This window comes from Phyllobates terribilis, unplaced genomic scaffold, assembly GCF_046119375.1.
Source record: "Phyllobates terribilis strain yellow unplaced genomic scaffold, ASM4611937v1 Scaffold_2__4_contigs__length_985480577, whole genome shotgun sequence".
Classification (NCBI taxonomy): Eukaryota; Metazoa; Chordata; class Amphibia; order Anura; family Dendrobatidae; genus Phyllobates; species Phyllobates terribilis.
Window position 1 is genome coordinate 539305604 of NW_027362762.1, and position 288358 is coordinate 539593961.

At 45.7% G+C, this 288358-nt stretch overlaps 1 protein-coding gene across 3 annotated transcripts; it reads right to left on the bottom strand.

Moving 5' to 3' along the window:
- Positions 1-24326: 24326 nt before the first annotated feature.
- Positions 24327-230849, bottom strand: LOC141220313 (lysophospholipid acyltransferase 2-like). 3 transcript variants are annotated; one of them, XM_073666272.1, is made up of 15 exons: positions 230675-230782; positions 149660-149699; positions 119322-119467; positions 108762-108839; positions 78330-78419; positions 78196-78251; positions 70545-70599; positions 66391-66520; positions 63397-63571; positions 53006-53109; positions 52168-52232; positions 41536-41668; positions 40680-40831; positions 25859-27917; positions 24327-25711 (listed from the first exon to the last, which is right to left on the bottom strand). In XM_073666272.1, the coding sequence occupies exons 4-14, from the start codon at positions 108794-108796 to the stop codon at positions 27776-27778; spliced, it is 1137 nt and encodes a 378-aa protein (XP_073522373.1). In that variant the 5' UTR covers positions 108797-108839; positions 119322-119467; positions 149660-149699; positions 230675-230782; the 3' UTR covers positions 24327-25711; positions 25859-27775. The 3 variants fall into 3 exon arrangements, with proteins under 3 accessions (XP_073522373.1, XP_073522369.1, XP_073522378.1); XM_073666268.1 differs by lacking the exon at positions 149660-149699 and having other exon boundaries at positions 230675-230849; XM_073666277.1 differs by lacking the exons at positions 119322-119467; positions 149660-149699 and having other exon boundaries at positions 230675-230802.
- Between the last annotated feature and the right edge of the window lie 57509 nt (positions 230850-288358).

The following is a 288358-nucleotide window of genomic DNA, read 5'->3' on the forward strand; positions in this document are numbered from 1 at the left end:
CCGTTGTCTTTAACTTTTTTTCCAAAAATCCAGGTGCCCCTCCTGCTCCGGTTTCCGCTGATGACATCTTTGAGGTAGAGAGTATTCTGGCCTCCAAGAGGGTAAGAGGAAAAACCTTTTTTCTGGTAGATTGGAAGGGGTTTGGTCCTGAGGAGAGAACTTGGGAACCCAGGGAGAACATCAACTCCCCGCTTCTCCTTGAGAAATTTCTTTCTGGCCAAAAAAAGAGGGGGCCTAAAGGGGGGGGTACTGTAGCATCGGCGTCTCTGCCCCGTTCTAGGCAGAGACGCCGTCCCTCTCACCTCCCCGCTCCTGGCGCGGCGTCCTCCAGCGCTTCTCTCCCCGCTGCTTCCAGCACGCGCTCCTTCCCCGGCAGTGTGCTTAGGGTGCGCGCGCGCGCGCTCCCCCTCTCTTAAAGGGACCGCGCGCGCCGTCCTAAGGAGTCCCCGGCCAATTGCCGGAGGACCTCCCATATAAAAGGCACCTCCTCCAAAATGGAGGTGCCCGAGCAATGTTGTAGCACTGTTCACTACTCTGCTTCAGCCCTCAGGTCCCGTTGCCAGTTACCTGCCAGATACCTGCCAGATTCCTGCCAGTCTGCTGTCTAATTCCTGCCTGTTATCCTGCTACCTGCCTGCTAGCCTGAGGTCCGACGGTCTGCCTTCCAACTTCTGTCAGTCTGTCTAAGTACCAGCCTGCCCGCTCACCTGGGAGCGCACATCTTCTACCTGCCTGCTTGCCTGAGGTCCGACGGTCTGCCTTCCAACTCCTGTCAGTCTGTCTAAGGACCAGCTTGCCCGCTCACCTGGGAGCGCACATCTTCTACCTGCCTGCTTGCCTGAGGTCCGACGGTCTGCCTTCCAACTCCTGTCAGTCTGTCTAAGGACCAGCTTGCCCGCTCACCTGGGAGCGCTTATCTGCTGCCTGTCTGCTAGCCTACCAGGAGGCTCTGCCGTCACGTGTTGTGACCACCCGCCTGTCCAGAGACTCCTGCCCGCTCACCTGGGAGCGCTCATCTGCTACCTGTCTGTTGGTCTTCCTGGAGGCTCCGCCGTCACATGCTGTGACCACCCGATTATCCAGAGACTCTCGCCTGCTCACCTGGGAGCTCACGTCTATCATCTGCCGCCACAGGTCGTACCAATCCTTTACCCAGAGACTGCCCCGGTCACTTGCCGTGACCTCCTGCACGTTCATCCAGAGACTGCCCCGGTCACTTGCCGTGACCTCCTGCCCGTTCATCCAGAGACTGCCCCGGTCACTTGCTGTGACCTCCTGCCCGTTCATCCAGAGACTGCCCCGGTCACTTGCCGTGACCTCCTGCCCATTCATCCAGAGACTGCCCTGGTCACTTGCCGTGACCTCCTGTCCGTTCATTCAGAGACTGTCCCAGTCACCTGCTGTGACTGCCTGCCCGTCTACCCTGGTCGCCACCCGCTCCCTTACAAGGACCGCCCCCTTGTATAGTAGCTCAGAGGTTCCGCCTCCCAGACCCGTTACAGATATTATACACAGGAGCTCTGTATATAATGTATAGTGTACAGGTAATACAGTGAACATCATTGATATTATACACAGGAGCCCTGTGTATAGTGTACAGGTAATACAGTGAACACCAGTGATATTATACACAGGAGCTCTGTACATAGTTTATAGTGTATAGTGTATATGTACAGGTAATACAGGGATCACCAGTGACATTATACACGGGAGCTCTATATATAGTGTATAGTGTAAGTGTACAGGTAACACACTGACTCACAAGTGACGTCTCTAGTAGAAGTCCTTCATCTTCGCTTTTCCTTTTCATCCAGTGCAGACCGCCATCACTTCTTCCAGCCAGGACTCGTCTCTGCATAAAATAACACAGTTATCTAAAGCACATTCCCCACTTGTTCCCCTTCTACTCAGTTGAATACAGACGTGCACCCACCATTAATATATCATTAGTTATTATGCAACCCACCATTCCAAATATAAATTGTAATCCACCACTGTGCCCCCCACTAACTATAAATAGTCACTTTCCCCATGTAATATATAAATTAGTTAGCATCCATACTATTTCCGCCAATTCAATCAGTCACACTCCTGCAACCTCAACGCTCTCACTCTGTACTTCATCATTTGCAATACCCCCTCACGCCATCATCTGCAGTTCCCCTCCCCCTCTCGCTTCATCATTTGCAGTCCCTCTCCCCTCACTTCATCATTTGCAGTCCCCTCCCCTTCACTCATCATTTGCAGTCCCCCTCCCCCTCTCTCCATCATTTGCAGTCCCCCTCACTCCATCATTTGTAGTCGCTCGTTCCCCCCTCACTCCATCATTTGCAGTCCCTCGTTCCCCCCTCACTCGGTCATTTGCAGTCCCTCGTTCCCCCCTCACTTCATCATTTGCAGCCCCCCACTCCATCATTTGCAGCCCCCCTTCATTTTCAGCTCCCCCTCACGCCATCATTTGCAGCTCGTCCTCCCCTATCATTTGCAGCTCCCCCCTCACTTCATCATCTGCAGTCCCTCGCCCCCCTCTCTACATCATTTGCAGTTCCTTGTCCCCTCCTCACTCCATCAATTGCAGTCCCTCGTCCCCCACTAACTCCATCATTTGCATCCCCCTTCCCCCATCATTTGCAGCCCCCCCTAGCTCCATCATTTGATGCCACCCCTCGCTCCATCATTTGCAGCCCCCCTTGCTCCATTATTTGCAGCCCTCCACTCCATAATTTGCAGCCCCCTCCCCTCACTCCATCACTTACAGCCCCACTCACGCCATAATTTAGAGCCTCTCTCACTCCATCATTTGAAGCACCCTCCCCTCACTCCATCACTTACAGCCCCCCTCACTCCATCATTTACAGCCCTCCACACTCCATTATTTGCAGCCCCTCCCCTCACTCCATCACTTACAGCCCCACTCACTCCATAATTTAGAGCCCCTCTCACTCCATCATTTGCAGCACCCTCCCCTCACTCCATCACTTACAGCCCCCCTCACTCCATCATTTACAGCCCCCCTCACTCCATCACTTGCAGTCCCCCTCCCTTATCTATTTAATTCATTTTAGAAAGAAAGAGGAAAACAAAAAAGTTTGATCATACTTACCTCACTTACAGTCACCTGCAGACTCAACTCGGCTTGTGGTGTCCTGGCAACGTCGCTAGGCGCTTTCTCGGAGCTCCGCGCAGCTACCTCATACTTCTCCGGACTTCTTGTCAGTTGACGGTGTGTACGCGCTGTAACCTGACCAGAAGTCCAGAGAAGTATGAGGGAGCTGCTGGAGCTGCGCAGCCGCGAACCTCTGGGAAAGCACCTAGCGCCGAGGTGTGCGTCGCTGAAGGCGGCACCCCGGCGCTAAACACTTAGTTACATCATGGGGCCCGTTGAGCAGAAGCACAAGAGGGGAGGCCCTGGCTGGGCCTGGGCCTCCCCTCAGTACTGCTGCTCACCGGGCCCCATACAATAGTAAGGGCAGTAATGCCCTGATGGCGGCCCTGAGCAGACTCACACCACTCCCAACACATTATACCCCGAAATGCTGTGATTGAAGTTGATCGCAGCATTTCTGGAGCAGGCAGAGGTAAGAGAGCCCATCTTACCTTGGACCGGAGACCCCGTGGTGACAGCTCGATCGTTGCCATGGTAACCCAATGTCGTCATGACGACATCCGGGTCACGAGGCATCAGCAATTTAGTTTGATAATGTGCAGTGCAGTGCAGAGCTGACAGCCCGCATAGCATAGGGATGCTGTTGCATCCCTATGCTATACAAGCAACCAGCTTGTTAAAAAATGAAAGTCCAAAAGAATAAAAATATACTGTACCCAGTACCCAGTATTATTGTGAAAAAAAAATAAACAATAAAAGTAAACATATTTGGTATCGCCACTTCCGGAACGACCTGACCTATAAAACTGTCCCACTAGTTAACCTTTTTAGTGAACACGGTAAAAAAAAAACAACGAAGCAAAAAGCGGTGCTTTATCATCATACAGCCAAACAAAAAATGGAATAAAACCAGATAAAAAAGATGAATGTAAATAAAAATGGTACCGCTAAAAAGTCATCTTGTCCCTCAAAAAACAAGCCACCATACAGCTCCATCAGCCGAAAAATAAAAAAGTCTCAGAATAAAGCGATGCAAAAGAAAATTTTTTTCTATAAAATAATTTTTATTGTGTAAAAGCACCAAAGCATAAAAAAAATATTAATATAGTATTGCTGTAAATGTTCTGACTCCAAGAATAAAGCTGCCTCATCAATTTTACCACAAAGGGAGAGGCATAAAATAAAGAAAATTTGGGTCTAAAGTAAAATTTTCGTGAAAAACAAGTTAAATGTTCATTGTTTTCTTCCACATTCCAAAAATTCCTGTGAAGCACCTGAAGGGTTAATAAACTTTTTGAATGTGGTTTTGAGCACCTTGAAGGGCGCAGTTTTTAGAATGGTGTCACTTTTGGGTATTTTCTGTCATAAAGGACCCTCAAAGTCACTTCAAATGTGATGTGGTCCCTAAAAAAAATGGTTTTGTAAATTTTGTTGTAAAAATGAGAAATCGCTGGTCAACTTTTAACCCTTATAACTTCCTCACAAAAAAAATTTTGCTGCCAAAATTGTGCAATTCAAAGTTTGAAAATTGCTAAATTTTCAAAATTTTCACCAAATTTCTGATTCTTTCACAAAGTAATGCAAGTCATATTGAAGAAATTTTACCACGATCATTAAGTACAATATATCACAAAAAAACAATCTCAGAATCAGCGGGATCCGCTGAAGCGTTCCAGAATTATTACCTCATAAAGTGACAGTGGTCAGAAGTGTAAAAATTAGCCTGGTCATTAACATGCAAACCACCTTTGGGGATAAAGGGGTCAAGTCTGATGGGATTATCTCTGCATTGCTGAACTCTTTCTAAAGGCCCCGTCACACTTAGCGACGCTGCAACGATCCCGACAACGATACGACCTGTCAGGGATCGTTGCTGCGTCGCTATGTGGTCGCTGGTGAGCTGTCAAACAGGCAGGCTCACCAACGATCAGGGGAGCAGCGACATCGTGGAAAGAATCTTTCCACGATGTCCTGCTCCTGGTTACCAGCCTGCTGAAGCAGGAGCAGGCTGGTAACCATGATAAACAGCGGGTTACTAGGGGCACACGCGCTCCTAGTAACCCGTTGTTTATCATGGTTACCACTCTGCTACGGTGAGCGTGAGGTTACCGCTCACTTTAGCTGGCTCCTAACCATGATAAACAACGGGTTACTAGGTGCGCATGTGCCCCTAGTAACCCGATGTTTATCATGGTTACCAGCCTGATCGCTGCTCCCGCTGGTCACACACAGCGATGTGTGCTGACCAGCGGGAGGGCAACGACCAAAAAATGGTCAAGGACACTTTGCAGCGATCAGCGACCTCACAGCAGGGGCCTGATCGCTGCAAAGTGTCACACATAGTGATATCGCTGGTGAGGTCGCTGTTGCGTCACCAAAACCGTGACACAGCAGCGATCTCGCTAGTGATCTCGCTATGTGAGACGGGGGCTTAAGGGCTCATGCAGACATCCGTGGATCTTGGTCCACAATTCATCGGCTTTCCTTGCCCAAGTGTGAAAGCTTCATGTATTTCTTTGAAGCTGTCACGCTTGGGTCAGGCGAGCCACGGTCAGTCCTTGCATTGAGGTCTGATATCGGACCAAAATCCATGGACGTCTGCATGAGCACTTAGTTTGATATTGAAGAGTCTGTGGATGTCCATGCAAGCTGAGTCCTCAGCACACCAGCAGTAAGCTGATTTTTGGTACATGCTCAGAATTATATTTACCGTTGTGTGCAGGAAGTCAAATGGCCATAGGAAGCAATAGATTAACTCTGTCTGATCATTGAGTAATATAGAAGTATTTTTCTGGGCATGCCCTGATCTGTGTGTAAGGGTGGTGGACTGTGCTGTTGCATTCCTACCTCTGAAGACACCAATTGCGTGATGTGTATTATGTCTTGCGTCTTTGTATATATATATATATATATATATATATATATATATATATACACAGGTGTATATATATATATATATATATATATATACACATATATATATTTATATATATATATATACACTACTGTTCAAAAGTTTGGGGTCATTTAGAAATTTAATTATTTTTGAAAGAAAAGCACTTTTTTTTTTCTTCAATGAAGCTAACATTAAATGAATCAGAAATAAACTATATATTGTTAATGTGGTAAATGACTATTCTAGCTGCAAACGACTTGTTTTTATTGCAATATCTACATGTGTATAGAGGCCCATTTCCAATAACCACCACTCCAGTGTTTTAATGGTACATTGTGTTTGCTAACTGTGTAAGAAGGCTAATGGATGTTTGGAAAACCCTAGAAAACCCTTGCACAAGTATGTTAGCCCAGCTGAAAACGGTTTGGCTGATTTGAGAAGCTATAAAATTGACCTTACTTTGAGCTAGTTGAGAATCTGGAGCATTACATTTGTTTGTTCTATGAAACTCTCAAAATGGCCCGAAAAAGAGAACTTTCATGTGAAACTCGACAGTCTATACTTGTTCTTAGAAATGAAGGCTATTCCATGCGAGACATTGCCAAGAAACTGAAGATTTCCTACAACGGTGTGTACTACTCCCTTCAGAGGAGAGCACAAACAGGCCCTAACCAGAGTAGAAAGAAGTGGGAGGCCCCACTGCACAACTGAACAACAAGACAAGGACATTAGAGTCTCTAGTTTGAGAAATCGACGCCTCACAGCTCCTCAACTGGCAGCTTCATTAAATAGTACACGCAAAACGCCAGTGTCAATGTCTACAGTGAAGAGGCGACTCCGGGATGCTGGCCTTCAGGGCAAAGTGGCAAAGAAAAAGCCATATCTGAGACGGGCTAATACAAGGAAAAGATTAATATGAGCAAAAGAACACAGACATTGGACAGAGGAAGATTGGAAAAAAGTTTTATGGACAAACGAATCAAAGTTTGAGGTATTTGGACCACACAGAAGAACATTTGTGAGACGCAGAACAAATAAAGGTGCTAGAAGAGTGCCTGACGCCATCTGTCAAGCATGGTGGAGGTAATGTGATGGTCTGGGGTTGCTTTGGTGCTGGTAAAGTGGGAGATTTGTACAAGGTAAATGGGATTTTGAATAAGGAAGGCTATCACACCATTTTGCAACGCCACGCCATACCCTGTGGACAGCGCTTGATTGGAGCCAATTTCATCCTACAACAGGACAATGACCCAAAGCACACCTCCAAATTATGCATGAACTATTTAGGGAAGAAGCAGGCAGCTGGTATTCTATCTGTAATGGAGTGGCCAGCATAGTCACCAGATCTCATCCCCATTGAGCTGTTGTGGGAGCAGCTTGACCGTATGGTACGCAAAAAGTGCCCATCAAGCCAATCCAACATGTGGGAGGGGCTTCAGGAAGCATGGGGTGAAATTTCTCAAGGTTACCTCAGCAAATTAACAGCTAAAATGCCAAAGGTCTGCAATGCTATAATTGCTGCAAAGGGAGCATTCTTTGACGAAAGCAAAGTTTGAAGGAGAAAATTATTCTTTCAAATAAAAATCATTATTTCTAACCTTGTCAATATCTGGACTATATTTTCTAATCATTTTGCAACTCATTTTATAAATAAAAGTATGAGTTTTCATGGAAAACACAAAATTGTCTGGGTGACCCCAAACTTTTGAATGGTAGTGTATATACAGTGCCTACAAGTAGTATTCAACCCCCTGCAGATTTAGCTGGTTTGATAAGATGCAAATAAGTTAGAGCCTTCAAACTGCAAACGAGAGTAGGTTTTATGAACAGAAGCATAAATCTTACAAACCAAAAAGTTATGTTGCTCAGTTGAATTTTATTACATTTTAAACATAAAAGGGTGGGTCAATTATTATACAACCCCTATGTTTAATATTTTGTGGAATAACCCTTGTTTGCAATTACAGCTAATAATCGTCTTTTATAAGACCTGATCAGGCCGGCACTGGTCTGTGAAGTTATCTTGGCCCACTCCTCCATGCAGATCTTCTCCAAGTTATCTAGGTTCTTTGGGTGTCTCATGTGGACTTTATTCTTGAGCTCCTTCCACAAGTTTTCAATTGGGTTAAGGTCAGGAGACTGACTAGGCCACTCCAACACCTTGACTTTTTCCCTCTTGAACCAGGCCTTGGTTTTCTTGGCTGTGTGCTTTGGGTCGTTGTCTTGTTGGAAGATGAAATTACGACCCATCTTAAGATCCTTGATGGAGGAACGGAGGTTCTTGGCCAAAATCTCCAGGTAGGCCGTGCTATCCATCTTCCCATGGATGCGGACCAGATGGCCAGGCCCCTTGGCTGAGAAACAGCCCCACAGCATGATGCTGCCACCACCATGCTTGACTGTAGGGATGGTATTCTTGGGGTCGTATGCAGTGCCATCCAGTCTCCAAACGTCACGTGTGTGGTTGGCACCAAAGATCTCGATCTTGGTCTCATCAGACCATAGAACCTTGAACCAGTCTGTCTCAGAGTCCTCCAAGTGATCATGAGCAAACTGTAGACGAGCCTTGACATGACGCTTTGAAAGTAAAGGTACCATACAGGCTCGTCTGGAACGGAGACCATTGCGGTGGAGTACGTTACTTATGGTATTGACTGAAACCAATGTCCCCACTGCCATGAGATCTTCCCGGAGCTCCTTCCTTGTTGTCCTTGGGTTAGCCTTGACTCTTCGGACAAGCCTGGCCTCGGCACGGGAGGACACTTTCAAAGGCTGTCCAGGCCGTGGAAGGCTAACAGTAGTTCCATAAGCCTTCCACTTACGGATGATGCTCCCAACAGTGGAGACAGGTAGGCCCAGCTCCTTGGAATGGGTTTTGTACCCCTTGCCAGCCTTGTGACCCTCCACGATCTTGTCTCTGATGGCCTTGGAATGCTCCTTTGTCTTTCCCATGTTGACCATGTCTGAGTGCTGTTCACAAGTTTGGGGAGGGTCTTAAATAGTCAGAAAAGGCTGGCAAGAGAGATTTTTAATCCACACATGTGAAGCTCATTATTTTTGGTGCCTGAACTACTTCTTAATACTTTAGGGGGACCAAACAGAATTCTTGTGGTTTGAGGGGTTGAATAATAAATGACACTCTGAATTAACTTTTAACGTTTTAAAAAAAACAAACAAAAAAAAATTTGCTGCAGCGCATTTCCCACTTCCAGGCTGATCTACAGTACAAATGTCACAATGCCAAGTTAATTCCGCATGTGTCAACCAGCTAAATCTGCAGGGGTTGAATACTACTTGTAGGCACCGTATATATATAGTGTCATGTGAATTGTAATGTATTGCGATATAGGGTGTATAGTGTAAGGCATAATTTTTAGTACAAGAGACGTAGTATAGGGATAGATAGTAAACTGTAGTATAGGCAATGAAATTAGGGTAAGATAGAGTAACTGTTTGGGATTAGCCCATAGTGAGAGGGGGTGAGTGTTAGGGCAAGTGACGGCTTCCTATAGTTAGGCAGTTGGAGTTTAGAGTGTAACGTGAGAAGTGCTGCCATTGGGCTTATCCACAGTTAGAGGAGACTTAAGAACAGGGATAGCAAGATCCTAAAGAAGTAGTGACTGATTAGTCACAGTGGCCTTCTGGATGAGGCACCCATTGATAGGACACCGAGCCACGAATCCCTGAGCTTGCAGCGCCGAAGGTAGCGGACCTAAACAGAACTGAGTTTGTGGGACTGTTGGGGGTCCCAAGTGGTATATACAGGGCGCCAGTAGTGGAAGAAATAGGACACAGAATCGTTGAGCGAGTAGAGAAACTTGCTGATCAGGACTGTGGCGTTCAGGCTGGGTTGCGGCGACGTAGGTCGAAAAAGAGAGTCTGCTGAGCCCTGGAGTAAAACTACCTAGGTAGGATACGGTGTAAGGGGAAAATGCTTTATACTGTAGAGGAAATGTCAATAAGACTTTGTACCTGCTATCCCTTGTACATAACCTTTGCCAAGTTATCGTTCGGTAAAGACTCTGTGTTTGAACGACGGTCTCCTTTTTTGAACTGTGGAACCAGTTCACACAACCGGCTACATGCAGCCTGCACTGGCGTGATGCCCTCACAGCACAATTCCACACGCCCAGCCATTACCCATACTTTAATTTTGTGCGCCGGAGTGTAAAAGGAGACGAGTACCTCGACTGCGGCAGAGGCCATTGTGAAGGGAGGAGGTGGAGATCTGTGATATCTATGGGGGAATTGAATGTGAATGGGGGATTGTGTTAGCTACTTTATATAGATGTTTTAGCTGTCTTTGTAATTCTGCCAGTGGTAATCAGACTTTTGAATGGTATCTGTACAGGGCAGAAAGTATTAGTCTAGTGTTAGGCCTGGTGGCCTATGTGAAAATTGCAAATGATTTCTGTTTTAGTTTGTTTAAAGGGAACCTGTCACCAAAAAAATTGCTATTATCCTGCAGATATGGGGTTAATCTGCAGGTTTATAGTGTTACTAACCTTCCCTGCACCTGCACTTAGCCGAATGCTGCGGGGAAAAAAACAAACTTTATTTCCATCCGGCAGCGTTTGGGTTTCAGTCACGGTGGTGGTGCCGGCTTCCACGTTACTGGTAGGTAACAAAGTTTCTGGAAAAGTGAAATGGCTCCTCACCTACTCCAACAGTGAATTCTGCACTCCCAGATCCAAATGCCCCTCTCCCTTCTGAGCCCCACCGTGTGCCTAAACCACATTTAGCACCCACATGTTTGTCAGTACTATAGCAATGAGAGCCTGCTTAATTTACAATGTCCATGTCTCCAGAAGCAGGAGCTGGGTACAATGTATGGGCACTACAACATAACGGGCACTACAATGGCAGATTTGCAAATTTTACTCAGTAACATCCATTGCTCCTTGTTTCTGGAAAACATCCATGGAGTCAAAATCCTCATCACACCTGTGGATAAATTCCCAGAGGGGTGTAATTTCCAAAATGGGGTTACTTGAGGGGGGGTTCTTCTCTTCTGGCACCTCTGTATATGGAGTCTGAAAACCATTCTAGGAAAATCTGCGCTCCAGGAGGCAAATAGCACTCTGTCTCTCCCGAGTTTCACTGTTTAGCTAAGTAGTACTGTACAGCCACATATGGGGTATTGCCACATTCAGCAGAAATTGTGTGACAAATTTTGGTGCAATTTTTATCCATTTCCCTTTGTGAAAATCTAAAATCTGGGGCTAAAACAAAATTCATTTTTCCTATTAGCCCTTATAAAAATTAAAAACTTGGCGATAAAACAACATTTTACTGGTAAAAATTTAATTATTCTTGATTCTCCACCCAATGGTATAAAATTCTGTGAGGCACATGTGGTGGCAATATGCTCACCCCTTGTTGAATTCATTGAGGAGTATTGTTTTCTGGCATGTCAGGGACTCAATCAATATGACATGGCGCCCTCAAACCATTCCAGCAAAATCTGAACTGCAATATGGCACGTCTTCCCTTCTGAGCTTTGCACTGTGCTTCAAAAGTAGTTTTCGACCACATATGGGGCATTGGCGTACTCATGAGAAATTGCGTAACAAATTGTACCATTTATTTTCTCCTATTATCCCTTGGGAACAAAGCAACATTTCAGTGGAAAAAAAATGTTAATTTTACATTTACTCAGCCCAATATTATACAATTCTGTGAATCGCCTTAAAAATGCTCACTACATCCATAGATGAATTCCTCGATTTGTGAAGTTTACAAAATGGGGTCACCTGTGAGGGTTTCTGCTTTTTTGGCATGTCAGGAGTTCTTCAAATGTGACATGATGTTGACAATTTATTCCAATCAAAATGACGCTCCAAAATTCAAGTAGCACTCCGTCCCTTTTGTGCCTTGCCGGGTGCCCAAACAGTAGTTTCTGACCACATATAGGGTATAAATACACTTAGGAGAAATTGCATAACAAATTTTGTGGTCCATTTTCTTTTTCTACTCTGCGAAAATGAAAAATTTGGGGCTAAAGCAACATTTTTGTGGAATAAATGTAATTTTTTATTTTCACGTTCCAATGTTATAAAGTTTTGTGAAGCACCTGTGGGATCTAGATGCTCACAATATCCATACATGAATTCCTTGAGGGGTGTAGTTTCCAAAAAGGGTCACTTGTGTGGGGTTTCTGCTGTTTAGGCACATCAGGGGCTCTTTAAATGCAACATGGCGTCCACAATCTATTCCAGTCAAAATTGTGCTCCAAATTTCAAATGGTGCTTCTTCCCTTCAAGCCCCTGCCATGCGCCCAAACAGTAGTTTCTGACCACATTTAGGATATTGTCGTAATCAGGAGAAATTGCACAACAAATTGTGCTGTCCATTTTCTCCTGTTACTCTTGTTAAAATAAAAAATTTGGAGCTACAGTAAAAATTTTTTGAGGAAAAAATAAAATTTTTCATTTTCACGTCCCAATGTTATAAAATTCAATTACCTGTGGGTTCAATATGCTCGCCTCACCCCTTGTTGAATTCTTTGAGTGTTGCACATCAACTGGAAGTCGGGGCTGCTCCTTGACTTCCTCTTGATGTTCGATTTGTCCAAAGGTCAGGGACAATGTCGCTGGCGCCAATTGAGCGCATGGCTCACGTAACGCAACAACCTCACGTGAGATCCGGGAACGCGAGTGCCACAGTAGCTGACTATAAATGTTTTTATTTTAATGGAGACAAAAATTCAGATTGAGAAGGGGTTGTCCTAGTAGTGGACAACCCCTTTAACATTCGATGGAGCTGGAGTTGTTCTTACCAGTTGATTTTGCATTATGACTTATGTAAGGTGGCTGTAGGACAAACCTGGAGTAATGCTTTAGTACATATAGGACTAAAAGGGATTAATCGGCCATGACAGGTTGAAGATGAGCAGCTTAAGAGTGGGAGAGATGGCTGCTCACCATATCTCTACCCCTGGTTGTGGTTCACTTTGTAAAACGAGACCTGTTTGTCTCACAGAAGTCAGTGTGTGTGGAGGTGGCAGACCTCCTGGATTGAGTGATTTTGCTAAAGGACTACGAAGCCGGACTCTAAGCCAGGCGGGCTAACCAGCACTATTGTATGGACTTGTTAATTTATATTTCACTTTGTGCCGGACAAAAGCCGTATTTAAGTTTTCCTGTGATGCGGTTTATAAGGATTGCAATAAACCACCTGGACTTTAAATAGAAACAGTTCCTGTGATACCTCAGATCGCTCCCAAGTGAGTAGCATTGCTACACTCATAATGTGGGACCCAAGCGGGAGACTACTCTCCATAATATCCTGTTCATAAACCCTAATAGTTACAAGAACTGCCTATGTGAAATAACCAATTGAATGGGTTTTAAAGAATATCCAACATTGTACTTATATATAGATTGCAATAGATAAAATACACTTACTATAATCTAAGGCTTGTGTAAACATACTGTATGTCTATGGCACAGCCTACCAGTGAAAATAATTTGCTGCCCAGTGTATACTTTGCTTTGGACAGACGTCACTGCTAGGCACCTGCAGATACAAAACATAAGTCATGCACATTCCAAGGCAAAGAGAAACCAAAGACAAGAAAAATACCCAAATGATTAAAAGTAAATGTAAAAATCGCACAGTGCAAAAATAATAATAAATAATAAAGGGTATTTAGTTAACATAATTTTGATCAAAATAATGTAAAAGCCATCCCACCACGTCACGGTAACCCTTATGGGACAGTCCTAACTCTAATATTAAAAACCTTACCATTTGTCAAGTGACATACATATGGACAAGGACAGAGAGACTGGATCCCTGGTGCAAGCATAAAACCGAGGCGGGATCCAGTCTCTCTGTCCTTGTCCATATGTATGTCACTTGACAAATGGTAAAGTTTTTAATATTAGAGTTAGGACTGTCCCACAAGGGATGCCGTGACGTGGCGGGACAGCTTTTACATTATTTTGATCAAAATTATGTTAACTAAATACCCTTTATTATTTATTATTATTTTTGCACTGTGCGATTTTTACATTTACTTTTAATCATTTGGGTATTTTTCTTGTCTTTGGTTTCTCTTTGTCTAATGGCCTTGTGTGAACATGCAGTTACATTTTGCATGCACATCAATTTATGTTCCAGTTCACACCTTCAGGTTTTTACATTCCAAGGCAAGTCTAGCCACGGCAGGGAAAACAGCGAAAGAGATAAGTAACACTAAACACTGTGTTTGTAGAAGTGCAATGCTTTCTATTATAGCAGAAAATTGAAGGTCACACCATTTTATAATGACTTTTATTCTATCTTGTACATGTTATTTACATCATGTAATTAAATCAGGTATGTTTTTGGGGACATTTTATATTGCATGCTTTCATAATGACCTATGTGAGCTTCACTGAACTGTCAGAATGGCTTAATACAGTAACCCACCTGTGTGCACTGATCCTGAAAGCAGCATGGAAACTCCATGCCTTAGGCCACGGCCCCACCATCAGTATTCAGTCAGTATTTTTTCTCAGGAGTGGGAACCAAAACCAGGTGAGGAACAATCAGAGAAAAGGTATAATAGAAACAAGTCACCAATTCTGCATTTATCACCCACTCCTGGTTTTGTCTCCCACTCCTGAGAAAAAATACTGACCAAATACTGATAGTGGGGCCGTGGCCTTAAGCCGAGGTTACACTAGCGTATAGCATCTGATGCTAGATGCTAATGACACTCGGCCCCCGCTCTCCTGCGAGTATGAGCCGAGTGTCAGTTCTCTGTGCTCCGATCCTCTCGCATGAAAGAATCACAGCACAGGTGCGGAGGAGACGGAGAAAATAATTTCCCCATCTCCACCATTGCCTGTCTCGGCGCTTATCGGACTGCACTGGGATGACGTTCGAGTGCAGTCCGATGTTTCAAACGCACCCATAGACTTGTATGGGTGCGTGTGAGCAGAGTCTTGCAGCCACCCGCAGCATGCTGCGATTGTTCTCATACCGACTCAGCATGAGAAAATACTTGCAGATCTGCAGTATCCCACAGTATAACATTGGGCTGAGTGCTATGCGATAAAACATCAGAGAACACTGCGTTATAAGCTCGTGTGACCCCGGCCTTAGGTGAAGATAAGGTTCCATATTTTACTTTCCAGTCCACCTGTATGTTTGTTTACTAAGATAAGCCAATGTATCATTTAGCACAGTGGTTCTAACCATATGCACTGTTGTCTTTTCACCGCTGCACCGCCTATTACCTTTCTTCCAAGGCATCAACCTAAAGCACTGATTCATCCATCGGTGCCTCTGAGTAGTTATACATACAGAAGCTGACCATTAGGGTTAGATAACAGTCAGCCAAGCTGTCATGGGAGAATCTAGTGACACCCAAACACATTAGACGGTTAATCCTGCCAAAGTCACAGGGTTTGGTCACACTATATGTTATTATATGTGGTTTTGTAGACATTGTTGTTAAGTTTTATTCTAAAAAAAACCCTGAGTTTGAGGAACTGATCCTAGAAATACCTCTGTGGATAATTCCCTAATGTAGTTTTGTTGGAGTCACTGGTGAAAAATGTCAAGGATAGTGCATACTGTAAAATCAGAAGCACGACAAAAACGGATGCAAAATATGAATAGGATCATAAGAAGCATCTTTGATATTCTTGTCAGCAGTGGTCTCTGTATTTTGTAGTGTAGCGCAGAAGAAGTGCTGCCTGCACCATTAACACAGCAGTTACCACATAGCACAAGATCGCGCGATCCCAAAAGACAGATATTCAGACCCAATTCCTGCTGGAAAATGTGCTGATCAACATGTTGCCGCCATTTTCACAGTGAGACTGCAATGTGTGTACCCAAGCCTTAAAGTTTTATCCAGACATTCGCCTTAGTGGTTCACCTCCCCTCCCTCTCCATAAAGAAAATGCCACATCACCTCCCCAAAATCTATCCAGTCCATGTTAATTCTTTCTGCTTACGGTAATGTACAATCACTACAATCATGTATTGGAATGTGCACTATGAATATATTTTTTTACATCTACATCATCCAATGATCATTTTGATGCAATAAAGGAATTTGATTGAACAGTACCAGGGGTGAGTGTTACAATTATTTATCTGAAAACAGAAGATTATATGGTATTGGTACTGTCTGGTGGCCATTGTTGCTGTGATGCTGTAGGGTGGTGTGACCTGTCTAAATTGCCACATACCCACCCAAGAAAAAACACACCCGATACATGTTTCACTTAAGCTGCATCTGGTGCATGCCGCAGACGAAGCTTAAGCAAAGCGAATGTTGGGTGTGTTTTTCTTTGAGTAGGTAGTACATACAGCTGCTTCTCACAACATTAGAATATCGTCAAAAAGTTAATTTATTTCAGTTCTTCAATACAAAAAGTGAAACTCGTATTATATAGAGTCATTACAAACAGTGATCTATTTCAAGTGTTTATTTCTGTTAACGTTGATGATTATGGCTTACAGCCAATGAAAACACAAGTGTCATTATCTCAGTAAATTAGAATACTTTATAACAACACCTTGAAAAATGTTTGTAAAATCCAAAATGTTGGCCTACTGAAATGTATGTTCAGTAAATGCACTCAATACTTGGTCGGGGCTCCTTTTGCATCAATTACTGCATCAATGCGGTGTGGCATGGAGGCGATCAGCCTGTGGCAATGCTGAGGTGTTATGGAAGCCCAGGTTGCTTTGATAGCAGCCTTCAGCTCATCTGCATTGTTGGGTCTGGTGTCTCTCATCTTCCTCTTGACAATACCCCATAGAAAATATTTTCTATGGGGTTAAGGTCAGGTGAGTTTGCTGGCCAATCAAGCACAGTGATACGGTTGTTTTTAAACCAGGTATTGGTACTTTTGGCAGTGTGGACAGGTTCCAAGTCCTGCTGGAGAATGAAACATCCATCTCCAGAAAGCTTGTTGGCAGAGGGAAGCATGAAGTGCTCTAAAATTTCCTGGTAGATGGCTGCGCTGACTTTGGTCTTGATAAAACACAGTGGACCTACACCAGCAGATGACATGGCTCCCCAAACCATCACTGATTGTGGAAACTTCACACGAGACCTCAAGCAGCTTAGATTGTGTGCCTCTCCACTCTTCCTCCAGACTCTGGGACCTTGGTTTCCAAATGAAAATTGGAACTCTGGGACCTTGTGGAATGTGTCAATGACTACCTTCGGGACATCTGCCAAGTCAGCAGTCTTCCCCATGATTGTGGAGCCTACTGAAACAGACTAAGGGACCTTTTTAAACACTTAGGAAGCCTTTGAAGGTGTTTTTTGTTAATTAATTTAATTTACTGAGATAATGACTTTTGTGTTTTTATTGGCTGTAAGCCATAATCATCAACATTTACAGAAATTAACACTTGAAATAGATCACTCTGTTTGTAATGACTCTATTTTATATATGAGTTTCACTTTTTGTATTGAAGAACTGAAATAAATTAACTTTTTGATGATATTCTAATTTAGTGAGATGCACCTGTATGTGTACTAAATGCAATATGACTAGTGTTGAGCGAGTATGTTCTGTTAACCCTTTCGCCGAGTATGCTCGGGCGAGTACCGAGTAGTTATAGCTGCTCGGTGATAAGGTTAAATCGCTCCCGTGTGCATGATTTGCGACTGTTTGACAGCTTTATTACATGTGATGAATGCAAAAGAAACAATCATTCCTCACATGTAATAAAACTGTCAAACAGTCGCAAATCATGCACACGGGAGCGGGGAGCGATTGAAACATATCACCGAGCAGCTGTAAATACTCGGAGCTCGGCCCGAGCATACTCGGCGAAAGGGTTAACAGAACATACTCGCTCATCACTAAATATGACTTCATGTTTAACGCTGTTTCTTTGTAATGCAGGCTGCTGAGGTATTCACATCTCCAGGTGCATGGTGAGGCAATGAATATGGCAACTTAGCCCTCACATTTAAAGCATATAGTTTTTTGCCTCAGATGCATGTGGACCATTATTTACAACATTCCACTATTGCCAAATGTGGGTATTATTTTATTACTGCATGTGTGATCTCAATAATGGGATTTAATTAACTTGGCATTACAATTTTTAATACAGGTACCATAATTTTCTATATGTACTTCCTATATGCATATTACACCACCATAGTTATTGATACTTTTTCACACTCTCATGCATGTTTACCATGCTTTTTTTTTGTCCTTGACCTCCTTTTTATTGATATTTAAAACATTTGTTTTCTTTTATATTTAAAAAGGTTATTTGCTTTTCATTTTGTCTAGCATTTTTTTTGCGTTATATTTGTGTCAATGCCTTTAAGACATACCCTAATACCTTACAGGTAATTGCTTTTTAGGATTAGGGTATTAAAAAAATAAAACTAGGCATCTTGACACAGATACAAGCCTTGTTCTCATAGTGCTGTCTGCAGAGAAGCATACATATTAGGGCTCATGCACATGGAAGTATTAACTATTCATTTTTAATAGAGATGCCATAGAGATACATAGGGCCTATACTGTACTGCTATACCCCAGACCTGGGCAGTAATAAAATGTCCTTCTATTTCAGATCCACTTACTGTTTTAGCTAAATAAATATTGGATGGCAAAAATAATGACAATTTTTTTTTTCATATCACGATATCTATATCTATATCTTGAAAACAAAATTAGTACTCTTGCAATTTTTTATACTAGCCACTGGGACTATTTTAGACTTACATGACCTGTCCTTTCAGTAATAGTTTACAGGAGTTTTTTATTTATCCCAGGAAGTTTACAAGGACAGAGGCATATGTAGAGGGGGGGGGGGGGGGGGGAGTAACCGTGGCATGTGCCCCGGGTGCAGAAGGCAGGGGAACGCAGTCGGACTGCCTACTGCCGGGGTCCAAAGGATCTCCCCTTCAGCAGCATTTTACTGCCCCCCGGACTAGGAGTTGGCCGTTCTCTGACTGCCGGCTCACAGAAGGTGCAGCGTTCCGGCTCCCAGTGTTCAAATGCACCTGCGTCTTTCAGACGTGAGTACAAATGAAGCTCTGACGTCAGAGCGACACCAGCAGCGTGATCTGGTCATATGATCACGTTACTGACATCACTGGCCGGCGCTCAGAAGAGCGAATAACATTGGTGGTAAGTGCTCCACATTGGTTGAGCTGAAGACACCGAAGATTAAATGAAGCGGTGGGGGGGGGGTATATTACCGTTTGTGGGGGGTATTTAGTGTAATGAGGCTGGGGGAGATTTACTGTGGGGGAGGTTATTTACTATGTGGAGGGTCAATTACTGTTTGGGGGGGATTTAGTGTAGCGGGGCTGGAGAAGATTTACTGTAGTGGGGGAGATTTACTGTGGTAGGGGAGATTTAGTATAACGGAGAGGGATGTAACAAGTTTGGGGAGATGGGGACCTCTGAATTCTCACAGTGACCACTGCACACTGTTAGGATTCTCTCGTGCCAGTAATTTGCTGCATACATGTGGTCGCGTGCCGACTAGACATGCGTGGCCTCACTCAATGGAAATTAGTTGAGTGAGGCCGAATAAGTCTAGTCGGAATGTGGCCAGAAATATACAAATTGCATATTTGTGCAAGGGAGAATCCTAAAAATGTGCAGTGCATGTGCTGCGAGAATTCAGGAACCTGAAGTTACAGAGTGACTGCAGACTTTCATCTCAAACCTGGACAAGCCCTTTAATTATAAAACAAAGCACTGTAGCATGCCAATCCTAACAGCGTGTAATATACTCACTGTCAGGATTCAGCTCTGCTTGCAGGTTCCTGCAGTCATCACATGGCCACTTCACTCATGCGATTTTCAATCTTAAGGTCACGTGACAACGAGCTTCTCTTCCTGCTTTTGTGTTTCACTGAAAATTGAGAGAATTAGGGTCGGCACGTGACTAAGTGTACAAATCGCATACGTAGTGGGGGGCGGAGGGGGGAGCGCCAAACTGAATTATTGCTCTGGGTGGCAGAAAACCTACATATACCTCGGGGTACCACCTTTATACACATCTGATAACACAGGATCACAATACGAAATTTCACAACTCCATGTCCCTTCACCATAAGCTTTGCACTTGTTCATTAGATGCTTCAGTAAAAAAGATAGGATCAGTGTTAGTCTATTGTTACTATGTACACTACCGTTCAAAAGTTTGGGGTCACCCAGACAATTTTGTGTTTTCCATGAAAACTCATACTTTTATTTATAAAATGAGTTGTAAAATGATTAGAAAAAATAGTCCAGACATTGACAAGGTTAGAAATAATGATTTTTATTTGAAAGAATAATTTTCTTCTTCAAACTTTGCTTTCGTCACAGAATGCTCCCTTTGCAGCAATTACAGCATTGCAGACCTTTGGCATTCTAGCTGTTAATTTGCTGAGGTAATCTTGAGAAATTTCCCCCCATGCTTCCTGAACCCCTCCCACAAGTTGGATTGGCTTGATGGACACTTTTTGTGTACCATACGGTCAAGCTGCTCCCACAACAGCTCAATAGGGATGAGATCTGGTGACTATGCTGGCCACTCCATTACAGATAGAATACCAGCTGCCTGCTTCTTCCCTAAATAGTTCATGTATAATTTGGAGGTGTGCTTTGGATCATTGTCCTGTTGTAGGATGAAATTGGCTCCAATCAAGCGCTGTCCACAGGGTATGGCATGGCGTTGCAAAATGGAGTGATAGCCTTCCTTATTCAAAATCCTATTTACCTTGTACAAATCTCCCACTGTACCAGCACCTAAGCAACCCCAGACCATCACATTACCTCCACCATGCTTGACAGATGGCGTCAGGCACTCTTCTAGCATCTTTTCAGTTGTTCTGCGTCTCACAAATGTTCTTCTGTGTGATCCAAATACCTCAAACTTTGATTCGTCTGTCCATAAAACTTTTTTCCAATCTTCCTCTGTCCAATGTCTGTGTTCTTTTGCCCATATTAATCTTTTCCTTTTATTAGCCCGTCTCAGATATGGCTTTTTCTTTGCCACTTTGCCCTGAAGGCCAGCATCCCGGAGTCGACTCTTCACTGTAGACGTTGACACTGGTGTTTTGCGTGTACTATTTAATGAAGCTGCCAGTTGAGGAGCTGTGAGGCGTTGATTTCTCAAACTAGAGACTCTAATGTACTTGTCTTGTTGCTCAGTTGTGCAGTGGGGCCTCCCACTTCTCTTTCTACTCTGGTTAGAGCCTGTTTGTGCTCTCCTCTGAAGGGAGTAGTACACACCGTTGTAGGAAATCTTCAGTTTCTTGGCAATTTCTCGCATGGAATAGCCTTCATTTCTAAGAACAAGAATAGACTGTCGTGTTTTACATGAAAGTTCTCTTTTTCTGGCCATTTTGAGAGTTTCATAGAGCAAACAAATGTAATGCTCCAGATTATCAACTAGCTCAAAGGAAGGTCAATTTTATAGCTTCTCAAATCAGCCAAACCGTTTTCATCTGGGCTAACATAAATGTGCAAGGGTTTTCTAAACATCCATTAGCCTTCTTACACAGTTAGCAAACACAATGTACCATTAAAACACTGGAGTGGTGGTTGTTGGAAATGGGCCTCTATACACCTATGTAGATATTGCAATAAAAATAAGACGTTTGCAGCTAGAATAGTCATTTACCACATTAACAATGTATAGAGTGTATTTCTGATTCATTTAATGTTAGCTTCATTGAAAAAAAATATGTGCTTTTCTTTCAAAAATAATGAAATTTCTAAATGACCCCAAACTTTTGAATGGTAGTGTACATGTATCGTGTTTTGAAACACCAGGAAGTACAAGTCCAAAATAGCCCTAGTGGCCATTGTGAAAATTGCAAGATTACTAATTTTATTTTTAATACAGATTGTGAAAAAAATTGTCAAAAATGTAAAAAAGAAAAAAAATTACACTTCTGATTTACACAGTAGGTCATTTTCTGATCACGCATTCCCTTTAATTTTTGGGTAACACTAACATGCCTTATTAACGAAATGTAAATTGATGGATTTCAATCTGCAAACAGTAAGTATGATTGCCTCTTCCGTACTGTCACAATTGAGAGAAGCTTTAATTTATAATATTACAAACTTGCTCTTGGGGCTGATGGTTGTTTAAAGGGGTGTCCAGTTAAAAAGAAAAGTCTGCAGTTATGCTGTTTTTTCATCTTTAACTTCTGTAATGAACAGCAGGGGTCAGCATACACGGCTAACATTCACTGCAGGAGGCAGGCATGGAAGAAAAAAACACCACTAACCAAAACAGCGATATTGCTCATAGGAACCAACTCAATGGTAGAAATGAATGCTTATAATCAGACGCCATTTTTTGTTCATAAACAGTACATGAGCCCCAGTGCTCTTCACAGACAGCTTGTGATATTGTTCTAAATATAAGTAAATACAAAACTCATGCGCTATTCATGCTATCATCATAGGATCAGTTGGTACAGGATTAAAGATGGATATTCTCTGATTCATTCTGCAGTGGATCCTAGCAGATTTATATTATATTTATATTTATAATGGATCCATCAGGTTTCCATTTTTAATGGTAGAATAAAATATCAAAGTATGATATACTATCTTTAATGGCGGGGAAGCCTAGCGGAACTTCACCCTGACAACATATGAACAGGGCCTTACCCTTGCAGCCCCAAAGCACAAGGAGTAAGTTGCTTTACAAACAATTAATTCCCTAGAAACATGAAAACAGTCACAGTATATTCAGAGACATAATGAATAATACCTGTACAGTGTGCAGTCGAACAAAGTACATAGAGACCGCATGAACATGCAGGTTATGTACATACAATTCATAGTGCATATAACTATGGCATGATTTAACATAAGCTTTTATTTGTTTAGGATTTATGTCCTCCGCCCTATACACCGTTAAAGAGGTTGCACGGCGTTAGGGTACAAGTCTGAAGTCACGCTATGCATTGCGGGCTGTGAGGATTCTCCGATGTTGAGAGCATGACTGCAAGTATGCGTACATGTGGTCACGTGCTAACTTCTAGACGTGCACAGCTTTGCTCAATGTAAGTCTAGTTGGAATGTGGGTGGAAGTATAGAAATCACATACGCTGGCATCGGAGAATCCTCACAGTGCGCAGTGCATAGTGACTGCAGACTTGTACCCCAATGCTGGACAACCCCTTTAATGGAATAGCAGCCATCATGTGCAAACACAGATCCATTGAAAGAGAGACCACAAGACCCCCATTTTTGTGAACTGTGCGGGTTACAGTGGTGACATAACACCTATCTTTGCATTTCTTGATTTATAAATTTCCAAGTGTTGTAACACAGGAAAGGCAGGTCTAAGAAAAGATGCTCCAGAACTGTTGTAATATGAGAAAAGCAAGTATTTACTAAAATGGAAGAGTCAGACATGCTACTTATGTATTTATTGCTATTATTAATTTTTGCGCACTTTGTGCAATATACTCATTAAAATTAGAAAAATTTGCTCAAGTAAGGAAAATTCTTTGGTTGTAGAATTTAGTCATAAAGAGCGTCCAAGTTCCTTCCTTGCTTGCGAGGTTACTGAGAGACTTCACTGAGCAAGGAGTCAGTCCTTTTCTATTTAACTACAGACATTGCTGTGAGACAGCCTATAAGTCATTGTCACAGGTTTGTAATACCTGCTAGAAAAGTAAAAACATTACAATATTATTCTACTGTATTAGGCAGTATGGTGGCTCAGTGGTTAGCACTATAGCATTGCAGAGCTGGGGTCTTGGGCTCAAGTCCCACCAATGACAACATCTGCAAGGAGTTTGTATGTTCTCCCGTGTTTGATGGATCTCCTACAAGACATACTGATAGGGAATTTAGCTTGTAAGCCCCAGTGGAGACAGCAATAATGATGTCTGTAAAATATGATGGTGCTATATAAGCATAATGAATAATAATAGTTAATAGCACATCAATCTAAAATTAACAGAAAGCTTCAAAATACCCAAGAGTATCTTTTGAGAAATGAACCACCAAAGGCAGTTTTCTGTGCTTAACTGAATCTGCCTTATTGGATTAATAACTTGGTAAGGTTGGAAAGTCATTCTCAATCAATTGTATCATGGCTTCCTGCATAGAAGCACCGCCCAAATCACAAAGCAAGGCAGACGTCAACCAATCTGTTGAAATACTAGTTCTAGCTTTCTCTCTATATGGATATGGCAGCGGGATTTCTTTACCACATGTGGTTTATTATAAGAGTAGATTATTGTACTAATCAGCTTTGCATTTTTTGACTTTCTTGCGATATAGTGCTGTCCGTCTCCTACACTTTTGAGAAATGATGCATTTTATCTCTAAGTGGCCGTGTACTTAAAATGACATGCCAACAACATTTAAAGAAAATACAAATTTAATTTAAAAATCACTAGGTATGCAATATGATCTGCAAATACAGTGCAAGCAAGAGATTCTGTAAAATACAATATTAGAATATAAATAAGTGTGGAGAGAAAATTGCAGTGACGGTTTACAGTATTTTAAATGTTACAATCTATATCAAATTATAAAATGTAGTAACACAATGATAAGAAAAATACAACGTAGTAGTAAAAGTTAGGTCCAGAAACAAATATTGCATTTCTTTCTGCAGTATGCAAGAGCCACTTCTTCCAATAAGTCCTTGTATAATGTCAGATCCTGTAGGTGATGCCAACAAATTGACTGATAGGGCACAGTATGCCACTGGACAAGGCTTTTATGGGAGAATACCTTGGTAATTCTACATGTAATGGCACGTGCCACAGTTTGTGTGTTGATAGATAAGTGTATTGTGTATTTGTATGAATCTATAATATGGCACTTACAGCTATGTGTGAGACCTAATTCTTCTTTCTTTAACTCCTTAACACCATAGGAATTATTTTTGTACAATTCCTGCCATAACCTTTTATTACATCATTTATTTTACCATGTAAAATGTGTAGTACAGTACAATGTAATGAAAAACGTGGAGAAAAAATCACAGTGGAATGGTTTTTGTTTTTATGGTGCTAATTGTGTAATAAAAATGTCAGGGAAACATGATTCTCCAGGTCAGCACAACTGCAGTAATACGAAACTTGCATGGATTTTTTTTTGTATCTAAATGGTGAAAAAAAAAACCAAAAACTTTGCAGAAAAAAAACCAAACAAAAAAAAGTTGGTTTCTGACATCATTTTCCAAGACTCTGAATGTTCTTTTTTTACATTGATTGGCTCTGTGAGGGCTCTATTTTTTTGTGAAGCAAGCTGATGGTTTAAACAATACCAGTTTGGGGTAGATATGATGTTTTGATAGTTTATTTTTTTAGAGAAGTATTGTGCCAAAAAAGTACCGGATTTTTTGGACTATAAGACACACTTTTTGCCTCCAAAATTTTGGAGGAAAGTGGTGGGTGCGTCTTATAGTCCGAATACTATATACATAGCTGTGCGTGGTGGAGGGTGTGGGGGAGCGGCAGTGGGGCACAGGAGGCAGCAGCCGCCTGCTGCAGCCTATGCTGTGCCCGCAACTAAAGAAAGTGAATATTCCCTGCTCCCCACGCCCATGGGCGTGGAGAGCAATGAATATTCATTTCTCTTAACAGCCGGCACACTGGAGCTGCAGCGCGGCTCCTGTGGCCGGTCGTCAGTGTGAGCTATTAAAGCTCATGAATATTCCCTACAACCCACTCCCATGGGTTGTAGTGAATATTCATGGTCTTTAATAGCAGGCACAATGGAGCCCCAGCGCGGCTCCTGCTGCCGCTCTGCGGTCTGTGTGCCAGCTATTAAAGCTCATGAATATTCGCTACAACCCACTCCCATTGGTTGTAGTGAATATCCATGGTCTTTAATAGCAGGCACACTGACCACAGAGCGGCAGCAGGAGCCGCGCTGCGGTACAGTGTGTCGGCTATTGAACAGACTCAATGGTCACTGCTCCCCACGCACAGAGTCCCGGCGTGGGGAGCAGTGACTATTCCAGCACAGCGTCTCACACTGTGTGAGGGCGCATGGCAGAGTGTCTGCAGCAGAGCGGAACAGAGCTAGAGGAGAGTGCGTATGATTGGTTTTTTTTTGTAGGCAGCGTGATGGGGGCTCAGAAGGTGCCATGCATACCAGGATGGGGGCTCAAGGGGTGTCATGCATACCAGGATGGGGGCTCAGAGGGTGTCATGCATACCAGGATGGGGGCTCAAGGGGTGCCATGCATACCAGGATGGGGGCTCAAGGGGTGCCATGCATACCAGGATGGGGGATAAAGGGGTGCCATGCATACCAGGATGGGGAATCAAGGGGTGTCATGCATACCAGAATGGAGGATCAAGGGGTACCATGCATACCAGGATGGGGATGAGGGCCAGGTATACCAGGATGGGATGGGGGCCACTTATACCAGGAAGGAGGGGCCATACATACCAGGATGGAGGATATTAACAGAATTGGGGGACATTACCCCAATACCAGTGTCAGCAGCAGACCCCCTCCCCCATAACAGGGCGTCATGACCACATTTTGTGCTTAAATTTTTTTCCCCTATTTTCTTCCTTTAAAACCCAGGTGCGTCTTATGGTCCAGTGCGTCTTAAAGTCCGAAAAATAGGGTAATTCTGACGGTTTGATTTTTTTTCTCTTCACAGCACTTATAGTATCAGACAACTAATTTTATATTTACATAGACTGGACTATATTTTTTATTTTTAATTGGAAAAAAGAGGGGTATTCAAATTTTTATATTTAATATTTTGAGAAACTTTTTTTATTTTTTTTGAGCCACTTCATAATAGATGTATCCGTCTTGAAGTGTTAAATGGTTAAGGGATTCATTCCTGTATTCATCAAAAATAGTATTCTTTTAAAAATATTATTCTTTTAAAAAATTCAAGAAAACACACCTTGTAAACATTAAATGTGAATTCGCCATTGGCAAACAGCTATGGTATTGTTATTTTTAACATCTATACTGTGACAACCAGATCAAGGTTTCCCTAAATTATATTGAATAGAGATCACCACATTCTCCCGATTATTTAAATCTAAAGGCCACCATACTCATTAGGTGATGAAAGTCGGCTGAGCCTGTAGATTTCAACATGACTGGGCGACCATCTGATTTGTATGGGGGCCACCTGACTCGGGGGAGAGAAGGATCAGGCAGGCGTTTGGAATTTCATTGGATGATCCCTTTGTTTTCAGGGGAGATATGCGCTGCTAGAAGTGTCTGGCAGCAACTGCTGTCTTCCCTTCCCTGGGAAACAGGAGTGATATGCCACGGCCCCACTATCAGTATTTGGTCAGTATTTTTTCTCAGGAGTGGGAACCAAAACCAGGTGAGGAACAATCAGAGAAAAGGTATAATAGAAACAAGTCACCAATTCTGCATTTATCACTCACTCCTGGTTTTGGCTCCCACTCCTGAGAAAAAATACTGACCGTGGGGCCGTGGCCTTAGAGTTAATATAACCTTCATCTTCAAGCGCAACTAGGCTGTATATATGAAGATACAAGTTGCATGATAAACTGCATGCTTGTGCTAATGGCCACTTCCTACAATCTTTTGTCTCTTCCTGAGTTTGATTAGAAATACATATGAAAGGCACTGGCTGGAAGGGTGTGGAGGCAGCTAAGTATTGTGTAGTCCAAATGAAACTTTTAGCAGTCCATATGATCTGGAATGTAAAAGACTTCCAAGCCAAATGCTGAACGGTATAATTAGTTGATACAGACAAAGGCACTTCTTTCAAGGCAGCTGCTGACATATACATTTACTAAAACAAAGTTTATATGACGCATCTGCCTCTTTAAAAAGTGGATATTCTCTTCAGATTTCCTTCTTAAGATGATTGTAGTTACGATCACAGGGTGGCTCTTTAGAACTCCCACCTTTAGTCTCAGGCCTTTTTTTATGAGGGAGAATCAGAAGAAGCAGCAGAGGGAGAATGTGTAAGCAAAAACCCAAGGACCTGGAGAGAAAGAGGATAAACTTGCGTCACCAAACAATTGAGTTTTCACATAGCCTATTGTAAGGTAGTTTGTATTTTATTGTTGCTTTTTGGACAGTTTTTCCACATTAACTTTCAATAAATATAACTCACTGTACATATTGCATATTTGTTTTTAGATATCGTGGTAACAGCCAGAAAATGCTCCGGATTTTTTCCTGATCGTTTCTGCATCTCCCTGGCAGAAAAAACGCGTGCGGATTGTACATGCGGATTGTACATGCGTTTTTTCAGCCAGGGACAAGCGTATGTCCCGCGTTTTTCACATGCGATTTCGCATGCGGGTTGTCAAGCGCTTTCCAAGCGATTTTAGCATCACTTGGAAAAGTGCTTGTCAACTTGGTCACACTATATAAACCCATGCAACCGGCATGGATTTATATAGTGTGACCAAGTTATAGTAAAAGAATGGTAAAAAATAAATATTATACTCACCTTCTGATGGCCCCCGGTCTCCTTCTCCGGTGCGTTGGGCGGGTCGCGGTGGTCTAAAAGGACCTTCCATGACGTCATTTAGTCATGTGACAGGTCACCCGACCGCCGACGTCAGCGGTCGCGTGACCCGTCACATGACTAAATGACGTCATGGAAGGTCCTTTTAGACCATCGCGAGCCACCGGGGAGCCAGGACGCATCGCTAAGGAGACCGGGGGCCATCGGAAGGTGAGTATAATGTTTATTTTTTATTTTAAATTCTTTTTTTTTTACAGGTACTATGGTACAGACCCGGGTACCATCTGCACATTGAATTGCTTAATATCCGCATGTGCACATGTAGTCATGCGGATATTATGCGATTCAATGCAAGGCAATGGCGGCGAAAACGCTGCGATTACGCAAAATTAATGGTAGTGCTGCGGATTTTTACGCAATGATAATCCGCAGCGGAAATTTCTGCAGCATGAGCACAGCACATGCGGATTATCATTGGGGAACATTGCAGACCTTCTACCATGCGTTTTTTAAGCGTTTCCGTGGCGTATTTGCCGCTGCGGAAACGCTTAAAAAACGCATCGTGGGCACACAGCCTTATCTAGACTGTTTAGGCCTCAAAACAAGTTCAATTCACATAACACATTTGCTGATGTATACCTCTAATGAAAAGCTGAAATATATACAGTAGAGACCAAAAGTTTGGACACACCTTCTCATTTAAATATTTTTCTGTATTTTCCTGACTATGAAAATTGTAAATTCACACTGAAGGCATCAAAACTATGAATTAACACATGTGGAATTATATACTTAACAAAAAAGTGTGAAAAAACTGAAAGTATGTCTTATATTCTAGGTTCTTCAAAGTAGCCACCTTTTGCTTTGACGACTGCTTTGCACACTCTTGGCATTCTCTTGATGAGCTTCAAGAGGTAGTCACCGGAAATGGTTTTCACTTCACAGGTGTGCCTTGTCAGGTTTAATAAGTGGGATTTCTTGCCTTATAAATGGGGTTGGGACCATCAGTTGTGTTGTGCAGAAGTCTGGTGGATATGTGTCACCCCAGGCCTGGATGCCACAAACTTGTAAGGCTGTGTCTGAGAGCAGGAGGGAGGTTCTCTGGTCATGGACCATTTGCATGCCGCACCTCCTGTCCCAGGCCAGTAGGGGGAGCAGGCTGCCCCTATAAAAACTGGTACTGAGGGCAGGGTTAGAGAGACCAGGACCCACTTCTGAAGTATCCAGAAGGGTTCCCAGAAGAGAGGGACAGGTCAGCCGCAGCTGAGGAGTCCAGAAGGCAAAGGAGGAACAGAAAGCCAGGGACAGAGGCGACGAGAGCCGGTCCTGGTTGAAAGGGAACTACATACCGGACACTGGGGTCCGAGGCTGTCAGGATTGCAAGTCCTGCAGCAGATCATCTACCTGCGAGGGATTTTAGGTCCCTTGGCCTAAGAAGCCTGGAGGCTCCGCCACACAGAGGGACCGGTACAGCACAGAGAAGCTACAGGTACCTAAGGCCCGAGTCGCAAGCCATACAGGCGTAGTACACGGCAAGCTCAGGGACGTGGGCTATCATACCACAAAAGGGGGAGATAGTCAGCAAGGACAGAGAGAGAACGGTAGGCCTACCCACTCACCCTGACCAGCGGAGCTCGCCCGAATGCCCTCAGACACCCAGGTCCATTCCTACCCTGTACTCCTGGTGGGTCTGTGATAAGATCAGCAGTAAAAGACCCTGGACTGCATTATTGGACTGTGTGGTTACTGCTGCGCCTGCACCATCACCCCAGCATCCTATTACACAGCCCTGAGGCTACACTCCTCCCCTGGGGAGTTGTACTATTCCCTGCCGCATCCCCAACACCAGCCTCAGCGGTCTGCCTTGCAGCGGCGGTCCTCCCTGACCGCAATCCACGGGTGGCACAGTCGGACATTACCTAAAACATATAAAAGGCTGCCACTGGTCTGACCACCCTGAGCCACGGGACCGGGTCGCCACTACTACTCCCAGCATTGCCCTGAAGACCGGTCTCGAGTGCCCCACGGCCCAGGGGGTGAGTCAGCTTTGGCGTAGTTGGCAGGACCGTGACCAACCCGCCACAAACGGGTATTGCGTGCCTGAAAAAGACTGTACACGTACCTTAAAGAGAAGTTTCCCGCCATCCGGAGCCGTTTCCCGCCGTTTTCAGCTGTCTCCCGCCGTCTCCTGCCATCTTCAGCCGTTTTCCCGCCATCTTCAGCCGTTTTCCCGCCATCGGACGCCATCTTCAGGACGCCGCGTGGGAAGAAGAGGGGCGTGGACGTCCAAAGCGCGCGAGACTTGAAGCCCCGCCCCACACACCGACGCTGCGCAAGGTCCTGGAAGGGAGAGAGAGCGACGCTGACCTCACCTGGACGCGACGCAAGGTCCTCGTCCGGAGCAGCACAAGCGGAGCCGCGGCCTACAGATGAGGATCGTCGGAAGGTAGGCCACGCTTAACTAGGGGGGAGGAAGATGACGGACACGGAGGGGCCTTCTACAACCAGCGGGGCTGCAGCAGCTGTGATGCCGTTCTCTATGCCCTACATCCCTGGAGCAGCCTGGCTACCCCAATACTCAGGGGACCCCCATACCTTAACTGACTTTAGGGAAAGACTGCACAGTTTATTCAAAGTTTATCCCCTGACAGAAGAACAGAAAGTGAGCATTCTGACGGGGCAGCTCACCGGTGCAGCCCAGCGGGAAGTGAAATCATGGTCAGATGAGGAGAAAAGGACAGTAAAGGACATTCTGACCCGGCTGCGGAGTACCTTTGACACCCGTACCTCAGCAGAAATCAAAATGCGGTTCTATGGCTGTAAGCAGCGGGCCCAGGATAGTATCAGAGACTATGCCTTGAACCTGCAAGAAGCCCTGAGAGCTATTAAACAAGCTGACCCTGGTAGCGTGCAGGACTCTGATAAGCTGCTGACTGACCAGTTCATAGAAGGTCTGCTGTCCAGCGCCCACAGAACCCAGCTGCGCCTCATGGCCCTACAGAACCCCGATTTGACTTTTGCGCAGTTCAAGGATCGGGCCATCCGGGTGCTCAGAGAACCAGGTGGCACTGTAGCTTCCCGGCGCTCTGCCATCCCTTACCACCAGGGTGCAGCGCCCTACCCCACAGACCTTGTGGGGGCTGATGCACAGGTCCTAAATCCATCCCAGCCTGCAGACCTGCACTATCAGGTCCAGGAGCTAACAAAGAGTGTGGCTGCATTAACCAGGACCGTACAGTCATTGCAGGTGGAACCGTCAAGACCAATCGAGCTGGCTTCCAGTCCGGAGGATGTCCCGTGGCGTCGACAGAGGAGGATCCCGCCGTTCAGAGGGAGGTCCACCGACCGCTACGCTGAGGATGGACAGCCGATTTGCCGCCGTTGCAGTCAGCCAGGACACATAGCAAGGTACTGTACTTTAAATGGGTCCGACCTGGGGCAGAGGGCCAACCCCCAGGCATAAGGTCATCAGGCCCGTCTAATTGATGTGATAAGTACGTGGGAGGACGCCCGGTCTTACCCGTAGTGCTGGACGGTATCCCCATGAGTGCACTGCTGAACACCGGGTCTCAAGTGACTACCATCCCCTACGTACTTTTCAAGCGGTACTGGAGTGACGCTGACATAACCCGCTACCCAGACGGTGACTTAAGCATCATTGCCAGCAATGGCCAACCCGTGCCGCAGGTGGGGTTCAGAGAGATGACCATCAAGATTGGTAAGGTGGAACTGCCGGCACAGGGAGTGATCATTGTGGACATTGACCGTCGTGAAAGTCACCCTAAAATAACTGTGGGTACTAATGTAATTGAAAACTGTCTTTCAGAAGTAATTGTGATTTTACAGCAGGTGGCGATGAATGCGAGCTCCAGCCAACAGAGGGTCCTCCAGAAAGAGATAAGAGCCCTGATGAGACGGCAGCAGGTAGAACTGTCTGGTGGTGAGATCGGTAGCGTAAGAATGAGTGACCCATTCCCCATTTCCATGCCTTCCAAAAGTGAAATGATGATCTGGTGTCGGACTGCAATCGGGTTGAGAGGCAGAGACTACCAAGCCATGATAGAACCCGTGTACTCAGACAGCAGGCCCACCATTTTGACAGCCCGGGGGGTGGTTGATGTCCGTCATGGGAGGGTGCCCGTTCGCATTCTCAACATTGGGGAGAGGGAGGTACACCTACCCAGGTACGCTACACTTGCCAAATTGTTTGCCGTCCAACTCAATGCTATCAGAGCCGTGGAACCGTTGCCTCCATCTCCTCAGGCGGAGGGTAATGGCTCCCAGAAACAAAGGGAGGACTGGTGCCAGAAACTCCGTGTGGGTGCGACTCCACTCCCCTGCACCAAAAACAAGGAGTCTACCGGGTGGTTCAAGAGTGCGAGAGAATTTTTAGTAAGCACCCGCTAGACTTTGGCAGAGTAAAAGGGATAGAACACCATATCCCCACGGGGAGCCACCCACCAATAAAAGAGAGACACAGGCCTGTACCCCCTGCACATTACCAGAACGCCAAGGGTATGCTGAGGGAAATGAAAGAAGCTGGGGTCATTAGAGATAGCTGTAGCCCCTGGGCAGCTCCCTTAGTTTTGGTAAAAAAGAAAGACGGTACCATGAGAATGTGCGTGGACTATAGGCAAATCAATCGTATCACCCATAAAGATGCGTATCCACTACCTAGGATAGAGGAGTCTTTAGCAGCTCTAAAATCAGCTAATTTCTTCTCTACTTTGGACCTTACTAGCGGGTACTGGCAGGTTCCTGTGGCAGAGGCTGACAAGGAGAAGACCGCCTTCACCACCCCGATGGGACTGAGTGAGTTCAACTGTATGCCCTTCGGGCTCTGCAACGCACCAGGGACCTTCCAGAGGCTGATGGAATGCTGTCTAGGGCACCGAAACTTCGAGACGGTCCTGCTTTACCTGGATGACGTGATCGTCTATTCGAAGACTTACGAGGACCATCTAAAGCACCTGGCCGAGGTGTTCGAAGCCCTGGCAGGCTACGGCCTGAAAGTGAAGCCTTCAAAGTGCCACCTGTTAAAACCAAAGGTCCAATACCTGGGACACGTGGTAAGTGCGGAAGGAGTAGCCCCCGACCCTGACAAGGTCACGGCAATCAAGAGCTGGCCAAGCCCCTCGAACATCAAAGAAGTGAGGCAGTTCCTCGGGTTGGTAGGCTACTACCGAAGGTTCATCCCCGGGTTTACTAAGATGGCAGCTCCTATGCAGGACCTCCTGATAGGACAGTCTAAGTCCAGAAGTCACAAGCCACCCTTCAAGTGGGACAAGCCAGAAGAGGAGTCCTTCCACCAGTTGAAGATGGCCCTCACGGGGGATGAGATCCTGGCCTACCCCGATTATGGTCAGCCTTTTATCCTCCACACAGATGCCAGTAATGTGGGGCTGGGAGCCGTACTGTCACAGAACCAACAAGGCAGAGAAAGGGTGATCGCGTATGCCAGCCGGAAGCTGAGGCCCAATGAAAGAAACCCGGAGAACTACAGCCCCTTCAAGCTAGAATTCTTGGCAGTGGTATGGGCCGTCACAGAACGGTTTAAGCATTACCTGGCCTCCGCAAAGTTCACCGTGTACACGGACAACAACCCGTTGACACATCTGGACAATGCAAGATTAGGTGCCCTAGAACAGCGGTGGATGGCCCGGCTATCCAATTATGACTTCACAATCAAATACTGGGCAGGCAGAACTAACGCCAACGCAGACGCCCTATCAAGAATGCCCCACCTACCTGAAGGAAAAGACGACTCGGAAGAGCTGGAGGAAATAGAGCGCCCTGCGTTCCATCAGTATGGGGCCACTCAGCATTCTCACCGGGTAAGAGACAAGGACTTAACCACCGTCCTGTTCAATCCCTTACCCCACCACGGCTGGGCTGAAACGCAAGATAGCGACCCTGCAATACGCCTGGTGAAAGACATGTTAACCCAGGAAGACGCTAGCCCTGGCCCGGACGCTCCAGAGGAAGCCAAGCAGATATGGAAGGAGAAAAGCAGGCTATTCCTCTATGAGGGTAAGCTGTGCAGAAGGCTTGTCAACCACCGGACGCACGAGCTGACCTGGCAGATAGTGGTCCCAAGGCGAGATGCAGCAATGGTCCTGGAGGCCTACCATGACAGAGCGGGACACTTCGGGTGGAAGAAACTGGAGTTCCTACTGAGAGAGCGGTTCTACTAGGTCGGCATGAGAAGGGCCATCGAGAAGTGGAGCAGGGACTGCGGCCCATGTCACCTCAGAAGGAAGGACCGTACCAGCCAGCAGACACCCTTGAGGCCCATCATCACCAGGCAGCCTCTTGAGCTGGTAGCTCTGGACCATGTGAAATTGGCTCCAAGCCGGTCGGGCTACGTCTATGCCCTGACAATTGTGGACCATTACTCCCGGTTCCTGGTAGTGGTTCCTGTTAAAGACCTGACAGCCCAAACAGCGGCCAGAGCCTTCCAGCAACACTTCTGCAGTCCACATGGGTATCCGGAACAGGTCTTGACAGATCAAGGTCCAGCGTTTGAGGCTGAAGTATTCCAGGAGTTCTGCAACCTCTACGGCTGTAGGAAGATTCGGACAACGTCTTACCACCCGCAGACCAACGGGCTGTGTGAGAAAATGAACAATATCGTCATTGATCTCAAGACGTTACCCCTGGAAGAACGCAGCCTGTGGCCGGAGAAGCTGCCAGATCTGATTGACTTGTACAACCACATCCCGGTGAACGCTACAAATTGCACCCCGGCTTACCTGATGCGAGCAAGACCAGGTAAGCTGCCGATCGACCAGGAAATGGGAGTCCTGACACCTGAGGACACCTCCCCAGACGCGGACTGGGATACGGAAAGGCGGCTACAGTACAAGAAGGTACAGGAGAGTGTGGAGAGGAGTCTGGCTCAAGCGAGAGAAAAGCAAGAGAGGCTCTTCAACCAACACGCCCCTGCTGGTCCCCTGGAACCTGGTGAGCAGGTCCTGAAGCGGAAGAGAAGGCTTCACAAGCTGGATGAACAGTGGGAGAGAGACCCGTACACAGTACTGCAGTCCGACCACGACAACCTGAAGGTATGTGTGATTACCAAGGATGGAGGAGAAACCACTAGCACCGTCTCCAGAGACCACCTAAAACGGTGCCCCGAGCAACTACAGAGTCCAAATGAAGATCAAGATGACTTTGAACCCGCAGAGGACAAGGAAGAGATGATCAGCACAGTTCTCGGAGAGTTCCGCCGGACCTGGACTCAGATATATGGTGCAATAGTCCTACACTTCCTTCAGCCTACCCAGCAGGAGCCTACAGGAGGACAGGAAGAACAAGAAGAGCAAGCGGCCCCAGAGGCAGAAGAACCCACGCCAGCAGCCCAGGAGAATCAACCCTCTGCTGACTGTGAGCCTGCCATGCCTGCGGTAAGCCAAAGGGCCCGCAGACAGCTGCCTGCCCTGCCTGTACACCCAGCTAGTAGCTGTACCCTCAATGATAGTGGGGAAAGCCAGGTTGGTCCACCACCAGACAGTGGGTTAAGGAGGTCAACCAGGAGCACTAGGGGTCAAATGCCAGCTCGCTGGAAGATCTAAATGTAAAATGTATATATTTAATGTGTTATGTTTGTACCCTGGTTATTAATACTGTTTTCCAGTTTTTCATAGTGACAAATGGACTAAAAGGTTATGAACTTTGAGTAACCGGGACTCCCTTGTAAATATGTTCGGAGCCTAACCAAAGGAAAGAATAAAGACTGTCAAGCACTTGGGGCAAGGACAGACCCCCACCTGGTTAAGGCTCCCGTTGTGTTGGTGAAATGGACACCCGGTCACATGCCATACTGTGACCTAAAGAACTCAATATGTGGTGTTGCTTGTTATTTCTTTCCCTGTTGTGTTTATGTTATAATTTTTACCCTGTATTGTGTTTCTCGTTTAGTCCCGGAGTACTAAGCTTTCCTAGGGGGGAATGTGTCACCCCAGGCCTGCATGCCACAAACTTGTAAGGCTGTGTCTGAGAGCAGGAGGGAGGTTCTCTGGTCATGGACCATTTGCATGCCGCACCTCCTGTCCCAGGCCAGTAGGGGGAGCAGGCGGCCCCTATAAAAACTGGTACTGAGGGCAGGGTTAGAGAGACCAGGACCCACTTCTGAAGTATCCAGAAGGGTTCCCAGAAGAGAGGGACAGGTCAGCCACAGCTGAGGAGTCCAGGAGGCAAAGGAGAAGCAGAAAGCCAGGGACAGAGGCGACGAGAGCCGGTCCTGGTTGAAAGGGATTGCAAGTCCTGCAGCAGATCATCTACCTGCGAGGGATTTTAGGTCCCTTGGCCTAAGAAGCCTGGAGGCTCCGCCACACAGCGGGACAGGTACAGCACAGAGAAGCTACAGGTACCTAAGGCCCGAGTCGCAAGCCATACAGGCGTAGTACACGGCAAGCTCAGGGACGTGGGCTATCATACCACAAAAGGGGGAGATAGTCAGCAAGGACAGAGAGAGAACGGTAGGCCTACCCACTCACCCTAACCAGCGGAGCTCGCCCGAATGCCCTCAGACACCCAGGTCCATTCCTACCCTGTACTCCTGGTGGGTCTGTGATAAGATCAGCAGTAAAAGACCCTGGACTGCATTATTGGACTCTCTGTGGTTACTGCTGCGCCTGCACCATCACCCCAGCATCCTATTACACTGCCCTGAGGCTACACTCCTCCCGTGGGGAGATGTACTATTCCCTGCTGCATCCCCAACACCAGCCTCAGCGGTCTGCCTTGCAGCGGCGGTCCTCCCTGACCGCAATCCACGGGTGGCATAGTCAGACATTACCTAAAACATATAAAAGGCTGCCACTGGTCTGACCACCCTGAGCCACGGGACCGGGTCGCCACTACTACTCCCAGCATTGCCCTGAAGACCGGTCTCGAGTGCCCCACGGCCCAGGGGGTGAGTCAGATACACAGCTGATAGTCCTACTGAATAGACTGTTAGAATTTGTATTATGGAAAGAAAAAAAGCAGCTAAGTAAAGAAAAACGAGTGGCCATCATTACTTTAAGAAATGAAGGTCAGTCAGTCCGAAAAATTGGGAAAACTTTGAAAGTGTCCCCATGTGCAGTTGCAAAAACCATCAAGCGCTACAAAGAAATTGGCTCACATGAGGACCGCCCCAGGAAAGGAAGACCAAGAGTCACCTCTGCTTCTGAGGATAAGTTTATCCGAGTCACCAGCCTCAGAAATCGCAGGTTAACAGTAGCTCAGATTAGAGACCAGGTCAATGCCACACAGAGTTCTAGCAGCAGACACATCTCTACAACAACTGTTAAGAGGAGACTTTGTGCAGCAGGCCTTCATGGTAAAATAGCTGCTAGAAAACCACTGATAGGGACAGGCAACAAGCAGAAGAGACTTGTTTGGGCCAAAGAACACAAGGAATGGGCATTAGACCAGTGAAAATCTGTGCTTTGGTCTGATGAGTCCAAATTTAAGATCTTTGGTTCCAACCACCGTGTCTTTGTGCGACGCAGAAAAGGTGAACGGATGGACTCTACATGCCTGGTTCCCACCGTGAAGCATGGAGGAGGAGGTGTGATGGTGTGGGGGTGCTTTGCTGGTGACACTGTTGGGTATTTATTCAAAATTGAAGGCATACTGAACCAGCATGGCTACCACAGCATCTTGCAGCGGCATGCTATTCCATCCAGTTTGCGTTTAGTTGGACCATCATTTATTTTTCAACAGGACAATGACCCCAAACACACCTCCAGGCTGTATAAGGGCTATTTGACCAAGAAGGAGAGTGATGGGGTGCTACGCCAGATGACCTGGCCTCCACAGTCACCAGACCTGAACCCAATCGAGATGGTTTGGGGTGAGCTGGACCGCAGAGTGAAGGCAAAAGGGCCAACCAGTGCTAAGCATCTCTGGGAACTCCTTCAAGATTGTTGGAAGACCATTTCCGGTGACTACCTCTTGAAGCTCATCAAGAGAATGCCAAGAGTGTGCAAAGCAGTCATCAAAGCAAAAGGTGGCTACTTTGAAGAACCTAGAATATAAGACATATTTTCAGTTGTTTTACACTTTTTTGTTAAATATATATGTTAAATATATAATTCCACATGTGTTAATTCATAGTTTTGATGCCTTCAGTGTGAATGTACAATTTTCATAGTCAAGGAAATACAGAAAAATCTTTAAATGAGAAGGTGTGTCCAAACTTTTGGTCTGTACTGTATATATTCCATTCTAGAGCAGGGATGTTCAATTAATTTTCTCAAGGGGCCACATGAGAGACCGTGACTGTTGCAGAGGGCTGAAGTTAATCCTGCTCATCGTTACTGTTAGGGCACAGCATTATGTCCTCACACATGCCCTTAGCTCACAGCATTATGTTTCCCACAATGTACTGTCAATCAGAAAAAAAAACAGCTACTCTCCTAACCCTGTTCCACAGCTGCTCTTGTCTGTCCTGTGTACTGAGGCACAGCTGACATGATGTAGTGACATAGTTGCCTGCTGCCACACAGTCAATGATGGAAAAGGGAGCCGATGGCTGTTCCATTACTGTATCTACTGACATCAGAGTGAGTGAGATGCCAGGTAGGGGGTGGCCACGTGGTACGGGCTGCATCGGAACAGCCAAAGGGTCACATGTGGCCGACGAGCCGAACTTTGCACAGGTCTGCTCTAAAAAAGCATATTACTAGACATTACACATTTTTACTGTAATCATCTTCATGAAATAGCTTAGTCAACTACGCTATTCCATACAGAGAATAAAAGCTATGCAAATACATGCCTGGAACATTTTTTTTGCCTACACCAGGTAATTGGGGCAATATGGATATGTTAGCAGATGTAGTAGGAAAGCTCCCACTGGATATGTCAAACATGGTTCAAAAACATAATGTATGCAGAGTCTAATACATTTTCTGTATCTTATGTTGCCCCCTTTATGGTTCATGTTGTAATTATTTTTATATTTTGAATGATATACGTGTGAAAAAATATGACATTGCATGCTGTTTCACTAGCAACTATTCAATGGGAGACTATGGTGCTTCCTGAAAGAGCCATACTGGAATACACAAAGTGTTATTGGGCAAGTAGGGACACTATGTGCCCCTGTCAGGGTCTGTGCATATGGGTTTGCTGTAACTATTATGTATTCTGGTTTGGAATACATTGGTTTTTTACAGGAAAAAACAGCTTTTTACAAAAACACTATAAGAATATTTAAAGTGATCCTTGCACTTTCGGTTTTGTTGTTTTGTTCTTGGAGATGAACTTGGTGCCATCAGCCATTTGTTTCGAAACATACAAAAGTCGCACAGCTAATAATCAAATGGGCGCTAAATCAGTAATCAAAAACCAACCAAAAGAGAAGAGCATTCATAACAATAAGCACTTGCAACTTATTTATAAAATTTTGATGATATTATATAGGTGCCATTTGGAATATACCCACGTATACTATAATTTTTTTTAGAATAATGTTTTTTATTTATATAGTGCCAACATATTCTGCAGCACTTTACAATTCAGACAGTTTATAGACATTATCAATGTCCCCATTGGGGCTCACAATCTAGATTCCCTATCAGTATGTCTTTGGAGTGTGGGAAGAAACTGGAGGAAACCCATGGAAACATGGGGAGAATATACAAACTCCTTGCAGATGTTGTCCTTGGTGGGATTTGAACCCAGGACCCCAGTGTTGCAAGGCTGCAGTGCTAACCACTGAGCCACCGTGCTGTACAATTGATCTTATTTAGGGCCATATACATATAGCTTGTTTTTACCCTTGCTGCATATTTTTGTGGGTTCCACATCATCGTTTCTATAGGTATATGTCAGCTTTGGGGTTATCTAGGTTTTAATTGTTTTTATTTTAGTGCTTGTATTTTCATCTCAATAAAATGTGTATATTTTTATACAGATGTGCTTATTGTTGTGTAACGCTCTTTTCTTTTGGTTGTCAGCCAGTTGTTTCAGCACTGATTTAAGACTTGAGCAATTTGCATACATGGTTTTTCTCCAGATATAGAAAGGCCGATGAGTTTACCAGTGAGGGATTACATAGATATACGCTGGAGTCCCTTGGGCTCTGTATGTTGGCACAGATCCAATTAAAATGTCCATAGGCCATTAGGCATTTGTAGCAAAAGTGGGAGTAAGTACAATTCACACTTCTGCAGGTGTAGGGGACCAAAGAGCCAAGCAAAGTACAGACTTCTTTTCCAAAGGACAGCCATTGAAACAAAAGATGAGTACAAATTGGCACAAATAAAAATATCTTACCTGTATAATTGAAATGATGGTCCAAGTCCTAGTAATATAAATGGTGCCACAGTGTAGCTCATTGCTACTTGTGTACACAGCCAGGTAATCAAACTATAAATTAGTTTACTCCATAACGTATGTTGGAACATTGGACGTACTGTCAGCCTAACCTGGAAAAGAAAAAAAACAACACATATTTTTCCCTTATGTAGCAATTAATATTTTTTTTGTTCCCGATTATAAAATTGAAATGGAACTTGTTAACAGGTTTGTACATAAGGAAGTAGTAGGATAGCTGTATAGGTGCTTGGCCCCTGAATGAAAATGATACCTTTTATTGCAGGGATCTTATTTGCCAGGCATGAGAAATCTAGCCATATGCTAATCAGGCTGGGGGAGTGTTAATGCACTTGGAAGAAGTACTCCAAGTACATGGACACTCCTCCTGTGCACTTCAAGCCTTAGTTGCATATGATTTAAAGTCTTAACTGGCAAGTCAGATCTCTACCAATAATGTCTCATTGTTCTTGGGGGACAAATGCTTATACAGCATACTGACAATTTCTCTTTACTATATAGTATTTTGTACAGGGAATGTACAAATCTACATAACATAATGATGTAGAATTCACAAAAATGTGCTGGTATTTAGTTCTGCTTTGATATAAGTGCCATATGATGTTCTACAAGAAAGCCTTCTGGAGTCTTTGAGCAGTTGTGAAACCAGGAAATACAGTATGAGGAAAACTGAAGGCTATTCTTGCAATTGTGGGAAGTACTAATACACATGCGTTATTATATGTATAGCAGGGTGTGTGACCAGAAAATCAATGTCATATTGTATCATCGCTGTATCCTACTGCCCCAAGCTCACCTTACGAGCAGCAAGTGTGATTGGCACAGCAGTCAGGAAGGTGAAGTAATATCCTGGATGTACACCATGCCAGGCTGCTGACAATAGGAAGGTGGACAGCAGTGGATTAAACGGGCTTCGGTCATAACAAACCCTGCATGAAAAATGATACTATTGTGAAAACAGTCAAGAATATAAAATAGCAGTATTCAAAGACATCACTTACACTAAATAGATATTATGTTATACAGTATATATTGAGCCTCAGTGATAAATATGGCTCACCATTTGAGAAAAACGGTCCGATTATTCTGATCAGACTCTGATCAGAGTGGCATCAGTTTTTCTCAAAGGTGAACGGAAAAGAAAAAGCTTCTCCGTTCTGTCAGTCCGTGACAATCAGACCGCACATATCATCAGAGTGTTGTCCAATGTATTCCACAGACCCATAGACACTTGGATCAAAGTCGGACATGTCTTCAATTTTTTCCTCGGACCACTCAGTCCACACTCAGTCCAAGGAAAAAAATCCGACATGTGCACAGCCCCAAAGCATATTGTGGGCACGAGTGCTACCCATGAAAACCATGGATAGCACTCGTCCGATATAATCAGTTGTGTGCACAAGCCCTTCAGCATTAAAAGAAACCAATCAGACAAAAAATAATGGTTTAAGCAGGTGCAGAAATCTAATTAGAAGTGCAGCTACAGGGAGAAAATGAAGTTATATTCACTCTGCAGTAGCTTGCCTGCAGGCATCGGGGCAGTGCAGGGGCAGTGACTACACAGTGAGCACAATGTAATCACTCCTTCTGCACCATGATTGACATGCTGCTTTGTAGCAAGTGTGCAGAACATGATGTCAATCAAGTGGGCGTGATTACAGCATGTTCACTGTGTAGTGAGTGCTGATTATTCATGCCCCCAAGATCGCTATTATGTCTGGAAGCGAGCGGCTGCAAGGAGAATATAACTTAATTTTATCTCTGCAGCTGCAATACTAATTACACACATGCATATTACTTATCTGCAGATTACAGCAATGGCTGCAGGTAAATACCAATTTTTTACTGACAAGTTCCCTTTAAAGATTTTTCATACTGTGATTGCATAAGCAGATGTACAAGCACATATAAATAAAGCATATTGGGGAGATGTAGTCATGGGCCAAAAATTTTAACAAAGTGCATTTGCCATTGATGAATCATCATTTTATCATTAAAGGAGTTGTCCGGTCACAATATATAGTTGATCTATCCTTAGGATAGGTCACCCCCATCAATCAGCTGTTATTTGCTCTAGCACCAGGTACTGCAGAACGGTTCCTATTTTATACTATATGAACAAGGGTATTGGGAGCTTTTAGAAAATCCTATTCTAAATCCTTAGGCATTAATGATAAGTTGGCCTCCCCTCTGCAGATACAAGAGTTTCCACCCTTCTGTGAAGGCTTTCTTCAATATTTTGCAGTGTGCCTGTAGGAATTTATGTCCATTCATGTAGAAGAGCATTTGTGAGATCAGACACTGATGTTGGATGAGAGGGCCTTGCTCACAATCTCCATTCTAATTCATCACATAGGTGTTATGATCAGAGCTCTGTGTGAGCCAACCAAGTTCTTCCACACCAAACTCACTCAGTTATTCCTTTATAGAATTTGCATTGTTCAGTAGGTCACAGACATGCAGAAACAGAAAACAGCCTTCTCCAAACTGTTCCCACAAAGTTGGAAGCATACAATTGTACAAAATGTATTTGTTTGCTGTAGGATTAAGATTTAACTTTATTGGTACTAAGGGACCAAGGCCAACCTAAGCGCATTATCCCTCCTCTACGAGTAGAAAACTGCTAACTCAGGCAGGTAATGTTCTTCTGTTATTTGTCAAACTATGAATTGTCCATCGGACTGCCAGATTGAGAAGAATGATTCATCACTCCACAGAACAAGTTTTCAATGCTGCAGACAGGGCTGTGGAGTCGGTAAGCCAAACCAATTTCGGGAAGACTCCTCAATTTCCCTGACTCCGACTCCACAGCACTGCCTCACTACTGAGCATGTACATAAAGTGCAGCACAGATTCATCTCACTGCCTCACTACTGAGCATGTACATAAAGTGCAGCACAGATTCATCTCACTGCCTCACTACTGAGCATGTACATAAAGTGCAGCACAGATTCATCTCACTGCCTCACTACTGAGCATGTACATAAAGTGCAGCACAGATTCATCTCACTGCCTCACTACTGAGCGTGTACATAAAGTGCAGCACAGATTCATCTCACTGCCTCACTACTGAGCATGTACATAAAGTGCAGCACAGATTCATCTCACTGCCTCACTACTGAGCATGTACATAAAGTGCAGCACAGATTCATCTCACTGCCTCACTACTGAGCGTGTACATAAAGTGCAGCACAGATTCATCTCACTGCCTCACTACTGAGCGTGTACATAAAGTGCAGCACAGATTCATCTCACTGCCTCACTGCTGAGCGTGTACATAAAGTGCAGCACAGAATCATCTCACTGCCTCACTACTGAGCATGTACATAAAGTGCAGCACAGATTCATCTCACTGCCTCACTACTGAGCGTGTACATAAAGTGCAGCACAGATTCATCTCACTGCCTCACTACTGAGCGTGTACATAAAGTGCAGCACAGATTCATCTCAATGCCTCACTACTGAGCGTGTACATAAAGTGCAGCACAGATTCATCTCACTGCCTCACTACTGAGCGTGTACATAAAGTGCAGCACAGATTCATCTCACTGCCTCACTACTGAGCATGTACATAAAGTGCAGCACAGATTCATCTCACTGCCTCACTACTGAGAGTGTACATAAAGTGCAGCGCAGATTCATCTCACTGCCTCACTACTGAGCGTGTACATAAAGTGCAGCACAGATTCATCTCACTGCCTCACTACTGAGCGTGTACATAAAGTGCAGCACAGATTCATCTCACTGCCTCACTACTGAGCGTGTACATAAAGTGCAGCACAGATTCATCTCACTGCCTCACTACTGAGCGTGTACATAAAGTGCAGCACAGATTCATCTCACTGCCTCACTACTGAGCATGTACATAAAGTGCAGCAGAGATTCATCTCACTACTGAGCATGTACATAAAGTGCAGCACAGATTCATCTCACTGCCTCACTACTGAGCATGTACATAAAGTGCAGCACAGATTCATCTCACTACTGAGCATGTACATAAAGTGCAGCACAGATTCATCTCACTGCCTCACTACTGAGCATGTACATAAAGTGCAGCACAGATTCATCTCACTGCCTCACTACTGAGCGTGTACATAAAGTGCAGCACAGATTCATCTCACTGCCTCACTACTGAGCGTGTACATAAAGTGCAGCACAGATTCATCTCACTGCCTCACTACTGAGCGTGTACATAAAGTGCAGCTCAGATTCATCTCACTGCCTCACTACTGAGCGTGTACATAAAGTGCAGCTCAGATTCATCTAACTGCCTCACTACTGAGCGTGTACATAAAGTTCAGCACAGATTCATCTCACTGCCTCACTACTGAGCGTGTACATAAAATGCAGCACAGATTCATCTCACTGCCTCACTACAGAGCGTGTACATAAAGTGCAGCACAGATTCATCTCACTGCCTCACTACTGAGCGTGTACATAAAGTGCAGCACAGATTCATCTCACAGCCTCACTACTGAGCGTGTACATAAAGTGCAGCACAGATTCATCTCACTGCCTCACTACTGCGCGTGTACATAAAGTGCAGCACAGATTCATCTCACTGCCTCACTACTGAGCGTGTACATAAAGTGCAGCACAGATTCATCTCACTGCCTCACTACTGAGCGTGTACATAAAGTGCAGCACAGATTCATCTCACTGCCTCACTACTGAGCGTGTACATAAAGTGCAGCACAGATTCATCTCACTGCCTCACTACTGAGCGTGTACATAAAGTGCAGCACAGATTCATCTCACTGCCTCACTACTGAGCGTGTACATAAAGTGCAGCACAGATTCATCTCACTGCCTCACTACAGAGCGTGTACATAAAGTGCAGCACAGATTCATCTCACTGCCTCACTACTGAGCGTGTACATAAAGTGCAGCACAGATTCATCTCACTGCCTCACTACTGAGCGTGTGCATAAAGTGCAGCACAGATTCATCTCACTGCCTCACTACTGAGCGTGTACATAAAGTGCAGCACAGATTCATCTCACTGCCTCACTACTGAGCGTGTACATAAAGTGCAGCACAGATTCATCTCACTGCCTCACTACTGAGCGTGTACATAAAGTGCAGCACAGATTCATCTCACTGCCTCACTACTGAGCGTGTACATGAAGTGCAGCACAGATTCATCTCACTGCCTCACTACTGAGCGTGTACATGAAGTGCAGCAGATTCATCTCACTGCCTCACTACTGAGCGTGTACATAAAGTGCAGCACAGATTCATCTCACTGCCTCACTACTGAGCGTGTTCATAAAGTGCAGCACAGATTAATCTCACTTCCTCACTACTGAGCGTGTACATAAAGTGCAGCACAGATTCATCTCACTGCCTCACTACTGAGCGTGTACATAAAGTGCAGCACAGATTCATCTCACTGCCTCACTACTGAGCGTGTACATAAAGTGCAGCACAGATTCATCTCACTGCCTCACTACTGAGCGTGTACATAAAGTGCAGCACAGATTCATCTCACTGCCTCACTACTGAGCGTGTACATAAAGTGCAGCACAGATTCATCTCACTGCCTCACTACTGAGCGTGTACATAAAGTGCAGCACAGATTCATCTCACTGCCTCACTACTGAGCGTGTACATAAAGTGCAGCACAGATTCATCTCACTGCCTCACTACTGAGCGTGTACATAAAGTGCAGCACAGATTCATCTCACTGCCTCACTACTGAGCGTGTACATAAAGTGCAGCACAGATTCATCTCACTGCCTCACTACTGAGCGTGTACATAAAGTGCAGCACAGATTCATCTCACTGCCTCACTACTGAGCATGTACATAAAGTGCAGCACAGATTCATCTCACTACTGAGCATGTACATAAAGTGCAGCACAGATTCATCTCACTGCCTCACTACTGAGCATGTACATAAAGTGCAGCACAGATTCATCTCACTACTGAGCATGTACATAAAGTGCAGCACAGATTCATCTCACTGCCTCACTACTGAGCATGTACATAAAGTGCAGCACAGATTCATCTCACTGCCTCACTACTGAGCATGTACATAAAGTGCAGCACAGAATCATCTCACTGCCTCACTACTGAGCATGTACATAAAGTGCAGCACAGATTCATCTCACTGCCTCACTACTGAGCGTGTACATAAAGTGCAGCACAGATTCATCTCACTGCCTCACTACTGAGCGTGTACATAAAGTGCAGCACAGATTCATCTCACTGCCTCACTACTGAGCGTGTACATAAAGTGCAGCACAGATTCATCTCACTGCCTCACTGCTGAGCGTGTACATAAAGTGCAGCACAGAATCATCTCACTGCCTCACTACTGAGCGTGTAGATAAAGTGCAGCACAGATTCATCTCACTGCCTCACTACTGAGCGTGTACATAAAGTGCAGCACAGATTCATCTCACTGCCTCACTACTGAGCGTGTACATAAAGTGCAGCACAGATTCATCTTACTGCCCCACTACTGAGCATGTACATAAAGTGCAGCAGAGATTCATCTCACTACTGAGCATGTACATAAAGTGCAGCACAGATTCATCTCACTGCCTCACTACTGAGCATGTACATAAAGTGCAGCACAGATTCATCTCACTACTGAGCATGTACATAAAGTGCAGCACAGATTCATCTCACTGCCTCACTACTGAGCATGTACATAAAGTGCAGCACAGATTCATCTCACTGCCTCACTACTGAGCATGTACATAAAGTGCAGCACAGAATCATCTCACTGCCTCACTACTGAGCATGTACATAAAGTGCAGCACAGATTCATCTCACTGCCTCACTACTGAGCGTGTACATAAAGTGCAGCACAGATTCATCTCAATGCCTCACTACTGAGCGTGTACATAAAGTGCAGCACAGATTCATCTCACTGCCTCACTACTGAGCGTGTACATAAAGTGCAGCACAAATTCATCTCACTGCCTCACTACTGAGCGTGTACATAAAGTGCAGCACAGATTCATCTCACTGCCTCACTACTGAGCGTGTACATAAAGTGCAGCACAGATTCACCTCACTGCCTCACTACTGAGCGTGTAACATAAGTGCAGCACAGATTCATCTCACTGCCTCACTACTGAGCATGTACATAAAGTGCAGCACAGATTCATCTCACTGCCTCACTACTGAGCGTGTACATAAAGTGCAGCACAGATTCATCTCACTGCCTCACTACTGAGCGTGTACATAAAGTGCAGCACAGATTCATCTCACTGCCTCACTACTGAGCGTGTACATAAAGTGCAGCACAGATTCATCTCACTGCCTCACTACTGAGCGTGTACATAAAGTGCAGCACAGATTCATCTCACTGCCTCACTACTGAGCGTGTACATAAAGTGCAGCACAGATTCATCTCACTGCCTCACTACTGAGCGTGTACATAAAGTGCAGCACAGATTCATCTCACTGCCTCACTACTGAGCGTGTACATAAAGTGCAGCACAGATTCATCTCACTGCCTCACTACTGAGCGTGTACATAAAGTGCAGCACAGATTCATCTCACTGCTGAGCATGTACATAAAGTGCAGCACAGATTCATCTCACTGCCTCACTACTGAGCATGTACATAAAGTGCAGCACAGATTCATCTCACTACTGAGCGTGTACATAAAGTGCAGCACAGATTCATCTCACTGCCTCACTACTGAGCGTGTACATAAAGTGCAGCACAGATTCATCTCACTGCCTCACTGCTGAGCGTGTACATAAAGTGCAGCACCGAATCATCTCACTGCCTCACTACTGAGCGTGTACATAAAGTGCAGCACAGATTCATCTCACTGCCTCACTGCTGAGCGTGTACATAAAGTGCAGCACAGAATCATCTCACTGCCTCACTACTGAGCATGTACATAAAGTGCAGCACAGATTCATCTCACTGCCTCACTACTGAGCGTGTACATAAAGTGCAGCACAGATTCATCTCACTGCCTCACTACTGAGCGTGTACATAAAGTGCAGCACAGATTCATCTCAATGCCTCACTACTGAGCGTGTACATAAAGTGCAGCACAGATTCATCTCACTGCCTCACTACTGAGCGTGTACATAAAGTGCAGCACAGATTCATCTCACTGCCTCACTACTGAGCATGTACATAAAGTGCAGCACAGATTCATCTCACTGCCTCACTACTGAGAGTGTACATAAAGTGCAGCACAGATTCATCTCACTGCCTCACTACTGAGCGTGTACATAAAGTGCAGCACAGATTCATCTCACTGCCTCACTACTGAGCGTGTACATAAAGTGCAGCACAGATTCATCTCACTGCCTCACTACTGAGCGTGTACATAAAGTGCAGCACAGATTCATCTCACTGCCTCACTACTGAGCGTGTACATAAAGTGCAGCACAGATTCATCTCACTGCCTCACTACTGAGCGTGTACATAAAGTGCAGCACAGATTCATCTCACTGCCTCACTACTGAGCGTGTAACATAAGTGCAGCACAGATTCATCTCACTGCCTCACTACTGAGCATGTACATAAAGTGCAGCACAGATTCATCTCACTGCCTCACTACTGAGCATGTACATAAAGTGCAGCACAGATTCATCTCACTGCCTCACTACTGAGCGTGTACATAAAGTGCAGCACAGATTCATCTCACTGCCTCACTACTGAGCGTGTACATAAAGTGCAGCACAGATTCATCTCACTGCCTCACTACTGAGCGTGTACATAAAGTGCAGCACAGATTCATCTCACTGCCTCACTACTGAGCGTGTACATAAAGTGCAGCTCAGATTCATCTCACTGCCTCACTACTGAGCGTGTACATAAAGTGCAGCACAGATTCATCTCACTGCCTCACTACTGAGCGTGTGCATAAAGTGCAGCACAGATTCATCTCACTGCCTCACTACTGAGCGTGTACATAAAGTGCAGCACAGATTCATCTCACTGCCTCACTACTGAGCGTGTACATAAAGTGCAGCACAGATTCATCTCACTGCCTCACTACTGAGCGTGTACATGAAGTGCAGCACAGATTCATCTCACTGCCTCACTACTGAGCGTGTACATGAAGTGCAGCACAGATTCATCTCACTGCCTCACTACTGAGCGTGTACATAAAGTGCAGCACAGATTCATCTCACTGCCTCACTACTGAGCGTGTACATAAAGTGCAGCACAGATTCATCTCACTGCCTCACTACTGAGCGTGTACATAAAGTGCAGCACAGATTCATCTCACTGCCTCACTACTGAGCGTGTACATAAAGTGCAGCACAGATTCATCTCACTGCCTCACTACTGAGCGTGTACATAAAGTGCAGCACAGATTCATCTCACTGCCTCACTACTGAGCGTGTACATAAAGTGCAGCACAGATTCATCTCACTGCCTCACTACTGAGCGTGTACATAAAGTGCAGCACAGATTCATCTCACTGCCTCACTACTGAGCGTGTACATAAAGTGCAGCACAGATTCATCTCACTGCCTCACTACTGAGCGTGTACATAAAGTGCAGCACAGATTCATCTCACTGCCTCACTACTGAGCGTGTACATAAAGTGCAGCACAGATTCATCTCACTGCCTCACTACTGAGCGTGTACATAAAGTGCAGCACAGATTCATCTCACTGCCTCACTACTGAGCGTGTACATAAAGTGCAGCACAGATTCATCTCACTGCCTCACTACTGAGCGTGTACATAAAGTGCAGCACAGATTCATCTCACTGCCTCACTACTGAGCGTGTACTTAAAGTGCAGCACAGATTTATCTCACTGCCTCACTACTGAGCGTGTACATAAAGTGCAGCACAGATTCATCTCACTGCCTCACTACTGAGCGTGTACATAAAGTGCAGCACAGATTCATCTCACTGCCTCACTACTGAGCGTGTACATAAAGTGCAGCACAGATTCATCTCACTGCCTCACTACTGAGCGTGTACATAAAGTGCAGCACAGATTCATCTCACTGCCTCACTACTGAGCGTGTACATAAAGTGCAGCACAGATTCATCTCACTGCCTCACTACTGAGCGTGTACATAAAGTGCAGCACAGATTCATCTCACTGCCTCACTACTGAGCATGTACATAAAGTGCAGCACAGATTCATCTCACTGCCTCACTACTGAGCATGTACATAAAGTGCAGCACAGATTCATCTCACTGCCTCACTACTGAGCATGTACATAAAGTGCAGCACAGATTCATCTCACTGCCTCACTACTGAGCATGTACATAAAGTGCAGCACAGATTCATCTCAACTAAAAGCCTAAATCCTTAGATCAGGAACAGAACAGACATTTACAGGACATTTCATAACTTTCCCAAATTCTTATGAAAACATTTACAGCACATTCTGCATTGATCTACAGTACTGCACCCAATTTATTATATATTGTCGGAGTCGGTTCATTTTATACCGACTCCAACTCCACTAAAATGGACACAGACTCCACAGTCCTGGCTCCAGATTCTGGAAGTGGCATGCTTTACACCACTCCATCCAACACTTGGCATTCTGTGGCTTACATGCAACTGATCAGACATGAAAAGTCATGCCTGAAGCTCCCAGTTTTTGTGTTGATGTTAATACAAGAGGGGTTTGGAACTCAGCAGAGTGTTAGTGACTTATGTACTCTGCACCTCAACATTCGGTGACCCTACTCTGCAACTTTCCCTCGTTGGCCACTTCATAGCCGAGTTGCTGTGGTTCCTAAACACTTCCACTATTCAATAATACCACTAACACTGATTGTGGAATATTTAGAAGGAAAGACATTTCACAAATTGACTTGTTACAATGGTGGCAAATTATTACAGTAACACTCCAATTCAGTGGGCTCTATAGAACAAGACATTCCTTCACAAATGTTTGTAAAGACAAAATGTATTGCTAGGTGCAGGATTTGATACACCTGAGACAAATGGATTGAATGAACGTTAAGAGGTGTGTCCCAGTACTTTTCTTCATATATTGTATGTCCCCAAATAAAAAGGGTGAACAAATCCTGATGATATAATAGCCTCTATACTGTAAGGTATGGCTGACCAATGTGCAGTTCCTGTTGATACAATCCTCTAATAATGAAATTATAATGTCTATACCGGTAAATAGGTAGTCACATATGCCAAATGTGGTGATCTTTCCAGTGGATTTCTGGGCAGACATAATAATACTTTTCATAGTTTCACTGTTACTTATAACTTCATATTTATTAATGAAATGCAGTATACAAATTCAACAGTGGAATAAGCAAATGGACTAATAATCCATAAAACACTGAACTATGCACCCATGTTCTCCAGTGAATTTGCAAGCATGAGTTACATCGAGGTCATATGACTTTGGTAAAAGGAAAGATTTAGTGGATATTTTCAATGTGTGAGCTGCAGTAGTTTTAGAACAGAATATACTGATTTAACCATAGAAAAATTGTACTCAACTCTTTTAGCCACACTGCTGTCTGAATATTCCAGTTATCTATAAACATCTTGAAGCTTGTAGCTGTCTAAAAGAAATACAGTGTTGAAAAAAGAACAAAACCAGAAGGAAATGATGCATAATACTATGCAATGATTCAAGTCAATACAGGAAATGTAGACGCACAGCTGCTAATAGGAAATGCCATACAGTACATTGTTCAAGTGAAGAAAGGAAACCACATATATATAATCCGATGGACAATAAATATATATATTTATATATACATACACACACATATATATATATATTATATTTAAATATATATATAAATAAATAGGTAAGCTATGTTTTATTATTTTCTTTTGCTAATGCTGTTATATCATATAGAGCCAAAGAATGCATTTGTCAAAGATTCCTTCACTGTTCACACACTTATTTCTTTTCTTTAGGGTACATGCCCGCTATCAGGAATAGCAAAGTTTTGGACACAGCTCACATGTGCTGCATCCAAAATGTTGCGTTGTACAGTAGAAGCACAGTGGATGGGTTTTATAGAAATCCCATGCCCACTGTGCTTCTATTTGATGCTGTGTAAACTCACCAGCGGCGCAGATTTAGGAGCCGCAGCATGTCCATTTCTGTTGCAGAGAATGTATTCTACTTTCCAGTAGAATGTATAGGATGCGGTAACTCCGCATGTGTTCAATGAATACATACGGATTTACCTGCGTAGAACGCAGCGGAAATACACTGCTTCCAAATTGCTGCCATTTCCTGATCGTGGGCACATAGCCTTAATGATTTCTGTAATTGTATGGATAACAGGTTTCCATGTATCAAACACCAGGGGACACTTACCTCAATCCTTAATATATTCAGATTGGATAATAGGTCCCACCTCTCCTCGCCATCATCTGAGATTCCATTATAACCGAAGCCAGCAGCATTATTTATTGCATCAGCTGAACAATAAGCATAGAGATATTATGTGTATTGAGCTTCACTGTGGTGCTCATCTCCATAAGTAGAGTAATTTACTTAATTGCAATGATACTAATGAGTATAAATGGATTATATTTTACAAAAAATAGCTGGTTCCACCGCTCTTCCAGTCAGAGATCATTATAGTTCAAGGAAGCCATACAGAGAATAAGCTGAAGAAAGCAACCATATATGACACTTATGCAGATGGAATTCCAGTATAATTACTGTGGAGTGGCCATACAATTCATTATTGGTACAATGGTGCAAATACAAAAGAGACATGCTTGTGCAAGCAAATTTAAAACTAGGTTTGATCACTGATATTACAATGAAACTAAAGAAGTGCAGTGTCTCTGCACAAGAGCAAGATATTTTCCAAAAAAGCTTGGAATGCAGATTAGGCCCTATACACAGAACAGAGTCACAGGCGCAAGAGCCATTCATAGTATTCCCTATGTACTTTACTGTATGTGCCACCATATATTCACTGGGTGACAGGTGAGACATATTCTCTCCTAGGAGCAACTGATGGTGCATGCCACAATTGGTTGTATTGTTTTGTATAACATCAACAAAAAAAGTTTTCCACAATAAGAAATTAGGGGCACACAGAGATATAGAGAAATTATTCATTTCAATGGGCACCATACAACACTGGGTTATTATATGGCAGTTTGAGGCATTGGCTGCCAGTACTTGGATTTCAACTGTGGGATGAGGGAGAACAATTTTGCGAATACTTCAAGCCTAAAAATATTCCATCGTGTTCATTAGTGAACTGATTACAAACAACTCTATGAAGAAATACGATCTTGTTGTACAGTGGTGTGAAAAAGTGTTTGCCCCCTTTCTGATTTCTTATTCTTTTGCATGTTTGTCACACTTAAATGTTTCAGATCACAAAACAAATGTAAATATTAGACAAAGATAACACAAGTAAATACAGAATGCAGTTTTTAAATATAGGTCTTTATTGTTAAGGGAAAAAGAAATCCAAACCTACAGGGCCCTGTGTGAAAGAGTGATTGCTCCCCTCTCCTTAAAACATAAATTAACTGTGGTTTATCACATCTTTGGTAAGCTGAGTTCCATTTCCCTAGCTACACACAGGCCTGATTACAGCCACATCTGTTCTCAATCAAGAAATCACTTAAATAGGACCTCCCTGACAAAGTGAAGTAGACCAAAAGATCCTCAAAAGCTAGACATCATGCTGCGATCCAAAGAAATTCAGGAACAGATGAGAAACAATGTAATTGAGATCTATCAGTCTGGAAAAGGTTATAAAGTCAATTCTAAAACTTTGGGACTGCAGTGAGCTACAGTGAGAGACATTATCCACAAATGGCGAAAATATGGAACAGTGGTGAACCTTCCCAGGAGTGGCCGGCCAACCAAGAGAGCAGCAATGACTCATTTTTAGAGGTCACAAAAGACCCCACAACAACATACAAAGAACTGCAGGTCTCACTTGCCTCAGTTAATGTCAGTGTTTATGACTCCACCATTAACAAAGAGACTGGACAAAAATGCATATCAGAGTTTTAAGACAAAAACCACTGCTGAGCAAAAAGAACATAAAGGCTCGTCTCAGTTTTGCCAGAAATCATCTTGATGATCGCCAAGACTTTAGGGAGAACACTGTGTGGACTGACAAAACAAAAGTTGAACGTTTTGGAAAGTATATGTCCCATTACATCAGGCGTAGAAGTAACATAGCATTACAGAAAAGGAACATCATATCAACAATAAAATATGATGGTGGTGGTGGTAGTGTGATGGTCTGTGGGTCTTTTTTGCTGCTTCAGGACCTGGAAGACTTGCTGTGATAAATGGAACCATGAATTCTGCTGTCTACCAATGTGCGGCCATCTGTTTGTGACCTCAAGCTGCAGCGCACTTGGGTTATGCAGCAGGACAACGATCCAAAACTCACCAGCAATTCCACCTCTGAATGGCTTAAGGAAAACAAAATTAAGACTTTGGAATGGCCTAGTCAAAGTTCTAACCTTAATCCAATTGAGATGCTGTGGCATGACCTTGAAAAGGCGGTTCATGTTCAGAAACCCTCCAATGTAGCTAAATTACAACAATTTTGCAAAGATGAGTCGGCCAAAATTCCTCCAGAGCGTTGTAAAAGACTCATTGCCAGTTATCGCAAACGTTTGATTGCAGTTGTTGCTGCTTAGGGTGGTCCAAACAGTTATTAGGTTTAGGGGGCAATCACATTCACACAGGGCCCTGTAGGTTTAGATTTCTTTTATATTTAAATTTGTTTTGTGATCTGAAACATTTAGGTGACAAACACGCAAAAGAATAAGAAATCAGAAAGGGGCAAACATTTTTTCACATCACTGTATGTGGCAAATGGAGAACATGAATCACTTGCCAAATCTGATCCCAATTTGCCAACTATAAGTTCTATTAAAAGTTGACTATTATCTATTACAGTTCTGTTATGACCTGGGTAGTTTTTATCTTGACATAATTTGGATGCATTCATTCAGTGCTAATCACCATTAAGAAAGTAATCGTCAAGTGGAAAGGAAATATCCGGATATTAATGCATCACTACACACCACATTTATGAACCCGCTGTGGAATAAAAGGCATGGGACTGAATTTTTCATCTGCTGTCTCTGTCTAGGTAAAGATTACAAAAAATGGTGTGCACACAGCTATAGAGTGAGGTGCAGGTGGAAGGGAGATGCAGACTCCACAATCGCTAGAGTATAGAAATTTTCACCGCGCACTCAGGAGATTCAAAATTTTTGTCATTTTGACATACATTGTATATATTGTAATTGTACATATTGCAAATATTATGTTGAAAATATTGTCTATGTGCTATAACATTCTGTTTCTGTTCCCCATTCCCTTACAGCGACTATGTAAGCAAGGCCCAGGAGAGGGACGAAACGTAAAGGTCGCCTCTAAACAAAAGAACTGTATTTTGTCCGCCACTTGCACGTTTTTCTATAATATCATTAAAACTTTTGCATTGAGTCTCCTGAGTGTGTGGTGAAAATTTCTATACTCTAGCGATTGTGGAGTCTGCAACTCCTTTCCACCAGCACTTCACTCAATAGCTGTGCGCACGCCAATTTTTGTAATCATTACTTGACCTCTTGGGCTGTGGAACCAGCAAACTCATGACGACTGACACATTCGCCTACGATACTTATACGAGCAATAGCATCTTATCGCTTGTCACAAATCCAAGCGACTTCCTGAAAACTCCAGCTAACGATATTCGTACCAGGGACTACGAAAGGGAACGATGCAGGCTGATGTCCTATGACCTTCACTGCACGACCTTGGCTGAATACCATCGGCAGAGTAAAATTCCTCGAGGCCTCAAAAGCCGCCTACGTCCTACCCTTTTTTTCGGACAACTTGGACTATTGCAAAAAATTTTAAAAAATCCTAAACAAGTGTTCCCTGGATATTATTATATTAACTATCGAATTCTTTCAACAGGCAATAACTGATTCTCAACAAAAGATCACCGCCATCGAGGCCCAGCTTTCTGCTACCCTTCCATCCACCTACTGGACCACATTTAAAAACAAAACCGACCACATCCTCGAAAAGCACCGTAAAGTCCTGCAGGAGCGGAAGAGACAGACGTTCCAGTGCGACACAGACGACTATCTCCAGAAAAGGGTCTATCGATGGAACGAATCCACCTCTACCAGACCATGGAGACAAAATCCGGGTCCAAGATCCAAGGTTTCTTCAGTTCAGGAAGCGATTCCTCCACTGGCCCCCAAAACAGAAACTATTTTTTATCCAGACCCCAGAGAGGACGTAACCAACGTGGAGATCCAAGCACAGACAGAGGCGACAGAATGGTGACACGCTCCCAGGTAAGACCTCGAACCTGGTGACTAATATCTCCCAGTATACCCTCTCACCCACAGAGACTACAGTTCTACAGAAAGGACTCTCTTTTTGCCCCACTCCAAACTGGCATTCCTTCCAGCTTGATAGGGATTTGCAGCGATTTTTTCGCAACATAAGACTTAAAACTCACTTTGGTTTGCTGAACGAGATGCCCGCCAATATGGCACCCTTGACGGAGGGCCCCCCTGTTGCAGAATTCTCCATTACCAATTTAGGCCTACGTAACCCAAGCAGCTTCAACCCACCCCACACACACCATGCCACAGAAGCGGTAATAGATCTTATTAGCAGAGATGTCCAAAAATACAATGAGGGTCATAGACCAGGCTCCTTCCCCACTCACCAAAACATGTCCAAGATTGAGAGACAAGCTATAAACTCCCTCAAGGATAACAAAAACGTTATCATCAAGCCAGCCGATAAAGTGGGAGCCATTGTCATAATGGACCGGGCACAATATCTACAGGAAGTCAACCGGCAACTCTTTGACTCCAATACCTACAGACCTATTTACATGGACCGGACCCCTCTCATCAGAGACAAAATCCAACAAGTCCTTACCACTTACTTACACAAAAAAATCATAGACCAGTTACCTTCCTCACAAATTCTCATCCAGTCAACCCCGTTTTCTATATCTTACCAAAAATCCACAAATCACTCACCAATCCACCAGGACGCCCGATTGTGCCTTCGACAGACTCCATTCCATCTCCACTCCCTATCTACCTAGAGAAAATTCTTACACCACTAACCAAGCACACACGCTCCTTTATCCTTGACTCTGGGCACTTCATACAGACCCTTCACAATCAACCCCCAATCCCTTCTGGTGGCATATTAGTAACCCTGGACGTAAACAGCCTGTACACGTCTATTACACACGACAAAGGCCTTGAAGCAGTCGCCCACTTACTCTCTACTACCGAGATGCAGGATGACTCCATACAATTCTCCCTCAATCTCTTATCAATAGTTCTACATGAGAATTTCTTCCTGTTCGGTGATACCTTCTACCTCCATTCCTGCGGGACCGATATGGGGTCGAACGTGGCCCCAGCATATGCCAATACATACATGAATTTTTTCGAGGATCAACACGTCTATACAACACAATATTCATACAATTCTCTAGCTGTTGGCATAGCTACATAGATGACATCTTCTGCATCTGGCTAGGCCCCTTGGATACCGTTAAGACCTTTGTCTCCACGCTCAAGGCAGTCAGACCTGAACTCACCTTTACCTTGAACCATGACTTCCACCAAATTCCATTCCTGGATACACTTGTAATAAAGAATTCTGATGGTAGGCTCTTTACTGACCTGTATTCCAAGCCAACAGACAGCAACAATCTATTACATTACACTAGCTGTCATCCAAGGTCCACAAAACACAGTCTTCCAAGATCACAATTACAAAGGGTCGGTAGGATAGTATCTGACAAAACTTTACTTCCCACCAGACTACAAGCCATGGCCAACAAGTTTAAGGAAAGACAATACCCTTTGTCCATTCTTGAACAAGAGACCAACCGGTCTCTATCTGCACCAACTCCACACACAACCAAGAAAAAATTGGAATGTACACCCTTCATGCACACCCACCATCCTTTCATGCCCAGAATACATGGAATCAACAATCAACAGTAAACACTGGCCATTATTACATCGAGTCTACCCCACCATAGAGGCATTCCGAGAACCCGTATTAATGTGCAACAGAAGACCCCAGAATATTAGGCATAATCTCGTAAGAGCAGACCTAGGCAGTAATAAACTGGGCCCCATACAACAGTTCTTGGGCACCAGAAGGGTGGGCACCTTCCCTTGCCTCAGCTGTGCCGCTTGTTCCAACGTCATAAAATTAAGCGAAATCCATCATCCTAGAACTGGGCAATCCATTCCCATCAAGGGATATTACACATGTGAATCCAATTTTGTGATATACAGTATACCATAAAATGCCCCTGCGGACTTCTTTATGTGGGTGAGACCATTCAACACGTCAGAGATCGGATAGCATGCCATAAGTCCACAATACGATGTGGCAAAACCTGGCTACCACTCCCTTTCCACTTCTTCACAGCAGGCCATAATGTTTCACAACTGCGGTTTCAGGTCCTCGAGCAGGTCCCCAGACCACATAGAGGGGGTAACCACATTGTGTTACTTAAGCGGAGAGAATCCTATTGGATTCACAAACTCCAAATCTTGGCCCCACTGGGTCTTAATCGCGAGCTTGATCTTTTGTATAAATAAACAGACCACAATATGGCAATTTTTCCAACAGACCTATGTTTTACTACACTTACTAAACTTTAATCGATTCTTTTCCTTTCCAGAACCGCTAATACAAACAGGAACTAGAAACCCCACCCCATCCTCTTCCCTTTCCTTGGTCCCACCATCGGTGAATAACCTATGGTAGGTTGCCCAACCCCCTTCTCCCTTCCCTCTTCATGTCCTGTGTTATCCATATGTCTCATCTTCCCTTTCCCCCACCTCTCTCTATATGATGTGTTCCCCCGACCCTTGTATCTCTCAGCCTTTTCCTTCCTCCTACTTCTCAGTTCTTCCCTCATCCCCTTCCTGTCATCTTGGTATTACTTACAACTGCTAATACCACAACTGTCATACATATGAGCTACTTCCACGACTGCTGTGCCCCGTGTCACAACCTATGTAACAAAGATTTTACACCACATTGCCCTGCACTGCGTTCCTGATCTCCTTGGTTACAGGTCACGTGGTGCATGACGCACCACCATGTGTACCGCGCCGCACACAGCATCTCCCCAAACAGGACCTTCCACTTCCGGTCACATGATGCATGACACACCACCACATGACCTCCTCTTGCCAGGTAGTGCGTCCAATATTGCTGTGTAACTCCACCCCCTCCATTCTACTGAATGGGAAGCAACTGCCAGGTCCTCCCCCTCACCACCTGACCCCGCACTTCCTGTCCACCAGGTATATAATCCCTGTGTGCTGTCCCTATAGCCACAAGGTTTCACAAAGGAAGTGCAGGAGCACCCTTACTGCCATTACCAATAAGGTATGTTGACTTCCAGGACTTTATTCTGACTTCACACGTATATTCCCCTGATTTTTATGCTCTGTCCATTTACCCATCAGGACTCAACTCTACATGCATCCCCACAGGGCTTTCTCTCATATGGTTTGGACCATCACATCCTTCCCAAGGTACATGACACCCCTACCGGGTCTCCTTCCTTTACTATGTCCGTTTATTAATTTTGTTTATTTATTCACCACATATTTTGCCTACATTCATGATATACCATTTCTATCTTTAGACAAAGACCTGTGCTAGGGAACATATGTGATTTACATGTGTGTATATATATGTATATAATTACAGATAATGAGTAAAGTTACGCCATTTATTAAGACACATACCGTATTCCCATACACATTGTGGCTCTCCTCAACAATGCGATGTGAACTATGATCTTGTGATTTATAACAGACTCTTTTGTTCAATTTTTTTGTCATTTTGGCATACATTGTATATATTGTACATATTGTAAATGTGTTGTAAATATTGTCTATGTGCTTTAACATTCTGTTTCTGTTCCCCATTCCCTTACAGCGACTATGTAAGCAAGGCCCAGGAGCGGGCCGAAACGTAAAGGTCGCCTCTTAACAAAAGAACTGCATTTTGTCCGCCACGTGCACGTTTTTCCATATATCATTGAAACTTTTGCATTGAATCTCCTGAGTGTGCGGTGAAAATTTCTATACTCTGTCTAGGTAAAAACGGTATGGCAATACAGATTCATGTCATTTAATGTCATTGCTACTGACATTCATAATAAAAACTATATATTTTTGCAGTATTGAAAAGTGTAAATGGGTCCTCTTTCAATATTGTTAAAAACTATATCTGAATATAAGCTAAAATCATTTGTCATATGCTTGGCCAATAGACGTCTATCAGTATTTCACAAGATATATTTCAACAGTCTTTTTTTTTGCTTTGCTTCTGATGTAGTCCATGAATGTAGCATGAAAGTGGCTTATCAGGTTTGAACAATTAGGCCACGTTCACATGTTCAGTATTTGGTCAGTATTTAACATCAGTATTTGTAAGTCAAAAGCCATGGAACAATCAGAGGAAAAGTATAATAGAAACACGTCACCACTTCTGCATTTCTCATCCACTCCTGATTTTGGCTTACAAATACTGATGTAAAATACTGATAGTGTGAACATGGCCTTAGACTAATATACCAGACAGGCCTGCTGGTGTTGTGAGATCTTAGTAGATTTCATATAGTGAAGTGGATTAGTATACAGTACAGACCAAAAGTTTGGACACACCTTCTCATTTAAGGATTTTTATGTATTTTCATGACTATGAAAATTGTACATTCACACTGAAGGCATCAAAACTATGAATTAACACATGTGGAATTATATACTTAACAAAAAAGTGTGAAACAACTGAAAATATGTCTTATATTCTAGGTTCTTCAAAGTAGCCACCTTTTGCTTTGATGACTGCTTTGTACACTCTTGGCATTCTCTTGATGAGCTTCAAGAGGCAGTCACTGGAAATGGTCTTCCAACAATCTTGAAGGAGTTCCCAGAGATGCTTAGCACTTGTTGGCCCTTTTGCCTTCACTCTGCCGTCCAGCTCACCCCAAACCATCTCGATTGGGTTCAGGTCTGGTGACTGTGGAGGCCAGGTCATCTGGCGTAGCACCCCATCACTCTCCCTCTTGGTCAAATAGCCCTTACACAGCCTGGAGGTGTGTTTGGGGTCATTGTCCTGTTGAAAAATAAATGATGGTCCAACTAAATGCAAACCGGATGGAATAGCATGCCGCTGCAAGATGCTGTGGTAGCCATGCTGGTTCAGTATGCCTTCAATTTTGAATAAATCCCCAACAGTGTCACCAGCAAAGCACCCCCACACCATCACACCTCCTCCTCCATGCATCACGGTGGGAACCAGGCATGTAGAGTCCATCCGTTCACCTTTTCTGCGTCGCACAAAGACACGGTGGTTGGAACCAAAGATCTCAAATTTGGACTCATCAGACCAAAGCACAGATTTCCACTGGTCTAATGTCCATTTCTTGTGTTCTTTAGCCCAAACAAGTCTCTTCTGCTTGTTGCCTGTCCTTAGCAGTGGTTTCCTAGCAGCTATTTTACCATGAAGGCCTGCTGCACAAAGTCTCCTCTTAACAGTTGTTGTAGAGATGTGTCTGCTGCTAGAACTCTGTGTGGCATTGACCTGGTCTCTAATCAGAGCTGCTGTTAACCTGCGATTTCTGAGGCTAGTGTCTCGGATAAACTTATCCTCAGAAGCAGAGGTGACTCTTGGTCTTCCTTTCTTGGGGCGGTCCTCATGTGAGCCAGTTTCTTTGTAGCGCTTTATGGTTTTTGCAACTGCACTTGGGGACACTTTCAAAGTTTTCCCAATTTTTCGCACTGACTGACCTTCATTTCTTAAAGTAATGACGGCCACTCATTTTTCTTTACTTAGCTGCTTTTTTCTTGCCATAATACAAATTCTAACAGTCTATTCAGTAGGACTGTCAGCTGTGTAGCCACCAGACTTCTGCACAACACAACTGATGGTCCCAACCCCATTTATAAGGCAAGAAATCCCACTTATTAAACCTGACAGGGCACACCTGTGAAGTGAAAACCATTTCCGGTGACTACCTCTTGAAGCTCATCAAGAGAATGCCAAGAGTGTGCAAAGCAGTCATGAAAGCAAAAGGTAGCTACTTTGAAGAACCTAGAATATAAGACATATTTTCAGTTGTTTCACACTTTTTTGTTAAGTATATAATTCCACATGTGTTAATTCATAGTTTTGATGCCTTCAGTGTGAATGTACAATTTTCATAGTTATGAAAATACAGAAAAATCTTTAAATGAGAAGGTGTGTCCAAACTTTTGGTCTGTACTGTATGTTCTGCTGACTTATGCAACTTTACTAGACAGCATTGGTAAAGTAGAATCAAAATCAATATATTTTTATTTTAAGGATTGCACTTTTTTTCTGATCATCAGGCCGCATTCACACATCCGTGTGTCACAGTCACAGAGTATGGACCATGAGTCACAGACCAGTCACGGGTCTCCTCGACTTGATGAGGATGTGTGAATGCAGCCTCATCTATAGAAAGCAATATTTGCAATATTCTATTATTTGGGTTGAATGGTGAGCTAAGCCTGGTTAAATACAAGCTCAGTGGTCCAGGAATCTGAAATGCAGATACTATAAAGTGGCTGTACTACAGCTGTGTAATGTAATCCTAATGCAGGAAGATTATAACATAAATTACATTAAAAGTGACAAGCTTAAAACCTCACCTAGGGTCCAAGCAAAATAATACTTTGGTCTCCTGGAAGCCGCAGTCAAGTAGAGTTCCAAAAAAAGATAGAGTACAGAGTTATTTGGGTCATTTGATATAGAGAATTGGTCCGACAGCATAATATGAGCCGCTAATAGAAAACAGCAAAGCCACAACTTCTTGAATACTGCCACCTGAGGTAAAAAAACAGATTCTACTTTATTCACAGGATTGATGACATATTTGAAATATTTAACATTTTTCTGTGTTATTAAAAACATATGCTATAAACTATGATCCGCAAAGGTCATAGGACTATGACTACAAGGTGCTATGTGATGTATGTTAAGTTATAAAGTTATCACATCAAAAATCAAATCCCAATGTGGCCAAGTATTACATTCCATCTACTTGAGGACCAGAAGCAATAGATGTTACTTAGGTCTTATTACACCAACAATATAACTATATATACAGGGTGGGCATTTATATGGATACACCTAAATAAAATGGGAATGGTTGGTGATATCAACTTACTGTTTGTGGCACATTAGTATATGGGAGGGGGAAAACTTTTCCAGATGGGTGGTGACCATGGTGGCCATTTTGAAGTTGGCCATTTTGGATCCAACTTTATTTTTTTCCATGGGAAGAGGGTCATGTGACACATCAAACTTATTAAGAATTTCATAAGAAAAACAATGGTGTGCTTGGTTTTAACGTAACTTTATTCTTTCATGAGTTATTTACAAGTTTATGACCACTTATAAAATGTGTTCAAAGTGCTGCCCATTGTGTTAGATTGTCAATGCAACCCTCTTCTCCCACTCTTGACACACTGATAGCAACACCGCAGAAGAAATGCTAGCACAGGCTTCCAGTATCCATTGTTTCAGATGCTGCACATCTCGTATCTTCACAGAATAGACAATTGCCTTCAGATGACCCCAAAGATAAAAGTCTAAGGGAATCAGATCGGGAGACCTTGGTGGCCATTCAACTGGCCCACGACGACCAATCCACTTTCCAGGAAACTGTTCATGTAGGAATGCTCGGACCTTACACCCATAATGTGGTGGCACACCATCTTGTTGGAAAAACTCAGGGAACGTGCCATCTTCAGTGCATAAAGAGGGCAACACATCATCATGTAGCAATTTCAGATATCCAGTGGCATTGAGGTTTCCATTGATGAAGAATGGCCCCACTATCTTTGTACCCCATATACCACACCATACCATCAATTTTTGTGTTCCAACAGTCTTGGAGGGATCTATCCACTGTGGGTTAGTGTCAGACCAATAGTGGTGGTTTTGTTTGTTAACTTCACCATTCACAAAAAAGTTTGCCTCATCACTGAACATAATGTTCTGTGTAAACTGAGGGTCCTGTTCCAAATTTTGTTTTGCCCATTCTGAAAATTCAGTACGCAGATCTGGGTCATCCTTGTTGAGATGCTGCAGAAGCTGGATTTTGTAAGGGTGCCATTTGTGAGTAGCTCATATCCGCCGAAGGGATGTTCAACTGAAGCCACTCTCCAGTGACATGCGGCGAGTGCTACACTGTGGGCTCTTGCTGAATGAAGCTAGGACAGCCACTGATGTTTCTTCATTAGTGACAGTTTTCTTGGCAAATCCAACACTGAACCTGTTTCACGAAATTTGGCAAGCAGTTTGCTAACTGTAGCATGGGAGATGGGTGGTCTCGTAGGGTGTCTTGCATTGAAATCTGCTGCAATGACCCGGGTACTGCGTTCATCAGACATCAACACAATTTCAATCCGCTCCTCACATGTTAACCTATGCAACATGTCAAAGGCTGTAAACAAAGAGAAACTTGAAAATAACTCATGAAAGAATAAAGTTACGTTAAAACCAAGCACACCATTGTTTTTCTTATGAAATTCTCAATAAGTCTGATGTGTCACATGACCCTCTTCCCATTGAAAAAAATAAAGTTGGATCCAAAATGGCCGACTTCAAAATAGCCGCCATGGTCACCACTCATCTGGAAAAGTTTTCCCCCTCCCATATACTAATGTGCCACAAACAGGAAGTTGATATCACCAACCATTCCCATTTTATTTAGGTGTGTCCATATAAATGGCCCACCTTGTAGATATCACACTTCTGAATTTGTAAAAAAAAGAATTTTATATACATGATAACAATATACTACTTTTCCATGTACACAAAGCTAAATTATATAACATGTAGATTGTTGCACATATTAGCTAGACATGTTCTCAACACTAAGAGAACATGCACAGAGACTGTATGGCAGTGAACAACCTTTGTACGCTGCCTTATAGGTTCAGCTGAAGGCCCTTGCATTATGCAGCTTCAGATAGAACATGCTATGATGCCTCTGTATGAAATCAGAGGTATATGAAAGTATGGTAGCGGTCTCACTTTTATGGCAGCCCTATTATAATTCTGTGCAAAACAAAGGTATAATTCAGTGACCCCTCAAATTATCACCCACGTTCGACAATTTCTGTACACACAAAGATGTCTGTCATGCAAAACTTCCAAATCCACTAAAAGAAAGTTGTTGTTTTTTTCAATTTTTACTATGTCACAGATACAGTGGAGTTGCTGCCGGGTCAATATCTAGCTGATATTACACTTACACCCACTTTCCCTGTTGATACACTATTGTACACACTCACACTGTTCACATGACTTAATTCTGATGCGGCTGTAATCACAGGACCTTATTGATTGCAAGTTCTCTCTACAAACATATACACAGATTTCCTATGTAGGTGAGATATTCACCCAATAACACAGTCATATTTACACAAATATCCCTAACAAGAACAGTGTTATCATATATAATTACTTTTAGTCACAATTGAAGGCTATTACAGGAGAACAACTATTCGATACCATGATAGTAAGATGAGTTTGTTTCAATAAGGGTGTAACATCAGAAATGTTTACATATTAGGAAACCAGCCCACAGCTAAACTGCAATAACACTTGTCCTAGCTCAACACTGCATTACTTACATTTGGGTTTCGTTTCTTCTGTTCTCCGTGTATAAATAGCTGGTAGTCATTAAAGGAACATAGAGGACCAGCAAGAAGTCCTAGAAATCCCACAGAGTAACTAAGATATGGGAGTATTCCAGGAGGAGATCTGAACAGAATGGACATTTATATTGGTAAAAGAAGAAATGTATATACATTTTTATTTTTCGTAACATGTAATTTAAATATTATATCACATAAAGTAGATAATAAAGTAATAATAGAATGTGATTCTTCTTTCAGTACAGAAAAATAGATGGGTGTCGTTGGACTCCTTGAATCCTGGCACCATTCTGACAAGAAGAGGATTTGCTGTGCATATCCATTGTGCTTATTTAGAATGTAAATGTGAAATCCAACTTAATACATTCCTAAAGTGGTATTGCCAGAATTGAAAGTTGGACTGGAAAGCAGTATCTCAAAGATTTTTGACCAGTGGAAGATTAGTATTTAAAAAGGCACAAAGAAAGAGATGGTGATCAATAAAGATTATTAAAACTTCAATAAAATAATGTGTTTTGGGGAACTTGGTCCCCTTTATTCAGCTAACAGAACTGTTATTTATACCATCCAGGGTTAGAATGACTTACCGTATATAGCTACATTGGTGCCAGAATGAGGTTGATGAAGACCACTCCCACAAGGGGGGGTTCAATATGTAAACAGACACATAAATGAATACATGGTAATAGAATGGCAAGCTGGATTCTCAACACATATCAGTAAAAAACATTTGTCATTTTACATCATACACTGTAGTTTTTATTGCTATACATTGATTTAAATTCAATGAACTTATTTATTAATTTGTGTGTCTATTTACATATTGAACCTCCCCATTATGCGCGTTGTCTTTAGGAATCTCATTCTGACGCTAATGTAACAATATAGGTCAGTCTAACCCTTGGTTGTATAGATAACCCTTCTGTTTTCTTGTTAATGAGCACCAATGCATTGTTTTATTGAAGTTTTAATATATCTTATTGATCACTATCTCCACGGCGGACATCTTTGTGCTTTTTATATACTCATCTTCCACTGGTATCAAAACTCTTTGATATTGCACTCCAGTCCATTGGCTCCACCTGCCGAGATTGGCACCCAGCTCCTGAAGAATTTAGAGTATTGGCGTATTAAGTCCATAACTGGCGATATTTGTCCACTATCAATTTCCAGCATTTGGTTAGGTGTGTCTACTCTACTTTTTAAGGTGAGCACCCAATTTTACTTCTCATTCGCTTTTATTCGGTTACAGATGTACTAACCCTATGTAGCGAGCCTTTTGTGTTCTCCATTTTTTACTCCACAAGCAGAATTGAAAGTTATCCCCCACCCATATGGGATAACTATCCCATTAGTCAAGCCCCCAGAGATCCCAAGAACAGGACTTTGGATTCAGAGAATAGTGCTCTACAGAGCCAAATGATGGGTCAAAGTTGTGCATACTTGACCTCTCCATCCATTTTCTACGATAGTGCCGGAAATAGCCGGTCATTGTACTCGGCTTTCACAGGCAATGCCATAGATAATAAATCGCTTAAAGATTACTGAGTCACATAGAGAAAAGCTTAGTACTACAAAGCCTCCTACTACTTCTTTGATGTGAATTTCTGATATTCCATTAGGCTCTGAGCTTAAATAGTAACCTCTTCCAGTTTGAGCATGTTAAACTAGCTACATAATGGAATAGTGGCTCCAGAACTGAATAAATGTAGTTTGTTTTTCATTTTTCATCTCCATTGCTCAGTTTAGCTTGTATAATTTATATGCTAATTTCCACTATAACCAAGTGGGCATTAGCATAGATTGATCACTGGGGGCATTTAATTTTTTTCCCTAAATGGTGTTGACCAATCATAAGCAGGAGGCGTCATGTAGGGAAAAAAAAAGAAAATGGCCAAAGAGAAGGTCAGAACAATCTTTTTTTTTTTTTTATAATATGGTAAGATATGTAATGATGCACCGCTCGGCTCTCCTCCCCACATTACACAGATTTCACTGCCAGCATCTACTGTGATTACAATTGAAGGGGGAGGAGAGCAGAACTGTTTGCCATTAAAAACACTGCTCTGCATCTATCCCAGCCATCAAGGAATAATGCTCACAATGTGGGGAAAGCGGAGAACAGAGCTGACGGTGTTGAGATGAGAGCTGCAAGAGCATTATTCCCCAATACCTGGAAGAGATGCAGAGAGGTGTTTGTAATGCCACACAGCTCTGCTCTCCTCCCTCTACACTTGAATTCACAGTAGATGTTGGCAGTGAGATCTATGTGATCTGGGCAGAACAGATCTGGTTGTCATTCACGCCTTACCGGTTCCAGCATTCTCCGGCGGTGCTTTCTTTATTTCTTCCTGCATTGACCAATCATAAGCAAGAGGCGTCTATCATGTCGGAAAAGAAAAAGTAAACACTTCTAGTAAAGAATCCTGCTAACAGCTCCTTGGTTATAGTGGAAATTAATATATTAGGCGCCATAAACGTCACTAGCTAATATCTCTGAAACGGAGATGAGAAATTAAAAAAACGACACTTTCTTCAGCTCTGCAGCCACTATTCCATGATGTGGCCATACTAAAAATGTTGAAAGGTCTTCTTTAACATATTTACCAGTAGCTCAAAGGTCCATTTACACTCCAATATTATTGTGAAAAAGTGTTCCTAGGAAAGCTTGCTATATAAAAATCTCACAGTCTGAGCAGGCTTCCCATCACCCAAATGAACGAGCATAAAACTCATTCCTTGGGCAAAATGTTATTTTGGTCTGTAAAAAGATCATTGAACAATGGCAGTCTATGCGCAATGAACAATCTATTACAGATCGTTCCGTGCACATTGAAACTGTCTTGCCCATCAGCAAACAAGCAGCTGTTTAGTGCCCCAGGTCGGCCCGTGTAAATAGACTCTTGGGCCAGCTGTGCACAACTTTTTTGAGATACATTTTTAAATGTTATTACTTCAAAGGACAGCAGTAAATCTTATCAATGCCAATCACAGTGTTGCCATAACAGTTTCTATCACCCTGCCCTGATAACAGTATGTCAATCACAGTGCTACCATAATGGTGAAAGTCACAGTGTCTCCATAGAAGCAACAGACACAGTGCCCTCATAATAGTGACATGTACAATAACCCCATAATAAGATTAATAGCCTTAAACCTCTGAGGTTAAGGCCCCCCACACATATTAGAGTTACAAACCAGACAATATTGACGGGTTTGGCTGATAGTCTAATGTACACTGGGGCCCATGATAGATGATTGATGGCAGAGCAAGTGCTCTTGTGTATGTGAGACTCAAGATAGATGGCTGCCATCTTTAACATGTTTCATCATCAATGCTGCGCACTGTCTCATAGCTAAAATTCACATTGTGTCTCTGCATAAGATAGATTACTAGAAGGCATGTGAATGCAGAAGTTTTATAATGTGACTTTCTCACTTGCTTTTCATTACAACTGAAGTGTTTACTCAGGTTTAATATAACACAAACATATAAAGACTCAAAAAATGTTCCACCTTAAACACGTAAGCCCCACTTTAGATGCAAAGTTAAAGTGTCAACACAAATGCTAATGTATCTGAGAAACAGTCACTTCTTGATCTGCAAAGGACCAGAATAATTGATTTGGACCATGTTTCCGTTCACTATTTGTGGTGTACTGTTTATTTATTACATACATTCAGATCACGCAAGTTTATGAAGCAGCAGAGTGGATGTGAAGAAACAAGCTATTGTGAGCCTGCCGTGACCACAGCAAGATGCCAATCCCTCCCTCTATGCCCTGTTCTTCATGTTATCCTAACAACCCTGAAAGACGAGTTAGGCAGCTTGGCAGTAAAAGTACACTGGTTACTGGTTAAAGGATTGGGATGAATTGAAATTGCACGCTATATACACTTCTATACAAGTAATAATTTCCCATTCTCCCAAAACCCATTATTTCTCACCCCAACAAAAATCCCACATACAAGTCCTACAAGTTCTAATGTACAGACATATTAAGTTGCCACCATTTTCATTAAGTAAAATTGTTAAATATTATAGAGGTTCAGGACGTATTTCTATGGAATTGTATTATATGTGGAAATATGTGTTATGATAAAACTCACAACACAAGAAGCAAAGTTACCTGATCGCTAGGCGTCTCTGTGTGGGAGTTAGAGAATGATCACTGCTGACTGTACCTACAAAATAATATAAGGCATTACATAAGTGTAAGTTGACTGTTCTCTTTATACATTCTATTTTACCACGATGAAGTACCATCAGACACTACAGTAATTATATAGGTATTATATTGAGTGAGGCAGTAACTAATATGATGACATGGTGACTACCTATACAAGTTTCTTCAAACAAGAAGCTGGTCCTGCATATTAGACAGTTGTTGGTTGGGTCTGCCAATTTCAGTGGGTCACTGATAATCTAATGTGTCTGTGAAATACTCGACGATATCATCTTTCATCAGAAATAAGCATTATATATCTTGGATATGTTCCTATAGCAGGCAAGTGACTCCAAGCAGCTTATCTTTCTCTGCTTATGATAATGAACATGCATGCTCAGCTGATCCAAGCATTATTGTTCATTGGGGAGTCTAAGGAAATGACTAATATGTCAAGTATATCGGCAACATTGTAGGAGATGTCGCATAAACAACATTTATCATCTATATAAATGTTGTTCATGGGAAAATTGGATACATGACAAATATATGATCACTGGAGGTCTGACTGGTGAAAGACTGGAGAGAGACTGGTGAAGAGACTGGTCAAGAGAATGGGGGTTCCAAAATCCTCTGAATGGAGCAGTGGTGTTAAGCATATGAACCTCCAATCCTACAAACAGTGAATGAATACTTAAAAGCCAAGTTCATTTTCCAATAAGTTCCCTTCAACGTTAACAAGCGCCATACATAGGGGATAGATGAAAATGATGTGAATCAGTGTGCATCAGCACTACTCCTACCAACAAATGCAAAAAAATGGAGAACCACAAAGGAGTTTTGTTTAAAAAATATAAAAGGTGTCAATCTTTATTAATATACCCATAAAAACAAAAGAAATCAGCAAACAAAAAATCCATAAAAAAATACACCAAAAAGTGATACAGAAAAAATGCTAAAACTGGGGGGATAAATACGCTTCTAGGGAAAGTTTAAATTCTCATCAGCATGAGAGTGCACACACTAAGGGGATTGTAACATATTCCCAGAGCGTCTATCTAATTACTTTACTTCCCAAGGTGCAAACTCTAATGCATGTTAGCAGTAATCCATATCAAAAACCAAATGGCGGGTAGATTCTTACCCTTTAGAGTAGTGAGGCCCCCCAGGAAAATGAAACACTGCCCCTTGCCTCACTACTCTAAAGGGTAAGAATCTACCAGCCATTTGGTTTTTTATATGGATTTCTGCTAACATGCATTAGAGTTTGCAGGGCTGTGGAGTCGGAGTCGGTGTCTATTTTGGTGGAGTCGGAATCGGTATAAAATGGACTGACTCCAACTCCATTTAAACTTTCCCCTAGAGGCGTATTTATTCCCCCAGTTTTATTGTATTTTTGTTTGCTGATTTCTTTTGTTTGTTTTTATGAGTATATTAATAGATTGACACCTTTCATATTTTTTAAATAAAACTCCTCTGCGGTTCTCCATTTTTTTTTGCAAACAGTGAATTAAGTAGTGGTTGCACAAACTCACTATTTTTCCATTCATATAGGGGACTTTGGAGCCCCCATTCTAATGATCAGTGGGGTCCCAGAGGCTGGACCTCCTCCACTGATTATACACTGATTATACATACAGTATATCACCTATCCGGTGCATAGGTGATTTATGTTGTTTATAGGACAACCCCTTTATAATTCTCTGGAAGAAATGTGAAAATCATCTAATTGATTTTTACTGTACTACCCTTTGTCATTTGGGAGGTAGACAGGCCAATATATTACAGAAATTATATTTGTTAATAGTATTTTACTACTCCTTGCATACTCTTCAGCAATTTGTGTAAAACACGTAGGAGACAAGCAAATGGAAGACAAAACACATTTAATGAAAAATGAAATGCACTTTGCATTTAATTTTTATTGACTGCAATATTCCTAACAGTAAGCCAGCGATGGAAGACCTTAGCTAATCAGCCTGAGATGCCCCCAGAGTACCCTTCACAAATGTCCCCCCATAGTTTATAACACAGTTCAGTGCAGACCTCAGATGCCGGATTTCAGACACAGGTGTACCCATAACAGTAGGTCAGCCACAAAATGTACCCATAGTGCCTGTCCGCAATGTTTATTACAGATGGCCCATATAGTGTCTGACACAGATGTCTTTCATAGTGCCATCTACAGATGCCCTACCAACCTACCAAATGGTGGTGTTGGCCCTGCAACATGCCATCCCTCTTAAATACTTCCTTTACAGCAGTACCACCTTCACAACTAGACATTGGAAGCACACTGGAACGTGACTTTGCACATAATCACATCATACGCCACTTAAGACTTGCGCACAACCGCTGGATTTCAAGAATGCTTCGCTATAAGAGGAATTTGGTCCTGCTTCTCATTGCAATTGTTGGGTCACCATTTTCAGTAAATCAATAGATATTGATTGATTATTTGTGTACCAGTGCTTAAAAGGAACATTCTGAATATACACTGTGGTATTATTAGTGCAGGGTTTAAGGGGTTGTCCCAAGAACAAAGTACATTTATTAATAGATGTTAGCATAATAATAGTTTGCACAGTTGAATGTGTTAAAATGATGTTCCTGTGCTGATAATCTTATATATGTGTCCCTGGTATGCATTGTGTAATGGATGTGTCTGACCATATAGAGCTGCTCCAGTTCTTTGTCTGAACATACCACAGCTCCTGGACAGGGGAGGAAGCAAGAGTACACAGATAAGACTGCATGGGATCACAGCTCAGCTGATTCTTTTTGTGTGATAAAACATATTTTTAAACAGGCAGGGAAATATTTTACCTCACAGAATGCAGCATCTGTGATCCCATGCCGTCCTGTCTGTATACTCTTTTGCTTCCTCCCCTGCCCAGGAGATGTGGCATGATAAGACCATGTTGCTGCACGGTCAGACACAGCCATTACAGAGTACACAGCAGGGGCACATTTATACAATTATATCATCACAGGAACATTTTTTAATATATCCAATGCAGAACTCATCATTATTCCAAGATCTAATGATTAAAATGTGCTTTATTCGTGGGAAACCCCTTTAACGCCTTCCCGACGTGTGTTGTACATATACTGCTCTGTGGAAGCTGAGTTCCCGCAAAGAGCAGTATATGTACGACGCAGTGATCGCACGGGCTCACGCTGAGATCCGCCGCAATCACATGCGGGTGTCAGCTCTATGTGAGAGCTGACACCCCGCATCACCGCCCAGGATCACAGGCGTTTAACCCCTGTGATGCCGCTGTCAATAGTGACAGTGACATCATGGGGCATCGCAGAGGGAGTGGGCACCATCTGTGGTGATCCCATCAACACAACCCGATGCAATCGCGTTGTGTTGATGCTCGCCATGGTGACCCTCAGTCCCTAGATTGCCGCGGGGTCCTTCAGGAAGGTGGCCACTCAGCGCCTGCTCAGAGAGCAGGAGCTGAGACGCCTCCTTCCTGCCTGTCAGACGCTGCGCCGATGCTCTGCAGTGCAGATGCACTGCAGAGTATCAGATCGCTGATCTGACTGTGTACAGTTGATGTTCCATCCTGGGACAATGTGAAAATGTAAAGAAAAGGTTAATAAAAATTGTAAAAATCTAAAAAAAAAAAATCACAAGATAAAGAACAAAAAAAAAAAAGAAAAAATATTGATCTATTGAACTAGTAAACACATTTATGTGTGTAAAAAAAAGAAAAAAATACATTAGGTATCGCCGCGTCCGTAACGACTCAACCTATAAAACTGTCCCACTAGTTGACCCCTTCAGTGAACACCGTAAAAAAAAAAGAAGAAAAACAAGGTAAAAAACGATGCTTTATCATGATACCGCCGAACAAAAAGTGGAATGTAAATAAAAATGGTACCACTTAAAACGTCATCTTGTCCAGCAAAAAAACAAGCCACCTTACAGCTCCGTCAGCGGAAAAAGAAAAAAGTTACAGCTCTCAGAAACATAAAAATAATATAAATGTAGTATCACTGTAATCGTACTGACCCGAAGAATAAAGCTACCTTATCAATTTTACCACACGTGGAACGACATAAAAAAATCCCCCAAAAACAATTCTTGAATTGTCAGTTTTTGTTCATTCTGCCTCCCAAAAAACGGAATAGAAAGCAATCAAAAAATGTCATTTGACGGAAAATGGTACCAATAAAAATGTCAACTCGTCCCGCAAAAAACAAGCCTTCACATGACTCTGTTGGCAGAAATATGGAAAAATTATAGCTATCAAAATATGGCGATGCAAAAACTTGTTTTTACAATAAAAAGTGTCTTTTAGTGTGTGACAGCTGCCAATCATAAAAGCCCCAATATAAATCTGGTATCGCTTGTAACCGCACCGACCCGAAGAATAAAGTCGTCTAATCACTTATACCGCTGCCTCATTATAGTGAATGTATCCCTCGGGATAGGGTTAGGGTTGTGTTAGGGTTCGGGGTGTGTTAGGGTTCGGGGTGTGTTAGGGTTAGAGTTGTGTTAGGGATAGAGTTGTGTTAGGGATAGAGTTGTGTTAGGGATAGAGTTAGGATTAGGGTTACGGTTGTGTTAAAGTTGTATTAGGGTTGTGATTTTTTCAAAAGTAAAGAAAAAAAATGATGACGATATGGAGATTAGTGTTGAGCGCAAGTGCTCGCTACTAGAGTTTGCATCGGGTGCCCGGGCATGCACCGAGTATCGGGGTCCTTGAGTGACATGCTTGAGTCTCCGCCCCATATGTTTTGCGGCAGTTATACAGCCAAAAAAAACCCACGCGGGGATTGCCTGCCAAACACGAGCAATCCCTGAATGTTCTTTTTGGGTGTCTAACAACCGTGAAACATGTGGGGCGGGGACTCGAGTATGTCACTCGAGCACCCGCGATACTCGGTTCACACCAGATTACACGATGCAAACTCCAGTTGTGCTCAAGACAAATTACAACATATTCAATATGATGACCTAATGTTATCAAATTCTGTGTCGTACCTCTGAGTTCAAAATGTTCACTATACCCCTTGATAAAATCCTTGAGGGGTCTAAGTTTCCAAAATGGGGTCACTTGTGGAGGGTTTCCACTGTTTAGGCACATCAGGGGCTCTCCAAACGGGACGTGGCATCCGCTCTCGATTCCAGCCAATTTTGCGCTCAAAAGGTCACACAGTGCTCCTTCTCTTCTGAACCCTGCCGTGCACCCAAACAGTGTTTTTTCTCCAAATATGGGGTATCGGCGTACTCAGGAGAAATTGCACAACAGTTTTTGAGGTCTATTTCTCCTCTTACCCTTGTGAAAAAAAAAAGTTTGGGGCTAAAAGAATTTTTGTGGAAAAAGTTAGATTTTTTTTTATTTTCACGGCTCTACGTTATAAACTTTTGTGAAGCACCTGGGGGTTCAAGGTGCTCACCACACATCTAGATAAGTTCCCTGGGTCTAGCTTCCAAAATGGAATCACTTGTGGGGGGTTTCCACTGTTTAGGCACATCAGGGGCTCTCCTACCACGACATGGTGTCTGCTAATTATTCAAGCAAATTTTAAATTTAAAAAGTCAAATGGTGCTCCTTTAGTTCCAAGCCCTGCTGTGCACCCAAGCAGTAATTTTCCTCCACATTTTGGGTATTTGTATACTCAGGAGAAATTGCACAACAAATTGTATGGTGCAATTTTTCCTGTTACCCTAGTGAAAATGCTAAATTTGGGGCTAAAAAAAACATTTTTGTGGAAAAATGTGATTTCTTTATTTTCATGGCTCAATGCTATAAACATCTGTGAAGCACCTAGGGGTTCAAGGTGCTTACCACACATTTATACAAGTTCCCTGAGGTGTCTAGTTTCCAGAATGGGGTCACTTGTGGGGGGTTTCCAGTGTTTAGGGACATCAGCGGCCCTCCAAACATGACATGGCGTCCGTTAATTATGCCAGCAAATTTTACATTAAAAAAGTCAAATGGCGCTCGTTCCCTTCCGAGCGCCCAAACAGTGGTTTTCCCCCACATATTGGGTATCAGTGTGCCCAGGAGAAGTTGCACAACAAATTTTGGGGTCCATTTTCTCCTGTTACTCTTGTGAAAGTAAAAATAATTGGGTCTAAAGTAAAATTTTTTGTGAAAAAAAGATAAATATTTATTTTTTCCTTCCACATTCCATTAATTCCTGTGAAGTACCTGAAGGATTAATAAACTTCTTGAATGTGGTTTTGAGCACTTTGAGGGGTGCAGTTTTTAGAATGGTGTCACTTTTGGGTATTTTCTACAATATAGACCCCTGAAAGTCACTTCAAATGTGATGTGGTCCCTAAAAAAATGGTTTTGTAAATTTTGTTGTAAAAATGAGAAATCACTAGTCAACTTTTAACCCGCATAACTTCCTAACAAAAAAAAATTATGTTTCAAAAATTGCTCTGATGTAAAGTAAACATGTGGGAAATGTTATTTATTAACTATTTTGTGTGACATACCTCTCTGGTTTAAGGGCATAAAAATGAAATTTTGAAAATAGCAAAATTTTCACAATTTTCACCAAATTTCCAATTTTTTGCACAAATAAACGTAAGTTATATCAAATAAATTTTACCACTATCATGAAGTACAATATGTCACGAGAAAAAACAAACTCAGAATCACCGGGATCTGTTGAAGTATTCCAGAGTTATTACCTCATAAAGTGACAGTGGTCAGAATTAAAAAAACTGGCCTGGTCAGGAAGGTGAAAACAGGCTTCGGGGTCAAGGGTGTTAAAGAGGGTAATGAATAATGCAAGGATGGTGTTCCACAACATCCTCTTACACACTAGGATTAAAATATCCCTCTGATTATACATAAAAAAATATTATAGTGCAAAAGCCAATGATTTTTTTCCTGACTTACTTTTATTAACTTTTTTGCTGTCAATAGCAGTGCAGACCATCTGTAGTCTGTGGTTTGTGCTGGACTTCTTAGTGCTGCAGAATATAATGTTGCTGCACAGTGCTAATGATGGAAACCAAGGGGATGGCATAGACCAAAAGGTAGTTCATGCAGCTATTGAGAACAAAATTCAGAAAAATAACTTGTGTGTGAGCTCTTAAATTCCAACCATTTTTTTCTGCATCACCATAGTGACACTTTAACAAAGCGTATGGGTTTTTTCCTAGGATGGTTTATTAAAGGGGTTGTCCGGTCTAAAATGAAAAGTCTACAATCACTGTGCACAGTGCGCTGCGAGCTGAGAATGGCGGTGACGTATGCAATATGCATACTCCCGGGCAGAGCCCTCCAGTGGGCGCAATGGTCTAGTGGGCAAGGCCACCTAGTGGGAGGTGCCTTGCTCAATACATTTGTATGGAGCGGGATCGCACCCACTGGACGGGCTCTACCCAGGAGTAAGCATATCGCATACATCACCGCCATTCCCGACTTAGAAATGTGCGAATCCTTGCAGCGCACAGTGCGTGCGCTGGGGGGGTTTTAAAGGTCTGCAGTCACTCAGAGTGACTGCAGACTTTTCATTTTAGACCAGACAACCCCTTTAATGTGAAACAATATACGTAGATCAAGGCTATTGCTTTTATGGGATATAGGTTACGTATAAAACACATATATAAACAGCACATTTTGTATTCACTTACCATCATGATATTCAAATGCAAACCGGCTCGCTTTTTGGGTAAGTGTCATTAAAGCCCTAAAAGACACAGATATAATTATGTCTCTTCACACATATTAAACTGTGGTAAAACGCAACTAATTGAATAAAGCTTACACTGTAAAGTCCAGCTCATCTGCAAAAGGGTTTGCATATCTTCGGATATGAAAGAATGTAAGATAAACCATGGTTATCAGCAATGTGTATCTGGAGATAGAAAGAAGAGGAATATTGTTACACATTTATCATACAGGTCACAGCCCTATGTGTCATGTATGATCCACAGTATTCAGCCACAATAAATATCTTCCTATCGTTTTGAAGCAACAGATACAATTTGGCAGAGTAACCAAGTAACTATTTATTAAGTAACGAAGGCAGGAAGTCCTTCTATATTATCACAGTATTACTTTATTCTGAAGTATATATAATTTCACCAGTGTAAGTTTAGTATGGTTTAGCTTATTATGGGCAAGTATATAAAATCCTTAATTAAGTGTAATCTTCCTCACCACCAAACAAATTATGTAAGTGTATTTTCCATGATCAAGGTTATATTATTCCACCCAACAAAAAGTCATTGTTCATACAATTGGGAAAGGATAATAAAAATAGCAAAACATTATCCCAGTTTTACACTCAGGGAAAATCTTTCCAGATGACAACACTGTATTAACATTGGTATTACAGGAAAATGGGAACTCTACTGTAGTATCGGCGTCTCTCTTACCGCCGTGCTCCCGGCCCGGCGTCTTCCAGCTCTCCTGCTGCTGCCGGCGCGCGCAGCTTCCCAGGCACTGTGCTTAGGGCGCGCGCTCCCTCCCTCTCAAAGGGGCCGCGCGCGCCATAATAAGGAGTCCCTGGCCAATGGCCGGAAGACATCTCATATAGAAGGTACCTCCTCCAAAATGGAGGTGCCCGTGCAAGGTTGTAGCTTTGTGTCCTAAACTCCGCTTCAGTCCTCAGGTCCAGCTGCTAGCCTGACTACCAGTCTAGTCCGCCAGCTTGACTACCAGTCCAGTCCGCCACCCTGACTACCAGTCCAGTCCGCCACCCTGACTACCAGTCCAGTCCGCCACCCTGACTACCAGTCCAGTCCGCCACCCTGACTACCAGTCCAGTCTGCCAGCCTGACTACCAGTCCAGTCCGCCAGCCTGACTACCAGTCCAGTTCGCCAGCCTGACTACCAGTCCAGTCCGCCAGCCTGACTACCAGTCCAGTTCGCCAGCCTGACTACCAGTCCAGTCCGCCAGCTTGACTACCAGTCCTGTCCGCCAGTCTGACTACCAGTCCAGTCCGCCAGCCTGACTCCCTGTCTCCGCCTGCCAAGTGTACTCTCCAGCCCGACGGTCTGCCTACGATCCAAATCCGCCAGTCTGTCTATGGGCCTGGCTTGCCTGCCTACCCAGAGAACGTACCAGTTTCCTGCCGTGCTTATCTGTCAGCCTACCTGGAGGCTCCTACCAGTTACCTGCTGTGCCTATCTGTCAGCCTACCTGGAGGCTCCTACCAGTTACCTGCCGTGCCTATCTGTCAGCCTACCTGGAGGCTCCTACCAGTTATCTGCCGTGCCTTTCAGTCAGCCTACCTGAAGGCTCCTGTCAGTTACCTGCCGTGCCTACCCGGAGGCTCCTGCCAGTTACCCGTGGGAGTCACCTGCTCTCATACAAGGACAGGCCCAGAGTAGCACCTGGTCCCTCTGCTCGGTCCTTCCCTGGTTCACGGAGTCGATTGAGCCGCCATGGGACCTTGGTCAGTCCGAGTTGATACCTAGTTATGCCCCTCTGGTCCCTCCTTGCACCGCAGCACAGAGGTTCCACCACCCGGATCCGTAACATCTACCATCTTTTTAACATATCATATCTTCACAACTTCATCATTAAAAAGACCAGGGCTACACAGAGACATGTGTCACATAACCGGAAGATCGAATTATTTTCAAGATAGCTGCATTGCAACCCTCAACCTAATACAACCTGTTTGCACATTTCTACCCAAAATGAACGCTAATCAAATCAATAGTCAGTTGGCAGTCATGGGCCAGTGCAAACTATAATGAGATAGCAGTTTTTTAGTTTTATAGTTTGGCTTCCATAACAGTTTGCATATTGTTGCAACACATTCTTTATTTACAAGGAAATTTGTGGTGTTAGAAACAAGTCATTTTGGGGGGCCATATAAAACACACAATCAGCTGCTGATGAATGAAGTTTTACTCTTTCGTCATATGATTGCAGCCATGTTTACAAAAGTCATTACTCAATGTATTGTAATACATACAGTACAGACCAAAAGTTTGGACACACCTTCTCATTTAAAGATTTTTCTGTATTTTCATGACTTTGAAAATTGTACATTCACACTGAAGGCATCAAAACTATGAATTAACACATGTGGAATTATATACTTAACAAAAAAGTGTGAAACAACTGAAAATATGTCTTATATTCTAGGTTCTTCAAAGTAGCCACCTTTTGCTTTGATGACTGCTTTGCACACTCTTGCCATTCTCTTGATGAGCTTCAAGAGGTAGTCACCGGAAATGGTTTTCACTTCACAGGTGTGCCCTGTCAGGTTTAATAAGTGGGATTTCTTGCCTTATAAATGGGGTTGGGACCATCAGTTGTGTTGTGCAGAAGTCAGGTGGATACACAGCTGATAGTCCTACTGAATAAACTGTTAGAATTTGTATTATGGCAGGAAAAAAGCAGCTAAGAAAAACGAGTGGCCATCATTACTTTAAGAAATGAAGGTCAGTCAGTCCGAAAAATTGGGCAAACTTTGAAAGTGTCCCCAAGTGCAGTTGCAAAAACCATCAAGAGCCACAAAGAAACTGGCTCACATGAGGACCACCCCAGGAAAGGAAGACCAAGAGTCACCTCTGCTTCTGAGGATAAGTTTATCCGAGTCACCAGCTTCAGAAATCGCAGGTCAACAGCAGCTCAGATTAGAGACCAGGTCAATGCCACACAGAGTTCTAGCAGCAGACACATCTCTACAACAACTGTTAAGAGGAGACTTTGTGCAGAAGGCCTTCATGGTAAAATAGCTGCTAGGAAACCACTGCTAAGGACAGGCAACAAGCAGAAGAGACTTGTTTGGGCTAAAGAACACAAGGAGTGGACATTAGACCAGTGGAAATCTGTGCTTTGGTCTGATTAGTCCAAATTTGAGATCTTTAGTTCCATCCACCGTGTCTTTGTACGACGCAGAAAATGTGAACGGATGGACTCTACATGCCTGGTTCCCACCGTGAAGCATGGAGGAGGAGGTGTGATGGTGTGGGGGTGCTTTGCTAGTGACACTGTTGGGGATTTATTCAAAATTGAAGGCATACTGAACAAGCATGGCTACCACAGCATCTTGCAGCAGCATGCTATTCCATCCGGTTTGCGTTTAGTTGGACCATCATTTATTTTTCAACAGGACAATGACCCCAAACACACCTCCAGGCTGTGTAAGGGCTATTTGACCAAGATGGAGAGTTATGGGGTGCTACGCCAGATGACCTGGCCACCACAGTCACCAGACCTGAACCCAATCGAGATGGTTTGGGGTGAGCTGGACCGCAGAGTGAAGGCAAAAGGGCCAACAAGTGCTAAGCATCTCTGGGAACTCCTTCAAGATTGTTGGAAGACCATTTCCGGTGACTACCTCTTGAAGTTCATCAAGAGAATGCCAAGAGTGTGCAAAGCAGTCATCAAAGCAAAAGGTGGCTACTTTGAAGAACCTAGAATATAAGACATATTTTCAGTTGTTTCACACTTTTTTGTTAAGTATATAATTCCACATGTGTTAATTCATAGTTTTGATGCCTTCAGTGTGAATGTACAATTTTCATAGAAATGAAAATACAGAAAAATCTTTAAATGAGAAGGTGTGTCCAAACTTTTGGTCTGTACTGTATACATATGTACATAACTGTATTAAAGATAAATTGGAATTAACAATTCAAGATTCAATTTTGGCAATATTTCTCTTCTAATGTAGCTTTGTGAAAACCAATGTAGCTAGGCTCTGAAGCATATGAATAAGTAGGGATAATCCATTAAGGGTTGTTCTCAACTTGTCTTCATAAGCTTATCCTCCCCTGCCTACAACCATTCAGTTTGTTTGGGGACTGAGTGCTTCTGAATGATGGACCGTTTGGACCAGTGATATGGTTGCACCATGGTCTCAAAACGTGAGCTCTCAAATGCGGCTATAAGAGGCAGCTTTACCTCTGCAGCATCAGAGGAGCATAGTGGTCTGGCCAACTTCAGAGTAGCACTTGCAAGCTCCATGGCTTAGAACAGGAGCGGGGAACATCGGGCCCGAGTGCCATTTACGGCCCTCGATTACCTTTTTTCTGGCCATCGGGCAGATTGGAGGGGGCTGCAGTACTTGGGCCGGCAGCCTGGCACCTGCATGTAGCCAAACGGTGCAGGGAGAAAATTAACTTTATTCTCCCTGGCTGCATTCGGTTTCAGTCACGGGGGCAGCACCCGCGCTGGTTCAGTCACCGCTCTGAGTATACAGAACAGTGGCTGTAAACGCGCCCCCGGCCCTGACTGCATTGGGGCCGGCTGTCAGTCAGGGGTGCGGCTACGGCCGCTGCTCTCTATACTCAAAGCAGTTACTGAACCAGTGCCAGCGCCGCCCCCGTGACTGAAACCGAATGCAGCCAGGGAGAATAAAGTTCATTTTCTCACCGCAGCGTTCGGCTACATGCAGACACCGGGCCAGTTAGTAACGCTATTAACCTGCAGATTACCCCATATCTGCAGGTTAATAGCTTTTTGGTGACAGGTTCCTTTTAAGGTTTCCAAGCAGCAGAAAGACATTTATTACACTACACACTAAAGCAAACTGAAAAATAAGGGAAAACAGTAAAAAAAAAAACCTAATGATAAAATAACAGATAGACTAGATGTCTTATGTGACAACTGCTTAATTGAAAAAATGCCATTCATTTTGAGATTTTTTATCTTATCGAAGAACTCCTTTCTCCGTCAAGACTGATAAGTCATTTTCAAAATTCTCAATTTACAGGTTAAAGGGTTGATTGTGACTTGTAGGATTGCTGCTTCCAATAGGTGGTGCTATAGAGTACAAGTCCTCTTTTTCTCTGAAGAGGCAATTTGCAATTTACAGGTAAAATCTGTATTCAGTGAAAACAGACTTTCCCATTATTGAGATAGGAGATTGCAGTTGCTACTTATAAGATTCTATGAGAAAACAATTTGTATCAAAGAAATGACAATGTGTATATGCACACAGGTACAAAATTATATATATATAGACAGTTCTATATAACGGGAAAAGATATGTGCATATGTCAAAGGGAATATGGCCACAGGATAAATTAGCAAATCACCAGGCCCTGACAAAGGCAACGCCAAATCGTGTGTTGGGGTGGACGCTTCACATTAGAGGTCTTGCTACTATACTGGTATGTGGTAATCTTATCCCATTTGTGCTGGTACGGCTGGTTGTTTGCTAGTGCTTTTCTATATTTATATACTTACCTACTAATATGCTTACATTATCACTTGCACCATCAACTACAGCTATACATTATCCCCACAATGTTCATTTAGACTTATTATATTTACACATTTCCATATTCATGCTGCATGTTTCCTCCCCCATTTTATTCTTGGCACGTCATTTTTATTAACCACATCGTATGTTGTGCCCGTCTTCCTTTTTTGTTTTTGTGTCCCCCCACTTTTAATACTTGAACAATAAAAATATATATTTTAAAATATTACTTGCCTTACTGACTTTCTATTGGTTTCCTTTTGTGTTTTTTTGTGATAAGATTCTATGTAGAGAAAGTAGGGGAGGAGAAGGGATGAGCTAGAGGTAGAACTCCTCTCTCCTCCTCACCCTCCTATCTACATAGAATCTTATCAGTAGCAACATGTCATCTCCCATCTCAGAAATGGGAAAGTGTCTTCACTGACTATAGATTTTACCCGTAAATTGAGAATTTTGAGAATGATTGATCAGTCCTGACTGCGAAATAAGCAGATTTCTCTGATAAGATATATCACAAAGTTGCTAATTTTTACATATGTTATTTTATATTTAATAAATTAATAGTATGACAGTTACTCTTTAAGACTTATAACTCTGCCCTTCACTTCTCCAAACACACCTACTTCTTTGCTCTTATCACCTCACTATCCAACAATCCTAAACAACTCTTTGACACTTTTCACTCCCTCTTCACTCTAAAGCCCCCGTCACACTAAGCGAGATCGCTAGCAAGATCGCTGCTGAGTCACAAGTTTTGTGACGCAACAGCGACCTCAGCAGCAATCTCGCTACGTTTGACACGTAGCAGCGACCAGGCCCCTACTGTGAGATCGCTGATCGTGTCGAAATGGCCTGGACCATTTTTGGATCGTTGAGGTCCCGCTGGGTAGCATGCATCGGTGTGCTTGACACCTTACCAACGACCTCGTTGGCGACTCAGAACTGAGACACATATGAGTGCATTTGCGTTGCCTTTTAAGCGCCCCCTCAGCTCTGATTGGTGGTCGCTACTGCGTTGTGATTGTCGGCCTTGCCTAAAAGAAGGCAACATAGTAGCTCTTCTGTCCTTTGTTCCTGACCGCGTGCTGGTTTGCAGAAGCGCTACTATGTTGCCTTTTAAGGCAAGGCCGCCCAATCAGAACGCAGTAGCGACCACCAATCGGAGCTGAGGGGGCGCGGAAAAGGCAACGCAAATGCACGCCTGTGTGACTACAGTGTCACACAGTACGTCCCTCATCGAGGTCTGAATCATCAGAGTAGCTGCTATGTGACAGCGTCCCAACGACCGCCGACATCGTTATACAGGTCGCCGTATCGTTGCTGCGTTGTTGGGAAGATCTGGCTGTTTGACATCTCACCAGCGACCACATAGCAACGCAGCAATGATCCCTGCCAGGTCGTATCGTTGTCGGGATCGCTGTAGCATCGCTAAGTGTGACGGTACCTTTAAAGTGCAGGCTCCAATCACCAACCTCATAGTAACATAGTTTTTAAGGTTGAAGGAAGACTAAGTCCATCTAGTTTAGCCTAAAAGGTTGATCCAGAGGAAGGCAAAAAAAAACATGTGGCAAACACTAAGCTCCACATTGGTGAAAAAAATTCCTTCCTGACTCCACATACGGCAATCAGACTAGTTCCCTGGATCAACGCCCTATCAAGGAATCTAGTATATATAACCTGTAATATTATACTTTTCAAGAAAGGCATCCATGCCCTTCTTAAATTTTACTAGTGAATCACTCATTACAATATCATGCGGCAGAGAGTTCCATAGTCTCACTGCTCTTACAGTAAAGAATCTGCGTCTGTGACTATGATTAAACCTTCTTTCCTCCAGACATAGAAGATGCCCCCTTGTCCACGTCTCAGGCCTCAGAGTAAAAAGATCAGTAGAAAGGTCTTTGTACTGTCCCCTCATATATTTGTACATACTAATAAGATCACCCCTAAGCCTTTGTTTTTCCAAACTAAATAATCCCAAGTGTAATAACCTGTCTTGGTATTGCAGACCCTCCCAGTTCTCTAATAACCTTGGTCGCTCTTCTCGGCACCCGCTCTAGTTCAGCTATGTCTTTCTTATACACCGGAGACCAGAACTGTACACAGTATTCTAAGTATGGTCGCACTAATGACTTGTATAGAGGTAAAATTATGTTCTCCTCGTGAGCATCTATGCCTCTTTTAATGCATCCCATTATTTTATTTCCCTTTGCAGCAGCTGCCTGACACTGGCCACCAAACGTAAGCTTGTCGTCCACCAATACACCCAGGTCTTTTTCAGTGACAGTTTTGCCCAATGTTTTACAATTAAGCATATAATTCTACATTTTATTTCCTCTGCCCAAGTGCATTACCTTACATTTATCCCCATTAAAGCTCATTTGCCATTTATCAGCCCAAGCTTCCAGTTTACATAGATCCTCTTGTAATATAAAATTGTCCTCCTCTGTATTGATTACCCTGCAGAGTTTAGTGTCAACTGCAAATACTGAAATACTACTGTGTATGCCCCCTACAAGGTCATTAATAAATATGTTAAAAAGAAGAGGGCCCAATACAGACCTCTGTGGTACCCCATTGTTAACTGTGACCCAGTCTGAGTGTGTTCCATTAATAACCACCCTTTGTTTCCTATCTTCCTATCACTGAGCCAGTTCTTAACCCACTTACATATATTTTCCCCTATCCCCATATTATTCTCATTTTATGTATCAACCTTTTGTGTGGAATCGTATCAAAAGCTTTTGAAAAGTCCATATACACAACATCCACTACATTTCCTTGGTCCAGTCCGGAAATTACCTCTTCATAAAAGCTGATCAGATTAGTTTGACAGGAACGGTCCCCCGTAAACCCATGTTGATATAGCGTCATGAGGTTATTCTTCTTCAGATACTCTAGTATAGCATCTCTTAGAAAACCCTCCAGGATTTTAACCACAGTAGAGGTTAAGCTTACTGGCCTATAATTTCCAAGTTCGGTTTTTGTCCCCTTTCTGAATATTGGCACCACATTTGTTATACGCCAGTCCTGTGGTACAGACCCTGTTATTTTGGAATCTTTAAAGATTAAAAATAATGGCCTATCTATAACGTTACTTAATTTCTGCAGTACTCGCGGGTGTATCCCATCCGGGACCGGGGATTTGTCAACTTTAGTGATTTTTAGATGCCGCCGTACTTCCTGCTGGGTTAAGTAAGTGACATTTAATGGAGAATTTTTGTTATCACTGATCATGTTTTCTGTCATGCGATTTTCTTATGTAAATACTGTTGAAAAAAAATCATTTAGCATATTGGCTTTTTCCTCATCCTCATCCACCATTTCACCCAGACTATTTTTAAGGGGGCCAATACTATCATTTTTTAGTTTCTTACTATTGACAGGTGCATCTCACTAAATCAGAATATCATCAAAAAATTTATTTATTTCAGTTCTTCAATACAAAAAGTGAAACTCATATATTATATAGAGTCATTACAAACAGAGTGATCTATTTCCAGTGTTAATTTCTGTAAATGTTGATGATTATGGCTTACAGCCAATGAAAACACAAAAGTCATTATCTCAGTAAATTAAATTAATTAACAAAAAACACCTGCAAAGGCTTCCTAAGCGTTTAAAAAGGTCCCTTAGTCTGTTTCAGTAGGCTCCACAATCATGGGGAAGACTGCTGACTTGGCAGATGTCCCGAAGGTAGTCATTGACACACTCCACAAGGTCCCAGAGTTCCAATTTTCATTTGGAAATCAAGGTCCCAGAGTCTGGAGGAAGAGTGGAGAGGCACACAATCCAAGCTGCTTGAGGTCTAGTGTGAAGTTTCTACAATCAGTGATGGTTTGGGGAGCCATGTCATCTGCTGGTGTAGGTCCACTGTGTTTTATCAAGACCAAAGTCAGCGCAGCCATCTACCAGGAAATTTTAGAGCACTTCATGCTTCCCTCTGCCAACAAGCTTTTGGAGATGGAAATTTCATTCTCCAGCAGGACTTGGCACCTGTCCACACTGCCAAAAGTATCAATACCTGGTTTAAAAACAACAGTATCACTGTGCTTGATTGGCCAGCAAACTCGCCCGCTTTTAATCCCATAGAGAATCTATGGGGTATTGTCAAGAGGAAGATGAGAGACACCAGACCCAACAGTGCAGATGAGCTGAAGGCTGCTATCAAAGCAACCTGGGCTTCCATAATACCTCAGCAGTGCCACAAGCTGATCGCCTCCATGCCACACCGCATTGATGCAGTAATTGATGCCAAAGGAGCCCCGACCAAGTATTGAGTGCATTTACTGAACATACATTTCAGTAGGCCAACATTTCGGTTTTTAAAAACATTTTTCAAGCTGTTGTTATAAAGTATTCTAATTTACTGAGATAATGACTTTTGTGTTTTCATTGGCTGTAATCCATAATCATCAACATTAACAGAAATAAACACTTGAAATAGATCACTCTGTTTGTAATGACTCTATATAATATATGAGTTTCACTTTTTGTATTGAAGAACTGAAATAAATTAACTTTTTGATGATATTCTAATTTTGTGAGAAGCAGCTGTATGCAGTTAACCCCTTTACAACCCAAGGTGGTTTGCAGGTTAATGACCAGGCCAATTTTTACAAATCTGACCACTGTCACTTTATGAGGTAATTACTCTGGAACGCTTCAACAGATCCCCCTGACTCTGAGATTGTTTTTTCGTGACATATTGTACTTCATGATTGTGGTAAAATTTCTTCGATATCACTTGCGTTTATTTGTGAAAAAAACGAAAATTTGTCCAAAATTTAGAAAATTTCGCAATTTTCAAAATTTTAATTTTTATGCCCTTAAATCAAAGAGATATGTCACACAAATAGTTAATAAATAACATTTCCCACATGTTTACTTTACATCAGCACAATTTTGGAATCAAATTTTTTTTTTGTTATGCAGCTATAAGGGTTAAAAGTTGACCAGCGATTTCTCATTTTTCCAACAAAATTTACAAAACCATTTTTCTAGGGACCACATCACATTTGAAGTCACTTTGAGAGGTCTTTATGACAGAAAATACCCAAAAAGTGACACCATTCTAAAAACTGCACCCCTTAAGGTGCTCAAAACCACATTCAAGAACTTTATTAACCCTTCAGGTGCTTCACAGGAATTTTTGGAATGTGGAAGAAAAAAATGAACATTTAACTTTTTTCACAAAAATGTTACTTTAGACCCAATTTTTTTTATTTTCGTAGGGGTAACAAGAAAAAATGGACCCCACAATTTGGTGTGCAATTTCCCCTGGGCACGCAGATACCCCATATGTGGGGAAAAACCACTGTTTGGGCGCACGGCAGGGCTCGGAAGGGAAGGAGCGCCATTTGAATTTTCGATTGTAAAATTTGCTTGAATAATTAGCGGACGCCATGTTGCGTTTGGAGAGCCCCTGATGTGCCTAAACAGTGGAAACCCCCCACAAGTGACCCCATTTTGGAAACTAGACCCCCCTGGGAACTTATCTAGATGGGTGGTGAGCATTTTGAACCCCCAGGTGCTTCACAAATTAATCCGTAAAAATAAAAAAGTGTTTTTTTTTTTCCCACTTTTTCATTTTTACGAATCAATTTGTGAAGCACCTGGGGGTTCCAAGTGCACACTATGCAGCTAGATAGGTGCCTTGGGGGGTCTAGTTTTCAAAATGGGGTCACTTTTGGGGGAGCTCCAATGTTTAGGCACACAGGGACTCTCCAAACGTGACATGGTGTCCCTTAACAAACTGGAACCATGTTGCGTTTGGAGAGCCCCTGTGTGTCTAAACATTGGAGCTCCCCCATAAGTGACCCCATTTTGGAAACTAGACCCCCCAAGGCACCTATCTAGATGCATAGTGAGCACTTGGAACCCCTAGGTGCTTCACAAATTGATTCGTAAAAATTAAAAAGTATTTTTTTTTCCACTTTTTCATTTTTACAAATCAATTTGTGAAGCACCTGGGGGTTCCAAGTGCTCACTATGCATCTAGATAGGTGCCTTGGGGGGTCTAGTTTCCAAAATGGGGTCACTTGTTAGGGAGCTCCAATGTTTAGGCACACAGGGGCTCTCCAAACAAGACATGGTGTCCGCTAACAAATTGAATGGAAAATCGGCTCAAATTGTTAGCGGACACCATGTTGCGTTTGGAGAGCCCCTCTGTGCCTAAACATTGGAGCTCCCCCACAAGTGACCCCATTTTGGAAACTAGACCCCCCAAGGCACCTATCTAGATGCATAGTGAGCACTTGGAACCCCCAGGTGCTTCACAAATTAATCCGTAAAAATAAAAAAGTGGTTTTTTTTTCCCACTTTTTCATTTTTACGAATCAATTTGTGAAGCACCTGGGGGTTCCAAGTGCTCACTATGCATCTAGATAGGTGACTTGGGGGGTCTAGTTTCCAAAATGGGGTCACTTGTGGAGGAGCTCCAATGTTTAGGCACACAGGGACTCTCCAAATGTGACATGGTGTCCGTTAACAAATTGGAACCATGTCGCGTTTGGAGAGCCCCTGTGTGTCTAAACATTGGAGCTTCCCCATAAGTGACCCAATTTTGGAAACTAGACCCCCCAAGGCACCTATCTAGATGCATAGTGAGCACTTGGAACCCCTAGGTGCTTGACAAATTGATTCGTAAAAATTAAAAAGTATTTTTTTTTCCACTTTTTCATTTTTACGAATCAATTTGTGAAGCACCTGGGGTTTCCAAGTGCTCACTATGCATATAGATAGGTGCCTTGGGGGGTCTAGTTTCCAAAATGGGGTCACTTGTGGGGGAGCTCCAATGTTTAGGCACACAGGGGCTCTCCAAACGCAACATGGTGTCCGCTAACAATTTGAGCCCATTTTCCATTCAATTTGTTAGCGGACACCATGTCGCGTTTGGAGAGCCCCTGTGTGCCTAAACAGTGGAAACCCCCCATAAGTGACCCTATTTTGGAAACTAGACCCCTCAAGGATTTTATCAAGGGGTATAGTGAACATTTTGAACCCAGAGGAACGACACAGAATTTCATAACATTAGGTCATCATATTGAATAAGTTGTCATTAGTCTTGAGCGCAAGTGCTCGCTACTTGAGTTTGCATCGGGTACTCAGGTATGCACCATGTACTGCGTGTGCTCGAGTGACATGCTCGAGTCCCTGCCCCGCATGTTTCACGGTTATTAGACACCCAAAAAAAAACATGCGGGGATCGCTCGTGCATGGCAGGCAATCCGTGCAAAGTTTTTTTGGCCGCGAAGCATATGGGGCGGAGACTCGAGCATGTCACTCAAATACCCACGATACTAAATGCATACCAGAGCACCCGATGCAAACTCAAGTAGCGAGCACTTGCGCTTAACACTAGTCGCCATATCATCATCTTTTTTTCTTACTTTTGAAAAAAATCCCAACCCCATCAAAACCCTAACCCCAACCCTAACCCCAACCCCAGCCCTAACCCTAGCCCAACCCTAACCCTAGCACAACCCTAACCCTAGAGTTTATTTTTTACGCCGTTCCTCGTGTGGTATAAGTGATTAGACGACTTTATTCTTCGGGTCGGTGCGATTACAGTGATACCAGAATCATATGGGGTTTTTATGATTGACAGCTGTCACACACTAAAAGACGCATTTTTTGTAAAATCTAGTTTTTGCATCGCCATATTTTGAGAGCTAGAATTTTTCCATATTTTGGCAGACAGAGTCATGTGACGGCTTGTTTTTTGCGGGATGAGTTGACGTTTTTATTGGTGCCATTTTCAGGCACGTGACATTTTTTGATCGCTTTCTATTCCGATTTTTGGGAGGCAGAATAAACAAAAACCAACAATTCAAGAATAGTTTTTTTTTTTTATTCTGTTCCGCGTGTGGTAAAATTGATAAGGCAGCTTTATTCTTTGGGTCAGTATGTTTACAATGGTACCACATTTATATCGTTTTTCTATGTTTTGGCGCTTTTACACAATAAAAGCTATTTTATAGAAAAAATTATTTTTTTGCATCGCTTTATTCTGAGAGCTATAACTTTTTGATTTTTTGGATGATGGAGCTGTATGTCAGCTTGTTTTTTGCGGGACAAGATGACGTTTTCAGCGGTACCATTTTTATTTATATTCGTCTTTTTTATCGCGTGTTATTCCATTTTTTGTTTGTCGGTATGATGATAAAGAATTGCTTTTTGCTTTGCTTTGTTTTTTTTTTTTTTACCGTGTTCACTGAAGGGGTTAACTAGTGGGACGGTTTTATAGGTCAGGTCGTTCCGGACGCGGCGATACCAAATATGTGTACTTTTATTGTTTGTTTGCTTTTTTTTCATAATAATATTTATTGATGGGTACATTATATTTTTATTTTTGGTGGATTCTTTTTTTTATTTTTTTTTAAATATTTTTACAATTTTTTTTTTTTTTTTCACTTTCTCTGAGTTTTTACACTTTTTCACTTTGTCCCACTCTGGGACTTTAACTTTTTTTATTCTGATCGCCTGCACAGCATAGGGATGGAGCACCATCCCTGTGCCATGCAGGCAGTCAGCGCTGCACAGTGTGAACATTGTTTGGTCGTGCACTGCGCATGACCAAACAATGTTCCTGCTGCCTGGTGACCCGGATGTTGTCATGACGACATTGGGTCGTCATGGCAACACCCGGGAAGCCGCGGCAGACAGCGCTGGAGGCCGGAAGAGGAGGTGAGCATACCGATCACCTCCCCTCGCCACCGCAATTCTGCGATCCAGTTCGATCGCAGCATTGCGGGGGATAATGTGCCGGGAGCGGTGCGGGACCGCTCCCTGCACATAGTACCGGGTGTCAGCTGTGACAATCAGCTGACACCTGGCAGCGATCGCGCCCGCACAGCCTGTGTGCGCGCTCGATCGCGATGACGTACTAATACGGGTCAGGCTCTTAAAGCCCAGGGCACAGACGCGTATTAATGCGTCATGGGTTGTAAAGGGGTTAACGAATATTTTGGGATTATTTTTACTTTCTCTGGCACTGAGTCTCTCTGTCTCAATCTTTGCTGCCTTGATTTGGTTTTTACAGCACTGACGATCTGGCCAATTATTTGAAAGAAAAAATTAACCATATCGAATAGGAATTTTTTTCCAAATCCCCTAATATCATGCATTTTCTTTCCTCTCGCACTTCATCAAGTTCACTTTCTGTCTTTGCACCAGTCACAAAAGAAGTTTCAAGGCGCCTCACTTTTTCTCGCCCTACTACCTGCACCAATGACCCTATTGCCTCTCACCTCCTCCAGTCCCTCTCCCTAGCTATCACCACCAGTCTAACTAAAATATTTAACCTCTCTCTTTCATCCGGTATGTATGTATCTTTGCCTCCTATTATGATAGTGTAGCAACTCATTCGGGAAAATAGGTAACACATTAAAAACTACAACAGAACAGGCCGGTTCCTGTACAGACTAGAGATCCTGACCCCGCAGTCCCTAGTGGTTCCTACACAAGTTGAGATATCCCTAACCACAGACTAGACAATGGCAACTCAGATCTATGCTGGCTGAAAGGCAGTCGAGCGCTTCACGTTCCTCCTAAAGAACTGGAGGGCAATGCAGAGTGCAGTTACCACAGAAGGGAAAGTGTGTTGAAATAGGACGAGATCCCAGAGTGAGTAAAACAAACAACGAACAACAAAATTAAGGATTAAGTATGTACTGTTAGAGAATATGCTGTCTACTTCCTAAAAAGAAACAGAAGGTAAGTGCAGGGTAAAGAACATAAACAGCTGGTCTTTCACTGACTTACTTAAACTACAGAAGTATGTCGGGACATCCAAATGAGACTACCACCAGCAGGAAATAAAAGCAGGGGTAAAGTATATTAAGCCGCACGTGAAAGTAGATAGGGCAGACAAATAAGTAAATGAAAACACCTGTTACCCTAAAAAGACTGAAGCAAGGATAACAAACTTAACACCCGGAGAAAAGGTGTATCCGCTGTGGCTTGAGGGACAGAGATGCCTCCCCCTGTGCCAGTCATTGCACTGGTTGCCCAACCACTGCAGAGTGCAATATAAACTTATCACTCTCATCCACAAAGCTCTCCACAGTTCTGCAATGCCCTACATCTCCTCCCTCATCTCTGTCTACCAGCATACCTGTGCCCTCTGTTCCATTAATGAAGTAAAGACCAATGTGGCACCCCAGGGGTCTGGTTTTCCACAGTAATGTAATGTTATGTCTGAGAGCAGGTGGGAGGTCCTTTGGTCAGGGATCCTGTGCATGCCACACCTCCTGCCCAGTCTTGGGAGGGGAAGAACTTCCCCTGTATAAACCCGGGGCTGAGGCAGGGTGAGTCAGACAAGTGGAGTAGAGACAAGAAGCAGCATAGGAAACAGCAGAGTTACAAGGAGTCAGGGGCTGGCAGCTGCAGAGCTCGCCCTGACTAAGAAGACTTCTTTCCGGACCCGGAGTCCGAGGCTGTGGGGACTAACTCCTACCCAGCAGCAGAATCCGTCAGGCAGGGGATTTCAGGTCCTCTGGCCCAGAAGCCCGAAGGCACGGTCACACGCGTGGGACCAGCACCGCCATCGTGGAGCGGAAGCCATTAGAAGGCCCCGAGTCACCGGCCATACGGGTGAGCACCACACGGTACACTCAGGGACGTGGGCTACTTACATCAGCTTCTAGCAAGGTAGCCAGAAGAGTACAGTCAGTTTGGGAGGCCTACAACTACGCCTGGCCAGGGGAGATCCCATCTGCTCAAGGACTGACCAGGCCCCGTTCGCTAGCAAGTACTCCGGGAGGGTCTATCGTTGTTACCAGTAAAGACCCTGAACTACACCGTACCGTCTCTGAGTGGTTCCTGCTACCCCCATCATCCACGTCGGCTGCCCTGAGACCATACCCCTCCCGTTGGGGGTTATACTATCACGCTGCATAATCCTACCATCGGCCTCAGCGGTCTGCCCCGCAGCAGCAGCTCCCTGGCTGCACTCAACGGGTGGCGTAGTCATCAACTATTTACTACTAGTAGACTGCCGTCCAGTTTGACTCCCTGGGCACGGACCGGGTCACCGCCACGAGACTACAACCCTCCACGGATCCGGCTCCGGGTAAGCTCCCGCGTGCGCACCGCAGCGCGACACAGGCCCAGGGGCGCGTCAACTTTGGCGTAGTCGGCAGGATTTCGTGCCCGCAACCACCGGGTACTGCGTGCCTGAAAAAGCAAAGACTGTTCAAACTTACCAGTGGTGAAGATTCCCGCTATCCGTGGAGGTTTCCCGCCATCCGGCGCCATCTTCTACCTTCTTCCCGCCATCCGCGAAGTTTTCCCGCCATCCGGCGCCATCTTCGACCTTCTTCCCGCCATCCGTGGAGTTTTCCCGCCATTGGACGCCATCTTGAGGACGCCGCGCGGGAAGAAAAGGGGCGTGGACTCCGAAAGCGCGCGAGAACTGAAGCCCCGCCTCACGTCCGGACGTTGCGTAAGGTCCTGGAAGGAGCCCAGCAGACGCCGACGTCACAGGAGCGCGACGGAAGGTCCTCAACCCTGACGATCCACTGCGGAGCCGCGGCCTACGGAAGAGGATCATCGCAAGGTAGGCCACGGTCCACTAGGGGGGAGGAAGATGTCGGATACGGAGGAGAGCTTCACTGCCTCAACCCCCGCCAGCGCTACCGCTGCTGCAGTTATGCCCTTCACCATGCCCTATATCCCGGGAGCAGCTTGGCTACCCCAGTACTCAGGGGAGTCACATACCCTGCATGACTTTAGAGAAAAGCTGGATAGCCTCTTCCAGGTGTACCCCCTCACAGAAGAGCAAAAAGTGAGCATCCTGGTGGCCCAACTAACAGGGGCAGCCAAAAGGGAAGTAAAATCCTGGCCACCTGGGAGGAAGACTGTCGCAGGGATACTAACCCGGCTGAAGGACACCTTTGATACCCGCACCTCAGCCGAGATTAAGCTTAGATTCTACGGGTGCAAGCAGCGAGCGCATGAGAGTATAAGGGACTATGCACTAAACCTACAAGAGGCCCTGAGGGCCATAAAGCAGACCGACCCTGATGGGGTGGGAAACGAGGACAGGCTGTTGACTGAACAATTTATAGAGGGTTTATATTGCAATGCCCACCGAACCCAGTTGCGGGCAATGGCCTTACAGGATCCCCATCTGGACTTTGCACAGTTCAAGGACAGAGCCATCCGGGTGCTCCGAGAACCGGCACCAGGTGGCGTTGTGACCCACAGACGCCCCACTACCACTTACTACCGGGAGGCGGCGCCCTTGTCAGCAGGGCCTGTGGGAGCTGATGCGCAGGCTTTGGACAATGACCCGGCTCCAGACCTACACCATCAGGTCCAAGAGCTAGCTAAGAGCGTTGCTGCGCTAACCCGAACTGTGCAGTCTTTACAGGTTTCCACCCCAGGGAAGATCCAGCTGGCATCCGGACCGGAGGACATCCCGTGGCGTCGACCAAGGAGGACCCCACCGGCCAGAGGAAGACCCAGTGACCGATACAGTGAGGACGGACGACCCATCTGCCGCCGCTGCAATCAACCCGGACATATGGCAAGGTACTGTTCTTTAAACGGGCACAACCTGGGGTAGAGGGCCAACCCCCAGGAAAAAGATCACCAGGCCCATCGAACTGGCGCGACAGATATGTGGGAGGACGTCCAGTCTTGCCTGTGGTACTGGATGGCATTCCCATGAGTGCCCTACTGGACACCGGGTCACAGGTCACCACCATCCCGTACGTGCTCTTCAAGCAGTACTGGAATGACTCGGATATTACCCGCTACCCCGACGACGACTTGAGTATCATCGCCAGCAATGGTCAGCCCGTGCCACAGATCGGATTTAAAGAGGTGACCATCAAAATTGGTAGAGTCGAACTGGCTGCACAGGGACTGATCATTGTAGATATTGATAAACATGAGAGTCACCCAAAAATAACTCTAGGAACTAATGTAATTGAAAATTGTCTTGCAGAGGTGATTTTCCTTTTACAGCAGGTTGCCAAGAATGCCAGCTCCGGCGAGCAGCGGGTGCTCCAGAAAGAGATCCGGGCACTGATGCAACGGCAACAAGTGGAACTCTCCGGCGGTGAGATTGGTAGCGTAAGAATGTGTGACCCTTTTCCTATTGCCATGCCCCCAAAAAGTGAAATGATGATTTGGTGCCGGGCAGCTATTGGTCTGAGAGGTAGAGATTACCAGGCAATGGTAGAACCAGTTTACTCAGACAGTAGGCCCACCATTTTGACAGCACGGGGGGTCGTCAATGTACGCCATGGGAGGGTGCCCGTTCGCATAATAAATATCGGGGAGAGGGAAGTGTACCTGCCCCGGTATGCCACGCTAGCCAAATTATATATCACTAATCAAAATTCTATACAATCTGTGGAACCCTTGCCTCCATCTCACCCGGAGGAAGGTAACGGCTCTAAGAAAGACATGGAGGACTGGTGTCAGCAACTACATCTGGGTACTGACTCCACTCCCTCACATCAGAAACAAGGAGTCTATCGGGTGGTTCAAGAGTATGAGAGAGTGTTTAGTAAACACCCGTTAGACTTCGGGCGAGTCAAGGGGGTAGAACATCGCATCCCCACGGGAGATCATCCTCCCATAAAAGAGAGGTATCGACCCGTACCCCCTGCACATTACCAACACGCCAAGGGGATGCTTAGAGACATGAAGGAGGCTGGGGTAATCCGGGATAGTTGTAGCCCCTGGGCAGCCCCATTAGTTTTAGTCAAAAAGAAAGACAACACCATGAGGATGTGTGTAGATTACCGGAAAATCAACCGTATCACACACAAGGATGCGTACCCCTTACCAAGGATAGAGGAGTCATTGGCTGCTTTAAGATCTGCTAACTTCTTCTCTACCTTGGATCTCACTAGCGGGTACTGGCAGGTTCCTGTAGCAGAGGCGGACCGGGAGAAGACCGCATTCACCACCCCGATGGGACTTAGCGAGTTCACCTGCATGCCGTTCGGACTCTGCAACGCACCAGGAACCTTCCAACGCCTAATGGAGTGTTGTCTGGGCCACAGAAACTTCGAGACGGTCCTGTTGTACCTGGACGATGTCATCGTATATTCCAAGACGTATGAGGACCACCTGAAACACCTGGCGGAAGTGTTCGAGGCTCTGGCGAGTTACGGCCTAAAGGTGAAACCCTCCAAGTGTCACCTCCTGAAACCAAAGGTGCAGTACCTGGGACACGTAGTGAGCGCTGACGGAGTGGCTCCCGACCCTGATAAAATCACCGCAATTAAGGAATGGCCAAGCCCCTCCAGCGTAAAAGAAGTGCGGCAGTTCCTCGGGTTGGTAGGCTACTACCGAAGGTTTATTCCCGGTTTCACCAAAAAGGCAGCACCTATGCAGGACCTCCTGATAGGCCAGTCCCGGAAGGCCAAGAACCAGAAGCCGCCCTTCAAATGGGAAGAGCTGGAAGAAGAGTCCTTCCGCCAGCTGAAGATGGCCCTCACGGGGGACGAAATCCTGGCGTACCCAGATTATAGCCAGCCCTTTATCCTCTACACCGACGCCAGTAACATCGGGCTAGGAGCCGTACTGTCCCAGATCCAGCAGGGGAAGGAACGAGTAATCGCCTACGCCAGCCGAAAACTGCGACCCACCGAAAGGAATCCCGAGAATTACAGCTCATTTAAGTTAGAGTTCCTGGCCGTAGTATGGGCAATCACTGAGCGCTTTAAGCATTACCTCGCTTCTTCCCGGTTCACCGTGTACACGGATAACAACCCGCTGACACACCTGGACACGGCAAGACTCGGTGCCCTGGAGCAGAGGTGGATGGCCCGTCTGTCCAACTACGAGTTCACAATTAAATACCGTGCAGGACGCTCCAATACCAACGCGGACGCCCTGTCCAGGATGCCCAACCTGCCGGACGGAGGAGAAGATCCGGAGGGACTGGAAGAAGTTGAACTCCCTGCGTTCCACCGTCATGGGACTATTCAGTATTCCCACCGGGTAAGGAGTAAGCAGGCTGCTACGTTGAACCCCTTACCCCACTACAACTGGGCGGAAACGCAAGACAGCGACCCTGCCGTCCGACTGGTGAAGGAGATGCTGACTCGGCCGGAGGCTCGCCTTGAACCAGACGCTCCGGAGGAAGCCAAACAACTATGGGCAGAGAAGAGTCGACTGTTCCTTTACAAAGGGAAGTTGTGCCGCAGAATGGTTAACTCCCGGACGCATGAATTACTCTGGCAAGTAGTGGTGCCACGAAGAGACGCAGCCATGGTGATGGAGGCATACCACGACGGAGCTGGACACTTTGGGTGGAAAAAGCTGGAGTTCCTGCTGCGCGAGCGGTTCCACTGGGTAGGCATGAGGGGAACCATCGAGAAGTGGTGCAGAGATTGTGGCCCGTGCAACCTGAGAAGGAAGGACCGAGCCAGCCAGAAGACTCCCCTGCAGTCCATCGTCACCCGGCAACCGTTGGAACTGGTAGCCTTGGATCATGTAAAACTGACCCCAAGCAGAAGTGGCTACGTCTACGCGTTAACCATCGTGGATCATTACTCCCGGTTCTTGGTTGTCGTCCCCGTCAAGGACTTAACGGCTCAAACAGCAGCTAGAGCCTTCCAGCAGCACTTCTGCCGTCCACACGGGTACCCGGACCAAGTGCTGACGGACCAGGGACCTGCCTTTGAAGCGGAGGTCTTTCAGGAATTCTGCAATCTGTATGGCTGCCGGAAGATAAGGACGACACCCTACCATCCGCAGACTAATGGACTTTGTGAAAAAATGAACCAGGTGGTAATGGATCTTCTAAAAACGTTGCCCCTGGAAGAACGCAGTCTGTGGCCTGAAAAGTTGCCCGATCTGGTGGACCTATACAACCACATCCCGGTAGGTTCCACCAACTGTACCCCGGCTTACCTAATGAGGGCAAGACCTGGTAAGTTACCTGTTGACCTGGAAATGGGAGTCCTGACCCCCGAGGACACTTCACCAGAAACAGACTGGGACACAGAGAGGCAGCAGCAGTACCGGAGAGTACAGGAGAGCGTGGAGCGAAGTCTCTGTCAGGCTAGGGAAAGACAAGAGAAAACTTACAACCAGTATGCTCCCGCTGTTCCCCTGGTACCCGGAGAGCAGGTCTTGAAGAGGAAGAGACGGCTCCACAAGTTGGACGACCAGTGGGAGAAGGACCCGTACACCGTACTGCCCTCAAGCCACGAGAACCCGAAGGTCTGTACCATCAGTAAAGACGGAGGGGAAACCACAGCCATTGTATCCCGGGACCACCTGAAGAAGTGTCCCGAACAACTGAGGAACCCTGAAGAGGAACAAGAAGACCATCGACCCGTGGAAGAAAGGGAAGATATGGTTAGTACCGTGCTCGGGGACTTCCCTCAGTCTTGGACTCAAGTCAATGGTGCAGTTGTGGTACCCGTACTCACCTTCCTCCAACCATCATCCCAAGAACCTACGGAGCAACGGGTAGAGCTGGAAGAACAGCCGGTCCAGGAGGCAGAAGACTCCACACAAGCAGAACAGGAGAATCAACCCTCTGCTTATAGTGAGCCTGCCGTACCCCTAGTGAGACAAAGAGCCGGTAGACAGCTGCCCAGTTTACCCTTGACAGCTCCTACACCCTGTAGTTCAGGGCCAGACAGTCAGCTCCGTAGGTCCACTCGGGCCACTAGAGGCCAGTTACCCGCACGCTGGAGAATTTAAAGTGTATAAATTGTTTTATTTATGTTTTTCTGTGTCTTGTTGCTTGTGTATAATTTTGTGTTTCTAGTTATTTTTAGGAATCCTTGGTGGATTTACCGGGAATCCTTGTACATAGTTGGAGCGTAACCCAGGATGGACTAGAGACTGTTAAGGACTCGGGGTAGGACAGACCCCTACCTGGTTACGTCTCCCTGTGTTGGTGAAATGGACACCTTGCTCTCTTCAGAGACTGCACCCGGTTGCGGACACGCCGTAACCATCTTTATATGTTTTCTTATTGTATTATTAATGTTTTTGCCTTGTTATGTTTTTCTAAATGTGTTTAGTCCCGGAGTACTAAATTTCACTAGGGGGGAATGTGGCACCCCAGGGGTCTGGTTTTCCACAGTAATGTAATGTTATGTCTGAGAGCAGGTGGGAGGTCCTTTGGTCAGGGATCCTGTGCATGCCACACCTCCTGCCCAGTCTTGGGAGGGGAAGAACTTCCCCTGTATAAACCCGGGGCTGAGGCAGGGTGAGTCAGACAAGTGGAGTAGAGACAAGAAGCAGCATAGGAAACAGCAGAGTTACAAGGAGTCAGGGGCTGGCAGCTGCAGAGCTCGCCCTGACTAAGAAGACTTCTTTCCGGACCCGGAGTCCGAGGCTGTGGGGACTAACTCCTACCCAGCAGCAGAATCCGTCAGGCAGGGGATTTCAGGTCCTCTGGCCCAGAAGCCCGAAGGCACGGTCACACGCGTGGGACCAGCACCGCCATCGTGGAGCGGAAGCCATTAGAAGGCCCCGAGTCACCGGCCATACGGGTGAGCACCACACGGTACACTCAGGGACGTGGGCTACTTACATCAGCTTCTAGCAAGGTAGCCAGAAGAGTACAGTCAGTTTGGGAGGCCTACAACTACGCCTGGCCAGGGGAGATCCCATCTGCTCAAGGACTGACCAGGCCCCGTTCGCTAGCAAGTACTCCGGGAGGGTCTATCGTTGTTACCAGTAAAGACCCTGAACTACACCGTACCGTCTCTGAGTGGTTCCTGCTACCCCCATCATCCACGTCGGCTGCCCTGAGACCATACCCCTCCCGTTGGGGGTTATACTATCACGCTGCATAATCCTACCATCGGCCTCAGCGGTCTGCCCCGCAGCAGCAGCTCCCTGGCTGCACTCAACGGGTGGCGTAGTCATCAACTATTTACTACTAGTAGACTGCCGTCCAGTTTGACTCCCTGGGCACGGACCGGGTCACCGCCACGAGACTACAACCCTCCACGGATCCGGCTCCGGGTAAGCTCCCGCGTGCGCACCGCAGCGCGACACAGGCCCAGGGGCGCGTCACCAACATCCTCTATAATCCGAACCTTCCACTCCCGTCTCAAAGACCTCTCCCGCTGTGCCATTTCTCTGGAATGCACTACCCCAGACAATTTGATTCATTCCCAGTAGTCACAGTTTCAAGTGTGCCCAGCCATAAAAACGCATTTCTTCAGACTGGCCTGTCACCTCACATCACAAATCTAACTCTTCCCTTTTTGCTCTTCCTAATTTTTTCTTAGTATTTTCTGTTTACACACCCTCCAAGCACTTAACAAGCACTCTGTGACTGTACTTGTACCAGTACTGGCTGGTGACTGGATCATGCAGCATTGTTAGAACGCCCTATTTATTATATTGATGGCTGGATCATACACTACAAGCAATTTTAACATTTACCTTTGGTGTCTACCCTATTTCCTCATAGATTGTAAGTTTGTGAGCAGGGCCCTCACTCCTCTTGGTATGTGTTACGCTGTAATGTCTGTACAAGTTCCCTCTGAAGTGTAAAGTGCTAACGAATACGTTGGCAGTATAGAAATAAAAAATATTATTATTATTACAATTTAGAGAATGGGAATTGTTCAGTCCTATTCACTATGGGAAAACCGGGATCTCCCTAATAAGATGTACAGTAGTGGTCAAAATAATAGCAGTGTGTTCAAAAACAAGAGTTAAGCACAAAATCTTTATACTAGTTTTTATTTCCATGCATTGGGAACATTGCACACTGTTTTCTAATTCAAAACATGAAGAGAAATGTATATAATTTTTAACTGCTTTACAGAAAATAACAAAAAATGAACATTTTATTTATTTTACTCGCTTATAGAGTGCCATTAATTACACAGTGCTTTACAGATGTTATTGGAACTGGCTCCATTGGGGCTCACAATCTAAATTCCCTATCAGTATGTCTTTGGAGTGTGGGAGAAAACTGGAGAACCCAGAGGAAACCCATGCTGACTTATTGCAGATGTTGTCCTTGGTGGGATTTGAACCCAGGACCCCAGCACTGTAAGGCTGCAGAGCTAACCACTGAGCCACCGTGCTGCCCAGTGTCTGTGACGCGCCCCTGGGCCTGTGTCGCGCTGCGTTGCGCACGCGGGAGCTTACCCGGAGCCGGATCTCTTGAGGGTTGTAGTCTCGTGGCGGTGATCCGGTCCGTGCCCAGGGAGTCAGACTAAGTGGCGCTGTATCAGCGGTAGATGTTGGACGACTACGCCACCCGTTGAGTACAGCTAAGGAGCTGCTGCTGCAGGGCGGACCGCTGAGGCCGGTGGTAGGATTGTGCAGCGTGATAGCATAACCCCCAACGGGAGGGGTATGGCCTCAGGGCAGCCGACGTGGCCGATGGGGGTAGCAGGAACCACTCGGAGACGGTACGGTGTAGTTCAGGGTCTTTACTGGTGACAAAGATAGACCCTCCCGGAGTACTGGCTAGCGATTGGGGCCTGGTCAGTTCTTGAGCAGATGGGATCTCCCCTGGCCAGGCAGAGTTGTAGGCCTCCCAAACTGACTGTACTCTTCTGGCTACCCTGCTAGAGGCGGGTATAAGTAGCCCACGTCCCTGAGTGTACCGTGTGGTGCTCACCCGTATGGCCGGTGACTCGGGGCCTTCTAGTAGCTTCCACTCCACGACGGCGGTGCTGGTCCCACGCGTGTGACCGTGCCTTTGGGTTTCTGGGCCAGAGGACCTGCAATCCCCTGCCGGTCGGTTTCTGCTGCTGGATAGGAGTTAGTCCCCACAGCCTCGGACTCCGGGTCCGGTGAGAAATCTTCTCAGTCAGGGCGAGCTCTGCAGCTGCCAGCCCCTGACTCCTTGTTGCACTGCTCCTACAGAGCTCCTGTAGTTTCTTCCTATGCTGCTTCTCTTCTCTACTTCTTCTCTACTCACTAACCCTGCCTCAGCCCTAGGTTTATATAGGGGAAGTTCTTCCCCTCCCAGGACTGGGCAGGAGGTGTGGCATGCATAGGATCCCTGACCAAGAGACCTCCCACCTGCTCTCAGGCGTAATATCTCTATCACTGTGGCAACCAGACCCCTGGGGTGTCACATCTGCATTTGTCTTTACCTAACTCACAATATATACTGTTTTTGAGGATTTAGCATTCCTGTGAATCAATAATCTAATATTTAGTTGTATACCCACAGTTTTTTAGAACTGCTTCACATCTATGTTGCCCGGACTGACTGGCGTGTGCGGGAGAAGTGGTTCCACTGGACCATGAACCGGAGAGTGCCTGGAGGGGCGTGACTAAGTATCTGGCCGATCCGACCAAGGTGGCACGACGGCATACGACGCCAGTGCACCAGGGAGAAACCGGGCAGAGGGACCAGGTGCTACTCCAGGTCAAACTCCGGACACGGGGGTTGACCCACACAGGGATTACTGGAACAGGCAGGTTAGGCTGGCTCAGACTGGTGGATATAAGCGAACACGGCAGGTATGCAGACGGGTGGATACAGGCGAGTATGCAGGCAGGGAGGTACTGGCAGAAAGGACGGGCTGGAGCACAGAGAGGACAAGACCCAGTACAGACTGGGTCACAGAAACAGAACCGCAGATGCGGTAGCCAAACACAGCAGAGAGGGAACGCCCGAAGCGGTGGGCAAGAGCAGAGCAGGACAGGACTGCCGGAGCAGCGAGCAGATGCAGAACAGGACGGGACTGCCGGAGCAGCGAGCAGAAGCAGAGCAGGACAGGACTGCCGGAGCAGCGAGCAGATGCAGAGCAGAAACCGCAGGAGCGGCAAGCAAGGCAAGAGCAGAGTGGAAACCGCAAGAGCGGCAAACAAGGCAGGAGCAGAGCGGAAACCGCAGAGCGGTAAACAAGGCAGGAGCAGAGCGGAAACCGCAGAGCGGTAAACAAGGCAGGAGCAGAGCGGAAACCGCAGAGCGGTAAACAAGGCAGGAGCAGAGCGGAAACCGCAGAGCGGCAAACAAGGCAGGAGCAGAGCAGAAACCGCAGGAGCGGCAAGCAAAGCAGGAGCAGAGCAGAAACCGCAGGAGCGGCAAGCAAGGCAGGAGCAGAGCAGAAACCGCGAGAGCGGCAAGCTAAGCAGGAGCAGAGCGGAAACCGCAGAGCGGTAAACAAGGCAGGAGCAGAGCGGAAACCGCAGAGCGGCTAAGAAGGCAGGAGCAGAGCGGAAACCGCAGAGCGGCAAACAAGGCAGGAGCCGAGCGGGAACCGCAGAGCGGCAAACAAGGCAGGAGCAGAGCGGAAACCGCCGGAGCGGCAAGGAAGGCAGGAGCAGGGGGGACAGGGCTCTGTTCACACGGAACAGACAGGAAGAGAAAGGCAGAGCCAGATACCCACACAGTACTAACAAAGAAGTAGCGAGCGTACACTAAATTCACAACAGAGGTACAGAGACGACGAGAAGGAATTTAGGAGCAAGTTCAGACTCTGCAGAAAGACGCAGAAAACAGACAAAGAGGGAAAAGGGAGAAAAGGCTAAAGTAGAAACGAGGCACAGACAACTAGGAACCGAGGAACGGGAACAAATACAGCAAGGCTGGGACACAAACAGGACTCTGTTCAGACGGGAACAGATACCGCAAGGCACAGACAACTGGAAACAGAGGAACGGGAACAAATACAGCAAGGCTGGGACACAAACAGGACTCTGTTCAGACGGGAACAGATACCGCAAGGCACAGACAGGCAGATCTAGGAATACAGCCCCTAGAAGGCGAAAGAACAGGCTAGAAGCGTGTTCACAAGAACAGACCACAGTTCAGACACAGAACTGGAGAACAGGCAGGAAAACAGGATAGGACCTGGCACGTCAGAGACAAAAAGCCAACTGACAGGACACAATGCTCAGGCGCCATCTTGAGGAAGAAGGTGGTATAAATACCCAAAGATGGACAGCAATAGGCTGAAGGTGCAACAGGGGCGTGTCCGCAGCAGGTACAAGAAACAGGAAGTTCAGCGGGCGTCGCCCTATGCAGCCAAAACAGACAAACAGACAGCAAGGAGGGAAGCCAGAGAGACATTCTGGACTGGAGATCAAGTGCGCGCTCTTGCACAGTGGGAGATGGACCACCATGCAAGGACGCCGCCAGGTATGTTACACATAGAGTCAACCAATTCTGGCATCTGTCAACTGTTATTGACACAAGATGCTTTGACTACATCCCATTTTTCATTTGCTCGCTTTGCCTCAGAAACGGCATTTTTGATGTCACCCCACAAGTGTTCTATCGGATTAAGGTCTGGGAATTGGGCTGGCCGCTCCATAACCTCAATTATGTTGGACTGGAACCAAGATTTTGCTAATTTACTGGTGTGTTTAGGGTCGTTGTCTCATTGAAACACCCATTTCAAAGGTATATCCTCTTCAGTGTAAGGCAACATGACCTCTTCAAGTATTTTAATATATGCAAACTGGTCCATGATCCCTGATATGCGGTAAATAGGTCCGACACCATAGTAAGAGAAACATGCCCATATCATGATGCTTGCACCACCATGCTTCACTGTCTTCAGAATGTACTGTGGCTTGAATGCAGAGTTTGGGGGTCGTCTGACAAACTGTTTGCAGCCCTTGGACTCAAAAAGAACAATTTTACTTTGATCAATCCACAAAATGTTTCTTCATTTCTCTTTAGGCCAGTTGATGTGTTCTCTTACAAATTGTATCTGCTTCAGTACATGTCTTTTTCTTTTTTTTTTTAACAGTGGGCCTTTGTGGAGACTTCTTGCTAAGAGATTAGCTTCACACAGGCATCTTCTAACTGTCACAGTACTCACAGGTAACTCGAGACAGTCTTTGATCTGGAGCTGATCATTGGCTGAGCCTTTGCCATTCTGGCTATTCTTCGATCCATTTGAAAGATAGTCTCCCGTTTTCTTCCACGTCTCTCTGGTTTTGCTTTCCATTTTAAAGTATTGGAGATCATTTTAGCTGAACAGTCTATCATTGTCTGCACTTCTGTATAAGTTTTTTTCCTCTTCAATCAACTTTTTAATCAAAGTATGCTGTTCTTCTAAACAATGTCTCGAACGACCTATATTTCTAAGGCTTTCAAGGAGAAATGCATATACAACATGTGCTGGCTTCACCCTTAAATAAGGGGCACCTGATTCACACCTGTTTCTTCACAGAATGATTGACCTCACTAATTGATCTCCACACTGCTGTTATTTTGAACACACCCTGTTTCAATTAATTATTCAAATACTCAGACTCAAAAACATGCAGATCATGAATGCTGAGTCTGTTGGCTTTCTTAGAATTTACTGCACCAACTGGTAAATTGTTTGACATGTGGTCATATAATGTATACCAAAAACAGTTATTAATTTGGTTAGTCCTATTGGACTGTTCTTATTTTAAACACTACTGTATGCGAGTTAAGGATTTCATTTTTTTAGGTAGTTTCCATAATTCCTATTAATTTAACAAATTCACAGATACAAAGCCCATTTAAGTGCTAAAATGTGTCACCTATCCATAGACTAACTGATAACTTCTAGCTCTTGCAAGTCACTGCTGCCTGCCAGATTGGAATACTGGTTTCCTTTGTCTGAATACAGCAGCAGTTTCCTATGCTCACTGATGCCCCATTCTTTCTGAGTCTGTTGCAGTACGGCTCTTGACTATCCGCAATCACTGGGGGAGGTGGTCTCAGCAGTTGGACCCGATCTAGTAGTTATTACCTACCTTGTTGATATATAAGAATTTGTAGTAACTGGAATACCCCTTATTCACATTTATTTTCAATTGTGTTCAGCCAATACAACCAAAAACATGTGGTTGCAATTATAAAACTGCAACTAACTGTATGCATATGTCAATCATGCAAATTAAATGTTAGGGTGCATTTAGACAAGCCAACGATCGGCAAGTGAGCATTCACAAGAACACTTATCGGCCCATGTAAACATGCCGGTGGTCAGACAACGAACAACCAAAGCGCTCTTTTTTTGGGTCATTAGATCAGTTATGCTGGAATAAATATTACTGACAGCGCATCACCCAGTATAAACAAGGTGTGTGGCCTATATCTTGATGGTGTAAAGGAATAGAACAATTGTATGTCGATTGGCCTGTTCTAGAGTTAAGCAAAAAAGATTCCCAATTGGCTATGTTGGTAGTCTGTCGACGCTGGACCAGAGCCCTGCGAGACTCCTCCTCCCCATTTGCATCCCTGTTGCCACTTCTGATTGATGTCATGCATTTATCTAGTGGCAACAATTTGTCGGCAAGTCTAAACAGACCAGTAACTAAGCGCCGATACACTTGTACATAGTTGATCCTAACTTGTTAACAGACTGAAATAATTTAAATGAACCACTACTCTAGACCAACTACTTTCATGCAAAATTGTGAAATCTAGGAAGTGGGTGGCCAAATCTAGGAGGCAGTATGAGAGTGCAGTGTAACAATTTACCCTATAGAAATTAGCCCCAACTGGTACATATTAGTAGTCAGTTTCCAAGACTTTATTGTGTCTATCCAATGTACTGTATATAAGATATGTTAAGCATGTCAAGGTGAGGAGACTTTTAAGCCGCAATGCTCCTCTGGGAAATATGCAAATTTGCCCTTCAGAGAGGAAGAGGACTAGAACTCTAGTGCCACCTACAGGAAGTAGCAATCCTAAAAGTCAATAGTGACCCTTTAACGAGCCTTATCACATGACTTAGGATAAAAGCCAGAACCAGAATCTCAATTTGCAGACACTGTGTTCCAGGGTACTGCCCTCATCAGTGCAAAGTGTGAGATCTGGTTTGGCTGGGTGAGAGGCGTTTCACTGGGATCCAAAGGGTTACCACGAAACACAGTGTCTGCAAATTAAGATTCTGGTTCTGGCTTTTATCCCAAGTCATGTGACAAGGCTTGTTAGAGAGTCGATATTGTCTTTTAGGATCGCTTTCTATAGGTGGCACTAGAGTTCTAGTCCTCTTCCTCTTTGAAGATACAATTTGTATATATGATAATAATAATCATCATCATCATCATCTAAAACACTTTCATTTAGAAGTTTCTACCATCTCCTCTATATTTGTTGTCTTTAAACTTACATTTGAATTCTTCTGGGGTCCACCATAAGAAGCATGAGATAACACAAAGTAATCTCTCCTACAAGAAATACTGTAAGCCTGCAGATTAAAGAGAAGAAAATAGATTTGCAACTACTGTTGTGAGCGTAAAATATGGCTAGAAAGTAGAGCATTAAACAAGCTAGCAAATTATTTTTATTATTGTAAATAGTATAAAAATGCCATAATAGTCTAGTGACCTAGGCAGTGTTTGTTAACCATTACAAGCAAAGCAAAAGTTCCAACCATGTGCCATTATGGTGAGATTAACATTTATTTGTAAAGGGGTTGTTTACTTCTGTGGCCGTTTTTTTTTACCTAAATGCATGTATTTGGCCAAAAAAATTGTTTTTTGCAATTTGGTTTCAGTAATAATTTTTCACAATTTGACCTTATACAGGTTTCCTTGCACATTCAACTTTGATATAATCTGTGGCCATAAATCAGCTAAGAGCAAAATATAGATAAGAGTATGAACGCTCCTATTGAACCATCAGAACAGCTCACTGAGGGATTCTCAGTTAACTCAATCTCCAGCCTTAAGCAGTGCAACATAGAGGTTATAGTATGCCAACGTTGCACAATTTTAATGAAACCTAACTAAAAAAATTTTTTTTTTTAACAAAAATAGTTGCATTTATGTGAGAAAAAAATTGCCTCTCACAACCGTTTCCTTAGACTTAATACAAAGGATAGTGCAGCATGCAGTTCTACTCTTCCTGTTAAAACAGTATGCCACATAAACTTTCTCACTGTATTCCTCGTCCATTTCTAAATGATATGCTACCAAATGTAGCTATTTGAATCATAGATAAACCTTCAGCCACACCTCTTAAATAAAGATATAGACCCCAGACAAGATTCCCCTTAACACCCCCCCCCCCTCATGCACATGCAGACACATACACCCATAGGATGATACCTGTCAGTCAAAGGGGAGCAGGGCAAGAAAAAGCTGCCGAGGACACATCTCTTGGACTAGTCATGCTAGTCGCATTCTCCCCATCCACCATTTTAAAGTATGTTTTCTCTGAAAAGCCAAAGCGTTTCATCATGAAACATACAAGGCTGCAATAACAGAGCCAGTCGCTGATTCACTCTCTCAGTGGTTCAGACAGCATAAATCAGTTGACAGGTTCCCTTCAACTGTGCTCCTTGGAAATGCCACTATGAATACACACGTTGCCTCCCTCACAGGGGGTGATGACATGCCTGGAAGCAAGGAGGGGTCCCCTAATCAGTTACCAGCATTCAACACTTTCCTGGCTCCAGACCAGAAAGGGGAGCTCCTCCCCTTCAAACTGGAATCTGGAGGCAGGGTAAGTTAGTTGTTAGTTGAGAGGAGCTGAAGACAGGACAGCGACGAGGAAAGACCTGGGGAGTGGAGATGCAGGGCCCAGAGAGAAGCGTAGGAGAACCGGACACCAGAGTCTGAGGTTGTGGGGCACTGAAGGCCCAGCAGCAGAATCCGGAGGGCAGGATACTGCAGGTCTCCTGGCCCCATCAGATGCCCGGCGACACAGCAGCACCATAGGGCCCAGCACCGCCACGTGGGAGCGACACATAAGGAAGGCCTGAGCTGCCTGCCATACGGGTGAGGAACAGACGTTTTAGTCAGGGACGAGGGCCGCAGCACAGCTACAAGCAGCAGGGCCAAAGAGATTAGCGCAGAGGGAGAGTCTACAACTTCACCTGGCGAGGTGGATCCCCAACTTGCTCCTAGGCCACCCGGACCTCAACTACCAGCTAGTACCCGTGCCCCGGTCTGCTTAACAAACCGCAAGTAAAGATAAGAGGAAACCGCCATTAAGTTGTGGACTGGTCATTATCTGAACCATCACCTGCATTGCACTACACCAGCAACATCTATAAAATCACCACTTATTGCCCTGGAGCTGAGCTCTGCCTGTGGAGAGCTGAACCAACTCTGCTGCGTCACCATCAGCTCCAGAGGATCTGCACAGCAGCGGCGACCCCATATAGCCGCATACCACAGGTGGCGTCACGAACATTATCTATATAAAAACTTCATTCTCCTTTTACTTTTCCCCTTTTATTGACCGCCCTGGGTCACGGACCGGGTCACTGCCACTGTGACATCCCCCAGCATCGACCGGCCCGGCTACCGAGTACCACACGGCCCAGGGGGCGCGTCAACTATTGCCGCTCACAGGCATCACGTGACCTTGGGCTGCAGCCAGCTTTTTCTTCCGCTGATATCACGTCAAGTGAGGCGTGACATCAGTGACGCGGTCCCCGTGGTGGATGCTGGGCTGTGGGCGGGGTTACCCCAAGCGTCACACCCAGCATCCACCGTGCGCTTTCCCAATGAATGGGGAGAGGGAGAGCGCGAGGTGGATGCTGGGTATGATGCATGGGATAACCCCGCCCACAACCCAGCAGCCACCGTGGAACGCAGCACTAAGTCATACCCAGCTGCAGCCGGAACTTGACGAGACATCAGCGGATGTCAGAGCCGGCTGCAGCCGGGGAGTCACGTGATGCCTGTGAGCGGCCAGCAATAGTGCCGCTCACAGGCAAGAAGGACAGCAGAAGGTAATTAGAAAAGCAATGATGGGCACAGGGTCAATCAATTGGGGAAATCATAAAAAGTAGTGGACAACTTCTTTAAAGCTACCACAAATCTAGAGATGGTGGCAGCAGGCCGCCAGCAGAGGAGTAGCAGGCAGCTGATGGCAGCATCAAGAGGTCAAGCACATTTGTCCACTTTTCAGTATCCCAGCAAGAGGATGATGCTATTTGCATGGGAAATCAGGCTTTGCTTTTTTTGTAAGCGTACAGTAGGTTGAGAAACACTGAATTAGGAGAGTTGTTACATTGATCCATGAAAAGCTATCAAATTCCTATAGAATATGTCATAACAGTAGGTAGTTTTGTGGATTGTGTACATTCACCTGAACCGCAAAAATATCCAGAAATGTAGTTCATGCCATAAAGAATAACATATCGTCAAAGAATCTAGATGCTACCATAGCGTCAGTTGTGTAAGGATGCCTGCATAGGTATAACTGGCTGAATTCCAGGGTCATATTTCAAGGGATGAATTATTGTATAGTGGTAGGGAAGAAACTGAATCGAATATGCCTCACGAGCAAAAGATTCGTATGATTACTACTTATAATAAACAATGGGGTGAGCTGACCAAAATTTTTCATAAACATTGGGGCATCTTGTTGACAGATCCGGCTTTAAACAAAATCTTACCCTCAGAACCATCAATTGTTGCTCGGAGATCTAAGAATCTTAGAGACACTTTAGTGCATAGTCACTACTCCCCCTCGTTCAATTCAAGGAACAAGACAAATTCTATAACCGGTTTCTATCCGTGTTGCTGCTGTAAGGGGTGTAAAACCTTGATCAAGGACAAACATTTCTCTAATTATAACGGTTCTCGCCAATTTTGCATTAGAAAACATCTAAACTGCACTTCTAAGGGCGTAATTTATCACGCCACATGCCCTTGCGGCAAAATTTATATTGGTTTAACCACCAGAGAAATTCGTATTAGGACTAGAGAACATGTTCGTGTTATTGAAAAGGCGGCTGTTACTGATGATCTGAGCTTGTTAAAAACCCTTCCAAGGCATTTCAAAATGCGGCATAACTGTAAATCTGACGGTCTAAAAATTAAGGCCATTGACCAAGTAACCTTGGGTCCCCGGGGGGGAGATTTGAGTAAGATTCTGGCGCAGATGGAAAGCCGATGGATTTTTAGGCTTGGCACTCTGTCACCACAGGGTCTGAATGAGACATTGGGTTTCAGCTCCTTCTTATGATGAATCTTTTCATAGTCGGTCTTTCTTCTCTTTAACGTTTTTTTTGCAGTGGTGATTCATTATCCCAAATTTACAAAAGTACATCTCTCATGATACTTCTTTATGTCTAGTGAGGGTTGTCTGTTTGCTTTGAGTACACTCCTAATTTCTGTTCCCCTTTTCCTGTTAAGCATTAGACTCATAATAGAGAAAAAAGTATGTGGGTACCCCTTTTTTAATCTGTTTTTATTATGTGCATATTTTTATATGTCCCTTATTGTGTGTTCATTATAGTTGACCCGGGGCATTTGAAGTCGACAATTTCGTTTCCTGCATGTGGTTGTAACCAATATCATCAATCGATGTATCCCTTTCATCATTTCAACGATCGAAGCATATATGAACAATATTCGCTGGCAACAAAGAATTCTTTGAACTCCTGATGATGCTTGAACATGTCGCCAGCTGCACATATACTTAAATTTAATTAGATACATATATGCTTAATGTATAGTCTTGTTTAATGGTTATGAAACTGTAATTTGGAGCAATTCAGTTGGGGTGTTTTACTCATTGATAATGTTGCATTATGTGTAATATACACCTGCCACTTATTGTTGCAAAGTTAGCATTTAGCCCCTTATTTCTATATTCTCTATTCATAACATTATTTAACTACCTCTATTCCCGTTATGTGATCGATGGTGGATATTAATACTCAGTTTTTCATCTTATTAACCTACAGTTGATTATATGATGTGGGATGATAACACTCACTAGAGGGGAAACAATGGTGATGGTTTCTGTCCCTTTCTGTATTACATTCAGGAGGTTTTCTCTTGTATTAGTCTACATTTCTGAATAGCCCCTCCCCTTTTGTACCTCTTACGGTATACTACAGCCATATCCGAGCGTGTTCTTCTTTTGTCCTAGCCAGTGCGCATGCGCTCCCTCTGCGCTCATAGACTTCCGGTTTATCGCTACAGGAATGGCATGCGGTCCACCATGCGTTCCACAGCGCTACAGACGGAAGTCACTTTTGAGATGGGCGACTGTTTGGCGCTTCATGCGCCAATCAGTGGCTGGAACAACGCCTCCTCCTGATTTGTCGGATCCAAACCACAGGATATTTAATGAGCACCATTTGTATGATTGTTAACGAACCTTGGAAAAAGCAATAGGCGAAACGGCGTCGTCGGGGTGCACGTGTGGGCAGATCCTGCTGCAGCAGTAAGTTTGACTTCATTGACCCTGGGTTTACTTTGTTACATGTTCCCATATGTTCCTGTATCTGTTTCTTATGTGAGACACTTTTTTCTGAGACAGTCTTTAGATACATATTTGTTGCTATGAGTCTCCTTTACTTTGGGTTGAAGTTCTATATAACATTAAAAAGAAACCTCTCTTAAAGAGATATATGCTAGTACTGTAGTGGAGACATATGGCAGCAATATATATTCCCTATTGAGAATTGCCTTGTTCTAGTCTCAATTGGCAGTTCTTTTTATGATTGGGACATATGGAGATACTATAGAGGTATTTATGGAGTTAATTTTTGAACAATAGCATTTCTCTATATCAGGCCTAATCACTTTGCTTAGAATGGTAATTTTTGTATAGACTAGCCCCATAGAGGATGAATACACAATTTTTGTAGCTTTGGACTATTTTCTTTGGGCAAAGGAGCTATAAGGCCTCTTATATATTATCAAATGTTACTATATGCTGCTATAAATAAAACCTTATTTTCCTTGTATATGGATCTGCCATTTTTGACGGTTTTTAGATTCCCTGTCTGTCTACTATGTGTATATTTTTAGAATTTTTTTTCAATAAAGTGATATTTTTATAGTATTAGAGTCTCTTCATGACTTGTTGGGTCGATGTTCCTGGACTCAACAGAGTGTTGTTGTATGACATAGTGATTAGTCAGGGTGAATGTCTTTATTACAGTCTGGGATGTAGCTACTTGGCTTAACAAATAAGCCTAGAATTTATCTTTTGCACATTTGGAGGGAGAAATTAAATTTAATAAAGGGGTTGTTTCTCCAGGCCATCCCTGCATTTCGCACCGGGGGGTTGTACTGCCCCCCCCCACCCGCGTCGACGATTGCTGTGATTGGCTGATCAAATCTGACTAGTCAATCACAGCGATGTCACAATAACGATACAAAAGAAATAAAAAAAATCCATGTGACATGGTGCACAAATCACAGCAGTCACAATGGATGGGGTGATCACCATGTCACCTCTCCTTATTAACCCCTTTGGCGCTGATTGGTCAGTAACTATTGTTTAGTCAATCAACGCAAAGAGGTTAATCTAAAATAGTAATCACAACCCTGCACGCCATCTTTACCTCAAAATTGGCGTGCAGAGTGGCCAGTGTGATCTTCCTGTGTCTCCTGCGATCTGTGCTGCATCTCCTGCGATCTGTGCTGTGTGTTATGTGACTGATCTGTGATCGCAGCAGCAGTTCCCCAATCCCTATTCCAGTCCCCCCCCCACCATCTGCCCAATCAACACCATTGCCCCATAGTCCTAATTGTATTTTTGGCACACTTTTTTGCGCTTTTTCCATATGCGTGGTGTCCAGCGGTGAGCATTCATGCTCTTCCCATTGCCGCAAGCGCACTGATAAGTATCATTGCTGATCAAAGTCTGCTATCAGTTTTTTACCCAAAATCCCACGTCATCATACGCCAGATTGACCCCTGTAAATGCAGCAGAAATTATGATATTTTGGGGCACTGTGCTGCATATGGGCATATTAAAAAAAGCAGAGCTTCGACAATACTGGTGTACTGATATACTCTACAGCACACCGGTATTCCGTATGGCCATGACAAGGACACGCTTTGAAGCGATCCAAAAAGCTTCCATGTCACTATCCGAGGTACCACAACACAGGTCCCAAAGACTGATTGTATCCTGGATTATAATAAGTACATGGGGGGGTGAAGATCTCTCAGATCAGGTCCTCAAACCTTACAGTGCCATGCGAAGAGCTAAAGTATGGTACAAAAAAATTGGCCGTGCACATTGTACAGATGGCGCTTTTATGCTGTTTCGACCTGCAGACAATACAGGGAACTTCCTTCAGTTTTAAGAGGTAGTCATCAAAGCCCTAATGTTTGGCACTCAGGAAGTTGAGGGTCCCATTACTTCTGAAACTGATGGTGCCCGTATCGTCCCAGGTCAACATTTTCCAGGAGAGGTTCCCCAAACAGCAAAGAAGGGAAGATCTAAAAAAAGGTGCAGAGTATGCTGCAAGAGGGGAATCCGAAAAGACACAATTTACCATTGTGAAACCTGCCCTGACAAACCTGGCCTTTGCATTAAGGATTGCTTCAAAGCATACCACACGTCCACACATTAATAAAATTTGCTTTTACCCTGTTGACACACATCACTTTTATAATCTCATGTACTCATGTACTCCACACAACTTACACATATCACCACATTGTAAATTCATACACCAGTAAAACCAAAAGCATTATAATCGTTACTAAAAAACTAAGCCTCTAGATAAATTCCTTGAGGGGTGTAGTTTCCAAAATGGTGTCACTTGTGCCTAAACAGTGGAAAACCCCAACAACATGGAGCACGCAGACCATTCCATCAAAGCCACGGCTCAACGTTATAAACAGGGCTGTGGAGTTGGTAAGCCAAACCTCCGACTCCAACTCCGACTCCTCAATTTCCATGACACCGACTCCAACTCTGACTCCATGGCTCCCTCATACATGGCTCATGTTTAAGTGATAAATTCACTGTAGCACAGATTCATCTCAGCTACAAGTCTAGACCCTTAGATCAGGAATAGGACAGACATTTATAGGACATTTCATAACTTTCCCAAATTCTTATGAAAAAAATATTCCCCACAAACTGCATTGAACTACTGTACCCAATTTATTATATATTTTAGGAGTTGAAGTCGGTCCATTTTATACCGACTTCGATTCCGACTCCACAGGCCTGGTTATAAATTTCTGTGAAGCACCTGGGGGTTCAAGGTGCTCACTACACATCTACATAAGTTCCTTAGGGGGGGTCTAGTTTCCAAAATAGGGTCACATATGGGGGGTTTCCACTGTTCAGGCACATCAGGGGCTCTCCAAACAAGACATAGCGTGCGCAGACCATTCCATCAAAGTCTGCGCTCCAAGCCATCACACATATGGGGTATTGGCGTACTCAGGAGAAATTGCACACCAATTTTTAAGGTCCATTTTCTCCTGTTACCTTTGTGAAAATAAAAAACGTGGGGCTAAAAGAAAATTTTTGTGGAAAAAATTAGATTTTTTTTATATCGAAGGCTCAACATTATAAATTTCTGTGAAGCACCGGGAGGTTCAAGGTGCTTTTCACACATCTACATTAGGCCCCTTAAGGGTCTACTTTGTAAAATGGGGTCACTTGTGAAGGGTTTTCACTGTTTTGGCACATCAGGGGCTCTCCAAACGCGACAATGCATCAGCTCTCGATTCCAGCCAATTTTGCATTCAATAAGTCAAATGGTGCTCCTTCTTTTCCGAGCCCTGCTGTGTGCCCAAACAGTGGTTACATCCCACATATGAGGTATCGACGTACTTAGTATAAATTACACAACAAACTTTCGGGTCCATTTTCTTCTGTTACCCTTGTGAAAATAAAAAATATGGGTCTAAAGTAAAATTTTTGTGGAAAAAAAGTTTAATGTTTTTTCTTTACATATTCCATTAGTTCCTGTGAAGCACCTGAAGGGTTAATAAACTTTCGGAATGTGGTTTTAAGCACTTTGAGGGGGTGCAGTTTTTGGAATGGTGTCACTTTTGGGTATTTTCTGCCATATAGACCACTCAAAGTCACTTCTAATGTGATGTGGTCCTTGAAAAAATTGTCTTGTAACATTTGTTGTAAAAATGAGAAATCACTGGTCAACTTTTAACCCTTCTAACTTACTAATGAAACAAAAGTTATGTTTCAAAAATTGTTCTGATGCAACGTAGACATGTGGGAAATGTTATTTATTAACTATTTTGTGTGACATACAGTATCTCTCTCGTTTAAGGGCATAAAAATTAAAAGATTGAAAATTGCTAAATTTTCACCAAATTTCCGATATTTTCACAAATATACGCGAGTTGTATCAAAATTTTTTACCACTATCATGAAGTAAAATATGTCACGAGAAAACACGAACGCCTCTCAAAATGGCTAATGCCTAAATCAGCCACCAAGTGTGGCAAAAGATGCCGGCTCTGATGCTGGGACATGAGTCAGGGACACGACCTTTGACATAAATATACATCAAAAGTTGTGAAGGGTATAATACTTTGTGCAAAAGTCTTTGCTGGTGATGACAGCTTTAAGATGCCTCCTCTATGGAGAAACTAGTTGCATACATTGCTCAGACGTGATTTTGGCGCATTCTTCCACACAAACACTCTTCAACTCCTGAAGGTTCCGTGTGCTCCTTCTATGAACTCTGAGCTTTAGTTCCTTCCAAAAATTTTCTATTGGATTCTGATCAGGTGATTGGCTGAGCCATTCTAGAAGTTTTATTTTGTGTCTCTGAAACCAATTGAAAGTTTCATTGGCTGTGTGTTTGGGATCATTGTCTTGCTGAAATGTCCACCATAGTTTCATCTTCATCATCCTGGTAGATGTAACCAGATTTTTATCAAGAATGTCTTGGTGCATTTGTTCATTCATCCTTTCTTCATTTACATGAAGTTTACCTATGACGTATGCGGAAAAATAGTCCCACACAGTGATGTTGCCACCTCCAAACTTCACTGTTGGTATGGTGTTTTTGACGTGATATGCAGCGCCTTTTGGCCTCCAAACATGGTGTTTATTATGCATACGAGTACATTTTTGTCTCATCTGACCAGACTATATTCTCCCAATACTTCAGAAGCTTGTCTAAATGTTGTGGAGCAAACTTTAAACGCGTTGGAACATGCTTTTTGTTCAGCAATGTAGTCTTGCAAGGTGAGCATGCATACAGGCCATGGAGGTTAAATGCATTACTTATCATTTTCTTTGAAACAATTGTATCTGCTGATTCTATGTCTTTCTGTAAATCACCACCACAGGTGGTTCTTGGATTACTCTACTGATAATTATTTTTACTCCTGTCTGAAATCTTGCAGGGAGCATCTGGTCATGGCCGGTTTATGGTGAAATGTTGATCTTTCCACTTCCAAATTATGGCCACAATGGTGCTCACTGGAACATTTAGTAGTTTTGAAATTCTTCTGTAACCAATGTCATCAGTATGCTTTGCAACAATAAGGCTGCAAAGGTTTTTGACAGTTCACTGTTTTACCCATCATGAGAGGTTTCTTGTGTGTTACCTTGGTAATGAGACACTTTTTTAGAGGCCATCAGTTGAACTAGCTGATATTATTTTTCAATAAGTGGCAGAATTGCTTTCTAATTATTGATGGATTTCAGCTGGTGTTATGACTTTCCATAGCTTTTTGCACCTGTCTTTCTTCATGTGTTCAATACTTTTTCATTTCTTATTATTACACGTAACTTCATTTATGAATATCTATGGTTTGATTTCTTTGCCTGTGTGGATTGGATGGGTTGTTACCAACATCTGGTGAGAATTTCATGTCAATAGCACCTTTAGAAATATATTTACTTGGAAAATTGGGGACATATTCAGCACTTATTTCACCCGCTGTATGGCTAAGAAGCTATGTATGTATTGGTGGAGTTCTACGATTTTTATTTTCATATCTGCTTTATACTAATATCTTACCATCCAAAACAGTAGGCTGAAAGACAGATTCCGAGCAAGGTAGCAATGCCATGTCTGATTCTTGGTCCACAATGAGAGGGAGGCAGGCAGTATCGGAATAAAAAAGCCAAAATAAGGGCAGAGAGCTGCCCACTAAGGAAAAGGCGCTGAAAAAGAAAAAACACAAAACATTGCATGACTATAGCTGAAATACAGTTTTATTATAAGGAAATCTTATACATAGTATTAGACAACTTACTCTCAGGGATAGTATACCTTTTAGCATTTTGCCAATAATTTTTTTACTTGCTTAACCGGGTGCAACAAAATGGAGTTAGAGGAATTTTAATACCAAGTAAGCTATTTTTAGCTATGCACGTTAGATGATAATGGGAGTAACTTGCCAATTTTAGAGGAATTGATAAAAACAGACATGAATTGGCCCTTCGGGGAACTGTGGAATCCCCAGGTGGGCCCTTAAGTCAGGGTGTAATGATCGTGCTTACAGATGGTGCATCTGTAGCAGAGGGGGCCCACTGATAGCAGCACTAGTTTCAGCTGAATGTGTATACTAGGATGCACATCCAGTTGAAATGTATAGCAGAGGAGAGAGACACTTGCCCCCACCCTATGATACCTGTACATGCCACAAAGGAAGTATCATAGGCCAGTGGCAGCAGGTGACATTGTAGAAGGTGCAATGATGTCAAAGAATTATGCCACCTGCGAAATTACACCATATGGGCCCAGAGAGGGGGACATAATACTAATATATAGGGGGGCGACAGGGAGGCATTATACATTTGGGGGCCATAGAGGGGGACATTTTACTTGTGGGGCCATAAACAATGACATTATACAATATGTGGACAACAAGAATGGGAAATTATACTATATGGGGACCAGAGAAGGGATCATTATACTATATCAGGGCCAGAAATGGAGACATTATACAGTATGCGGGCCCGAAAATGGGACCTTATACTATTTGGGCATCAGAGAGCGGGACATTATACAATATGGAGGCCACAATGGATAACCTACTATATGTGGGCCAGCAGGATATTATACAGTATGGGAGATACAATGGGGCATATTATACTATGTGGGTGCTAGAGTGAGGGATATTATACTGTATGAGTCTCACAATTGTGATATTATATTATATGGGGCCAGAGAAGGGGTTAATATATTGTATGGGAGTCAGAGACAGAGAATATACTATATAGGGGGGGCCACAGAGAAGGACATGATACCATATGACGGTCACAGACAGGGACATTTTACTAAATGGCGGCCATAGAGGGGTACAATATGCTGTATGGAGGCCAATGTGGGGGACATTATAGTGTATAGAGGCACAGAGAGGGAGACATTTCTCCTTTCAGAGGGTCACATCACTACTGTAAACTATTTTAGTGTTCGTACTGTGGTTTTTGTTAATAATATGGTAAGAAAGCATAATAAATAAATAAATTATTATTGTTAGCCTTCAGCTCAATCTCGAGCCATGGTGACTTGATGGATGAATGCTCTGTAGGAAGATCGATCCTGTGCAAGCCTAAATAGGTCCATCAGGGTCAAGCCATTGGGTTGCTGTTCTTCCCCTTCGCCTTGTTCCTTCTATTCTTCTGACCATGATGTCCTTCTCCAGTGATTGCTCTCTTCGTATGATGTGTTCAAAGGAGGCAAGTCGAAACTTGGTGATCCTTGCTTCGAGTGACATGTCTGGCTTGATTTGTTCCAAAATTGATTTGTTCTTCTTGCCATTCATGGTATTTGTAACTCTGGTGCCCCTGCATGCTGCTTACCCCTCTCTCCGGCAGGGACGCAGACATACTCACCGCCCCGGCCGCCCAGCCGTGTTCACTGCTCCAGCTCTCTCGGCATATCCCATATCCTATGTCCCAGCTGGGGGGCACTAAGTATTTAAGGCACCTTCCCCTGTAGGGAGGTGCCTAAGCAACATATTAATGTTTAGTAAGTCTTCCAGCTGCTAAGTCCGTTGTCAGGTCACTGTTCCAGAACCCATCCTGTTTGCACCTGAAACCCATCTCTGAACCCTGAACCTGTCATGACTGAATTAGTACCTACACCCCGAGTCGGTCTTGTTTGAATCTGCCATCGACTTCTGCCTCAACCTTTAGTCTGTAAGATGGTCATGAATCCGCACCCTCTGAACCAGCTCTAATCCGTTCTGGCCGTGATCCTGTTAGTGTTCTACCAGCTACTCCTAGTCCATACCTTTGTCCCTGTCCCTTGGGGTCAGCTGCTATGGTACTAAATAATATATTTTGCTGGAAAGAGTGGTGGCAGCACTCTGCACCACTATGAGAGATCACTCACCACTGTGAGGAAGCTCTTTTGGCGTTTTTAAGCACTTTTGCACTTTTTATGCACGGAGTCACTTATTTTCTATATAATACTCGTGCCTTCCCAAATGCCTAACATACTCCCTTGATGACTCCTCCGAAAGGAGAAAGAAACGCATCGAGAGGGTTTTTATGGGACTAAGTTGAAGGTACACTTGGGTACTGTCCCTGGAAGGACAGGAGCCATTACCGGGGCACGACAGGGTAGAATAGTCCAGGAAGAAGAACTTATGAACATGGACAACTATCCCTGAGAAATGCATACCAGCGAAATGGGTGAGATCCACACATTTTCCTTCTTTGTTATTTTTGAGCACTTGTTTATGATTATGTATATTATCTAACCGTCAGGACATTACATGTGAAGAGATATCACATTTATAGATATAAGAGTTTATTATGCCTGTTATATATAGCTCTTAAATGTCCCGAGGTTAGAAGGGTCATTTTGGTTACGTTTTTTTGGGGTTTATGGCAATTGAGGCCAATATTTTATGATAACAAGTAAAAGTTAAGTTTTAGAGAATCCTCAAGGCTGTATTTGGTGGTTTCTGATTCTGAGGTGTATCCTGCCGTATATTAAGTAGGTGGTTGCTAGTTGGTCTAGTCTAACCACACCATCAGGGGATCTAGTGAAGTCACAGATGGTCGCTTATTTACGCCCCTCCAGGCTTTCCCCGGACCGTGGTGCAGTGGGTCCATACCCACCAGTGTGACAGTTTGCTCAGGTCATGGACCCCGCTGCTCTCAGAGTTGTTCCAGGAGATGACCCGCCAACGTGATCAGCACTATAAAATCCTTTATCTGCGGACAGTGAACACCCGTTTGGATGCCCTGATATCAGCTGCTTCATCCACTCCAACCTAATCTGCAGCAACTACTCAGCCTGCAACCCACGCACCTGGAGTTGGTCTTCATCAGTCTGCTCCACCACGATATGATGGAGATCCCAAGCAATGCTGTGGGTTCATCAATCAGTGCACTCGCTGCACTTTGAACTGCTGGTTCACCAGTTCCCCTCCGATCAGGCCAAAGTGGCATTCCTAATGTCCCATTTAGGAAGAGAGGCCCTAGCATGGCTCAACCCCTTGTGGGAGATGTTACCCTTCTAACTTTGGATCTGCAGGCTTTCCCGCGGAGTGTTCCGCAAGGTCTTCGACGAGCCAGCCCGTGTCACCTCTGCAGCATCCTCTCTCTTCCGACTGCATCAGGCAGGTCTGACTGTAGGCCAATATGCCGTTTGGTTCCGCACAGATCCCTCGAGTCAAGGGACTGTGCTACTACTGTGGTAGCATGGGACAACTTATCCGCTCTAGTCCTGAGAGGTCGGAAAACTCCCAAGCCTAGGGTCTGTAGGAGAGGCTACCCTAGGCAAGAGTAATTCCTCTCCACTATTGAACCTGACCATATATGTATCATGTGGAGGTTCCCGGTATGATGAGACGGCTTAATTGGATTCCTTTGCGGCAGTGAACTTCATGTTTCAAGCAGTGATAGATTGGTACTAGATTCCCTTTCAACGCCTCCAGAGTCCTTTGATGGTGTCGTCTGTCGATGTATGGGCCTTATCTAAAGCCGTTCAAATTGTTACTGATAGAAAGATATCTTCTCCTTGTGAGCATTCCTATGTGCTTCCTGGTCTCTTACATCCACTTCTCCTGGAACTTTTTTCTGGTGGAAGGGTTTCGGTCCCGAAGAGAGAACGAATATTCATGCCCCACTTCTCCTGAAGAGATTCCTTGCGGGCTTGAAGTCGAAGGGCGTAAGGAGGGGAGTACAGTAATGCCAGCGACCCTGCACGCTGCTTCCCCCTCCACCCGGCAGGAACGCCGACATACTCACCGCTCCGGCTCTCCTTGCACCTCCTGTGTTCCAGGGCCTGCACATGCCACGAAGGTCTCCTGGCAGTGCGCTTAGGGTGCACATGCTCCCCAGTTCTTAAAAGGGGTAGCGCGTCCCAGCCAATAGCTGGGAGGCACTAAGTATTTAAGACACCTTCTCCTGTAGGGAGGTGCCTGCGCAACATTAGTGTTTAGTAAGTCTTCAAGCTGCTAAGTCCATTGTCAGGCCCCTGTTTCTGAACCCGTCCTGATTGCACCTGAAACCTATCCCTGAAGCTGTCCTGTTTGAATTAGTACCTATACCCTGAGTCTGTCCTGTTTTAATCTACCATCCAGTTCTGCCTGGACCCTGAATTTGTCTGATGGTCTTGAATCCACACCATTTGAACCAGCTCCAATCAGTTCTGACCGTAAACCTGTTCTACCAGCTGCTTCTAATCCATACCTTTGTCCCTGTCCCTTGGGTTCAGCTGCTGCTGTCTCGGGGATCAGTCCTGGAGTTATACTTGGCGGCCACCTGTGGCTCAAGTCTAACCACATCATCAGGGGCTCTAATGAAGTCACAGGGGGTTGCTTAGTTATGCCCTTCCAGGCTCTCCCCGGACCATGGCGCAGTGGGTCCACAACCATCAGTGTGCCAGTATTGATAGCATCCTTCTCCATCACCATATTTCAAAGGCGTTGATTCTTCTTCTGTCTGGTTTCTTTAGCGTCCAGGTTTCGCATCATATGTTACAACAGAAAAAAACAGACTATGTACGAGCCGTGTCTTCGTCGCCAGTGAAATGTTCCTAGTTTGAACACCTTGTTCAGTGACTTCAGTTGATTTGCCCCTAAGCTATTCTATAGACTTCCCGTGTTGTCCCTGCATCTTGTGCGACCATTGATCCGAGTAAGTTGAAGTTCTTTACAAACTTCCAGTTTGTCGCTGTCCATCTCAAATGTGTCCCGGTCGTACCTTGCAGTAGTCAATATCTTTGTCTTCCTTGTATTCAGTAGAAGTCCCATGCTCGATCTTTCCATCTTGACACTTCATTCCATCTACGCTTATTCTGCATATTTAAGATTGTTGATAATTCGTTGAGCAATTTTGATTCCTTCTTTTTCGGCAAGTCCAGCCTTCCTGAAAATAGCTTATGAATATAATTGAAGAGAAGTGGTGACATTATGCAGCCTTGTCTGTCAACTCGCTCTACTTTGAACCATGTTATATCGCTGTGTTTATGAGGACTGTTGCTTCTTGGTCGATGTAAAGGTTCTCAATGAGACAGATCAGATGGTTTGGCACACCCATATCCTTCATGGTATTACAAAGTTTCTGGTGATCAACACAGTTGAAGGTTTTGCTGTAGTCGATGAAGCAAAAATAGATCTGCTTGTTGTATTATTTGGCCTTTTCCATTATCCATCTAATATTAGCAATTGCATCTCTTGTAACTCTGCCTTTTCTGAATCCTGCTTGTTCCTCTGGCAGCTCTTTGTCAAAGTAAGGCAGTAGCAGTCTTTGTAGGATCTTCAGTAGTGTTTTGCTGGCATGAGGTATGAGAGCAATAGCCCGATAGGCTACCGACTGTGGAAACTGTCAATTCTTCAGAATAGGAATAAACACGGATCTTGTACAGTCGTTGGGCCATTTACCAGTTGCTCGTATCTGTTGACACAGGCATATTATGACATCACCTGCTGCTTTACAAGACTTTATTAGCTCTATTGGAATATTGTCACATCCAGGCACTTTGTTTTTTGACAGAAACTTTATTGCAGCCACGACTTTGTCTTTCAAGATTATTGTTTCACTATCATTTCCATTCTCAGCTTCTTCCCATATCACTGAGTTATTCTTGTATAGGTGCTCCGTGTATTCTCTACATCTTTCCTTGATATGTTCTGGCTCAGTTAGATTGTTCCCATTGGCATCTTTCAACATTCCCACTCTTGGTTGAAACTTTTGTCATATCTCTTTGATCTTTTAGTATGCCTTTCTGGTCTTGCCCTTCAGATGTTCACTTTCTGGTGTTATAAAATCAGTAACTATGTGGTATAGCGGCAATTGTCCCTTGAATGTGGTATAATTTGGTCACTATGTGGTCAAGTCATGGTGTGGCAGTATTTGTCCCTTATATGTGGTATAATTCCATCACTATGTGATTATATGTGGTCTGGACATGGTATGGCAGCATTTATTTTTTGTATGTGGTACTATTGGTATAATAGATTGAGTTGTATATAGAGACAAATTGTTCTCTCTGCTATCAATAAGGAGAAGATTCCTTATTTCCATTAGAGATTAAATACTTGAAAGTTTAATCCTTTAACCCCTCCCAGTTCTGTGACATTATATTAAACAGTGCCAGAGATGCACTATGGATTTTCCGGTTAAAACAAGTTATCACCTAGCCACAGGATAAACCATTACTTATTAATCGGAAGGGGGCCCGACTGCTGGGACCTGCACCGATCGTCAGACTAGGCAACTTTATTCATTTGAATGGAGCTGCGCATTCGACCACCGCTCTATTCAGTCCCTGTGGGGCTGCTCTTTTTGCCAGCGCAATAGAGAATGAATGGAGCAGTGATCAGACATGTAACCTACCATTCCATTTTGAAACAGGAATAAAGGTATCCCCTCAAGGATAAATATTCCCTGTTCTTACGATTATTTTGGTTCCCAGCAGTAGGGCCCCCACTGATCAACAAGCTTCCCCTATCCACCGGAGAGGTGATAAACTTGCTTTCACTGAAGAACCCCTCTAATTGAAACCAGCGTAATTGTACATCACAGTTATTTTCTGGGCACAGTAGATATGCAGAAGCCATCTGTCTTTTACAGTTGACACTCTGCTCTTACTCTGATAACGCTTAACAGATATTTGCATGTAGTTTGGGCTTTTAAAGAGTTGCTTTTTAAGGGGCTAAAAATGAAATATGCCAGAAATGGGCCAGAAGGTATGGATAACTATCTACTATTTGTACTCAGATTCTCTTTCTCATTCACACTTAACATTCATTATGCTTACATATGCCCTTATTTTGCCCCACTAATCCTCACTCTCCTTTGCTATCCCCAAACCCCAGCACCCTCTAACCAAATAATCATCTCTCCTTCCCTCTTACCTACCCACCTAACCTCATCTACAGACCTGCTCCTCAACCTCAGATCGATCCTACCAAAACATAAAACAAGCCGGACACTCTCCTTCTCCCATTTGCTCTCCCTCTCTCTGCTTCTCCTCACTGCTGGCGACATATCTCCCAATCCTGGACCCCCACAGCTTGCACCTTCCACCAATTTCCCCACCTATCGCATCAAACCAACTGCAAACTACCACAACCTCTCTGACGCAAAACCGGTCCCCCTGATGCCCACCCCCCTGCTCCCTCTGTCTGGAGCACTCTGGAATGCACGCTCTGTCTGCAACAAGCTCCATTTTGTCCACAACCTCTTTACCTCCCGTCATCTCTCCTTCCTGGGCATCACAGAGACATGGCTGACACCCTCTGACACTGCCTCCCCTGCTGCGCTGTGTTACGGCGGCCTCCACTTCACCCACACTCCTCGACCTGGTAACAAACATGGTGGAGGAGTGGCTCTTCTCCTCTCTAACAACGGCACCTTTAGCCCTACTCCTCCTCTTCCCTGTCTTATCCTCCCTTCTTTTGAAGTCCACTCTCTCCGCATCTACTCTCCCTCCAACCTCCAAGTGGCTGTCATATACCGACCTCCGGGCCCGATCACTGCCTTTATTGACCAATTCTCCTCCTGGCTTCTTTACTTTCTCTCTGCTGACATTCTCACAATCATCATGGGCGATTTCAACATCCCCACTGACACTCGCCAGTCAACAGCATCCAAACTATTGTCGCTTACTTCATCCTTTGGACTTACTCAGTGGTCCTCCTCAGCCACCCACACAGACAGACACACACTAGACCTGATCTTCACCCGACTCTGCTCCCTATCTAACCTCACAACCTCCCCCCTGCCGCTTTCTGACCACCATCTACTCACATTCTCATCCATGTCCTCCTCACCTGTCACTCATGTCCGGCAACTAGAACACCCCCGCAGAAACCTTGCACATCTAGACACTCACACTCTCTGACTCTGTTCTACCACTGACATCCATATCCTCACTCCAAGACACAGACAGTGCCACCGCTTTCTACAATGCCACTCTCGCATCAGCTATTGACTCGGTCGCCCCTCTTGTGGATGGCAGAGCGCGACGAGTCGACAGGCAACCCCGGAACAACAACCTCACTAAACAGCTTCGACAAGCGTCCAAGGTTGCGGAGCAGCGTTGGAAGAAAACACATTCTCAAGATGACTTCACTACATTCAAACAAGCAACACTCGCATTCAAATCAGAACTCACCTCTGCTAAACAGGCCTACTTCACAACCCTCATATCCTCCCTATCCTACAACCCCAAACAGCTATTCAACACTTTTAACTCTCTCCTCCGCCCTCCACTGAACCCTCCGACCTCCGTCACCTCTGCTGAGGAGTTTGCCACACACTTCAAAAACAAGATTGACCAAACACAGCAAGTCTTTACTGTCCGACTACCACAACCCCTTTGTTTTCCATACCATTACCCTACCCCCATAGCCTCCCTTCCCAACATCACGGAAAGAGACCTTACTCGTCTCCTCTCCAAATCACACCTCACCACATGTGCACTCGACCCCATCCCACCTCCTCCCCAGCCTCACCCCCACACTAATCCCATCCCTAACCCAGCTCTTCAACCTATCGCTATCTTCTGGTACTTTCCCCACTGCCTTCAAACATGCCACAATCACGCCCATCCTCAAAAAGCCATCCCTCGACCCAACCACCTTGTCCAGCTATCGCCCCATATCGCTGCTCCCATTTGCCTCCAAACTCCTTGAGCAACATGTTCACGCTGAAATTTCCTCCCACTTTTCATCTAACTCTCTTTTCGACAACCGACAATCTGGCTTCCGCCCCCCACCATTCCACCGAAACTGCCCTTACCAAAATCACCAATGACTTACTTACAGCCAAAGCTAACAGACAATTCTCTGTACTACTTCTTCTTGACCTGTCCTCTGCTTTTGATACAATCGACCACTGCCTCCTACTACAGATCCTCTCTTCCTTTGGTGTCAAAGACCTTGCCCTATCTTGGATCTCCTCATACCTTTCTAACCGTACATTTAGCGTCTCCCACTCCCACACTACCTCCTCACCCCGCCCCCTCTCTGTTGGAGTACTTCCAGGCTCTGTCCTAGGACCCCTACTCTTCTCAATCTATACCCTTGGCCTGGGACAGATCATAAAATCCCATGGCTTCCAGTACCATCTGTACGCTGATGACACCTAGATCTACCTCTCTGGCCCAGATGTCACCTCTTTGCTGTCCAGAATCCCAGCATGTCTAGCAGCCATATCCTCCTTCTTCTCCTCCCGCTACCTCAAGCTCAATGTGGACAAAACTGAACTCATTATCTTTCCCCCATCTCGCATATCTTTCCCACCCGATCTTTCTATCACAATAAATGACATCACTCCGCTGTACCGACAATCCGCTGCCTCGGAGTAACCCTTGACTCTGCCCTGTCCTTCAAACCCCACATCCAAGCTCTCGCCACCTCCTGTCGCCTCCAGCTCAAAAATATTTCCAGAATCCGTCCTTTCCTCAACCCTCAATCTACTAAACTGCTTGTGCATGCCCTCATCATCTCCCGCCTCAACTACTGCAACATCCTCCTCTGTGGTCTACCTGCTAACACTCTCACACCCCTCCAGTCCATCCTCAACTCTGCTGCACGACTTGTTCATCTCTCGCCTCGCTACTCCTCTGCTACCCCCCTTTGCAAATCCCTTCACTGGCTTCCATTTTCCCAGCGTGTCCAGTTCAAACTACTAACAGTGACCTACACAGCCATCCATAACCTCTCTCCTCCGTACATCTCTGAACTAATTTCCCGATATATTCCTTCACGTGAACTTCGGTCCTCCCAAGACCTCCTTCTCTCCTCCACACTTATTCGTTCCACAAGCAATCGCCTCCAAGATTTCTCCCGAATATCCCCCGTCCTATGGAATTCTGTGCCTCAACACGTCCGATTATCCACCACACCTGGATCCTTCAGACAGAACCTGAAAACCCATCTCTTCAAACAAGCTTACAGCCTGCCATGACCTTGCTTCCTGCCACCCCCAACAACACAGGAGCTGCTGCAACCTCTCAACCTACTGTCTCCTCCCCCATTCCTGTATAATGTAAGCCCGCAAGGGCAGGGTCCTCTTTCCTCCATACCGTTCTATCATTGTTAGTTTGTTTACTATAAGTGATATCTGTATTTGGTATGGAACCCCTTCTTATGTACAGCGCCATGGAAACAATGGCGCTATATAAATTAATAATAATAATAATAATAATAATAAAAATAATAGTTTGGGCCCCTAAAGTCAATTCAACCTGTGGGCCATAGGCCTGGATCTAAAGTGTATATGAGAGGGCTTGTCAAGACATTCTTAATTGAGACTGTTGGAAGTCGCTTTATTTTTAACTTAGGTGCACTGGGATAATAAAATAGGTGAAGAATTGTCTTTATAATTCATGTTACAATTGTCTTCAAATTAAGAGCTTTCAAATATAGATATTGTGCATGTACAGAAGTGTAAGTAGCCCTTGACCATAGATCAAAGCAATCATGTTGTGTGGACTACATTCCAATGCCTTCTGCTACAGCATTTGCATATACCTACAGTTTGGGGAATCTCTCTGTAATTAGAACCACATCTTTGGTTGCACGGCATTGAATGGTATCTGTACTTTCAAGTAACTTTTCAGAATAAACTCTCCTTTATGTACATGAGGATTAGCACTATCTCTGGACACTATATGACTTTTGTATCATGCATTTTCACCAATTTTCACCTTGGCAGGCTTTCTCTCATAATTTACAATTGACTCTAGCAGGAGACTAGCTGTTATGATTGCTCCCATACACAACACATAGAGATGGATTCCTGCTTGTTATTCCTCAGTTTGTACACAGAGTAAAGCCGCAGGGGCATGAAAGAAATTATGCAGCAGTGCTGAGCTGTGTAGATCCAGCTCTGGGGTGAGGTAAAAACTTGCTAGAAAGCTCAGCATGATCTTTCTGTGTCTCCATTTGTCTGTTTTATAACTCTACCGCTCACTCTTCCACAACTAATCTATGCAAAGTTTGCTGCAAGTACAGTTCCCATTTAACTCCTTTACCCCCAAAGATGTTTTGCATGTTAATGACCAGGCCAATTCTGACCACTGTCACTTTATGAGGTAATAACTCTGGAACGCTTCAACGGATCCCACTGATTCTGAGACTGTTTCTTCGTGACAAATTGTACTTCATGATAGTGGCAAAATTTATTTGATATGACTTGCATTTATTTGTGAAAAAAAGGAAATTTGGGAAAATTTTGCAATTTTCTAAATGTGAATTGTCATGCCTTTAAATCAGAGAGATACAGTACAGACCAAAAGTTTGGACACACCTTCTCATTTAAAGATTTTTCTGTATTTTCATGACTATGAAAATTGTACATTCACACTGAAGGCATTAAAACTATGACATAACACATGTGGAATTATATACTTAACAAAAAAGTGTGAAACAACTGAAAATATGTCTTATATTCTAGGTTCTTCAAAGTAGCCACCTTTTGCTTTGAGGACTGCTTTGCACACTCTTGGCATTCTCTTGATGAGCTTCAAGAGGTAGTCACCGGAAATGGTCTTCCAACAATGTTGAAGGAGTTCCCAGAGATGATTAGCACTTGTTGGCCCTTTTGCCTTCACTCTGCGGTCCAGCTCACCCCAAACCATCTCGATTGAGTTCAGGTCTGGTGACTGTGAAGGCCAGGTCATCTGGCGTAGCACCCCATCACTCTCCTTCTTGGTCAAATAGCCCTTACACAGCCTGGAGGTGTGTTTGGGGTCATTGTCCTGTTGAAAAATAAATGATTGTCCAACTAAACGCAAACCGGATGGAATAGCATGCCGCTGCAAGATGCTGTGGTAGCCATGCTGGTTCAGTATGCCTTCAATTTTGAATAAATCCCCAACAGTGTCACCAGCAAAGCCCCCCCACACCATCACAACTCCTCCTCCATGCTTCACGGTGGGAACCAGGCATGTAGAGTCCATCCGTTCACCTTTTCTGCGTCGCACAAAGACACGGTGGTTGGAACCAAAGATCTCAAAATTGGACTCATCAGACCTAAGCACAGATTTCCACTGCTCTAATGTCCATTCCTTGTGTTCTTTAGCCCAAACTTGTCTCTTCTGCTTGTTGCCTGTCCTTAGCAGTGGTTTCCTAGCAGCTATTTTACCATGAAGGCCTGCTGCACAAAGTCTCCTCTTAACAGTTGTTGAAGAGATGTGTCTGCTGCTAGAACTCTGTGTGGCATTGACCTGGTCTCTAATCTGAGCTGCTGTTAACCTGCGATTTCTGAGGCTGGTGACTCGGATAAACTTATCCTCAGAAGCAGAGGTGACTCTTGGTCTTCCTTTCCTGCCAAGAGTGTGCAAAGCAGTCATCAAAGCAAAAGATGGCTACTTTGAAGAACCTAGAATATAAGACATATTTTCAACTGTTTCAGACTTTTTTGTTAAGTATATAATTCCACATGTGCTGATTCATAGTTGTGATGCCTTCAGTGTGAATGTACAATTTTCAAAGTCATGAAAATACAGAAAAATCTTTAAATGAGAAGGTGTGTCCAAACTTTTGGTCTGTTCTGTATGTCACACAAAATAGTTTAGAAATAACATTTCCCACATGTCTACTTTACATCTGCACAATTTTGGAACCAAAATATTTTTTGTTAGGAAGTTATAAGGGTTAAAAGTTGACCAGCAATTTCTCATTTTTTCAACAAAATTTACAAAACCATTTTTTTAGAGACCACATCACATTTGAAGTGACTTTGAGGGGCCTTTTTGACAGAAAATATCCCAAAGTGACATCATTCTATAAACTGCCCCCCTCAAGGTGCTCAAATCCACATTCAAGAAGAACCCTTCAGGGTTCCCCACAGGAATTTTTGGAATGTGGAAGAAAACAATGAACATTTAAATTTTTTTCACAAAAATGTTACTTTAGATCCAAATTTTTTTTAATTTCGCAAGGGTAAGAGGAAAAAATGGACCCAAAATTTGTTGTGCATATTCTCCTGAGCACGTTGATACCCCATATACGGGAGAACACCACTATTTGGGTGCACGGCAGGGTTCGGAAGGGAAGGAGCGCCATTTCACTTTTTGAATGTAAAATTTGCTTGAATAATTAGCGGACTCCATGTGGAGAGCCCCTGATGTGCCTAAACAGGGGAAAAAGCCCACAACTGACCCCATTTTGGAAACTAGAGCCCTCAAGGAAGTTCTCTAGATGTGTGGTGAGCACTCTGAACCCTCAGGTGCTTCCCAGAAGTTTATAACGTAGAGCAGTAAAAATAAAAAAAATCTAACTTTTTCCACAAAAATGATCTTTTAGCTCCAATTTTTTTATTTTCACAAGGGTAACAGGAGAAAATGGACCCCAAAAAACTGCTGTGCAATTTCTCCTGAGTACGCCGATACCCAATATGTGGGGAAAATACGCTGTTTGGGCGCAAGGCATGGTTCAGAAAGTAAGGAGCACTGTGTGACTTTTTGAACGCAAAATTGTCTGGAAACGAGAGGGGACGCCATGTCCCGTTTGGAGAGCCCCTGATGCGCCTAAACAGTAGAAACCCCCCACAAGTGATCCCCTCAAGGATTTTATCAAGGAGTATAGTAAACATTTTGAACCCAGAGGTATGACACAGAATTTGATAACATTAGGTCATCATATTGAATATGCTGTCATTAGTCTTGAGCGCAAGTGCTCGCTACTTGAGTTTGCATCGGGTACTCGGGTATGCAACATGTATCGCGGGTGCTCGAGTCACATGTTTGAGTCCCCGCCCCGCATGTTTCACAGTTGTCAGACACCCAAAAAAAACATGTGGGGATCGCTCGTGCATGGCAGTCAATCCCCGCAAGGTTTTTTGGTCTGTATAACAGCCGCGAAACATATGGGGCGGAGACTCGAGCATGTCACTAAAGCACCCGCGATACTCGGTGCATACCTGAGCACCCGATGCAAACTCAAGCAGCAAGCACTTGTGCTCAACACTAGTCGCCATATCGTCATTTTTTTTTCTTTACTTTTGAAAAAATCCCAACCCCAACACAACCCTAACCCCAACCCTAACACAACGCTAACCCTAGCACAACCCTAACCCTACCCTAACCCAAGAGTTTATTTTTTACGCCGTTCCTCGTGCGGTATAAGTGATTAGACGACTTTATTCTTCGAGTCGGTGCGATTACAGTGATACTAGATTCATACAGTGGTGGCCAAAAGTATTGGCACCCCTGCAATTCTGTCAGATAATATTCAGTTTCTTCCTGAAAATGATTGCAATCACAAATTCTTTGGTATTATTATCTTCATTTAATTTGCTTGCAAGGAAAAAACACAAAAGAGAATGAAGCAAAAATCAAATCATTGATCATTTCACACAAAACTCCAAAAATGGGCAGACAAAAGTATTGGCACCCTCAGCCTAATACTTGGTTGCACAACCTTTAGCCAAAATAACTGCGAACAACCACTTCCGGTAACCATCAATGAGTTTCTTACAATGCTCTGCTGGAATTGTACACCGTTCTTCTTTGGCAAACTGCTCCAGGTCCCTGATATTTGAAGGGTGCCTTCTCCAAACTGCCATTTTGAGATCTCTCCACAGGTGTTCTATGGGATTCAGGTCTGGACTCATTACTGGCCACCTTAGAAGTCTCCAGTGCTTTCTCTCAAACCATTTTATAGTGCTTTTGGAAGTGTGTTTTTGGTCATTGTCCTGCTGGAAGACCCATGACCTCTGAGGGAGACCCAGCTTTCTCACACTGGGCCCTACATTATGCTGCAAAATTTGTTGGTAGTCTTCAGACTTCATAATGCCATGTACACGGTCAAGCAGGCCAGTGCCAGAGGCAGCAAAGCAACCCCAAAACATCAGGGAACCTCCGCCATGTTTGACTGTAGGGACCGTGTTCTTTTCTTTGAATGCCTCTTTTATTTTCCTGTACACTCTATGTTAATGCTTTTTCCCAAAAAGCTCTACTTTTGTCTCACAGGACACAGGACAGAGGTTGAGTCAACTTTAATCCATGTTAACTGGCTGCAAGTGTGATTTAGTTATTGCCAACACCCGTTAGGTGCCACAGGTAAGTTACAGGTGCTGTTAATTACACGAATTAGAGAAGCATCACATGATTTTTCAAACAGTGCCAATACTTTTGTCCACCTCCTTTTTTAGGTTTGGTGTGGAATTGTATCCAATTTGGCTTTAGGACAATTCTTTTTGTGTTTTTTCATTGAAGACAAATTAAATGAAGGTAATAATACCAAAGAATTTGTGAGTGCAATCATTTTCAGGAAGAAACTGAGTATTATCTGACAGAATTGCACGGGTGCCAATACTTTTGGCCACCACTGTATCAGGTTTTTATGTTTGGCAGCTGTCCCACATTAAAAGACGCTTTTTTTTGCAAAGCCTAGTTTTTGTAATAATTTTTCCAGATTTCTGCCAACAGTCATGTGAGGGCTTGTTTTTTGCGGGACAAGTTGATGTTTTTATTGGTACCATTTTCATGGCAAATTACATTTTTTGATCACTCTCTATTTCGATTTTTAGGAGGCAGAATAAACAAAAACCAACAATTCAGGAATTGTTTTTTTTTTCTTTTTTAATGCCATTCTGTGTGTGGTAAAATTGATAAGGCAGCTTTATTCTTCGGGTCAGTACATTTACAGCGATACTACATTTATATCTTTTTTTATGTTTTGATGCTTTTACACAATAAAAACTATTTTATAGAAAAAGTATTTTTTTGTATTGCTTTATGCAGAGAGCTATAACTTTTTTATTTTTCAGCTGATGGAGCAGTATGGCAGCTTGTTTTTTGCGGGACAAGATGACGTTTTCAGCGGTTTAATTTTTATTTATATTCGTCTTTTTGATCGCATTTTATTCCATTTTATATTTAGCGGTATGATGATAAAGCATAGTTCTTTGCTCCGTTTTTTATTTCTATTTTTTACCGTGTTCACTAAAGGGGTTAACTAGTGGGACAGTTATATAGGTCAGGTTGTTCCGGACGCAGTGATACCAAATATGTGTACTTTTATTGGTTTGTTGTTTTTTTTTTCCATAATAATATTTATTTATGGGTACGATATATTTTTATTGGATTCTTTTTTCATTTTTTTATTTTTTTTTATATTTTTACAATTTTTTTTTTCACTTTTACACTTTGTTCCACTATGGGATTTTGATTTTTTTTGCAGCAGCATCTCTATGCTATGCAGCCTGTCAGTTCTGCAGACACAAGTTTGATAGATTTTGCACTGCACATGATCTATCTAACTTCCTGATGCCTGGTGACCCGGATGTCGTCATGATCGGGACCCTGTGCACACAGCGCGGGGTCTCTGATTCAAGGTAAAAGGGGAGCTCTTACCTCTGCCTGCCCCGGAAATGCTGTGATCGACTTCGATCGCAGTATTTCGGGGGTTAATGTGCCGAGAACAGTGCGGGACTGCTCCTGGCATATAGTACCGGGTGTCAGCTGTGAGAATCAGCTGATACTCGGTAGGGATCGCCCCACACAGCTTCTGTGCGGGAACGATCACATTGTGCGTAATAGTCCATAAGGCCTAGGGACGTACTATTACTGACAATGTCAGTAAGGGGTTAAAGGACATCGATTTCTCTCCAGGCTAAATGCGCTCCCAATAATCGATAATACAGGTAAATATAGGCAAATATTATTTCCTGTACAATTTTTAATTCACCATACAACGCGTTTAGACATAAAATAGTCTTCATCAGGTATATTTATCTACTAGACTAGTAGTATCTAGTAGATAAATATACCTGATGAAGACTATTTTATGTCGAAACGCGTTGTATGGTGAAATAACAATTGTACAGGAAATAATATTTGTCTATATTTACCTGTATTATCGATTATTGGGAGCGCATTTAGCCTGGAGAGAAATCGATGTCCATTATATTCCTATGACAACTCTGAAGGGGTTCTCAATAGCTACCAGGAACGTGCAGCAGACCAGCAGTGAAGGAAAACTCACTATTGTGATCCTTAAAGGGGTATTCCCATCTCCAAGATCCTATCCCAATATGTAGTAGGTGTAATAATAATAATATTAGCAAATACCTCCAATTAGAAATGTAGTATAGTATTTTTGATTCGCTATCTCTCTTACTCCATTTGCAGGCATTGCAGGACCTTAGGTCATCCGTGAGTACAATATAGCACGTTATAAACCAACTAGCTATTGAAACCCAGGTGGCAAGAATTTTAATTGGTACATTTTTAATTTTATTAATGGCGCTGGAGTCAGCACGTGCGCATACTGTGCTATCCTGCTCCATTTTTTTTAAAGACGTGGTCTGCGAATTCGCATATACTGTGTCTTCAATAAAATGGCGCTGTAGTGTGATATCCACAGGTGCTGACTCCGGCTCCTCACTGTGCAGGCGCCACCCATCCCAGGTTCGGACAGAAGGACGTGTCAAATATATATAAGATGTACTGATAATAAAGGGGGTGTACTCACTTACACTGAGCGATGTATATATAACGTACTGAGAATGCAGGGGTGAGTACTCACTTACGTTCAGCGCTGTATATATAACGTACTGAGAATAGAGGGGGTGTAGTCACTTATGCTGAGCGCTGTATATATAATGTACTGAGAATAAAGAGGAGTGTACTCATTTACGCTGAGCGCTGTATATATAATGTACTGAGAATAAAGAAGAGTGTACTCATTTACGCTGAGCACTGTATATGTAACGTACTGAGAATACAGGGGGGTGTACTCACTTACGCTGAGCACTGTATATATAGTGTATTGAGAATAGAGGAGTGTACTCATTTACGCTGAGCACTGTATATGTAACGTACTGAGAATACAGAGGGGTGTACTCACTTACGCTGAGCACTGTATGTATAACGTACTGAACATACAGGGGGTGTACTCACGCTGAGCGCTGTATGTATAACGTACTGAGAATATAGGGAGTGTACTCACTTACGCTGAGAGCTGTAGATGTAGCGTACTGAGAATATAGGGGGTGTACTCACTTACGCTGAGCGAATACAGGGGGGTGTACTCACTTATGCTGAGCGCTGTATGTATAACATACTGAGAATACAGGGAGTGTACTCACTTACGCTGAGCGCTGTATGTATAACGTACTGAGAATACAGGTGGGTGTACTCACTTACGCTGAGCGCTGTATGTATAATGTACTGAGAATACAGGTGGGTGCACTCATTTACGCTGAGCGCTGTATGTATAACGTACTGAGAATACAGGGTGGTGTACTCACTTACGCTGAGCGCTGTATGTATAATGTACTGAGAATACAGGGGGTTGTACTCACTTACGCTGAGCGCTGTATGTATAACGTATTGAGAATAAAGGGGGTTATTCACTTACGCTGAGCGCTGTATATACAACGTACTGAGAATATAGGGGGGGTGTACTCACGCTGAACGCTGCATATACAGTGTACTGAGAATACAGGGGGGGTGTACTCACTTACGCTGAGCGAATACAGGGGGTGTACTCACTTACCCTGAGCACTGTATATATAACATACTGAGAATACAGGGGGTGTACTCACTTACGCTGAGTGCTGTATGTTTAACGTACTGAGAATACAGGGGGGTGTACTCACACTGAGCTCTGTGTATATAACGTACTGCAAATACAGGGGGGTGTACTCACTTATGCTGAGAGCTATATATATAACATACTGAGAATACAGGGGCTGTACTCACGTTGAATGCTGTATATATAACGTTCTGAGAATACAGGGGGGTGTACTCACTTACGGTGAGTGCTATATATATAACATACTGAGAATACAGGGGGTGTACTCATGCTGAACATATAACGTACTGAGAATACAGGGGGGTGTACTCACGCTGAGCGCTGTATATATAACATACTGAGAATACACGGGGGTGTACTAACTTATGCTGACTGCTGTATATATAATGTACTGATAATACGGGGGTGTACTCACTCACGAATTTTCCTCTCTTTCTTTCTCTCTTGTCCTGAACATATTGTCGTCATGGCACCACACTGAGCATGCTCAGTCTATAGAGGCTTCGGACAGAAGGACACATCCCTGGTTATTACAGACTAGCTATTGAACCCGTTCTACGCCCAGGTGGCGAGCATTTTTATTGGTATATGGTCCCCTATCCTGTTATGTGCTGCCCCCATCCTGTTATGTGCTGTCCCCATCCTGTTATGTGCTGTCCCCATCCTGTGGTGTGCTGTCCCCATCCTGTGGTGTGCTGTCCTCATCCTGCGCCCTTATCCTGTTATGTATTGCCCCCATTCTGGTATTTGTGCTACCCCCATCCTGGTATTTGTGGCCCCCCATCCTGGTATTTGTGCTACCCAATCCTGTTCTGCCATCCTGTTATGTGCTGCCCCCATCCTATCCTGGTATGCATGGTACCCCTCATCCCTATTCTGGTAATCATGGTACCCCTCATCCCTATCCTGGTATGCATGCTACCCCTCATCCCTATCCTGGTATGTAGGGCACCCCTCATCCCCAATGTGGGTATGCATGCCACCCCTTATCCCAATCCTCTTATGCATGGCACCCCATCCCTCATCCTGGTATGCATGGCCCCCTCATCCCCAATCCTGGTATGCATGGCACCCCTCATCCCCAATCCTAGTATGCATGACACCTCATCCCTCATCCTGGTATGCATGGCTCCCTCATCTCCAATCCTGGTATGTATGGCCCCCTCAGCCTTATCCTGGTATGCATGGGCCCCTCATCCCCATCCTGGTATGCATGGCACTCATCATCCCCCAATCCTGGTATGCATGAAACCGCATCCCTCATTCTGGTATGTATGGTACCCCTCATCCCTATCCAGGTATGCATGGCACCCCCTGATCCCAATCCTAGTATGTATGGTACCCCATCCCTATCCTGGTATGTATGGTACCCCTCATCCTGGTATGCATGGCACCCCATCCCTCATCCTGGTATGCAGGGTAACCCTCATCCCTATCCTGGTATGCATGGTACCCCACCCCTCATCATTACCTTGGTATGTATGGTACCCCTCATCCTGGTATGCATGGTACCCTCATCCTTATATTGGTATGTATGATATCCCCTCATCCCTATCCAGGTATGCATGGTACCCCTCGTCCCTATCCTGGTATGCATGGTACCCCAGCCCTCATCTCTATCTTGGTATGTGTGGTACCCCTCATCCTGGTATGCATGGTACCATCATCCTTATATTGGTATGTATGGTATTCCTTCATCCCTATCCTGGTATGTATGTTACCCCCTCATCCCTACCCTGGTATGCATGGTACCCCCTCATCCCTATCCTGGTATGCATGGTACCCCCTCATCCCCAATCCTGGTATCTATGGCACCCCTCATCCCCAATCCTGGTATGCATGGCACCCCTCATCCCCAATCCTGGTATGCATGGCAACCCTCATCCCCAAGCCTGGTATGCATGGCACCCCTGATCCCCAATCCTGGTTAGCATGGCCCCCCTCATCCCCAATCCTGGTATGCATGGCACCCCTCATCCCCAATCATGATATGCATGGCACCCCATCCCTCATCCTGGTATGCATTGTACCCCCTCATCCCTATCCTGGTATGTATGGTACCCCTCATCCCTATCCTGGTATGCATGGTACCCCCTCTTCCCCAATCCTGGTATGTATGGCACCCCTCATTCCCAATGCTGGTATGCATGATACCCCGCATCCCCAATCCTGGTATGCATGGCACCCCTCATCTCCAAGCCTGGTATGCATGGCACCCCTCATCCCCAATCCTGGTATTCATGGCACCCCTCATCCCCAATCATGGTATGCATGGCACCCCATCCCTCATCCTGGAATGTATGGTACCCCTCATCCCCAATCCTGATATGCATGGCACCCCACATCCCCAATCCTGGTATGCATGGCACCCCACATCCCCAATCCTGGTATGTATGGTACCCATCATCCCATCATCCCTATCCTGTTAAGTATGGTACCCCTGATCCCCAATCCTGGTATGTACGGTGTACCACTCATCCCCAATCCTGGTATGCATGGCTCCCCATCCCTAATCCTGGTATATATGTACCCCTTATCCCCAATCCTGGTATGCATGGCACCCCTCATCCCCAATCCTGGTATATATGGTACCCCTCATCCCTATCCTGGTGTGCTTGGCACCCCTCATCCCTATCCTGGTATGCATGGTACCCCATCCCTCATCCTGGTATGCATGGCACCCCCTCATCCTTATCCTCGTATGCATGGTACCTCATCCTGGTATGCATGGTACCCCCTCATCCCTAGCCTGGTTTGCATGGTACCCCTCATCCCTATCACGCTACACACACGCAAAAAAAGAAACACTTATACTCACCTTTCTTCCCTGTGCTCCAGTGCTGTGTCCCGTTCTGCCGCAGGCCAGGGGAGGAGTGTGGTGCAGGAGTACGCGCGTGACCATACCGCACTATCCAGCGCCATTTTGCTGAAGACACACTGCAAAAGTGTCTTCAGTAAAATGGCGCCGGACAGCGCGCTATGCGCATGCGCAGATTCCGACGCCGCACTCCTGCCCTGGTCTCCGGCCAGAACAGAGGTAAGTATGTAAGCATGGCGCCAGACATCGTGGTATTCTTTCAGTGCCTACGCATACCGCGATCTCCGGCGCCATACACTCCTCTTTCCTGTAACTACTCGATGCGTTCTACTGTCTGGAGCCAGACTGTGGAGGTGTGTCGCGCTTGCACAGTCTTTAAAGGCTTCGGACAGAGGGATGCTTGTAGGCTTGTAGCGTTATATTATAGACTAGCTATTGAACCCATTCTATGCCCGGGTGGCGAGCATTTTTATTGGTATATGGTCTCCCATGCTGGTATGTGCTGCCCCCCTCCTGGTATTTCTGCTGCCCCCATACTGTCCCCACCATCCTATCCTGGTATGCATGATACCCCTCATCCCCATCCTGGTATGCATGGCACCCCTCATCCCCAATCCTGGTATGCACGGCACCCCTCATCCCCAATCCTGGTATGCATGGCACCCCTCATTCCCAATCCTGGTATGCATGGCACTTCTCATCCCTATCCTGGCATGCATGGTACCCCTCATCCTGGTATGGATGGTACCCCTCATCCTGGTATGCATGGCACCCCTTATCTCCAATCCTGGTATGCATGGTACCCCTCATCCCCAACCCTAGTATGCATGGCACCCCTCATCCCCAATCCTGGTATGCATGGCACCCCTCATCCCCAATCCCGGTATGCATGGCACCCCTCATCCCCAATCCTGGTATGCATGGCAACCCTCATCCTCAATCCTGGTATGCATGGCACCCCTCATCCCCAATCCTGGTATGCATGGCACCCCTCATTCCAAATCTGGTATACATTGCACCCCTCATCCCCATCCTGGTATGTATGGAACCCAATCCCTCATCCTGGTATGCATGGCACCACTCATCCCCCAATCTTGGTATGCATGGCAACCCATTCCTCATCCTGGTATGCATGGTACCCCTCATCCCTATTCTGGTATGTATGGCACCCCTCATCTCCCAATCCTGGTAAGTATGGCACCCCCCACCCCAAATCCTGGTATGCATGGCACCCCTCATCCCCAATCCTGGTATGCATGGTAGCCCGCATTCCTATCCTGGTATGCATGGTACCCCGCATTTATATCTGGTATGTATGGTACCCCTCATCCTGGTATGCATAGCACCCCATTCCTCATCCTGGTATGTATGGCACCCCTCATCCCCCAATCCTGGTTTGTATGGTACCCCTCATCCCCAATCCTGATATGTATGGTACCCCTCATCCCCCAATCTTGGTATGCTTGGTACCCCTCATCCCCTAATCCTGGTATGTGTGGCCCCCTCACTCCCAATCCTGGTATGTATGGCCCCTTCACCCCCCAATCCTGGTATGTATGGCACCCCTCATCCCTTTCACGCTGAACACATACTGTACAAAAAAATAAACACTTACACTCACCTTTCTTCCCTGTGCTCCAGCGCTGCGGTGTCCTGTTCTGCCGGAGGCAGGGGGAGGAGTGCGGCGGTGGAGTACGCACGTGCCCATACCGCGCTGTCCGGCGCCATTTTGCTGAAGACACACTGCAAATATGGCTTCAGTAAAATGGCGCCGGATAGCGCTATGCGCATGTGCCGATCAATTCCGACGTCTCACTCCTGCCCCGGTCTCCGGCGAAGAGAGGCGCCGCGGCAATGCTCTTCCCGGTCAGGTAAGTATGGCGCTGGAGATCGCGGTATGCGTTCAGTGTCTACGCATACCGCGATCTCTGGCGCCATACACTGTGTGTCACGCTTGCGCAGTCTATAAATGCTTCAGACAGAGACACGCATCTCCCGTTATATTATAGATGACCTATATTTTAATGATGAACTGGCAGTGTAGCAGCAAACATTTTGATTTTTCTGTACCACCCATACTCTTTTATTGGATTAATCCTGAAGGTAGGGATGCGCGTTATTATAAACTGCATAACAAAACAAATAATAAACATAAAAATGCATGACTAAATCTAGAAAATTTGCATGAATTTTAGATGTGCAAACAATTCGAATTTCAGTTTAAAAACCTGCTCTTAAATACGTAGAAATCACTCTATTCACTGAGATTTAGAAAATGAGAATCTAGTAGAGTTGAGCAAAAAGATTTGCTGAAGTGCGAACTTCCATGGTCAGCACTTGAATGTGACTACTGGATCCAGGTCATCACATGAGCCCTCGGAATCACAAGAGACAACCTGGATGCACGCTATCGAGTGCTGGTTATGCAAATTTTCACTGCTCAGTTCTAGATGCCACGGAGTACCAATGTGGATGCCAGACCAGAGTCCAGAAAATCTTTCTGTTCAACGCTAGAACCCTGTAATGAAAATGCAGGTTTGGGAATTAGTCATTAAAGTTAAGTTATTTAGATTACATAATAAATTAGTTCCTGTACCTGTTTGCTAAGAAGAGAGCTGAATATTTTCAAATTGATGCTTAACTCCTCTCTGACATTGTGCATAATAATACGTCAAAAAAGTTGTAAAAATATTTAAAAATAAATAAATATATATATATTAGTACCCATCAATAAATATTATTATAAAAAAAAACAATAAAAGTACACATATTTGATATCGCTGCGTCCAGAACGACCTGACATATAAAACTGTCCCACTAGTTAACACTGTAAAAAATAAATAAAAAAAGAAGCAAGAAACGGTGCTTTATCATCATACCGCCAAACAAAAAGTAGAATAAAATGCAATTAAAAAGACGAATGTAAATAAAAATGGTACCACTGGAATCTTTATCTTGTCCCGCAAAAAAAACAAGCCACCATACAGCTCCATCAGCCTATAAATAAAAAAGTTGGAGCTCTCAGAATAAAGCAATGCAAAAAAAAATGTTTTTTCTATAAAATAGTTTTTATTGTGTAAAAGCACCACAACATAAAAAAACTATATAAATGTGGTACCGCTGTAAACGTACTGACCCGAAGAATAAAGCTGCCTTATCAATTTTACCACGAGGAACGGCATAAAAAAAACCAAAATCCTGAATTGTTGGTTTTTGTTTATTCTGCCTCCCAAAAATCAGAATAGAAAGCGATCAAAAAATGTCACGTGCCTGAAAATGGTACTAATAAAAACGTCAACTTGTCCCACAAAAAACAAGCCCTTACATGACTCTGTTGGTTGAAATATGGAAAAATTATAGGGCTCAAATTATGGTGATGCAAAAACTAGTCTTTACAAAAAATGTTTTTAGTGTGTGACAGCTGCCAACCCTAAAAACCCGATATAAATCTGGTATCGCTGTAATCGCACCGACCCGAAGAATAAAGTAATCTAATCACTTATACCGCATGAGGAACGGTGTAAAAAATAAATAAAACCAATTCTTCAACTGCTGCTGATTTGTCAATTCTGTCTCTCAAAGATCGCAGTAAGGCTCTGCTCACATTTATCCTGCGCTCTGCGCTGAGCACTTACACCGGGGCTTCCGTGTAAATCTCTGAAATATGTGATTCAGACGGAACCCCCGATGGAAGATTCCCTGTAAGGAGGCAGATGGAGGCACCGTGGACGCGTCTGACCTGTGATCCCACGATGTCAGTGCTTTTATTAGGCATGCATAAAAGTGCCGTCGGCCACAGTTTTGTGAACCTCTGAAAAAAGACACTGCTAAACAGAGGCCAGACGGAGTCCAGAGTAAGGTCGATTTCACACATCCTGATATTACCCGAAAAACCAGTACCAGAGATATCTGTGTCCATGTTCACTTGTGTGGAATACATGTGGCAACTGTGTGCCGCATCAGGAGCACAAGTACTGGCGCCTGGGAACCAGCGATACAGTTAGCGCTGTTTCCTAGCGCTTGGTGATGAACGCTGCCCTTATTGTTCCCTGCAGGCGCTGCGATCAAGGGACAATGTTGAGAACAGTATTCTGCTCCTGCTGTGTCCTGGTGTAAAAGTAAGAATAAAATTAAAAAAAATCGCTAACTGTACACTGATTCCCAGGCGCCGGTACGTGTGTCATCCATGAGCCATCAGTGAGGAACGTTTTGTGGCCCATAAAGCGCGAAAAAAATGGACATGTCAATGTGTTTCGTCCACGAACACAAGGTCCGTGGAAACACACAGACATGTGAATGGGTCTGCGTGTGTATGTGTCTCCGGTACGTGTGGAAACTGCCACCACACGTACCGGACAAACTGACGTGTGAAAGAGGCCTAAATCTGCAGCCTCATTATAGTGAATGGATCCCTCGGGGGTTCATCTGAATTACGTAGGAGCTGTGTATATGGAGTCTGCATACTATTCTAGGAAAACCTGCGTTCCAGGAGACAGATAGCGCTCCGTCCCTCCCGAGTCTCACTGTGTGGCTAAGCAGTACTGCACAGCCACATATGGGATATTTCTACATTCAGCAAAAATTGTGTGTCATATTTTGATGCCATTTTTACCCATTACCCAGTGTGAAAATGTAAAATCTGGGCTAAAACAAAGCTTTGGTGGTAAAAATGTAATTATTCTTTCTTCACCGTCCAATGGTGTAAAAATTCTGTGAAGCACATGTGTTGTCAACATGCTCACTGCACCCCTAGATGAATTAATTGAGAGGTGTAGTTTGTAAAATGGGGTCTCTTATGAAGGGGGGGGGGTTCTGCTTTTCTGGCACCTTAGGAGCTCTGCCAATGTGACATAGCACCGTCAAACCAGCCCAGCAAAATATATGAACTCCGATATGGCACTTCTTCCCTTCTGACTTTGCACTGTGCCTCAAAAGTAGTTTTTCGACCACATATGGAGTATTTGCATGCTCAAGAGAAAGTGCACAACAACTTTTGGGTTCAAATTTCTCCTGTTACCCTTGTGAAAATAAAACAATTGGGGCCAAAAGATCATTTTTGTGGAAAAAAGTGATTTTTTTTTATTTTCACGGCTCTTTGTTATAAACTTTTGTGAAACACTTGGGGGTTTAAAGTGCTCACCACACATCTAGATAAGTTCCTTAAGGGGTCTAGTTTCCAAAATGGTGGCACTTATGGGAGCTTCACTGTTTAGGCACATCAGGGGCTCCCCAAATGCGACATGGCGTCCGGTAATTATTCAAGCAAATGTTACATTCAAAAAGTCAAATGGCGCTCCTTCCCTTCCGAACCCTGCCGGGTGTCCAAACACTGGTTTTACCCCACATATGGGGTATCGGCGTGCTCAGGAGGAATTGCACAACAAATTTTGGGGTCCATTTTTTCCTGTTACCCTTGTGAAAATAAAAAAAAATTGGGTCTAAGTTTTTGTGAAAAAAAGTTCAATGTTCATTGATTTCTTCCACATTCCAAAAATTCATGCGAAACACCTGAAGAGTTAATAAACTTCTTGAATGTGGTATTGAGCACCTTGAGGAGTGCAGTTTTTAGAATGGTGTCACTTTTGGGCATTTTCTGCCATAAAGGCCCTTCAAAGTCACTTCAAATGTGATGCGGTCCCTAAAAAAATGGTGTGGTAAATTTTGTTGGAAAAATTAGAAATCGTTGGTCAACTTTTAACCCTAATAACTTCCTAAAGCTGTGTGCCCACAATGCATTTTTTAAGTGTTTCCGCAGCGGCAATTCCGCTGCAGAAACGCTTAAAAAACGCTTGGTAGTAGGTCTGCCATGTTCCCCAATGATAATCCGCATGTGCTGTGCATATGCTGCGGAAATTTCTGCTGCGGATTATCATTGTGAAAAAATCCGCAGCACTACCTTTAATTTTGCATAAACGTGGTGTTTTTGCCGCCATTGACTTGCATTGGAACGCATGGAATCTGCATCACTGCAGCTGTACATGCGGAATCCATGCGTTTAATGTGAGGATGGTACCCGGGTCTGGAGAAGAGGAGACTCTCCTCCGGACCTGGGTACCATAGAACCTGTAACAAAAAGAATAAAATAAAAAATAAATATATACTTACCATCTGATGGCCCCCGGTATCCTTGTCTCTGCTTGCCGGCAACTCGCGGTAAACTAAAGGACCTGCACTGATGTCATTTAGTCATGTGATGGGTCACGCGACGCTGACGTCGGCAGGTCCTTAAATCTACCGCGATCTGCCGGCAAGCCGAGACGCATCGGATAAACACTCCGGGGGCCATCAGAAGGTAAGTATAGATTTATTTTTTATTTTTTACAATTCTTTCGGTCACACTATATAAATCCATGCCGGTTGCATGGATTTATATAGTATGACCAAGTTGTCAAGCACTTTCCAAGTGATGCTAAAATCGCTTGGAAAGCGCTTGTCAACCCGCATGCAGAAATGCATGTGAAGAACGCTTCACATCCGCTTGTCCCTGGCAGGAAAAAGTACACATATTTGGTATTGTCGCGTCCGGAACGAGCTAACCTATAAAACTGTCCCACTAGTTAACCCCTTTAGTGAACACAGTAAAAAAAAAAAAAAAAAAAGCGAAGCAAAAAATAATGCTTTATCATACCGCCAAACAAAAATGGAATAACACGCAATCAAAAAGACGAATATAAATAGAAATGGTACCATTGAAAACGTCATCTTGTCCCGCAAAAAACAAGCTGCAACACAGCTCCATCATCCAAAAAATAAAAAAGTTATAGCTCTAAGAATAAAGTGATACAAAAAAATAATTTTTCGAGAAAATAGTTTTTATTGTGTAAAAGCGCCAAACCATAAAAAAACTATATAAATGCGGTACCGGTGTAAACGTACTGACCTGAAGAATAAAGCTGCTTTATAAATTTTACCACACACGGAACGGCATAAAAAAAAAAAAAAAAAACAATTCCTGAATTGCTGGTTTTTGTCTATTCTGCCTCCCAAAAATCGGAATAGAAAGCGATCAAAAAATATCACATGCCCGAATATGGTACCAATAAAAACGTCAACTTGTTCCGCAAAAAACAAGCCGTCACATGACTCTGTCGGCCAAAATATGGAAAAATGATAGCTCTCAAAATATGGCGATGCAAAAACTAGTCTTTGCAGAAAAAACATTTTTTAGTGTGTGACAGCTGTCAGTCATAAAAACCCGATATGAATCTGGTATTGCTGTAATCGCACCGACCCGAAGAATAAAGTGGTCTAATCACTTATACCACACGAGGAACGGTGTAAAAAAATAAACTCTAGGGTTAGGGTTGTACTAGGGTTAGGGTTGGGGTTAGGGTTGTGCTAGGGTTAGGGTTGTCTTAGGGTTGGGCTAGGGTTAGGGTTGGGGTAGGGTTAGGCTAGGGGTAGGGTTGGGGTTGTATTAGGATTGGGGTTAAAGTTGGGATTTTTTCAAAAGTAAAGAAAAAAAAATTATGACAATATGGCAACCAGTGTTGAGCGAAAGTGCTCGCTACTTGAGTTTGCATCGGGTGCTCAGGTATGCACTGAGTATCGCGGGTGTTCGAGTGACATGCTCATAAAGTCACAGTGGTCAGAATTGTAAAAATTGGCCTGGTCATTAACGTGCAAACCACCCTGGGGGGTAAAGGGGTTATCCAGGTTTGACACAAAAGTCTGTAGTCACTATGTGAATCCCAACAGGATGCCCAGTGCATGCTGTCAGGATTCTCTGGTGCCAGTGGTGAGTAACATGATTCCAGCCACATTCATGTGCGGTCTCACTCAATTCACTTGTATTCTAGTCAGAATGTGACTGGGAATATGCATATTGAATACTTACGGTCACATAACTGCCCTCTCCTGCCACCAAAGAATCCTGACACCACGCGATGTGATGATCACAAGACTACAGTCACATAGACTGACTGCAGACTTTTGTGCCAAACCTGGACAACCCCTTTAACCATGCAGACTTAAGCTTAATTACATTTCGTATAAAATAACAATTCTGAAGTATATTTTCACTTGTTTTTTTCTTCTGAAAACTGTTTGATACTTGATTACTGTGAGTTACCATAGGAATATATTACTACACAGTATGACAATAGCACCACTGATTGAACAGAGTGTGCTGGGTCAAACCCTCAACAGATGTGTAGGAGGAATAGCAGAAAAACTGCACAATGCATAGTCCTAAGATGAGGTCTTCCAAAATTGATTTTTTAGAAATACCACAAGTATTTTATAAAATATGTCAAGAGTGTTTATTGGAGTTCTTCTTTAAAACCTATATGCTGGTGTAACTGATCCAGTCATGGCAGAGTGTTGGTACCCTTGAAATTGTTCCAGAAAAGGAAGTGTTTCTCCTGGAAAATTATTGCAATTACACGTTTTGCTATACACATGCTTATTTCCTTTGTGTGTATTGGAACAACACAAAAAAACAGAGAAAAAAAGGCAAATTGGACATAATCTCACACACAACCCCAAAAATGGGCTGGACAAAATTGTTGGCACATTTCCAAAATTGTGGGTAAACAACTTTGTTTCAAGCATGTGATGCTAATTCAAACTTACCTTTGTCAAGTAACAGCTGTGGGCAATATGAAAATCACACCTGAAACCAGATAAAAAGGGGAGAAGTTGACTCAATCTTTGCATTGTGTGTCTGTGTGTGCCACACTGAGTATGGAGAACATAAAGAGAAGAGAACTGTCTGAAGATTTGAGAACCAAAATTGTAGAAAACTATCAACAATCTCAAGATTACAAGTCCATCTCCAGAGATCTTGATGTTCCTTTGACCATGGCGTGCAACATAATCAAGAAGTTTACAACCCATGGCACTGTAGCTAATCTCCCAGGATGTGTACGGCAGAGAAAAATTGATGAAAGGTTGCAACGCAGGATAGTCTGAATGGTGGATAAGCAGCCCCAATTAAGTTCCAAAGTAATTCAAGCTGTCCTGCAGGCTCAGGGTGCATTAGTGTCAGCGACAACTATCTGTCAACATTGGAATGAAATGAAACCCTCTGGCAGAAGACCCAGAAGGACCTCACTGCTGACACAGAGACATAAAAAAATCTAGACTGCAGTTTGCCAAAATGTATGTAAGAGAAAATCTTTCTGGGAAAGCATCTTGTGGACAGATTGGACCAAGATACAGCTTTTTGGTAAAGCACATCTTTTTCCTGCTTACCGAAAACGGAATTAGGCCTATAAAGAAAAGAACACAGTACCGACAGTCAAATATGGTGAAGGTTCAAAGATGTTTTGGGGTTATTTTGCTGCCTCTGGCAATTGGTGCCTTGACTGTGTGCAAGGCATCATGAAAAGATTTTGGGTCACAATGTAGTGCCCAGTGTCAGAAAGCAGGGTTAGCGTGTTACGTCATGGGTTTTTCAGCTCTACAATGACCCCAAACATACTTCAAGAAGTACCCAGAAATGAATGGAAACAAAGCGCTGGAGAGTTCTGAAGTGGCCAGCAATAAGTCTAAATCCCATTGAACACCTGTGGAGAGATCTTAAAATTGCTGTTGGGAAAAGGCATCCTTCAGATATGAGAGATCTGGAGCAGTTTGCAAAATAAGAGTGGTCCAAAATTCCAGTTGAGAGGTATAAGAAGCTTGTTGATTGTTATAGGAAGCGATTGATTGCAGTTATTTATTCCAAAGGGTGTGCAACCGAATATTAAGTTGAGGGTGCCAACAATTTTGTCTAGCACATTTTGGGGGTTTTGTGTCAAATGATTTCCAATTTGCCATTTCTCTGTTTTTTGTGTTTTTCCAATACACACAAAGTAAATAAACATGTGTATAACAAAACATGTGTAATTGCTATAATTTTCTGGCAGAAATACTTCATTTTCTGGAACAATTTCAAGGGTGCCAACACTTTCTGCCATGACAGTATGCAGCAAATCATGACATCATAAATTATTTTGCTCACTCTATACAGCACCTGAATTTAATTATTGTAAGAGTTTGATTCTGCAATACAACATCTTGAAGTGATAAAATTGGATACAGAGAACGGAATTTAATATGTAAACATTTAGCTCACTAGTCCTTATCTCGCTTTAATGCTAAGTGACTAACAGTATAAACGTATCTAGCGGATTATAGACATTCAATCATTGTTTGCAGTGTTCTAGCCACAATCCAATGCCTTGTGCCTATTAAAGTATAACTTAGGTATGCCCAAATATTTTATATGCAAAGGTAACAAGTACATAAATATGTATTAAAATGTACAGATATTCCAATGCATTACTGTTAAATGGTAGTTAAGTAAAAAGTTCCTTACAAAAAAGTAAGTAAAATTAATAATAAAGTCACCAAACTAAAAAAAAGAATTTAAGAAAATATTTTTTTATTAAATGTAAGTAACAAAACATAATTAGATATTAGTTATTCCTGTACCTTTGCAAAATCAGTATTACAAGGGTAAAGTGTTTTTTTTATGGTGAAAAAAACTAGCAGAATTTGTGTTTCCCTAGAGAAAAAAATGAGTGTGGATTTAGTCTGCATCATTTGATAGAAAACAAGGTAACTGTAGCATAAATTTTCACTAGTGATCACTAGTGGAAGGTTTGAAATAGAGACCAAAAAAGATTAAAAGGGGTTGTCCAGGGAAAACAAATTATCACCTATTCAAAGGATCAGTGGTCAGTTGGGGTCGGTAAATGATGGCACCCGCCCTGATTGGCAAAATGGGTAAATATATACGGTATATACAGGGTGGGCCAGGGTGGGTGCTCTTTATGCACTGAAGATGGCACGTTCCCTGAGCTTTTCCAACAAGATGGTGCACCACCACATTATGGGTGTCAGGTCCGAGCATTCCTACATGAACAGTTTAATGGAAAGTGGATTGGTCGTCGTGAGCCAGTTGAATAGCCAGCCACCAAGGTTTCCCGATCTGACCCCCTTAGACTTCTATCTTTGGGGTCATCTGAAGTCAATTATCTATGCTGTGAAGATACGAGATGTACAGCATCTGAAACAACGGATACTGGAAGCCTGTGCTAGCATTTCTTCTGCGGTGTTACTATCAGTGTGTCAAGAGTGTGAGAAGAAGGTTGCATTGACAATACAACACAATGGGCAGCACTTTGAACACATTTTATAAGTGGCCATAAACTTGTAAAAAACTCATGAAAGAATAAAGTTACGTTAAAACCAAGCACACCATTGTTTTTCTTATGAAATTCTCAAGAAGTTTGATGTGTCACATGACCCTCTTCCCATTGAAAAAAATAAAATTGGATCCAAAATGGCCGACTTCAAAATGGCCGCCATGGTCACCACCCATCTGGAAAAGTTTTCCCCCTCCCATATACTAATGTGCCACAAACAGGAAGTTGATATCACCAACCATTCCCATTTAATTTAGGTGTATCCATATGAATGGCCCACCCTGTATAATGGACCGGCAGTGCGCATGTTTGACCTTTGCTTCCTTCATTTCCTAATGGGGTGGAGTGACAGCTGGATGTTTAAAATGCCTCTCCATTTTGTAACTGGGATGAAAGTGCACCGAGGGGAATACAAATTCCCCGAGAGGTGCGGGTCCAGGGTTGTGATTTGCAGATAGGTGATAACTTGTTTTCACTTAAAAAAAGTGGATCCAAAAAGTTTCCTGTACCTGAGGAGGGTGATTACTATCTGATTTTGTTGTTATAAAATACAGAAAACGTTTTGGATCTACTTTCAAGTGGAAAACTTCTGTAAAGGGAAGCTGTCACCTGATTGATTCATGCTGCCCATGGTTTTGGCAGCATGAATCAGAGACTAGCTGCACAACTGCAGCCAGATAGTGATGTGAAAGAGTGTTTGCCCCCTTCCTGATTTCTTATTCTTTTGCATGTTTGTCACACTTAAATGTTTCAGATCACAAAACAAAGTTTAAATATTAGACAAAGATAACACAAGTAAACACAAAATGTAGTTTTTAAATGAAAGTTTTTATTATTAAGGGAAAAAGAAATCCAAACCTACAGGGCCCTGTGTGAAAAAGTGATTGCCACCTAAACCTAATAACTGGTTGGGTCACCCTTAGCAGCAACAACTGCAATCAAGCGTTTGCAATAACTGGCAGTGAGTCTTTTACAATATTCTGGAGGAATTTTGGCCCACTCATCTTTACAAAATTGTTATAATTCAGCCAAATTAGAGGGTTTCCAAGCATGAACCACCTTTTTAAGGTCATGCCACAGCATCTCAATCAGATTAAAGTTAGAACTTTGACTAGGTCACTCCAAAAGTCTTAATTTTGTTTTTCTTAAAGCGCACCTGTCAGCAGGATTGTGTTCAGTAAACTACATACACTGTCAGGTTGGCGACATTGTTCTTGTGTAATCTTTACTTTCAGTTTGGAGATAATGATATGCTCGTGCTTCGGGGTGGCCTGTGGGGGGCGCTCTATCTGGTGCTCTACTTACATATTCATCTGTATGCTCTTATGACTGAACGATCAGTGACCTACCTCCTATTTTACATAATGCATCTAGTAGTGCAGTGCTAGAAAAAATAGGAGGCAGGTCAGTGAAGGCACAGTGAGCTGTCATAAGAGCATACAGATGAATATGTAAGCAGAGCACCAGATGGGCAGCCTGTGGGGTAGCATTTTGTGCTTACTTGTGTTAGCTTTGTTTAATATTTACATTTTGTTTTGTGATCTTAAACATTTAAGTGTGATAAACATGCAAAAGAATAAGAAATCAGGAAGGGGGCAAACACTTTTTCACATCACTCAATATTTTTCCATGAAGCGCTCTGGTGTTTAAGCGAAAAAAACATAATTTATAGATCTGGGAACCATAAAGATAGATGAGAGTAATCCGGCTACACCCTCAGCTGACTTCTTCCAGGGCTGCTAAAAGTGATTCCCATAGCTAGAGACCTGTCAATCACCTGGGAAAAGTCAGCCTGGGGCAGAGAGAGGAGCCGGACTAGTCAGCCCCCTTGGCTTTTTACCTATTTTATTACATTACAACTGGTGTTTAAATATTTTGTAATCTGATTTGTGTGTGTTGCATCAGCACTAAATGGTCTAACTTGGTGAAGTGAGAAAAATATAGGCATACATTTAGTTTATGGGAACAAATAACTAAAAATTGGAATGTGCATATGTATTCACCCCTTTTGCTGTGTAGGCGCTAAAAATTTCTGGTGTAAGAAATTACCTTCATAAGTCACATACTTGGTGAAAGGAAGTCCACCTGTGCACAATCTAAGTGTCACATGGTCTTTCAGTATATAAACACTTTTTCTGAAAGGCCACAGAGGCTGCAACACCATTAAGCACCAGGAGGCACCACTAACCAAACAACACCATGAAGACCAAGGAGATCTCCAAACAAGTAAAGGACAAAGTTGTTGAGAAGTACAAGTCAGGGTTGGGTTATAAAAAAAATCCCAATCTCTGATGATCTCCCAGAGCACCATCAAATCCATTATCAAATGGAAAGAACATGGTACGACAACAAATCTGCCAAGAGAGGGCCACCCGCTAAACTCCCCGCCTGGGCAAGGAGGGCAATAATCATTAAGGCAGCACAGAGACCAAGGTAACCCTGAAGGAGCTGTAGAGTTCCCAAACAGAAACTGGAGTATCTGTCCATACGACCACAATAAGCCATACCCTCTATAGGAGGTGGGCTTTATGGAAGAGTGGGCTGAAAAAAAGCCTTTACTTACACACAAAAACTGTAAGGTTCATTTTGAGTTTGCCAAAAGACATGTGGGAGACTCCCTAAATGTATGGAGGAAGGTGCTGTGGTCAGATGAGACCAAAATTTAATAACTTTTTGGCCACCAAGGAAAATGCTATGTCTTGCGCCAAACCAACAAGGCTCATCACCCCAAGAATACCATCCCCACAGTGAAACATGGTGGTGGCAGCATCATGCTGTGGGAATGTTTTTCGGCAGCAAGGACAGGGAAAGTGGTAGGAGTTGAGGGGAAGATGGATGGTGCGAAATACAGGGATATTCTTGAGCAAAACCTGTTTCACTCTCAGTGATTTGAGACGGAGACAGAGGTTCACTTTCCAACAAGACAATGACCCTAATCATACTGCTAAAGCAACACTCAAGTGGTTTCAGGGGAAACATGTATATGTTTTGGAGTGGCCTAGTCAAAGCACAGACCTTAATCCAATTGAGAATCTGTGGTCAGACTTGAAGATTGCTGTTCACCAGAGGAAACCATCTAACTTGAAAGAGCTGGCACAGATTTGCTTGAGGAATGGGCAAAAATCCCAGTGGCAAGTTTTGGAAAGCTCATAGAAACTTATCCAAAGCGACTTGCAGTTCTAATTGCTGCAAAAGGAGGCTCCACAAAGTACTGCCTTTAGGGGGGATGAACAATTATGCACACTGAAGTTTTAAGTTATTTGTTGTTTGCTTCACAATAAAAAGAAAACCAAATGTTCACAGTTGTAGGCATGTTCTTTACATGAATTGATGCCAACCCTCAAAAAAACCCAGTAAAATTCCAGGTTGTGAGGTAGCAAAACACAAAAAATTCCAAGGGGATGAGGAAAGGGGGGAAACTTTCGCAAGCTACTGTATATCAGCATATTTTCTCTGAAAACATGCAGCATTTTAGAGAAAAATATATGTGGCTGCAATCCTGCAGCTAGTCTCTGATTCATTCAGCCCAGAGTTTGAGCGGCATAAATTAGGTAATAAGTTCCCTTTAACATTGAAGTCAATAAAGTACCAAATCAAACTGTAATAGCATAATGCCATGCTTGATGTAGCCATAGAATTCCATTATTCTCATTGTCGGTATCTGGAATGAGGAAGGTGACCTACATTTATTTATTTTGCTGATTATAGAACACATGTGTAGCACCCTGAGGATTCGGCTGCTACAGGGGTATTGCACCTCAACCCAGAGGTGTGGTATTCCACTCCCGGGTAAGGATGGAGTATGGAACTGAGCTCAGTAGGCTGCATGCACTACATACATCCCATTTCCGGGGGACAGAACAACGGTACTCCCACCAGTATATGTGCAGGTACGACAGCGTCTGTCCCTGGCTGGAGTGGGAGGGGGGTGGAACATCCCAGTAGTGTAGGGGCAGATAGGGGGAGTAGTCTGGGTAAATGTAGGAGCTCATTGGGTGCTGGTCACCTGAGCTCACACATAGAGGGAGTATATAAGGTGGGCACCATCTTAGGACAGAGTCAGTCAGTCAGTCAGTCAGTCTGTCAGAGAGCCTGAGGAGAAGGAAGAGAGACCCAGAGGCGCAGGACGAGAGGGGACCCCAAGAGCCTGTATGAGAGCTGATAAGGGTGAAGGGTCGGCAAAAGGGTACCGGATCCTAAGCTGGCAGAGGCTAAAGCACACCTTAGCCAGGAACCGGAGGTCGTGGGCAGGATCTGCCACGACCCTCACCAAATCCACCAGGAAGGCACACCACGAGTAGGGCCAGGGAAGCCAGAGAAGGTTCAACCACTAAGAGGCCCGAGGGAGCTGGACAGAGGTGGATCCCTGGTGGGAACGGCCAGAAGAAGGGAGAGTCAGAAAGGAGCTCAGGACCATACTCAGGAATTGCCCGGGAGTTGGCCGAGTCCAGGACCTGGTGGACGCAGCACGGCTTGGGTGGTCACTGCTGTACAGAGTGACCCGAGCAACACCAGTGAGTAAAAACCCTGAACTGCATTTCATGCCTCTGAGTCTCCTTGCTGCACCTTCACAACCACCATCCTCCACGTCTGACCCCCTGAGGCTATACCCCTCCCGTTGGGGGTTATACTACCACAGCTGCACACACACCACCAGCCTCAGCGGACCATCCTGCAGCGGCGGCCTTTTGACCGCAAATCAACGGGTGGCGTAGTCGACACTAGAACATCTGTAAGGACTGCCGCACACTGAGTTTGACACCCTGGGCACGGACCGGGTCACAGCCACTCGGAGACTACAACCCCCATCTGATCCGGCTCCGGGTATCCCTAACAACATGGCCCAGGGGGCGCGTCACATGTTCCTTAGCGCTATACTGAGAGTGTCGTAATTGATATGAGCAGGTCTCTATTTTATAAGATTCCCAGTCAATCATGGTGAGTAAGCCTCAGACTGAACACTATTAGTTGGCATATCCTCGCTATATTTCTATTTGCAAAAATTACATTTACATTGCACCTGTTTAGTTAGTTGTCCACTATAGAACAACCCCTTTTCAATCTGAATGTTTGGCGCCAATAAATTAAAAACACTTATACTCCCCTCCCGTGCCAGCGCCGTTCCAGCGGTGTCGGCACTTGCGTTCCCAGGGCTCACGTGCAGTTATGACATGTGAGTCCTATGCCCAATCAGTGCTGGTGTCACTGTTTCCACCTTCAGACAAATCGAACATCAATAGTAAGTCAAAAAGCAGCCACAGGTTTGGCTTCTTGTTGATGTTCAATACTTCCAAAGGAGGGGCCAGTGACGCCAGAACTGATTTGGTGCAGGGCTCACATGACGTACCAACCTCACGTGAGCCCCGGGAAAACAAGTTCCAACATGGTACGGCACCCATCTTTCCATATGTGTGACCTATCTTGCCATTCCTATCATCTGCACTAACCTAGTATGTGTGTAAGCTGACCACAGCACGACCACCTGTTCAACACTTTCTTTTCTTTATGACCAGCTTTACTTTTCCTGCATTATATCCTGCTCTGGCCCAATTTGTAATTATCTGATAAACCTGGGTCAGCGGCCTCTTCATTCCCCGTAACAGCTGAATGCATTTGCTAGCATATATATTGTGAAGCCTAAGTCTGGTTGACGTAGTCTGGCCAGTGTGAATTCACCAAGTGTGATGAATTAAGTGTGGCATTGAATTAATCCTGAATTGAACCGAAGGAAACAGGATACCCAGGCAAAGTAAATGATGTTCCTGTTTGTCTTCACTCTCTCCTGTATAGTCCTTCACTTTCTACTAACCCCCCTAATCCCTACACCTAGTATGGTACTCTTCATTTCTCCCTCCATCCTCCTCACTCATCTCACCTCCTCCTCAGAACTATTCCTCAACATTCAATCCTGCATCTCTAAGCACAGACAGCCACCTCATGCCTTCTCTTGCTCCCACCTGCTAACACTTTCCCTGCTCCTTCTGACTGCCAGCGATATCTCTCCAAATCCTGGTCCTCCTCACCACATCCCCACAGTCACTTTCAACTTCTATCCACGATCTGTTACAAACTCTCGCAACCCTTCGCACCTTATTCCCATCAGCCCAGCCCCCGCCTCCTCAGCCCCACTAACAGGAGCTCTACGGAACGCTCGCTCCGTGTGCAACAAACTTTCCTACATCCATGATCTTTTTATTACTAACAAACTCTCCTTTCCCGGCATCACCGAAACCTGGCTCACCCTCTCTGACACGGCCTCCCCAGCTGCACTTTCGTATGGTGCATTCCATCTTTCTCACACCCCTCGCTCCAATGGCAAGCATGGTGGAGGAGTAGGTTTTCTCCTGTCAGGCAACTGCTCCTTCACCCATATCCCACTGCCACCCTCCATTATTCTCCCCTCCTTTGAAGTACACTGTGTGCGCATCTACTCCCCCTCCAACTGGCCGTCGTTTAGTGCCCCCCAGGACTAGCCACCTTCTTTGACCACTTCACCACCTGGCTCCTTCATTTCCTTTCCGCTGACATCCCCACTATCATCATGAGTGACTTCAACATCCCCATTGACACTTCCCACTCATCTGTCTTGAAGCTTCTATTTCTCACTTCCTATCACGCCTATCTGCTTAATTTCCATATTCCTCCCCTCCCCTGCACGTCACAGGGCCCTGTGATGTGCACTCTTCTCGTTCACATCCCGCGCAAGCGCAAAGCGCAGCTATTGTCAGGCGTGCTTTTTTTGCTCCCGGACCATTTTTCCCTGCAGTGGTCTAGTGCGCAGGCATGGTCTAGTGCGCAGGATGCCGGTCTGGGAAGCATGTTCTTTTTTATTTTATATGGGGAACTATAGCAGTTAAGAAGGGGTTGTCCAGTAGACAACAATCCACTTAAGTATTTTTCTAACAAGCTGTACCCCTCCTAGTAACATTTGTGTCTGTTATTGAACAATGTCAGTACTGGAAGTTCTTCATATCTTCCCACATATAAGTCCTAATCTAATAATACCAACTATATCATAAAGTACAGTCATCTGATTTTCAATATAACTGTACAAAAAAGCATGCCATAAGGTATATGTTTAACCCTTTCACCCCCGAGCCCGTTTTCATCTTCCTGACCAGGAATTCTGTCCAGAGTCACTTTATGAGGTAATAACTCTGGAACGCTTCAACGAATCCCACTGATTCGGAGACTGTTTTTTTTCATGACATATTGTACTGCATGATAGTGGTAAAATTAGTTCAATGTGACTTGCGTTTGTAAAAAAAAATGGGAAATTTGGCATCAATTTTGAAAATGTAGCAATTTTCAAGCTTTTAATTTTATGCCCTTAAATCAGAGTCGCAACGGACCATAAGACGCACCTAGGTTTTAGAGGAGGAAAATCGAAAAAAAATGTAAGCAAAAAATGTGGTCATGATGCCCTGTTAAGGGGGAGGGGGTCTGCTGCTGACACTGTTATAGGGGTAATGTCCCCCAATTCTGTTAATATCCCGCATCCTGGTATATAAGGCCCTCTCTTTCCTGTTATACGTGGCCCTCATCCCCATCCTGATATGCATGACACCCCAATCCACCATCCTGGTATGCATGGCACCCCAATCCCCCATCCTGGTATGCATGGCCCCCTCATCCCTCTTCCTAGTATGTATGGCACCCTTCATCCTGTTATGTATGGCCCCCCTCACAACCATCCTGGTATGTATGGCACCTTCAACCCTCTTTCTGGCATGTACGGTATCTTCATTCCTCTTCCTGGTATGTATGGCACTCTTCATCCCTGTATGTATGGACCCCCTCATCCTGGTATGTATGGCCCCCTTCATCCTGGTATGTATGGTCCCCTTCATTCCTGTATGTATGGCCCCCTTCATCCCTGTATGCATGGCCCTCTTCATCCCTGTATGTATGGGCCCCCTCATGCCTCATCCCTGTATGTATGGCCCCCTTCACCCATACAGCGGGCACGCTATTAGTGAGAATGAATGGTCACTGCTCCTCACGCATGCAGTCCTGGCGTGGGGAGCAGTGACTATTCTGGCACAGAGCGGGACACAGCGCTGGAGGAAAGAGGAGGTGAGTATGAAAGTTTATTTTTTTTCTGTGCAGCATGATGGGTGCTAAGCATACCAAGATGAGGGGGCCATACATACAGGGAGGAAGGGAGCCATGCATACAAGGATGAGGGGGCCATACATACCGGGATGAGGGGGGCCATGCATACAGGGATGAAGGGTGTCATGCATACCGGGATGAGGGGAGCCATACATACAGGGATGAACGGTGCCATACATACCAGGAGCCGCGCTGCGGGCACAGTGTGCCGATTATTAAGGAAAATGAATATTCACTGCTCCCCACGCCCATGGCTATATACACATAGAAACCTCCCGATTGATGTAACAGTATCTGCTGAGTTGCTAACCAGGGATAGAGGAGGGGTGGTGAGGGTGAGACAACGCCCGACGCGCATTTCGCGGTACAGCAGTCCGCTTTGTCAAGGGCAGAAGGGCAGCCCTTGACAAAAAAATTTTTTACACAAAAATGTTGTTTTAGCCCCAAATCTTTTCATTTTCACAAGGAAAGGAGGAGAAAATGGACCCCAAAATTTGTTGTGCAATTTCTCCCGCATACGTCGGTACCTCATATGTGGTTGAAAACGACTTTTGAGGCACAGTGCAAAGCTCATAATACTCCATACTGGAGTTCTAATTTTGCTAGACTGGTTTGAGAGTGTCACATCACATTTGTAGAGCCCCTGAGGTGTCAGAACAGCAGAACCCCCCATAAGTGACCCCATTTTACACACTACACCTCTCAATGAATTAATCTAGGGATGCAGCTATCATATTGACACCACAGGTGTGTCACAGAATTTTATACCATTAGGCAGTTAAGAAAGATTAATTACATTTTTATCACCAAAATTTAGTTTTAGCCCCAGATGTTATATGTTCACTAGGAAATGGGTAAAAATGCCACCAAAATGTGTCACACAATTTCTGCTGAATGTAGAAATACCCCATATGTGGCTTTACAGTACTGCTTAGCCACATAGACTCGGGAGGGAATAAGCGCTATTTGGATCCTGCAGCACAGATTTTCCTAGAATAGATGGCAGACTCCATATACAGAGTCCCTAAGTGCTAGAAGAGCAGAATTTCACCCCTCTCAAGTGACCCCATTTTGGAAATTATACCCCTTTGGGTGCTTCAGTTGTAATGACGATTTTGACTCCATGGGTGTTTTCCAGAAACAAGCAGTAGTGGATGTTGCTAAATGAAAATGACAAACTGCAATTGTAGTGACCAGTACGTTATAGTGACCAGTACGTTAGAGTGACCAGCTCGTGCTTCAGGAGACAAGCACCCGTAAAATAGGCGGGGTCTCATCGCTACAAAAATGACAAACATGTGGATGCTAAATGTGGTTTAGACACACTGGGGCTTAGAAGGGAGGGGGTCATTAGGATTTGACTGCATCCCCAGTGCCTCCATCTGCCTCACTATAGGGAATCTTCCGCCGAGGGTTCCATCTGAATCACGTATTTCAGAGATTTACACAGAATCCCTGGTGTAAGCGCTCAGCCGAAGATAAATGTGAGTCTAGCCTTACTGTGATGTTTGGGAGGAAAAATGAACAAATCAATAGCAGGTGAAGAATTGGTTTTATTTATTTCTTACAACGCTCTTCGTGCGGTATAAGTGATTAGACAACTTTATTCTTCGGGTCGGTGCGATTACAGCGATACCAGATTTATATATTTTTTTATGTTGACGTTTTCAAAGATACCAATTTTATTTACATTAGTCTTTTTGATTGCATTTTATTCCACTTTTTTTGCTGGTATGATGATAAAAAAATAAATAAAAATGAGGCAAAAAACTATGCTTTAATGGTGTTCACTGAAGGGGGTAACTAGTGGGACAGCTTTATGGGTCGGGTTGGTCCGGATGCGGCGATATCAAATATATTTATTTTTGTTTTTAAATAAATAAATGTATTTATTGGATTAATATTTTTTCTTATTCTTTTGTTCTTTATTTTGTGATTTTTTTTTAAATATTTTTACAATTTTTATTAACTTTTTTTTAAACTTTTTTACATTGTCCCTGGAAGGGACATCAGCTTCAAACTGACAGATTGCTGGTCTAAAACTCTGCAACGCTTCTGCATTGCAGGGCATTAGATCAGCGTCTGACATGCAGTAAAGAGGCATGTCAGCTCGTGCTTTGAGCATGACCTGACAGGCCACAGTCACTGACCCCACGGCCATCTTGTGACCCAGGGTCACCATGAAGATTATCAGTACAACGCGATCGCATCGCATTGTGCCGATGGGAGCAAAGAGGGAGCTCACTCCCTCTGTGACGCCCCGTGATGTCGCTGCCACTATTGACAGTGGCATCACAGGGTTAAACGCCCACGTTCGCTGCTAGCACTGATCGTGGGCGTTGTTGCAGGGTGTCAGCTCTGAAATAGAGCTGACACCAGCATATGATCGCAGCAACGCATAGTGTGTGGCCACGCAATCACAGCACCATATATATACTGCGTTTTGCGGGAACGCAGCTCCCGCAGCACCGTATATATACGGCGCATGTCGGGAAGGGTTTAAAGAAGCACTCCCATCATAGTTTTTTTCCTCTTAATATACAGTCCTGGTCATTGTTATTGCCACCCATGTAGTTTAAGTACATAATATGGAGTATCTCCTAAAAAAAATGTATCAAGTGAAACAGGTTTTTTGTACAGAGCACTAAAGTTAAATACAAAAGAGCAAATGATAAACAATTTAAAACAAAAAACAATGGGAGGGAAAAATCTAAAGCTTGCCATGATACTAGTATTGGTACCCTTTACATTAATTTAGTATGGAAACACATTTTGACTCGCCTGTGGTAAATCACAAAAGAGATTCTCCTTTGATTAATTGTCCGTGCCCATGTAACATGAATTAGCCAATGAATGATAACTTCACTGTTTTAAAAAGCCACATGGTAGGCCCTGTTCCTTTGTCACAATGGTGAAGACAAAGGAGCTGTCTCAGGACATCAAAACTGCTATTAGCAAACAAGATTTCCAAAGGATATAAGGCCATCTCCAAAGATCTTGGTATCTCAGTTTCAACAGTCCGCAATGTTATGTGGTAAGACGACTCACCCAGCTGCTTTCAGAAATAGACTCAGTAACGCTTGCGTCTGCAGGTTTATTTAAAACGGCATAAAGCACTGCAGGTTCAGTAAATTAAACTCAGCCTTGCTGGCATAATGGCAAAACAAAACATAAACAATAGCACAGTCCTATGTGTGCAGAATTCGCCCACTTAACTTGCAGCATACTTCAGCTCTCCCTAAACTGAAGTTTCACAGTCTGGAGACTTGCCTCTCCAAACTCACAACAGAGAAAAAAAAACAGTGCCTGAGCATTTAACTTGCCCAGCCACACACTGAGGTGGAGACTTCACACCCTTCTCAATGTCATTCAGAAAAAAACCACTCCCTTTTAAAATGGTGGTTTAACCCCCAGCACATAACATGCTGGAGGAAATTTATAGGTTTAGTTCACTGAAGATAGTAGCCGCAGTAAAACATATCTCCCCTCACATATAACACCAGTGACTCTGTCACATATTCCCCCCCTCTGCCCAAAGCTGGGGGTTTGGGCACCTTCAGACACCAGACAGGGAATTCTAGAGAGGGCAACCGCATTACCATGTGACTTTGCGGGTCTATGCTCCACATGAAAATTAAAGTCCTGGAGACCTAAGAACCACCTAGTCACCTGGGTATTCTTACCCTTCTTTTCCCTCAACCATCTCAAAGTGGCATGGTCTGACACCAGTTTAAACGTCTAGTAGGTAATATCTTAGTGTATCTACGGCCCATTTTATGGCTAAGCATTCTTTCTCTATTATAGCATAGTTTTTCTCGAAGGAAGAGCGCTTCCTGCTCAGATACAGGATGCTCTTCACCATTTATCTCTTGGGACAGCACGGCTCCTAGGCCAACTTCTGAAGCATCTGTCTGGACCACGAATTCCTTATTAAAGTCTGGTGCAATCAGGACCGGCTGCTTACACAGTGTCAGCTTTAGCTGTTGGAATACCGTCTCTGTTTCAACCGTCCATTTCGCCATCGAAGATTTCGTGCCTTTGATAAGATCCGTAAGTGGCACGGCCATCATGGAAAAATTTGGGATAAACCGCCGGTAATATCCTACAATCCCAAGAAATGCTCTCGCCTACTTCTTGGAGAGCGGTTGCGGCTAGTTCTGGATTGCCTCGACCTTATAGTTACCAGAAATATCTACAGGTAACTATGACATAGTGGGAATAACCGAGACATGGTTAGATGAAAGCTATGATTGGGCAGTTAACTTACAGGGTTACAGTCTGTTTAGAAGGGATCGAAGAAATCGGAAAGGGGGTGGAGTCTGTCTATATGTAAAGACGTGTCTAAAGCCTACAAATAATGAGGTGATTATTATGGGGGACTTCAACTACCCCGATATAGACTGGGAAACCGAAAGCTGTAGATCTCAGAAAGGAAACAGGTTTCTGTCAATTATCAAAGACAATTATTTGTCACAACTTGTGCAGGAACCAACTAGAGGGACGGCCCTTTTAGACTTAATATTAACTAACAGGCCAGACAGAATAACTGAGATGCAGGTCAGGGGGCACCTGGGAAATAGTGACCACAACATTATACAATTCCACATGTGCTTTAGTAGGGTGCCCAGCAAGGGAGTCACAAAAACACTGAACTTCAGGAGGGCAAAGTTTGATCAGCTAAGAGATGCCCTTCACCTTATAGACTGGGATAGTATCTTCAGTTATAGGAGCACGGATAGAAAATGGGAAATTTTCAAAACAGTCCTACATAGTCACTGTAGAAGGTACATACCTTATGGGAATAAAAGGGCTAGGAATAGGAGGAAGCCAATGTGGCTAAATAAGGAAGTCAAGAGGGCAATGAAAAACAAAAAAAGGGCTTTCGGTAAACTTAAACAAGAAGGCAGTGAGGAAGCGCTAATATCTTATAGGGAAAAAAACAAAATCTGTAAGAAACAAATAAGAATAGCAAAAGAGGAGACAGAGAAACTAATTGCCAAGGAAAGTAAAATGAATCCCAAACTGTTCTTTAACCATATAAACAGTAAAAGGATTAAAACTGATGGAGTTGGCCCACTGAAAAATAACCTGGGTAAAATCATAGAGGGCGATGAGGGTAAAGCAAACCTACTCAATAGCTTCTTCTCCACTGTTTTCACAAAAGAAAACAATTTATCGGAGGAAATGCAGAGTGATAAAGTAAACCCTCCGCTAAATATCACCCACCTAACCCAGGAGGAAGTTCAGAAACGCCTAAATAATATCAAAATAGACAAGTCACCAGGCCCAGATGGCATACACCCCCGGGTGCTAAAAGAATTAAGTAATGTGATAGACAGACCGCTGTATCTTATATTCAAGCACTCTTTATGGACAGGGACTGTCCCACTAGACTGGTGCCAAGCAAATGTGGTACCAATATTCAAAAAGGGGTCTAAAAGTGACCCTGGGAACTATAGACCAGTAAGCTTAACGTCTGTTGTGGGTAAATTGTTTGAAGGATTTCTTAGAGATGCTATTGTAGAATATCATAATGATAATAACTGTCTAACTCCATATCAACATGGATTCATGAGGGATCGCTCCTGCCAAACAAACCTGATCGCCTTCTACGAGGAGGTGAGCTCACAGCTGGACCGGGGAGAGTCAGTGGATGTTGTATACCTTGACTTCTCCAAAGCGTTTGATACCGTGCCACACAAAAGTTTGGTATATAAAATGAGAATGCTTGGTCTGGGGGATAATGTGTGCAAGTGGGTAAATAGCTGGCTGAGTGATAGAAAGCAGAGGGTGGTTATCAATGGAGTAAGCTCAGGGTGTGTCAGGGTTACTAGCGGGGTGCCTCAAGGGTCTGTCTTGGGCCCTATATTATTTAATATATTTATTAATGATCTAGTGGAAGGGTTGCATAGTAAAATAGCAATATTTGCAGATGATACTAAACTTTGCAAAGTAGTTAATACAGATGAGGATAGGGCACAGCTACAGGAGGATTTAGATAAATTAGGGAGTTGGGCCAATAAATGTAAGGTCATGCACATGGGAAAGAAAAACAGCAGTCACCCATACATATTAAATGGGAAACCGTTGGGGAAAGCTGACATGGAGAAGGACCTGGGCGTCTTGGTTAACAGCAAATTAAATTGGAGTGCCCAGTGTCAGGCAGCAGCTGCGAAGGCAAATAGAGTCATGGCATGCATCAGAAGAGGAATAGGGGCATATGATGAGAACATTGTTCTTCCTCTGTATAAAGCGCTGGTAAGGCCGCACTTAGAATATTGTGCACAGTTCTGGGCTCCGGTGCTCAGGAAAGACATATTGGAGCTAGAGAGGGTACAAAGGAGGGCGACTAAGGTAATAAAGGGAATGGAGGGACTAGAATACCCAGAAAGGTTGTCAAAATTAGGCCTATTTACGTTGGAAAAGAGAATGCTTAGGGGAGACCTCATAAACATGTATAAATACATCAGGGGGCAGTACAGAGATCTCTCCCATGACCTGTTTATACCAAGGATGGTGACAAAGACGAGGGGGCACACTATGCGCCTGGAGGAAAGGAGGTTCCTGCACCAGCATAGAAGGGGATTCTTTACGGTCAGAGCCGTGAGACTCTGGAACTCTCTGGGAGAGGAAGTGGTGATGTCCAACTCACTTAATGAGTTCAAGAGAGGCCTGGACGCCTTTCTTGAGAACAATAAAATTACATCTTATGCTTAGTGATAGTTAATTAATCCAGGGATTTAATCTGACTGCCAGATTGGAGTCGGGAAGTGAATTTTTCCTCAATGATGTAAATTGGCCTATACCGCATGTTTTTTTTTTGCCTTTCCCTGGATCAACGCTGCGGAATAGCTGCAGTGCACAAGAAATAGGCTGAACTGGATGGACGCTTGTCTTTTTTCGGCCTTATAAACTATGTATAAACTATGTAACTATTAATTTGCGGTTTGATTTTGCCTCTCCCGACGACATAGCCTAAGTACTTGGCCTCTTCCTTCCCAATGGCACATTTTTTTGTATTTATAGTGAACCCTGCCTTCCACAGAGCATTCGGAATTGCCTGTACCTTTGGAAGATGACTAGCCCAGTCTGGGCTAAAGACCACAATGTCATCAAGGTAGGCTGCGGCATACTTCTTATGTGGGGCTAGGATCCAATCCATGGCCCTCTAGAAGGTGGCTGGGCCCCCCTGCAGTCCAAAAGGCATTCACATGTATTGGAAACACCCATCAGATGTTGAGAAAGCTGTCTTCTCCTTGGCCCTCTGGGACATGGGGATCTGTCAGTAGCCCTTCGTCAGGTCAAGGGTGGTAATATATCTCGCAGATCTAAGCCTTTCAATGAGTTCATAGACGCGGGGCATCGGGTATGTGTCACACTTGGATACCTCATTCAGCCGGCGGTAGTCATTGCAAAAGCTCCACTCCCCGTCGGGCTTTGGCACGAGAACGATGGGACTCGACCATCCGTTCTTTGATTCCTCTATCACACCGAGGTCCAGCATCCTCTTCACCTCGGTTGAGATCACCTCACGGTGGGCTTCTGGAGTCCTATAGGGCTTAAGGTTTACCCTAACATGCGCTTCCGTTAGCACATCATGCGACCACCTGCATACATCCCAACAACTCCGAGAACAGATCACGGTTCCGTTGCAGCAGCTCTCTACACTGTTGCTTCTGGGCCGACGATAGAGTCTCTGCTATAGTGATGCCCTCCACTTTGGCTTTGGGACTGGTTCCCAGACAAGGGATCCCAAGCGTTTCTCGATCTTGTCACGGCTTTAGCAAGTTTACATGATGTACTTGGTGCGGCTTTCTTCGGCAAGGCTGGTGGACCTTGTAGTTCACTTGGCTGAGTTTCTCCACCACCTAATACAGGCCGTGCCACTTGGTCAGAAACTTGCTCTCAACAGTAGGAATAAGCACCAGAACGTGATACCCAGGCTGGAATTGCCTCAGCCTCGCTTACCGGTTATACACCCTTGCCTGTGCTTCTAGCACCTGGAAATGTTCCTTCATGATGGGCATCACCTTCGCCATTCTCTCCTGCACCCGGGCGACGTGCTCGATGGTGCTCCGGTGGGGCGTGACCTCAGCCTCCCAGGTTTACTTGGCGATGTCTAGCAGTCCTCTTGGATTCTGACCATACAGGAGCTCAAATGGAGAGAAGCCAGTGGAGGCTTGAGGAACTTCTCTAACAGAGATGAGCAGAAACTAAAGCAGGTAGTCCCAGTCTCTCCCATTCTTCTCAATGACCTTCCTGAGCATCGCCTTTAAAGTTTTGTTAAAATGCTCCACTAGGCCGTCCGTTTATGGTAAACTGAGGTACGTAGCTGGGCAATCTGAAGGACCTTACACAGCTCCTTCATCACTTTGCTCATGAAGGTGGTTCCCTGGTTTGTTAAAATGTCCTTTGGCAGACCTGTCCTGGCAAAAATAAGGACCAGTTCCCGGGCTATATTTTTACTTGACAAATTCCTTAGGGGTACTGCTTCGGGGTACTGGTTCGCATAGTCAATGGCCACCAGGATGTACTGGTGGCCCCGGGCCCATTTAACTAAGGTACCCACGAGGTCCATGGCAATCTTCTCAAAGGGGACCTCTATAACAGGTAGTGGGACCAGAAATGGGAGGAGGACGCAGTTATCTGGCAGGACCTACAATAGTCTAGGATCTCCCGGTAACATCCTGGCCAATAGAACCTCCTCAGTATAATCTGCTAAGTTTTCTCGACCCCCAGGTGTCCCCCCAGAACAAGTGAATGGGCCATATCTAATAACCTCCGTCGTTATGGTACTGGAACTAACAGCTGTTCCACTATCTCACCAGCCCTTAGTTTGGTCACCTGATACACTAATTCCCCCTAAATTGCAAAGTGTGGGAACCTGGAGTCTGCCCCGGCTCCTGAGCAACCCCATTACAGATAGTAACATTGTCCTACGCCCCCTTTAAGGTCAAGTCCCGAACTTGAGCAGACCCAAAGTTCTCTCCGGACACCTCTAACTCGGGGAGGTCAGCCTCCTTGGTCACAGTCTCGTCCTCTTCCCTGGCAAAGACACACAGGGGGAACTCATACACCATTGATTTCAACAGGGTTTCTTCCCGAGGGATCTGTTTTTTGCCTGAGCAACTCGATACGGACCCCCTTTTCCACAAGTCCCAAAATAAAGAAAAGTCCCGCCCCAATATGACGGGATGTATCAGGTCCTTAACCACCCCGACCTCATGGGGCTGGGCACCACAGTCTGTTCCCACAGTTACTCTGGCCACAGGGTAGTCCTTGGCGTCCCCATGTATGCAGCGAATGCCCACAGGCAGGTATCAGCTGGTGGGGAAGGGTAGCACTGATTAGGGTCACCAGACTCCCAGAGTCTAATACTCCAAGCACCATCACCCCAATAATGGCACACGCTTGCGACCCCTCACCAGGTTGACCGTCCACGCTACAGGCCGGTTAGGCGTAATAGGAACAGGCCTAGGCTGCAGTCCACTGGTTCAGGGGACATATGGCACCGGGTGGCTACGTGTCCAGGATTATGACAATGCCAATAGACCACGTCCTTAACAACAGTCTTTGCAGGTCCCTGTCACGGGTGTGTCAGGTGTAACAGACAGTCTCTCTGGATCTGTTTGTACAAGGTCGCTGCGCCTGGCATTGCAGATGCCCTCTTAACCTTTCTGCCTTTAGGACCCAGCAGCTATCTCCCTCCTCTTGTTAATTGACAAACCCTTGTTGTGTAGCACCGGCGTCTCTGCCTCCTACCCGGCAGAGACGCCAACCTCCTTACCGCTGCGTTTCCGGCCAGGTGTCTCCCGTGCCGCCACTCGTCTCCCACACTGGCTGTGTCCATGGTGCGTGCACTGTGTGCAGAACCCAGGGAACTGTGCTTAGGGCGCGCGTGATCCCTGTCTCTTAAAGGGGCTGTGTGCGCCGTCCTAAGATGTCCCCAGCCAATGACAGGAGGACAGGTAATATATAAGGCACCTCCCCCAACATGGAGGTGCCTGTGCAATGTGTTAGTTTGGTCTCCTAACCTTTCTGTCAGTTCTCAGGTCCCAGTGCTGCCCACCAGCCTGTTAACCAGCCTTGCCCGCCAGCCGGTCTATCAGCCGTGCCCGCCAGCTTGTCTATCAGCCGTGCCCGCCAGCCTAGAGGCCGTGCCCGCTAGCCTGTCCATCTGCCGTACACGACAGCCTATCTACCAGCCGTGCCCATCAGTCTGTCTACCTGCCATGTTAGTCTGTCTGCCTACTACTGAGCCTATCTGCCGTGCCAGTCTACATCTGTCGCCAGTCCCGTGGAAGTCGCCTGCTCTCACACGAGGTCGGTTCCAGAGTGGCATCTGGTCCACCCTCTCGGTTCCTCCTTGGTTCACGGAGTCGACTGTGGCGCCGTGTAGCCAGGGTTGGTCCGGGTTGGTCCCTAGTCATGCCCCTCTGGTCCCTCCTGGTACCACGGCACAGTGGTTCCACCATCCGGATCCGTAACAATTTGCACAGGCCATGGAATCCGGTGGCTCCCAGGCTCCTTCGGTCTCGGACCTGTATCAGAAGGCCTCCCGCCAGAGATCTCAACAGGATACAATCCTGTCCTTTCTACGGACTGTAAACTCCGGCCTGGATGCACTGTCCACCCCAGCTGTGTCCACGTCTAACCAAGCGGTATCTGCTCCGGCGTCGCCTCAACCCAGTGGCGGTGTGGCACCCAGCTTTGGACCCGGACTTTCTGCTCCTCCACGCTTTGGCGGTGATCCCGCGCTATATCGGGGCTTCATCAATCAGTGCACGCTGAACTTCGAGCTCCTGGCTCATCAGTTTGTTTCGGATCGGGCTAAAGTGGCCTTCATTATGTCCCCCCTCTCAGGGGAGGCATTGGCGTGGCTCAATCACCTGTGGGAGAGAGGGGACCCTCTAGTGTCGGATCTCCAGGCCTTCCAGAGGGTTTTTGATGAGCCCGGCCGCATTTCCTCAACTGCCTCCTCTCTCCTCCATCTGTGCCAGTGGAACCTCAGAAAGGGCCAGTACACGGTACATTTCCGCACCTTGGCGTCTGAACTCGCCTGGAATAATGAGGCTCTGGTGTCTACCTTTTGAGGTCTTTCTGGGCGGATCAAGGACGACCTGGCCGTCGAAATATCCCCACCTCTCTGGATAATCTAGTGTCCTTGGCCACGCGGATTGACATCAGGTTTCAGGAGAGTTCCAAAGTGGTAGTTTGTGAGAGAGGACGTCTACGCTGAGGGAAGATGCTTCTATTGTGGCAGTTCGGAGCATTTGATCCGCTCTTACCCGGAGAGACCGGGAAACTCCAGTGCCTAGGATCACTTGGAGAGGCCGTCCTGGGCAAGAATTCTTCCTCTCCATCCTTGACTCTGTCTGTTTCGGTTTCCAGTGGCAACATCCGTTTTGTCGAGACTGCTTATCTGGATTGTTGAGCAGTATCGGATCTCTACCCAACGTCTTCCGGATCTGTTGGCGGTTTCCTCTGTAGATGGGAAGCCTCTCTCCGAGTCCATCTTGTTCGTCTCCAAGCCCGTAGTTCTCCAGATTGGTATGCGGCATTCAGAGAAAATCTCCTTCTACGTGCTGTCCGGCATTTCTCATCCCTTGCTGCTGGGACAGCCTTGGCTATAGAGACAAGAGCCAGTCTTGAATTGGAGTTTGGGAGAGGTGCTCCGCTGGGGTCAAGAGTGTCACAAGACCTGCTTTGTTCCTGTCCGTCCTGCTCGACCTCCGTCCACTCCAGCTAATCTACCTGGCTTGCTGGCACCTTACAGGTCATATGCGGATGTCTTTGACAAGAAGGAGGCTGAGACACTACCTCCTCATAGGCCTATGTCCCATCGTCCTCATCCCTGGTGCCTCACCTCCCTGTGGTCGAATCTACCCCCTATCGCTGGCCGAGACCCGTGCCATGTCTGAGTACATTGAAGAGAATCTTGCTAGGGGATTTATCCAGAAATCCACCTCTCCGGCTGGAGAAGGATTCTTCTTCGTCAAGAAAAAGGACGGCTCTCTTCGCCCTTGTATTGACTATAGGGGCCTAAATCAGATTACTATTAAAACCAAGTATCCCCTGCCTCTCATCTCTTAGTTGTTTGATCGCCTAAAAGGAGCAAATATCTTCACTAAACTCGATCTTCGTGGCGTGTACAATCTGATCCGGATTCTCCAGGGTGACAAGTGGAAGACGGAATAAAACACTCGAGATGGTCACTACGAGTATCGCGTGATGCCCTTTGGACTCTGAAACGCGCCAGTAGTCTTTCAGGAGCTGGTGAATGACATCTTCCGAGATCTCCTAAACTCTTGCATAGTAGTGCACGATATCCTGGTGTTTTCTTCTGATTTGCCATCACATCAGAGAGACGTTCGACAGGTATTACAGAGGCTCAGGAAGAATCGTCTGTATGCCAAGTTCGAGAAATGCGTTTTCGAACAGACTTCTCTTCCATTCCTGGGATACATAAGCTCGGAGACCGGTCTTAAGATGGACCCCGAAAAGGTGTCTGCCGTCCTAAAGTGGCCCCGACCTGAGGGGCTGAAGGCTATTCAGCGGTTTCTGGGATTCGCCAATTATTACCGCCTGTTCATCCCTCACTTGTCTTCCTGGACTGCTCCCATTTCTGCCCTGACCCGTAAAGTGGCTAATCCCAAGGAGTGGACTCCCGAGGCAGAAAGTGCCTTCGTGTCCTTGAAGCTAGCTTTCCCTTCTGATACAGTGCTACACCGGCCTGACTGTAACAAACAGTTCTTCCTGGAGGTTGATGCCTCTTCCTCAGGGGCCAGAGCAGTTCTCACCCACAAATCCTCGTCCAGGCGAATGGTGACCTGCGGCTTCTTTTCTAAGCTCTTCTCCCCTTCTGAGCGCAAATACTCCATAGGAGATCGGGAACTGCTTGCCATCAATCTGGGGCTGGAGGAATGGCGGTTCTTGCTAGAAGGGGCTCTGCATTCTGTGGTCATCTACACGGACCATAAGAATCTCGCATACCTGCAGTCAGCAGTCAGACTTAATCCTCGTCAGGCCAGATGGTCTCTTCTTCGTCCGCTTTAATTTCTCTTTACACTTCCGGCCGGCAGATAAAAATATCAAGGCAGACGCACTCTCCAGATCATTTCTGTCGACCGACCAAGAGGAGGAGCCTCTACACATCACTGAGCCCTCCAGAATAATTTCTGTCGCCTCGTTTAATGTCTCGTCTTCCTCCAGGTAAGACTTTTGTATCTGATGTGGATAGGTGGAAGGTCCTATTCTGGGGTCATTCGTCTAAACTGGCAGGCCATGCCGGACAGAAGAAGACACTTCTGCTTATCTCCCAACATTATTGGTGGCCGACAGTGCGCAAGGACGTTGCGGATTTTGTCTCTGCCTGCTCTTCTTGTGCTCGAAACAAGACTCCTAGGCAACTTCCGACTGGGCTAGTACTTCATCTACCTGTGCCCTCCGCTCCGTGGCAACACATTGCAATGGATTTCATCACGGATCTTCCTGTATCGGCCGGTTGTACTGTCATACGGGTGGTCGCTGACCGCTTCCCCAAAATGCCCCACTTCATTCCCTTGCCGGGTCTTCCCTCTGCGCCAGTGCTGGCTAAAGAGCTCATTCTTTGCATCTTCCATCTCCATGGTCTACCCCTTCTTATTATCTTGGATAGGGGAGTCCAGTTTACTTCTCGCTTCTGGAGAACCACGTGCAAGCTTCTGAACGTCACATTAGATTTCTCATAAGCTTATCATCCACAATCTAATGGCCAGGTTGAGCGTATCAATTAAATCCTGACTAGCTTCCTCCGGCACTTCGTCACCATAGCAACTGGGTGGAATTCCTGCCTTGGGCCGAATTTTCCTACAATAACCATGTGAGTGAATCCTAAGCCAAGTCTCCGTTTTTTGTGGTATACGGTCAACATCCCAATATTCCGTTTCTTGTCTCTGCTTCTGTTGACAATACTGCTGCGGAATCTCTCGTTAAAATTTTTTCCGAGATCTGGGAGGACACCAAGTCTTCGTTGCTGCAGTCCTCTGAGCATATGAAGAGACATGCAGACAAGAGATGTCTGGATCCGCCTCTATTCCGTCCGGGGGACAAGGTCTGTCTATCCTCCCAAGTATGTTCGTCTCAAGATTCCTTCATACAAATTGGATCCACGGTTCATTGGTCCTTTTGAGATCCTGATACAGATCAATTCTGTGGCGTACAAGCTGAAACTCCCTGCCTCATTATGGATCCCCAATTCCTTCCATGTGTCTCTTCTCAAGCCTGTTGTCCTCAATCCTTTCTCTGACGATCCGGGTACCACTCCAGCTCCAGTCAGCGCTGAGGACGTTTTTGAGGTAGAGAACATTTTGGCTACCAAGAGGGTAAGAGGAAAAACATTTTTTCTTGTGGATTGGAAGGGGTTTGGTCCTGAGGAGAAGTCATGGGAGCCCAGGGAGAACATTAATGCTCCTCTTTTTCTGGACAAATTTCTTGCGGGATTAAAGAAGAGATGGCATAAAGGGGAGGCGGCACTGTAGTGCCGGCGTATCTGCCTCCTGCCCGGCAGAGACGCCGACCTCCTTACCGCCGCAGCTCCGGCCAGGTGTCTCCTGCGCCGCCGCTCGTCTCCCACGCTGGCTATGTCCGGGGTGCGCGCATGGAGGTGCCTGTGCAACGTGTTAATTTGGTATCCTAACCTTTTTGTCAGTTCTCAGGTCCACGTGCTGCCCGCCAGCCTGTTAACTAGCTGTGCCCGCCAGTCTGTCCATCAGCCGTACCCGCCAGCCAGTCCATCAGCCGTGCCCTCCAGCCAGTCCATCAGCCGTGCCCGCCAGCCTGTCCATCAGCCGTGCCCGCCAGCCTGTCCATCAGCCGTACCCGCCAGCCTGTCCACCAGCTGTGCCCGCCAACCTGTCTACCAGTCGTGCCCGCTAGCCTGTCTACCAGCTGTGCCCACCAGCCTGTCTACCTGCAGTGCTCGTCTGTCTGCCTACTACTGAGCCTATCTACCGTGCCAGTCTACATCTGTCGCCAGTCCCGTGGGAGTCGCCTGCTCTCACACAAGGTCGGTGTAACATACCTGGCGGCGTCCTTGCATAGTGGTCCATCTCCCACTGTGCAAGAGCGCGCACTTGATCTCCAGTCCAGAATGTCTCTCTGGCTTCCCTCCATGCTGTCTGTTTGTGTCTGTTTCTGCTGCTTAAGGGCGGCGCCCGATCACTTCCTGCTTTTTGTACCTGCTGCAGGCACACCCCTTGTGCGTTCTCAGCCTATTGCTGTCTGTCACCTGGTATTTAACCCAGCTGCTCCAATCAATCCCTGCCTGAGCATTGTGTTTCATTTAGTGTGCTCTTGCACTCTGAATGTGCCAGGTCCCTTCTGTGTTCTCTTGTCTGCCTATCCTGGAGGCTGTATTTTCAGGCCTGTCTGAACACGCCTGTTCCTCCCGCCTTCTAGGGGCCGATTACCTAGACCCGCTCCTGTATCTTGTCTGTCCTGTCTGAACACGCTCCTAGCCTGTTCCTCCCGCCTTCTTGGGGCTGCTACCTAGACCCGCTCCTGTATCTTGCTACTGTGTCTGTTCTTGTCTGTATTCTCTTCTAGCCTGTTTCCCGTGTTTCTCTTTGTCCGTACCTTTCCTTTTTCTGCAGAGTCTCAACTCGTACCTAACTCCTGCTCGATGTCACTGTACTCCCGTTTGTGAGTTTGTGGTCCACTCGCTACTTCTCTGCAAGTACCCTGAGGGTATCTGGTTCTGCCTTTCCCTTTCTGTCTGTTCCGTGTGAACAGAGCCCTGTCCCCCCTGCTCTGCCTTTGCTCACCGCTCCGGCGGTTCTAGCCTGCTCTGCCTTTGCTCCCCGCTCCGGCAGTTCTAGCCTGCTCTACCTTTGCTCACCACTCCGGCGGTTCTAGCCTGCTCTGCCTTTGCTCGCCGCTCCGGCAGTCTCGCTCTGCTCTGACTCCTTTGCTCACTGCTCCGGCAGTCTCGCTCTGCTCTGACTCCTTTGCTCACTGATCCGGCAGTCTCGCTCTGCTCTGACTCCTTGCTCACTGCTCCGGCAGTCTCGCTCAGCTCTGACCCTTCGCTCACCGCTCCAGGCGGCATTGTCCTGCTCTACTCTTGCTCACCGCTCCAGGCGGTCTCGTCCTGCCCTGCTCTCGCTCACCTCTCTGGGCGGCCTCACTCTGCTGTGTTTGTCCGCCACATCTGTGGTTCTGTTCCTGAGTCCCAGTGTGTACTGGGTCCTATCCCGCCTGTGTTCCTACCTGCTAGTGCCTCCCTGTCTGCACTCTAGCCGTGCTTGCCTGTACCCCCCTGCCTGCATAACCGCCTGCCTGCATACCAGTCGTGCCTGCCTATTCCCACCAGTCTGTGTGCCAGCCTAACCAGTCTGTTCCTGTATTCCCCTGTGTGGGTCAACAGCCGTGTCCGGGGTCTGTCCTGGAGTAACACCTGGTCCCTCTGCTCGGTTCCTCCTTGGTGCACTGGCGTCGTATGCCGTCGTGCGACCCTGGTCGGATCGGGTGAATACCTAGTTACGCCCCTCCAGGCATTCACTCTCCGGCAAGGTCCAGTGGAATCACACGCACACGCCGCTCAGCCCGGGCGTGTGCATTACAGCCGGTCCCAGAGTGGCACCTGGTCCACCCTCTCGGTCCCTCCTTGGTTCACAGAGTCGACTGAGCCGCCGTGTAGCCAAGGTCGGTCCGGGTTGGACCCTTGTCACGCCCCTCTGGTCCCTCCTTGTACCACGGCACAGTGGTTCCACCATTCGGATCCATAACACCTTGCATTCGAGTTAAACTGTCACTTTGCTGCAGGAGATCGCCAGTGATATTCACATGTTCCTGTTATGATCTGCTACAAGCACTAAGGAAAGACAGGAGATCTGTCCCTACAATAGAACTAAACTGGATCCCTACGATGTAACGGGGAACCTGATCCTGCGATCAGACCCGCTAAAGTCCTCGGCTAGTCTGTACGAAGACCTATAGATGCAAGGAGGGATCCCTACAAGAACTAGGGACTGGGATAACGTTGGACACCTCCTAGCAGAAATTGTAGCAGTCAAAGAAAAACACACAACAAAGAACATAAAGGTCCGAAGACCTAGCACAACTAAGAGAACGGTAACAGAGCACCAAGCTAGCTCAAGAGTAGTAAATACAATGAAGTCCAGCAAGGCCAGGAGGGCGGAGCTGGATTAAATAGGCAAAAATGGTCATGTGACCAGCAAACTAGAAAAAACCTAACAGGAGAGTTCTAACAGTACCCCCTCTTCTAAGAGGATCCTCCGGATCCCCTAGGACCGGGCTTATCAGGAAACCTCCTGTGAAACGCTCTGACAAGTCTGGAAGCAGAAACATCATCCGCCCTCACCCATGAGTTATCCTCGGGTCCGAAACCCTTCCAAGCGACGAGATACTGCAAACTCCCTCTATACCGTCTAGAATTTAGGATGCGGGAAATTTCATATTCCCCGTCCTCCACCACCGGAGGAACAGTGGCAGAGGCGTCACCAACCGACACATCAGCTTTTTTCAACAGAGAAACATGAAACACCGGATTAATCTTCCAGGAGGTAGGAACCTCCAACCTAACAGCAGATTGGTTAACTATCTGAAGCACCTTAAAGGGCCCTACAAACTTGGGACCCAATTTTTTCGAAGGAATCCTCAATCGCAGATTCTTAGAGGACAACCAAACCATGTCACCAATAGCAAACGAAACCTCTTGCCGTTTCCTATCAAAGTACTTCTTAGATTTTTTGTTAGCCTCCTGAAGATTATCACGCACATCCGTCCAAACTCTCTCCAAATCACCGGAAAAACTCTCCTCCTCAGGCACAGCCGATACCAATTTGGAGAATGACCCAAAAGACGGATGTCTCCCAGTACAGCAAAAAAAAGGCGAACACCCAGCAGAAGAGGATGTATGGTTGTTAAGAGCAAATTCAGCAAGTGGCAGAAACTCAGACCACCCCTCTTGATTGTCTGCCACAAAGCAACGCAAGAACTGCTCAACATCCTGTTTTTTCTCTCTGTCTGGCCATTAGACTCAGGATGATATCCGGATGAAAACGACAAATGAACTCCCAACCTGTCACAAAAGGCACGCCAAAAACGAGCCACGAACTGAGGTCCCCTATCAGAAACAATGTCAGTAGGAACGCCATGTAGTCTGACAATTTCCTTGACAAAGGCCTTAGCGAGTGTCTTAGCGCAAGGCAGTTTGATGAAGGGAACCAAGTGACACATCTTGCTAAAACGGTCCACTACCACCCAGATGACCGTGAAACCTTCAGAGGGGGGAAGGTCAGTAATAAAGTCCATAGCCAGATGTGTCCAAGGTGCACTAGGAACCTCCAGAGGGCAAAGCAACCCCGCAGCAGGAGCATGCGAAGACTTAGATCTAGCACACACAGTACATTGACGCACCCACTTAATGACTTCCTTCTGCCATCCAGGCCACCAAAAACTGCGACCCACAAGTCTCTTGGTCTCAGAAATTCCTGGATGACCTGCCAACCGAGACTCATGACACTCAACAAACAAATCTCTCCTAAAGGTCCTAGGCACAAACAACCTCCCATGGGGAGTGTTAGATGGGGCATTCTCCTGAGCTTTAAGAATCTCATCCTCCAAAACGGAGTCCAATGCAGCAATCACAACACCTTCTTGTAAAATGCTCTCCTCCTCCTCCTCAGCACTGACCATGGGAGAAAAGCTGCGAGACAAAGCATCCGCTTTAACATTCTTGGTACCCGGGATGTAAGTAACGGAAAAATTAAACCGCGAGGAAAAAAAGTGCCCACCTAGCCTGACGGGCATTCAAGCGCTTGGCAGCATCAAGATAGATCAGATTTTTATGATCAGTGAAAACCTGAATGGGAAATTCAGCACCTTCCAAGAGATGACACCAGTGTTCAAATGCGAGTTTAATAGCCAGCAATTCCCGATTACCAATATCGTAATTAAGTTCAGTCTCAGAAAAATTTTTTGAAAAAAAAGGCACAGGGATGTACTCCATCCTTGCTTTCCTGAGACAACACCGCACCAACCCCCACAGAAGAAGCATCAACCTCAACCAAAAACGGCTTAGTCACATCAGGCTGCATAAGGATGGGAGCAGAGGTGAACCTCTCCTTTAGAAACACAAAAGCTTCAATGGCCTCAGAAGTCCACTGAACCGCATTAGCACCTTTCCTAGTGAGATCGGTCAGCGGTTTGACAATAATAGAAATTTTTTTTATGAATTTTCTGTCATAATTGGCGAAACCCAAAAACCTCTGTATCGATTTCAAACCAATAGGCCTAGGCCATTCCTGCACAGCTTGAACTTTAACCGGGTCCATCTCAAAGCCTTCGCTGGAGATAATGTAACCCAAAAAACTAATTCTCTGTACAGCGAACTCACATTTCTCTAGCTTAGCAAAAAGCGAATTGTCCATTAATAACTGTAAAACCTCACGTACGCTCCGCCAATGAGACTCCAGATCAGGCGAATAAATCAGAATGTCATCCAAATACACAACCACATTTTTGCCGATCAAAGGTCTAAGGATGTCATTAATAAGATTCTGAAAAAATGCTGGAGCATTGGTAAGACCAAAAGGCATAACCAGATTCTCAAAATGACCCACAGGAGTGTTAAAAGCAGTCTTCCATTCATCACCCTCCTTCATGCGCAACAAATTGTATGCCCCCCGGAGATCAATTTTAGAGAACCACTTGGCCCCCACTAACTGGTTAAACAAATCAGGAATCCATGGCAGTGGGTAAGGATTGCGTACAGTAATTTTATTAATCTCACGAAAGTCCAGACAAGGACGTAAACCGCCATCTTTTTTTTTAACAAAAAAAAATCCAACAGCCACAGGAGACTTGGAAGGCCTAATGTGACCGGCAGCCAAGCTCGTCTGTATGTATTCCTCCAAAGCCTTTCTCTCAGGAATAGTAAGATTAAATAAACGACTTTTAGGAAGAGTCGCTCCAGGGACAAATTCAATAGTACAATCATAGTCTCTATGGGGAGGCAAAATTTGTGACTCCTCCTCAGAAAAAACTCTCCAAAAATCCTGAATAGGTACAGGTAATTCCCCTTTTTCCACCGCAGCAATACGTCCGTTACAACACTTGTCATAACATTTAGGGCTCCAGGACTTAATTTCATTGGTAGACCAATCCAGTACAGGATTATGCAATTTTAACCAGGGCAACCCCAATATTACTGGAGAAGGCAAATTATTCAATACTACCAAATCCAAATTCTCTTGATGAACACCATTAATAGTGAGGGGAAACTCACAGACCTTGTGAGTAACACTCTTCAAGGGAGAGCCATCAACAGAAACCACAGCAATAGGGGATGACAAAGGTTTAGGCTTTAATGTAAGTTTTTCCAAGAATCCCCCATCAATCACATTCAGAGTAGAACCACAATCCACAAATACCCGAAATTCAATTAATTCTTCCTGAGCAGCGGTAGTAGCAGATAGGAATACTCCCTTTGTATTTAAACAGGCAATACGTGCATAACTGACCATTTTTTTTTCTTTGTTCATACGAAGCACACAGTTCTTAATAAAATGACCAGAATTTCCGCAATAGAAGCACAAACCTTCAGAAAGCCTGCGGTCTTTTTCCTGAGAGCGGGGTGTCATCGCCCCAATCTCCATCGGCTCTCCTTTGTCAGCACAGACCCTCTCAAGACTCGGAGCTGACATAGCAGAGGATTTGCTCTCATTAACCCTTGCACGCAGTCTCCTGTCCACCCGTATAGCTAATTGCATAGCCTCCTGCAAGTTTCCAGGTGTGGGATAAGCAATCAGCAAATCTTTAACCCTTTCACCTAGCCCCGCAAGAAACAAACTTTTCAAAGCTGAATCGTTCCACCCCACCTGGGCAGACCACCGACGGAAGTGAGAACAATACTTTTCCACATTACCTGATCCCTGCCTCAAACGTCTCAATTCAGACTCAGCAGATGAGACACGATCAGGATCATCGTACAACAAACCCAAAGCAGAAAAAAAACTATCCACTGATCTAAAGCACGGATCACTAGGTTGGAGAGAAAAAGCCCATCCCTGAGGATCCTTGCGCAAAAGTGACATTATGAACCCTATGCGCTGTGATTCATCACCAGAGGATCTGGGTCTTAAACGAAAATACAATAAACAAGCATTTTTAAAAGAAAAAAAATCTTGTTGTTCACCAAAAAATAGATCAGGCAGACGTACCTTTGGCTCTACCAAATGTGCTCCAGAACAGCTACTCACGTGTTGTTGGAGCTCGGCCACCTCCAGAGAGAGTCCCTGCAAGCGTTGAGCCAAATCTTGAACCGAGACCATGATGGAAACTGGAGGTCTTTCCTTAGAGAAATTTTTTGGGCTGGACTTACTGTTATGATCTGCTACAAGCACTAAGGAAAGACAGGAGATCTGTCCCTACAATAGAACTAAACTGGATCCCTACGATGTAACGGGGAACCTGATCCTGCGATCAGACCCGCTAAAGTCCTCGGCTAGTCTGTACGAAGACCTATAGATGCAAGGGAGGGATCCCTACAAGAACTAGGGACTGGGATAACGTTGGACACCTCCTAGCAGAAATTGTAGCAGTCAAAGAAAAACACACAACAAAGAACATAGAGGTCCGAAGACCTAGCACAACTAACAGAGAACGGTAACAGAGCACCAAGCTAGCTCAAGAGTAGTAAATACAATGAAGTCCAGCAAGGCCAGGAGGGCGGAGCCGGATTAAATAGGCAAAAATGGTCATGTGACCAGCAAACTAGAAAAAACCTAACAGGAGAGTTCTAACAGTTCCCTTGTGAAGGCTTGGAGCGATAGCAGTCTGCTTACTTCCTCTCTGGTGCGCTTGGAGGATGTTTGGTATAATCTCTCTGGAGTCTGCTCAAGCTAAGTTTCTCCCCCTTTGTCTCCCTTGTTGTCTTTAGTTTAAAGTGGGGACTGACCAGTGCTCCTCCCCTCTCTCTCCCTATTCAGGGTCTAGCTCTAGGGATATACAGGGCTTAGGTTTCCGGCTCGGTGATTGGTGTAAAACCAATATAGGGACTGTAGGGGAGGCAGGGAGTTATTAGATCTGCCTATTGGTCTCCACTCCCCCTTTCCCTAGTGTCTGGGCTCCCTCCCTCTCATCCCTTCGTGTTGCACTTAGTCTTTCCCACAACTTGCGTAACTGTCCCTCAGCGAAATTGGGACGACCCCAGTTTGTGACTCTAGACCCCTTACGTGGTGAGCCCGCCCACCTTTGGGTACTCCAGTACGGAAAAGTGATTATGTCTGGTTTCCTGAGGGATTTCTCCACCACTTGGTACCTCTCTACCAGGCCCACGAGGTCGTCTGTGTTCCGAGGATCGCCCTGGGCAACCCAAGTCTGCACCGGCCTGGCAAGGGAATGGATGTATCTGTCCGTCACAACATGCTCGACCATCTGGGCAGGAGAGGAAGACTCTGGCTGCAGCCACTTCTGGACTAGATGTAGCAAGTCAAACATCTGCGAGTGAGTGGGTTTGTTGCCAGCATACGCCCAATCGTGGACCCTTTGTGCTCTGGCAGACATAGTCACTCCTGTGTTAAATAGGGGGCCAGCACCTCCGCCCACTGCTCTGGCGGCAGCTTTTCCCGCTCTGCTACCCTTTGGAATACGGTCAGAAATGCCTCAATATCATCACCTGGGGTCATCTTTTGCATAGCACGCCTTACCGCCTTCCGGACGTATGAGACATCACCTGGACTTGGGTGAGGGGCGGTTTCACTGCTGCGGATCTCCCCTGCTAGGAGTTCCATCTGCCGTTGCTGCTGTTGGATCTGCTGCATCAGGAGTTTATTTGTACCTGCTGGCTCTGCTGCTCTCGTTGCTGCTGTAGCATGTGCTGCTGGCTCTGCAGGTGATGCTGTTGTTGGCTTTGGACCAGGTGCTTGAGGTGCTCCTCCATGCTGCTGGACATCTCTGGTTGGCTGGCGGCCTTTACCCAGGACATCCACCGTTCTCTGTGGCAGGTACACGTGTTCCTGGAATCTTGACCACACTCTCACACCAACTGTGGTAAGACGACTCACCCGGCAGCTTTTAGAAGTAGACTCAGGAACGCTTTCATCTGCAGGTTTATTTAAAACGGCATAAAGCACTGCAGGTTCAGCAAAATAAACTCAGCCTTGCTACCATAATGGCAAAACAAAAGATAAACAATAGCACAGTCCATATGTGTGCGGGATTCGCCCACTTAACTAGCAGCACACTTCAGCTCCCCCTAAGCTGAAGTTCCACAGTCTGGAGACTTGCCTCTCCAAACTCACTGAAAACCCAGAAAAAAAACTGTGAAAAGTGACTGAGCATTTAACTTGCCCAACCACACCCTGAGGTGGAGATATGGTGAATGACTTCCGACCCTTCTCAATGTCATTCACAAAAAAACACTCCCTTTTAAAATGGTAGTTTAACCCCCAACACAACATGAGGGAGGAAATTTGTAGGTTTAGTTCACTGACGCTAGTAGCCGCAGTGAAACATATCTCCCCTCACATATAACATCAGTGACTCTGTCACAGTTATTAAAAAGTTTTCCAAGCATGGAGCCGTCAAGAACCTCTGTGGATGCGGGGGAAAGAGGAAAATTGACAAGAGATGTCTTCGAAGATTGGTGCAAATGGTGAAAAAAATACCATGTCAAACATCCAAAGACCTGAAGGCCAACCTGGAACAGTCTGGGATCATGGTTTCAACAAGTACCAATTGCCGCTCACTAAACCAAGCAGAGCTGAAGAAAAGACATAAAAAGTAAGACTGATCTTCGCCAAAGTGTACCTTGACAAACCACAATCCTTCTAGGAAAATGTTCTGTGGACAGATGATACAAAAATAGAGCTTTTTGGCAATGCAAAGCAACAGTTTGTTTACAGACGGCGCAATGAAGCTTATAAGGAAAAGAACACCTTACCAAAAGTTAAGCAAGGTGGAGGATCCATAATGCTGTGGGGTTGCTTTGTTGCATCCAGTACTGGAGGCCTTGACCGTATCACAAGAATCATAAAATCAAGAATTATCAAGAGATTTTAGAGCGAAATGTCCTACCCAGTCTAAGAAAACTTGGTTTGAGTCAAAGATCATGGGTCCTCTAGCAAGACAATGACCCAAAGCACACATCCAAAAGTACACAGGAATGGTTGAAAAAGAAAAAATGGACTGTTTTAAAATGGCCAGCAATGAGTCCTGACCTTAATCCCATTGAAAATCTTTGGGATGAGCTGAAATCTGCCATTGGGAAAAAGAACCCTGCAAACATTCAAGAGCTTGAACAAACTGCAAAGGAAGAGTGGGAGAACATTCCAGCTGAGAAGTGCAAGAAGCTTATAGATGGCTACAAGAAACGTTTGGAGGTTGTCAGCAATGCTAAAGGGTGTGCAACCAAGTATTAATTAAGGGTGTCTTTATTGCTGCACATGCTGTTTATTATGTTTCTTCTTTGCAATTGCAACATGGAAGTTGAAAAACAATGTTTTATTGTATTACTTTGGACCACTAATTAAATAATCCTGTGGATATAACTTTGGTACATTTCAATTTATTTCTCAAGATATTGTACAGTCTATGAAAGAAATGAAGCCAATAAGGGTGACCAGCACTGTATTGCAGTCATCTTATTATATAGCACTGTGTACGTACAATTGCTCATTTTGCCTTTCTACCCCCAGTTAATTCTTATCTTTTCTCTGCTTTATGTAGAAACAATATGTCTAGTCCCTGCAGATATTATTCCTCTCCAACTCCTGACCCAGCTGCTCTGCTCCTCTCCCTGCCATTGACTTTTGCAGTAATGTATGAGTCATACAGGGAAAATTGACCTCCTATTTCTATATAAAGCTTAGAAGGATTCAACTAGTCTGATTTAATCACATGATGTCATAGACCTAATGGAAAACAGAAGAATTAGGTGGGTACATAGGCAAAATTAGCAATTGTAAGTACATGTATAATATGATGTCTGCAATATATTAAGAGGATATAAAACTTTGATGGGAGTGCTTCTTTAACCCATTCACCCCCGAGCCTGTTTTCACCTTCATGACCAGGCCAAATTTTACAATTCTGACCAGTGTCACTTTGAGGTAATAACTCTGGAAAGCTTCAACGGATCCCACTGATTCTGAGATTCTTTTTTTGTTAGGAAGCTAGAAAATGACCAGCGATTTCTAATTTTTCAAACAAAATTTACAAAACCATTTTTTTAGGGACCACATCACATTTAAAATGACTTTGAGGGGTCTATATGACAGAAAATACCCAAAAAGTGACACCATTCTAAAACTGCACCCTCAAGTGCTCAAAACCACATTTAAGAAGTTTATTAAAGCTTCAGGTGCTTCACAGGAATTAATGGAATGTAGAAGGAAAAAATGAACATTTAACTTTTTATTCACAAAAATTTTACTTTAGACCCAAATTTTTCAATTTTCACAAAGGTTACCGGAAAAAACAGACCGAAAATTTGCTGTTCAAGTTTTCTTTTTTTCCCTCAAAAATGTTCTTTTTTCCCCCCACATTTTGCATTTTCACATGGGTAATAGGAGAAATTGCACAACAAATTTTATAGTGAAATTTCTCCTAAGTACGCCGATACCCAATATGTGAAGGAAAACAACTGTTTGGGCACATGGCAGTGCTTGGAAGGGAAGGAGCACCATTTGACTTTTTGAATGCAAAATTTGCTGGGATAATTAGAAGACGACATGTCGCGTTTGGAGAGCCTCTGATATGCCTAAATAGTGGAAACCCCCCTCCCCACAAGTGACACCATTTTGAAAACTAAACCCCTCAAGAAACTTATCTTAATGTTTGGTGAGCACCCTGAACACTCAAGTGCTTTACAGAAGTTTATAACTTAGAACCGTGAAAATAAAATTGAAAATCACATTTTTCCTCTCAAAAATTTTCTTTTAGCCCCAAAATTTTTATTTGAATCGGCTGACACCCGGTGGCGATCGCAGCGCACAGTCCCCTGTGTGCGGGCGATTACCATGAGGTATACAGTTGAAACCAGAAGTTTACATACACTATATAAAAAGACACATATGCATGGAATTTTCACGCCATCATACCGCTTAGGAAGGAGACGGGTTCTGTGTCCTAGAGATGAACGTGCTTTGGTCCGACATGTGCATATCAACCCAAGGACAAAAGACCTTGTGAAGATGATGGCGGAAGTTGGTAAGATTGCGTCATTATCTACAGTGAAACGAGTACTGTATCAACATGGGCTGAAAGGCCACTCTGCCAGGAAGAAGCCATTACTCCAAAAGAAACATAAAAAAGCCAGATTAATGTTTGCAAATGCACACAGGAATAGAGACCTTAAGTTTTGGAGACATGTCCTGTGGTCTGATGAAATTAAAATTGAACTTTTTGGGCATTTGCAGGAAAAAGGGAGAAGCTTGAAAGCCTAACAACACCATCCCAACTGTGAAACACTGGGGTGGCAGCATCATGTTGTGGGGTTGTTTTGCTGCAGGAGGGACTGGTGCACTTCACAAAATAGATGACATCATGAGAAAACATGATTATTTGTCAATACTGAAGCAACATCTGAAGACATCAGAAAGGAAGTTAAAGCTTGGTTGAGAATGGGTCTTCCAAATGGACAATGACCCGAAGCATACTGCCAAAATGGTAACAAAATGGCTTAAGGATAAGAACGTCAATGTTTTGGAGTGGCCATCACAAAGCCCTAATCTCAATCCTATTGAAAATGTATGGGCAAAGCTGAAAAGGCAGGTGCAAGTTTTGTCAGGAGGAATGGGCCCAAATTCCGACCAACTATTGTGAGAAGCTTGTGGAAGCATATCCCAAACGTTTGACCCAAGTCATTCAGTTTAAGGGCAATGGTACCAAATACTAATGAAATGTATGTAAACTTTAGACTTTGTAGTAAGTAATAAAAATGCCTTAAAACACTCTCTCTCTCATTATTCTAGCATTTGGCAAATATTACAAATTATGGTAATCCTAATTGACCTAAAACGGGAAAGGTTTATTCTGATTTCATGTCAGATATTGAGAAAAACATGCACGTGTCTTTTTATATAGTGTATGTAAACTTCTGGTTTCAACTGTATATACTGCATAGGTTGGGAAGTCCTTCCCGACCATGACATATATATACTGCAAGTGTAGTGAAGGGGTTAATAATAGCAGTAAACAGCATACATATATATCTGTAAACATACATATGGTTGACAAAACTGTAAAACCCTGAAACAGTATTTAGATATTGACAGATTTTTAAGGCACTGTTAAAAGCCACGTGAATAGGTATGGCATGTTAGGAATATGTCAGTAAACAATGTGTCCAGCAGTTACAAGCTTCAAAACAACTATTAAATATGGTATTAGTTTAGCGGCAATAATGGAGAAGAATAACAAATTGAAGAAAATGACCTCATAGCATGAAAAGAGGCTTACCACACAAATAATGTGTATAGCTACATTGCTTCACAACCTGCACAGACATAATTCAGCATTGTCACAGCAAAGCATGACTACAATAATTACCTATTTGTGTCACCTGTTGTTAACCTACACTAATTTACATGTTAATTGCAGGAATAGCAATGGTATTCTTGTTATTGTTTCCCTTACAGAGAGGAAGAATATTATAATAAAGTAAGGAAGTCACAAGAAATTTATATTCATAGCAGCTTCTCTTTAAAGGGATGTTCCCACAAAGTACATTTTAATCAATAGATCTTATTTTTATACTGTTACACAAATAGATGTGTTAAAAATGTTCCTGTGCTGAGATACTCCTATAAATGTGTCCCTGCTATGTACTGTGTAATGGCTGTGTCTGACCATGCAGGAAAATGGTCTGTTCATACCACAGCTTCTGCACAGAGGGGGAAGCAAAAGAGTATACAGACCGGACAGCACAGTATGGCAGCTGCTGGTTTCTGCGAGGTAAAGCATTTCCCTTGTTTGAAAACTCTTTAGCGTCCTCCCCTGGATAGGAGAAGTGGTATGTGCAGACCATGTTCCTACACGGTCAGACACGACCATTACACAGTACATTGCAGGGGAGGGGCATATTAATTTTTTAACACATTCAACTGAGGAATATATTATTATTCCAAGATATATTAAATTAAAATGTACTTTGTTCATGGGAAAATTGCTTCAATCCATTGCTCAGACCTCAGTGCGTGAATCCTGAAGTTTTACTCAAGATTCACGCACCTCTGGTGTCGTTTTTTTTTTAATTCTTTTTTTCAATAATGAAATGGTTACTTTAAAGTCTCTTGCAAATACTTTAGACATTATACAATACCATAAACTCAAAAGAAATCCCCTTATTGATTCTCTCCTGATGCCGAAAAGATGTGAGACCAAGTAACGTGGGCCTCCATTTATTATTCCCTTAAAAAATGTAACATTGAAGACACCTTCATAGCTAGGGTAATTGTTCTATAATGTAACCCTTCAGCTACCCTGAAGATAAATAGAACTTTCAACCCCATTCACAACCACCAATGGAAAAAGGCAGGGGTGCCCCTTTCCTCACTCCAATTTGGCACTGTAATGGAACATTTGCTTTTTTCCATCCATGAGAACTCCAAGATTAAGGCTATCACCATTGTCCAGTTTAAAGGGAACCTGTCAGCAGGATTATGCTCATGTAAACTACATACACTGTCAGGTGGGAGACATTACACCTGCCTCCTATTTTACATAATGCATCTAGTAGTGTGGGGCTAGGTAAAATAGGAGGCAGATCAGTGAACGATCAGTGACCTGTTATAAGAGCATACAGTTGAATACATAAGCAGAGCACCAGATAGAGCCCACCCCACAGGCCGCCTCAAAGCACGAGAATATCAGTATCTCCAAACTGAAAGTAAAGATTAGGCAAGAACCACAGGACGGATTTCATCAACAAAGGTATCATTTTTATTAGTGTAATGTCGCCCACCTGACAGTGTATGTAGTTTACTGAGCACAATCCTGCTGACAGGTACGCTTTAAATACAAATGCTCTGCTTTTGCAGTTGATGCATGGTTATAGATGACCCAACTTGAAACCTTATTCCCCACTATCCTAGCAAAGCTGAGTTATTTGCAATGGCCCCAAGCTCATCATATCTCTATTCAAACCAAATATCCATTTGGCTGGCCATCATTGGGCATTCCATACCTGGGGATACCTATCCATATAGCTCTCACTTATATTTATTTGACCATAATTTCAAATCCTTACTAATCCAACAAGACAAGAGATTTGGATTTGTGGCATGGGAAAGTTTTTCATGGTTTAGTTGAATAAATCTTCTACCCACAGTTATGTACCTCTTGCACACCATAAGCTTTACCACTTATTTCATCTTCTGGCAGAAGAAGAAATTTCAATCTTCAAAAGCTTTTGGGAAAAGCTTGAAAAATATCCATTGGACAATATTTACAAGACAGAGGTCAAGAGTCCACAAAAATAAGAAGGGAGCAGCACACACATATAAGTTGCAGAGAGATTAGAACATTTTAAATTGAGTGATGCAATACTTTGACTTTTCCAAAATTCTAAGGCTTCACAAAGCTAAGATGTCACATCATTGGCTTACAATGTTCTACTTTCCTTGCAACTACTATGTGGGTCCTGGCTCCTTACGTTATTTTTGTAAATTACTAATAAGGTTGGCAGTGACCAGGTTCACAAGGAGGTGTGCACTGATATCCTCACATCAGGGGCTCATTCAGACTTCAGTGATTTTTCTTGTATGCAAAAAAAAAAAACACAACGATTAGACTTTCATCAGTTTTTTAACTGATTTTCATCAGAAATTGGTCAATGTGTCAGTTACTATCATCAAAGTTTCATTAGTTTTTCTAGTATTAAAAAAAAGAAACAAAAAAAAAGACGTTGCTCAAGATTCTCGTCTGTGAAAAACAAACAGCACAGGAATGGAAAAAGAATCGGACATGTCAACTACCCCATAGCATGTCATATGTAGATTGTGCTATTCTTGAAAAACACAGATAGCACTAGTACAAGAAAAACTGATGCTTGAATGAGTCCTAACCAAGGATTGCTGTCCAAAATTCTTCAAAAGTTAAGAGTGTTTTTTTATGCCTCTGCTGGGCTTAGTATAAGTTGATATACCTTTTTTAGGCATATAGTAAAGTACAGCAAAATGTGATTTCATAAACACCAGGTCACTTCAATAAAAACTGTGCTGTGTGTTTTACATAGTTTTTTTTATAAGTTTATTCAATGCCAACATGTCATTCTTTGCTTATACAGTGGTGTATTTCAGAGCTTTCTGTGTTATATCATATACATCCAATGAGAAATATGCAATGCGTACAGAGCTTTGCCAAGGCACGTGGCCTTAGAGTGGACAAGTAAGGGCACAGTCAGAAGGTTGTATAGATCAGACCAGGATTGAACTGCAATGCTCGGACTGGGCTCGGCTCTCCTGACTCGAGAGTGACAAATACATAGAAATACAGTATATGAAGCTATGAATGGAGAAGATGGAGAAATTAAGTTCTCCATCTTCTCCGCACCTGTGATCTCATTTTCACATGCGAGAGAATCGGATCACAGTAAAATGACACTTGGCTCACGCTCGCAGCAGAGTTTGAGCCGAGGGTCATTTACATCTAGCAACAGATTCTCTCGCATGAGTGAATCATCTGATGCTACTCGCCAGTGTGAGCAAGCCCTTAATTTAAGGATATTCACATCCTAAATGGATTAAGGGTTTAAGAATTACAGCTCTTTAATATTTAGCTTTTTAAAGAGACCAAAAGGTAATTTAGACTATTATCTCAAAAGCTCCTTAATGATCTGCATGGGCTATTCCTTCATTAATCCATCATCAATTAAGCAGGTAAAAGGTGGAGCTAATTCTAGGTGTGGCATTTGCAACTGGAAGCTGTTGCAGTGAACTCACAACATGCGGTCAAAGATGATCTCAATGGAAGAGAAACAGACCATCCTTAGGCTAAAAAACAAGAAGTCCATCAGCGAGATAGCAGAAATATTAGGAGTGGCCAAATGAACAGTTTGGTACATAATGCAAAAAACAAAAAAAAACAACCCACTGATGAGCTTGTGAACTCAAAAAGGTCTGGACGTCCATGGAAGATAACAGTGGTAGATAATCACAGAATCCTTTCCATGGTGAAGAAAAACGCCTTCACAACATCCATCCAAGTGTAGAACACTCTCCAGGAAGTAGGTGTTTCAGTATCTAAGTCTACCAGAAAGGGAAGACTTCATGAGAGCAAATACAGAGGGCTCACTACAAGGTACAAACCATCACTCAGCCTTAAAAACAGAAAGGCCAGATTAGACTTTGCCAAAAAACATCTAAAGAAGCCAGCCCAGTTCTGGAAAAGTATTCTTTGGACAGATAAAGCTAAGATCAACATGTACCAGAATGATGGGAAGAAGAAAGTATGGAAAAGGCTTGGAACAGCTCATGATCCAAAGCACAGCACATCCTCTGTAAAACATGTTGAAGGCAGTGTGACTGATGTGACTGAAGACAGAAGCAGCTGGATGAATTCTGAAGTGTATACAAATCTATATTTTCTGCTCAGATTAAACCAAATGCAGCAATGTTGATTGGATTGTGCTTCAGAGCACAGAAAGGCAATGATCCAAAACATACTGCGAAAGCAACCCAGGAGATTTTTAAGGCTAAGAAGTGGAATATTCAGCAATGGCTGAGTCAATCACCAGATCTCAACCACATCGAGCATGCATTTCAGATGTTTAAGACAACAGAAGTCAGCTGCAGTAATGGCAGGAAACCCAGCTGGCAAAGGAGGAAACCCAGCGTTTGGTGACGTATATGGATTGCAGACTTCAGTGAGTCATTGCAACAGATTCTCTTCATAGTATTAAAAATGAACATTTCATTTATAGTGAAGTTAATTTGTCCAATTTCTTTTTAGCCCCGGAAATGAGGAGGTTTTGTAGAAAAATGGTTGCAATTTCTAAACGTTACACAGAATTAGTGATGAGCGAGTATCTTTTGTTAACCCTTTCGCCGAGTATACTCGGGCGAGCACCGAGTATTTACAGCGTGCTCGGTGATATGGCTGAATCGCTCCCGTGTGCATGATTTGCAACTGTTTGACAGCTTTAATACATGTAAGGAATGTGTAAGAAGCAGACATTCCTCACATGTATTAAAGCTGTCAAACAGTCGCAAATCATGCACATGGTAGAGATTCAAACGTATCGCCGAGCACGCTGTAAATACTCGGTGCTCGCCCGAGTATACTTGGCGAAACAGTTAACAAAACATACTCGCTCATCACTACACAGGATATTTTTGTTCAACGCTTTTTATTAAATCTGAAAGTCTACACTTCATTTGTATCTCAGTTGTTTCATTTTAAATTCAAAATAGTGGCATGCAGAGCAATAAATAACGAAATTCGGTCACTGTCCAAATATTTCTGGACCAAACTGTCTTTTAGATAAGATTACCTCTTTGACTTATTTTTGTTGTGATTTTTCCTGGAAGCTTAGCCTTCTGATATAGATTCTCTAAATGAAATGCTTTTCACCCATTGAAAAATCCTGTAAAAAGTGTTTGCACACAATAAATATGATGCAATAGTAACACCAGTTTTAACCGCACCTTTAACATGATAACTTGAGTGAAGAAGGCCTTATCTTGATATGTAAAGTACAAGTGATACAAGTGTCTATAGCTTTAAGTATATTGCTGTTCTGAGATATTATGAGGAACTTCCTGTCAGGGTAGGTTCACGCTAGCATATAAAAAGATTGTTCAGAGTTTCATCCAGAAAACGTGAACAATTTTTTTTTTCTCACTTGTCATTTGTTGTCACTCGGTCTGAGGAAAAAAATGTGAACAGCCCCATAGACTATCATGAGTAATATCCGTGAAAAACACAGGGAAATCTGCCGTCCGAATGAAGCCATAGTTTATGAGGCTGTCACTATTCTTTTGTTAGATTACCTGGGGCCAGGGACACCCTAGCTATCCCTGCTCCCCAGATTACTTGTGATGGTGAAGATGCTGTGGCCACGTACCTTGCTGAACTCCTGAATCAGCCCTATATTTGTCCCCCTCCCTCACCCAGGATGTGGGGAGGAATAGTGCATGTATACACAAACCATACAAAACAAGAAAGGACGTACAGGGATAAATGAAAATACCAATCATACAAATATGCACTCACAGACAACAGAGAGGAACACCAGGGAGAAAAGGAAGGGAAACTATATAGGAGAGGATGAGGATTAGCACACAGCCGAAACACCTAGCAACAGTGAAAGATAAACACTCCAAACGCCTCTACCAACAACTGACTCCTCTCCACGCAGTACAAGACTTAACACTGGCTATCTAGATTGCCAGAGGCGAGTATATACAGGAGAGGGGAGTGGCCAATACTGAACAGTTGATATCATCCAAGCTGGGAGGCTTCAGAGACTCCAAGCTGAACAGATTAACCCCTGCACGGCAAACAGAAACCTGCAATGTTTAATACAGTTATATGAAAAAGTTTGGCCACCCCTATTAATCTTAAGCTTAATGTTTTATAAAAATTGGTGTTTTTGCAACAGCTATTTCAGTTTGATATATGTAAGAACTGTTGGACACAGTAATGTTTCTGCCTTGAAATTAGGTTTATTGTACTAACAGAAAATTTGCAATCTGCATTCAAACAAATTTTGACAGGTGCATAAGTATGGGCACCCTTATCATTTTCTTGTTTTAAATACTCCTACCTACTTTTTACTGACTTACTAAAGCACTTTTTTTGGTTTTGTAACCTCATTGAGCTTTGAACTTCATAGCTAGGTGTATGCAATCATGAGAAAAGCTACTTAAAGTGGCCACTTGCAAGTTGTTCTCCTGTTTGAATATCCTCTGAAGAGTGGCATCATGGGCTTCTCAAAACAACTGTCAAATGATCTGAAAACAAAGATTATTCAACATAGTTTTCAGGGGAAGGATACAAAAAGCTGTCTCAGAGATTTAACCTGTCAGTTTCCACTGTGAGGAACATAGTAAGGAAATGGAAGAACACAGGGACAGTTCTTGTTAAGGCCAGAAGTGGCAGGCCAAGAAAAACATCAGAAAGGCAGAGAAGAAGAATGGTGAGATCAGTCAAGTACAATCCTCAGACCACCTCCAGAGAGCTGCAGCATCAACTTGCTGCAGATGGTGTCACTGTGCATCGGTCAACTATACAATGCACTTTGCATAAGGAGAAGCTGTATGGGAGAGTGATGCAAAAGAAGCCGTTTCTGCAAGCACGCCACAAACAGTGTTGGCTGAGGTATGCAAAAGCACATTTGGAGAAGCCAATTTCTTTTTGGAAGAAGGTCCTGTGGACTGATGAAACCAAGATTGAGTTGTATGGTCATACAAAATGGCGTTATGCATGGCGGCAAAAAAACACAGCATTCCAAGAAAAACACTTGCTACCCACAGTAAAATTTGGTGGAGGTTCCATCATGCTTTGGGGCTGTGTGGCCAATGCCGGCACCGGGAATCTTGTTAAAGTTGAGGGACGCATGGATTCCACTCAGTATCAGCAGATTCTTGACAATAATGTTCAAGAATCAGTGACAAAGTTGAAGTTACGCAGGGGATGGATCTTTCAGCAAGACAATGATCCAAAACACCGCTCCAAATCTACTCAGGCATTCATGCAGAGGAACAATTACAATGTTCTGGAATGGCCATCCCAGTCCCCAGACCTGAATATCATTGAACATCTGTGGGATCATTTGAAGAGGGCTGTCCATGCTCGGCGACCATCAAACTTAACTGAACTGGAATTGTTTTGTAAAGAGGAATGGTCGCAAATACCTTCATCCAGGATCCAGGAAATCATTAAAAGCTACAGGAAGCGACTAGAGGCTGTTATTTTTGCAAAAGGAGGATCTACTACAGGGGTCTCAAACTCGGCTGGGTATATGGGCCGCACATGGAAAAAATTTGAATTTGGGGGGCCGCATTCTTTGTTCAATGTGACATTTTTAGTGATACCATTTTTTTTGTATACACCTTTTGAACATTTTTGCCGTGTTTATTTTTTTATGGCATGGGTCGTTATGGATGTGGCGATAATAAACGTGCACTTTTTTGTGTTTACTTTAGTTTACATATAAAACAGCATTTTTAGTGCCCAATATTTTTTCATGCTTTATTTTATTTTTTATTTTTTTTACAATTTTATTTCCCCCAATTGGCCACATACAGTAATATTGTCTTACAATTAGCATCATATAGTAATAATGGAAAACATCTTGTAGTAATGTTCCCCATCCAAGTCCCCATCTTGTACTAATGTGCCCCATCCAGGTCCCCATCCTGTGGCAACGTTCCCCATCCTGGCGCCCATCTTGTACTAATGTGCCTCATCCAGGTCCCCATCTTGGGGCTATGTGCCCCATCCAGGTCCCCATCCTGTGGCAATGTTCCCCATCCAGGTCCCCATCTTGTGGCTCTGGTCCCCATCTTGTGGCTCTGTGCCCCATCCAGGTCCCCATCTTGTGGCTCTGTGCCCCATCCAGGTCCCCATCTTGTGGCTATGTGCCCCATCCAGGTCCCCATCCTGTGGCAACGTTCCCCATCCTGGCGCCCATCTTGTACTAATGTGCCTCATCCAGGTCCCCATCTTGGGGCTATGTGCCCCATCCAGGTCCCCATCCTGTGGCAATGTTCCCCATCCAGGTCCCCATCTTGTGGCTCTGGTCCCCATCTTGTGGCTCTGTGCCCCATCCAGGTCCCCATCTTGTGGTTCTGTGCCCCATCCAGGTCCCCATCTTGTGGCTATGTGCCCCATCCAGGTCCCCATCCTGTGGCAACGTTCCCCATCCTGGCGCCCATCTTGTACTAATGTGCCTCATCCAGGTCCCCATCTTGGGGCTATGTGCCCCATCCAGGTCCCCATCCTGTGGCAATGTTCCCCATCCAGGTCCCCATCTTGTGGCTATGTGCCCCATCCAGGTCCCCATCTTGTGGCTATGTGCCCCATCCAGGTCCCCATGTTGTGGCTCTGGTCCCCATCTTGTGGCTCTGTGCCCCATCCAGGTCCCCATCTTGTGGCTATGTGCCCCATCCAGGTCCCCATCTTGTGGCTATGTGCCCCATCCAGGTCCCCATCCTGTGGCTATGTGCCCCATCCAGGTCCCCTCTTGTGGCTATGTGCCCCATCCAGGTCCCCATCCTGTGGCAATGTTCCCCATCCAGGTCCCCATCTTGTGGCTATGTGCCCCATCCAGGTCCCCATCTTGTGGCTATGTGCCCCATCCAGGTCCCCATCTTGTGGCTATGTGCCCCATCCAGGTCCCCATCTTGTGGCTATGTGCCCCATCCAGGTCCCCTCTTGTGGCTATGTGCCCCATCCAGGTCCCCTCTTGTGGCTATGTGCCCCCTGTGCTGTTCTTCACACACATAAAATAGAAAAAAAAAAAGATGATTCTCACCTGTCCTCCGTTCCCTCGGCGGCCTTCCTGCAGATGTGGCCCGCAGGCACCAGAGTCCGACCCCTTGACGATCCCGACCTGGTCCAGGAGAAGCCGCCGACAGCAGCGCTGCATTGCCGCACAGAGACTGTCTCCCAGCACAGCATTTTCAATGTCAGCCGCCGGCCAATCAGAGGCCAGCAGCTGACATCTGCATATGGCAATGACGTCATACTCGCTGCGCCGACACGCAGATATCAGCTGCTGGCCTCTGATTGGCCAGCGGCTGGCATTGGAAATGAAGTGCTGGGAAACAGTCTCTGTGTGGCAATTCAGCGCTGCTGTCGGCGGCTCCTCCTGGACCAGGTCGGGATCGTCAAGGGGTCTGTGCCTGCGGGCCGCATAAAGCAGCCTCAGGGGCCGTATGCGGCCCGCGGGCCGCGTGTTTGAGACCCCTGATCTACTAAATATTAATGTCACTTTTCTAGTGAGGAGCCCATACTTATGCACCTGTCAAATTTTGTTTGAATGCAGATTGCACATTTTCTGTTAGTACAATAAACCTCATTTCAAGGCAGAAACATTACTGTGTCCAACAGTTATTACATATATCAAACTGATATAGCTGTTGCTAAAACACCAATTTTTATAAAACATTAAGCTTAAGATTAATAGGGGTGCCCAAACTTTTTCATATAACAGTATGAAGAAGCACTTGTGATCAGTACAGGAGTAAGTGAAATCAGACGCTGCTGTCTTCTGGTCCCTCTCTGTAGCGGTAAACCCATGACATGGACTATTCATATGACCATGATTTTTCACGGCCCGAGTGGTCCACAGAAAATCACAGAGACATGTCCAGTTTTGTTCTGAGTACTGGATAAAAATCGGCAATGCAACTCTATGCATCCGTGAAAAAAAATCAGACTGCACTCAGAGGATATCCGAGTGTGGTACGATTTTCACTGACTGTCAGAAAGGAGGAGGTGGAGGAACCTTTTTTTTTTTCTCCATGCATGAGAAAAACTGATGATACTTGGACCTCATTCTGATCAAATTGATGAAAGTAATCAGTCCGTTTTTCTCATTAGACGTCTGAATAAAGCCTTAACTCCTTTACCTCCCAAGACTGTTTTCACTTTCATGACCAAGCTAAATTTTACAATTCTGATCAGTGTCACTTTATAAGGTAATAACTTTGGAACACGTCAACGGATTCCACTGATTCTGAGACTGTTTTTTCGTGACATATTGTACTTCATGATAGTGGTAAAATTTGTTCGATATGACTCACGTTTATTTATGAAAAAATCTGAAATTTGGCAAAAATTTTGCAATTTAATTTAATTTTTATGCCCTTAAACCACAGAATTAGGTCACACAAAATAGTTAATAAACAACATTTCCCACATGTCTACTTTATATCAGCACAATTTTTGAAACATTACTTTGTTAGGAAGTTAGAAGGGTTAAAAGTTGACCAGCGATTTCTCAATTTTCCAACATTTTTTTACGGACATCACATTGAAGTGATTTTGCGGGGCCTATATGACAGAAAATACCCAAAAGTGACACCATTCTAAAAAATGCACCCCTCAAATTGCTCAAAACCACAACCAAGAAGTTTCAGGTGCTTCACAGGAACTGAAGCAATGTGGAAGGAAAAAATAAACATTTAACTTTTTTTTCACAAAAATGTTTTTTTTTTAGCCCCAATTTTTTTATTTTTACAACGGTAACAGGAGAAAATGGACTTCAAAAATTACTGTGTAATTTCTCCTGAGTACACCAGTATCCCATATGTGGGGTAAAACTACTGTTTGGGTGCACTGCAGGGCTCAGAAAGGAAGGAGTGGCGTTTTGGAACACAGGCTTTGATGGAATAGTCTACCGGGGTCATGTCCCATTTAGAGAGCCCCTGATGTGCCTAAATAATGGAAACTGTAGCGTCGGCGTCCCTGCCTCCTGCTAGGCAGGGACGCTGTTCTCCTCACCTCTCTGCTCCGTGGCCGGCGGCTTCCTCCCGCTCTGCCTGCAGCGCCCGCTCTCCCCCGGTCACTGTGCTTAGGGCGCGCGCGCGCGCGCTCCCCCTCTCTTAAAGGGGCCGCGCGCGCCACCCTAAGGAGTCCCCGGCCAATGGCCGGAGGATCCCTCCATATATAAGGCACCTCCTCCAAAATGGAGGTGCCCGAGCAATGTTGTTGCACTGTTCACTACTCTGCTTCAGCCCTCAGGTCCCGTTTCCAGTTACCTGCTAGTTTCCTGCCAGTTTGCTGTCTGATTCCTGCCTGTTATCCGCTTGCCCGTTTGCTAGCCTGAGGTCCGACGGTCTGCCTTCCGACTCCTGTCAGTCTGTCTATGGACCAGCTAACCTGCTCACCTGGGAGCGCTCATCTGCTACCTGCCTGTTAGCCTACCTGGAGGCTCCGCCGTCACGTGCTGTGACCACCTGTCAGTCCAGAGACTCTTGCCCGCTCACCTGGAGCGCTCATCTGCTACCTGCCTGTTAGCCTACCTGGAGGCTCCGCCGTCACGTGCTGTGACCACCTGCCAGTCCAGAGACTCTTGCCCACTCACCTGGGAGCGCTCATCTGCTACCTGCCTGTTAGCCTACCTGGAGGCTCCGCCGTCACGTGCTGTGACCACCTGCCAGTCCAGAGACTCTTGCCCGCTCACCTGGGAGCGCTCATCTGCTACCTGCCTGTTAGCCTTCCTGGAGGCTCCGCCGTCACGTGCCGTGACCACCTGCCAGTCCAGAGACTCTTGCCTGCTCACCTGGGAGCGCTCATCTGCTACCTGCCTATTAGCCTACCTGGAGGCTCCGCCGTCACATGCTGTGACCACCTGCTTATCCAGAGACTCTCGCCTGCTCACCTGGGAGCACTCATCTGCCATCTGCCTGCTAGCCTACCTGGAGGCTCAGCCGTCACAGGTCGTACCTGCCCGTTTACCCAGAGACTGTCCCAGTCACTTGCTGTGACCTCCTGCCCGTTTACCCAGAGACTGTCCCGGTCACTTGCTGTGACCTCCTGCCCGTTTACCCAGAGACTGTCCCGGTCACTTGCTGTGACCTCCTGCCCGTTTACCCAGAGACTGTCCCGGTCACTTGTCGTGACCTCCTGCCCGTTTACCCAGAGACTGTCCCGGTCACCTGCTGTGACTGCCTGCCTGTCTTCCCTGGTCGCCACCCGCTTCCTTACAAGGACCGCCCCCTTGTATAAGTTGCTCAGAGGTTCCGCCTCCCAGACCCGTTACAGTTTGCTCGGGCCATGGAACCCGGTGGCACCCAAGCTCCTTCGCTCTCGGACCTTTGTCATGAACTGTCCCGACAGAGGTCCCAACAGGAGTCCATCCTGGGTCACCTGTGGAATGTCAATACTCGCCTGGACACTTTGACTGCCCCACCAGCAACCACCGCTAGTGTCATGACTCGCAGCCCGGCTGCTCCGCTGCCCACCAATACCATAGTATCCTGCTCTGGAATCCGGCTTTCTGCACCTCCTCGCTTCGGAGGCGACTCCGCTCAAGCTCGTGGCTTCATTAACCAGTGCACCCTGCACTTTAAACACCAGTCCCACCAGTTTAATTCCGACCGGGCCAAAGTAGCCTTCATCATGTCCCATCTCACGGGAGAGGCACTGGCTTGGCTAAATCCTCTATGGGAGAGAGGAGACCCTCTGGTGTCCGACCTGCCAGCCTTTCTCACAGCTTTCCGGAAGGTCTTCGATAAACCCGGACGGAAGACCTCATCCGCCTCATCTCTGCTACGCCTCCTTCAAGGGAGTCTCACCGTGGGCCAATATGCCATACGGTTCCGTACCCTTGCTTCGGAGCTGGCCTGGGATAACGACGCCCTGGTGTCCGTCTTCTGGGAGGGTCTGTCCGGCCGTATTAAAGATGAACTCGCCGGTCGGGACATTCCTACCACTCTCGACGACTTGATTACACGTGCCGCCCGGATTGACATCCGGTTCCAGGAGCGCGCTAGGGAGGTCACCCATGAGAGGAGGATTCCACGTCTAGTCCCTACCTTCCAGAGACCTGTCACTCCCTCTGTTACTCCCCAGGCACACTCACCTGAGCCTATGCAGGTCGACCAGACCAAGATGGTCAAGACCCGTCAAGACTTACGTCGTGCCGAGGGGAGCTGTTTCTACTGTGGCAGTAAGGAGCACCGGATCCGTTCCTGCCCTGAGAGGTCGGGAAACGCCTGTGTCTAGGATCGCTCAGAGAGGTCGCCCTAGACAAAAGTAAACCCTCTCCATCTCTGATGCTGTCTGTTTCTATCTTCTGCGGAGAGAACCGCTATTTTGAACTGGCTCAACTTGACTCTGGAGCTGCTGGAAATCTCATCTCTCAATCCCTGGTAGAAAAATACCACATTCCCACCAAACCTCTGGCCGTACCTTTATCTGTCGCCGCCGTGGATGGGGGTCTCTTACCACATCCCACCCAACTCATCACCGAATCTCTGACTCTACAGGTGGGAATGCTGCATTCTGAGAGCATCTCCTTTCATGTTCTGCCTGGACTCTCTCACGCACTATTGCTTGGCCTGCCTTGGCTCCAGAAACATGCACCCGTGCTTGACTGGCAGACCGGAGAGGTCCTTCGCTGGGGACAGGACTGCCATAAGACTTGTCTAGTTCCCGTTCGACCTGCCCGTCCTTCTCCTACCCCAGCCAATCTGCCCGGTCTTCCGGTTCCCTATTGGTCTTATGCGGATGTCTTCAATAAAAAAGAGGCAGAGACTTTACCTCCTCATAGACCATACGACTGCCCAATCGACCTGATGCCCGGCTCTACTCCTCCCCGTGGGCGAATCTACCCTTTGTCCGCTGCTGAAACCCGGTCCATGTCTGAATATATTGAGGAGAACCTGGCCCGGGGATTTATCCGGAAATCTACCTCCCCGGCGGGAGCAGGCTTCTTCTTTGTCAAAAAGAAGGACGGCTCACTCCGTCCATGTATAGACTATAGAGGCCTAAACCAGATTACTGTGAAGAATAAATACCCCCTTCCGCTTATTCCTGAATTATTTGACCGTCTGAGGGGGGCTAGAATCTTCACCAAACTGGATCTCCGTGGGGCGTATAACCTGGTCCGTATCCGTCAGGGGGATGAGTGGAAGACGGCATTCAATACCCGGGACGGCCACTATGAGTACCTTGTGATGCCCTTCGGTCTCTGTAACGCTCCTGCCGTCTTTCAAGAGTTGGTCAATGACATCTTCCGTGATCTTCTCTACTCCTGCGTGGTGGTGTACCTGGACGATATCTTGGTCTTCTCTCCGGATCTTTCTCCTCACCGGAGGGACGTTCGTCAGGTCCTGCTCAGGCTCAGGCAGAACCACCTCTACGCTAAATATGAGAAGTGCATCTTTGAGCAGACCTCTCTTCCATTTCTGGGCTACATAATCTCTCAGACAGGTCTACAAATGGATCCTGAGAAACTGTCTGCCATCCAGAAGTGGCCCCGATCAGAGGGGTTGAAGGCTATTCAGCGGTTCCTGGGCTTCGCCAACTATTACCGCCTGTTCATACCGCACTTCTCTTCCCGGACCGCCCCTATCTCTGCTCTCACCCGTAAAGGTAAGAACCCCAGAGAATGGCCGCCCGAAGCAGAGGAGGCATTTCTTTCCTTAAAACAGGCCTTCCTCTCCGCCTCGGTGCTGCATCGTCCGGACGGCAACAAACAATTCTTTCTAGAAGTTGACGCCTCCTCCTCCGGAGCTGGGGCGGTACTTACCCAAAAATCTTCTTCCGGAAGAAAGGTAACCTGCGGCTTTTTCTCCAAACTTTTCTCCTCTTCTGAGCGCAATTATTCTATAGGAGACCGAGAATTGTTGGCCATTAAGATGGCACTGGAGGAGTGGCGTTACCTGCTCGAGGGGGCTCTCCACCCGGTAATAATTTACACTGACCACAAGAACTTGGCATATCTCCAGAGCGCCCAGAGACTTAACCCGCGCCAAGCCCGGTGGTCTTTGTTTTTTGCCCGCTTTGATTTCATTCTTCATTTTCGTCCGGCTGACAAAAACATCAAAGCTGACGCCCTGTCCCGATCCTTTCTGGTATCTGATCTTGAGGAGGAGCCTAAACACATCATCGATCCCGCCAGAGTAATGCAGGTAGCCCCCGTGGGCCTAAATCGTCTCCCTCCCGGTAAGACGTTCGTAACGGAGTCCGATCGGGAGAAGATTCTACACTGGGGTCACTCGTCTAAGCTAGCTGGGCACGCCGGTCAGAAAAAGACCCTCCAGCTTATTACCCGGCACTACTGGTGGCCTACCCTGCACAAGGATGTAATTGACTTTGTTTCTGCCTGTGTGTCCTGCGCCCGCAACAAAGTTCCGAGACACCTGCCTGCCGGCCGCCTTCTTCCTCTGCCTGTGCCTGCTGCCCCGTGGCAACATATAGCTATGGACTTCATAACAGATCTCCCCGTCTCTGCCGGTTGTACGGTCATTTGGGTGGTCACTGACCGCTTTTCCAAAATGGCTCACTTTATTCCCCTGCCAGGCCTCCCGTCTGCTCCCGAGCTAGCTAAAGACTTTATCCGCCACATCTTCCGTCTCCATGGTCTGCCTCTCCACATCGTGTCGGATCGTGGCGTTCAGTTCACCTCACGCTTCTGGAGAGCCACATGTAAACTGCTCGACGTCACCCTGGACTTCTCCTCCGCTTACCACCCATAGTCCAATGGTCAAGTGGAGCGGATGAATCAGAATTTGACCAGTTACCTCCGGCACTTCGTTAATGCCCACCATTCAGACTGGGTGGATCTCCTACCATGGGCCGAGTTCTCTTACAACAATCACGAGAGCGAATCTTCTTCTAAATCCCCGTTTTTTGTAGTCTTCGGTCAGCATCCTCGGATCCCTTTTCCTGTCTCCACCTCTGTGGACAACCCGGCCGCGGAATCTCTCGTTAGCAAATTTTCCTCCATTTGGGAGAGTACCCGATCCGCACTCCTTCAGTCGTCCGAGCGGATGAAGAGACACGCCGACAAAAAACGCCTGGATTCCCCACAATTTCGTCCCGGAGATAAAGTCTGGCTCTCATCCAAATATGTCCGGCTCAAGATTCCTTCCTATAAGTTAGGGCCTCGGTTCATCGGCCCACTGGAGGTTATCAAACAGATCAACCCGGTGGCCTATAAATTGAAACTCCCGGCCAACTTACGGATCCCTAACTCCTTCCATGTATCTCTTCTCAAACCCGTGGTACTTAACTCCTTTTCCAAGTCTACAGGTACGCCTCCTGCTCCGGTTTCTGCTGAAGACGAGTTTGAGGTAGAGAACATTCTGGCCACCAAAAGGGTAAGAGGAAAGACCTTTTTTCTAGTGGATTGGAAGGGGTTTGGTCCTGAGGAGAGAACATGGGAGCCCCGGGAGAACATCCATGCCCCTCTCATCCTTGCTAAATTTCTGTCTGGCCTAAAAGAGGGGGGGCCTAAATGGGGGGGGTACTGTAGCGTCGGCGTCCCTGCCTCCTTCTAGGCAGGGACGCTGTTCCCCTCACCTCTCTGCTCCGTGCCCGGCGGCTTCCTCCCGCTCTGCCTGCAGCGCCCGCTCTCCCCCGGTCACTGTGCTTAGGGCGCGCGCGCTCCCCCTCTCTTAAAGGGGCCGCGCGCTTCGCCCTAAGGAGTCCCCGGCCAATGGCCGGAGGATCCCTCCATATATAAGGCACCTCCTCCAAAATGGAGGTGCCCGAGCAATGTTGTTGCACTGTTCACTACTCTGCTTCAGCCCTCAGGTCCCGTTTCCAGTTACCTGCCAGTTTCCTGCCAGTTTGCTGTCTGATTCCTGCCTGTTATCCGCTTGCCTGTTTGCTAGCCTGAGGTCCGACGGTCTGCCTTCCGACTCCTGTCAGTCTGTCTATGGACCAGCTAACCCGCTCACCTGGGAGCGCTCATCTGCTACCTGCCTGTTAGCCTACCTGGAGGCTCCGCCGTCACGTGCTGTGACCACCTGCCAGTCCAGAGACTCTTGCCCGCTCACCTGGAGCGCTCATCTGCTACCTGCCTGTTAGCCTACCTGGAGGCTCCGCCGTCACGTGCTGTGACCACCTGCCAGTCCAGAGACTCTTGCCCACTCACCTGGGAGCGCTCATCTGCTACCTGCCTGTTAGCCTACCTGGAGGCTCCGCCATCACGTGCTGTGACCACCTGCCAGTCCAGAGACTCTTGCCCGCTCACCTGGGAGCGCTCATCTGCTACCTGCCTGTTAGCCTACCTGGAGGCTCCGCCGTCACGTGCCGTGACCACCTGCCAGTCCAGAGACTCTTGCCCGCTTACCTGGGAGTGCTCATCTGCTACCTGCCTGTTTGCCTACCTGGAGGCTCCACCGTCACATGCTGTGACCACCTGCTTATCCAGAGACTCTCGCCTGCTCACCTGGGAGCACTCATCTGCCATCTGCCTGCTAGCCTACCTGGAGGCTCAGCCGTCACAGGTCGTACCTGCCCGTTTACCCAGAGACTGTCCCGGTCACTTGCTGTGACCTCCTGCCCGTTTACCCAGAGACTGTCCCGGTCACTTGCTGTGACCTCCTGCCCGTTTACCCAGAGACTGTCCCGGTCACTTGCTGTGACCTCCTGCCCGTTTACCCAGAGACTGTCCCGGTCACTTGCTGTGACCTCCTGCCCGTTTACCCAGAGACTGTCCCGGTCACTTGCCGTGACCTCCTGCCCGTTTACCCAGAGACTGTCCCGGTCACCTGCTGTGACTGCCTGCCTGTCTTCCCTGGTCGCCACCCGCTTCCTTACAAGGACCGCCCCCTTGTATAAGTTGCTCAGAGGTTCCGCCTCCCAGACCCGTTACAGAAACACCCCACAAATGACACCATTTTTGAAACTAGACCCCTCAAGGAATTTATCTAGACATGTGGTGAGCACCTTGAACCCCCAGATGCTTCACAGAATTTTACAACGTTGATCTGTGAAAATGAAAAAAATATATATTTTTCCCACAAAATTGTTGTTTTAGCACCAATTTTTTTCATTTTCACAAGGATAGCAGGAGACAATGGACCCCAAACTCTCCTGAGTACACAAATTACCCATATGTGGTCGAAAACTACTTTTGAGGCTCAGTGAAAAACTCAGAAGGGAAGAAGCGCTATATTGAAGTTCAGATTTTGCTGGAATGGTTTGAGGGTGCCATGTCACATTGGCAGAGACCCTGAGGTGCCAGAACAGCAGAAACACAACATGAGTGACCTCATTTTACAAACTACACCCCCTAATAAATTCATCTACTGGTGCAGTGATCATACCACATGTGCCTCACAGAATTTTATACCATTGGGCAGTGAAAAAAAAATTAAATTTTTACCACCAAAATTTTGTTTTAGCCCCAGATTTTATATTTTCACATGGGGAAATTGGTAAAAATGGCACCAAAATTTGTCCTACAATTTCTGCTGAATATAGAAATACCCTATCTGTGGCTGTACAGTACTGCTTAGCCATATGGCGAGACTCAGGAAAGACGGAGCACTATTTGTATCCTGGAGCACAGATTTTCCAAGAATAGTTTGCAGACTCCATATACAGAGCCCCTAAGTGCCAGAAGAGCAGAATCCCCCCTCAAGTGACCCCATTTTGGAAATTCTACCCCTTTGAGAATTTATCTACAAGTGTTTCCAGAAACAAGCAGTAGTGGATGTTGCTGAGTGAAAATTGCAAACTGGCATTGCAGTACGTTCTAGTGCCCAGCTTATGCTTCTTATGCTACAGAAATGCCAAACATGTGGACTCTACATGTGGTTTAGGGCTCTTTCACATGTCAGTGTTTCCACACGTACTGGAGACACTGACACATGTAGACTTATTCAAATGAATGTTAGTGTGTTTTCACGGATCACGTGTCTGTGGGCAAAACACGCTGACATGTCCGTTTTTTACCCATAGCACGGGCCGCAAAACGTCCCATACACGTGCATACTGATAATACATGGATGATATCCATGCGATACGTACCAACGCCTGGGAATCAGTGGTACAGTTCGCTCTATTCCCAAGCACCGGGTGCTGCAGGCATCTGTGATCACTGTCCCCTGCCGGCGCGGCGATCAGAATCTTGAGAGTAATATTCTGCTTTTGCTGTGTCCAAAACCTGTAAAAATAAGAATAAAATAAAAAAATCTTTACACTCACCGGTCCAAAGTGTCCCACGCTGTAATCCATCTGACCGCACATGCTGAGGAACAGAGGAGAATGACTCGCTGCAGCGAGCGGGCCCCTGAACTGCGCTGAGCACACTGCTTGGTGATCTCAGCAGGGGCCAGCTCGCTGCAGCGAGTCATTCTCTTCTGCTCCTCTGCGTGTGTGGTCAGATGGATTACAGCATGGTACATGTCGGACAGGTGAGTATAAGGATTTTTTTTATTTTATCCTTATTTTACAGGTTTTGGACACAGCGGGAGCAGAATACTAATCTCAACATTGTCCCCCACTGGCGCTGATCGCAGCGCCAGCAGGGGACAATCATGAGGGCAGTGTTCAGCACCCAGCGCTTAGGAACAGCGCTAACTGTACCGCTGATTCCCAGGCGCCAGTACGTGTGATACTGATGCGGCACACGGTTGCTACATGTATTATACACACGAACACACGTACACTCATCTCTCCGGTACTGTTTTTTCCAGTACCGGAAATATCCGGACATGTGAAAGAGCCCTTGGGCACACTGGGGCTCAGAAGGGAGTGCAGAATTTGCCGAATTTGTTTTGGGGGGCGAGGAGACATTTAGTTTCTTCAGATCCTTTGTACTACCAGTAATATGGAAGCCCCCTATATTTCCGTTAACAGATGACAGACTTGAGTGGGGACTTGCTTTTTTGTGGATTAATTCAAAGCTTTTATTGGGAACATTTTAAATAATATTGTGGATCACATTTATCCTGCACTCTACGCTGAGCACTTACATCATGGTTTTCATCTAAATTTCCAAATGACGTGATTCAGATGAAACCCCCAAGGGATCCATTCACTATAATGAGGCAGCAGAGTTACTGTGGACTCCGTCTGGCTTCTGGTCAGCATTATTCTTTTCAAAAGTGCATAAAAATGTGGCGGACAGCGATTTTATGCACACCTAAAAAGACGGACACTGCCAAATCATATGCCAGACTGCATCCACAGTGTCTCCATCTGTTTCATTATAGGGAATCTTCAGCAGGGGGTTCCATCGGAATCACATATTTCAGAGATTTACAAGGAAACCTCGGTGTAAGCGGTAAGCGTAGAGCACAGGATAAATGTGCGCTGAGCCTTACAGCGATCTTTGGGAGGCAGAATGAAAAAAAAATCAACAGCAGGTGAAGAATTGGTTTAATTTACTTTTTACGCTGTTCCTCGTGCGGTAAAAGTGATTAGACAACTTTATTCTTCAGGTCGGTGTGATTACAGAGATACCAGATTTATATAATTTTTTATGTTTGGCTGCTGTCACACACTAAACGCTTTTTATTGTGTATTGCCATATTTTAAGAGCTATTATTTTTCCATATTTCTGCCGACAGTGATGTGAGGGCTTGTTTTTTGCAGGACGAGTTGACGTTTTTACAGGTATCATTCTCGGGCACATAAAGGTTTTTGATAGCTATTTATTCCAATTTTTGGCTGGCAGAATGAACAATAACCAGGAATACAGGATTTTTTTGGGCGGGGGGGGTGTTTATGCCGTTCCGCATGTGGTAAAATTGATAAGACAGCTTTAGTCTTCGTGTTAGTACGAAGACAGCGATACTACATTTATATATATATTATTTTATGTTTTGGCGTTTACACAAAAAAACCTCATTTATATAAAAAATAATTATTTTGCATCGCTTTATTCTGAGAGCTATAATTTTTGTATTTTTCCACTAATGGAGCAGTATGGCAGCTTGCTTTTTGCGAGACAAGATGACGTTTTCAGCTGTACCATTTTTATTTACATTCGTCTTTTTAATAGTGTTTTATTCGACTTTTTGTTTGGCAGTATTCTGAAACAGCATGATTTTTTAACCCGTGTTTTATTTTTATTTTTTACGATGTTCACATATTTATATATACAGTTGTGCTCAATAGTTTACATATCCCGGCAGAATTTTTCCTTTCTTGGCCCTGTTTCAGAGAGTATGAATGATAACAAAAAAACTTTTTCTCCACTCATGGTTATTGGTTGGGTGAGGCCATTTATTGTCAAACTACTGTGTTTTCTCTTTTTAAATCTTAATGACAACCAAAAACATCCAATGACCCTGATCAAAAGTTCACATACCCCAGTTCTAAATACCGTGTATTGCCCCCTCTAACATCAATGACAGCTTGAAGTCTTTTGTGGTAGTTGTGGATGAGGTTCTTTATTTTCTCAGATGGTAAAGCTGCCCATTCTTCTTAGCAAAAAGCTTCTAATTCCTGTAAATTCCTGGGCTGTCTAGCATGAACTGCATGCTTGAAATCTCCCCAGAGTGGCTCAATGATATTGAGGTCAGGAGACTGAGATGGCCACTCTGTTCTGCTGTAGCCAATGACAGGTTGACTTGGTCTTGTGTTTTGGATCGTTGTCATGTTGGAACATCCAAGTACGTCCCATGTGCAGCTTCCGGGCTGATGTGTGCAAATTTGCCTCCAGTATTTGCTGATAACGTGCTGCATTCATCTTTCTTTCAACTTTTACCAAGTTTCCTGTGCCTTTGTAGCTCACACATCCCCAAAACATCAGCGATCCACCTTCGTGCTTTACTGTAGGAATGGTGTTCCTTTCATCATAGGCCTTGTTGACCTCTCTCCAAATGTAAAGTTTATGGTTGTGGCCAAAAATTAGAATTAGACTTACCAGTAATTCGGTTTCTGAGACCCTCCACGACAGCACCAACAGGAGGTTGCCTCCCCATCCTAATTAGGGACAGGAAACAAGAGGTTAAATAGCCCTCCCCTTCCCTCTAACCTTAGTGTTTTTCCAAAGACCACACAGTATGAATGCTTGAAATATTTATTAACACCAAGGAATTTAAAATGAACATAGAGTTTTCATAGGGGGGGGGGAATTATCCGTGCTGTCGTGGAGTGTCTTAGAAACCGAATTACCGGTAAGTCTAATTCTATTTTCTCTAATCCTTTCCACGAAAGTACCAACAGGAGTAATACCAAAGAATACCGTTAGGGAGGGACTATAGCCTGCAGAACTTTTCTGCCAAAGGTTAAATCTTTTACAGACATCAAATCTAATCTGTAATGCTTGGTAAAGGTATGGACCGAGGACCAAGTAGCAGCTTTGCAGATCTGCTCGATGGAAGTGCTGGCCCTTTCAGCCCATGAGGCAGACATGGCTCTGGTGGAATGAGCTAATCCAGTTAGCTAGAGAACTCTTGGAGGCTTTCTTCCCTTTGTTTGGTCCCCAGTACTGAACAAAAAGATTCTGATCCTTCCTCCAAGGCTCCGTCTGTTGTAGATAGTAAAGGATGATTCATCTGACATCTAGAAAATGGAATTCTGATTCTCTGTTGTCTCTGGAATTTTGACAAAACGATGGGAGAATTATCTCCTGGGACATGTGAAAATCGGATGATACCTTTGGAAGGAAAGAAGGGTCTAGGCAGAAGATTATTCTGTGATCCATGATTCTCAGATAAGGTTTTCTTGCTGTTGTTATTGTTACTAACAAAGCTGCCTTCCAAGATAATTTGTCCATCTGAGTTTGGGTCATAGGTTCAAAGGGAGGGATAGTTAGACCCTTTAGAACTATATTTAGGTTCCAGGTAGGAACCACGATGGGCCTTCTCGGGCATATTCTAGAGGCTGCTGTTATGAACCTCTTTATCCATCTGTGGTCAGCCAGGTTTTTGGTCAAAGAATGAACTTAGAGCAGAAATCTGGACTTTCAAGGTGCTGGGTTTTAGCCCTTTAGATAGACCGTCCTGTAAAAAATCCAGTATTATGGCAATATCAGGGTGAAAGGGATCAATAGGAGTAGAGCCATACTACGTAGATGGCATTAGTGACCGGTTTCCTGCTTTTCTGCAGGGTGTCTATTACAAAATCCGAGAGACCTTTTCGCTTTCAGGATTAAGGCCTCAGAAGCCAGGCTGCCAGGCATAAGCTGTGGGAAGCATGATTAAATATTGGACCTTGATGGAGTAGATTGTGGTACGGAGGCAGGATAAGAGGGCCTTCTGGGTTTAGAAAGTTCAGAGCCCCAAACCAACTTCTCTTCGGCCATAGAGGGGCGATCAGAATGGTCTTGACCTTGTCCACTTTGATTTTTGCAAGGTCCTCGGCATTTAAATTGCACAAAAAAAGGCTTGTATAGGGTGCTGTTCACACTAGGGTAGTGCACAGTATCCGGCTTAGAGCCTATTAGTTACGCCCATTCTATTAGACTAGGCGGGCTGCCCGGGACTATCCAAGTGCACCCCCTGGGAACAGACACCATAGTTTACAATGCCCGCGCTGATGGGCCTGTTGACCCGAGCTTAGGTATTTTGGCCAAAATATCAACTAATACCTCATATATTATATATCATATATTATATATCATATATTATATCCAAGTGCACCCCCTGGGAACAGACACCCTAGTTTACAATGCCCGCACTGATGGGCCTGGCTGCACCCTGGAATAAAAGTGTGCAAAAATACATATATATATATGTATTTTTGCACACTGCACACGGCATTGTAAACTAGGGTGTCTGTTCCCAGGGGGTGCACTTGGATAGTACCGGGCAGCCTGCCTAGTCTAATAGTATGGGAGTAACTAATAGGCTGTAAGCCGGATACTGTGCACTACCCTAGTGTCAACAGAACCCTATACAAGCCTTTTTTTGTGCAATTTAAATACTAAGCAGTCACCCCCTCCATGAAATGGTAGGTTGTGAGTGATTGTCTCATCAGTACTTTGCACCTGTGTAGCCGCCATCTTTATGTGGGTCTGCTGCATCCTGGTAGTGCATTTGGCTTTGAAGATCTGGGCAGGTAAACATTGCTGCCCTTTTTTGCTGTTTTTTCTTGAATTTTTGGGGGAATTTTAATTCTTCTTAGTGTGGCTTTTGCTGGTAGTGTTAAGGTCCTCGGCAGTAATGGAATTGGAGGGAATGCGTAGGCCAACCTGAAGCTCCATGGGTGAGAAAATGCATCTACCTTTGTATGATTCTCCCTGGGGTCTATGGAGAAATATCGATTCACCTTTATATTCTGTCGATTTGCAAACAGGTCTATGTCTGGGAGTCCCCATATCCTGGTTATTAGCTGAAACATCCTTGAACTGAGGTTCCATTCTCCCGGATTTATTTCCGTCCTGCTTAGGAAGTTTGCCTGAATATTGTCGGCACCTTTTAGATGAAGGGCTGATAGAGACAGGAGATGATGCTCTGCCCAGAGGAAAATTCTTGCCGTATTCTCGAAGGCTTTTAATGATGATGATGAAGATGGGCCACAGTTGTCATGTTGTCTGAATAAATCATGACGTGTTCCCTGGAGAATAGGACCTGCTGCCTTCAGGGCTTCCTCTACTGCTTTTAGTTCTTTGAAATTCGAGGATTGACCATCCATCTCTTTGGGCCAGATGCCCTGGAAGGTCTTCTGGGTCTTCTGCTCCCCAACCTCTTTTGCTGGCGTCCGTTGCTAGAGAAGAGATCGGGTGCTGAATCCAAGCAATCCCCTTGGTCAAATTTCCTGGGTTGAGCCCCCAGTTGAGAGATACCTTCACATGGTGGGGAAAAGATATTTTTGAGTTGAGCATGTCTGGAGACTAGTCCCAGCGAGAAAGGATAAAGTTCTGAAGGATTCTTGTATGAGCCTGGGCCCAGGGGACCGCCTGAATTCACGCTGTCATCGACCCCAGGACCGACATGGTAAACTTTTATGGATACCCTCTTTTGGCTCTTTAGTATCTGGATCCTTGATCTCACATTTAACCGTTTGGACGCTGGCAGTAAGGACCTCTGGTTTTGAGAATCTAAGAGAATTCCTAAGAAGACCTTTTGAGTTGATGGGGTAAGGTCTGACTTTTCTCGATTTAAGATCCAGCCCAAGGATCCCAGGATCTGTAGAACTGATTGAAGTTGGTCTGAGAACGAAAGAAGGAGCCGTGACGAGGAAATCATCCAGATAAGGGACGATGCAGATATTTTCTTCCCTGATAAATGCAATTACGTCCGCCATGATTTTTGTAAAGGTCCGGGGTGCTGAGGAGGAAAGGAGGAAAATTCTATTTTTCTTCCTGACCTGACCCAGTCTAGGATCTTGCGGTTTGATGCTATCTTCCCCCATTGCCTGAAGAATCCTGAGATTCTGCCCCCTGTCTGGCGTCACTGCCTATCAGAACGTTGGGACTGAAAAATGTTTCTACCTCTACCCCCTTTGGGGTAGCTCCAGCGACCCGATTTACCCTTTCCTCTGTATGAGGGATTATGTGTTTGAGGGGGACGAAATGGCCTCTTTTTAGGTGTTTTTGGTTCTGGGAGAGATTTCTTTTTATCGGACACTTTCTCCAATAAATTGTCCAGCCCTGGACCAAACACGTACTCCCTTTTGAAAGGTATGGAGCATAACTTGGATTTAGAAAGGATGTCACCACTCCACATCTTTAACCATAGTGCCCTTCTTGCGGTATTGAAGAGAACCGAAGTTCTTGCTGCAATCCGGACAGATTCAGTGGAGGCATCTGCCAGGAATTCCGCTGCCTTCTGTACGAGGGGTAGAGAGGCCAGAAGATCTTCTCTGGAAGTACCGCTCTGGATATGATCTGCTAACTGATGTAACCAGCGGAACAGGGTTCTTGTGACACAAGTGGAGGCGACGTTTGTTCTTAGGGCAGTAGCTGATGTCTCCCATGACTTTCTCAGTAAACTGTCCATCTTATGATCAAGTGGATCCTTAAGCTGAGAGGTGTCTTCAAAGGGTAGGGTAGTCTTTTTCGCTACCCTGGCCACCTGAATGTCGACTTTAGGAATCTCTGTCCATCATTTAGAGATCTTTTCATGTAAGGGCAAGAGAACCTTTAGGTCAGATGGGATGTTCAGCCATCTTTCTCGAAATTCCCATTCATCCAGAATTAAATTCTGGACGTTGTCATGAAAGGGGAACACCATTCTCTTCCTTGATCTCAATCCCCCAAACATCTCGTCTTGGACGTGGCGTTTTTTCTTCTTCCACCCCGATTGCATTTCTGACGGCAAGTAAAAGTTCCTCCATGTCATCAGAGGAGAAGAATTTCCCATCATCCAGATCAGTACTGATGTCTGGAGTGACCTCGCCTTCTTCTAACCATTCCTCCTCTGTGCTGAATTTTCTGCCTCAGAGTCTGAGGAATTTTCTGGGGCGTACTTCCTTTTTTTTGATACTGAGGAACCCCCCCCCGAAAAAGACTGTGAGAAGGTGGCTAAGGACGACTGGATCTCCTGGAGCACCATTCCCTGACTTCATCCATTAGGGATGGTTGTTCCTCACGGACAATCTTCTCCGCACACGGCTGACATAGGGCCTTTTTGTGGGTGGGTGGGAGTTTCTTATTGCAAATGGCACATCTGCAACTTGCGGGTTTTTCTTTTGATTTTGGTGCAGGATCCTTGTCAACCTAAAATAATAAGGGTAAGACATAAGAACGGATCCTACACCGAGACGGACTTACCCTTACCAGACATACTCACTGGGCCAGGGTTTGCGCTGGGCTCTGCAGATGCAGCTTTAGGGGCAAACACATCTATCTTTAGAACCTCAGTCCTACCTTATGGTGTCTTCCATCAGGGTCCTTTTATACAGGAACCGAGATCCAGCACTGTCCTCATCCAATAAGATGAGGCCCCCCTCTTCTGATGTCAGGTCCCCCAATCATGATTATTGCGGGGTTTTTTTTAAATTTGAAATTTTGCGCCAAAATGGAGGTGCGTTCCACCCTGGAACGCAACTGGAAGTGATGATGCGGCCATTGAATGGACTGGGGCGCGTCACTTCCTATGCGCTCTCCATGTCGCCGGCTATACACCGGAGGAGAGCGTTGCGCGCAGGGAGATGGGGAGACATTACAACTGGGGAGCGACGGGAGGTCCCCAGCCAATATCTTCTCACCATCCAGCATTGCATGAGCGCTGGAGGATGGTGCGGTCCCGCCGGGAGGCAGGAGCAGCGGATATGGAAGAAAGGTACAGGGCGATCGATCCACGGCTGCCTGGCTGAAAGGTACTGATTTTGGGGAAGCTGATTGCTGGCCACAGCCCCACCAGAAGGAAACCTCTTCATCCCTTAGGGACAGGAAAAACACTGAGGTTAGAGGGAAGGGGAGGGCTATTTAATCTTTTGTTTCCTGTCCCTAATTAGGATGGGGAGGCAACCTCCTGTTGGTGCTGTCGTGGAGGGGATTACAGAAAGTTCAATTTTGGTCTCATCACTACAAATTACCTTGTTCCAGAAGTTTTGAGGCTTGTCTCTGTACTGTTTGGCATATTGTAGGTGAGATACTTTGTGGCATTTGCGCAGTAATGGCTTTCTTCTGGCGACTCGACCAGACAGCCCATTTTTCTTCAAGTGCCTCCGTATTGTGCATCTTGAAACAGCCACACCGTTAGTTTTCAGAGAGTCCTGAATTTCAGCTGATGTTATTTGTGGGTTTTTCTTTACATCCCGAACAATTTCCTGGCAGTTGTGGCCGAAATTTTTGTTGGTCTACCTGACCGTGGTTTGGTTTTTACAGAGCCCCTGATTTTCCATTTGTTAATCACAGTTTGAACGCTGCTGACTGGCATTATCAATTCCGTGGATATTTTTTTGTCTACCTTTCCTGTGTTATACAGTTCAACTACCTTTTCCCGTAGATTCGTTGGCAATTCTTTTGCTTTCCCCATGACTCACAATCCAGAAACGTCAGTGGCTGGATGAAAGATGCAAGAGTCTGTCTGGATCCCAGAAACTCACTCAACTTTTATGCACACACACTGATTACAAGCAAACAGGTCACAGGTGCGGATGTTACCTTTAGTAGCCATTCAAACCCATTTGTATCAAATTCTGTGCATGCTATCAGGCCAAAATCACCAGGGTATATGAACTTTTGATCAGGGTCATTTGGATGTTTTTGGTTGTCATTAAGGTTTAAAAAGAGAAAACACAGTAGTTTGACAATAAATGGCTTCACTCAACCAATAACCATGAGTGGAGAAAAAGTTTTTTTTATCATTCATATTCTCTGAAACAAGGCCAAGAAAGGGAAAATTCTGCCGGGGTATATAAACTTTTGAGCACAGTTGTATATATAATTAATTTTGTGTTTTTTTTTTTATATTTTTACAATTTTTTTTTACTTAGTCTTTTTATGAGACTTTCACTTTCATGTGCCTGATCACTGTTATAAACCATTGCAATGCACAAGCATTGCAATGGCTTATAACTGTCAGTGCTGCACAAACCACATAGACCATGCTCTGCTCATGTCTAAGCGGCTTGCAATAGCCTGGTGACCCAGATGTCCTCATGATGACCTTGGTTTACCATGGCAACGATCAAGCCCCCACAATGACACCGATTGGAGGGGTCTGTTTGCCTATTGCACCACAGACTGTCCAGGAGTTGGCAGATGCTTTAGTCCAGGTCTGGGAGGAGATCCCACAGGAGACCATCCGCAACCTCATCAGGAGCATGCCCAGGCGTTGTAGGGAGGTCACACACAATACTGAGCCTCATTTTGACTTGTTTTAAGGTCATTACATCAAAGTTGGATCAGCCTGTAGTGTGTTTTTCCACTTTAATTTTGGATGTGACTCCAAATCCAGGCCTCCATTGGTTAATAAATTTGATTTCCATTGATGATTTTTGTGTGATTTTGTTGTCAGCAAATTCAACTTTGTACAGAACAAAGTATTTAATGAGAATATTTCATTCATTCAGATCTAGGATGTGTTATTTGAGTGTTCCCTTTATTTTTGAGCAGTGTATATTGGAACATGTACCCACAGTGTATACTGCTGCTCTCACACATGCCTGATATATAGAAGGCATTTGTGATCGGCCGTCATTAGTTTTTGTATCCCTTCCCCTGATGACGCCATGTAAACGGTGAAACATGTAGGGGGGGGGGCTTATTTTAATAGTTTGCCCTGTTTTGCTTATAAACTATGGCACCAGGGATGCCATTAATTTAGGAATAGCAGCAAATTTTGCTCAATATAAAGTATCAAATTAGCAAACTGGGGGCAAAAGCAATTTTAATTGGTTTATTTCAACACCCTCCTTTATATATATATATATTTAACAAAAGTTAAGTTTTAGGTCCTGTTAGTAAGGGTTATTTAATGGGGAGTTTATTTATTTTACTCACTTATGTAGCGCTATTAATTCCACAGCACTTCACAGACAATGTTGGCACTGTCCTCATTGGGGCTCACAATCCACATTGCCTATAAGTATGTCTTTGGAGTGTGGAAGGAAACCAGAGAACCTGGAGGAAACCCACGCAAACATGGGGAGAACATACAAACTCCTTGCAGATGTTGTCCTTGGTGGCAATTTGAACCCAGGACCCCAGCGCTGCAAGGCTGCAGTGCTAACCACTGAGCCACCATGCTGCCCATTCTCCCCTTTTGGTATGTATTGTAGAATCCTTCCCAGGACTGCATGAAACCCACTGTTTTTTCACATGTGCAGGTGAATCAAAAGCTGTATAGAATCCTCCAAAGCCCGCGATTTCGAAAAAGGGGCAAAATTTCAAGCGTATCCGATACCCCGCGACAATGAACTCATAAAGAAGCTAGGGTCAGGAAGATACATCATCTTCCTGGACCCAACGAAAGGTTACTGGCAAATCCTCCTCTCTCAAGGTGCCAAGAAGAAGACGGCCTCTTTTACACCTACCAGTTGCTTCTAGTATATAAGAAACCCATTCGGGCTGCAAAGAGACCCAGCTACCTTCCAGAGGGCCATAGACCGGCTCTTAGCCCCTCACAAAAAGAACGCAGCAGCTTACCTCGACGATATTGTGATATTCAGCCCGGATTGGGGAAGTTATCTGCAGAACGTCCAGGCCGTGCTGGATGCGCTGAGGAAAGGGGTTTTACCATAAACCCAAAGAAGTGTGAAATCGGGAAAAAAGAAAGGAAAATACCTGGGCTACAACGTCGAAGAAGCAAAGTAAAGCCGCAAGTGAATAAGGTGGAGGCAGTCAAAAATTGGCCGAAACCGGTCTCCAAGGAACAGGTTCAGGCATTTCTGGGAATGGTGAGATAATATCAGCGGTGTATCCCGAATTTCGCCATGATAGGAGTACGCCTGACCGTCCTTCTTAAGGGCATGAAGACGTCAATGGCCAAATGGCCTCTTGAAGCAGAGATGGAATTCCAAGAGTTGAAACTCAAGGCTACAGGTCTTCATCTTTCATGTGGAACACAGGCCTGGCAAGCTGCACGGTAAAGCAGATGCCCTGTTTAGACTTCCCTGTTTGGTAACTGAAGATACTTTGGGCAGAGGGTGGGGATATGTGACAAAGTCACTGGCAAAGTAATGGAGGGGAGATATGTAGCACTGAGATTGTTAGCTTCAGTAATATAAACATAGAAAAAAAGTTCCAGCACACAAAGTGATGAGAGGGGTTAATCAGCCATGTTTAGTTCTAGGGTGATTAAACACCTATAAAGAGGGAGGAGTTCAGAGGATAAATTCCCAGCCTTTTAGAGCATTTGGTGTGGGGTGTCTCTGGATGCACAAGCTCTGGAGCAGTTTTGTCATGTGAAAGAAAGCTAAACCTTGAGTTGTTTGTTCCTGAAGCAGGTGGTTTCCTTTAGCAACAAGGACTGTGCCAAACGTTATGTTTTGTTTTCCTGTTAGGCCTGGAAGGCAGTGTTTGTTTTGCTAACATTGCCGTGGTTTATAGAGTACTCTTAATAAAACAAGCGGAACATTCAAAGAGACAGTGTTTCTGTGTCTACCTCCATGTGCAGCTGAGTGAACCGATCTACCACAGTACATATAACATTTTCACTTTTTGCTGTAATTTGGGGGGGGGGGTACTGCTGTGACAGAAGAATGGCAATTCTAGCAATGGTCTGAATAATTTAATATTTCGATACGTCTGACTTTTTTAGTTATGACGATATGAAACTTTTTTTGGTTTTGTTTTTGAATGAGGGAAATGGAGGTGCAGCTTTTATACATTTTTATTTTTTAAAGGGAACCTGTCACATGAAAAAATGCTATTAACCTGCAGATATGGGGTTAATCTGCAGGTTAATAGCATTCTGACACCGTGTGGAGCCAGCTCCACTGCCGGGAGGAAATTAACTTTAATCTCCCCGGAAGCATTCGGCTTCCAGTCATAGTTGTGGCGCTGGCATGGGTTCAGTCACTGCTCTGTGTCTAGAGAGCGTCGGCTGTAACCGCGCCCCTGGCACTGACTAACCGTGGCTCAACATTAGAATCGGCTGCCCGTCAGTGCTGGGAGCACAGTTCCACCCCTGTAACTGAAACCCGAACACTGCCGGGAGGAAAAAAGTTAATTTCCTCCCAGCAGCGGGGATCTAGGTGTGGACGCCGGGCAGGTTCAGAACGCTATTAAAGCCCATATCTATAGGTTAATAGCGTTTTTTCACATGACAATTTCCCTTTTAAAACATTGTTTTTTAATATTTTTAAAAAAATGTTAGTACCCCAAGGAGATCTGATCCTGAAATTGTTTGATTGCTTACACTAAACTTACTGGCTGCCATGGTAACCCCTCAGCTCCCAGCAATGGCCCTGCAATTCAGTTACTGACAGCAGCATTTAAAAGGATAAACATCAGCGATTGGAGCAAACTCCAGTTGCTGCAGTTACAGGCAGTTTTTGGCTAAGTAGCACAACCATCATCTCCGGCATATGAAGTGAGCCCTGCTACTGAGTCTGTTTGTTACAGCCCTTAGAGACCTGTGACAAAACTGTATGTCATGGGTTAAAGATAAACTGTCAAGTAAAATAACACTACTAGCAGATATGGTATTAATCTGCAGATTAATAGCGATATGACACCGTGCGGTGCCCGCACTGAGAGCCTCGGTGCCAGGAGAAAATGAACTTTATTCCCCCTGGCAGGCTCGCTCTTTTAGTTATAGGTGTGTGGCTGGTGCGGTTTCAGTCACTGTTCTGTGTATAGAGAGCAGAGGCTCAGCAGTAGAGCTCAGCATAAGGACTGGCGGTCAGTCGGGGGCAGGGTTACAGCCCCTGCTCCCTATACACATAGCGGTGATTGAAACTGTGCCAGTGCCACCCCTATGACTGAAACAATGCCAGGGGCATTGAAGTTAATTTTTCCCCGGCAGCTGGGCTCTCAGTGCTCACGCGGCACGGTGTCAGAATGCTATTAACCTGCAGATTAACCCCATATCGGCAGGTTAAGGCCACATTCACACGTTCAGTATTTTACATCAGAGTTTGTAAGCCAAAACCAGGAGTGGGTGATAAATACAGAAGTGGTGACGTGTTTCTATTATACTTTTCCTCTAATTGTTCCACTCCTCGTTTTGGCTTACAAATATTGATGTAAAATACTGACCAAAAACTGACCGTGTGAAAGTGGCCCAATAGCGTAATTTTATATGACTGGTTCCCTTTAATACCTTTGGAACCTCTTTTTGCACCGAAAAGAATTAATTTAAGGTATTAAAGTAATTTAAAGGCAGTACAGCAAAAGGGTTATCAGAGAAAAAAATAACAAAAAACAGAGAGCCACGAGAAACCACATGTACCTGACATACATTTACATCCATTTTTCTGTAGTGTATTTACAGATTTGTAAATGCTATGAGACTGTAGTGCACAGATGTAGTAACTATGCCCGAACAGCTCAATGACATTTATCATTGTGTATGCAGTGGCAGTAGTGGGGGAGGCCAGAAGTTGTTAATCAGCAGCCAAATAGATGGGCTGTATACAGGAGACCTCCGGTCAGCTCTGCACTGTCCCTGCTAAACCCCCTCCACCCCTTTTGACCCGACTGCTGAGTTGGTAGTGACATTACAGGAGAGGGAGGGGGCTCCTGTGTTAAGAGCAGCCACAGATGTGAGAGGACTGCACTTGTCTCCCCTCTCCTGAGGGCCAGCTGCCTTGTTATGTCATACATGTGCATTCGCTCTGCACATGTATGGTAAATCCTCTTCTGCACTGGCACCGAAGAAGAGACCCAGGGAGCAGGAGGAGGAGGAGCTGCCATGGTAGTCGCACAGCCGCACCATGCAGGCTTGGGTCAGGCAAACCATGTGTGTGTGCGCGCGTGTACAGATAATAAAGTTTATTCAAATGAAAAAAAAAGCTAACTAGAGATACAGGGCAGTGCATTCATAATCCAGGGCCCCAGATCTAAGTGCCTATTGACGCCCCTGATTGTTGTATTTACAACCCCTGGCAAAAATTATGGAATCACGGGGCTCGGAGGATGTTCATTTAGTTGTTTAATGTTGTTGAAAAAAAGCAGATCACAGACATGGCAGAAAACTAAAGTCATTTCAAATGGCAACTTTAGGGCTTTAAGAAACACTAAAAGAATTCAAGATAAAAATTGTGGTACTCAGTAAGGGTCATTTTTTTTCAGACTAAGCAGAGGGAAAACACTATGGAATCACTCAATTCTGAGGAAAAAATTATGGAATCATGAAAAACAAACACACAAAAGAACACTCCAATACATCACTAGTATTTTGTTGCACCACCTCTGGCTTTAATAACAGCTTGCAGTCTCTGAGGCATGGACTTAATGAGTGACAAACAGTACTCTCCATCAATCTGGCTCCAACTTTCTCTGATTGCTGTTGCCAGATCAGCTTTGCAGGTTGGAGCCTTGTCATGGACCATTTTCTTCAACTTCCACCAAAGATTTTCAATTGGATTGAGATCCGGACTATTTGCAGGCCATGACATTGACCTTATGTGTCTTCTTTCAAGCAATGTTTTCACAGTTTTTGCTCTATGGCAGGATGCATTATCATCTTGAAAAATTATGTCATCATCCCCAAACATCCTTTCAATTCATGGGATAAGAAAACTGTCCAAAATATCAATGTAAACTTGGGCATTTATTGAAGGTGTAATGACAGCCATCTCCCCAGCCCCATATCAATGACTGTGGAAATTTGCATTTTGTCTTCATGCAGTCATCTTTATAAATCTCATTGTAACGGCAAAAAACAAAAGTTCCAGCATCATCACCTTGCCCAATGCAGATTCGCGATTCATCACTGAATATGACTTTAATCCAGTCATCCACAGTCCATGATTGCTTTTCCTTAGCCCATTGTAACCTTGTTTTTTTCTGTTTAGGTGTTAATGATGGCTTTTGTTTAGCTTTTCTGTATGTAAATCCCATTTCCTTTAGGCGGTTTCTTACAGTTCGGTCGCAGACATTGACTCCAGTTTTCTCCCATTCGTTCCTCATTTGTTTTGTTGTGCATTTCCTGTTTTGGAGACATATTGCTTTAAGTTTCCGATCTTGACGCTTTGATGTCTTCCTTGGTCTACCAGTATGTTTGCCTTTAACAACCTTCCCATGTTGTTTGTATTTTGTCCAGATTTTAGACACAGCTGACTGTGAACAACCAACATCTTTTGCAACATTGCGTGATTTACCTTCCTTTAAGAGTTTGATAATCCTCTCCTTTGTTTCAATTGACATCTCTTGTGTTGGAGCCATGATTCATGTCAGTCCACTTGATGCAACAGCTCTCCAAGGTGTGATCACTCCTTTTTAGATGCAAACTAACGAGCAGATCTAATTTGATGCAGGTGTTAGTTTTGGAAATGAAAATTTACAGGGTGATTCCATAATTTTTTCCTCAGAATTGAGTGATTACATAATTTTTTCCCTCTGCTTGGTCTGAAAAAAATTACCCTTACTGAGTACCACATTTTTTATCTTGATTTCTTTTAGTGTTTCTTAAAGCCATAAAGTTGCCATTTGAAATGACTTTAGTTTTGTGCCATGTCTGTGATCTGCTTTTTTTTCAACAACATTAAACAACTGAATGAACATCCTCCGAGCCCGGTGATTCCATAATTTTTGCCAGGGGTTGTAGTAGAAGGAATCAGATTATCTCAGGTTCAAGTCATCTAAGGGGATTAATAGTGAAAAAAAAAAAGTTCATCCCCATTTTCCCCCATTAAAAATATCAACAGAAAAAAGAAAATATTATGGATCTCGGAAAATGGAGACATCCAAAAAACATTTTTGTTTCTTAAAACTTCTTACACTTATTTGACATATACATCACATGTACTGTGCATATATTATACAGAAGACTGAGTATCTATCATGCATCTTCTGTCTCATGTCATAAACCAGTAAATCCATGTGGGGGAGCATAGACACTAAGGTCTCCATGTGCAGCTATGTGCACAGTAGACTGCTTCCCCTCCAATTTGCCAACTACTAGCTGTGCCTGAAAGGCAGGAAGGATGGGGGGGGGGGGGAGTTAACATTTGGTGTATGGTTGGTGAGAAGCAATAATGCAGAATAGGTGGCAGGGGGACTAGTATTCCCATCTTTTACAAGAACAAACCTGTGGCCAAGTAGAGAGGAGCCTTAGTCCCTTGAGGCAGCAGCCTGCTGTGCAGAAGGCTCAAGGCTGGGGGCGGAGTCTACAGTCTTCAAAGAAGCAGCGCCCAGAAAGCTGGTATAAGTGTATTGTTACATGAGCCCACAGTGTACACCGCTGCACCCAGAAAGCTGGTATAAGTGTATTATTACATGTGCCCACAGTGTACACTGCTGCACCCAGAAAGCTGGTATAACTGTATTATTACATGTGCCCACAGTGTACACCGCTGCACCCAGAAACCTGGTATAACTGTATTATTACATGTGCCCACAGTGTACACTGCTGCACCCAGAAAGCTAGTATAAAAGTGTATTGGTACATGTGCCCACAGTGTATGCTGATACACCTAGAAAGCAGGTATGCTTACTGCTACATGTGGCCACAGTGTACTCTGCTGCACCTAAAAAGCTGGTATAACTGTATTGGCACATGGGCCCACAATATTCTGTACTACACGTGCCCCCTCCGTGTCTCACCACACGTGCCCCCCTCTGTGTCTCACCACACGTGCCTCCCTCCGTGTCTCACTACATGAGCCCACAGTGTGTCACTACATGTGCCCTCAGTGTGTGTCACTACATGTGCCCTCAGTGTGTGTCACTACATGTGCCCTCAGTGTGTGTCACTACATGTGTCCTCAGTGTGTGTCACTACATGTGCCCTCAGTGTGTCACTACATGTGCCCTCAGTGTGTGTCACTACATGTGTCCTCAGTGTGTGTCACTACATGTGCCCTCAGTGTGTGTCACTACATGTGCCCTCAGTGTGTGTCACTACATGTGTCCTCAGTGTGTGTCACTACATGTGCCCTCAGTGTGTGTCACTACATGTGCCCTCAGTGTGTGTCACTACATGTGTCCTCAGTGTGCGTCACTACATGTGCCCTCAGTGTGTGTCACTACATGTCTCCTCAGTGTCACTACATGTCTCTTCAGTGTGTGTCACTACATGTGCCCTCAGTGTGTGTCACTACATGTGCCCTCAATGTGTGTCACTACATGTGTCCTCAGTGTCACTACATGTCTCCTCAGTGTGTCACTACATGTCTCCTCAGTGTGTGTCACTACATGTGCCCACAGTGTGTCACTACATGTCTCTTCAGTGTGTCACTACATGTGCCCTCAGTGTGTGTCTCTACATGTCTCCTCAGTGTGTGTCACTACATGTCTCCTCAGTGTCACTACATGTCTCCTCAGTGTGTGTCACTACATGTCTCCTCAGTGTGCGTCACTACATGTGCCCTCAGTGTGTGTCACTACATGTGTCCTCAGTGTGTGTCACTACATGTGCCCTCAGTGTGTCACTACATGTGTCCTCAATGTGTCACTACATGTGCCCTCAATGTGTGTCACTGCATGTGTACTCAGTGTGTGTCACTACATGTCTCTTCAATGTGTGTCACTACATGTGCCCTCAGTGTGTGTCACTACATGTGCCCACAGTGTGCGTCACTACATGTGCCCGCAGTGTGTGTCACTACATGTGTCCTCAGTGTGTCACTACATGTGCCCTCAGTGTGTGTCACTACAAGTCTCCTCAGTGTGCGTCACTACATGTGCCCTCAGTGTGTGTCACTACATGTGTCCTCAGTGTGTCACTACATGTGCCCTCAGTGTGTGTCACTACAAGTCTCCTCAGTGTGTGTCACTACATGTGCCCTCAGTGTGTGTCACTACATGTGCCCTCAGTGTGTGTCACTACATGTGTCCTCAGTGTCACTACATGTCTCCTCAGTGTGTGTCACTACATGTCTCTTCAGTGTGTCACTACATGTGTCCTCAATGTGTCACTACATGTGCCCTCAATGTGTGTCACTGCATTTGTCCTCAGTGTGTGTCACTACATGTCTCTTCAATGTGTGTCACTACATGTGCCCTCAGTGTGTGTCACTACATGTGCCCTCAGTGTGTGTCACTACATGTCTCCTCAGCGTGTCACTACATGTGCCCTCAGTGTGTGTCACTACATGTGCCCTCAATGTGTGTCACTACATGTCTCCTCAGTGTGTCACTACATGTCTCCTTAGTGTGTGTCACTACATGTGCCCACAGTGTGTCACTACATGTCTCTTCAGTGTGTCACTACATGTGCCCTCAGTGTGTGTCACTACATGTGCCCTCAGTGTGCGTCACTACATGTCTCCTCAGTGTGCGTCACATGTCTCCTCAGTGTGCGTCACTACATGTGCCCTCAGTGTGTGTCACTACATGTCTCCTCAGTGTGTGTCACTACATGTGCCCTCAGTGTGTGTCACTACATGTGCCCTCAGTGTGTGTCACTACATGTCTCCTCAGTGTGTGTCACTACATGTCTCCTCAGTGTGTGTCACTACATGTCTCCTCAGTGTGTGTCACTACATGTCTCCTCAGTGTGCGTCACTACATGTGCCCTCAGTGTGTGTCGCTACATGTCTCCTCAGTGTGTGTCGCTACATGTCTCCTCAGTGTGCGTCACTACATGTCTCCTCAGTGTGCGTCACTACATGTGCCCTCAGTGTGTGTCACTACATGTGCCCTCAGTGTGTGTCACTACATGTCTCCTCAGTGTGCAGCTTTTTAGGTGCAGCAGGGTGATTCCATAATTTTTTCCTCAGAATTGAGTGATTACATAATTTTTTCCCTCCGCTTGGTCTGAAAAAAATTACATGTCTCCTCAGTGTGCATCACTACATGTCTCCTCAGTGTGCGTCACTACATGTGCCCTCAGTGTGTGTCACTACATGTCTCCTCAGTGTGTGTCACTACATGTCTCCTCAGTGTCACTACATGTCTCCTCAGTGTGCGTCACTACATGTCTCCTCAGTGTGCGTCACTACATGTGCCCTCAGTGTGTGTCACTACATGTGCCCTCAGTGTGTGTCACTACATGTCTCCTCAGTGTCACTACATGTCTCCTCAGTGTGTGTCACTACATGTCTCCTCAGTGTGTGTCACTACATGTCTCCTCAGTGTCACTACATGTGCCCTCAGTGTGTGTCACTACATGTCTCCTCAGTGTGTGTCACTACATGTCTCCTCAGTGTGTGTCACTACATGTCTCCTCAGTGTGCGTCACTACATGTGCCCTCAGTGTGTGTCACTACATGTGCCCTCAGTGTGTGTCACTACATGTCTCCTCAGTGTGTGTCACTACATGTGCCCTCAGTGTGTGTCACTACATGTGTCCTCAGTGTGTGTCACTACATGTGCCCTCAGTGTGTGTCACTACAAGTCTCCTCAGTGTGTGTCACTACATGTGCCCTCAGTGTGTCGCTACATGTCTCCTCAGTGTGTGTCACTACATGTTTCTTCAGTGTGTGTCACTACATGTGCCCTCAGTGTGTGTCACTACATGTGCCCTCAGTGTGTGTCACTACATGTGCCCTCAATGTGTGTCACTACATGTCTCCTCAGTGTCACTACATGTCTCCTCAGTGTGTCACTACGTCTCCTTACTGTGTGTCACTACATGTGCCCACAGTGTGTCACTACATGTCTCTTCAGTGTGTCACTACATGTGTCCTCAGTGTGTGTCACTACATGTGCCCTCAGTGTGTGTCACTACATGTCTCCTCAGTGTGTGTCACTACATGTCTCTTCAGTGTGTGTCACTACATGTGCCCTCAGCGTGTGTCACTACATGTGCCCTCAGTGTGTGTCACTACATGTGCCCTCAATGTGTGTCACTACATGTCTCCTCAGTGTCACTACATGTCTCCTCAGTGTGTCACTACATGTCTCCTTAGTGTGTGTCACTACATGTGCCCACAGTGTGTCACTACATGTCTCTTCAGTGTGTCACTACATGTCTCCTCAGTGTGTGTCACTACATGTTTCTTCAGTGTGTGTCACTACATGTGCCCTCAATGTGTGTCACTACATGTGTCCTCAGTGTCACTACATGTCTCCTCAGTGTGTCACTACATGTCTCCTTACTGTGTGTCACTACATGTGCCCACAGTGTGTCACTACATGTCTCTTCAGTGTGTCACTACATGTGTCCTCAGTGTGTGTCACTACATGTGCCCTCAGTGTGTGTCACTACATGTCTCCTCAGTGTGTGTCACTACATGTCTCTTCAGTGTGTGTTACTACATGTGCCCTCAGCGTGTGTCACTACATGTGCCCTCAGTGTGTGTCACTACATGTGCCCTCAATGTGTGTCACTACATGTGTCCTCAGTGTCACTACATGTCTCCTCAGTGTGTCACTACATGTCTCCTTAGTGTGTGTCACTACATGTGCCCACAGTGTGTCACTACATGTCTCTTCAGTGTGTCACTACATGTGCCCTCAGTGTGTGTCACTACATGTGTCCTCAGTGTGTGTCACTACATGTGCCCTCAGTGTGCGTCACTACATGTCTCCTCAGTGTGCGTCACATGTCTCCTCAGTGTGCGTCACTACATGTCTCCTCAGTGGGTGTCACTACATGTCTCCTCAGTGGGTGTCACTACATGTGCCCTCAGTGTGTCACTACATGTGTCCTCAATGTGTCACTACATGTGCCCTCAATGTGTGTCACTGCATTTGTCCTCAGTGTGTGTCACTACATGTCTCTTCAATGTGTGTCACTACATGTGTCCTCAGTGTGTGTCACTACATGTGTCCTCAGTGTGTGTCACTACATGTCTCCTCAGTGTGTGTCACTACATGTCTCCTCAGTGTGTGTCACTACATGTCTCCTCAGTGTGTGTCACTACATGTCTCCTCAGTGTGCGTCACTACATGTGCCCTCAGTGTGCGTCGCTACATGTCTCCTCAGTGTGTGTCGCTACATGTCTCCTCAGTGTGTGTCGCTACATGTCTCCTCAGTGTGGGTCACTACATGTTTCTTCAGTGTGTGTCACTACATGTGCCCTCAGTGTGTGTCACTACATGTGCCCTCAGTGTGTGTCACTACATGTGCCCTCAATGTGTGTCACTACATGTCTCCTCAGTGTCACTACATGTCTCCTCAGTGTGTCACTACGTCTCCTTACTGTGTGTCACTACATGTGCCCACAGTGTGTCACTACATGTCTCTTCAGTGTGTCACTACATGTGTCCTCAGTGTGTGTCACTACATGTGCCCTCAGTGTGTGTCACTACATGTCTCCTCAGTGTGTGTCACTACATGTCTCTTCAGTGTGTGTCACTACATGTGCCCTCAGCGTGTGTCACTACATGTGCCCTCAGTGTGTGTCACTACATGTGCCCTCAATGTGTGTCACTACATGTCTCCTCAGTGTCACTACATGTCTCCTCAGTGTGTCACTACATGTCTCCTTAGTGTGTGTCACTACATGTGCCCACAGTGTGTCACTACATGTCTCTTCAGTGTGTCACTACATGTCTCCTCAGTGTGTGTCACTACATGTTTCTTCAGTGTGTGTCACTACATGTGCCCTCAATGTGTGTCACTACATGTGTCCTCAGTGTCACTACATGTCTCCTCAGTGTGTCACTACATGTCTCCTTACTGTGTGTCACTACATGTGCCCACAGTGTGTCACTACATGTCTCTTCAGTGTGTCACTACATGTGTCCTCAGTGTGTGTCACTACATGTGCCCTCAGTGTGTGTCACTACATGTCTCCTCAGTGTGTGTCACTACATGTCTCTTCAGTGTGTGTTACTACATGTGCCCTCAGCGTGTGTCACTACATGTGCCCTCAGTGTGTGTCACTACATGTGCCCTCAATGTGTGTCACTACATGTGTCCTCAGTGTCACTACATGTCTCCTCAGTGTGTCACTACATGTCTCCTTAGTGTGTGTCACTACATGTCTCTTCAGTGTGTCACTACATGTGCCCTCAGTGTGTGTCACTACATGTGTCCTCAGTGTGTGTCACTACATGTGCCCTCAGTGTGCGTCACTACATGTCTCCTCAGTGTGCGTCACATGTCTCCTCAGTGTGCGTCACTACATGTCTCCTCAGTGGGTGTCACTACATGTCTCCTCAGTGGGTGTCACTACATGTGCCCTCAGTGTGTCACTACATGTGTCCTCAATGTGTCACTACATGTGCCCTCAATGTGTGTCACTGCATTTGTCCTCAGTGTGTGTCACTACATGTCTCTTCAATGTGTGTCACTACATGTGTCCTCAGTGTGTGTCACTACATGTGTCCTCAGTGTGTGTCACTACATGTCTCCTCAGTGTGTGTCACTACATGTCTCCTCAGTGTGTGTCACTACATGTCTCCTCAGTGTGTGTCACTACATGTCTCCTCAGTGTGCGTCACTACATGTGCCCTCAGTGTGCGTCGCTACATGTCTCCTCAGTGTGTGTCGCTACATGTCTCCTCAGTGTGTGTCGCTACATGTCTCCTCAGTGTGGGTCACTACATGTCTCCTCAGTGTGGGTCACTACATGTGCCCTCAGTGTGTGTCACTACATGTGCCCTCAGTGTGTGTCACTACATGTGCCCTCAGTGTGTGTCACTACATGTGCCCTCAGTGTGTGTCACTACATGTCTCCTCAGTGTGCAGCTTTTTAGGTGCAGCAGGGTGATTCCATAATTTTTTCCTCAGAATTGAGTGATTACATAATTTTTTCCCTCTGCTTGGTCTGAAAAAAATTACATGTCTCCTCAGTGTGCGTCACTACATGTCTCCTCAGTGTGCGTCACTACATGTGCCCTCAGTGTGTGTCACTACATGTGCCCTCAGTGTGTGTCACTACATGTGCCCTCAGTGTGTGTCACTACATGTCTCCTCAGTGTCACTACATGTCTCCTCAGTGTCACTACATGTCTCCTCAGTGTGTGTCACTACATGTCTCCTCAGTGTGTGTCACTACATGTCTCCTCAGTGTCACTACATGTCTCCTCAGTGTCACTACATGTCTCCTCAGTGTCACTACCTGCGCCCTCAGTGTGTGTCACTACATGTCTCCTCAGTGTGTGTCACTACCTGCGCCCTCAGTGTCACATCGTAGCCCGGCACTGATATTGCGGAGAGCAGTAACAGAAGTATTGCCGCTCAGTGACGTCACTGGCCAGGCGGCACTCCGCACAGCAGACATTTCCCTTCTACACACGGCGCCTCCCTATGCAAAGACTCTCTAACGTTACATTTGTATGTGAAGCGCCATTGCATGGGAATGTACAATAAGAAGTTTAATGGACGCTGACAGGAGCCGTGCTTTGTTTATCACACCCTAGGACCGAGGCCTCACTCACTTCCATCAAAGTATAGAGACCTCCTGCCGCTCGTACGCAGCTCTGTCACGATACGGCCGGTCATTCATTCCCAGTCAGTCGGGACAGCACTTCATATGTGCAATGCACAAGCAGCGCGTCCACACAGGAGAGTGGGTCCGTGTCCAGGGTAGTCACCAGCACTCGGGACAGTCACTCACACTCAGTCTTACACACCTGCTCTGTAGGAAGGTTCCTGAGCATTTGCCTCACAAGATGCAAAGGCGCCCCATCAGCCTGCCCTGCTTCCTTCATAGTCTCTCCTCCGCCTGTAGTCAGCCTCTTCCTGAGAGATGTGCTGCTCCACACCCGTCCTGCACTGACACTTTACCTACTACGACACCCGCCCACATACCACACCCGAAAAGCACAGTGACTGACGGGGCACACACTGCCAGGGCTGCACCTAGCAGCTATGAATGGAGGGAGGTACCTCAGGTATTTACAGGTGATTCAGTGATTTACAGATGTTAGAATGAGGCCTTAGAGGTCTTCTTTAAGAAAATATATTTTTTCATTGTACAACTGTCATGGTAAAAAGTCAGAATATAAAAAAATCCATTTAAAAAGAGGATATCATCCCAGACAACACCAACAAACAGTACAAATAATTGGGAAGTGTCATATGCAAATCTATTGTGGATTTTTTTTATATAATCTATATCGAATATTGGAAACAAAATCTTGGATTTGTGGATTTGGATCTTTACTGGGCAAACCTTAAGTCTCTAGTAATATCTATCTATCTATCTATCTATCCATTATCTATCTATCTATCTATCTACTGTATCTATCTATCTATTATCTATCTATCTATTATCTATCTATCTATCTATCTATCTATTATCTATCTATCTATCTATTATCTATCTATTATCTATCTACGTATCTATGTATCTATCTATCTATTATCTATCTATCTATTATCTATCTATCTATCTATTATCTATCTATTATCTATCTATCTATCTATTATCTATCTATCTATCTACAGTATCTATCTATCTATTATCTATCTATCTATCTATCTATCCATCTATTATCTATCTATTATCTATCTATCTATCTATTATCTATCTATCTATCTACAGTATCTATCTATCTATTATCTATCTATCTATTATCTATCTATTATCTATCTATCTATTATCTATCTATCTATTATCTATCTATTATCTATCTATCTGTCTATTATATATCTATTATCTATCTATTATCTATCTATCTATTATCTATCTATTATCTATCTATCTATTATCTATCTATCTGTCTATTATCTATCTATTATCTATCTATCTATTATCTATCTATTATCTATCTATCTATTACCTATCTATTATCTCTCTATTATCTATCTATTATCTATCTATCTATTATCTATCTATTATCTATCTATTGATCTATCTATCCTATCTATCTATCTATCTATCTATCTAGTATCTATCTATCTATCTATCTATCTATCTATCTATCTATCTATCTATCTATCTATCTATCTATCCAGCACTAGCAAGCAGTATGTAAAAACCGGATGCCAAGTCTTCCATGCACACATCCATCCTCAATATAATATAGAAAAAATGAAGACAACACACCTCCTTGAAAAAATAAATTGTGATTTAATAGCCCATTGGGGCCTGTGGGCGACAACTCGGCTCCAAGAGAAAGGCTCACACTTGGAGTTGAAAAGTCTCTTGAAGCCCCCATGGGCTACTAAATCACAATTTATATTTTTAAAGAGGCGTGCAGTCTTCATTTTTTCTATTTATATATATATATATATATATATATATATATATATACAGTACAGACCAAAAGTTTAGACACACCTTCTCATTTAAAGATTTTTCTGTATTTTCATGACTATGAAAATTGTACGGTCACACTGAAAGCATCAAAACTATGAATTAACACATGTGGAATTATATACTTAACAAAAAGTGTGAAACAACTGAAAATATGTCTTATATTCTAGGTTCTTCAAAGTAGCCACCTTTTGCTTTGATGACTGCTTTGCACTCTATTGGCATTCTCTTAATGAGCTTCAAGAGGTAGTCACCGGAAATGGTTTTCACTTCACAGGTGTGCCCGCTGGGATCGCTTAATTGTAAAGTGCTGCGGAATATGTTGGCGCAATAGAAATAAAAATTATTATTATTTCTTGCCTTATAAATGGGGTTGGGACCATCAGTTGTGTTGTGCAGAAGTCTGGTGGATACACAGCTGATAGTGCTACTGAATAGACTGTTAGAATTTGTATTATGGCAAGAAAAAAGCAGCTAAGTAAAGAAAAATGAGTGGCCATCATTACTTTAAGAAATGAAGGTCAGTCAGTGCGAAAAATTGGGAAAACTTTGAAAGTGTCCCCAAGTGCATTTGCAAAAACCATCAAGCACTACAAAGAAACTGGCTCACATGAGGACCGCCCCAGGAAAGGAAGACCAAGAGTCACCTCTGCTTCTGAGGATAAGTTTATCCGAGTCACCAGCCTCAGAAATCGCAGGTTAACAGCAGCTCAGATTAGAGACCAGGTCAATGCCACACAGAGTTCTAGCAGCAGACACATCTCTACAACAACTGTTAAGAGGAGACTTTGTGCAGCTGGCCTTCATGGTAAAATAGCTGCTAGGACACCACTGCTAAGGACAGGCAACAAGCAGAAGAGACTTGTTTGGGATAAAGAACACAAGGAATGGACATTAGACCAGTGGAAATCTGTGCTTTGGTCTGATGAGTCCAAATTTGAGAACTTTGGTTCCAACCACCATGTCTTTGTGCGACGCAGAAAAGGTGAACGGATGGACTCTACATGCCTGGTTCCCACCGTGAAGCATGGAGGAGGAGGTGTGATGGTGTGGGGGTGCTTTGCTGGTGACACTGTTGGGGATTTATTCAAAATTGAAGGCATACTGAACAAGCATGGATACCACAGCATCTTGCAGCAGCATGCTATTCCATCCGGTTTGTGTTTAGTTGGACCATCATTTATTTTTCAACAGGACAATGACCCCAAACACACCTCCAGGCTGTGTAAGGGCTATTTGACCAAGATGGAGAGTGATGGCGTGCTATGCCAGATGACCTGGCCTCCACAGTCACCAGACCTGAACTCAATCGAGATGGTTTGGGGTGAGCTGGACCGCAGAGTGAAGGCAAAAGGGCCAACAAGTGCTAAGCATCTCTGGGGACTCCTTCAAGATTGTTGGAAGGCCATTTCCGGTGACTACCTCTTGAAGCTCATCAAGAGAATGCCAAGAGTGTGCAAAGCAGTCATCAAAGCAAAAGGTGGCTACTTTGAAGAACCTAGAATATAAGACATATTTTCAGTTGTTTCACACTTTTTTGTTCAGTATATAATTCCACATGTGTTAATTCATAGTTTTGATGCCTTCAGTGTGAATGTACAATTTTCATAGTCATGAAAATACAGAAAAATCTTTAAATGAGAAGGTGTGTCCAAACTTTTGGTCTGTACTATATATATGTGTGTGTATATATATATATATATATATATATATATATATATATACAATTCTTGTGGCATTTCCGCCTGAAAGAAATCCAAATTTGACAATGGAATAAAAAAATCAGGAAAAAAAAAACAATGCACAAAAACTGCACAACAACACACAACAAAACACTACAAAAATGTAGTTGTTAAAGTTTGGAGTTTTAAATAAAAGTATATAAAAAAAACAACCTCGTGATAGGCATTTCCTCTCTAAATACACCAATATTCTACCAGGAATGCATGGAATGGTATATTTTATATCCCTTTCATATGCTCAGAAAATATCCACATTGACTGTGAATTTTAATGCCTTTGCAAATTCTATTCTGAAGTAATGGATAAATGCCACTGAATTACTATACGGCAAATCCACAAATCCAAGATTTTGTTTCCAATATTTGATATAGATTATATAAAAAAATCCACAATAGATTTGCATATGACAATTCCCAATTATTTGTACTGTTTAGAGATGTTGTCTGGGATGATATCCTCTTTTTAAATGGAATTTTTTATATTCTGACTTTTTACCATGACAGTTGTACAAAGAAAAAATATATTTTCTTAAAGAAGACCTCTAAGGCCTCATTCTAACATCTGTAAATCACTGAATCATGTGTTCTATCCGTGTTTTTCACCAGTAGAACAGTACACATTATAGCTAGTGATGACCGAATGTGCTGGCCACTGCTCTGTACTCGCCCGAGCATCTCACTGCTCGAGATGTTCAGCGCTCTGCAAGTATTTCCTGGTTGCTTGGGCGGTAGCTCGGGTCCCCTCCTTGCATGTTTGGCGCTCTTTAGAGAGCCAATGAACATGCAGGGATTGTCTGCCACACACTGTAATGCTGTAGCCATGTTGGTTGTGGCATTACAGTGATTGGCTGGCCGCACAGCGTCATCAGGTCTATATAAGACCTGGCGCCGCCATGATCGTCACAGTCCGGCTACCCCGGAAACAGGTAGTGTAGGGAGAGATGCTGCTGAGCTAGGGAGAGATTTGCTTGTTTATTAGTTAATGTAGGTATACCACAACATCTATATATATCCATCTGAACTAACAGTCCTTCTGAGGACTAATCCAGCTGCATCTATTCAGTGGTGACAGCAGGAGTTAGGCAGGCAGGCAGTGTATGTGGCAGACTGCAGTGCATATAACAAGAGGGTCCATTGAACGTCCTGTTAGTCAAGGTATTCCACAACATATATATATAAATATGTATATATATATACTAACTATTGAACCCGTTCTACGCCCGGGTGGCGAGCATTTTTATTGGTATATGGTCTCCAATGCTGGTATGTGCTGCCCCCCTCCTTGTATTTGTGCTGCCCCCATCCTGTCCCCACCATCCAATCCTGGTATGCGTGGCACCCCTCACCCCCAATCCTGGTATGTGTGGCACCCCTCACCCCCAATCCTGGTATACATGGCACCCCTCACCCCCAATCCTGGTATACGTGGCACCCCTCATCCCTATCCTGGTGTTTATGGTATCGCTCATCCTGGTATGCATGGCACCCTATCCCTCACTCCCAATCCCGGTATGCGTGGCACCCCCAATCCCGGTATGCGTGGCACCCCTCACCCCCAATCCTGGTATGCGTGGCACCCCTCATCCTTATCCTGGTGTGTATGGTATCCCTCATCCTGGTATGCATGGCACCCCATCCCTCATTCCCAATCCCGGTATGCGTGGCACCCCTCATCCCCAATCCCGGTATGCATGACACCCCTCATCCCCAATCCCAGTATGCCTGGCACCCCTCATCCCCAATCCCGGTATGCGTGGCACCCCTCACCCCCAATCCCGGTATGCGTGGCACCCCTCACCCCCAATCCCGCTAAGCGTGGCACCCCTCACCCCCAATTCCAGTATGCGTGGCACTCCTCACCCCCAATCCCGGTATGCGTGGCACCCCTCATCCCTATCCTGGTATGCGTGGCACCCCTCATCACTATCCTGGTGTGTATGGTATCCCTCATCCTGGTATGCATGGTACCCCATCCCTCATCCCGGTATGCATGGCACTCCATCCCTCATCCCCAATCCCGGTATGCGTGGCACCCCTCATCCCAAATTCCGACATGCGTGGCACCCCTCATCCCTCATCCCGGCATGCGTGGCACCCCTCATCCCCAATCCCGGAATGCGTGGCACCCCTCATCCCCAATCCTTGTATGCGTGGCACCCCTCATCCCCAATCCCGGTATGCATGGCACCCCTCATCCCCAATCCCAGTATGCGTGGCACCCCTCATCCCCAATCCCGGTATGCGTGGCACCCCTCATCCCCAATCCCGGTATGTGTGGCACCCCTCATCCCCAATCCCAGTATGTGTGGCACCCCTCATCCCCAATCCTGGTATGCGTGGCACCCCTCACCGCCCAATCCTGGTATGCGTGTTACCCCTCACCCCCCCAATCCTGGCATGTGTGGCACCCCTCACCCCCCAATCCTGGTATGCGTGGTACCCCTCACCCCCCAATCCTGGTATGCGTGGTACCCCTCACCCCCAATCCTGGTATGTGTGGCACCCCTCACCGCCCAATCCTGGTATGCGTGGTACCCCTCACCCCCAATCCTGGTATGTGTGGTACCCCTCACCCCCCAATCCTGGTATGTGTGGTACCCCTCACCCCCAATCTTGGTATGCGTGGTACCCCTCACCCCTAATCCTGGTATGTGTGGTACCCCTCACCCCACAATCCTGTTATGTGTGGCCCCCTCATCCCTTTCACACTGTACACACATACAAAAAAAATAAACAGTTATAGTCACCTTTCTTCCCTGTGCTCCAGCGCTGCTGCGTCCTCTTCTGCCGGAGGCCGGGTGAGGAGTGCGGCGCTGGGGCACCGTGCTGTCCGGCGCCATTTTGCTGAAGACACACTGTAAATGTGTCTTCAGTAAAATGGCGAAGGATAGCGCAATGCGCATGCGCCGGTCCGACGCCTTCACTCCGCCCCCGGTCTCCAGCGAAGAGAGGCGCCGCGGCAACTCTCCTCCCGGTCAGGTAAGTATGTAAGTATGGCGCCGGAGATCGTGCTATGCGTTCAGTGTCTATGCATACCTCGATCTCCGGCGCCATATACTCCTCTTACCTGTAACGGCTGGATGCGTGCTTCTCTCTGGAGCCAGACTGCGCATCATGCATGCTCAGTCTATCGAGGCTTCAGACAGAGACACGCATCCCGGCTTATATTATAGATATTTATATATATATATATATATATATATATATATATATATATATACACATATATATATATATATATATATATATATATATATATATAAATATCAGAGCTAGGCAGGCAGGCAGTGTATGTGGCAGACTGCACTACATACAGCACAAGAGGCTCCATTCCAGTTCTGCCTGCTGCTGCTGCTGCTGTTACAGATATTTCTAGAAATAGCCCCAGGTATCAGGGGCCAGGGATAATTTTTTTTTTATCTTAATCCTGATTATTTGCTTAAAAAGCAATCCAGAGAACACCGTTTTTCTGCTCCATTTGCTTGTTGCCACTGCAGAATACAGCCAGATCCTTTCCATATTACAGTGATAAAAATCCAGAAATTTGTAGTAAACGTGGAAAATATTGGCCTCCATTTAAATTTTGTTGCATTGTGTTAGTGAAGTTATTGACGCCAGGTCGCTGTGAAAAATAATAACCTACAGGCCAGATATTTAAAACAGTGGTTTTCCGTCACACGTATCACATATAAGTTCGCTCCAAATTCAGCCATTTCTGGCCTCCATTTAAATTTTGTTGCAGTTTGTTAGTGAAGTTATTGACACCAGGTCGCTGTGAAAAAATAGCAACCTACAGGCCAGCTATTTAAAACTGTGGTTTTCCGTCACACGTATCATATATAACTTCGCTCCAAATTCAGCCATTTCTGGCCTCCATTTAAATTTTGTTGCAGTGTGTCAGTGAAGTTATTGACACGAGGTCGCTGTGAAAAATAGTAACCTACAGGCCAGCTATATAATACTGTCGTTTTACGTCACAAGTATCACATATAAGTTCGCTCCAAATTCAGCCATTTCTGGCCTCCATTTAAATTTTGTTGCAGTTTGTTAGTGCAGTTATTGACACGAGGTTACTGTGAAAAATAATAACCTACAGGCCAGCTATTTAAAACTGTGGTTTTCCACAGTTCACATATCACATATCACTGCGGTTCAAATCCAGCCATTTGTAGTGAACGTGGAAAATATTGTCCTTCATTTAAAATGGGCAAGGCCCGTGGCAATGGATGGAGAAGTGGACGTGATGGTGATGGTGCATGCAGAGGACGAGGCCAGGGGCAAGCTGAAATTGTGCCACAACAAACACACATCTTGTCGCTCGACTTTCCTGTCCCAATTAATAAGGGCCAGCAGAACACCACTATTGAACACAGAGCAGTGAGAAAAGATTATTGGTTGGATAGCAGATAATGCTTTCAGTCACTTAGCCACCACCACCACCACCACCCTGTCTTCCACACGGTCAAGTCTCAGTAGCCGTGAGTCTGGACTGCGTATTCCTCACCCTGATCCTCCTTCCTCCCACCATGCCGAGTGCCCGGAGACAACTGATCCCATACTTGGACACTCTGAAGAGCTGTTCACTTTTCCGTTTATAGATTCGGGCCTCTCGCCCGGTCCACTTGAAGCGGGGCAAAAGGAGATTGCATGTAGCGATGCCCAAATATTTGACAAGCCACGGTCACATGAAGGCGACGGTGGGAAATTGTCACAAGAGGTAGATGATGATGAGACACAATTGCCAGAAAGTCAGGAGGAGGACCAGGGTTCGGAAGTGGAAGATGAGGTGATGGACGATGAAGTCACTGACCCAACCTGGCAAGGTGACATGCAGAGCGAGGACAGCAGCACACAGGGGGAGGGAGGCGTAGCACCACAACAGGCAAGAACAAGCAATGTGGTGGCCGCAGACAGAAGGCGGGCAACCTTTCCCCGTAACATCAACACGACGGAAGTTGCCAGTACAACTGTTAGGTCTTCCCGAGTCTGGTTGTTTTTCAAAGACTCTGCCGATAACCCTAAAAAGGCCATTTGCACCACCTGCAAGGCCAGCTTCAGTAGGGCTATGAAAACTAGCAGCCTGACCACCACCAGCATGATCAGGCACATGGCAGCAAAGCACCCGACTAAGTGGGCCGAACCTCTGGGTCCAGCAACAGTGTCTGTGGGTGACACCACTGCTTGTTCCGCTGTTGTGCGTGCACGCCAATCCCCTGTCCATGGCGCATGCCAAGATGCCTCCCGCCCTGCACCTGTCATTGACCACTCTCAACTAACACCATCAGCAAGCACGTCCACATCCTTGTCCCAGTGCAGCGTTCACTTGTCCCTACCCCAGTCCTTGGAACGCAAGCGTAAATACGTAGCTAACACCCCACAGGCCACATTCACACATTTTGCGAATGCTTGCGCTCGAAATGTTGCCTTTTAGGCTCGTGGAGACGGAAACTTTCCACAACCTGATGGCGGCGGCCGTCCCTCGGTACTTGGTCCCCAGCCGCCACTATTTCTCCCGGTGTGCTGTCCCTGCATTACACACGCACGTGTCCCACAACATTAGCCGCGCCCTCAACAATGCAGTAACTGGGAAAGTCCACCTAACCACGGACACATGGACAAGTGCTTGTGGGCAGGGACGGTACATCTCACTGATGGCACACTGGGTTAACACAGTGGAAGCCAGGACCCAGTTGGACCTTGGGACGGAACACATCGTTCCAACGCCGAGGATTGCAGGCCCTGGGTCAATCAGGGTTGCCCCAACATTCTACAGCTCCTGCACCTCCTCCTCCTCTTCAGCCTCCATCTCTGAAATGACCACATCAGTCACAAGCTGGAAGCGCTGCAGCACTGCCTCCTCCAAGCGGCAACAGGCTGTGATGAAGTCAATATGCTTAGGTGACAAACCGCGCAATGCTGAAGAGTTGTGGACAGCTCTGAAAGAGCAGGCAGATCTGTGGCTGACACCGCTGAACCTACAGCCAGGAATGGTCGTGTGTGACAATGGCCAGAACCTGGTGGCGGCTCTGAGGCGAGGCGAGCTCACACACGTACCATGCCTGGCCCATGTGCTTAACCTCGTGGTTCAGCAGTTTCTCAAAGCCTACACGGATCTGCCGGATCTGCTTGTCAAAGTACGCCGCCTGTGTGCCCATTTTAGAAAGACAGCTACAGCTTACGCCGCCCTTGCTGTGCTTCAGCAGCATTTGCAGCTTCCGGCTCACTGACTGGTGTGTGATGTCCTCGCGCATTGGAACTCTACATTGCAGATGTTGGGAAGGATTTATGAGCAGAAGAGGGCAGTTGTTGAGTACCAGCATCAACAGTGCCGTCGGTATTCAGTTCAGACTCCACACATAAGACCTCAGGAGTGGACATGGATGTCAGACATCTGTACCATCCTTCAAAACTTTGAGGGCTCCACCAAGATGGTGAGCAGCAATGACGCCATAATTAGCATCACCATCCTGCTTCTCTGTGTACTGAAATGCTCACTGCTCTCAATTAAAGAGGATGCATTGCAGGCGAAGCATGATGAGATGGAGCAAGGAACCATACAGGGTGATTACACACAGCCCAGCCTCATCTCATCCCAACGTAGATTGGGTGACAATGAGGAAGAGGAGGAGGAAGAACAGGAGCTAGTTTCCTGCACTATAGACGGTACTACCTGCACAACTGTCATACCGTCAGTTCAGCGTGGATGACCTGAGGGCAGTGGGGAGGAAGAGGAGGAGGAGGAGGAGGAGAGCATGGTCAGTCATCCTCTTGGTGAGGACACAGAAGTTTTGCCTCTTTGCAGTCTGGCACTCATGGCTGAGTTTATGTTATGCTGCCTTTCCCGTGACCCTCGCTTTGTCCAAATTTTGGGTGACAGTCATTACTGGTTGATAACACTTCTAGACCCACGCTACAAGGAGAACTTTCTATCTCTCCTTCCCGCGGCACAGAGGTCTAGTACAAGCGAGACAGCCTCAAATGCAATCCAGCAGAGGCAGGGGAACACTGTCAAAGTTGTGGGACAGTTTTTCAGACCCTCCCATTGCACTTGCACTGAGGCGCAGAGTACTCTCACAAGGAGTGCAAAGTTTCGGAAGATGGTGAGGGAGTACCTTGCCGACCGTACCAATGTCCTCTGTGATTCCTCTGTGCTTTATAATTATTGGGTATCCAAGCTGGATACGTGGCATGAACTGGCTCTCTACGCCTTGGAAGTCCTGGCCTGCCCTGCCGCTAGCGTTTTGTCAGAGCGGGCTTTTAGTGCCGCCGGTGGAATTATAACCGATAGGTGCATCCGCCTGTCAACTGAAAATGTTGACAGGCTGACTCTTATAAAAATGAACAAGGGCTGGATTAGGCCTGACTTCTCAACACCACCGAATGATAGCAGCGTAACATAAACTCAAATACAGTGCCTTTTTTTGGGGAGGTCTAACTCTATTCCCATGCACCTCTGTCTTCACACCCAGACATGGGTATACGCTTCCTGATTTTGTCTATTTGCTCTTGTCCTCCTCCTTCTCTGCATCCTCATCCTCCACCACCATATCACCACCATATGTACCATATCAACATGTCTACTTCACTTGCAGGGGCATTAGAGTTCCTCCAAATTTTTGGCAGCCGTTGCTTCACTGCATAGGCAACACTATAGGAGACCCACTTCCTAATAACGGGAACACTGTTTTTAGGAGGTTCTCTGACCTCTACGTCTCTTACAAGGGGTATTGGAGTTCCTCCAAATTTTTGGCAGCCGTTGCTTCACTGCATAGGCAAACACTATGGGAGACCCACTTCCTAATAATGAGAACATTGTTTTTATGAGGCTCTCTGACCTCTATGTCTCTTGCAAGAGGCATTGGAGTTCCTCCAAATTTTTGGCAGCTGTTGCTTAACTGCATAGGCAAACACTATGGGAGACCAACTTCCTAATAATGGGAACATTGTTTTCAGGAAGTCCTCCAACCTCTACGTCTCTTGCAAGGGGCATTGGAGTGCCTCCAAGTTTTTGACAACCATTGCAGTCTCTTCATAGGCAAACAGTATGGGAGACCCTCTCCATTCTAATGGGATTTTGTCGTTACTGTGGCCCTACTCTAAGTGTCTTTAAATTGTTAGTGGGGTTTTTCCTAAATTTTGTTAACCGTTGGACTCCCTGCATACCCTATAACTGAATAGCAGACCCTCTCCTTTCTAATAGAACATGTCATACTTGTTACTGTGGTCCTGCTCTATGTGTCTTTAAATTGTTAGTGGGGTTTTTCTTAAATTTTGTCAGCAGTTGGACTCACTGCATACCCTATAACTGTATAGCACATTTTTCCCAATTTTTGTCAGCCCTTGCAGTCACAGCATAGGCATTACCACTATAGGAGACCCTCTCCTTTATAATGGGAACATTTTTTTTACTGAGACCCTCCTCTATGTCTCTTCAAAGGGGTATTGGGTTGCGTCCAAATTTTTGGCACCCCTTGCAGTCACTGCGTACGCAATAACAGTATAGGAGAACCACTCGTTAATAATGGGAACAACAAAGCATAGCCGGCTGATGGCTCTCTAGCAATAGTGAGGGCCGACTGCTGGCCCTTTAAGAATGGTAAGGGCCGCCTGATAGCCCTATAAAAATAGGCTTTATGACTTTCCGAGTCCCTCCATCATAAATGAAACAGGATGTGTCTGATGATATGTCACACATCACATGGCCAGATAAGGTTTTAAAATGTTAAAATGACATTTCCTGGTGAATGCATTTGTCTTAAAAAATAACATAAAAAAACCCAAAACAGTAGGATCTTTCTTTAGTAGAAAAACCAGAGTCACCAATGTAACCTTAATGTAATCACATTGCTCAGTTCCTACACCTCCACCGCCTCGAGTTCGGCCTCAAGCGGCAACAGGCTGTGCTGAAGATAACATGCTTAATGCTGCTTAGGTGACAAACCTCTATCTCCATGCAGGATAAAGAATGCTGTGTACTATTGAGTCCTTGTGAAGGAAAAGCCTGTGGTTGTGTATGCATTAAAACTGTGCTGTACTATGCTACCGGATAATATACTGTGTACTGCTGTGCTGCAAAGGAGACTGTACTGTTGTTACTGGAGCCTATTGCTCAAAGAGACTGGCTGTGCCTCATTAAATGTTACTGTTCTACCGTTTATGAAGACTATTGTCAGATGTGTCTGGTCAGCAACTGAATCTATTGTGTGCCTGAGAGAAGCTGCAGTCTATGGTCGCCCTGAGTAATGGTTCCCCCAGGATTCCAACGAATTCATGTAACCAGTCTCGCCCCTATCTGAACTTAGGCGGCGTGGGTGTAACATATGCATGTGTCTGATGATGTGTCAAACACCACATGGCCAGACAAGGTTGTAAAATGTTAAAATGACATTTCCCAGTGAATACATTTGTCTTGGTTGAAAGCAATGCAAAACTGCAAAAACGCATCAAAAACGCTACATGTGAACATAGCCCAAAGTTTGGAGGAGCATTTTTGTTTTTGGTTATTTATTTTGCCTTATATACAAGTCATTACCCTGGTCAGGATGTTCTGTAACATATTTCCCAGGAAAATCCATTTTCTTTTTTTTTGCATGTTTTATTGTGAGTCAGTAAAAGTGGCATAATAACTCTGACAATATTGTTCACAGCAGTGACCTGAGAGTCAGAAATGCTTCCAGGGCTCTTCCCCATGCTGTTCCCATGTAATTTGAGCACTGTTCCCATCGATTTCCACAATTTCTAGGCTCTCTGCAGACCGCCGGGGGGGCCGCCAGAAAAAGCTCGAGTTTCCCATAGACTTACATTGGGCCCGTTGCTCGGGTCGAGCATCCGAGCATTCCAATTTGCTCGACCAGAGCAACTCGCACCCGAGCATTTTAGTGCTCGCCCATCACTAATTATAATCTATGTGGCTGCTAACATGCCCATTTTTTTTATTTGGCAGACCACTCAGAGACATGTCCATTTTTGATCAGAGTCAGGGATCAAAATGACATATACAAGTCTATGGGTCCATGAAAAATCACTGATGGCACATATTCCCATCGGTGCGCCATCCTTGTTCCGGTCCGTTTATACTACTGTAGAGCTAAGGAGAAGCTTTCCAATTAATTTATTTTTTCATACAAGAAAATCACTAATTAATCACTGATGACATGCTAATGAAAATCGAATCAAGTACCAAAAGTAGCCTATACACAGGCAACTAAAGAAAATAATGCTATAAATGAGAGTGAGGGCAGTGCAAATGACACTCTGATCAAACTCTGATCAGAGTTTGATCAGATTGTTATCATAGTATGATCCGATTCTCTTGGATGGGGAGAAGATGAAGACAAAATTATTTTACATGTCAATGCAAATCCGATGGGCGACGTCATAAAAGACACTGCCGGTCACGCAGAATATCATTGACTCCATTAAGTGACAGATCTTATTCTTCTGCTACATCAGAAGTCCAGCTACTTGAATGCACAGGAAGGAAAACAGCCATCCATTGGAATAAAGTCCTGGTGTGTCGTCGGCCTGTCTACCAAGTGGTGAGTAGTCACTGGTTCTAACTAGTGATAACGAGCAATAAAATGCTCAGGTGCTCGTTGCTCGGGTCCAGCAAATTGTAATGCTCGGGTGCTCGACCCAAGCAATGAGCTTTATGAGCCCAATGTAAGTTTATAGGAAACTCTAGCATTTTTCCAGCGGCCCACCCCCGGAGGTCTGCAGGGGGCATAAAAATTGCCCTAATCGATGGGAACAGTGCTCAAATGACAAAGGAACAGCATGGGGAAGACCCCTGGAAGCATCTCTGACTCCTAGGTCACAATAAAACATACAAAAACGAAACCAAAATGGATTTTCCTGGGAAAAATGTTAAGGAACATCCTTTCCATGGTAATGACTTGTATATAAGGCAAAATAAATGACCAAAAACAAAAATGCTCCTCCACAACTTGGGCTATGTTCACACGTAGCATTTTTGATGCATTTTTGCATTGCTTTCAACTGTGAAAAATATATTCACTGGTAAATGTGATTTTAACATTTTACTACCTTATCTGGCCATGTGATTTGTGAGACATGATCCTGTTTCATCTATGAAGGAGGGACTAAGAAAGTCACATAGCCTATTTTTATAGAGTCATCAGGCGGCCCTTACTATTGTTAGAGGGCCATCAGCTGGTTATGCTTTGTTGTTCCCATTATTAAGGAGCGGGTCTCCTATACTGTTATAGCGTATGCAGTGACTTCAAGCCCTGCCCAAATTTTGAAAAAACCCCAGTACCCCTTTGAAGAGACATAGCGGCCTGATTTTAAGAAAAAATTTCCCATTATTAAGGAGCAGGTCTCTTATAGTGTTATAGCGTATGCAGTAGCTCTAAGGTCTGGCCAAAATTTGGAAAAACCCCAATACACCTTTGAAGACACAGAGAGGGCCTGATTTTAAAAAATATTTTTCAATTATTAAGGAGCGGGTCTCCTACAGTGGTAATGCCCATGCAGTGACTGTAAGGCCTGCCCAAATTGAGAAAATCCCCAATATACCTTTGAAGACACATAGAGGAGGGCCTCAGTAACAAAATGTTCCCATTATAAAGGAGCAGTTCTGCTATACAGTTATTGCATATGCAGTGACTGCAACGACTGCCTACATTTTGGAAAAACCCGAATACCAATTTAAAGACACATAGAGGAGGGCCTCAGTGACAAAATGTTCTCATTATAAAGGAGCGGTTCTGCTATACAGTTATTGCATATGCAGTGACTGCAACGGCTACCTATATTTCGAATGCATCCCAATACCCCTTTGAAGAGACATAGATGAGGGCCTCAGTAAAAAAATGTTCCCATTATAAAGGAGCGGGTCTCCTATACTGGTATTGCATATGCAGTGATTGCAAGGGCTGACAAAAATTAGGACGCACTCCAATACCCATTTGAAGAGTCAATGAGGAGGGCATCAGTAAAAAAAATGTTCCCATTATAAAGGAGTGGGTCTCCTATAGTGGTAATGCCCATGCAGTGTGTAACGGGTCTGGGAGGCGGAACCTCTGAGCAACTATACAAGGGGGCGATCCTTGTAAGGAAGAGGGTGGTGACCAGGGAAGACGGGCAGGTAGTCACAGCAGGTGACCGGGACAGTCTCTGGGTAAACGGGCAGGAGGTCACGGCAAGTGACCGGGACAGTCTCTGGGTAAACGGGCAGGAGGTCACAGCAAGTGACCGGGGCAGTCTCTGGGTAAACGGGCAGGAGGTCACAGCAAGTGACCGGGGCAGTCTCTGGGTAAACGGGCAGGAGGTCACAGCAAGTGACCGGGACAGTCTCTGGGTATAGGGTTGGTACGACCTGTGACGGCTGAGCCTCCAGGTAGGCTAGCAGGCGGATGGCAGGTGTGTGCTCCCAGGTGAGCAGGCGAGAGTCTCTGGATAAGCAGGTGGTCACAGCATGTGACGGCGGAGCCTCCAGGTAGGCTAACAGGCGGATGGCAGGTGTGTGCTCCCAGGTGAGCAGGCGAGAGTCTCTGGATAAGCAGGTGGTCACAGTATGTGACGGCGGAGCCTCCAGGTAGGCTAACAGGCAGATGCAGATGAGTGCTCCCAGGTGAGCAGGCGAGAGTCTCTGGATAAGCAGGTGGTCACAGCATGTGACGGCGGAGCCTCCAGGCAGGCTAACTGGCAGGTAGCAGATGAGCGCTCCCAGGTGAGCAGGCAAGAGTCTCTGGACTGGCAGATGGTCACAGCACGTGACGGCGGAGCCTCCAGGTAGGCTAACAGACAGGTAGCAGGTGAGCGCTCCCAGGTGAGCGGGCAAGCTGGTCCATAGACAGACTGACAGGTGTCGGAAGGCAGACCGTCGGACCTCAGGCTAGCAAGCAGGAAAGCGGATGACAGGCAGGAATCAGGCAGCAAACTGGCAGGAAACTGGCAGGAAACTGGCAGGTAACTGGCAGGTAACAGGCAGGTAACAGGCAGGTAACAGGCAACGGGACCTGAGGGCTGAAGCAGAGTAGTGAACAGTGCAACAACATTGCTCGGGCACCTCCATTTTGGAGGAGGTGCCTTATATATGGTGAAGTCCTCCGGCCATTGGCCGGGGACTCCTTAGGACGGCGCGCGCGGCCCCTTTAAGAGGGGGGGGCGCGTGCGCGCGCGCCCTAAGCACCGTGGCCGGGAAGGAGCGCGCGCTGCCAGCAGAGCGGGAGGAGGACGCCGGGCTCGGAGCGGAGAGGTGAGGGGAACAGCGTCCCTGCCTAGCAGGGGGCAGGGACGCCGACGCTACAGTACCCCCCCCTTTAGGCCCCCCTTTTTTAGGCCAGACAGAAATTTAGCAAGGATGAGAGGGGCATGGATGTTCTCCCGGGGTTCCCACGTTCTCTCCTCAGGACCGAACCCCTTCCAATCTACTAGAAAAAAGGTCTTTCCTCTTACCCTTTTTGTGGCCAGAATGTTCTCTACCTCAAACTCGTCTTCAGCAGAAACCGGAGCAGGAGGCGTACCTGTAGACTTGGAAAAAGAGTTAAGTACCACGGGTTTGAGGAGAGATACATGGAAGGAGTTAGGGATCCGTAGGTTGGCCGGGAGTTTCAATTTATAGGCCACCGGGTTGATCTGACTGATAACCTCCAGAGGACCGATGAACCGAGGCCCTAACTTATAGGAAGGAATCTTGAGCGGGACATATTTGGACGAGAGCCAGACTTTATCCCCAGGACGGAATTGTGGAGGATCCAGACGTTTTTTGTCAGCGTGTCTTTTCATCCGCTCGGACGACTGAAGGAGTGCGGATCGGGTACTCTCCCAAATGGAGGAAAATTTGTTAACGAGAGATTCCGCAGCCGGATTATCCACCGAGGTGTAGACGGGAAATGGGATCCGAGGATGCTGACCGAAGACTACAAAAAACGGGGATTTGGAGGAAGATTCGCTCTCGTGGTTATTGCACGAGAATTCAGCCCATGGCAGGAGATCCACCCGGTCAGAATGGTGGGCATTAACGAAGTGCCGGACGTAACTGGTCAGGTTCTGATTGATCCGCTCCACTTGACCATTAGACTGTGGGTGGTAAGCGGAGGAGAAGTCCAGGGTGACGTCTAGCAGTTTACAAGTGGCTCTCCAGAAGCGTGAGGTGAACTGTACCCCACGATCCGACACGATGTGGAGGGGCAGGCCATGAAGACGAAAGATGTGGCGGATAAAATCTTTAGCCAGCTCGGGTGCAGACGGGAGGCCTGGCAGGGGAACGAAATGAGCCATCTTGGAAAAGCGGTCAGCGACCACCCAAATGACCGTACAACCAGCAGAGACGGGGAGATCAGTTATGAAGTCCATAGCTATATGCTGCCAGGGGGCAGCAGGTACAGGAAGCGGAAGGAGGCGACCGGCTGGCAGATGTCTCGGAACCTTGTTGCGGGCGCAGGACACACAGGCAGAAACAAAGTCAATTACGTCCTTGTGCAGGGTAGGCCACCAGTAGTGCCGGGTAATAAGCTGGAGGGTCTTTTTCTGACCGGCGTGGCCAGCTAGTTTAGACGAGTGACCCCAGTGTAGGATCTTCTCCCGATCAGGTGCTGATACGAACGTCTTACCGGGAGGGAGACGATTTAGACTCACGGGAGCCACCTGCACTACTCTGGCGGGATCGATGATGTGTTTAGGTTCCTCCTCGAGATCAGACACCAGAAAGGATCGGGACAAGGCGTCCGCCTTTATGTTTTTGTCAGCCGGGTGAAAATGAAGAACAAAATCAAAGCGAGCAAAAAACAAGGACCACCGGGCTTGGCGCGGGTTAAGTCTCTGGGCATGCTGGAGGTAAGCCAAGTTCTTGTGGTCAGTGTAAATTATTACCGGGTGAAGAGCCCCTTCGAGCAGGTAACGCCACTCCTCCAATGCCAGCTTGATGGCCAATAACTCTCGATCTCCTATGGAATAGTTGCGCTCCGAAGGGGAGAAGAGTTTGGAGAAGAAGCCACAAGTTACCATTCTCCCGGAAGACGATTTTTGGGTAAGTACCGCTCCGGCTCCAGAGGAGGAGGCGTCAACTTCCAGGAAGAACTGCTTGTTGCCATCTGGGCGATGCAGCACCGGGGCGGAAGAGAAGGCCTGTTTTAAGGAAAGAAAGGCCTCCTCTGCTTCGGGCGGCCACTCTTTGGGATTAGTGCCCTTACGGGTGAGCGCAGAAATTGGGGCAGTCCGGGAAGAGAAGTGCGGTATGAAGAGGCGGTAGTAGTTGGCGAAGCCCAGGAACCACTGAATGGCCTTCAACCCCTCCGGTCGAGGCCACTTCTCGATGGCAGACAGTTTCTCAGGATCCATTCGTATGCCGGTCTGAGAAATTATGTAGCCCAAAAACGGAAGCGAGGTCTGCTCAAAAAGGCACTTCTCATATTTAGCGAAGAGGTGGTTCTGCCTGAGCCTGAGCAGGACCTGACGAACATCCCTCCGGTGAGTCTGGAGATCCGGAGAGAAGACCAAGATGTCGTCCAGGTACACCACCACGCAGGAGTAGAGAAGGTCCCGGAAGATGTCATTGACCAACTCTTGAAAGACGGCGGGAGCATTACAGAGACCGAAGGGCATTACCAGATATTCATAGTGGCCGTCCCGGGTGTTGAATGCCGTCTTCCATTCATCCCCCTGACGGATACGGACCAGGTTGTACGCCCCACGAAGGTTCAGTTTGGTGAAGATTCTAGCCCCCCTCAGACGATCAAATAATTCCGGAATGAGCGGAAGGGGGTACTTATTCTTCACCGTGATCTGGTTTAGGCCTCTATAGTCTATGCAGGGACGGAGAGAGCCGTCCTTCTTTTTAACGAAGAAGAAGCCTGCTCCCGCCGGGGAGGTAGAATTCCGGATAAATCCCCGGGCCAGGTTCTCCTCAATATATTCGGACATAGACCGGGTCTCAGCAGCGGACAATGGGTAAATACGCCCACGGAGAGGAGTAGTACTGGGTAACAGGTCGATTGGGCAGTCGTATGGTCTATGAGGGGGTAGTGTCTCTGCCTCCTTTTTATTAAAGACATCAGCATATGACCAATAAGGAATCGGAAGTCCAGGTAGATTAGCTGGGGTAGGAGAAGGACGGACGGGATGGACGGGAACCAAACAAGTCTTATGGCAGTCCTGTCCCCAGCGAAGGACTTCTCCGGTCTGCCAGTCAAGCACGGGTGCATGTCTCTGGAGCCAAGGTAGGCCTAGCAAGAGGGCATGAGAGAGTCCAGGCAGAAGATGAAAGGAGATACTCTCAGAATGCCGCATTCCCACCTGCAGAGTAATGGATTCGGTGATGAGTTGGATGGGACGTGGTAAGAGGCCCCCATCCACGGCAGCGACAGATAAGGGTACAGCCAGAGGTTTGGTGGGGATGCGGTATTTCTCTACCAGGGACTGTGAAATAAGATTCCCGGCTGCTCCAGAGTCAAGTTGGGCTAGTTCGAAATAACGGTTCTCCCCGCAGACGATTGAGACTGACAACAGTAGAGATGGAGAGGATTTATTCTTGTCTAGGACGACCTCTCTGAGCGATGCTAGACACAGGCGTTTCCCGACCTCTCCGGGCAGGTACGGATCCGGTGCTCCTTACTGCCACAGTAGAAGCAGCTCCCCTCGGCACGGCGTAAGTCTTGACGGGTTTTGACCATCTTGGTCTGGTCGACCTGCATAGGCTCAGGAGAGTGTGCCTGGGGAGAAACGGAGGGAATAACGGGTTTCTGGAAGATGGGAGCTAGACGTGGAAACCTTCTCTCACGAGAGACCTCTTTGGCGCGCTCCTGGAACCGTAGGTCAATCCGGGTGGCAAGAGTTATTAAGTCGTCGAGAGTGGTAGGAATGTCCCGACCGGCGAGTTCATCTTTAATACGGCCGGACAGACCCTCCCAGAAGACAGACACCAGAGCGTCGTTATCCCAGGCCAGCTCCGAGGCAAGGGTACGGAACCGTATGGCATATTGGCCCACGGTGAGATCTCCCTGACGGAGGCGTAGCAGAGACGATGCGGATGAGGTCTTCCGTCCGGGTTCATCGAAGACTTTCCGGAAAGCCGTGAGAAAGGCTGACAAGTCGGACACCAGAGGGTCTCCTCTCTCCCATAGAGGATTCAGCCAAGCCAGAGCCTCCCCCGTGAGGTGGGACATGATAAAGGCCACTTTGGACCGGTCGGAGATAAACTGGTGGGACAAGAGGTCAAAGTGCAGGGTGCACTGGTTTATGAAGCCCCGAGCTTGAGCGGGGTCGCCTCCGTAGCGAGGAGGTGCGGAAAGCCGGGGTCCAGGACAGGATACCATGGTATTGGTGGGCAGCGGCGCTGCCGGGTTGCGAGTCATGTCACTAGCGGTGGTTGCTGGTGGAGCAGTCAGAGTGTCCAGGCGACAGTTGACATTCCGCAGGTGACCCAGGATGGACTCCTGTTGGGACCTCTGACGGGACAGTTCATGACATAGGTCCGAGAGCGAGGGAGCTTGGGTACCAGCGGGTTCCATGGCCCGAGCAAACTGTAACGGGTCTGGGAGGCGGAACCTCTGAGCAACTATACAAGGGGACGATCCTTGTAAGGAAGCGGGTGGTGACCAGGGAAGACGGGCGGGTAGTCACAGCAGGTGACCGGGACAGTCTCTGGGTAAACGGGCAGGAGGTCACGGCAAGTGACCGGGACAGTCTCTGGGTAAACGGGCAGGAGGTCACAGCAAGTGACCGGGGCAGTCTCTGGGTAAACGGGCAGGAGGTCACAGCAAGTGAATGGGGCAGTCTCTGGGTAAACGGGCAGGAGGTCACAGCAAGTGACCGGGACAGTCTCTGGGTATAGGGTTGGTACGACCTGTGACGGCTGAGCCTCCAGGTAGGCTAGCAGGCGGATGGCAGGTGTGTGCTCCCAGGTGAGCAGGCGAGAGTCTCTGGATAAGCAGGTGGTCACAGCATGTGACGGCGGAGCCTCCAGGTAAGCTAACAGGCAGATGCAGATGAGTGCTCCCAGGTGAGCAGGCGAGAGTCTCTGGATAAGCAGGTGGTCACAGCATGTGACGGCGGAGCCTCCAGGCAGGCTAACTGGCAGGTAGCAGATGAGCGCTCCCAGGTGAGCAGGCAAGAGTCTCTGGACTGGCAGATGGTCACAGCACGTGACGGCGGAGCCTCCAGGTAGGCTAACAGACAGGTAGCAGGTGAGCGCTCCCAGGTGAGCGGGCAAGCTGGTCTATAGACAGACTGACAGGTGTCGGAAGGCAGACCGTCGGACCTCAGGCTAGCAAGCAGGAAAGCGGATGACAGGCAGGAATCAGGCAGCAAACTGGCAGGAAACTGGCAGGTAACTGGCAGGTAACAGGCAGGTAACAGGAAGGTAACAGGCAACGGGACCTGAGGGCTGAAGCAGAGTAGTGAACAGTGCAAACAACATTGCTCGGGCACCTCCATTTTGGAGGAGGTGCCTTATATATGGTGAAGTCCTCCGGCCATTGGCCGGGGACTCCTTAGGACGGCGCCCTAAGCACCGTGGCCGGGAAGGAGTGCGCTGCCAGCAGAGCGGGAGGAGGACGCCGGGCTCGGAGCGGAGAGGTGAGGGGAACAGCGTCCCTGCCTAGCAGGGGGCAGGTACGCCGACGCTACACAGTGAATGCAAGGGCTGCCAAAAAATTGGACGCACTTCAATACCCCTTTGAAGAGATGTAGAGGAGGTCCTCATTCGAAAATTATTACCATTGTTAAGGAGTGGGCTGAAAAACATTTACCCCTGTGGGGTTTACATGAACATACTGTATATCATACAGAATGTTAGAGGTAGGCCTCTAAAAAAAACATAAACACCGTTAAAAAAAATTATGTGGGTGTTGCATCACGGCAACCCTGGTGATATGGTGGTGGAGCATAAGGAGAAGGGGAAGGAGGGGGACAACAGAAAATAGACAAAATCAGGAAGCGTATACCCGTGTCTGGGTGTGAAGAGGTGCATGGGAATAGACCTCCCATAAAAAAGCCACTGGATTTGAGTTTATGTTCCGCTGCTATCATCCAGTGGTGTTGAGAAGTCTGGCCCAATCCAGCCCTTGTTCATTTTTCTAAGAGTCAGCCTGTCAGCATTTTCAGTTGACAGGAGGATGCGCCTATCAGTTATAAATCCCCCGCGCTGACAAAACGCTAGCTGCAGGGCAGGCCAGGACGTCCAAGGCGTAGTGAGCCAGTTCATGCCACGTGTCCAGCTTGGGTACCCAGTAATTATAAGGCACAGAGGAATCACGTAGGTTCGGTCGGCAAGGTACTCCTTCAGCATATGCGAAAAACTTTTCCCTCCTTGTGAGAGTACCCGGCGCATCAGGGCCTATGTGCTGGGAGGGTCTGAGAAAACTCTCCCACACCTTTGACACTGTTCCCCTGCCTCTGCTGCATTGCATTTGTGTCTCCCTCGCCTGTACTCCTTAATTGTTCAACGAACTATGACCTCTGCTGCCAGCGTTTTCAGATGGGAATTTTTTAATAATTCCGCAACAAGGGCCTTCAGGCACTGCATCACTTTACTAGACCTCTCCGCCGCGGGAAGGAGAGATAGAAAGTTCTCCTTGTAGCGTGGGTCTAGAAGTGTCACCAACCAGTAATGACTGTCACCCAAAATTTGGACAACGCGAGTGACATGAGAAAGGCAGTGTAACATAAACTCAGCCATGTGTGCCAGACTGCTAACAGGCAAGGCTTCTGTGTCCTCACCAAGAGGACGATTGACCATTCTCTCCTCCTCCTCCTCATTCTTCCTCTCCTCAGGTCATCCACACTGAACAGACGGTATGACAGTTGTGTGGGTAGTACCGTCTATAGCGCAGGAAACTAGCTCCTGTTCTTCCTTCTCCTCCTCCTCTTTCTCATTGTCACCCAATCTGCGTTGGGATGAGATGAAGCTGGGCTGTGTGGAATCACCCTGTATGGTTCCTTGTTTCATCTCATCATGCTCCGCCTGCAATGCCTCCTCTTTAATTGTGAGCAGTGAGCTTTTCAGTACACAGAGAAGTGGGATGGTAACGCTAATTATGGGATCATCACTGCTCACCATCTTGGTGGAGACCTCAAAGTTTTGGAGGACGGCACAGATGTCTGACATCCATGCCCACTCCTGAGCTCTTATGTGCGGAGGCTGACCTGAATACGATGGGTGTTTTGAAGCTTGTACGCATCAACTGCCCTGTGCAGCTCACAAATCCTTCTCAACATCTGCAAGATTGAGTTCCAATGCGTGGAGACATCGCACACCAGTTGGTGAGCTGGAAGCTGCAAACACTGCTGAAGCACGGCAAGGGCGGTGCATGCTGTAGCTGACTTTCTAAAATGGTCACACACGCAGCGTACTTTGACAGGCAGATCAGGCAGGTCCGGGTAGGTTTTGAGAAACCGCTGAACCACTAGGTTGAGCACATGGGCCAGGCATGGTACGTGTGTGAGCTTGCCTCACTTCAGAGCCGCCACCAGGTTTCAGCCATTGGTACACACAACCATGCCTTGCTGTAGGTTCAGCGGTGACAGCCACAGATCTGCCTGCTCTTTTAGAGCTGTCAACAACTCTTAAGCGGTGTGTAGTTTTTCACCTAAGCATATTAGCTTCAGCACAGCCTGTTACCGCTTGGCCGAGGCAGTGCTGCAGTGCTTCCAGCTTCGGACTAATGTGGTAATTTCGGAGATGAAGTCTGAAGAGGGAGAGGAGGAGGTGCAGGAGCTGTAGATTATGGGGGCAACCCTGATTGACCCAGGGCCAGCAATCCTCGGCGTTGGGGAGGACATGTTCCATCCCAAGGTCCGATTGGGTCCCGGCTTCCACTATACTAACACAGTATGCTGTCAGCGAGATGTACCGTCCCTGCCCACGTGCCCGTGGTTAGGTGGACCTTCCCAGTAACTGCATTGTTGAGGGCACGGCTAATGTTGTGGGACACATGCTTGTGTAATGGGGGGACGGCACACCGGGAGAAATAGTGGCGGCTGGGGACCGAGTACCGAGGGACGGCCGCCGCCATCAGATTGTGGAAAGATTCCGTCTTCATGAGCCTAAAAGGCAACATTTCAAGTGCAATTTTTCATGAAATGTGTAAGTTTAGTAGTATGGCCTGTGGGTGGTTGGCTGCGTATTTGTGGTTGCTTTCCAAGGACTGAGGTAGGGACAACTGAACGCTGCGCTGGGACAAGGACTTGAACGTGGTTGATGATAGTGGTGGTTGCAAGAATGCAACCACAGGTGCAGGGTTGGAGGCATCTTTGCCTGCACCATGGATGGGGAATTGGCGTGTATGCACAACAGCGGAACCGGTAGTGGTGGCACCCGCAGACATTGTTTCTGGACCCTGGCGTTCAGCCCACCTAGTCGGGTGCTTTGCTGCCATGTGCCTGAGCATGCTGGCGGTGGTCAGGCTGCTAGTTTTGCTGCCCATGCTGATGCTGGCCTCGCAGATGTTGCAAATAGCCTTTTTGGGGTTATCTGGACAGTCTTTAAAAAAGAGCCAGACTCGAGAAGACCTAACAGTTGAACTGGCAACTTCCCTTGTGTTGGTGTTCCGGGGAACAGTTGCCCGCCTTCTGTCTGTGGCCACCCTACTGCTTGTTCCTGCCTGTTATGGTGCTATGCCTCCCTCACCCTCTGTGCTGCTGCCCTCGCTATGCATATCACTTTGCCAGGTTGGGCCAGTGACTTTTTTGTCCACCACCTCGTCTTCCTCTTCCACACCCTGGTCCTCCTCCTGACTTTCTGGCAATTATGTCTCATCATCATCATCCTCCTCTTGCGAAAGTAATTGCACTTTCCCACCATTCTCATTGTGTGATCGTGGCTGCTCAAATATTTGGGCTTCTCTACATGCAATCTCCTCTTGCCCCGCCTGAAGCTGGCTGGGTGAGAGGTCCGAATCTATAAATGGAAAAGTGAACAGCTCTTCGGAGTGTCCAAGTGTGGGATCAGTTGTCTCTGGGCACTCAACATGGTGGAAGAAAGGAAGATCAGGGTGAGGAATATGTGGTCCAGACTCTCGGCTACTGAGACTTGACCGTGTGGAAGACAGGGTAGTGGTGGTGGTGGCAAAGTGACTGGAAGCATTATCTGCTATCCAATCAACAACCTTTTGACACCACTCTGGGTTCAATAGTAGTGTGCTGCGTTCAACTAGTAATTGGGACAGGAAGGTTGGGCGACATCATATGGGTGCTTGTTGTGGCAAAATTTCAGCTTGCCCACGGCCTCGTCCTCGGCCACTGCATGCACCATCATGTCCACTTCCCCATCTCTTGCCATGCATCTTGCCCATCTTAAATGGAGTAAAATATTTTACACGTCCCCTAAAAATTGCTGGATTTGTATCGAAGTAATATCTGATACGTCTGACGGATGCTAACGGTTTTAAGCACTGCCCTTCTAGTTTAGTATTGCTCAGCCACCATGTATGAAGAATTTCACTACCACACTGCTGCCAAACTGTAAATGGAGTATAATTGTCATGAGTGTGTCACGTGTAATAGACAGTCGCTCTGTATCTGGCTGTAGAAAGTTACTGCGCTTGGCATTGCAGACGCCTTCTTAATCCTTCTTCCTTTAGGACCCAGCGGCTACCTCCCTCCTGCCGCTGATTGACATATCCTGGTCTGGATGTTAAATACACTCAGTTTGCTCTAGGGAGTCGCTGGTGATATTTCTATTTTCCTGGGTGCAGGCTTGGAGCTCTGGCAGTCGGTTAGCTTTTTCTCTGGTGGACAGGTGGCGTTACTCATCTGGTGTCTGCTCAAACTAAGTTTTCCCCTTTGTTTGTCTACCTTGTTGTCTTTAGTTTGTAGTGGGCCCTGACCAGTGCTCACTCCTCCCCCTCCCTATCTAGGGCCTAGCTGAAGGGATATATGTGGCGCCCCTGAGGGTTCGACCGCCACAGGGATGCTGCACTTCTCTAATGGAGTGTAGTGTTCCTCCTCTGAGGTAAGAACAGTGTGATAGTCGTGACCCAAACCTTGCATCCAACACCACATTTCTCCACCAGAGGGGGCTATTATGCACTAGGTGCTGCCCTCCTGGTTACAGGGAGACTGGGGAACCTAGAGTTAGGGGAACCAGTTAGTGGGTGAGGGTGGAGGACTTACAAGTTAGTTACACTTTAAATTTCATATTTAATAAAAAGCCATCTTGGTTCTTGGTCCTTGTAGTTTAGTTGTTTGACGGTCCTGGTTAGTTAACCTGCCTGGCTGTCATGTACTGTGATCTCCTACCCTGAAAGTGGATCCTGTGTGGACCTGTAGCGGATGGGGACACAGCCCTCGTACCCTAGCCTTGGGACGATGGGAAGGTTGCAGACGAGGAATGTCTCAACCTGGTCAAGGACCACGACCAAGAAGGCCGGAGCTTAACCCTAGAACGCATGACCATAAAAATCTACTTTTTCACATACCTGGGGCCTTTTATGCCCGTGTGCAAATAACATGGAATAACTCAAACAAAAATGACAAACAACTATATACCTGAGGAATACCTAGAGTTTCAAAATTCTAGCTAAAGTTATGTTGCAGAAAATAGAAAACAATTAACAGGGCGGGCCTGCGAGGCCCCAGGTATGCGTTCTAAGGTTAAGAGTGTAGCTCCACAGCAAATGGATCCCGGGGAGGATGCAGACGGAGCGGCGTACGCCACCTGTCCTCACCAACTGATATATTCAGACGGAGTCCGGCTGCAAGAGGGGTACTAGCCCCCGACACCCGACCAGGACCGGTAGGCCCTGAGGATCCCACTGGGTATCAGAAGGAGCGGAGCTGCCACCCGTACCCTTGTTCTGAGAGGAGCTCAGAGGGAGACCCGGCCTATTCGCACACACACGGACAGGAAAGGATTCGGTCTGTAGTTCAGGAACACTCTGGTGTAGGGTCCCGATGGAATGCTTGACTTACTCGGAGGTCGTCGGACCCCTGTCCCTGGTGACCGCAGGACTCCGCAGGGAGCAGGGAGTCGCCTTCCTTCTGCCAACTCTAAAGTGAGTAAAACCTTGGAAGTTCACCCCTATGGCCTCCGGACTGTTTATTCTGCGCCACACCGCATGACGCGGCATCCGTTCTCCTCTACTACTACCCCCTCCATCCTGTCCCTCTGCCCTGAGGCCTTGCTCCGCCTGTGGGGAGTAGTAATAACTATGGCCGCCATACCACCATGCCTCAGCGGACTGCAGCGGCGCTGGTGGCCTTCACCAGGTGCCACAGGTGGCGTAGTCGTAAATCAGCCACTCAACCCGGATAAGCCCACACCATCCTTTTAATGTGACGGCCTTGAGCACGGGTCGGGTCCGGGCCACGGCTGCACCCCATCTCTCCATCACAGGACCCGATTCCGAGTCCCCCATCTCCCAGGGTAAAGAAAAGGGCTTTTCGAGTAGAGGCGTCACAAAACCTGGCGTAGTCAGCAGGATCGCTTGCCCGCAGCAAAGGAAGGAATTACCCATTGCTGCCGGGTACAGTGTGCCTTACACCTTGAACTGTCATTTTTACACTTAAGATGGCGCCCGCCCAAGAAGAACAGGCGCCATAATGCTGTGAAAAGACGGTCTTCAAACACCTCCCTTCATGGGTTGGGCTCCCGCTTGGCGCCAAAAATGTGGACTGCCCCTTCCATCAGAGACTGTCCGCGGGGTAATGCCCGTCAAATCGGATGGGCGCCGAACGAAGGCGGGCCTGTCAACATGCCGCCCAGGAACCGCCGTGAAAGAGGAGGAAGAAGAAAAGCAACAAGGTGCTGCCATTGCAGTCGGAGGTTGGCAATCTTCAGAGGCAGACATGGACGCTTCTGAAGCGCAACCCACCGAACATTCTGAACCCGGTTCAGGCCCTTCACCCGGCAGAGAGCAGGGCGGCAGCGTGTTAACATCGGGAGATATGGAATTTCTCGGGCAGGAAGCCCCGGGTCTCTTGCGGAGACAGAGAGAGGCCCAGGAGGCGGCGACGGCTGCGTGGTGGGAAGAGATGCTGCTACGTGTCCGGGCCCGCCGCCGAGGAGTTGAAGTCCCAGGACAAGGAGACGCGGTGACAGAGGTCGTGAGCGGCCCAGCGGCGGGTGAGTGTGTTACCTCTGCCCCGGCTGCAGAGCCTACCGTCCCTATCCTGGACCTCATGGCCGAATACCTCATACCCCACACGGCCACCTGGGAACAGGTCTTGGCTCCGGAGCTGCAAGCAGCAGCTATAGGTGGGGACCTGCGATGCTGCCCTACTTCTGAACCCAAAGCGACTGAAGCAGCAGAGGTGTTCACCGGCTCTAACCCGGATTGGGCCGCGCTTTCAGAGGACCCGCAGCAACCCTTGATGACACCGTTACCCGCACCAGCAGTAACCTGGCCGGAGGCTGAGGAGTGGGCCTGGGACAACTGGGGGGGGACCTGATGGGCTTCCCCCGGGAGACCCGGGCTGAAGCGCACAGGAGGGGCCAGTGGTGCAGCGACCAAATATTCCAGCTCGCTCGGGAGCAACATCAACGGGAGCTCCGCTGCGAGCGCCTCGAGGTTCGGGCCAAAGCTGCTAAATCCCGTGCTCGTCAGGAGGAGGCCACCCGTCCCAGTCCCCGGGTGGAAGGGCAGGTCGTCCGCTTCCACCATGAGGCGGGGTGGGGGTTCATCAGGAGTCCCCAGTACCAGAACGACGTCTTTGTCAGTCAGCGGGATGTCGAGCCGCGTCTGAAGAAGGGACACCCTGGCCGGAACCTCTTCCCGGGCGATATAGTGACCTTTTCTCGCCACCAGGGGGTGCGGGGGTGGTACACAATGGATGTACACCAAGTGTCCGGGAGCGACGCCCCCTCGCGCTCGGCCTCAGGGGACCGGTCAGCCTCCGTAGGAGTAACGAGCCTTTTCCCAGGAGGGAACCCGAGGTTTTAGCAGCCCCCGCTGTTGCAAGTTGTTACAAGTTAATGTGTTGACATTTTATATTTTTCTTACTTTATAACCCCGGTTTCTAGAGACATGCGGACTGGCAGCAGACAGACTCTTTCCCTTGTATATAGTTTGCATCTCTTTAGGTGCTCCATATTGGTTTTATACAAAACCGCGAATATTTCTACCTCAAGACCTCAGAAGGAAAACCTGTCAGGGTGGCTCTCTGGAAGGTCCAACTCGGGATCTTCATGCCCTGCAGCCACCCCAGGGCCCACGTTGAGGGTTTGGGACAGGTCCCTCGCACTTCTGAACTGACTCTGCGTCTTTGCACCTTAACCCGTCTGTCTGCACAGGATGTCTCTGGAAAATGCTAGCACTTTTATAATTTTATAATTTTATACGTTTGTATTTTTGTACTGTATAACCTGTTTTGCAACGTTTAAGAAGATGTGCCTCCCATAAAGGGAAGATAGTTCATGTTTATATAAAAAGAAAATTTCCTGGGTGTTACTCTTTTGCAGCCCGCGGACGTGCTGTGTTTCACCAGGGAGGAATGTGGCGCCCCTGAGGGTTCGACCGCCACAGGGATGCTGCACTTCTCTAATGGAGTGTAGTGTTCCTCCTCTGAGGTAAGAACAGTGTGATAGTCATGACCCAAACCTTGCATCCAACACCACATTTCTCCACCAGAGGGGGCTATTATGCACTAGGTGCTGCCCTCCTGGTTACAGGGAGACTGGGGAACCAAGAGTTAGGGGAACCAGTTAGTGGGTGAGGGTGGAGGACTTACAAGTTAGTTACACTTTAAATTTCATATTTAATAAAAAGCCATCTTGGTTCTTGGTCCTTGTAGTTTAGTTGTTTGACGGTCCTGGTTAGTTAACCTGCCTGGCTGTCATGTACTGTGATCTCCTACCCTGAAAGTGGATCCTGTGTGGACCTGTAGCGGATGGGGACACAGCCCTCGTACCCTGGCCTTGGGACGATGGGAAGGTTGCAGACGAGGAATATCTCAACCTGGTCAAGGACCACGACCAAGAAGGCCCGGAGCTTAACCCTAGAACGCATGACCATAAAAATCTACTTTTTCACATACCTGGGGCCTTTTAGGCCCGTGTGCAAATAACATGGAATAACTCAAACAAAAATGACAAACAACTTTATACCTGAGGAATACCTAGAGTTTCAAAATTCTAACTAAAGTTATGTTGCAGAAAATAGAAAACAATTAACAGGGCGGGCCTGCGAGGCCCCAGGTATGCGTTCTAGGGTTAAGAGTGTAGCTCCACAGCAAATGGATCCCGCGGAAGATGCAGACGGAGCGGCGTACGCCACCTGTCCTCACCAACTGATATATTCAGAGGGAGTCCGGCTGCAAGAGGGGTACCGGCCCCCGACACCTGACCAGGACCGGTAGGCCCTGAGGATCCCACCGGGTATCAGAAGGAGTGGAGCTGCCACCCGTACCCTTGTTCTGAGAGGAGCTCAGAGGGAGACCCGGCCTATTCGCACACACATGGACAGGAAAGGATTCGGTCTGTAGTTCAGGAACACTCTGGTGTAGGGTCCCGATGGAATGCTGGACTTACTCGGAGGTCGTCAGACTCCCGTCCCTGGTGACCGCAGGACTCCGCGGGGAGCAGGGAGTCGCCTTCCTTCTGCCAACTCTAAAGTGAGCAAAGCCTTGGAAGTTCACCCCTATGGCCTCCGGACTGTTTATTCTGCGCCACACCGCGTGACGCGGCATCCGTTCTCCTCTACTACTACCCCCTCCATCCTGTCCCTCTGCCCTGAGGCCTTGCTCCGCCTGTGGGGAGTAGTAATAACTATGGCCGCCATACCACCATGCCTCAGCGGACTGCAGCGGCGCTGGTGGCCTTCACCAGGTGCCACAGTCGTAAATCAGCCACTCAACCCGGATAAGCCCACACCATCCTTTTAATGTGACGGCCCTGAGCACAGGTCGGGTCCGGGCCACGGCTGCACCCCATCTCTCCATCACAGGACCCAACTCCGAGTCCCCCATCTCCCAGGGTAAAGAAAAGGGCTTTTTGAGTAGAGGCGTCACAATATACAGGGTTTAAGTTTCCTGCTCGGCGACAAGCGTGGAACCTACAGTACAGACCAAAAGTTTGGACACACCTTCTCATTTAAAGATTTTTCTGTATTTTCATGACTATGAAAATTGTACATTCACACTGAAGGCATCAAAACTATGAATTAACACATGTGGAATTACAGTTAATTACAGTTATATGAAAAAGTTTGGGCACCCCTATTAATCTTAAGCTTAATGTTTTATAAAAATTGGTGCTTTTGCAACAGCTATTTCAGTTTGATCTATGTAATAACTGTTGGACACAGTAATGTTTCTGCCTTGAAATGAGGTTTATTGTACTAACAGAAAATGTGCAATCTGCATTCAAACAAAATTTGACAGGTGCATAAGTATGGGCACCTCACTAGAAAAGTGACATTAATATTTAGTAGATCCTCCTTTTGCAAAAATAACAGCCTCTAGTCGCTTCCTGTAGCTTTTAATGAGTTCCTGGATCCTGGATGAAGGTATTTTTGACCATTTCTCTTTACAAAACAATTCCAGTTCAGTTAAGTTTGATGGTCGCCGAGCATGGACAGCCCTCTTCAAATGATCCCACAGATGTTCAATGATATTCAGGTCTGGGGACTGGGATGTCCATTCCAGAACATTGTAATTGTTCCTCTGCATGAATGCCTGAGTAGATTTGGAGCGGTGTTTTGGATCATTGTCTTGCTGAAAGATCCATCCCCTGCGTAACTTCAACTTTGTCACTGATTCTTGAACATTATTGTCAAGAATCTGCTGATACTGATTGGAATACATGCGTCCCTCAACTTTAACAAGATTCCCGGTGCCGGCATTGGCCACACAGCCGCAAAACATGATGGAACCTCCACCAAATTTTACTGTGGGTAGCAAGTGTTTTTCTTGGAATGCTGTGTTTTTTTGCCGCCATGCATAACGCCTTTTTCGATGACCAAACAACTCAATCTTGGTTTCATCAGTCCACAGGACCTTCTTCCAAAAAGAAATTGGCTTCTCCAAATGTGCTTTTGCATACCTCAGCCGACTCTGTTTGTGGCGTGCTTGCAGAAACGGCTTCTTTCGTATCACTCTCGCATACAGCTTCTCCTTGTGCAAAGTGCGTTGTATAGTTGACCAATGCACAGTGACACCATCTGCAGCAAGTTGATGCTGCAGCTCTCTGGAGGTGGTCTGAGGATTGTCCTTGACTGATCTCACCATTCTTCTTCTCTGCCTTTCTGATGTTTTTCTTGGCCTGCCACTTCTGGCCTTAACAAGAACTGTCCCTGTGTTCTTCCATTTCCTTACTATGTTCCTTACAGTGTAAACTGACAGGTTAAATCTCTGAGACAGCTTTTTGTATCCTTCCCCTGAACAACTATGTTGAATAATCTTTGGCATGATGCCACTCTCCAGAGGACATTCAAACAGGAGAACAACTTGCAAGTGGCCACTTTAAGTAGTTTTTCTCATGATTGCATACACCTGGCTATGAAGTTCAAAGCTCAATGAGGTTACAAAACCAAAAAAATTGCTTTAGTAAGTCAGTACAAAGTAGGTAGGAGTATTTAAAACAAGAAAATGATAAGGGTGCCCATACTTATGCACCTGTCAAATTTTGTTTGAATGCAGATTGCACATTTTCTGTTAGTACAATAAACCTCATTTCAAGGCAGAAACATTACTGTGTCCAACAGTTATTACATATATCAAACTGAAATAGCTGTTGCAAAAACACTAATTTTTATAAAACATTAAGCTTAAGATTAATAGGGGTGCCCAAACTTTTTCATATAACTGTATATACTAAACAAAAAAGTGTGAAACAACTGAAAATATGGCTTATATTCTAGGTTCTTCAAAGTAGCCACCTTTTGCTTTGATGACTGCTTTGCACACTCTTGGCATTCTCTTGATGAGCTTCAAGAGGTAGTCACCGGAAATGGTCTTCCAACAATCTTGAAGGAGTTCCCAGAGATGCTTAGCACTTGTTGGCCCTTTTATCTTCATTCTGCGGTCCAGCTCACCCCAAGCCATCTCGATTGGGTTCAGGTCTGGTGACTGTCTGGTGACTGTGGAGGCCAGGTCATCTGGCGTAGCACCCCATCACTCTCCCTCTTGGTCAAATAGCCCTTACACAGCCTGGAGGTGTGTTTGGGGTCATTGTCCTGTTGAAAAATAAATGATGGTCCAACTAAACACAAACCGGATGGAATAGCATGCCGCTTCAAGATGCTGTGGTAACCATGCTGGTTCAGTATGCATTCAATTTTGAATAAATCCCCAACAGTGTCACCAGCAAAGCACCCCCACACCATCACACCTCCTCCTCCATGCTTCACGGTGGGAACCATGCATGTAGAGTCCATCCGTTCACCTTTTCTGCGTCGCACAAAGACACGGTGGTTGGAACCAAAGATCTCAAATTTGGACTCATCAGACCAAAGCACAGATTTCCACTGGTCTAATGTCCATTCCTTGTGTTCTTTAGCCCAAACAAGTCTCTTCTGCTTGTTGCCTGTCCTTAGCAGTGGTTTCCTAGCAGCTATTTTACCATGAAGGCCTGCTGCACAAAGTCTCCTCTTAACAGTTGTTGTAGAGATGTGTCTGCTGCTAGAACTCTGTGTGGCATTGACCTGGTCTCTAATCTGAGCTGCTGTTAACCTGCGATTTCTGAGGCTGGTGACTCGGATAAACTTATCCTCAGAAGCAGAGGTGACTCTTGGTCTTCCTTTCCTGGGGTGGTCCTCATGTGAGCCAGTTTCTTTGTAGCGCTTGATGGTTTTTGCAACTGCACTTGAGGACACATTCAAAGTTTGCCCATTTTTTCAGTCTGACTGACCTTCATTTCTTAAAGTAATGATGGCCACACGTTTTTCTTTACTTAGCTGCTTTTTTCTTGCCATAATACAAATTCTAACAGTCTATTCAGTAGGACTATCAGCTGTGTATCCAACAGACTTGTGCACAACACAACTGATGGTCCCAACCCCATTTATAAGGCAATAAATCCCACTTTGTAAACCTGACAGCATGGGTGTACCCAGGATCAAAACTAGGGGGGGGGGGCAAGCCATGGTCACAGATACCGAAGAGAAATATATTTATAGTACAATGCAAAGATTTCACTTCTTACATTACATGAGTGATATCTATTGTAAATTCCACAATAGCTCAGAAACCAGCGAATCGCTCCACACAGTATACTGGCCCCCATAAAATGCTCCATACAGGATACTGGTCCCCATTAGTGTTGAGCGAGCATGCTCGACACTGCTCGGTACTCGCCCGAGCATCACGCTACTTGGGATGTTCGGCGAGCACCGAGCATTTCCGGGTTACTCGGGCAGGAGCTCGGGTCTCCGCCCTGCATGTTTGGCGCTCTTTACAGAGCCATTGAACATGCAGGGATTGCCAGCCAGTCACTGTAATGCCGCAGCCATGTTGTTTGTGGGCATTACAGTGATTGGCTGGCCGCACAGCGTCACCTCGAGTATTTAAAACCGGGTGCCGCCATCTTGGACACAGTCGCTCCGGATCAGACAGTGTAGGGACAGCGCTGCTGATTTAGGGAGAGATATATTCTGCAAAATAGTTAGTGTAGGGTCTGTAAAGGCTGCCAGATCAAACAAACAGTCCTTCTCAGGACTAATATCCATCCCAGATATCAGGCAGGCAGGCTGTATAGGAGACGCAGTGGTTATACCAGCAAACGCTGCATTACAGTCCTGTGTGCTCCCGTTACTGAAATTGATGGACTTAGCTCCAGGTCTCGGGGGCCAGGAAAAATCCTTTTTTTTTCATCTAGATCCTCTTTTTTTTTTCCTCCTTCACACTTTACAAATACCAGTCTTATTAACCTTTTGGTCCCCCCCCCCCCCCCAAAAAAAAAGTGTGTCTCTGATTTTTCAGTCACAAATATATCTCTTGAAAATAGTGTGGTGTAGGTCAGAGAAGTAGAAGTGTGGTTTTGCAGTTCCATGGGCCATTTGTATCTAAAAAAAACAGTTTGAGTGTGTCGCTCACTGTTCAGCCGCAAATATATATATTTAAAAAAGTCTGGTATACACCAGTAAATTATAACTATGGTTTTTCTGTTTCACGGTAAAAAATCTCTATTATACTGTTTTTGGCATTTTTTGCCGTAAAAAAAAAAATAATAGTGTCTCCCTGATTTTTCAGACACAAATATATCTGTTGAAAATAGTCTGGTGTAGGCCAGAGAGACAAAAGTGTGCTTTTGCTGTTCCACGGTAAAAAATCTCTATTATCCTGCTTTTGGCATTTTTTGCAGTCAAAAAAAAAAAATAATAGTGTCTCCCTGATTTTTCAGACACAAATATATCTGTTGAAAATAGTCTGGTGTAGGCCCGAGAGATACAAGTGTGGTTTTGCAGTTTCACGGTTCAAACCTCTGTATTATCCACTTTTGGGCCATTTGTATCTAAAAAAAACAGTTTGAGTGTGTCGCTCACTGTTCAGCTGCAAATATATATAAATTTAAAAAAGTCTGGTATACACCAGTAAATTAGAACTGTGGTTTTGCTGTTCCACGGTAAAAAATCTCTGTATTATCCTGCTTTTGGCATTTTTTGCCGTAAAAAATAAATAATAGTGTCTCCTGATTGTTCAGACACAAATATATCTGTTGAAAATAGTCTGGTGTAGGCCCGAGAAATACAAGTGTGGTTTTGCAGTTCCACGGGTCAAATCTCTGTATTATCCTGCTTTTGGCATTTTTTGCCGTAAAAAATAAATAATAGTGTCTCCTGATTGTTCAGACACAAATATATCTGTTGAAAATGGTCTGGTGTAGGCCCGAGAAATACAAGTGTGGTTTTGCAGTTCCACGGGTCAAATATCTGTATTATCCTGCTTTTTTGCATTTTTTGCTGTAAAGAAAAACAGTAGTGTCTCCTGATTGTTCAGACACAAATATATCTGTTGAAAATAGTCTGGTGTAGGCCAGATTACTAGAACTGTGGTTTTGCAGTTTCATGGGTCAAATCTCTGTATTTGGTATTTTTGCCATAAAGAAAAACAGTAATAGTTTCTCCCTCATTGTTCAGATTGTTTAAAAGAGTCGGGTGTAGGCCAGAGAAATAGAATTGTGGTTTTCCTCTTCCTCGGTTCTAATCTACTTTTTATTACCATTTTTCCATTGATAGTGCGAGTGTAAGCTATTTTACTTCCTTTACAATGGGCAAGGCGTGTGGCAAGGGACGTGGAAGTGGACGTTCTGGTGATGGTGCGTGCAGAGGACAGGGCCGTGGCCAAGGTAAAAATGTGGCACAACCAACAGCCACATCTTCTCGCTCCCACTTCTTGACCGAATTACTAGGGAAGCGCAGTGTGAACAGGTTATTAATTGGATAGCAGATAATACTTCCAGTTACCTGGGCACCACCACCTCCGGCCTGTCTTCCACACGGTCGACTCTTAGTAGCCGTGAGTCTCGACCGCATACTCCTCCTCACCCTGATGCTCCTTCCTCCCACCATGCCGAGTGTCGTCAGACAGCAACTGATCCCACACTTGGACACTCTGAAGAGCTGTTCACTGGTCCATTTCCAGATTTGTGCCCCTCGCCTGCTCCGCTTGAGGTGGTGGAAGAGGAGATCCCATGTAGTGATGCCCAAATATTTGAACAGCCACGGCCACAGGAAGTCGACGCTGGCAATTTGTCACAAGAGGTGGACGATGACGAGACACAATTGCCAGGAAGTGAGGAGGTGGATCGTGGTGCCCAAGTGGAAGAGGAGGAGGTGGTAGATGATCTAGTAACTGATCCAACGTGGCAGGAGGACATGCAGAGTGAGGCCAGCAGCACACAGGGGGAGGGAGGCAGAGTACCCCATCAGGCAGGAAGAAGCAGTGTGGTGGCCGCAGACAGAAGGCGGGCAACCGTTCCCCGGAACACCAACATGAGGGACGTTGCCAGTACAAGCGGTAGGTCTTCCAGAGTCTCGAATTTTTTTAAAGACTCTGCTGATACCCCCAAAAAGGCCATTTGTACCACCTGCCATGCCAGCATCAGCAGGGGTGACAAAACTACCGGCCTGACCACCACCAGCATGATCAGGCACATGGCAGCAAAGCACCCGACTTTGTGGGGCGAACCCCAGGGTCCACGACCAGTGTCAACGGGTGTCTTCCACTGTTGTGCATGCAAGCCAATCCCCTGTCCATGGTGCATGCGAAGATGCCTCCTTCTTCCGCTGTTGTGCGTGCAATAGAACCCCCTGTTGTGTGTGCAAGGCAATCCCCTGTCCATACAGCATGCAAAGATACCCCCTCCTCTCAGTCTTCACTTGTTATGGCAGTTTCTCAAGAAACAGCATCAACGTCCACATCCACGTCCCACCGCAGCGTTCAATTGTCCATATCCCAGACCTTTGAACGAAAGCGGAAATTCGCAGCTAACGCCCCACAGGCCACAGTCCTAAATTCGCACATTTCACGACTGCTTGCGTTGGAAATGCTGCCTTTTAGGCTGGTGGAGACGGAATCCTTCCGCTACCTTATGGCGGTGGCCATCCCTCGGTACTCGGTCCCCAGCCAACACTATTTTGCCCGGTGTGCCGTCCCCGCACTACACAAGCACGTGTCCCAAAACATCTGCCGTGCCCTCAACAACGCAGTTACTGGGAGAGTCCACCTGACAACGGACATGTGGACAAGTGGTTGTGGCCAGGGACGGTACATCTCCCTGACGGCACACTGGGTAAACATAGTGGAAGCTGGGACCCAGTCGGACCTTGGGACGGAACACATCCTCCCCACACCGAGGATTGCGGACCCTATGTCAGTCAGAGTTCCCCCACAGTGTACAGCTCCTGCGCATCATCCTCCTCCTCCTCCTCATGTTCAGCCTCCATCACAGATATCAACACATCAGTTGCAAGCTGGAAGCACTGCAGTACTGCCTCCGCCAAGCGGCAACAGGCTATGCTGAAACTCATAAGCTTAGGTGAGAAACCTCACACTGCTTGTGAGTTGTGGACAGCTGTGAAAGAGCAGGCAGATCTGTGGCTGAGACCGCTGAACCTACATCCAGGCATGGTCGTGTGTGACAATGGCCGTAACCTGGTGGTGGCTCTGAGGCGAGGCGAGATCACACACGTACCATGCCTGGCTCATGTGCTTAACCTCATGGTTCAGCGGTTTCTTAAATCGTACCCCGAGTTGCCAGATCTGCTCGTCAAAGTACGCCGCCTGTCAGCTCATTTTCGCAAGTCGGCTACAGCTTCCGCCGCCCTTGCTGTGTTGTAGCAGCGTTTGCAGCTTCCGTCACACCGACTGGGGTGTGATGTCACCACACGTTGGAACTCTACCCTCCACATGTTGCAAAGGATTTCTGAGCAGAAGAGAGCAGTTGTGGAGTACCAGCTGCAACAAGGCCATCGATATTCAGGTCAGACTCCACACATAAGACCTCAGGAGTGGACCTGGATGTCTGACATCTGTACCATCTTGACAAACTTTGAGGAGTCCACCCAGATGGTGAGTGGCGATGACGCCATCATTAGCGTCAGCATTCCACTTGTCTGTCTTTTGCAACGCTCTCTACAGAGAATTAAAGAGGAGGCATTGCAGCCAGAGTATGATGAGATGGATCAAGAAGCTGTAGCGGTCGATTACACACAGCCCAGCCTCATCTCATCCCAACGTGCATTTGGGGACAATGAGGGAGAGGAGGAGGAGGAAGAAGAACAGGAGCTTGTATCATGTGCTGTAGACGGTAGTACCTGTACAACTGTCATACCGTCAGTTCAGCGTGGGTGGCCTGACGACAGGGGGGAGGAGGAGGAGGAGGAGTCATCTTGGTGAGGACACGGAAGTCTTGCCCGTTACCAGTCTGGCACGCATGGCTGACTTTATGTTACGCTGCCTTAACTGTGACCCTCGCGTTGTCAAAATGTTGGGTGACAGTCATTACTGGTTGGTGACACTTTTAGACCCCCGCTACAAGGAGAACTTTCACTCTCTTATTCCTGAGGTGGAGAGGTCTACAAAAATGGGGCAGTACCAGAAGGCCCCTCTGCAGAACTGTTAAAAAAGTTCCCATCTGGACATGCTAGCGGCAGAGGTCACAGTTCGTTGACCAACCAAGGCGTACAAGCGAGAGAGAGGCAACTCCAATCCAGCAGAGGCAGGGGAACACTGTCAATGTTCTGGGACAGTTTTCTGAGACCCGCCCAGCTTACAGGCCCTGAGGCGCGGGGTACTCTCACAAGGAGTGGAAAGTTTCAAAAGATGGTGAAGGAGTACCTTGCCGACCGTACCTGCGTCCTCCGTGATTCCTCTGTGCCTTTTAATTATTGGGTATCCAAGCTGGACACTTGGAATGATCTTGCTCTGTACGCCTTGGAGGTCCTGGCTTGCCCTGCCGCTAGCGTGTTATCGGAGCGTGTTTTTAGTGCCGCTGGGGGAATTATAACTGATAAGCGCACTCGCCTGTTAACTGACAATGCTGGCAAGCTGACCCTTATCAAAATGAACAAGGGTTGGATTGGGCCAGACTTCTCATCACCACCAAATGACAGCAGAGTAGCATAAAGTCAAATCCACTGTGTTTTTTCGGGAGGTGTATTCACATGCACCGCTTCACACCAACACATGGGTATATGCTTCCTCATTTCGGCTGTTTTATGTTCTTCTCCTTATTCTCTGCCTCCACCACCACTATACCACCAGGGTGACCGTGGTCCGTGTTGCCATTATTGAAAGTTCCTCCGTCCTTATTTTTGTCAGCTTTTGCTTGGAAGGCATAAGCAAAGACTGTGGGAGACATACTCCCCAATAATGGGAACAATATTTTTAAGATGCTGTACTGTATGGCTCTTGTAAGGGGCATTGCAAGTTCCTCCATCCTAATTTTTGGCAGCTTTTGCTTGGAAGGCATAAGCAAATACTATGGGAGACCCACTCCCCAATCATGGGAATAATGTTTGTAATATGCTGTACTGCATGGCTCTTGTAAGGGGCATTGCAAGTTCCTCCGTCCTAATTTTTGGCAGCTTTTGCTTGGAAGGCATAAGCAAAGACTATGGGAGACACACTCCCCAATAATGGGAATAATGTTTGTAATATGCTGTACTGCATGGCTCTTGTAAGGGGCATTGCAAGTTCCTCCGTCCTAATTTTTGGCAGCTTTTGCTTGGAAGGCATAAGCAAATACTATGGGAGACACACTCCCCAATAATGGGAATAATGTTTTTAAGATGCTGTACTGTATGGCTCTTGTAAGGGGCATTAAAAGCGTCTTGTTAAGCTACTGCAACCTCCACCACTTTTCCGAGGGGCATTAAAAGCGTCTTGTTAAGCTACTGCGACCTCCACCACTTTTCCGAGGGGCATTAAAAGCATCTTGCTAAGCTACTGTGACCTCCACCACTTTTCCGAGTGGCATTAAAAGCGTTTTGTTAAGCTACTGGGACCTCCACCACTTTTCCGAGGGGCATTATAAGCATCTTGTTAAGCTTCTGGGACCTCCACGTCTCTTCTGAGGGGCATTAAAAGCATCTTGTTAAGCTACTGGGACCTCCACCATTTTTCCGAGGGGCATTAAAAGCGTCTTGTTAAGCTACTGGGACCTCCACGTCTCTTCTGAGGGGCATTAAAAGCGTCTTGTTAAGCTACTGGGACCTCCACCACTTTTCCGAGGGGCATTAAAAGCATCTTGTTAAGCTACTGGGACCTCCACCACTTTTCTGAGGGGCATTAAAAGCGTCTTGTTAAGCTACTGGGACCTCCACGTCTCTTCTGAGGGGCATTAAAAGCGTCTTGTTAAGCTACTGTGACCTCCACGTCTCTTCAAAGGGGCATTAAAAGCGTCTTGTTAAGTCACTCTGAACTCCACAGCTCTTCCAAGGGGCATTGAAATGTTGTTTTTAATTACCTCTAACCTCCACGACTCTTCCAACGGGCATTGCATTTCCTCCTAATTTTAGTCAGCTTTTGCTTTTCAATGAAAAGGCGAAAACTAAGGGAGACCCACTCCCCAATAATGGGTAGAAGGTTTTTAGTACGCTGTAATCCACGTCTGTTTCAAGGGGCATTGCAGTTCCTCATAATTTTTGGAAAGCCTTCCATTCACTGCTTAGGCCAACAGTGTACAAATGGAAATGGAAAAAATGGTTTAGTTAAGGCCCTCTGACCTCCATGTCATTTCCAAGGGCCATTGGAGTGCCTCAAAATTTTTGGTAGGCATTACACTCACTGTATGCCCTATAACTGTGTAGCCAAACCGCTCATTTTGTTACAGAAACATATCCTACAAGACATATGTGGTTGACTGGCCTGATATTGATGTGAATGGTCCCTGTTCCTCCTGCTCTTTCTCCTTTGCCACTACCTCATCCATCATTTATCACCTGAAGCTTTGTTTTAACGGAAGTCATAGAACTGGGATAGTAGCAGGAAAACATCCAGCAATCCTCGGAGGAGGTAGGATGTGCGCCAAAACGCTGACCACCTCAGGCCTAGCCGCTACTACATACATGCGCTTGCATTCCAAGAAAACAAAGCAGATGCTAACTTCTATCATCATCATCATCATGGTCCTCACCTTGGCACTCTCAACTCCCCTGATGGAGAAGCCAGGGCCCACTGGAGGAGTCTGGTTCTCTGGTGGGCTCGGCCAATGCTGCCCTAAAGCAGGCCGGGCTAAGAAAAGTGTGTGGGGGGATGTTCCAAGGAGAAATAGGGGCGGCTGGGGACCGTTTATGGACACCTGGCTGCCCCCAGGCGGCTGGGGACCGTGTGTGGACACCCGGCCGCGGGCGACTGGGGACCGAGTATGGACACCCGGCCGCCCCTTGGCTGCTGGGGACCGAGTGTGGACACCCGGCCGCCGGGCGGCTGGGGACTGAGTATGGATACCAGGCCGCCAACGCAGCCATGACGTGGTGGCCAGATTCCGCCTCCACATGCCTAAAAGGCCCAATTTCAAGTGCAAGCAAGCAGTATGGTATTGCAGCCTGGGGGCGGGTGGGTGGGTGGCAGGCTGCATACTTGCGCTTGCATTGCAAGGAATGGGAGAGGTGCAATTGAACACTGCCCTGGGACAAGGACTTGAACGGAGATAGTTGCATGTCTGCAACGACAGGTGCAGGGTGGGACGCATCTTCGCATGTACCATGAACAGGGGTTTGGCATGCACACACTACAGCGGAATAGGCTGTCCTTCCCACTAAATGCACTGGGGAGGGCACAGGTAATGTTTTGGTATGCGCGCTTAATCTTATGTATAAGGCACACCGGGACAAATAGGGGCGGCTGGGGACTGAGTATGGATACCTCGCTGCCGAAGCAGCCATGAGGTAGTGGCCAGCTTCGGCCTCCTCCAAACTAAAAGGCCCCATTTCAAGTGCAAACTAGCAGTATGGCATTGCAGCCTAGGGGTGGGTGGGTGGCAGGCTGCACACTTACGCTTGCATTCCAAGAAAACAAAGCAGATGCTAACTTCTATCATCGTCATCATGGTCCTCACCTTGGCACTCTCAACTCCCCTGATGGAGAAGCCAGGGCCCACCAGAGGAGTCTGGTTCTCTGGTGGGCTCGTCCAATGCTGCCCTAAAGCAGGCCGCCAACGCAGCCATGACGTGGTGCCCATATTCTGCCTCCACATGCCTAAAAGGCCCAATTTCAAGTGCAAGCAAGCAAGCAGTATGGTATTGCAGCCTGGGGGTGGGTGGATGGCAGGCTGCATACTTGCGCTTGCATTGCAAGCAATGGGGGAGGTACAATTGAACACTGCCCTGGGACAAGAACTTGCACGGGGATAGTTGCAAGTCTGCATCTTCTGATGCGGCAAGGATGACTTCTGATGGGCACTCTTTTAGGCAGTGACCTGGGTGTCAGAGATGCTTCAAGGGGTCTTCCCCATGCTGTTCCCATGTCTTTTCAGCACTGTATGCATGTGTCACACAGCACATGGCCAGATAAGGTTGTAAAATGTTAAAATGACATTTCCCGGTGAATGCATTTGTCACGGTTGAAAGCAATACAAAAGTGCAAAAATGCATAAAAAATGCTAATTGTGAACATAGCCTAAGGTGTGGAGGAGTATTTTTTTGGGGGGTTATTTATTTTACCTTATACACAAGTCTTTACCCTGGAAAGGAACTTCCTTAACATATTTCACAGGAAAGCACTTTCAGTTTCGTTTTTGAATGTTTTATTGTGAGCCCTTAAAAGTGGCTTAATACCTCTGACCACGTTGTTGACAGCAGTGACCTGTGGGTCAGAAATGCTTCCTGGGGCGATCCCCATGCTGTCCCCATGTCATTTGAGCACTGTCACTATCGTTTTGGGCACTTGTTAGGCTTTTAAAAGACTGCCGGGGGTGCCGCCGCAAAAATGCTCGGGTCTCCCATAGACTAACATTGGGCTCGTTGCTCGGGTCGAGCACCCGAGTATCACGGCGAGCTCGGCCCGAGCATTGAGCACCCGAGCATTTTAGTGCTCGCTCAACACTAGTCCCCATATAACGCTCCATACAGGATACTGGCCCCCATAAAACACTCCATACAGAATACTGGCTCCCATATAATGCTCCATACAGATTACTGGCCCCCATATAACTCTCCATACAGAATACTGGCCCCCATATAATGCTCCATACAAGATACTGGCCCCCATATAATGCTCCATACAGATTACTGGCCCCCATATAACTCTCCATACAGAATACTGGCCCCCATATAACGCTTCATACAGGATACTGGCCCCCATATAATGCTCCATACAGAATACTGGCCCCCATAAAATGCTCCATACAGAATACTGGCCCCCATATAACGCTCCATACAGGATCCTGGCCCCCATATAATGCTCCATACAGAATACTGGCCCCCATATAACACTCCATACAGGATACTAGCCCCCATATAACGCTCCTTACGGAATACTGGCCCCCATATAACGCTCTATACAGGATACTCGCCCCCTTATAACGCTCCATACAGAATACTGGCCCCCATATAACGCTACATGCAGGATACTAGCCCCCATATAATGCTCCATGCAGGATACTGGCCCCCATATAACGCTCCATACAGAATACTGGCCCCCATATAACACTCCATACAGGATACTAGCCCCCATATAACGCTCCATACGGAATACTGGCCCCCATATAACGCTCCATACAGGATACTGGCCCCCATATAACGCTCCATACAGAATACTGGCCCCCATATAACGGTCCATGCAGGATACTGGACCCCATGTAACGCTCCATACAGAATACTGGCCCCCATATAACGCTCCATGCAGGCTGTTCCCCCCACATAATGCCCCACGCAGGCTGTTCCCCCCACATAATGCCCCACGCAGGCTGTTCCCCCCACATAATGCCCCACGCAGGCTCTTCCCCCCACATAATGCCCCATGCATTCTGTTCCGCCCCATATAATGCCCCATGTAGGATGTCACCCGTCTTATAATGCCCCATGCAGGATGACACACACCCCTCCTCCCTTATAATGCCCCATGCAGAATGTCACCCCCCCTCCCTTATAATGCCCCATGCAGGATGTCACACACCCCCCTCCCTTATAATGCCCCATGCAGGATGTCACACACACCCCCTCCCTTATAATGCCCCATGCAGGATGTCACCCCCCTCCCTTATAATGCCCCATGCAGGATGTCACACACACCCACCCTTATAATACCCCATGCAGGATGTCACACACACCGCCCTCCCTTATAATGCCCCATGCAGGATGTCACCCCCCCCTCCCTTATAATGCCCCATGCAGGATGTCACCCCCCCTTATAATGCCCCATGCAGGATGTCACCCCACCTCCCTTATAATGCCCCATGCAGGATGTCACCCCCCCCTTATAATGCCCCATGCAGGATGTCACCCCCCCTTTATAATGCCCCATGCAGGATGTCACACCCTCCTCCCTTATAATGCCCCATACAGGATGTCACACAACCACCCCATATAATGCCCCATATAGGATGTCACACAACCACCCCATATAATGCCCCATGCAGGATGTCACACACCCACACCCCCCCTCCCTTATAATGCCCCATGCAGGATGTCACCTCCTCCCCGATATAAAGCCCCATGCAGGATGTCACACACCCCCACTTCACCACCCTCCCTTATACTGCCCCATGTCTCCATACAATAAAAAAAAAAAACAAATACTCACCTCACTTCTCCTCACCTGCTGCCGCTGCTTCGGACTCCAGGGTCGCCGGCCTCATCCCGCTCTCTGCGCTGTGACTGCTTAGGAGAGAGCGCGGTGTAAAGACGTCACCGCGCCCTCTGACCTGAGACGTCACAGTGCAGCAGCCGCGGAGGATGCAGGAGCTGCTGCGGAGGCACGGAGAGAGGTAAGTATTGTGCCGGGGCCCTGAGCAAGCGGGGGGGGGGAAGCGGGCGCTGACACCGCTCTCCTCCGCTCACGGGTCCCATAGCGCGCTGGGTGCCCGACGGTGAGGGCCCCCCCCCGCCCGCCTGCTCAGGGGCCCGGCATTTGGCCGGGTGCTGACGCCGGCCCTGATGTGCGACGTGCGGCCCCGCTTCTAGGGGGGGGGGTGGCTGCCCCCCCGCTGCCTGACAGGGCACACCTGTGAAGTGAAAACCATTTCCGGTGACTACCTCTTGAAGCTCATCAAGAGAATGCCAAGAGTGTGCAAAGCAGTCATCAAAGCAAAAGGTGGCTACTTTGAAGAACCTAGAATATAAGACATATTTTCAGTTGTTTCACACTTTTTTGTTAAGTATATAATTCCACATGTGTTAATTCATAGTTTTGATGCTTTCAGTGTGAATGTACAATTTTCAAAGTCATGAAAATACAGAAAAATCTTTAAATGAGAAGGTGTGTCCAAACTTTTGGTCTGTACTGTATATAGGGACGGTAGGATAGGAAGGGTGATATTAGATATGCCTAGGGGTCTCCCCTTCCCCTTTCTCTAGTGTTTGGGCTACCTCCCCCTCTTCCCTCCATGTTGCACTTAGTGTTTCCCACACCTTGTCTGACATTATCAACAGCGGTGCATATATATATATATATATATATATATATATACACTGCTCCAAAAAATAAAGGGAGCACTCAAATAACACATCCTAGATCTGTATGAATGAAATATTCTCATTAAATACTTTGTTCTGTACAAAGTTGAATGTGCTGACAACAAAATCACATAAAAATCATCAATGGAAATCAAATTTATTAACCAATGGAGGCCTGGATTTGGAGTCACCCCCAAAATTAAAGTGGAAAAACACACTACAGGCTGATCCAACTTTGATGTAATGTCCTTAAAACAAGTCAAAATGAGGCTCAGTACTGTGTGTGGCCTCCACGTGCCTGTATGACCTCCCTACGATGCGTGGGCATGCTCTTAATGAGGATGCGGATGGTCTCCTCCCAGACCTGGACAAAAGCATCCGTCAACTCCTGGACAATCTGTGGTGCAACGTGACATTGGTGGATGGAGCGAGACATGATGTCCCAGATGTGCTCAATCGGATTCAGGACTGGGGAACAGGGGGGCCAGTCCATAGCTTCAGTGCCTTCATCTTGCAGGATCTGCTGACACACTCCAGCCACATGAGGTCTGGCATTGTCCTGCATTAGGAGGAACCCAGGGCCAACCGCACCAGCATATGGTCTCACAAGGTTGTCTGAGGATTTCATCTCGGTACGTAATGGCAGTCAGGCTACCTCTGGCGAGCACATGGAGGGCTGTGCGGCCCTCCAAAGAAATGCCACCCCACACCATTACAGACCCACTGGCAAATCGGTCATGCTGAAGGATGTTGCAGGCAGCAGATCGCTCTCCATGGCGTCTCCAGACTCTGTCACGTCTGTCACATGTGCTCAGTGTGAACCTGCTTTCATCTGTTAAGACCACAGGGCACCAGTGGCGACTTTGCCAATCCTGGTGTTCTGTGGAAAATGCCAAGCGTCCTGCACAGTGTTGGGCTGTGAGCACAACCCCCATCTGTGGACATCGGGCCCTCATATCACCCTCATGGAGACGGTTTCTAACCATTTGTGCAGACACATGCACATTTGTGATCTGCTGGATGTCATTTTGCAGGGTTCTGGCAGTGCTCCTGTGGCACCCCAGAGGGTCTGGTTGCCACAGTAGTAGTAATGCCATGTCTGAGAGCAAACTGGGGTTTCCTGGTCAGGAACACAGTACCTGCAACACCTCCTGCTCCAGACCAGAAAGGGGAGGAACTTGCCCTTTATAACTGGGTCCGGAGGCGGGGTTAGGTTAGTCAGAGTCTAGTGACAGAGTCGAGGAGTAGACACACAGGAGCAAGGGCTGAGGACTGGAGCTGGAGATAGCTCGTCCTAGCCAAAGTCTACAGACGACCGGACACCGGAGTCCGAGGCTGTGGGGATTGTATACCCAGCAGCAGATACCGTAGGGCAGGAGATTGCAGGTCTCCTGGCCCCATCAGAAGCCCGGAGGCTCAGCAGCACCAAGGGACCAGTACAGCCACAGAGGAGCGAGGAATCCACAAGGCCCGAGTTGCCAGCCATTCAGGTGAGCACAGCACGTTACACTCAGGGACGTGGGCTACAACACAGCTGCAAGCAGAATAGCCAAAAGAGTATAGTCAGAACGGCAGGCCTACAACTCCACCTGGCCAGGAGGACTCTATGATTGCTCCCAGACTGACCAGGCCCTCATCACTAGTCAGTACTCCCATTTGGGCCTATATCATTGCCACGAGTAAAGACCCTGGGATTGCACTATACGGACTTTGTGATTATTTCTGCACCGCGACACCCTGCACAACCACCATCATCCACACTGCCCTGAAGCTACACTCTACCTGTGGGGAGTTATACCACCCTTACTGTAAAACATCAGCTTCAGAGGACTGTTCCGCAGTGGCGGTTCCTATTGACCGCATTCCACAGGTGGCGTAGTCAGACATTTACATTCATATACAAATACTACCCCTTGGATTGACCGCCCTGGGTCACGGACCGGGTCACTGCCACAGTGACTACAACCCCCAGCGTCTACAGGCCCGGCTCCGGGTACCCCATGGCCCAGGGGGCGCGTCAACTTTGGCGTAGTCGGCAAGATTACGTGCCCGCTACCACCGGGTACTGCGCGCCTTCACAGACTGTCGCATACCGTGGTGAAGTTTTCCCGCCATCTGCTGCCGTTTTCCCGCCATCGTCCGCCATTTTCGGATCGCCGCGCGGGAAGAAGAGGGGCGTGATCACTGAAAACGCGCGAAGTCCAAAGCCCCGCCCCACGCACTGACGCAGCGCCAGGTTCTGAAGGAGCCCCAGCGCACGCTGACGTCAGACACGTGCGACGCCAGGTCCTACAAGAAGACCATCGCCTGCGGAACTGCGGCCTACGGAGGAAAAGAGAAGGAAGGTAGGCCACGGTTCACTAGGGGGGAGGAAGACGCCGGATATGGAGGGAACTTCCACTGCCAGCGCGGCCGCTGCCGCAGTGATGCCATTCACAATGCCCTATATCCCGGGAGCGGCGTGGCAACCCCAGTACTCAGGAGAGTCGCACACCCTGAGTGACTTCAAAGAGAGACTAAGCAGCCTGTTTAAGGTATCTCCCCTGTCCGAGGAGCAGAAAGTGAGCATCCTTATAGGCCAGTTGATCGGTGCAGCCCTGAGAGAGGTAAAATCCTGGTCAGCCAGAGAAAAAGGGACTGTAAAGGAGATACTGGCCCGCCTAAAGGACATTTCTGACACCCGCACCACCGCTGAGATAAAAATGAAGTTCTATGGGTGCAAACAACGGGCACAGGACAGTGTACGGGACTATGCTTTAAACCTGCAGGAGGCGCTGAGGGCCATCAGACAGGTAGACCCTGACAGTGTGCGTGATGAAAACAGACTGTTAACTGAACAATTTATTGAGGGTTTACTGTCCAGCGCCCACCGAACCCAGCTGCACATAATAGCTCTGCAAAACCCTGACTTAGACTTTACTCAGTTTAAGGACAGGGCCATCCGGGTGCTACGAGAACCAGCACCAGGTGGCGCTACAGCTCACCGCCGCCAAGCTATCACCTACCACCAGGAGGTGGCACCCTTTTCCCCGGAGCCTATAGAAGCTAATGCGCAAACTCTGGACAGTGCCCCGTCAACAGACCTGCACCATCAGGTCCAAGAGTTAACTAAAAGTGTAGGTGCGCTAACCAAAACTGTGAAGTCCTTGCAGGTGTCTCCCAAAGGAAAGATCCAGCTGGCTTCCAGTCCGGAGGACGTCCCGTGGCGCCGACAGAAGAGGATTCCACCATCGAGAGGGAGGAACAGCGACCGCTACAACCAGGACGGACAACCCATCTGCCGCCGCTGCAACCAGCCAGGACATTATGCACGGTACTGTCATTTAAACAAGCAAAACCTGGGGCAGAGGGCCAACCCCCAGGCATAAGACCACCAGGCCCACCAAGCTGGCGAGACAAATATGTGGGAGGACGACCGGTCCTACCTGTTGTGCTGGACTGCTTTCCAATGAGCGCGTTGCTGGACACTGGATCCCAGGTGACCACCATCCCCTACATTCTTTTCAAATGGTACTGGACTGACTCTGACATCACCCGCCGTCCAGACTAACATTTGAGCATTTATTGTAGCAATGGTCAACCCGTGCCTCAGGTGGGGTTCAAAGAAGTGACCATAAAGGTTGGCAAAGTCGAACTGGCAGCACAAGGACTGATTATTGTCGACATTGATCGCCGAGAAAGTCATCCTATGATAACTTTAGGCACTAATGTCATTGAAAATTGTCTTGCAGAGATAATTGTCTTATTGCAGCAGGTTGCGGAAACCGCCAGTTCCAGCCAGCAGCGGGTTCTACAGAGGGAGATCCGAGCCCTGATGAAAAGACAGCAGGTAGAACTGTCTGGTGGTGAAATTGGTAGTGTTATAATGAGTGACCCATTCCCAATCGCCATGCCCCCAAAAAGTGAAATGATGATATGGTGCCGGGCAGCTATTGGTCTAAGGGGTAGAGATTACCAGGCTTTGGTAGAGCCCGTCTACTCTGACAGTAGGCCCACCATTTTGACAGCCCGGGGGATGGTTGATGTCCGCCATGGGAGGGTACCCGTCCGCATCCTAAACATTGGGGAGAGAGAAGTCCATTTGCCCTGGTATGCCACCCTAGCCAAACTGTTCACTGTCATCCAGAATTCTATAAAGACAGTGGAACCCTTGCCTCCATCCCAACAGGCGGAGGATAACGGCTCCAAGGGACAAATGGAGGACTGGTGCCAGAAGCTGCATGTGGGCACTGACTCCACCCCTCCACATCAAAAACAAGGAGTATCCCGGGTGGTCCAGGAGTATGAGAGGGTCTTCAGTAAGCACCCACTCGACTTCGGGCAGGTAAAGTGGGTTCAACACCATATCCCCACGGGAGACCATCCACCCATTAAAGAAAGGTATCGGCCTGTACCCCCTGCACACTACCAAAATGCCAAAGGGATGTTGTGAGAAATGAAGGAGGCTGGGGTAATAAGACACAGTTGTAGCCCCTGGGCAGCTCCATTAGTTCTTGTAAAGAAAAAGGATGGCACTATGAGAATGTGTGTAGACTACAGGAAAATCAACCGCATAACACACAAAGATGCATACCCGCTACCCAGGATAGAGGAGTCACTAGCTGCGTTAAAATCTGCTAACTATTTCTCTACTTTGGATCTTACTAGTGGGTATTGGCAGGTTCCTGTAGCAGAGGCAGATAAGGAGAAGACCGCATTCACCACCCCGAAGGGGCTCAGCGAGTTCAACTGCATGTCATTCGGGCTCTGCAACGCCCCAGGAACCTTCCAGCGGTTGATGGAGTGCTGTCTGGGACATAAGAAATTGGATACGGTCCTGCTGTACCTGGATGACGTCATTGTATACTCCCAGACGTATGAGGAGCATCTGAAGCACCTGGCAGAAGTGTTTGACGCACTGGCTGGCTTTGGTCTAAAGGTGAAGCCCTCAAAATGTCATCTGCTGAAGCCCAAAGTACAGTACCTGAGGCACCTGGTGAGCGCTGACGGTGTAGCTCCAGACCCCGATAAAATCACAGTAATCAAGGACTGGCCAAGACCCTCCACCGTAAAGGAAGTGCGGCAGTTCCTCGGGTTGGGAGGCCACTACCAAAGGTTTATACCAGGCTTCACCAAGATAGCGGCACCCATGCAGGACCTCCTGATAGGCCAGTCCAGGAAGGCGAAAAACCAGAAGCCGCCATTCAAATGGGACAAGCTGGAAGATGATTCCTTCCACCAGCTGAAAATGGCCCTCACGGGGGACGAGATCCTGGCTTACCCTGATTATGGCCAGCCCTTCATCCTCCACACAGACGCGAGCAACGTGGGACTGGGAGCGGTGCTGTCCCAGATCCAGCAGGGCAGAGAACGGGTAATCGCTTATGCCAGCAGGAAGCTCCGGCCCACAGAAAGGAACCCTGAAAATTACAGCTCCTTCAAACTAGAGTTCCTCGCAGTGGTATGGGCAGTAACAGAGCGCTTAAAGCATTACCTCGCCTCTTCCAAGTTCACCGTATTCACAGACAACAACCCGCTGACACACCTGGACACTGCGAAACTTGGTGCCCTGGAGCAGAGATGGATGGCCCGACTCTCCAATTATGAGTTCACCATCAAGTACCGGGCTGGGCACAAGAATGCCAACGCAGATGCACTGTCCAGGATGCCTAACCTGCCAGATGGGGGAGAAGACCCAGAAGAACTGGAAGAGATAAAAATCCCCGCTTTCCACCGTCATGGGATAACTCAGTGCTCCCACTGTGTGAAAGACAGGTACTCTGCCACCAAAGAGGCCACGTTCAATCCCTTGCCCCACCACGGCTGGGCAGAAACACAAGACAGTGACCCGGCCGTCCACCTAGTCAAAGAGTTGCTGACACGAGCCGACTCATACCCTGACCCAGATGCTCCAGAGGAGACCAAACAGCTGTGGAAAGAGAAGAGTAAGCTGTTCATCTATGAAGGGAAGCTGTGTCGAGGAACTGTCAACTCCCGGACGCACGAGCTGGTCTGGCAGGTGGTGGTCCCGAGGCGGGACGCGTCTATGGTCTTGGAAGCATACCACGATGGAGCAGGACACTTCGGATGGAAAAAGCTGGAAGTCCCGCTGCGTGAACAGTTCTATTGGGTTGGCATGAGAGGAACAATCTAGAGGTGGTGTCGAGACTGCGGACTGTGCAATTTGAGAAGGAAAGACCATGCCAGCCAGAGGGCTCCCCTGCAGCCCATCATCACCAAGCAGCCACTCGAACTGGTAGCCCTGGACCATGTGAAGCTATCCCCGAGCAGGTCAGGCTATGTCTACGCTCTCACCATCGTAGACCACTACTCCCGGTTCCTGGTAGTAGTGCCAGTCAAGGACCAAACGGCTCAGACAGCAGCCAGAGCTTTCCAGCAGCACTTCTGCCGCCCGCATGGTTACCCAGAACGCTTGCTAACTGACCAAGGTCTGGCCTTCGAGGCAGAAGTATTCCAGGAGTTCTGCAACCTGTACGGCTGCAAGAAGATCAGGACAACGCCTTTTCACCCCCAGACCAACGGGATGTGTGAAAAAATGAACCAGGTGGTGATAGACCTACTGAAGACATTGCCCCTGGAGGAACGCAGTCTGTGGCCAGAAAAGTTGCCAGACCTGGTGGACCTCTACAATCATATCCCAGTGAATTCCACCAATTGCACACTAGCGTACCTGATGCGAGCGAGACCTGGTAAGCTGCCAATCGACCTGGATATGGGAGTTCTGACACCAGAGGACGCCTCACCGGATGCGGATTGGGACACTGAGCGGCAACAGCAATACCGCAAGGTACAGGAAAGTGTTGAAAGAAGTCTGTCCCAAGCAAGAGAAAGGCAAGAGAGGACTTACAATCAACATGCACCCGCTGCCCCCTTGTCACCCGGAGAGCATGTCCTAAAGAGGAAGAGGCGACTCCACAAGTTGGATGACCAGTGGGAAAAAGAGCCGTACACCATTCTACCATCAAGTCATGATAACACCAAGGTGTGCCTCATAAGTAAGGACGGAGGTGAGACAACAGCAACAGTTTCCAGAGACCACCTGAAGAAATGTCCCGATCAGCTACAGCACGCTGAAGAAGGCCAAGATATCCCTCAACCCGCAGAAGAATCATAGAATCATAGAATCATAGAATGGTAGAGTTGGAAGGGACCTCCTGGGTCATCTGGTCCAACCCCCTGCTCAAAGCAGGATTCACTAGATCATCTCAGACAGATGTCTGTCCAGCCTCTGTTTGAAGACGTCCATTGAAGGGGAACTCACCACCTCTCGTGGCAGCCTGTTCCACTCATTAATCACCCTAACTGTCAAAAAGTTTTTTCTAATATCTAATCTGTGTCTCCTCCCATTTAGTTTCAACACGGTACTCGGAGAATTTCCCCGGTCATGGACACAAGTGAATAACGCCATTGTTGTGCCTGTCCTTACATTTCTCCAACCAGCCCCTCAAGCACCTACAGAAGTCTCAGTAGAGTTGGAAGAACCATTGGCCCCGGAGACAGAAGATTCCTCATCAGCAGACCAGGAGAATCTACCCTCTGCTAGTAGCGAGCCTGTCGTACCCACGGTAAGTCAAAGGATCCGTAGGAAACTGCCCAACCTTCCAGTGACACCGCAAAATACCAGTAGTGCAGGTCACACAGTGCCCACCACACCAGGGGTAGGAAAAGGGGACCAGAGTGGAACACAGACAGACAGTGTGTTACGTAGGTCTACCAGAATTACCAGAGGTCAGATCCCTGCTCGATGGAGAATTTAAAGTGTAATGTACAACTGTATTATTGCAAATGTTGAAATGTCTATATGTGTGTACTAAATATGTTTTTCCAGTTACCTGAAAGGGATTCAAAGACTTTTTTAGGTTATGGACAGTGAGTAACCAAAAACTTACCCTGTAAATAGTTTCACCTGTAAAGTGCCCCTTTGTGCCAGACCACAGAACAAAAACCCGTGGAGGTGGCTGAAGACGTGGTCCAACATCCGGATCATCAATGCCCTGCAGCCACCCCAGGGCCTCCGTGGAGGGTTTTGGACGGGTCCCTCAAATTACACCTTGCCCAGTGGAATGGACACCTGGTTACGGATTATGCCGTGACCTCTAATGACTATAATGCCATATAATGAATATAATGGTCTGGTTGCCACAGTGGTAGTAATGCCATCTCTGAGACAAACAGGGGTTTCCTGGTCAGGAACACAGTACATGCAACACCTCTTGCTCCAGACCAGAAAGGGGAGGAACCTGCCCTTTATAACTTGATCCGGAGGCGGGGTTAGGTTAGTCAGAGTCTAGTGTCAGAGTCGAGGAGTAGACACCCAGGAGCAAGGGCTGAGGACTGGAGCTGGAGATAGCTCGTCCTAGCCAGAGTCTACAGAGGACTGGACACCGGAGTCCGAGGCTGTGGGGATTGTATACCCAGCAGCAGATACCGTAGGGCAGGAGATTGCAGGTCTCGAGGCCCCATCAGAAGCCCGGAGGCTCAGCAGCACCAAGGGACCAGTACCGCCACAGAGGAGCGAGGAATCCACAAGGCCCGAGTTGCCAGCCATACGGGTGAGCACAGCACGTTACACTCAGGGACGTGGGCTACAACACAGCTGCAAGCAGAATAGCCAAAAGAGTATAGTCAGAAAGGCAGGCCTACAACTCCACCTGGCCAGGAGGACTCTATGATTGCTCCCAGACTGACCAGGCCCTCATCACTAGCCAGTACTCCCATTTGGGCCTATATCATTGCCACCAGTAAAGACCCTGGGATTGCACTATACGGACTTTGTGATTATTTCTGCACCGCGACACCCTGCACAACCACCATCATCCACACTGCCCTGAAACTACACTCTACCTGTGAGGAGTTATACCACCCTTACTGCAAAACATCAGCTTCAGAGGACTGTTCCGCAGTGGCGGTTCCTATTGACCCCATTCCACAGGTGGCGTAGTCGGACATTTACATTCATATACAAATACTACCCCTTGGATTGACCGCCCTGGGTCACGGACCGGGTCACTGCCACAGTGACTACAACCCCCAGCGTCTACAGGCCCGGCTCCGGGTACCCCATGGCCCAGTGGGCGCATCACTCCTCCTGTTCCTCCTTGCACAAAGGCAGAGGTAGCGGTCCTGCTGCTGGGTTGTTGCCCTCCTACGGCCCCCTTCTCGTCTCCTGGTGTACTGGCCTTTCTCCTGGTAGCGCCTCCATCCTCTGGACACTACGCTGACAGACACAGCAAATCTTCTTGACACAGCTCATATTGATGTGCCATCCTGGATGAGCTGCACTACCTGAGCAACTTCTGAGTCCGTCTCATGGTACCACAAGTGTGAAAGCACAACCAACATTCAAAAGTGACAAAAACATCACCCAGAAAGCATTGGTACTGAGATGTGGTCTGTGGTCCCCACCTGCAGAACCACTCCTTTATTGAGGGTGTCTTGATAATTGCCAATAATTTCCATCTATTGTCTATTCCATTTGCACAACAGCATGTGAAATTGATTGTCAATCAGTGTTGCTTCCTAAGTGGACAGTTTGATTTCACAGAAGTTTGATTCACTTGGAGTTATATTCTGTTGTTTAAGTGTTCCCTTTATTTTTTTTGAGCAGTGTATATTTAACAGTCTCAGGGAGTTCTAGGAAAGCAGTATATGATTTGAAAATGAGATGTCACAGTTCATAGGGAAAAGAGTGGAGGTGCTGTCACATAACCATATTACAAAGCATTGAAATTATGTATTTTTAAGACAACTAACATATTAGAAAGTGTTGTAACTACTGCTGATTGTTTGACATATGTTAGCTTTTTTACTTTATAAACTGAATAACCCCCCTTAAAGGATTGAAAAGTAAATCTTGTCTTGTGTTTTTATTGTACTCACTGAAAGTTGAACATTCCCTCACAAGACACAAGTGAGTCATACGCAGAAATCAGCAGCAGTCTAATATAAGGCACATTGTACACATACAAATGACTGTTGTTCTCTAAACAGTAAGTATTTAATTTACCGTTACTACAACAAAGTCACAAATAGTGTGTGATAGTCTGAGGCTCTGTTCAAATCTACATCATAAAAGTATATCATTTACAAAGTTTACCTCCTGCCATTATATAGCCATATAGCATTGTATGTGTGCTGTTGGCTAAAATAGTAGTATGTATACTGTGTAGTACACTTTTTTGTGCTGTCTGATTTCCTGGCTCATATGCTAAATATGTTCACATAATGCGACATGACAACTTGTAATCCTGACTTTACTTGTTGCAGGTGGAGCGGATGCTGCAGATTACTACCAAAAGGGTTAAAACGAATGACTGGCAGGTAAGAAAAAAAGGGTGTAGCTAGGTGTAGGCAATATTAGTCAAATAAACCTTATCTGTCAGGATTCCCGAATTGGAGGGCAAATAATTAAGCATTCAAGTGGCGGTTTACTGTTTACCAAACTGGAATAACTTTTACATTAAGTAGTTTGTTTATTTAGAAAAGCACTAGTTTATCTACTTGTATTTAGGTTAACACGGCATACATTTAGCCCCCATTAACACATTCAGTATTTGGTTAGTATTTTACATCAGTATTTGTAAGGCAAAATTAGGAGTTGAACAATCAGATTAAAAGTACAATAGAAACACGTGCACTAGCTGCTGAAAAATGGCCCCACAATGCTGCCTCCACCATGCTTCTTTGTGGCAATGGTGTTCTTTTGCTGATGCACTATATTGGGTTTACACTAAACATACCAGACATATAAAGCATATGGGGAATTGTTGTCACAAGACACAACCAGTATTTGCCAGAGATTCCTTTAATAATGGAGTTGTATATGGAAGGGCTGTGTAGAGGTACATACTCCCAAGAGGGGAGTGCTTTTTTTTGGTACGCGCGATAGTGTGCTGAAGTGCCCTGAGAAATGAAAGTTGAGTTAAGCAAAATGATTCACATGATTCTATTTTAACTGCCCAGTTTGTAATCCATGGCCAGGGTTGCCACCAGGAATTTCGGGGCCCCATACTGGCAACATTTTCGGGCCCCCATGAGACACCGCCCAGGCTCCACTTTAGCTCCGCCTCCACCCCTCGAACCTTCCACAGTCCTACAGCCCATTTTTGTAAAAACTCTACTTTCTTCACCACATCTTCACCAATCACACATTAACAGTTCTCATCTAACACTATATCACATGCATAGCCATAAACTTTTGTTTTGGCCAAAAGATTTTTTAAGCCACTACTAGGACAGGGTAGACTCTTTTGGCCGTGTCCTACTCTACTCTAACCTATTAAACATTTCTTATAATACCCAATATTGTTTTTAGGTATATTTTTATTTAAGGAAATGTGTCACATACATTTTTTAAAAT

Excerpts from the sequence above, each read along its gene's own strand:
- LOC141220313 (XM_073666268.1), bottom strand. The coding sequence starts at position 230,752 with ATGAAGGAAGCAGGGCAGGCTGATGGGGCGCCTTTGCATCTTGTGAGG. Across the intron at positions 119,468-230,674 it reads GGAACCTTCCTACAGAGCAG|CGCCTTTTCCTTAGTGGGCA; the intron begins GTGTGTAAGACT and ends TTTCTTTTTCAG. Across the intron at positions 78,420-108,761 it reads GACCCCAGAAGAATTCAAAT|ATACACATTGCTGATAACCA; the intron begins GTAAGTTTAAAG and ends TTCTATCTCCAG.